Source organism: Scyliorhinus canicula, chromosome 4 (assembly GCF_902713615.1).
Source record: "Scyliorhinus canicula chromosome 4, sScyCan1.1, whole genome shotgun sequence".
NCBI lineage: Eukaryota > Metazoa > Chordata > Chondrichthyes > Carcharhiniformes > Scyliorhinidae > Scyliorhinus > Scyliorhinus canicula.
Window position 1 is genome coordinate 23,471,156 of NC_052149.1, and position 243,793 is coordinate 23,714,948.

The 243,793-nt window shown below is 49.0% G+C and overlaps 3 protein-coding genes across 6 annotated transcripts; 1 reads left to right on the forward strand and 2 right to left on the reverse strand.

The window, feature by feature from the left end:
- Positions 1–3,669: 3,669 nt before the first annotated feature.
- Positions 3,670–39,494, reverse strand: dnttip2 (deoxynucleotidyltransferase, terminal, interacting protein 2). Its single transcript, XM_038793864.1, has 7 exons — positions 39,008–39,494; positions 22,105–23,150; positions 16,683–16,824; positions 11,390–11,485; positions 10,475–10,639; positions 9,533–9,642; positions 3,670–4,148 (listed from the first exon to the last, which is right to left on the reverse strand). The coding sequence occupies exons 1-7, from the start codon at positions 39,152–39,154 to the stop codon at positions 4,055–4,057; spliced, it is 1,800 nt and encodes a 599-aa protein (XP_038649792.1). The 5' UTR covers positions 39,155–39,494; the 3' UTR covers positions 3,670–4,054.
- A 2,369-nt stretch (positions 39,495–41,863) lies between these two features.
- Positions 41,864–73,116, reverse strand: gclm (glutamate-cysteine ligase, modifier subunit). Of its 2 annotated transcripts, none has more exons than XM_038793866.1 (7): positions 72,937–73,116; positions 72,755–72,814; positions 66,879–66,963; positions 63,848–63,904; positions 46,394–46,596; positions 44,766–44,880; positions 41,864–43,955 (listed from the first exon to the last, which is right to left on the reverse strand). In XM_038793866.1, exons 1-7 carry the CDS (start codon positions 73,072–73,074, stop codon positions 43,786–43,788), a joined length of 828 nt encoding a protein of 275 aa, XP_038649794.1. In that variant the 5' UTR covers positions 73,075–73,116; the 3' UTR covers positions 41,864–43,785. The 2 variants fall into 2 exon arrangements, with proteins under 2 accessions (XP_038649794.1, XP_038649793.1); XM_038793865.1 differs by having other exon boundaries at positions 72,755–72,820.
- Positions 73,117–96,917: 23,801 nt separating this feature from the next.
- Positions 96,918–243,346, forward strand: LOC119964420 (very-long-chain enoyl-CoA reductase-like). 3 transcript variants are annotated; one of them, XM_038793869.1, is made up of 13 exons: positions 96,918–97,115; positions 202,108–202,158; positions 202,645–202,696; positions 211,758–211,802; positions 214,565–214,668; positions 219,516–219,631; positions 230,675–230,780; positions 234,117–234,189; positions 234,282–234,325; positions 236,982–237,039; positions 240,436–240,524; positions 242,434–242,479; positions 242,600–243,346. In XM_038793869.1, exons 1-13 carry the CDS (start codon positions 97,092–97,094, stop codon positions 242,725–242,727), a joined length of 936 nt encoding a protein of 311 aa, XP_038649797.1. In that variant the 5' UTR covers positions 96,918–97,091; the 3' UTR covers positions 242,728–243,346. The 3 variants fall into 3 exon arrangements, with proteins under 3 accessions (XP_038649797.1, XP_038649798.1, XP_038649796.1); XM_038793870.1 differs by lacking the exon at positions 96,918–97,115 and adding an exon at positions 158,889–159,028; XM_038793868.1 differs by lacking the exon at positions 96,918–97,115 and having other exon boundaries at positions 201,906–202,158.
- Positions 243,347–243,793: the final 447 nt, after the last annotated feature.

The following is a 243,793-nucleotide window of genomic DNA, read 5'->3' on the forward strand; positions in this document are numbered from 1 at the left end:
CAGCGCCCCCACACTCACATAGTGGCCCACCCCTGTGGAGGACCCCCAACCCCCACCGAGCACAGGGGTGGTAAGCCCAGCGCCCCATGGGCTCTTTGCCTGTCAGCAAAGATGGCTACTCACCTCCTCACAGAAGCTCTTCAGCCAGGTTCATGTTTTTTAAAAGGAATACTAATCGGCGCCAGTGTGACCACTAGCTGGGGAGGCCGATGGACAAGGGATGGCTCTCGTTAACTCGATGAAAATAGAGCTTAAGTGGTGATAATTGGTTTCTCGCCACGCTACGACGAGATACCCATTTCGCCTATGGGAGTGGGCCGGTTGCATCACAGGCTATTTGCCGCCAAGCGCGGTTCGCGTTTTCTGCCTCTCCTGCTATTCACTGGTCGTTTCGCTCGAGCGAGAGGGCAACGAAGCCAGAGAATCGTGTCCTATGATTCATCTGCTGCTCAGACCCTCATTCAGAGCCTTGTTTCCTGTAGGCCTGACACACTCCTGGCTGGTCTCTCATATTCTACCCTCTGTAAACTTCAGGAGTCTAGGCCCTAAACTCTGTAGTTCCTATCCAACACTTTCTGCCTCTCCACATACCTGAGTCCTTTAAGGGCACTAATTAAAACCAAGACCAAGCTTTTGACCATCTGACCTAATATTTCCATAGTCTCTCAACGTCATCCTCCCCGAACAGGCGCCGGAATGTGGCGACTAGGGGCTTTTCACAGTAACTTCATTGAAGTCTACTTGTAACAATAAGTGATTATTATTTATTTCATGAAGGGCATTATATAAATGTAAGTTGTTATTGATGACACTTGGCAGCAGCCACACAGCAGCATCCGTGTTGCTGAACATCCACCTGCGTGCACATTTTACATGGAACATTAGCTACATATTCCTCCAACTTAAAAACATGAGAACATAAGAAATGGGAGTAGACCATTCGGCCCATCAAACCTGTTCTTCCGGTCATAAGATCATGGCTGATTATGGTCTGACCTTAATCCTACTTTTCTTCCTGTCTCCCATAACCCTAGAGTCCCTTGTCAATCAAAAATCTGTCCAACTCAGCCTTGACTTATATTCAATGAAATAACCACCACTTCCCACTGGGGGAGATAATTCTGAACACTAACAATTCTCTCCCTCATCACCATCTTCAATGGGAACACCCCTTATTTTGAAACTATGCCTCCTAGTTCTAGATTCCTCCACAAGCCTCTCAGCATCCGCTCTTGTCAAGCCCCTTCAGTATCTTATACATTTCAATAAGATTACCTCTCCTTCCAATTAACTCTAATTAATATAAGCTCAACCTGCCCTCACCCCAAGAGGCACTATTAGATCTTCCCTGATCTGCCTTCAGTGCTAATACATCCCTCCTTAAATAAGGTGTTATGGACAGAGATGTGAGAAAGCCGAAATAAATGCCATCTCCTTTCCCTTGCTGTCCGCAATCAGCGTATTTCTGAAACAGATGTGAGGTCAATTTAAATAGCTAGCAGCAAGCTTTTGTGAATTTAAATAAAAATGATTATTTATTCACACATTCACCCCAAATGCCAAACACTATGGCACACACTTGGAACTCACACACATTCAAGTAAAAATTCAGTTAAAGAGAATAGTGCACTTTTCAAATCATAAACCAGCAGAGATATCAAGGGGGTAGATGATACAAAGGCTGTGGGGTAACAGACGAGGAAACGCTCTTGCTAGGAGTGTTCAGAATTGAGATGGAGGAAGCGATGAATCGATTGTCAGTTCTTAAAAGTTAACAAGGTACTGGGACAAGATGATGTGCTGCCTAGGGTATAGAATGAAGTGAGAATGAAAAGTGCAGGGCGCTGGCCATAATCTACCAATCTTCGCTAACCCCAAGGTGGTGCCAGAGAATTGAAAATGGTTCGCCCTTGTTCAAAGAGTTTTGTAACGTTAGCGCCCTCAATTACAGACCAATAAGTGGCAGGCAAACTTCTAGAAAACAATTATTCAGCATAGAATTAATCGTCACATGGAAAAATGTGCATTGATTAAGAAATACCAGCATGGATTTCTAAAGGGGAAATAGTGTTTAACTAACTTTCTGGAGTTTTTGTTTGAGGAGGTAACAGAAAGGGCTGATGGGGATAATGCTGTTGATGTGCAGATAGACTTTCCATTTGATACAGTGCCACACAACAGACTTGCCTCATGTTATACTCCATCGGCCAATTTGTGCCCACTCACTTCATCTATAAAGCAGGATAAAATGATCAACTTAAGTCAGTCATTTCTGTATTTTGTGAAGGACCAAATCACAAAACCCCACTTATAGCGAATATCCTGATAACAGCACTTTTTGCTGCTGGTCCCAGGAGGGTTCATGAGATGCAATTATAATTTGAAGTCTTTAATGGACATGTATTTTCTAAAAGACAATAGTCTGTGACAAAAGAACGAATGCACGATTAGGGATTCTTACTAAATTCCTCGATCTCGTACTGTCGAAGCATCTTTTACTGCAGACATCTTTCTCAGCTTGCCTCAAAACTGGCTTTTCATTGCTCGAAAGTGGATAAATCTGTCCAGAGAAAGCTCTCTCCATTTCATAGATATATATCAGGTTTGCAATTTCATATTCATAACAGTTGACAAAATGTCAACACAATCCTTTTTTCTCCATAATCTGTACCAATTTACTCTGGTTGCTTTCAAAGTACTTTTCTCTCAAAAATGTATTTCTTCATCCTAATTTTAATGTTAATAAGTCAACTCAGGAGGTTAATTTTACCAGGTTCGGTTAGACAGCTGGTTTGTGATGCAGAGCAAGGTCAGCAGTGAGGTTTCAATTCCCGTTCTGGCTGAGGTTATTCTTCTCAACCTTGCCCCTCGCCTGAGGTCTGGTGATCCTCAGGTTAAATCACCACCAGTCAGCTCTCTGGGAACTTTGTCATACCTTTTAGACCACGTGATACTTTATTCCTCAAACAGTAGAGACTGCAGCTTGAGAAGTTTGACATTTTTATTTTGATTGTGTAACAACAGCACAAGTACAAGTATGAGAGGAAAAAAAAAAATCTTTAAAAAAATTATTGAGCAGAAAAATTAAGAGCCCACTTGATGAAATCTGCCAGGTACATTTTCTCTTCTTGTAGGCAAGCTATCAATTAGTTAAACTAATAATTCACATGGACAAATTCAAAAGTCTTTTCCATTCTAACCTCAGAAACCATGAGTTCAATCTTTATAAATTTCATAATATAATGAACAATTTCTCATTCAACCTAGGTTTAAAAAAATAATTATTTCTCATCCCAAAAGCTGTAACTGCCTGTCACACAGAAAAAAGTTATCAATACTTCAGTATGCTTCAGTGTTACAAGAACATTATTATTGTAAATCTGGATTCAATACCTATTGGATACAGATGCATAGAGCATAGTCACTTTTACAATCTCATAAATAACTATATGATTCGATTAAAAATAGAATTGTCTAAATAGACTGGTCCATTGAAGATGGAATATCTTCTATGGTACATATCTCAGCACAGCTGAAACAGTACTTTTATCCTCTAAACTGTTCTTAGCCAAGTGAGCTCACTTGCATTTATGAATGGGGGGGGGGGGGGGGGGGGGGGGGGGGGGGGGGGGGGGGGGGGGGGGGGGGGGGGGGGGGGGGGGGGGGGGGAAGAGAGGGAGAGGGGAGAGAGAGGGAGAGAAAGAAGTTGGTAGCACTTTCAGAATTTCTAAACACATCAGTTGTGAAAGATTTGAGGCTTTGGGTAAGAGATAATGTGAAGAAGAACTGCATCACGCCACAAGTGGTAATGACCTGGAACTCGTTGCTGACAAGGGTGGTGGAAGCAGAGGTGAGGAGTGATATCAATGGGACATTAAAAGAGCATTTGAGGGGAACAAATTTGCAGAGTTACAAGGATAGAACAGGGGATTGACTGGATTGCTCCACGGAGAGCAGGCATGGATTTGATGGGCCGAATGGTCTCCTGTGACATGACCACTCTGCAACTTTAAGAGTATCCAGAATGAGGCGCTCAAGGGTTTTTCTGCAGAATTTACTTTGTAAATTTCCTCTTCTTGCGATTCTTTTTGCCGGCAGCAAAAGCTGCCCTTTCTGTCTCGATCTGCTGATACTTTCTCTTGTTATACCTGAATTTAAAAAAAAAACACACTTTGCAATCATCTTTACACACAATACATTAGCTAAATTTATTATATTAGCTATGTGTAAATCAGTCCCCCAGGTTACTTGAAGAGTTATTAAGACATTACTTCCAGGCTCCTCTTTAAAGTGATGCTCAAAACCTGATCAAAGTCAAACTCGCCCCGAATGCAGAATGGTTAGGGCGGGGAAAATACAAAATCACTCCTGCAAACGGGGACACAACTGTGACTCGCTGGAAAAACATCAGCAGAATTTTTACTCTCTAGGAGAATGATCAGTATCGTGTTTTCCTTCAGAAGCTGACACAGCTGAGTAGCTTGCTAATACCCACGGGCCGCAAAATTTTTGTTATATTTTGTTAATGCACCAGAGGGCTGCCTGAAACTGTGTCACACACCACAACCTTTTTTGTTAAATTTTAGAGTGTCCAATTGTTTTTTCCAATTCAGGGGCAATTTAGCATGGCCAATCCACCTAAGCTGCACATCTTTGGGTTGTGGGGGTGAAACCCACGCAGTCACGAGGAGAATGTGCAAACTCCACACGGACAATGACCCAGGGCCGGGATTTGAACCCGGGTCCTCAGCGTCATAAGAACATAAGAACTAGGAGCAGGAGTAGGCCATCTGGCCCCTCGAGCCTGCTCCGCCATTCAATTAGATCATGGCTGATTTTTTGTGGACTCAGCTCCACTTTCCGGCCCGAACACCATAACCCTTAATACCTTTATTCTTCAAAAAACTATCTATCTTTACCTTAAAAACATGTAATGAAGGAGCCTCAACTGCTTCACTGGGCAAGGAATTCCATAGATTCACAACCCTTTGGGTGAAGAAGTTCCTCCTAAACTCAGTTCTAAATCTACTTCCCCTTATTTTGAGGCTATGCCCCCTAGTTCTGCTGTCACCCGCCAGTGGAAACAACCTGCCCGCATCTATCCTATCTATTCCCTTCATAATTTTAAATGTTTCTATAAGATCCCCCCTCATCCTTCTAAATTCCAACGAGTACAGTCCCAGTCTACTCAACCTCTCCTCATAATCCAACCCCTTCAGCTCTGGGATTAACCTAGTGAATCTCCTCTGCACACCCTCCAGCGCCAGTACGTCCTTTCTCAAGTAAGGAGACCAAAACTGAACACAATACTCCAGGTGTGGCCGCACTAACACCTTATACAATTGCAACATAACCTCCCTAGTCTTAAACTCCATCCCTCTAGCAATGAAGGACAAAATTCCATTTGCCTTCTTAATCACCTGTTGCACTTGTAAACCAACCTTCTGTGACTCATGCACTAGCACACCCAAGTCTCTCTGAACAGCGGCATGCTTTAATATTTTATCGTTTAAATAATAATCCCGTTTGCTGTTATTCCTACCAAAATGGATAACCTCACATTTGTCAACATTGTATTCCATCTGCCAGACCCGAGCCCATTCACTTAACCTATCCAAATCCCTCTGCAGACTTCCAGTATCCTCTGCACTTTTCGCTTTACCACTCATCTTAGTGTCATCTGCAAACTTGGACACATTGCCCTTGGTCCCCAACTCCAAATCATCAATGTAAATTGTGAACAATTGTGGGCCCAACACGGATCCCTGAGGGACACCACTAGCTACTGATTGCCAACCAGAGAAACACCCATTTATCCCAACTCTTTGCTTTCTATTCATTAACCAATCCTCTATCCATGCTATTACTTTACCCGAAATGCCATGCATCTTTATCTTATGCAGCAACCTTTTGTGTGGCACCTTGTCAAAGGCTTTCTGGAAATCCAGATATACCACATCCATCGGCTCCCCGTTATCTACTGCACTGGTAATGTCCTCAAAAAATTCCATTAAATTAGTTAGGCATGACCTGCCTTTAACGAACCCATGCTGCGTCTGCCCAATGGGACAATTTCTATCCAGATGCCTCGCAATTTCTTCCTTGATGATAGATTCCAGCATCTTCCCTATTACCGAAGTTAAACTCACTGGCCTATAATTTCCTGCTTTCTGCCTACCTCCTTTTTTAAACAGTGGCGTCACGTTTGCTAATTTCCAATCCACCGGGACCACCCCAGAGTCTAGTGAATTTCGGTAAATTATCACTAGTGCATCTGCAATTTCCCTAGCCATCTCTTTTAGCACTCTGGGATGCATTCCATCAGGGCCAGGAGACTTGTCTACCTTTAGCCCCATTAGCTTGCCCATCACTCCCTCCTTAGTGATAACAATCCTCGCAAGGTCCTCACCTGTCATAGCCTCATTTCTATCAGTCGCTGGCATGTTATTTGTGTCTTCCACTGTGAAGACCGACCCAAAAAACCTGTTCAGTTCCTCAGCCATTTCCTCATTTCCCATTATTAAAACTCCCTTCTCATCCTCTAAAGGACCAATATTTACCTTAGCCACTCTTTTTTGTCTTATATATTTGTAAAAACTTTTACTGTCTGTTTTTATATTCTGAGCAAGTTTACTCTCATACTCTATCTTACTCTTCTTTATAGCTTTTTTAGTAGCTTTCTGTTGCCCCCTAAAGATTTCCCAGTCCTCTAATCTCCCAGCAATCTTTGCCACTTTATATGCTTTTTCCTTCAATTTGATACTCTCCCTTATTTCCTTAGATATCCACGGTCGATTTTCCCTCTTTCTTCCGTCCTTCCTTTTTGTTGGTATAAACCTTTGCTGAGCACTGTGAAAAATCGCTTGGAAGGTTCTCCACTGTTCCTCAACTGTTCCACCATAAAGTCTTAGCTCCCAGTCTACCTTAGCTAGTTCTTCTCTCATCCCCTTGTAATCTCCTTTGTTTAAACACAAAACACTAGTATTTGATTTTACTTTCTCACCCTCCATCTGTATTTTAAATTCCACCATATTGTGATCGCTCCTTCCGAGAGGATCCCTAACTATGAGATCATGAATCAATCCTGTCTCATTACACAGGACAAGATCTAGGACCGCTTGTTCCCTCGTAGGTTCCATTACATACTGTTCTAGGAAACTATCGCGGATACATTCTATAAACTCCTCCTCACGGTTGCCTTGACCGACCTGGTTAAACCAATCGACATGTAGATTAAAATCCCCCATGATAACTGCTGTACCATTTCTACATGCATCAGTTATTTCTTTGTTTATTGCCTGCCCCACCATATCGTTACTATTTGGTGGCCGATAGACTACTCCTATCAGTGACTTTTTCGCCTTACTATTCCTGATTTCCACCCAAATGGATTCAACCTTATCCTCCATAGCACCGATGTCATCCCTTACTATTGCCCGGATGTCATCCTTAAATAACAGAGCAACACCACCTCCCTTACCATCCACTCTGTCCTTCCGAATAGTTTGATACCCTCGGATATTTAACTCCCAGTCGTGACCATCCTTTAACCATGTTTCAGTAATGGCCACTAAATCATAGTCATTTACGATGATTTGTGCCACCAACTCATTTACTTTATTCCAAATACTACGAGCATTCAGGTAAAGTACACTTATGTTGGTTTTTTTACCTCTGTTTTGAATCTTAACATCTCCAGTTTTATTCCTTTTGTTATTACTGGGCCTATTCACTGTGCTCCCCTCAGTCACTGGACCTTGTACTGTCGCCCTGATGGATTTCTGACTATGTCTTCTCTGCCTTGCACTTTTCCCCTTACTTCCTTTTGTTTCTGTCCCTGTTTTACTACCTTCCAACTTCCAGCATTGGTTCCCACCCCCCTGCCATGAGGCAGCAGTGCTAACCACTGCGCCACCGTGCCACCCCACACACCACAATCTTTAGATGTAGAAGAAGCCCGAGGCAGAGTAACGTTAAAAAAAAAAGATAAACTACTGCGTCTGAAAGTGGACGGACATTGGATATTCTTCATTCCTCCTTCCAAAATTATTTTCAAAGGTTGATGATATATCTCGCTAATCCAGTTGGACCTTTTGGATATCATGAACATGCTGAGTAAGACATTGTCTATGGATTTTGCCTATATGAATTTCCAGAAGGCAGTTGATTGGGTTCCATGCCCAAAAGATCCTTAGCAAAAATGACAGCGCACAGAACTTGAATTAACCTTGTGACGTGGGTTTGTACTTAGTTGGGAGGTAGGATACAGTGAGTAAAGGTAATGGAGAGTAAAGCTCTCCGATTGGTGGGTGCAACAAATGTTCCCCCACAGGGATCCGTACGGAGACACCACAACTCACCCTGATATACTAATGATGTGGATGACTGCAGCATTATATATCCAATCTCACTGATGACATTAACTTAGGGCGTACAGGAAATCCATGTGGGTGGGAGCAGGAATTTTCCTAATGGAAGTTTAGGGGCTGTGGAATAGCGGACAGTTAGTGTCCCTGCGCACATATCAACAAAAGACTAGCCCAAACGTACAAAAGAACGTTGGCCTTTATCTCATTTAGGATTGGAATTTGAAAGTGAGTAAAATACTGCATTCTGATGAAAGGTCATCAGACGTTCAGTCTGTTTCTCTCCACAGATGGTTCATGACCCATGAGTATCGCAGCATTTGCTGTTTTTATATCAGATTTCACAGGATACATGGCACAATAACAGGCCATTCAGTCCAATTGGCCATGCCCGTGTTTAAACTCCACTATATACATATAAACATATAATCCATGTAACCACTATAGTGAAGGAGGCCATTCGGCCCATCGAATCTCTACTGACCCTCTGAAAGAGCACCCTAACTAGGCCCACTCCCCTGCCCTATCCCCATAACCCCACCTAACCTGCACATTCCTGGACACTAAGTGGCATTTTTTTTATCATGGCCAATCTACCTAACCTGCACTTTTCTGGACTGTGGGAGGAAACCCACACAGGCACCGGGAGAACGTGCAAACTCCACTTTTCTGGACTGTGGGAGGAAACCCACACAGGCACCGGGAGAACGTGCAAACTCCATACAGACAGCCACCCAAGGCTAGAATTGTACCCGGGTCTCTGGCGGCTCTGAGGCAGCAGTGCTAACCACTGGGCCACCCTCGACTCCTCTCATCTTCCCTCATTTAAATCTATCATTGTAACCCTCTTCCCTTCTTCGTACGCTTGTCTAGTTTCCCTTTAAATGCTATTCGCTTCAACCATAGCCTGTGGTAGGGAGTTCCATATTCTTACCATTCTTTGGGTGAAGAAGTTTCTTCCGATTTCCCTACTGGCTATCTTATATTGATGTTTCCAGTTATACTCTAGTCCGCCAAAGGGAAACATTCGCTCTGTATCCACTCAATAACCTTCCAGAATTTTAAAGAACTCTATTAGGTCACCCCTCAGCCTTATATTTTTTTTTTTAAAAGAGGGGGAAGACCGAATGGCTTCTTCCTCCTCACACATAAACAAAAGGGCATACCGTCGGAAATCAGCATCTGCCAGAAGCTCCTCCACCATTGTCTGCTTTCTTTGTTTCTTAGGAATACGGGAGTGATAGAAGTCTGCTGGATTGTCCAGAACTTTACCAACCTAGAAAGAAAGATGGAAAAGAATAACAACATACTGGGATAACCAGAAAATATACATTTTAAAAGTCTCACTGCTGATACAAATGTCTCCGAATGAATCAACAGCATCTAAGCACATTCGAGGAGCTCTATAATGTCATGTATCAACACACCAGATTTACTTTGTGGTATATATTTCCTAAAATACAATTTCTTTTGATTTACCTAATTTTTATTCTCAGCCACAAAAGCAACGGGTTGAAGGATATGAGTGTTGCTCATATTGATGATTTAATGGAGGATTTTCTGGGTAAAACAGCCTAATTTAGCACACTGACGATCAAAACTAGGATTTGCCTGCTATCTACAGCTCAGCTCCAGTCTGTGGAGGTGCTTTTATCCCACGCCAGCATAAAATACTTTAAAACACTATAATTTTCTACATTGTAGCTAATACTCTAAATAAAGCTTTCATTTCCTGTACAATCACTTGCTTCCGCACTGTAATGCTTATACTGTTTGGGCACTGCCGATATTCTTTGGCTCAATGCCCACCTTGTTCCTCTCTTCATGCTTCCAGGGAGGCTCGGCACGGAATAAGAGATAATTCCTCCAAGAAGACTTGCTTCTCTCCCTCTACTGAGTCCTCTCAAACTGCGGGCATGCGTATCAATCAGTATTTGGTTAAGGGGTTTCCACCATGCCTGCCCAATATTTTATAAATCTGAGCAGTTTGATGTACGTGCAAGACCAACTTTATTTATTGCTGCATATTACAACCTGGCTACACAGGATAAAGCCAAAAGCACCAAATGAATCACATTGCACAGCACAGTTTATCTGCTGATACATACCTGGAAATACTTAGGGAAGCCAACACGGTCATTCTTCTTATAGAAACGCTTGGGATCAATTGCTGCCCTCATTTTCAGAGCCTTCAGATCATTCTTCAACTCATCAGTTAGTTCAGGAGCCTTCATGTCGTACCAACCATCCCCTGAAGTCTTTGCACGTTCCTCCTAAATATGCAACAGTTCAAAATAAAAGCAGGATATTAAAGGCACAAAGATCTACAGAGGTTGTTTTAATTAGAGGTTTATTCCAGTTTGGAAACATAATAATAATAATAATCTTTATTGTCATAAGTAGGCTTACATTAACACTGCAATGAAGTTACTGTGAAAAGCCCCTAGTTATTCCGGCGCCTGTTCGGGTACACTGAGGGAGAATTCAGAATGTCCAAATTACCTAACAGTACATCTTTTGGGAGGAAACCCACGCAGACACTGGGAGAACGTGCAGACTCCGTATAGACAGTGACCCAAGTGGGAATCGAACCTGGGACCCTGGCGCTGTGAAGCAACAGTGCCACCCACTGTGCTATCGTGCTGCCCTAATAGAATAGAATCCCTATAGTGCAGAAGGAGGCTATTCGCCCATCGAGTAGCACCGAACCTCTGAGAGGGCTCCCCACTTAGGCCCACTCCCTTGCAACCCTGTAACCCCACCTAACCGTTGGACACTATGGGGCAATTTAGCATGGCCAAACTACCTAACCTGCACATCTTTGGACTGTGGGAGGAAACCGGAGCACCCGGGGGAAACCCATGCAGACACGGGGAGAAAGTGCAAATTCCACCCGAGGTCAGAATTGAAACTCGGCGCTGTGAGGTAGCAGTGCAAAATAGATTAACAGACTGATACAGAACGCATAAGCTACGGCGAAATGGAAATCACTGTAATGCTATGCTGATGGTCACCATACTTACCCTGCGCTTTTTCTTCAGTTGACGAACAGATTCTTTTAAAGGTGGAGCACTTTCCTGCTTTTCAAATTCTGGTGTCAGGACAGTATTTGCCAACAGCTAAGGAACAGAAACATCAAATTACAAACATGTTCTTCTAGAAACTCCTATTATTTATTACATACCTAACACTAAAGGTATATCCTTACCAGGCGTCTAATTACCGCTCCAACCAATTCCTGTTCGTGATCCCTACCACATATCTTAATGTCCAGTTCAGTCAGGTACAGAGCTCCTCCTATAGGGTACGGAGATTCTTCAGTAATGTCCCACCTTTTCTAGTACTTTATCCAAATGATCATTTATGACCCCAGGTAGAGAGTGTTGGTAAGGGCCCCGAGGCCACAGCCTCATACTGAAGGGACAATCCTTTAAAACTGAGATGAGGAGGAATTTCTTCAGCTAGAGGGTGGTGAATCTGTGGAACTCTTTACCGCAGAAGGCTGTGGAGGCCAAATAATTGAATGTCTTTAAGACAGAGGTAGATTAAAAAGGGAATCAGGGGAGAAGGCAGGAGAATGGGGATGAGAAAATATTAGGCAGGATTGAATAGCGGAGTAGACTCGATGGGCCGTGTGGCCTAATTCTGCTCCTATGTCTCATGGTCTTATTGTGGAGGGGAGTTGAGGGATGCAGTCAGCAAATGGGACTATTCCTGACTGCACCTTTCTAACTGAATGTGCAGATGCAGGTGTTGGACTGGGGTGGGTACAGTATGAAGTCTTACAACACCAGGTTAAGGTCCAACAGGTCTATTTGGAATCTGCAGACATCACATGGTGATCGGGGCAAGTACCCAAGCTGATATATATTAATGATACAAACCAATCTGTTGCAGTCCCAATGTGTCTCCAAGTTCATTTACTGTTAGAATGTCCGCCTTCCCCTCCATTATGTATAAAATGGCTGTGATGCTACTGTGGAAATTAATTCCTTTCATTTAGCTGGTAACAAAACATCAAAGTAGGTCTAATTTTTGTCCTTGCTTCAAATAATGGTTTGGATTGGAAAAAAAAAAATTCTTCTATTAAAAGGGTAAACTTAACTAAAATATACTAAAGGCCCCATTCTACTGTAAAGGTGCCAATCAGGCATCTTTACTGAGCATTTTTTAAAAATCGTTCATGGGACGTGGGCATTGTTGGCAAAGTCGGCATTGTCAGGAAGTTGGAATGAAATGAAAAGTAAAGAGCTGCAAAGATAACCATGTAGCTGCACTGAGGACTTGTGAGATATAGATTAGACGAGTAGCAGGGTGGAACCCATACTTTGTTCAGCAAAGTGGCGTCTAGTGGCCTAGATCATAGGCACGCCCACTGCAAATAAAAAAGATTTCTGAGTGAGTCAAGTTGTTGTACCGAAAGTAGAAGAAGCCGCCTGTATTAGACCCCAGAAATTCTACTCGAAACTAGAAGAAATATTCCCTAAAAGATATCGGCTGGTCCTGTGTGGTACTTAATTGCTGGATTTGGCTCATGGGACGTTGTTTTGGGGACGGTGTAGTCTCAGAGTTTAGGAAAGTAATTCAAGTATACGGTCTATGCAACCATTATTGTAGTTGTCCTTACTGTTGACTTTCTTGTGTGTTTTAAAGTTTAATAAATGTTTTGTTATTTGGATAATTTACAAGACTTCCCAGATTTCATCTCTTTTCTCACACTTTTTGCCAAATCGCAAAAATAAACTGTTTATAACTGACGTTTCAAGTTTGACTTCTGGGATTTGGAATTCCCTCGCATCGAACATATCGGGGTCCATAACAGTACTTATTGCCCATCACTAATTGACCATAGAAGATGGTGGAGAACGGCCTTCCTGACAAGTGAATGGCTTGCTAGGCTATTTCAGAGGGCAGTTATGAGTAAACTACATTGATGTGGGTCTCGTGTTAGATATAGCTTGGGGAGGGGCAGCACGGTGGCCTAGTGGTTAGCACAACCGCCTCACGGCGCTGAGGTCCCAGGTTCGATCCTCTGGGTCACTGTCCGTGTGGAGTTTGCACCTTCTCCCCGTGTCTGCGTGGGTTTCGCCCCCACAACCCAAAAATGTGCAGAGTAGGTGGATTGGCCACGTTAAATTGCCCCTAAAAAAAAAAGATATAGCTTGGGTGAGGAGGGCAGATTTTCTTCCCTAAAGCACACAGAGTCATATTTATGGAACAGGAGTCAGCTACTTTGCTTATCAGGTCCATGCCAGCTGACCATGGAGCAATCCAGTCAGTATCATTTCACCACTCTATCCAGATATATATACAAGTGGCCATCCACTTTCTCTTTGAGATCACTGACCAATTCCGATTCTACCGCCCTCCCTGCAGTGGGTTGCACTTGCTATGTAAAAATAAACTTTTCATATTCCTCCCACATTTCATGCCCAAAACCTTTACTCTGTGTCTCTTACTCTTATACTTCTCCAAACCTGCCATAATATTGCACACCTCATCAAATCTTCTCTCTAACTCATTTGCTTCAAAAACAACCCAGTTTCTCCAATCTAACCTTGTAGCTAAAATCACCCAAACCCTGGAACCATTCTGGTAAATCTCCTCTGCATCCTCTCGAGGGTCCTCACATTCTTCCTGAAGTGTGGTGACCAGAACTGGTTGTAATACTCCAGTTGTGGCCTAACCAGTGTTTTATAAAGATTCAGCGTAACTTCCCTACTTTTTAAAGCAATACGTCTATTTATTAAGCTGAAACTTTCACATGCCACACTCCCACAATATGTTCTGCTCCCTTCAAAAGATCTATACACATGTATAACTAGGTCTCTCTGTTCCTGCACACACTAAGTCTATGTCGCCTCCTTGCTGCCAAAGTATATCACCTTAGCCCATGACATTGGTGAGCCTTTTGGGTTTTCACAGGAATCCAGTAGTTACACAGTAACTATTAGCAATACTAGTTTTTAATTCCAGATTTATTTCATTAACGGAATTTAAATTATCCAGCTGTTAACACTTCTTTTTAGATCATTAGTCCAGTAACATATCCATAATGAACTCAAATCACCCCCGAGCTGTGATCATTGAGCCTTCTTTATAGGAGGCAATTGTCATTAATACCCAAGACTACAACAAGGTCTAGGGGGATTTTCAGGTTTTGGGTAAGTAGTACATGGGCACCTGAGAGAAATAGACTTGCAGGACAGTGGGGAATGCTATAGAGAGAGCTGACATGGACTCGATGGGCCAAATGCCTCTTTCTCTGCTGTTATAACACAGACGTCATACAGCAATAAAAATGGCTGAAGGCAACATTCCCTCAAAGATGCGTGGATGCATGGCTGCGTAACGGTCCAGGGTTTACTGCATCGGGAATAAATAGGTTGCACACAGCAGAGGTCCCTTTAAGGTGTGCTTGTGAGTGGCAATCTTAAAGACACTGCAGCAAACAGGCCACACACACAGTGAAGGAAAATTACAGGCAACACTGGCTTCAATCTTTCATTTCCACTTAAGCACATTGCCAACCTAACCTCGGAGATAGTCTCAGTCAATGTTCCCTACCCACATGAAACCCACCATCCTTAAAATGTCCAACTTTGACTTATTCGATCCCTGTCACTACAGATCTATTCTGCTTCCACTAGGAACCATAATAAGATAGTTATCAATAAACAGACAAGGAAATTCAGGGGAACTGAAAATGGTTAGAATGTGGAACTCTACCACAAGTAGCTCAGACAAGTAGATACCCAAGTCATAATAACAGTATTGAGAATCGTGCTGATGTTAAATGAGAGGGTATCCCAAAGCCCAGAAGGGTAAATTGGAACACCGGATCTTAGTGGTGTATATTTTAAATTTGGTATACTGTGAGAAAAGGTATATAAACCAGTTGATTTGTGATCAATTAATAAAGAATACTTACTAACTTAAAAGAAAACACAGGACAAGAAGGACTATAATACACTATAATATTAACTACACTGATGGCTGTACACACACAGTATCTCATGTGTTACCCATGTTCCCGACTACCTATGTTTCCTGAACTCTGAGATGCCCCTTTTAAACATCCAATATTCTATAACTCTATGAGCTAAATCCAGCAGGTAGTTACCATGCACAAGTTATTTCTTCACATTTGGGAAAACCGTCTTCAGTTTCAGCGAAGAAATAATCTCTGTTTGAGTTTTGGATTTTAAACAATAATCTTTTAGCAATAACTTCAGGAGAGTTTTCTGCAGGTGGGTTTGGCTGAGTTGATAGCGGCTTCTACTGTGTCCCTTTCTCCAGTTATGTTATAGATATATAATTCTTTCCCTTTGATGTTACCCACCGTGTGGACCCGGCTTTTAGCATGTCAGTGCCAATTCCCTTATCTCTCCACTTTGAAGTCACCTTGCAATTGTGGTGCTATGTGTCTCCTACAACATGTGTCGCCAACACCATTGTTTCCCCCCTAGTCACATCGGTAAACACTTATTTTTTCCCCCACTGGTATGCTAATTCGCATATCAAAACACTCCTTCAGACAGCTGCATTTATCAATCTGCTTTTATCCCCTTTCTTTATTTCATTTTTCATCTTAATTTTCCTCAATTCTTAACAAGAGAGGGGCCATTTGGCCCATTGAGTCCATTTCAGCTCTTTGTACAGCAATCTAATCAGTAACATTCCCCCGCGATCCTGCAAGTTTATTGCTCTCAAGCGCCCATGTACCTCTTCCCCGAAACCTGAAAATCCTCTACACCATGCACCATATAGCATTGGCACATTTATGGGGAAGCTATTTAAATGCACAAGGGGGAAATAAATAGATTAAGCTGATACGGTGACATGAAGCAGGGTGTGACGAGACTCGTGTGGTGCATAAACATGGACTAGCTAAGCAAAATGGCCTGTTTCTGTGCTGGACACTTCTCAAGGTTCTAGACGTCTTGTTGCCCCAGACTCTGCACTCACCTTTCCCTGCTTAAGTGCCTTTACCCTGACAGCCATACATGTAAAAAAAAAAAGTATTTCAACTAATACATTTATACCCAACATATAAGCTTCCTGAGCAATAATCTTAAATCATCACTTCAGTAACAGAGCTGTAACCATCAGTACTTCATAATTGTGTCGCACAGCCCAAAATGTTGACTGCAGACACAAACCTGGGTCGGAAAAAGTATCCAAAACTGCGCTGGTCGTTCAGTTTGACACACACAAAAAAACCATATGCCTGGCCTGCTAGTACTGCACAGATAACAATGGGTCGGCAGTAAAGCAAGAATAGGAAACAGGTCAGAATGTACCCAAGAGTCTTACCTCATCGTCATTTTCCTTTTTCTCTTTTAACTTTTTAAAGGCTTTTGAATTGGGACCCTGTTTGTTAGGGTCAAAGCTTATGCACAGCCCACCTAGTTCCTTCAGATTTAGCCCCGAATCAATACTGCTTGACAATTCGATTCTGGAATACAAAAAAAAACAAAATCCATTAATCTGCTAAATTATCCATGATCAATTGAATTGTGATCTTTAAAACAGTGTCAGGTTTCAGACATTAGTGTTATATAGCGTGGGTCAATATTGAAGAATAGACCATGCTTTCAGAATTCTAGTTGCACTTTCCTCTTACACCCAAAAGGTAGTAACAATTATTCTCCTCTCTCCTCAGTAATTTTCTACCTGCTCCGAGTCACCTTTATGATTCTTCCCACTGAGTCAAGCCCACTGCACAGCTCTGAGAAAAGCCAGTGGAGTATGGTGTTTATAGAATCATAGAATTTACAGTGCAGAGGAGGCCATTTGGCCATCGAGTCTGAACCGGCCCTTGGAAAGAGCACCCTACTTAAGCACACACCTCCATCCTGTCCCCATACCCCACATTGTTTGGAGGTGTAGGTGGAGGGAATCACAAGCCAACCTTTATTCTGGCAGCATGGTGACGCAGTAGTTAGCACTGCTGCCTCAGGGCGCCGAGGACCCGGTTCAATCCTGGGCCACCGGTTGTGTGGAGTTTGCACATTCTCCCCGTGTAGGTTTCACCCCCACAACGTGCAGGGTAGGTGAATTGGCCGCAGTAAAATTGCCCCTCAATTGGAAAAAAAATGAATTGGGCACTCTACATTTAGTTTTAAAAAAAACATTATTTTATCCTCAGCCGATGTCCATTCACGTGCTGAGTATGGAAGGGAAGCAGGAACTCATTCTGACTTCTACATACTTCCTGGCTACTTGTAGCAAACTTGCTGCCATTCTGAAAGATGCCAGCTGGATGTCAGGATGCTTTCTTTTAAAAAAAAACAAATTTTGTTTAGTTTCAACAAACCGATCCATTGAGGCCTTTAAGTTCAGGCTTAGGCCATGTTGAACACAAAGGCGACATTAGTGTTTAAATGCAATTTTACATTCAGTACATTTCTCTACACCAAGTAACTTCTAGATTTCTTCCAATGTTATTCTCTCTGGTTGTTTTAAGGTAGATGTAAATGAAACACTTATTACACAACAGTACCATGGAATTAACAGGGAAAAGGGTTATGTAGGCACCATAGCAAGAGGTTGGGCAAGTGGTACAAACCTCTGTGGCATGGAGGGGTGTCACTTGCACACTCACTTTGCCTTTATTCTTTCATCGGATGTGGGCATCTTTGACAAAGCCAGCAATTGTTGCCCATCCCTAATTGCCCTTGAGAAGGTGGCGGTGAGCACCCAGTCCATGTGGTGTGGATACAGCCTTGAGAAGGTGGCGGTGAGCACCCAGTCCATGTGGTGTAGATACAGCCTTGAGAAGGTGGCGGTGAGCACCCAGTCCATGTGGTGTAGATACAGCCTTGAGAAGGTGGCGGTGAGCACCCAGTCCATGTGGTGTAGATACAGCCTTGAGAAGGTGGCGGTGAGCACCCAGTCCATGTGGTGTAGATACAGCCTTGAGAAGGTGGCGGTGAGCACCCAGTCCATGTGGTGTGGATACAGCCTTGAGAAGGTGGCGGTGAGCACCCAGTCCATGTGGTGTGGATACAGCCTTGAGAAGGTGGCGGAGCACCCAGTCCATGTGGTGTGGATACAGCCTTGAGAAGGTGGCGGTGAGCACCCAGTCCATGTGGTGTAGATACAGCCTTGAGAAGGTGGCGGTGAGCACCCAGTCCATGTGGTGTAGATACAGCCTTGAGAAGGTGGCGGTGAGCACCCAGTCCATGTGGTGTAGATACAGCCTTGAGAAGGTGGCGGTGAGCACCCAGTCCATGTGGTGTAGATACAGCCTTGAGAAGGTGGCGGTGAGCACCCAGTCCATGTGGTGTGGATACAGCCTTGAGAAGGTGGCGGTGAGCACCCAGTCCATGTGGTGTAGATACAGCCTTGAGAAGGTGGCGGTGAGCACCCAGTCCATGTGGTGTAGATACAGCCTTGAGAAGGTGGCGGTGAGCACCCAGTCCATGTGGTGTAGATACAGCCTTGAGAAGGTGGCGGTGAGCACCCAGTCCATGTGGTGTAGATACAGCCTTGAGAAGGTGGCGGTGAGCACCCAGTCCATGTGGTGTGGATACAGCCTTGAGAAGGTGGCGGTGAGCATGCAGTCCATGTGGTGTGGATACAGCCTTGAGAAGGTGGCGGTGAGCATGCAGTCCATGTGGTGTGGATACAGCCTTGAGAAGGTGGCGGTGAGCACCCAGTCCATGTGGTGTAGATACAGCCTTGAGAAGGTGGCGGTGAGCATGCAGTCCATGTGGTGTGGATACAGCCTTGAGAAGGTGGCGGTGAGCATGCAGTCCATGTGGTGTGGATACAGCCTTGAGAAGGTGGCGGTGAGCACCCAGTCCATGTGGTGTGGATACAGCCTTGAGAAGGTGGCGGTGAGCACCCAGTCCATGTGGTGTGGATACAGCCTTGAGAAGGTGGCGGTGAGCACCCAGTCCATGTGGTGTGGATACAGCCTTGAGAAGGTGGCGGAGCACCCAGTCCATGTGGTGTGGATACAGCCTTGAGAAGGTGGCGGTGAGCACCCAGTCCATGTGGTGTGGATACAGCCTTGAGAAGGTGGCGGTGAGCACCCAGTCCATGTGGTGTGGATACAGCCTTGAGAAGGTGGCGGTGAGCACCCAGTCCATGTGGTGTAGATACAGCCTTGAGAAGGTGGCGGTGAGCACCCAGTCCATGTGGTGTGGATACAGCCACAGTGCTGTTGGGAAGGGAACAGTAATATAGTTCCAAATTAGGATGGTGTGTGGCTTAGAGGAAACATGCAGGTGTGGGGTTCCCATGTGTCTGCTGCCCTTGTCCTTCTAGGTGGTAGAGGTACCAATCAAACAAGCTGCTTTGTCCTGGATGGTGCCAAGCTTCTTGAGTGTTGTTGGAGCGGCACTCATCCAGGTAAGGGGAGGGTATTCCATTACACTGCTAACTTGTGCCTTGTAGATGGTGGACAAGCTTTGGGGGGGTCAGGAGATGAGTCAGTTGCCTCAGAATCATCAGCTTCTGACCTGCTCCTATAGCCGCAGTCGTCCAGATCAGTTTCTGGCCAATGATGACCCCCACTCTGGATGCTGATGGTGGGGGATTCAGTAATGGTAATGCCATGGGGAGATGAATAGATACTCTGTTGTTGGAGATGGCCATTGCCTGGCACTTGCATGGCTTGAATGTTATCTCTATCAGTCCAAGCCTGAAACGTTGTCCAGGTCTTGCTGTATATAGGCACGGACTGTTTCAGAGTCTGAATGTTTGTTGGTGGCACTGAACATTGGGCAGTCCTTAGTCCCACTTCTAACCTTATGAAGGAAGAAAGGTCACTGATTAAGCAAATGAAGATGGCTGGGCCTAGGACACCATCATGAGCAACTCCTGTAGTGATGTCCTGCGCATTGAGATGATTGACCTCGAACAACCATATTCCTTTGTGTAAGGCAGGATTCCAACAAGCGGAGTGTTTTCCCCTTTTCCCCCACTGACTCCAGTTTTCCTGAGGCCCATAGATGCCAAACTCGATCAAATTCTGCCTACATTTTGAGGGCAGCCACTCTTGCCTCACCTCTGGAGTTCAGCTGTTTTGTTCTTGTTTAGACAAAGTGTGGAGATGTCGGTGTTGGACCGGGGTGAGTACAGTAAGAAATCTTACAACACCAGGTTAAAGTCCAACAGGTTTGTTTGGAATCACTCACTTTCGTGACTTACCTGATGAAGGAGCTGCACTCGGAAAGTGAGTGATTCCAAACAAACCTGTTGGGACTTTAACCTGGTGTTGTAAAATTTCTAACTGTTTAGACAAAGACTGCAGTGAGGTTAGGAGCTGAGTGACCCTACCAGACTCCAAACTGAGCAGTGAGCAGGTTATTTCAGATTAAGTGCCATTTGTTAGCACTGTCGATGACTCCTTCCATCACTTCGCTGATGATCGAGAGTAGGCTGATGTACTGGTTTTGTCCTGTTTCTTGTGTACATGACAAACCTGAGCAGTTTCCCACATTGCGGGTAGATGTCAGTGTTGGAACAACCTGGCTGGAGGAGCAGCTAGTTCTAGAGCACAAGTCTTCAGTACTATTGCTGTAATGCTGTCGGGGCCTCTAGCTTTTTCAGTATCCAGTGCCTTCAACTGTTTATTGATATCACAGGGAGTGAATCAAATCGGTTGAAGATTGGAATCTGTGATGCTGGGGACCTTTGGAGGGGGTTCAAATGCATCATCCACTCAGCACTTCAGGCTGAAGATGGTTGCAAATGCTTTGTCTTTTGCACTGATGAACTGGGCTCCCCCATCATTGAGGTTGGGGATATTTGTGGTGCCTCTTCCTCCTGTTAGTCTGTCACCCTCCTGCATTCCTCATTGAGCCAGAGTTGATCCCTTGGCTTGATGGTAATGGTAAGCTGAAGGATATACTCGGCCATGAGGTTACAGAGTGCGGTTAAATACAATTCAGCTGCTGATGGCCCTCAGCACCTCATAGGTACCCAGTTGTGAGCTGCTGGATCTGTGCGGAGTCAATTCCTTTTCGCATGTTGGCAGTGCCACACATCACTCTGGACTATATGCTCAATGTGAAGATTTTGTTTTCACAAGGACTGTGCGGTGGCCACTCCTCCGCATACTATCCTTTACTCTCAGAGACAGATGCGTCTGCAACTGGTGGATTGGTGAGGACGTGGTCTGGTAGGTGGTGTTTTCTACGAAGTGTGGGGACAAGGACCTTTTTCAGGCACTCCCAAAACTTTATATATAAACACATTTACTACTTCTATCGTTGTCCGAAGTGAGTCAGTAAAATACAAAAGCCAAGAGACTTTCAATCTTTAAAATCTGAAAAAATAAACAGATGTTCTTGGGAAAACCTGAGTCTAATAGTATCGATGAAGCCAGAAACAGAGTAAACGTGTCAGACCAATGACAGTTCGTCAAAATTGAAAAGAGTTAAAAGGCACAATAGGTTTTAAATAAATACAGAGGAGGAAAGGGGAGGCAGGGTGGTAGTGGAAAAGGTCTGTGATAGGGTGGAAGGAAGGAGAGATGAAAAGACTAAGAGGTTGATGGTGTAACATGCAGGCAAAATGAGAGGGTAGTGGGACAAGAAACAAAAATTAGTGGTGATTTTGAGTTTTCCATTTATCCCTCCTCCAGACCTGCTTCTCACAGATCTTTGCTTTCGTTCTTTTCCCCTGTCTCTGTATTTGCTTAAAAACTGCTACATCTATTAGTACTCATCACTTTGAAAAAGACGGTATATACAAATGACAGAAAAAATATTGCTTGACTTACAAACTAGACTTGGTTTTCAAAATATCATCGTCATCGTCTTCATCGATAAAATCATCATCATCTCCCTCTTTATCCGACTCCTCGTCTTGGTCACCAGTTTCTTCTCCACGTTCGCCGTCCTCCTCCTGTTCCTCCCCACTTTCCTCCTTTTCACTCAAGTCTAAGTAATATTTTCTATCGTGATCTACTCCGGGTTGCTTGTCAATCACGAACAGCTCGCTACCCTTTGCTGTGGCAGGAGGAATGGCAGACGGTTCAGGCGAAACACTCGGTCCAGATATAACATCAAAGCTGGATTCTTCCAACAACACCTCACTGTCTTCAGCCCCTACAGCGCCTCTGTCTTCATCACTGCTAAGCTGCAAGGTGATAGTGGTTAGAGTCACACTTTGGGTTTCATGATCTGTGTCGCTCCCTTCGTCTGTTTCAATCAGAATAGTTTCATGAGTTTCTGTTTCGTTTGGCTTTTCCTTTTCTGTATTGCTTTCTGCAATGTTGCTTTCCAAATATTGGTCATTTCTTCTCAACCTATCATTGGGTTCTATTCGCTGTTCTTCGCAGGGCTGTACTTTGGTTTCATGATCCGAATCGCTCCCTTCATCTACTTCAACTATTTCAATCAGATTAGCTTCCTGAGTTTCGGTTTCATTTGGCGTTTCCATTTCTGTTTCTGCATTGCTTTCTACGACTTCACTCTCCGAACGTTGGTCATTTCTTTCTAACCGATCGCTCGGTTCTACTGGCTGTGCAGGACAGGGCTGCGATTCAATTTCAGGAGTTTCTGTTTCGTTTGGCTTTTCCTTTTCAGTTTCTGCATTGCTTTCTACGACGTCGCTCTCCGAACATTGGTCATTTCTTTCTAACCGATCGCTCAGTTCTGTTGCCTGTTTTGGACAGGGCTGCGATTCAGCCAGAATCAACTGTTGCTCTTCAACAATTTGTTGTTCCTCAGGTTGAGATTCAGTAATGCTTTCTGATTGGCTCTCAACTCTGCTGCTCCTAGTCTTTTTTTGACTAACTGGCGTCTGTAACCTGGATTTTGCCCCCTAAATAAAAAAAAAGACAATGTTGTTTTCATTTTTTTTTACAGTGAAGCTGATCAATGATCAGTTACATGCAGGTTTCAGTAATAGTTTTCATTGGTTCTCGTTTTGAAAAGTTTCATCATTACAAACATTTTTGCACCTTGCCAGAAACACCACGCTGACTCACAGAGAATTGTTTGGGTTGAAGGCTGAGAGAATTGCTCCTGAAACTGCAGAAACTGTTTGAGATTGTCAGGGCCAGATTATTTACCTGGAAACTGACAGCTCTACTTATAAGAAGCTGAGGGCAGAAACCAAAGGGTCATTCCTCTCTGAATGAAATGAACAAGGAATAATTTGCAGGACTGATAGAATATCAGGCCGTGCAGATCAGGAATTGATGTCTTCACACATTGAACCAACAGGGGCAGGGCAAACAATAAAAAGGGGAAAACGCAAAAAAATGGGAGGATAATGAAAAGTGTAGACAAAGAGGGAGCTGGGTTAATGTCCACATATCCTCGAATGTCACAGGACAGGTAGACAAGCATAAGCGATACTTGTCTTTATTAGCCAAGGCATGGACAATAAGAGCAGGAAAGGTTATGCTGGAACAGTATGAGACATTAGGTATTACACACAGTTTTAATCAGGAAGGATGGGATTGGACTACAAGATTGTGAGTGGCACGGATAGAGTGGCGCTCTTTCCCAGGGTGGAGGGGTCAGTCTGTGGGGCAACGTTTAGAGGAGATGTGCGAGGCAGGTTTTAAAAAAAATAAACATGTTATTGAGATTTATTTTGGTATTATAACAACACAATAAACAATGTACATGAAACTATAAACATAGTGCAAAAGCCATCTCCCTCCCTTACAGGCCCCACCTTTATTAACCCCCTACTCTAAGCCAAATTACCCCCCCCCCCCCCCGCCCCTGCTGACGATTAATTTTCCGCGAAGAAGTTGATGAACAGTTGCCCTCTCAAGGCAAACTTGATTTTCCCCAAACAGAGAAAGCTAGCCATGTCCGATAGCCAGGCCTCCAACTTCAGGGGCTTTGAGTCCCTCCAAGCTAATAGCATCCGTCTCCGGGCTCCCAGGGAAGCAAAGGCCAGAACGCGTGCCTCTTTCTCTTCCTGGATTCCTGGGTCTTCCGACACCTCTGGACTCAGCGCCACCCTTGTTTTTAACACCGTGGACATAACATCTGCAAACCCCAGACAAAATCCCCTAAGCTTCGGACATGCCCAGATCATGTGGACATGGTTCGCTGGTCCTCCCGCACATTTTCACACCTATCTTCTACCCCAAAGAATCTGCTCATCCGGGCCACTGTCATCTGAGCCCGATCAACGATCTTAAATTGTATATTAAAGGCAGGTTTTTTTTTACATAGAGGGTGGTTAGTGCCTGGAACACACTGCCTGGGGAGGTTGTGGAAGCAGATACATTAACGGCGTTCAAAAGGCATCTTGACAAACACATGGGTAGGATGGGTATGGAGGGATATGGCACAAGGAAGTGCTGAGGGTTTTGGCCAAGGCTTGTATCATGACCGGTACAGGCTGGGAGGGCCGAAGGGCCTGTTTCTGAGCTGTATTGTTCGTTGTTCTGAGCGGGTACTGTGAATTGTGCCTTGGTATAGTGAATAATACAAGGTTAGTGCCCTGAAGATTCTATTTATGAGGAAAAAGATTGGATGGGCTGGGATTGTTTTCTCTGGAATACAGGAGGTTGAGGGGAAATTTAATTGGTGGTCTAGATAGGGTGGATGGGAAGGACCCGTTTACATAGCAGACAGGTCAAGAACCAGAGGACAGATTGGCAGAAGGAAGGATTGATGGGGTAGGGGGTTAATTTTCACTCAGAGGGTGGTGAGAGTCAGGAACACATCACCTCAAAGTGTGGTAGAGGCGGCAACACTCATTGCACTGAAAAATACTTGGATATGCACTTGAAGTGTCATCATGTATAAGATGAGTTGCAATGCGAAATTAGCCTGGATAACTAATGACTAGCGGATATCAAGTGTTTAATGGTCACCTTCTGTGTTGTAAATTTTCTAGGTTTCAAATCAGTAAAGACCAGGTAACTCATTTTTTATGAAAACTCCGAAGGGACAATGGGTCAGTGTCTTCACTCATTAAAGGAGGAAACAATTAATAAAAGTGTAGTTCCTGTTCCAAGTTAGAATATTTGCTCTGTGGAGCAGTTTTGTGTTTGGTGGGATTATTAACCTTGTAATATTTTGCACCTGGGGGATGACAGTTGGATATTCAGATACTGCAACAATTATTGTAGCATTAGGTGCTGAGTGTAACAATTTTTGACCTGCCCAATACCAGGCACCTGGAGTATCAGGGAGGGAAGGATTCTCTACGGCCAGGTCAGTGGGAGGCAGTGAGATAGTGAGGGTTCACAGCAAGCATCTGTTACCTTAACATAGAACATAGAATATAGAACAGTACAGCACAGAACAGGCCCTTCGGCCCTCGATGTTGTGCCGAGCAATGATCACCCTACTCAAACCCAAATATCCGCCCTGTACCCGTAACCCAAACAACCCCCCCCTTAACCTTACTTTTTAGGACACTACGGGCAATTTAGCATGGCCAATCCACCTAACCCGCACATCTTTGGACTGTGGGAGGAAACCGGAGCACCCGGAGGAAACCCACGCACACACGGGGAGGACGTGCAGACTCCGCACAGACAGTGACCCAGCCGGGAATCGAACCTCGGACCCTGGAGCTGTGAAGCATTTATGCTAACCACCATGCTACCGTGCTGCCCCGACAAAAAAAAATGGAGCTAACAAACCCAGAGCTCCCTGAACGTCAAAGGGCTTAATGGGAGGCAGTGCACAGCGGAATTGTCACTGGACTAGTAATCTGGGGACGTGGGTTCAAATTTAAACTCAATTTAAAAAAGCAAGTCCAATGATGACAATGAAAAACCATTAGCAATGTCGTAAAAATAAAAACTTATCTGGTTCACTAACGTCCTTTAGGGATAGAAATCGGCGTTTGTGTGGGGGGCGTTTGGGGGGGAGAGAGAGAGAGATTGTCCCGGCGTTTGGGGGGGGGGGGGGGTTTGGGGGGGAGAGAGAGTGTCCCGGCGTTTTGGGGGGGGGGGGGGGGGGGCGGTTGCGGCGTTGAGGAAGGGGGGGGTTGCGGCGTTGAGAGAGAGGGGGGAGGTACCGGCGTTGAGAGAGAGGGGGGAGGTACCGGCGTTGAGAGAGAGGGGTGGCGGCGTTGGAGGGGGGTATGGGTGGTGGTGAGGGGGGTAGGGGTGGTGGTGGGGGGTAGGGGTGGTGGTGAGGGGGGTAGGGGTGGTGATGAGGGGGGTAGGGGTGGTGGGGAGGGCGGTAGGGGAGGTGGGGAGGGGGTAGGGGTGGTGGGGAGGGGTAGGGGTGGAGGGGTGGGAGGGGGAGGGATAGGGGTGGAGGGGTAGGGATAGGGGTGGGGGGTTCCCTCCCTCTCCTCCCCCCTCCCTCCCTCTCCTCCCCCTCCCCTCTCCCTACCCCCTCCCTCTCCCCCCTCCCTCTCCTCCCCTCCCCTCCCTCCCTCCCCTCCTCCCCCCTCCCTCCCTCCCCTCCTCCCTCTCCTCCTCCTCCCTCTCTTCCCCTCCCTCTCCTCCCCCTCCCTCCCTCCTCCCTCTCCTCCCCCTCCTCCCCCCCTCTCCCCTCTCCTCCCCCCCCTCTCCTCCCCCTCCCTCCCCCTCCTCCCCCCTCTCCTCCCTCCACCCCTCCCTCCCCCCACGCCGGTACCCATCCTCTCTCTCTCAACACGCCACTTCTGCAGCGCATTAAAATGACGCGTATCGCGTCGGTCCTATTATGGCCCCTCCGGGAACGGAGATTAGCGGCCTAAAAGAAGGCCCCGACGCCGGAGTCATCTGCACCACTTTTGCTCGCCGGAAATCGGCGTTACGACGGTCCGCGGAGAATTTCGCCCCAGGTAACTCATTTTTTATGAAAACTCCGAAGGGACAATGGGTCAGTGTCTTCACTCATTAAAGGAGGAAACAATTAATAAAAGTGTAGTTCCTGTTCCAAGTTAGAATATTTGCTCTGTGGAGCAGTTTTGTGTTTGGTGGGATTATTAACCTTGTAATATTTTGCACCTGGGGGTTGACAGTTGGATATTCAGATACTGCAACAATTATTGTAGCATTAGGTGCTGAGTGTAACAATGTTTGACCTGCCCAATACCAGGCACCTGGAGTATCAGAGAGGGAAGGATTCTCTACGGCCAGGTCAGTGGGAGGCAGTGAGATAGTGAGGGTTCACAGCAAGCATCTGTTACCTTAACAAAAAAAATGGAGCTAACAAACCCAGAGCTTCCTGAACGTCAAAGGGCTTAATGGGAGGCAGTGCACAGTGGAATTGTCGCTGGACTAGTAATCTGGAGACGTGGGTTCAAATTTAAACTCAATTTAAAAAAGCAAGTCCAATGATGACAATGAAAAACCATTAGCAATGTCGTAAAAACTTATCTGGTTCACTAACGTCCTTTAGGGAAGGAAATCTGTCACCCTAGCCTGGTCTACATTGGACTCCAGAGCCACAGCAACGTGGTTGATTCTTAAATGCCTTCTGAAACATCATCTCATCTTCTGGTTAGGCACACTACAGCCTTCCGGCCTGAACATCGAATTCAACAACTTCAGATGATCAGCCCCACCTCGACCCATTTGTTTTCATTTCATTTTAATTGTCTTTTACCATTTCTTTCTTTCTTAATATACATTTAATTCCCCCCCCCCCCCCATCCCAATCTTATCCACCTTTCTCCTCTTTGCTTCCTCCTTCCCCTCCCCCCACACCTACAGTTCATCCTCTGATGTAAGTTTCCCTGCTGTTTGACCGTTCACATCTTTTGTCCTCTCTGGGGACTGCCATTAGTACTTTTTCCCCGTTGAATCTGTGGCCATCAGCACCAAGTTTCCCTGGGTTTCTGTGGCTGTGACTCATCTTTCATTCTCACTCCACTGTATAAATATTTCCCACTTTCTCTGTCTGTTAGCTTTGACAAGAGTCATCGGACTCGAAACGTTAGCTCTTTTCTCTCCTTACAGATGCTGCCAGACTTGCTGAGATTTTCCAGCATTTCCCCTTTTGTTTCAGATTCCAACATCCGCAGTAATTTGCTTTTATTCTGAAACGGCCTAGCAAGCCACTCAGTTTTATTCAACCACTATGAAGAAAACACAAAGAAATGAAACCGGATGGACCACCCGACATCGACCTAGGTACTGGAAACGACAATGGCAAACCCAGCCCTGTCGACCCTGCAAGGTCCTCCTTATTAACATCTGGGGAACTGTGCCAGAAGTTGGAAGAACTGTCTCAGACTAGTCAAACAACAGTCATACTCACGGAACCATACATTACAGACAAATGTCCCAGACACCACTATCACCATCCCGGGTACGGCCTGTCTCACCGGCAGGACAGACTCAGCAGAGATGACACCAGTGGTTTACAGTCGGGAAGGTGTTGCCCTGGGAGTCTTCAACATCGACTCCTGACCCCATGAAGTCTCATGGCACCAGGTCAAACAAAGGCAAGGAAGCCACCTGTCGATTACCACCATACTGCCCCCCCCCCCCCCCCCCCCCACAAGCTGATGAGTAGGTACTCTTCCATATTGAACACCACTTGGAGGAAGCACTGAGGGTAGCAAGGGTACAGAATGTACTCTGGCTGTTTTTTAAGGCTACTGAAAACTCAATGTCAATCTCCCAGAGTTGGTTAATGCAGAGAACATGAGTATGGTTCTTAATGCATATTCTGTATGCTTTTTTTCACAAAAGGGATGATACAGATCTTGTAAACCAGCAGAAGGAATGTGAAATATTAGATTAAATGAAGTAATAAGAGGTTTAATATCTTTGAAACTGAACCCCCCCCCCGGGACAAAATGAATCATAGCCTGTTGAGGGAAGCGATAAAAGAAATAGAAGTGGTTCTGACCTTCATGGCTACAGGTGTGGTGCCATCGCGTATTTAAAAAAGGGATAACGGGTAGACCAAATAACCACAGTGGGAAGTTTTGGGAAAAAGTTCTGAGGGACAGGATAAATCTCCATTTGGGACGACACAGATTAATCAATAACAGTGAACATGGATTTCAGGGAAAGTCAAGTCTGGCTAACATGTTTGATTTTTTGAGGGAGTAACAAGCAGGGATGATTCAGGTAGCGCATTTGATTTAGCTCATTGGGCTAAATCGCTGGCTTTTAAAGCAGACCAAGCAGGCCAGCAGCACGGTTCGATTCCGTATCAGCCTCCCCGGACAGGCGACTAGGGGCTTTTCAGTAACTTAATTGAAGCCTACTCGTGACAATAAGCGATTTTCATTTTTTCATTTTCATGTAGTCTATATGGAATTGAGCAAGACTTTTGGTAAGGTTCCACTTGGCAGGCTGGTCGTGAAAGTAAAAGCCCATGGCAAAGTAGCCCAAGTTGGATCCAATGTTAGCACAGAGCTAGGAAGCAACGGGTAACAGTCGATAGGTGTTTTTGTGATTAGAAGGCCATTTCCACTGATGTTCAGTACTAGGTCCCTTGCTTCTTGTGATATATATCAATGATGTGGGATTGAATGTTGGGATATAATGAAGAAGTTCAAAGATTACACAAAAATTACCCCTGTGGTTGAAAGTGAAAATGAAAACTGTAGACAGCAGGACGATATCAAAGGACCATCAGGTGGGCATTACAGTGGAAAATGGAGTATAAACCAGATAGGTGGGCGTCACTGCTGTCTCACAGCTTCAGGGGCTGGGTTCAAATATGGACTTAGGTGATTGTGTGGAGTTTGCACTTTCTCCTGTCTGCGTGGGTTTCCTCCAGGTGCTCCGGTTTCCTCCCACAGCCCAAAGATATACAAGTTAGGTGGATTGGCCATGCTAAATTGTCCTTCAAGTGTCCAAAAGGTTAAGTGGGGTTACTGGGCTAGGGTGGAGACGTGGGCTTAATTAGGGTGCTCTTTTCAAGGGCTGGTGCAGACTCAATGGGCCGAATGGCCACCTTCTGCACTGTAAGGATTCAAAGTATGAGATTGGGGAAGGCGAACAAGACAATGGAATACTCCTTGAATTGTAATTGGCAGCACGATAGCACAGTGGTTCGCAATGTTGCTTCACAGCGCCAGGGTCCCAGGTTCAATTCCCGGTGTGGGTCACTGTCTGTGTGGAGTCTGCATTATCACCCTGTGCCTGCGTGGTTTTCTTCCGGGTGCTCCGGTTTCCTCTCACAAGTCCCGAAAGACGTGCTGTTAGCTACTTTGGACATTCTGAATTCTCCCTCTGTGTACCAGAACAGGCGCCGGAATGTGGAGACTAGGGACTTTTCACAGTATCCATTGTAGTGTTAACGTAAGCCTACTTGTGACAATATAGATTATTATTAATAATAGTTGGATACGGAGAACATAGAACATACAGTGCAGAAGGAGGCCATTTGGCCCATCGAGTCTGTACCGACCCCTTATGCCCTCACTTCCATCCTATCCCCTTAACCCCATCTAACCTTTTAGGACACTAAGGGCAATTTAGCATGGCCAATCCCTAACCTGCACGTCTTTGGGAGGAAACTGGAGGCCCTGGAGGAAACCCACGCAGACACGGGGAGAACGTGCAGACTCCCCGGGGAATCGAACCTGGGAGCCTGGCTGTGAAGCCATAGTGCTAATCATTATACTACCGTGCTGCCCACGGTAGAAGTCTAGAGGAACTGGGAATCTTGCAAGTGCATGTCAACTGGTCCCTGAAAGTGTTTTTACAGATATATAAGTTGGCACGCAGGATATTTGTCTTTGTTAGCCAAGGCAGAGAGTAGGAGAGTTGAGGTAATGCTAGACCATATGAAACACTGGTTCAGCCACAGCTGGAGAAGTGTGTGTGGTTTTGGTCACTGTGGTTGCATTACAGGTATTTCAGAGGAGAATGGTGAGAATGTTGGCTGGACTGGAGAATTTCAAATATGAAGAAAAATTGGATTGGCTAGAGTTGTTTTCTTAGCCACAGAGGAAGCTGAAGGGAAACCTAACTAAAGTGCGTAAAAGTTAGAGGGGTGTAGACAGAGTGGAAAGGATGGTAAAATCCCCCTTGGTTGAGGGGTTATAGATTTAGGGAACGAGACAGGAGGTTTAAGGAATATTCAAGGGGAGCCTATTTTCACCAGAGGGGAGGGGGAATCTGGAACTCACTGTTTGAAAGGGTGGTAGAGGCAGAAACCCTCATAACATTCAGTACCTGAATATGCGCTTGAAATGCGATGGACCAAGAGCTGAAATGTGACTGAATGGCTACCTGCTAGCTGGATGGAGACAATGGGCCAAATGGCCTCCTTCCATGCTGTACATTTCCATGATTCCAGGACTCTTCTAATCTTTCCCGCTCCTACATAAACTGAATTGTCGGTGTCCATTCACGTCTGTATGTTAGCTGTCACTCTGGATCCAGGTCCATTATTTCTATGTTTGTTGTCCCCTCAGAACCTTCTGTCCTGTGTCATTCATTTTAATTCACCCCTCTCCTCCTCCACCAACGTCCATGGGCATTCTGCCTCTACCACCCTTGAATGAGTCCACAGTAGCACTCGTATGGGTTATCTGAAGTGCACACTGAGGAACCCGTGTAGCAGCAGAAAATTCAACCGTTTCACCTGCCTCACTTTCCAGCCAGCGTTCAAGTTGGAGGAAGGGAGCGCCAATCTTTGCAACCCCCTTAACCATCCTTGGATCAACCATTGCACCATTTCCCTCGGAAACGTCCGTTAACTTGCAAACAAGACTATACTTCCACCCATGTCTATACTGTGGACGATTACACCAACACCTTCCTGTCTTAGACTGGAACATGGCTCTGGGGTGTCAACACCGTGGTCTCTATCAAATTCCTCTCGGCTGACTACCACTTGCCCAGCCCAAATTGCTGTGGTCACGGTGCCATGGCTCCCATCACCAGCAGACCATACTGTTTTCCTCTCTTTCTTACACCTCTGGAATTTTCGCCTCTTTGGAGTGCCTCAGCATGGGTCCAGTACTCTCGCCATTCCTTTAGATGGAATATCCTCTACTCTGTTATCGGACCCCAGAATGACCCTCTTCTGGGCTGAATTAATCACTCTTCTCCTATCCAAACCAAATATGATGAGCAGTCTGCGTGCAAGGAGCGGACCAGTGCAATGATGCAGCCTCGTTGGTAAGCCCAGCCTTTTAAACCAAACTTGGGTAATTCATGGCCATAGGCAGCACACAATATGTTGCATCTTCTCGACCGTTGTTAGCACAATACTCTATATTCCTCATCGATGTCTATGTATTTACATTGTTTATCTATCATATTTCCCATGTTTTTTCATGCATGGAACAATCTGCCTGGATTGTACGCAGAACAATACTTTTCACTGTACCTTGGTACACACAATAAATCTAAATTGGCAGGGCACATAGGGCGGCACAGTGGTTAGCACTGCTGCCCAATAGCACCAGGGACCCGGGTTTTATTTTGATCTTGGGTGACTGTCTATGCTGAGTTTGCACTTTCACCCCGAGTCTACATGCGTTTCCTCTGGGTGCTCCGGTTTCCTCTGAAAAGGTGTGGTTAGGTGGATTGGCTGTGCCAAATTGTCCCTTGGTGTCCAACAGTTAGGTAGGGACCGGTTTATTGATGGGAGGTTCGCGAGCCTTGGTGAACTGGAGGAGAAGTTTGAGCTCCCCCGGGTAATATGTTCAGGTACCTTCAGGTCAAGGCGTTTGCTAGGCGACAGGTGGCGGAGTTCCCTTTGCTGCCCCTGCGGGGCAGTAAGGGATAGGGTGCTTTCGGGGGTGTGGGTCGGGGATGGGAAGGTGTCTGACATCTGTCAGGTAATGCAGGAGGGGGGGGGGGGGGAGGCGTCGGTAGAGGAGCTGAAGGCTAAGTGGGAGATGGAGCTGGGGGAGCAGATTGAGGAGGGGACATGGGCGGACGCCCTGGAGAGGGTGAACTCCTCCTCTTCATGAGCGAGGCTTAGTCTCATCCAGTTCAAGGTGCTGCACCGGGCCCACATGTCCGATCTAGGATGAGTAGGTTCTTTGGGGGCGAAGACAGGTGTGTCAGGTGTTCGGGGAGTCCAGCGAACCATGACATATGTTCTGGGCATGCCCGGCACTGGAGGAGTTCTGGAAGGGGGTGGCGGGGACGGTGTCGAGGGTGGTGGGATCCAGGGTCAAGCCAGGTTGGGGACTCGCGATATTTGGGGTTGGGGAGGAGCCGGGAGTGCAGGAGGCGAAAGAGGCCGATGTCTTGGCCTTTGCGTCCCTAGTAGCCCGGCGGAGGATCTTGCTGCAGTGGAAAGATGCGAGACCTCAGAGTGTGGAGACCTGGATTAATGACATGGCAGGATTCATTAAGTTGGAGAGGGTCAAGTTCGCCCTGAGGGGGTCAGTACAAGGGTTCTTTAGGAGGTGGCAGCCTTACCTCGACTTTCAGGCTCAACCATAAGGTACTAGGTCAGCAGCAGCAGCAACCCGGGGGGAAGAGGGGGGTTTAGGGGGATAGTGTTTAAGTTAATTTGCTTATTGTTAATTTATTCTGTTGTATATTGGGGTTGGGGGGGGGGTTGTTATATGCGTTGTTACGGGTGCCGGGGGGTGTTTATTATTATTATTGTCATGTTGATATATATTTTTCAAAAAATTTCAATAAAAATTATTTTAAACAAAAGTTAGGTAGGGTTACAGGGATAATGGACTATGTAGGGTGCTCTTTTGGAGGGTTGGTGATAACTCGATGGGCCGTATGACCTCCTACTGCACTGATTTTATGATTCTTCTCGTAAATGCATGTCTACCCCTCAGCTTCTGTATTGCACAGCGTATCCATGGCAATTTAGAACTGTACCTATACCCACCCCTCAATTCACTGCCTTCCGCATAACCCCATGCTCACAGCTGCCCCCTCCTCTTCCCTTCCAGGCCCCCTTCCCAAGAGCTCCCCCTTTCCTTCCCTCAGAGATTTGGGCCCCTCTCCCCCTTCCCTCAGAGCCTCAAGCCCTTCTCCCCTCCCTCCGAGACCCTTCTCCCCATCCTCCCCGAGAGCCTGGGGCCCTTCCTCCCCGAGAGCCTGGGGCCCATCTCCCCTCCCTCCCAGAGAGCCTGGGGCCCTTCTCCCCTCCCTCCCTAAGAGCCTGGGGCCCTTCTCCCCTCCCTCCCTAAGAGCCTGGGGCCCTTCTTCCCTCCCTCCCAGAGCGCCTGGGGCCCTTCTCGACTCCCTCCCTGAGACCCTTCTCCCCTCCCTCCCTGAGAGCCTGGGGCCTCCATTGCCCCTCCCTCCTTCAGAGCCTGGGGGGGGGGGGCACTCTTCCCCAGAGCCCAGAGGGAGCTCCCCTTCCCCCATAGAGCCTAGAGGGAGCTCCCCTCCCCCATAGAGCCCAGAGGGGGCCCCCTCTCCCCTCCAACATAGAGCCTAGAGGGAGCCCCCTCTCCCCTCCCCCATAGAGCCTAGAGGGAGCCCCCTCTCCCCTCCCCCATAGAGCCTAGAGGGAGCCCCCTCTCCCACAGAGCCTAGAGGGAGCCTCATCTCCCCTCCCCCATAGAGCCTAGCGGGAGCCCCCTCTCCCCTCCTCCATAGAGCAGAGATGGAGCCCCACCCCATAGATCCTAGAGGGAGCCCCCTTCCCCTCCCCCATAGAGCCTAGAGGGAGCCTCCTCCCTCATAGAGCCTAGAGGGAGCCCCCTCTCTCCAGCCCCACAGAGCCTAGAGGGAGCCCCCCTCCCCTCCCCCATAGAGCCTAGAAGGAGCCCCCCTCCCCTCCCCCATAGAGCCTAGAGGGAGCCCCCTCCCCTCCCCCATAGAGCCTAGAGGGAGCCCCCCTCCCCTCCCCCATAGAGCCTAGAGGGAGCCCCCCTCCCCTCCCCATAGAGCCTAGAGGGAGCCCCCCTCCCTTCCGCCATAGAGCCTAGAGGGAGCCCCCCTCCCCTCCCCCATAGAGCCTAGAGGGAGCACCCCTCCCCTCCCCCATAGAGCCTAGAGGGAGCCCCCCTCCCCTCCCCCATAGAGCCTAGAGGGAGCCCCCCTCCCCTCCCCCATAGAGCCTAGAGGGAGCCCCCTCTCCCATAGAGCCTAGAGGGCCCCCTCCCCCTTAGAGCCCAGAGGGAGTCTCCTCTCCCATAGAGCCTAGAGGGAGCCCACTCTCTCCACCCCCAAAGAGCCTAGAAGGAGCCCCCCTCCCCTCCCCCATAGAGCCTAGAGGGAGCCCCCCTCCCCCATAGAGCCTAGAGGGAGCCCCCCTCCCCCATAGAGCCTAGAGGGAGCCCCCCTCCCCTCCCCCATAGAGCCTAGAGGGAGACCCCCTCCCCTCCCCCATAGAGCCTAGAGGGAGACCCCCTCCCCTCCCCCATAGAGCCTAGAGGGAGACCCCCTCCCCTCCCCCATAGAGCCTAGAGGGAGCCCCCCTCCCCTCCCCCATAGAGCCTAGAGGGAGCCCCCCTCCCCTCCCCCATAGAGCCTAGAGGGAGCCCCACTCTTCTCCCCCATAGAGCCTAGTGGGAGCCCCCCTCCCCTCCCCCATAGAGCCTAGAGGGAGCCCCCTCCCCTCCCCCATAGAGCCTAGAGGGAGCCCCCCTCCCCTCCCCCATAGAGCCTAGAGGGAGCCCCCCTCCCCTCCCCCATAGAGCCTAGAGGGAGCCCCCCTCCCCTCCCCCATAGAGCCTAGAGGGAGCCCCCCTCCCCTCCCCCATAGAGCCTAGAGGGAGCCCCCCTCCCCTCCCCCATAGAGCCTAGAGGGAGCCCCCCTCCCCTCCCCCATAGAGCCTAGAGGGAGCCCCCCTCCCCTCCCCCATAGAGCCTAGAGGGAGCCCCCCTCCCCTCCCCCATAGAGCCTAGAGGGAGCCCCCCTCCCCTCCCCCAGAGCCTAGAGGGAGCCCCCCTCCCCCATAGAGCCTAGAGGGAGCCCCCCTCCCCTCCCCCATTGAGCCTAGAGGGAGCCCCCCTCCCCTCCCCCATAGAGCCTAGAGGGAGCCCCCCTCCCCTCCCCCATAGAGCCTAGAGGGAGCCCCCCTCCCCTCCCCCATAGAGCCTAGAGGGAGCCCCCCTCCCCTCCCCCATAGAGCCTAGAGGGAGCCCCCCCTCCCCCATAGAGCCTAGAGGGAGTCCCCCCATAGAGCCTAGAGGGAGTCCCCCATAGAGCCTAGAGGGAGCCCCCCCTCCCCCCCCCCATAGAGCCGAGAGGGAGCCCCCCTCCCCTCCCCCATAGAGCCTAGAGGGAGCCCCCCTCCCCTCCCCCATAGAGCCTAGAGGGAGCCCCCCCCCCCCCCCCCATAGAGCCTAGAGGGAGCCCCCCCTCCCCCATAGAGCCTAGAGGGAGTCCCCCATAGAGCCTAGAGGGAGTCCCCCATAGAGCCTAGAGGGAGCCCCCCCTCCCCTCCCCCATAGAGCCTAGAGGGAGCCCCCCTCCCCTCCCCCATAGAGCCTAGAGGGAGCCCCCCCTCCCCCATAGAGCCTAGAGGGAGTCCCCCATAGAGCCTAGAGGGAGTCCCCCATAGAGCCTAGAGGGAGCCCCCCCTCCCCTCCCCCATAGAGCCGAGAGGGAGCCCCCCTCCCCTCCCCCATAGAGCCTAGAGGGAGCCCCCCTCCCCTCCCCCATAGAGCCTAGAGGGAGCCCCCCTCCCCCCCCCCATAGAGCCTAGAGGGAGCCCCCCCTCCCCCATAGAGCCTAGAGGGAGTCCCCCATAGAGCCTAGAGGGAGTCCCCCATAGAGCCTAGAGGGAGCCCCCCCTCCCCTCCCCCATAGAGCCTAGAGGGAGCTCCCCCATAGAGCCTAGAGGGAGCCCCCCCTCCCCTCCCCCATAGAGCCTAGAGGGAGCCCCCCCTCCCCTCCCCCATAGAGCCTAGAGGGAGCCCCCCCTCCCCTCCCCCATAGAGCCTAGAGGGAGCCCCCCCCTCCCCTCCCCCATAGAGCCTAGAGGGAGCCCCCCTCCCCTCCCCCATAGAGCCTAGAGGGAGCCCCCCTCCCCCATAGAGCCTAGAGGGAGCCCCCCTCCCCTCCCCCATAGAGCCTAGAGGGAGCCCCCCTCCCCTCCCCCATAGAGCCTAGAGGGAGCCCCCCTCCCCTCCCCCATAGAGCCTAGAGGGAGCCCCCCTCCCCTCCCCCATAGAGCCTAGAGGGAGCCCCCCTCCCCTCCCCCATAGAGCCTAGAGGGAGCCCCCCTCCCCTCCCCCATAGAGCCTAGAGGGAGCCCCCCTCCCCTCCCCCATAGAGCCTAGAGGGAGCCCCCCTCCCCCCCCCCATAGAGCCTAGAGGGAGCCCCCCTCCCCTCCCCCATAGAGCCTAGAGGGAGCCCCCCCTCCCCCATAGAGCCTAGAGGGAGTCCCCCATAGAGCCTAGAGGGAGTCCCCCATAGAGCCTAGAGGGAGCCCCCCCTCCCCTCCCCCATAGAGCCTAGAGGGGGCCCCCCCTCCCCTCCCCCATAGAGCCTAGAGGGAGCCCCCCCTCCCCTCCCCCATAGAGCCTAGAGGGAGCCCCCCCTCCCCCTCCCCCATAGAGCCTAGAGGGAGCCCCCCCCTCCCCTCCCCCATAGAGCCTAGAGGGAGCCCCCCTCCCCTCCCCCATAGAGCCTAGAGGGAGCCCCCCCTCCCCTCCCCCATAGAGCCTAGAGGGAGCCCCCCCTCCCCTCCCCCATAGAGCCTAGAGGGAGCCCCCCCCTCCCCTCCCCCATAGAGCCTAGAGGGAGCCCCCCCTCCCCTCCCCCATAGAGCCTAGAGGGAGCCCCCCTCCCCTCCCCCATAGAGCCTAGAGGGAGCCCCCCTCCCCTCCCCCATAGAGCCTAGAGGGAGTCCCCCATAGAGCCTAGAGGGAGTCCCCCATAGAGCCTAGAGGGAGCCCCCCTCCCCTCCCCCATAGAGCCTAGAGGGAGCCCCCCCTCCCCTCCCCCATAGAGCCTAGAGGGAGCCCCCCCTCCCCTCCCCCATAGAGCCTAGAGGGAGCTCCCCCATAGAGCCTAGAGGGAGCCCCCCCTCCCCCCCCCCACAGAGCCTAGAGGGAGCCCCCCCTCCCCTCCCCCATAGAGCCTAGAGGGAGCCCCCCCTCCCCTCCCCCATAGAGCCTAGAGGGAGCCCCCCCTCCCCTCCCCCATAGAGCCTAGAGGGAGCCCCCCCTCCCCTCCCCCATAGAGCCTAGAGGGAGCCCCCCCTCCCCTTCCCCCATAGAGCCTAGAGGGAGCCCCCCCTCCCTTCCCCCATAGAGCCTAGAGGGAGCCCCCCCTCCCTTCCCCCATAGAGCCTAGAGGGAGCCCCCCATAGAGCCTAGAGGGAGCCCCCCCTCCCTTCCCCCATAGAGCCTAGAGGGAGCCCCCCCTCCCTTCCCCCATAGAGCCTAGAGGGAGCCCCCCATAGAGCCTAGAGGGAGCCCCCCATAGAGCCTAGAGGGAGCCCCCCCTCCCCTCCCCTCCCCCATAGAGCCTAGAGGGAGCCCCCCTCCCCTCCCCCATAGAGCCTAGAGGGAGCCCCCCTCCCCTCCCCCATAGAGCCTAGAGGGAGCCCCCCTCCCCCATAGAGCCTCGAGGGAGCCCCTCTCCCCTCGAGCCTCGAGGGAGCCCCTCTCCCCTCGAGCCTCGAGGGAGCCCCTCTCCCCTCGAGCCTCGAGGGAGCCCCTCCCCCCTCGAGGGAGCCCCTCCCCCCTCGAGGGAGCCCCTCCCCCCTCGAGGGAGCCCCTCCCCCCTCGAGGGAGCCCCTCCCCCCTCGAGCCTAGAGGGAGCCCCCTCTCCCCAGGGTCTCAGACCACCCTCCCACCCTGGGTCACGGCCAAGTTCCAAACTCCCAGCCCCCGTATCACCGGCTTCTTGGCCATCACCGCCGGCCGGGAGCACCCTCCCACCCCGGCTTTTACCTTGCGGGCCTGGGTCTGCCGGCCGCTCCGCGTTTGCACCATGTTGCCGGCCCTCAGCGCACCACTTCCGCTCGGTGCCACAGCGAATCCTTCCCCCGGGTACTTCCGCCCGGCGTTGCCTCGAACAGGCCACCAGCGCCTCGGCATCCCGTCCGATTGGTACCGAGCTCAAACAGTCCGCACTGTTCAGCAGCTCAGCCCAGAGAGGACGAGCAGCAGTCAGATATATATAAATAACATATATATTATATAAATGTCGGCCATTCAGTTATGGATCCTCAGCAGCGTTAGGCTATTTCAAACCTTTCTGTTTAATATTGTTTGGCTCTGTGGGGCACACTGTAGCTCCATCCTTCAGTCTGATGACTCTGGAGCCAAAACACTGCCAGGTTCCCCTCTGCCCGAATGCGGATTGGACTGACGCAGTCTCTCTTACGTTTGCAATAATTTGCGTTTTCTTCCTTAATCTTTAATGGTCCAAAACGTGTGCCAGTGCAGTGAGTAACGAGACACATTAGCAATGGAGCCAAGGCTCTGAACAGGGAACTGACTGGAAGGTCAGTCTGGTGTTAAAACCCATCGACTCCAAACATTCAATAGGCGGGGTTAAGATGAATAATTAAGAGACGAACAAAACGCATTTTGACAACTGCAACAGCGCACATTTATTTTGCAGATGCAGGGGAGAACTTTCCAGTCAGCTATGCGAATAGCAGGGTAGATAAGATCACACCACCATCAAAGGGGCAGATTTTGAGGCTGCTTTTAGGTCAAGTGAGAAAAATGAGATTAGATGTTTAGGGATGTCATTTGAAATAAAACTCGAGGAATTCACCAGAAATTGGAGGGTGAAGGGAAGGCAGGATAGACAAAAGGCCAGATTCAGGGATTGATCGAATTCTGAAAGCTGGTATAAGCTGAAGGAGGTTCTGAGACTGAGCCGGTTGACTTCATAAGGGTTTGAAGGTTAATCGTTTAAAATTCAGTGCAACAAAAAAATCAAGACTTTGAAATGGTTGGGTCTCCATTTGCTCAAATGTGGCAAAATAAATGGACATTTGTGCTATAATGAATTAATAAACCAGATTTAGAAGAGATAACGGTGGCAATTTGGGGGCGGCACGGTAGCACAGTAGTTAGCTCAGTTGCTTCACAGCTCCAGGGTGCCAGGTTCGATTCTCGGCTTGGGTCACTGTCTGTGCAGAGTCTGCACGTTCTCCCCGTGTCTGCGTGGGTTTCCTCCAGTTTCCCCCCCACAATCCAAAGATGTGCAGGTTAGGTGGATTGGCCATTCTAAATTGCCCTTAGTATCCAAAAAGGTTAGGCGGGGATAGGGTGGAGGTGTGGGCTTAGTTAGGGTGCTCTTTCCAAGGGTCAGTGCAGACTTGATGGGCCTAATGGTCTCCTTCTGCACTGTAAATTCTATATCTATGTCTGACTTCTAACAAAACGAGCTGGAATGTCAATATAAATGAAAGTGAGACTTGGTTTTTAAAGATATGCTACAGCTTCTAACTGTATTTCCAAATGTCGTCTTGAAAATCAGTTCCTTTATCAATAATGGAAGATAAATACATTAATAAAGTAACGCAATATATAGAGAAGAGCATACATCCAGTATTTGGAGGGCAGGTTTACAGTTACATTCTCTAATTTGCAAAAAAAAATTGAGCTATGTTTGCATTTATATTTCACATCAAAAGTCTCAATTTCAGAAAGTAAGTTTCTTAAATGCAGCTCATGTTCTGTAGGTAAATACAATTGCCAATCTATATTCTGAACTGGGGGTGGGGGGAGCAAGCAGCAGATCATACCCCAACCAGGATTCATAGAATTTACAGTGCAGAAGGAGGCCATTCGGCCCATCGAGTCTGCGGCGGCTCTTGGAAAGAGCACCCTACCCAAGGTCAACACCTCCACCCTATCCTCATAACCCAGTAATCCCACCCAACACTAAGGGCAATTTTGGACACTAAGGACAATTTATCATGGCTGATCCACCTAACCTACACATCTTTGGACTGTGGGAGGAAACCGGAGCACCCGGAGGAAACCCACGCACACACGGGGAGGATGTGCAGACTCCGTACAGACAGTGACCCAAGCCGGAACCGAACCTGGGACCCTGGAGCTGTGAAGCAATTGTGCTATCCACAATGCTACCGTGCTGCCTTCAGGGTAAGAAAATGGAGAAAATGATCAGTAAAAATGAAAAATTACTGATGAGGGAACCCATCTGAGTTCATCAATTTAAAGTAAAAAAAACAACATTCTCCTATTCGCATCTTTGTTGCTTGAATGAGTCAAAGGTTTTGGTCTTACTACCATTTCAAATTTTCATAAATCACTTTTTATGAAGTTCTTCCTGACATCTGCTCTAAACTTCTTTTACAATTTCTAATCTGAGTTCCTTGCCCATACTTTGAAGTTCTGCATTTATTATTTAGTATTTTATATTTTTTCTATAAAGTCATCTAATTGATTCCAATGAGACGAGGTAGGCTTTTGTAATCGCAAAGCCGGAAGCGTGAACCAGTTCTAATACACCTGTATCATGACTGACTGGTATTTTGTCTTTCCATGCTCTCCGGATAACCCTGTGAAGAATGTACAGCTCAGCTGACTCAAGTACAGGTGGTCAAATATTATGTACCTACATTAGAAACCTCCAGATCACACATAACCCCCTACTTGCTGTTAACACTTCCTGTCACACTAAGATAAAACAGCACAACCTTCACCTCAGCACCAGCAAGTGCAGAACAGCAGATAGTCATATAGGTTCCTTTAAAAAATGTCTGCTTCTGAACTTAATGCAGAGTCAAAACACATGGATTAAAAAAGAAAAATCAGATGTTATTTAGATCACATTTTTAATGTGCAAATCACCTCAAATCCATTACATAGCCAAGTAAACAAAATATAACATTTTATCATAGATTCACTATTTCCAGATATGTACCATTTCATTAGAACTACTATACATTCAAGCTTATACAGTACTTCAGCCTAAACATGTTAAGCACAAAGTTGATAGTTAAAAAAAAAGCAATAAGTTATGGCCAAAAGTGGCCCCAAGTTACAATTTCAATCAACTTTTGCTAAGGACAATGCTCCAGAGTGGCATCCCCATGATTTATGGTCAAGACTTTCTTCAAGAACAGCCAGTAGATGAATATGTAGGTTGAATATTACTTTATTTGTGGTTTAATGTTTGAAAGTGGCTTTTTCTTCGAAAGCCCCTGATCTCCAAACCACAGTGGCTCGCATGATGCACTCATGCATACAGAAAGATGGCAGCATGTTAGTGTTATCTACCCCAGCAATTACAAGTGGTCAGCAGCACTGTACTTCACCCAACAGAAAGGGAGTCTGTAGGGAATCTCCACCATTACAGTTCAGCCCCACTCAGTGTAATGTATTGCCTGACGACCAACTTTGCTCTGTCTTCCACGCTGTTTCATAACCAGCACATCAGCCAACCTAGACACCAAACTCACCAATTATCAAATTACTGTGTCACAATACAGTAAGTGAAGTTGCCATAGTCCCAGATGACCATAGATTGCTTTCCCCTTTGAGGCGGTGGTGATTTTACCTGAGGATCACCACACCTCAGGCGTGGGTCAAGGTTGAGAAGGAAGGGCCTTTATGAATAACCTCAGCGGTTCGGGGATTGACCCTGCGCTTTTGGCCTTGTTCTGCATCACAAACTAGCTGCCCAGCCAACCGAGCTAAACCGGCCCCATAGTAATACTATGGTGGCAAGGAATGCAACAATTTTTAGTGATATCATGTTCCCACATAATAAAGCAATATGCTGTCTTAATTTTGTTTATGTTAATCTACAAAAATTAGTAATCCATTTGGCATGAATAAAATATACAAGAGTCAGTGATTTGCTGAAAACCAACCAGACTAGGTGGATGTTATCCTGTGGGCTTGCTTCAGTTAGCAGCAGAGTCCACTTGTCTATCCTTTACATACCATTGGATTGCACACATTCAAACACATGCTTCTCTTAGCTGATCTGAAGACAGTGGAGAATGACGTAGGCAGGTGGGAGGGGGGTGGAAATGTTTCACTCCATCACAAAATATCAGTAACTGTACATCAAGGTTTTCGTGATACACAGCAGCAAATCTTCAAAAAGAGATAAAATGTTATTTTCTAAAACATTACCATAACCCAAAATTTCATAATGTTAGAAGCAGTAGCACGGGTTCAGTACTTGGAAATTTAATGAAAACTACTCAAATAGAAAAAGTTCAGCTGCATAAATAGCAATGACTTAGGCATTTGCTAATAGCACATATAACTCATCAAGGATTCAGCCTGATGCTAGTTCAGGTAAGTTGTGGACCTCAAATCTGTGCCTGTCTGCAGGTTTTGTTATTATTGTTAGTGTCTTCTGAAAAAGTACCCATGTCTTGTTCCCCCCCCAAAAATGAACTACAAAAAGTAAATGCATTCCTCATATATCTTTAAACCAAAAATACTTCAAAGAAAAAAGGAATTTAACAGAACAGCCAGTTAAATCAACAGGTAGAAACAGTATCGAGTATGCAAAACACAATCTGGTTTACAATGCATTCTTTTCAACTCTTGAATTTTTTTTCCTTTTTTAATTTATCTTGGACCCATAATAAATCATCAAAAAGGATCGAAAGGCATTTGGTCAATAGTGCAGCTTCTAAGATTTCTTCCTTTGCGCTTCATGCATAAATTGGTTTATAAAAGTGCTATTCCAATCAGCTGGCTTCTTGTCAAAGATGATTCTAGTAACGAATTCTTTTAGCGTATACAAGGTAGCCCTTTGATTTAATAATTCCTCTGCTTTTAACAATTACTGAATAGCGCAGCACCCATTTCGTTATCCATTCATATGCCAGATTGTCTTGAACGCTGGCAATCACAGCCTCTTGAAAACTTAACATGGGTATCAGTTCTTAAAGAGAAGGAAAGAAATGGAACATTTAGTGCAATCTGCTCGGTGCTTTAGAAAATAAAAAATACTTATTTATACAATGTCTTTTTAAGTCTCTGAAAACAATCCAAACGCTTCACTTGTGAAGAATTTGAAATGTAGCAATTTAATGCGGTGGCTATTGTTTAAAGATAATAAGTCTTTGGATATGGGCATTACTAGCAAGGCCAGTATTTACTGTCCTATCCCAGTTGCCCTAAAGAAGGTGGTGATGGCGAGTCTGCTATTGAGCAGGTAAGATTTCACAGACAGATATATTAATGGTTGGTCCAATATTGGTCGGGACATCAAGATATCTGCACACTTCTTAGTACCGTGGCATCTTGAAATCTACCTGAACCACTAGAACAGTTTAACACCACATTTGGACTGGCACAGCACTTCAATAAGAAATTCTGGAGTATACAGTCAGGGTTCCTGTGATATAAATGCAGATGCCTGCTGAAGAAAAGGTTGAGGGCTCAGCTGTTATGTTCCGGAGAATTAAATGCTACACTGAGACTCTTCCTGGGCTCGTATGTGATTTCTTAGCTAAGCCTAAAGAGGACACTGGCAGAACATACCCCTGCGATATTAGCAACTTCATGACAGAACTAAAGAAATGGTGGTGAAGATAGAAACTGATCCAGCACGACCCCACTAACTCTTCCCCCCCCCCCCCCAACCACGGCAAATCCCCGTCTCTTTCAACAAACATTTTTAATGGTCTTCAAATCAGGTATACCCAGATTCTTACACACAAAGGCAGACAGACACACACAGAGATCTCACCTTTAGGGTCACTGTGGGTCAGTAACTGTATGTCATATTCTTTAGCATAGGCAGTAAGCTCTGGTGGCATCACACAACAGGAAGCTAAATTTACCTGGTTACTGCTAGGTTTCACCTAGACACATGGAAGGAAAAAAGAACTGTTACAGGCAACGCTAGATAAACACAAAGATGCAATTTTTCAACTCCAGTGCACTGAACTATTCTCTGTCAAATTGTACTGGTTGTAGTTTCTCATCAAAAAACAGGATTTAAACATAACAATAAAGAAACAGAAATGGGAATTTAAGTGCAGCATTCACAAATGGAGATAATACCTGAAAATTAAAATATCCACTGGTTCTCCTTTATCTACACCACAGGTTACATCCTCAAAAACACCAACAGGTTCGTCAGACCTATAGATGGAGGATGGATGTTTCCATTCGCTGGCCGTGCTAGAACCACGGGACACTCAGAATAAGGGGGTTGGATATTTAGGATTGAAATGAGGAGCAATAAAATTTCCTCACTCTTGAGGGTGGTGATTCTTTGGAATTCTCTACCTCAGAGGCTGTGGAAGCTCAGCCAAATAGCGATAGATTCAAGACAGATAGATAAATTTTGAAATGTTGGCAGCCTGGTAGTACGGTGGTTAGCACTACTGCTTCAGCGCTAGGGTCCTGATTCAATTTCAACCTCAGGTGACTTGTCGAGTTTACACATTTTCCCCGCGTCTGCATGGGTTTCCTTCGGGTGCTCCGGTTTCCTTCCACAGTCCAAATTAGGTGGATTGGCTATTCTAAATTGTCCCTTAGTGTCCAAGGGTTAGGTGGTGTGACAGAGATTGGGGAATGGGTCATGATAGGGTGCTCTTTCAGAGGGTCTGTGTACACCTAATGGCCTCCATCTGCACTGTAGGGTTTCTATGATTCTATGTTAAAGATTTCAGGGCAATATAGGTGTAGCGTGGGAAAATGTTGTTGAGGTAGAAGATCACCATGATCTATTTGAATGGCAGAGCATGCTTGATAGGCCAAATGGCCTACTCTTCCCACTTTCCTATGTTTTCATCCTATGTGTTCCTATGAACACATCTTCTAGCACAAGGCACTGGATAACTATCAAGAGCAAGAACCGTGGTCACTTTTTCCACCTGCTGTATAGTCACTGGGACACCGAGGTCAATGGCAGCTCAATTAATTGGTATCCCAGTTGAGAGCAATTACTTCTACTCAGATCGAGAATTGAACCAGGAAGAGCTGAGCCAAGTTGATCCTATCATTGCCCTACATTCACATGCACACACAGTGGGAATCACTGGATAGGAATCAGGAATAGAAACTCTGGACAATGTCCCCAACTCAGACCAGTGCATCCACTTAGTACAATTTTAATGCCAGGCGATGAATCTTAAAAACAGGAAAAATATAGCTACTGGGGTATTCTTAATAAACCCAAAAGAATGTTTTTTTTAATAAAAGCAGCAGCAAATCCATCTACCAATACAACCAACATTCAACCTAATTTTTGTTGTTGTTCGTAGCCTGTTTATTGCACTTTGTAGTACATTCCAGGTTGCAGTACAGCTACGCTTAGAGGGAACATTGGACAGAATTTTATCCAAGAATATTTCAACCTGCTATTACCTGAGCCCACTGATAGAGTTGCTCTAAAAGTACTTTATCCAAATCAGATGTACCAATTGCTACAATGCTTTGACTTTGAACAAGAGTTTCCAGTTCTTCCCAATATGGTTGCAGGTGCGAGAGAGAAAGACTGGCTCCATCTTCAAGTGGAGGAGGAGCAATAATCACAGAGTCCAGCTGTGATACTGAAAGTGCTGAACAAGCTGCAGTAAATACAGAATTCGGGTTATTTCCAAGGCAACAACATATTAAAACTTTAATGTTAACGAGTACTTTTTATCTCCTCAAAAACAGATGGCTAGTAAAAACAAAAAATATCATTTGAAAATAACAACATTTGAGAAACATTTTTAGTAGAAATGACCATTTGGTAGTACAGAATGAGTAGTTCTGAAACAAGAAACGTTGAAGCTTTTTTCTTGCACTCACCAGGACACTTGGCAAGAATACCGATATAAAAGAATGCTGATTGGCAAGTGGACTCGGATCAGTAGAGGTATCGCAATGGAGGATGCACCAGTTGATGGGGACTGACAGATAACTGCTAAGCATAGTTTGAAATTTCACTCAGGCAGCTTGACCCTCATTGGTCCAGACATTGCCCTAGAGAATGAATCAGCAAAGGGCTGTCATTTATTTTATTTAGCTGAAACAGAATGTGTGCACATGTTCTTTCGGTACCTAGCTTCCAGCACATGCAAAATGTGCCACACTGCAAGCCAGACTGACAATCTGAAATTGGTTTGAAGCAGAATACTTAACAGTGAGGATTATTTAGTATGGCCTACTCAAGTAGTGAATTTCAATGCCAATGTAGGTCATATGTCTGAAAAACTGGCAGATCGTATCAAACAGCATCTCCCAGCCAACTTCGCAATGAGCACATTAGACTGTACCCGAACCAGCTTGTGCTTGGAAAACTCTAAAGTGACCGTTATAACTTAAAACAAGCACTAATCTGTGTGTGTCGGGGGGGGGGGGGGGGGGGGGGGGGGAGAGGGAGAGAACACACGAGAGAGAGAGAGAGCATGTTGAGAGTTTTTACAATATTGGGAAATAAATTCAAAGGACACTTGCCACTTTTGTTGCACATTTGCTGTTTGACAGAAGATTAATAAGAATGTAGTTAACAGTAGGCACCTTTTAATAGCCGAGTTGTCATTAACAAATGCCACAAATGATTACATTTTAATTCAAACATGTTTATGTAAGATTATGGCATGAAAACTTCACAACATTTTTCAAGAGACTGACGTATTAACCGGCTTTATACAAACATCGTGGCTACTATCTCACTGAAAGCCACATTTTAGGAAAACTAGCTTTTCAAATAAAATATATGGAAATGGAATGGCTGTTTTACTATCAAATATATGTTAACTGAGTGCAAATTCCTGGTTATGCAACACAGTCCACTGCAAGTTCACCTTTTAAGAGAAAAAGGGGAATAAACCACTAGAAACCTACAAATACACAGTCAAGTGGTATCAAGGGGAAATGCTTAGGATATCAGAAGCACAAAGGGAATTGGGAGTCCCTGTTCAAGATTCTCTTAAGGTTAACGTGCAGGTTCAGTCAGCAGTTAGGAAGGCAAATGCAATGTTAGCATTCATGTTGAAAGGGAAAGAATACAAGAGCGGGATGTACTTCTGATGCTGTACAAGTCTCTGGTCAGACTCCATTTGAAGTATTGTGAGCAGTTTTGGGGTCCCGATCTAAGGAAGGATGTGCTGGTCTTGGAAAGGATGCAGGGGAGGTTCACAAGAATCATACCTGAAATGAAGAACTTGTCGTATGAGGAACGGTTGAGGACTCTGGGACTGCACTCGGAGTTTAGAAGGATGAGGGGGGGGGGGGGATCTTATTGAAACTTACAGGATACTGCGAGGCCTGAATAGAGTGGATGTGGAGATGATGTTTCCACTTGTAGGAAAAACTAGAACCAGAGGACACAATGTCAGACTAAAAGGACGATCCTTTAAAACTGAGATGAAGAGGAATTTCTTCAGCCAAAGGGTGCTGAATCTGTGGAACTCTTTGCCGCAGAAGGCTGTGGAGGCCAAGTCACTGAGTGTCTTTAAGACAGCGATAGATAGGTTCTTGATTAATCAGGGATTATGGGGAGGAGGCAGGAGAATGGGTATGAGAAAAATAGCCTAATTCTGCTCTATTTCTTATGGTCTTATCCTCCTTCCCACAAAAGCCCGTTATGACAAGTGAATATCGCAAGAAGCAGAGTACACCAAAGGCAAGAGGCACTGGAGTTCTTGTAATCTGGTAAAATATGATCATTGGGACCAGTAGCAGTCCATGCGGTATTATTACCTGCCAACAGTATCTCTATTCTAAAAAGACACATTAATCATGTCTTTCAATTGGAAGAATGTTTTAAAATACAATTGGACCTGCAAATCAGTCATAAATAGGACAGTGTCTTCAAAAACACATTTCAAGAACAACTTACTTAGAACATACGGTTTTGTTAAATGTTTACAAGGTCTATGTTTTAGAAAAACATATTGCAATAGAATTTTGCTACTAAATCACCTGCAGGGGTCACCACAGTTTTCATAAAATTCAGTGTAGAAGGAAACCATTCGACCCATCAAATCTGCACCGGCCCTTGGAAAGAGCACCCTACTTAAGCCCATGCTTCTGCCCTGTCCCCATAACCCAGCAGCCCCACCTAACCTTTTGGAAACCATGGTAGCATGGTGGTTAGCATAAATGCTTCACAGCTCCAGGGTCCCAGGTTCGGTTCCCGGCTGGGTCACTGTCTGTGTGGAGTCTGCACGTCCTCCCCGTGTGTGCGTGGGTTTCCTCCGGGTGCTCCGGTTTCCTCCCACAGTCCAAAGATGTGCGGGTTAGGTGGCTTAGCCATGCTAAATTGCCCGTAGTGACCTTAAAAGTAAGGTTAAGGGTGTGGGGGGTTGTTGGGTTACGGGTATAGGGTGGATACGTGGGTTTGAGTAGGGTGATCATTGCTCGGCACAACATCGAGGGCCGAAGGGCCTGTTCTGTGCTGTATTGTTCTAAGGTCAATTTAGTACGGCCAATCTACCTAACCTGCACATCTTTGGACTGTGGGTGGAAACCAGAGCACCCGGAGGAAACCCACGCAGACACGGGGAGAAAGTGCAAACTCCACACAGTCACCCGAGGCCGGAATTGAACCCGGGACCAGAGAGCTGTGAGGCAGCAGTGCTAACCACTGTGCCACCCATTTTAGTCCTTCTGCCTGAATATCATTGTGAATCACTGAATATGCCATTCAGCTGGTACATTGCTAAGGGTACCCAAACCGCATAAAGCGATTATCTACTAACTCTACATAGTCATCACAAACATCAGCGTGATTTCAAAGCTGCGGCTAAATTTCAGTTCTCAAACATGAACAACAAACCAAGAGCCAAATGAATTCGGCTGATGGCTTTCTCAGTTTAAAAAAAATGTTATTTGTGGAGTATATTCTCATGGATTATATTAATTTAAAGATTTAAAGGCACACATAATCTGGAATGACTTCAGTTGCAGCACTAATCCATTTGGGATTTGAACACTCCCAAGCGAGGATCAGCGCATTCTCCAAGCACACAGTGTTTTCATTTGCAATAGATAACAGTACTAAGTTAGCAGGGAATAATGTTACAGACAAAATGATAGAGACATAAATATTTAAATACTGCAATCACCTGATCCCTGTATATTAAAAAAAAAGGAACACAGCTCCTGAACACAGAGCAAAATACTGCAGATGCCAGAAAACTGAAATAAAAACAGAACACGCTAGAAATACTCAGCAAGTCTTCCAACATGTCAGTTTTTCCAGTTCTGTTGAAAGGTCATTGATTTGAGGTGTTAACTATTTCTCTCTACATTGCCATTGCACCATCAACCCTTTTCTCATTTCATCTCTTCCGCCTTCCACCCCATTAGGGTTCAAAATACTTGGGAAAATTCGCCCCGGAATAATAATAAAAATCGCATATTGTCACGATGCTTCAATGAAGTTAATGTGAAAAGCCCCTAGTTGCCACACTCTGGCGCCTGTTCAGGGAGGCTGGTACGGGAATTGAACCCGCGCTGCTGGCATTACAAGCCAGCTGGTTAGTCCGCTGTGCTAACTCAGCCCCTGAAAATCACAAACAGCTCATGAAAAATCAAAGATAGGAGTGAAAAATTAAAAATATTGAAAGCCCCCCCCCCCCCCCAATGTATTCTGAATAGAGTAGTAGCAAGCTTGGGAGACAGACAGAATCTGTGAGGAGCTGCTCCTCCCACACTCACTGCTCCAGGTCCTCCAATGACCGATTCCTTCTTCCTTCTCTCATGCTCTTCCGCATCTCCAGACACAGAAACTACGACTGGAGGAACAGCAAGGCTGGAGGGAGAGAACCTGTGAATGGAGGTCAAAGAGCAGGTATTCTGCGTGCTACTGCTGTCACCATGCTGTCATCACCTCTGCAGGTGATTAAGTAGCAAAATGCTATTGCAAAATGTTTTTCTAAAACTTAGACCTTGTAAACATTTAACAAAACCGTATGTTCTAAGTAGGTTGTTCTTGAAATGTGTATTTGGAGAAAATGTCCTATTTATGACTATGATTTAGACAGAGACATAGAACAGTACAGCACAGAACAGGCCCTTCGGCCCTCAATGTTGTGCCGAGCCATGATCACCCTACTCAAACCCACGCATCCACCCTATACCCGTAACCCAACAACCCCCCCCCTTAACCTTACTTTTTTTTAGGACACTACGGGCAATTTAGCATGGCCAATCCACCTAACCCGCACATCTTTGGACTGTGGGAGGAAACCGGAGCACCCGGAGGAAACCCACGCACCCAGGGGGAGGACGTGCAGACTCCACACAGACAGTGACATTTGCAGGTCCAATTGTATTTTGAAACATTCTTCTAATTGAAAGACTTTCAGCTGCGCCAGCACCAATTGCTTCAACCAGCTGCTGGATGATGAGAGGAGAGGTGGTGGCTGGAAACTGTAGCCATCTAAGATGGACACTGGGCTACAAAATGGAGAACTGCTAAGGTTGCAGGGAAAAACAGTCTTAGTGAGGACAAGCAGTTTGCACAAGACTAATTTGCATTCTGCATGTACAGAAACCAGTTTTTGGCCAGGTGCAGAGTTTCAGCCAAAGGTGCAAATGGAAACAGATCTGCATAGTAATGAGGTGATCCAGATCCAGACCCCGCACAATAGAAACATTTAAGTATCAATGGATACTTTTGCGTAGACGCCCAGACAGAATGGCGCCACAGTAACCAACACAAAGAGCCGTAGGGACCGCCCCACCCATCGAGGAACGACCCTCAGATTGGGGGGGGGGGGGGGTTTAGAAGATATCGATTGGGAAAGGCCCAATCGATACCTGGCAGGTAGAAGAACCGCCCCAAGGGGGCACGGACTTCTAGGACCTAGAAGAATAGACCCCGCACATGGTTCGGTCTGTTTTGTTGATCCGGCTCTGCTGTTTTGTTGCTCCGGCTCTGCTTTGCTGCTACATCGCATCCTGACTCCAGTTCCATCACCAGCCGTTGAGCCATCAGCCATCGAACTGTAAGTGCCAATACAACGATCGCTACGTGATCCAGACCTTGCTAGATCTTGACAACCTTACGATTCAGAGAGTTGCAGACCAAGAACGGGACGAAGGCATTGTTCCCTGACCTTGCCTCCTGTCTAGATAAGTATTTAGTTGTTTAGTATTAGAAGTAAGTTAGTCTCTTTAGCGTATGCATGTGTATTTATTATATTTGTTATAATAAACACCAATCGTTTGGACTTACTAATCGGTGTACAGATTTATTACTTTGAACCTGACCTTGATATACTTGTGACGGTGTCTAAATACGGCACCTGGCGACACCGAGCATAATTACATATACAGAGCCATAGCAGTGTTAAGCACACGGCCTTTAAACGGAGGCGTGTTAATCACACTCCAGTAAAATGAGAAACATTTAGTGGCGACTTCCTGACGGGGCGTGGTTACAAGTGGCACCCCCACTCCGTCGAGGACCCAGAAATTTGAATTAGAAATCTGAGTAAAGAAAAAGGAAAAATCACAAGTAATCAAGGTGTTCAAACGAATAAACGTAATTCGGAAGTGTGTTTTGTGCATGCGTACTAACAGGGTTGTAAGGTAAACCTGAGAGCTTTTTGTTGCGACGAACTGTCGGGAGTTTTGTGAGCGGAACATAGCGAAAGCCTTACCCGTCTTGTAAAACATTACCTCAACACCCCCTGTTCCAAATTTAAGAAAGAAAGAGAAAATGGCCATGCAGGCAATGGAACGCCTCATGAACCCAGAACAGTTTGTGGTCGCAGCGACCAGCAGTAGCCGAGTAGGTCAGTGTCCCGTGTGGGAGCTGGAACTCCGCAAGTATCTGCAAGGAAAGGGATGGCCCCTTTGGAAGGAGTTCTGTATGAATGAGGAGACAGGTCCCGGAAGTATAGGACATACTTGGTGGGAGAACCTCTCTCAAATTCATAAGAAAAATCTTAGTAAATCACGCAAGCCGATGGCAATCGTGTCCTGTTTGGCACAGTTGCGAGGCACTGAGGAGGTCGTTCAGACGCTCCGAGCAGAGTTAGAAGAGAGAAATAGGATGAGCAAAGTGGATGTCAGGGACATCGAGAAGGAAAACATGGAACTTAGAGGGAAGCTGGCAGAGAAGGGTAGCGAGGTGGATGATGCCAAGAGGGCACATCAGTCATGTCTAGCCCATCTGAGCAGTTCCCAGACCCAGTATGAAAAGGCCTATTAGGACGTGCAACGTGCCGTCCTGATAAGAGAAGAATCAGAAAAGCAGGTAGAGGCATTGCAGAGGCAATGCTCTGACCTAAAGGCAGCTTTAAGAGCACTCCATGCTGCCACCACAGAACAAAGACAAAGCACAGTGGATCATGCCAAGTGTAGGAAGCAGATTGCGGAGCTGCAATCTCTGCTTTCAGTGCAGAATGGGTTCCAAAGTACTTTTGGAACACAGCTAGATGAGGAGAATGCCCCAGACTGGCAGGAATTAAGTGAGACAGCGCAGCGCTATGTTCAAGGAACATGTGCGCCAGCAGCGCAGCAGAAAAGAAAAGCACCCCAACCCCCCACAGATCAAATAACTACCGCACCTATGAATCCAGTCACCACCCAAAGCAAAGCGACCACAGAAGGCGCACCCGATATCACCTACACCACCCCCTTAACTGTAACCCAACTCAGGGACGCGTGTGAGAGAATCACTCCGTTTCTCCCCACCGCAGACCCCCACCAATTTTTTGCGAAAGTGAAACAACAGGCAACCATGTACGGCCTGGACGAGAGAGAGCAGGTTAAGCTCACAGTTCTGAGCTTAGACTCGTCTGTAGTAGCAGCCCTCCCCGACCCACAGAACGTTGGAGGAGGCACACTAGAGGAAATGCACACCTCCATTTTAGATGCCATAGGGTATAACCGAGGTGACCCAGTTGAAGGACTAAACAAATGCAGACAGAAGAAAACAGAGCATCCCACAGCATTTGCAGGAAGGCTGTGGATCCATTTTAACGCAGTTTTCGGCGATTTAAATAGAGCGCATTTGACCCGTGACAACATGGTCAAATGGACGCGCACCATAATTTCCCATGCCACAGATGCAGGACAGAGTGCTTGCAATAGCTATGACCCCTCAGAAGAGGCCCATAACGAGAAATGGGTTCTGAAAAGATTGTCCCGCGCTTGGGAACAATCGGTTCAGGGCAAAATTAAAATAAAGAGCCCAGATGAAGCTCAAGATGCAGCGGACATTCAAGCAGTGAGAGCACACCAAAGCCCCGCATGGGTAAATGAAGGGAAGAACAGCCCTCCACAGAAGTCGCTTGAATGCTACAACTGTGGCCAATTGGGCTAAGGAATGCAATGGATTGGATTGGATTGGATTTGTTTATTGTCACGTGTACCGAGGTACAGTGAAAAGTATTTTTCTGCAAGCAGCTCAACAGATCATTCAATACATGGGAAGAAATGCACCCCAAAGATCACAGAGAGGCCAGCAGACAGGCACTCTGAATAGAAATAGAGCAAAGCCGATCCATAGTATAGGGATACAGTCAGGACAGACCAATGTGGACTGACGGTGTTCGGGCTCCCCCACTTGGGTCTGTGACACTCTTTGGGATCAATCCGGGAGACCGGTAGTCACAGCTAAGGTTAGAGGGAAGCCCATAGAGTTACTTAGGGACACAGGAGGGTCCCGCACCACAATTAATTCCACCACCACGGCACAGGCAGACACGTGGCCGACCACCTCCACCATCACACTTAGCGGTTTCACAGGTCACGTCACAGACACATTACAGCACCCGTAGCAATCCAGCTAGGGAACATCTCTACCAAACACCCCGTCGTTTTAGTAAATCTTCCCCGTTCAGCAGAACACATATTGGGTATAGACTTTATGAATGCCCATAGCCTGTCGTTCGACCCAGTAAACCAGTGTGTCTGGCGAATGGCGAGGTCAGACAGAGCACCCGCTACTCTCACAGTAGGAGAGGATGCTAATCGGATTAGCGCAGTAGGCGAATATTCTTTCGACCTGACTGCACTAAACACGGACAGACAAGTGAGAGCAGTTTTAAACAAACACAGGACAGCATTTGCCAGTCACCGGCACGACTGCGGCAGAATGACTGGACAAGTTCAAGTTACCGGACCTGACCCCCGACCACAGAAACAGTACAGATTTCCCCTAGAAGCAGAGGGAGAGATTGGGAAAGTAATAGATAGCTTATTGGAGCAAGGTGTACTTAGGACAGTAGCCTCGACCAATAATGCTCCTATTTGGCCAGTGAGAAAGCCCGACGGATCATGGCGTCTGACCATTGATTATCGGGAGCTCAATAAAGTAACCCCAGCAGTAGCCCCCACGGTAGCAACAAGTCCCGAGACCATGCTCAAACAGGGACTCCACTCCAAATATTTCACGGTATTGGACATTAGCAATGGCTTCTGGTCAATCCCATTGGCAAAGGCGTGCCAGTACAAATTTGCCTTCACATTCAAAGCACAGCAGTATACGTGGACATGTCTCCCACAAGGATTCCACAATTCCCCCTCCATTTTCCACCGACAGCTGGCGAATGGTCTAGAAAAATTTTCCCGACCCGAATGTCTGGTACAGTATGTGGACGACCTATTACTGCAGACAGACACAAAGGCAGAGCACATCACGCTTCTGGCCGAGCTCCTGGAAATTTTACACGAGATTGGATGTAAAGTTAACCCCAGAAAGGCCCAGATATTGGAAAATAAAGTGATGTATTTGGGTACAGTCATCACGCACGGCAAACGCGAGATCGAATTCAAAAGGATTGATTCGATTGTCAAATTGCCCCTTCCCCAGAATGTTTCAGCCCTCCGGTCGTTCTTAGGACTGGTTGGGTACTGTCGGAACCATATCGATGGATTCGCGACAAAGGCAGCCCCACTCTCCGACCTCCTTAAGAAAGGAGCCCCATGGGAATGGCTTCCGCAGCATACAGAGGCTGTGGAAGAGTTAAAGAAAGCCCTTAGCGCAGCACCCGCGCTACAAGTCCCAGACCAACTCTCCCCCTATGCAATAGAGGTAGCGAGCACAGATCTGACCCTCTCGGCCGTGTTACTTCAGGAACGGCACGAGCAGCTACGACCAGTGGCTTATGCCTCAAGACTTTTAGACCCAGTAGAACAAGGATTCTCAGCCTGCGAGAGGCACCTACTAGCAGTTTTCTGGGCAGTTCAATACTTTTCCTACATTACCGGACTCAACCCCATCACCATTTTGACCGAGCACACCCCCACACAGTTACTCCTAGACGGTCGACTGAAGGACGGTTCAGTTAGCCAGATTAGGGCAGCTAGGTGGACACTACTTTTACAAGGACGGGACATTACGGTAAAACGGACCCGGACACACACATATTTAGCCGACAACCTCCAATATCCAGGACAGCCCCATGAATGTGAAATTGTAGCACCCCTACACAACACAGGACCCTTCATAGCGAAGACACCCCCCAGGAAGATAGGGAACCCAAGACAAAGCCCCAAACACACAGACACGTGTGACCCACTGAAGATATACGTGGACGGTTCATCCACAGTTTTAGATGGTGAGCGTATCACTGGATGCGGCATCTATGTCGAGGACGCGCAGGGTCGCGCACTCGAAGAAATAGCTTTAAAATTGCCAGGTCACTTAGGCGCGCAGGCAGCAGAGCTCGCGGCCATAGCTTACATAGTGGACCACCCCGATTCTTTCCCCAGCCCGGCAGACATATATTCGGACAGTCTATATGTCTGCAACAGCTTAACGGATTTTCTACCCCTGTGGAGGACACGAGGTTTTGTCTCCGCAGATGGGAAACCCCTTCCATCAGCCCCTTTACTCCGCCACATCCTAGACAAAGCGAAGGATAGGACCTTTGGCATTATCAAAATGAGAAGTCACCATAGGTCATCCCCCCCTGGAAATGTAAAAGCCGACGCACTGGCAAAAGCAGGTTCCAGGCGAGGACACTGTTGGACACCCCCAGCTAGCGCACCAGCTAGCGCCCCTGTGAGTGCAGTTCAAGTCTCACAGACGGACATTAAAGATTTAGCCGAGGCACAGAAGCAGGATGAAGATCTCAGGGAGATTTTTAAAGGGACTTTTGTGCCCCAGTATGATAAGTTCAGACACGCTTTGACCACACATGAGGGTGTGATCATCAAGGACCAGCTTTATGTGGTCCCGCAGCAGGACAGAAATCAAATGATTGCCTTGTTCCATGACGGTCATGGACACCAAGGGATCGACCCGACCACGAGGCACCTCAGGCAACTCTGTTGGTGGCCTAATTTAAGGACCGATGTAACCCACTACATTGAGAATTGCCTTATTTGCGCCCAGAATAACCCGGAGAGGTATTCCAAAAAGGCACAGCTTCGGCATACTCGACCAGTTAATGGCCCCTGGACAAACCTCCAGATCGACTTTATAGGACCATTGCCCCCTTGTAGGAATGGCTATAAATACGTGCTGGTGGTAATTGATACCTTTACCAAATGGGTAGAGGCATTCCCCTCACGAACGAATACAGCTAAGACAGCTTCACGAGATGGGGTTTACCCAGAAGTATAGATTCGGACCAGGGATCTCACTTCACAGGATGTGTCATGAAGAACGTCCTGACCATATTCGGCATTAAACAAAATTTTCACATTGCGTATCACCCACAGTCCAGCGGGATTGTAGAGCGCATGAATCGGACCCTAAAATCGACCCTTAGAAAAATGGTTCAGGAAAACAATTCAACATGGGATTCAGTACTCCCATTTGCACTAATGTTTATCCGCAACACGGTTTCAACATCCACAGGATTCACCCCACACACACTCATGACCGGATGCCCTATGAAAGGTACAGAATTCCTTTTAGGACTGGACATGACTAGCCCCGAAGTGACGGCCCTCACGCATGAGAAAGCTGTTAAAGACCTAGTTGAGACTGTGAGGTCTGCACAGATCGCAGCCACAGTTCAACTAGGAAAACGACGCAAACAAAGCACAGCCTGCTTTAATAAGAACGTACACCCCACAGAATTTCAGGTTGGGCAACAGGTAATGCTATCTGTGTATAACCCCAGCAGTTTTTTGGCACCAAAATTTTCCGGCCTGTATTCCATTTCGGACAAAATTAGCCCCTCAGTTTACAGGATAAAATACCCCAATGGAAAGACTGCGTGGTTTCATATTAACCAATTGAAGGCATATGGAACACAGTCTAACCACGCACACCATGTCTTACTGGACGCAGCAGAACATCTCGCCCCGCCCACTAGAGACACGTTTCCACCATCCCCCTCACAGACCAGTTCATCATCGGACTCGCCCACGACTCCGCCCACTGACTTCAGACCACGCCCCGAAACGCCCACAAGCTGCCACAGCAGAGACAGCGATACTGACACTGACTTTGAGGACAGCCACAGCACTCAACCCTACAGCCCCCACTGTAGCGACTACGACCCCCGACTCCAGTGACCCCATGGAAGTCACCTATATTAAATACCCAGACCCACCACCCGACCCCGACTATGCCCATTCAAGTTTGGACCCCACACTTTGGCACAGGGACAATTCATACAGACTTGTCCGTAACGATGAAAGTGACCCCCGGTCACATAATTCCAAAATTGCATGCCTGATCCACACAAGGGTGTGGGATCCGGGAGAGCAGGACGACACGGTGTCTGACTCCCGATACGCCAACCCCTTTGTGACCCTGTTCACAGAGGCAGAGGAAAAGTGAGGTGTCCAGATGATGTAAAATAGGAACCGCTTGAGGGAAGCGATATCCTTTCTGATGGAACCTGCACGTATGTTTTGTTTGTTAGTTTACGTTTGTTTGCTTGTTGATATATTAAGGGTTTGATTGCAGATCTTTTCAGCTGAAAATATTGTGACCAGCTCACATGATGGCTAAAATGTCTGGAGCACAGCTCAACTTTTCACAAAGAGCATCTTGGCTCCTCCCTTGTTTTTCAGGTGCCCCTCTATTCGGTGAATAGAGGCTGCAATCCCACGGTTAACACATTCTTGCCCGTTCATTCCAGGTTACTCAGGCAGTGGAGAAACGGCATTGAGGACCCGCCCTGTCTGAGAACCCACTTTGGTCAGCCAAGCTCGGGTACGGCACAGCACGCCTTACCCGGGAATTCCATCCAAATCTTACCCGTAGCGGCCCATACGCTACCCATTCGACTTTTCGGTTCAAAATTTGCTTTCATTTTTCGTTAGGTAGCCCTTAGGCCGCCATCCCACATGCTATTTACATCCAGGAACATTAGGATGGTAAATTTGCAAAGCCTGCGAGACGGCTCGCAGGAGGAAAGTTGTTAGGTGTATTTCTGCTCCTAAAATTCGCATTTGAAAAAAAGAGGGGAGTCACACGTGTGACTTGGCCAGTCATTTAAGGGTCAATTGGAATTGGAATGGGGGCCTCACGGTAGCATGGTGGTTAGCATCAATGCTTCACAGCTCCAGGGTCCCAGGTTCGATTCCCGGCTGGGTCACTGTCTGTGTGGAGTCTGCACGTCCTCCCTGTGTGTGCGTGGGTTTCCTCCGGGTGCTCCGGTTTAAACCACAGTCCAAAGATGTGCGGGTTAGGTGGATTGGCCATGCTAAATTGCCCGTAGTGTAAGGTTAATGGGGGGGATTGTTGGGTTACGGGTATACGGGTTACGTGGGTTTAAGTAGGGTGATCATTGCTCGGCACAACATCGAGGGCTGAAGGGCCTGTTCTGTGACGTACTGTTCTAAGTTCTAAGACAGATACACTAACAAGTACGGATATTAAACTGCGTATTGACAGATACTGTGCTTGATCCCATAGCTTTCGAAAGACGAAAGAGGGTTCACGGCAAGGATCGGCCATACAGAAGGAAGAGGACAAAGAGAACGAAGAGAAGACCATGATGGAAGCCTACCTATTAGTTTTAAACGTTGTTGTATTTGTATATGTGGAAGCAAGTCACGTTTCCCCCACAACCCCCGCCGTTAATGTTTCCCTCACACCAACTTCCCCGTGCTCAGCTCTGATCAGCGAAGTTCAGACCTGGTGCACAAAATTCATGACATGGTACTCAATGTCGTACGTGATTGAATCACTGTTGGTGATTGCAATTCTCTGCGTCATTGTACAGACCCTCAGGTTGAGGAAATGGAAAATGAGAGCCTCCCGTTCCTGCCCCTCAACCATTTACGGAGTTCGATCCCCTATTTTTTGGTTTCACCAATCCCCCCAACCCCTTGATGAATAAAGCAATACGTTAATAAAGAAAACACTAATGTATTATATTGTTCTGAACTCGACTGCCGAGTCAGAAAGTGATATGTAATGTGGTGTGAATGGATAAGGTTTTTAGACTGTAATAAAATGTTTAAAATGAGATAAGGATAGTAGTTGTGATAGGTAGAGGTTCCCGGTTATTGGTAATGCATGTCCCCTTTGACATAGCGCCAAGTAGAAATGTGAGATAAAATTTTTCTTGCCATAGTTAAAGACAGAGTAGACGCCCAGGAACTTGCTAAGGTCAGGGAACCCAAAGAGTGCACCCAAAGGCACTCGAAGAAACGTACATAGGTGATCCTTCACAATTTCTTGTGAGGATCACAAGGAGGGAATGTAGCCATCTAAGATGGACGCTGGGCTACAAAATGGAGAACTGCTAAGGCTGCAAGGAAAAACAGTCTTAGTGAGGACAAGCAGTTTGCAGAAGACTAATTTGCATTCTGCACGTACAGAAACCAGTTTTTGGCCAGGTGCAGAGTTTCAGCCAAAGGTGCAAATGGAAACAGATCTGCATAGTAATGAGGTGATCCAGATCCAGACCCCGCACAATAGAAACATTTAAGTATCAATGGATACTTTTGCGTAGACGCCCAGACAGAATGGCGCCACACAAAGAGCCGTAGGGACCCGCCCCACCCATCGAGGAACGACCCTCAGATTGGGGGGGGGGTTTGGAAGATATCGATTGGGAAAGGCCCAATCGATACCTGGCAGGTAAAAGAACCGCCCCAAGGGGGCACGGACTTCTAGGACCTAGAAGAATAGACCCCGCACATGGTTCGGTCTGTTTTGTTACTCCGGCTCTGCTCTGCTTTGCTGCTACATCGCATCCTGACTCCAGTTCCATCACCAGCCGTTGAGCCATCAGCCATCGAACTGTAAGTGCCAATACAACGATCACTACGTGATCCAGACCTTGCTAGATCTTGACAACCTTACGATTCAGAGAGTTGCAGACCAAGAACGGGACGTAGGCATTGTTCCCTGACCTTGCCTGTTCCTGTCTAGATAAGTATTTAGTTGTTTAGTATTAGAAGTTAGTCTCTTTAGCGTATGCATGTGTATTTATTATATTTGTTATAATAAACACCAATCGTTTGGACTTACTAATCGGTGTACAGATTTATTACTTTGAACCTGACCTTGATATACTTGTGACGGTGTCTAAATACGGCACCTGGCGACTCCGAGCATAATTACATATACAGAGCCATAGCAGTGTTAAGCACACGGCCTTTAAACGGAGGCGTGTTAATCACACTCCAGTAAAACGAGCAACAAAACTCAGCAACCAGGCACAAAGAACAGTTCAAAACAAGTTACATTTTGACTGGGTCACATGTCGTTCCATGAATATCTTTTTACTCCTAAACCTACAATGCTTCTATCAACTCCATCTTCTGTGTAAGTTGAATACAAGGTGCCACAAACCTGTTGGGGAATTAGGACTGGCTTCTTCAACCATCAGATTTCACCTCGGGGCAGGGTGTGACGGTTTTATTTGTTGTGTGAACGGTTCAAAGGCAAGATAGTTTGCGGTTACTGTTGTTCCCCATCACGAGCCAAATATCTCCCTTGGCCTTAGATTTCAAAAGTTTCCCTTCTCAGTTTCAAAAGGAGACAGACAGCCGTCACCAGAGCAGGTCGTGCACTTCTGGGATGCTGTGCGGTTGACATGGTACAGGTTATCTGGGATGCCACAACACTGGGATACATTGCCTGGGACTTTGCTTCAATTACTTTGAAAATACGTCTAGTCACAGCATTTTGCCTCTGTCTGGTTGAATAGCCACTTAAAAAAATTCTCAGAATGCTAACACTTTTTGAGACCATGGAACCCCTTAGAATGGACCAAAGATGGAAAAAACTATCCATCAATAAACAAGTTTTAGATAAGTGGACTAGGCGTCACTCTGTACAAAATGAAGATGACTATCCACTGGCACAGTGTGACCTTTCAATTTTGGATACCAGCCAGTCACATGGCCTGTCAGGTTGAGCTTGGCAATCTGGGGCTGTATTTGTAAGGCCCCAAGTCTGGGTTTAAGGCTGTCCAAATGTCATTCAATGCAGTATACTTCAAGCCAACATAGGTAAAAAGAGAGCATTTCTTTCTTAAGCTAGGATTAAACATAGGTCATGGGGTGAAGGGAGGGCGGCATCACCAAGGTCTCCCCCAAATCTGTTCCCCTTCCTCTCCCCACCATCCCACTTGGAAAGCAACAACCCAAAAAGAGAATATCTGGTTGTCAATTTTCCGCTCATGGGAGCTCACTGTGTGCAAACTGGTATCACCTAACAAAGGAAGTAGTGAAAATTAAAGAGCAGCTCCCGAAAATCATAAAGCAGCCCCCAAAAATCAAAGATAGCCCTTGAGAAAATTAAGCCAAGAGTTTTTGTTTTCCTCAAAAAGATTCCTCGCAGAAAAAGATGATTTTGATTCCTGCACCGTATCGTAGGCCTTCCTTTTGGTTTCTTTCCTTTCCCCTTCACTGACTCTGCTGCATCTCAAAATTTTCCATTGAATAGTTATACACCTGAAACTCAAACTGTTTCTCACCACAGATGCTGTCACACCTGCTGAGTATTTACAGCACTTAAAAAATTTACAGACTGAACAGATATAGTTTTTAAACTGATGTGAGATGAAGTGCAGGTATCTTGAGTTCAAAGACTGATTCAAGTTAGAACTTGTTTTTATATTGCACCTTTAATTTCATAATTAATTCACCATGATCAGGGTACATATTGACCAAAGGGTCTATGGAATTTTACTCACTCACGAAAGATCTGCACTGCAAATTCCTTCCATCAAAAGATTTTACACATCATTTGATACCTTTTCGTAGGAGGAATATTTCCTCTTAATATATTAAAAATATTCAATGACCCACTGTGTTTATGCCAACAACTGTAACATGTTAATACTCTTGCCTCTATTTACAAAGGAGGATTTTCAATTGTAACACACAATTGTCTGGGTATTGGCACCACATGGGCCTCCTTGCAACATCGTAATAATAATGCAACTGACAACATTTCTCAAATATTCCTTCTGGTTGGTTTCACGAGTCACTTAAATGCGGCAGAAAAAAGACAAGCGGAATATTCCATTTGTATGTTGGCTGATTTAACTTCAAATCTGGGAAGCATAGGACCATCAGAACAGATGGTACACCAACTAATATTTATGTGTTGTACATTTCAGAGGTTATACGATCGTTATTTGAAAATATCCTCCTTTACAGTAATGAATCTTTACATAAACATACTTGATAAATTGTGCAATTAATTGTTTGCATTGGTTGTGTTATAATTGCCAACTTCTAGAGATTGGCAGCAGAGCAGCGAATGCCCACATGGCCAGCAGCAGTTGCATCTACAGCTAAAGAATCCACAACTATTGTCTAAAAACATAACCAATAGCATCCAGCGCGGATTCCCTACATCACTGTACTCACCATTACTAAAGTGATAAGATAATTTGAATGAATGCCCACTGACTATTACTGTCGCTGGTTAGATTACTTCTAAACATAAATATAAACACACGGAAGAGCAAACATACTCTCAATTTTGGCACTCACCTTTTTTCACAGCATCCTTGATGCCCGAGGAGTCAGGGTCACTGAGAAAAAGCTTTGCTGCATGCAAAAATAAAAGACATCCGATTTTACTAATGCAACAGATAAGATTCCTGATAATTTTTTTTCTGTTTGCAAAAGATTGCAGACAGCAAATGAAAGTACTAAAAGCACACAGAATGAACACACCGACAAATACAGAGACAACAAAAACAGTACAGAACCTCAAAATACTTTAACTACAAAAACATTCACACAAAATAGAAGGGGCACCTGCAGGTCACAGTTCAACCAGGCACCCATTAACATTTAATTCCTAGTTTAATGTTGTATCTTTGTCATAGGCAAAGTTGCATTTGTTTGTTTCCAATTAACAGATTAACAGAAGCACAGGAAATCAGAATCTTTTATTAACTGCAATTTGGAACATATACCCTTTCAGGGAAATGCAGCTTAACAGTGGTAAATTTTAGGAAAAAGAACAAATAATGCAAAGGTGCCCTAGATAGTGAAAGTCTCAATGAAATACAGACAGGACCCTAGGGTGAAGACACATATTGAAAGCTGAAAAGACACAGAAAGGAGAAAGGTATTTGATTGCACAGGAACATTGAATATAAAAGCAATGAAGCGACGATGAATCTGCACAGAACATTAATTAGGCCATCACTGTTAATCGGAGTATGGAAGCAGATTCAATAGACTAGTGCCAAAATAAAACTTATAATGATATTTGAAAAACTCAATCTGCATAATTTGGATAGGGGAGACTAAGAGGAGATTTAATTCCAGTGTTAAATATTAATTAAGAGAGATGGGGGAACTTCTTCTCTCAAAGAATAGTGAATCTGTGGTATTCTTTAGTAGAGAGCTGTCGAGGCTGGGCCGTTGAGTATGTTCAAGGCTGATTTAGGTAGATGTTTAATCAGTCAGGGAATCGAGGGTTATGGGGATAAGGTGGGAAAATGGAGTTGAGGATTATCACATCAGACCAGCCATGATCTGATGGAATGGCGGAGCAGACACGATGGGCTGAATGGCCTGCTTCTGCTCCTACATCTTTTGGTCTGATTATGATAAGTGAGAGGTTGCCACCAGTTGATGAATTAGTGATGCTGAACATAGGTTTGCGATTAGTCCTATAAAGGTATCGGAGTGGTACAGTTAATGGTGGTCACGCCTCTAAGCCAGAAAGTCCTGAGTTCAAGTCCCACTCCAGGACTTGTTGGCGACAGAAGAACCCAGCTACTGGGGCAGACAAGCCATTGTGTATCATTACTAGTCCCCAGCCCAGTTAAATGCAGAGGGTTAGCACCAGGAAAGACTTCAGGCTGTAAAAACACCTGTCAAATCCAAAACAAAATGATGGTTGATCTAAAAGATGATCAACCAGCATTGAGGTGACCCCATGCAACATGGGAAGCCAAAAGAGGAAGCTGGCATTGGACGGTAATGAAAGAGCTTTCATGTATTTTTCACAAAACTTACAGATCGTGTAGTTTTATTAAGCAGGTCAATGCTGCTTATGTTCCACATGAGCTTCTTACCACCTCACCTGTCAAGTGTATCCTTAAGTTTCTTTCTCCCTTATGTTTATCCAGCTTCTCGTAAATGCTCAGCAGTTATTAGAACATGGATACACGGAGTAAATGAAGATTGACCTGGGTAATTCTTTCCCCATGACTGCTGGAGTTGGCAATATCAACAAAGTTGGCAGGCTCGAACATGTTGCTCTTTTCCAGAGGATGGAACAAACCAGTGAAAGGGACAAAGAATTGAGGGAGGGGGAGAGAAAAAAAAGTTGCCATCTCCAAAACACATTGAGAGAATTATAAGCTCCCCTCATACTCGATGGACAAGACATGGTTAAGGATGGAACGTGGTGGAATAAAGCGATAGAAATGTGAGGCACAACTCCAACTCATGAAAAGATGTCATATTGAACTCAAAATGTCAGATGTATCTCTCTCCACAGATGCTGCCAGACCTGCATTTTCTGTTTTTATTCATGGTTGTTCTTGCTTCTGTTTAACAGTAACGGCGTTGGGGCCGGAAAGGCGGGGTGATTTCAAAATGCAGACATGGCTGCAATCCTTAGATTTGGCAGCCATTTCAATTTAACAACTGCGAGTCAAATTTCCGGGGGCTCAGAAAACCTAAAGAAAGGAGGGAGCTGTCAGATCTAGTGGGTATAGGCTTTTCCAGCATTGCTCACAATCAGGAGAAGTGCTCACTCTCCAGACCCCACAAATCTTACCCCATTTCCCACCCCACCACAATTTTTCCTTCAGTCCAAATGTTTTCCTCTGATTCCCACCCTTCGATTGCCACAGACGACCCACAGCAGTTAGAACATAGAAAAAAAAATACAGCAGAGAACAGGCCCTTCGGCCCACGATGTGCTGAACATTTGTCCTAGATTAATCATAGAATTTACAATGAAGGAGGCCATTCGGCCCATCGTGTCTGCACCGGCTCTTGGAAAGAGCACCCTACCCACGGTCAACACCTCCACCCTATCCCCATAACCCAGTAACCCCACCCAACACTAAGGGCAGTTGCCCTGCACCACAGGCTCACTCCTGTGGCATCCTCTTAATCTGGATGGACAGGAAGCAGAATTTAAAAAAATTCTATTGAATCTCTTGCCATTGAATTGTATCAAGCAGGACATCTGCATTCCAAGCCTCTGACATGTGGCACGATGGTTAGTACTGCTGCCTCACAGCAGCAAGGACCCGGGTTCAATTCCAGCCTTGGGTGACTGTCTGTGTGGAGTTTGCTTGTTCTCCCCGTATCTGCATGGTTTCCGCCGGGTGCTCTGGTTTCCATCCACAGTCCAAAGATGTGCAGGTTAGGTGGATTGGCCATGATCAAAGCATGGGGTTATGGTGGGGGAACGGGCCTAGGTAGAGTGCTCTTTCAGAGGGTCGGTGCAAACCTGATGGGTTGAATGGCCTCCTTCTGCATTGTAGGGGTTCTATGCGTCCTCACAATCTCCATAAATAACAGAACCTGTAGCTTTCTTCATTACCTGACACTTTTAATTCCTCTCTCTCCTCAGGGCTTATTGAGTCTACGTCCTGAGTTATGGTACATTCCAGTGTAGCAGGTGGTTCCTGCAACAAATCAAAAAGGGGAAATACTGACATTTGGAGATTAGACACACCCAGGAAACAACTTTGCCACTGATAATGCTTTCTGCCACTACGGCTAGCTGTAAAAATGTATAGATTAAAGCTGATAAACTGATCAAAGCCCGCATGATCACTTCTTCTTGGAAGGAGTGAAGGACACATATTACAGCTCCTTACACAACACCCTAGTTAGCTTCATAAATATGCATCTTTTCTTTTGAAAGTTAACAATGTCTTTCCCACAATGCAATTAGTAAATATACACAATGCAAAAGAGCGCCACACAGTGCCAGGCAATTAAGTAATCAGCCATAGTCCACAAAGGACCGAGTGCATATCTCTCTCCAGTAGAGAAAGACAATTATAGTTAGCAGAGCACCACTCTGCATCAAGAGTGGAAAATGAAGGGAGCAGACCTCCATGAACTGCCACAGTTTAGTGCTTGCATCCTTTGGTTTTTCTAATAACTGTGTTGTGCACTGTTTTAATAATCAGAGTATCCTACAACCCCCCCCCCCCCCAAACCATAGGTTGGTACTGAGGGGAGGGTACCCTGTTTCTCCAACGCAAAATAGTGTTTGTATTGTTTGGCCTTGTATATATTTTTTTACTGTTTTAATAAAAAAGATATGGGACGGAATTCTCCGATCCTCCGCAGGGTCGGGGAATCGCCCAGGGCCGGCGTAAATTCCGCCCCCGCCGTGGCCAGAATTCTGCACCACCCGAGAATCGGCGGGAGCAGGATTCACGCCCCACCGAACGGCATGCCCCCCGGGGCGATTCTCCGGCCCGCGATGGGCCGAAGTCCCGCCGCTGACAGGCCAGTCCCGCCGACGTGGTTTAAACCACCTCTGGTGCCGGCAGGATTGGCGCACAAGCGGGCCCCCGGGGGGGTGCGCGTGGCGATCGGACCCCAGGGGGTGCCCCCACGGTGGCCTGCGATCGGGGCCCACCGACCGGCGGGCGGGCCAGTGCCGCGGGGGCACTCTTTTTCTTCCGCCACTGCCACGGCCTCCACCATGGCGGAGGCTAAGAGAGCCCCCCTACCGTGCATGCGCCGGTGGTGACGTCAGTAGCCGCTGACACACCGGGGCATGCGCGGGACCGGCGAAGGCCTTTCAGCCAGCCCCGATGTCGGGCGGCGTAGCGCCAAAGGCCGTTGGCGCCGGTTTTGGCGCCATCAGCGGAGCGGAAATCACTCCGGCGCAGGCTTAGCCTCTAAAGGTGCGGAGAATTCCGCACCTTGCTCCGCACCTTTGGGGAGGCCCGACGCCAGAGTGGTTGGCGCCACTCCGGGACCCCCCGCCCCCCCGGGTAGGGGAGAATCCCGGCCATGGTGTGGATATGGGGATTGACATTGTGCTGCTGACATCATTCTGCTCCACACTCTAGCCATCCAGCCCAACTGAATTAACCAACAGGTCCACATTTCAACCTTAGGTCAAAGAGAGATTCCAGTTATTCAAAAAAGCTGGCAATGTTAAGTTCCCGCAGCATCATGAATGAACATTAAACTTTTCGCATTCTCACGTCAACAAGTCATATGCAGCTTGAATCTAGCATTAGATTTTACTTAAACTATTTTTAAAAAAAAAACAAAAATGAGGAGCATTTGATCCCATTACATTTTGTACAAACAAAATGAAAGCAATGTTGCAGGAGGTTGGAAAGCTGCAGCATTTTGTATGTACAGAAGTACATATTCAATCTCAACCCACTCCTGAATCATTTTTCTTATGTAACCGGAGCAGTCGTTTGGGCGCATATATACTGGAGTTTCCCTATTGATGCTTTCCCAGGTTGAATGACAATCACTCCCATAAATGTCTGAGTAATTTAGTTTTGTGGAATTTGAGTCATTACCCAACATCTGATACTATGAAAGCACAACTCGGGGGGGAAACAAAGGTAACAGTCTTGTCAGCTGGACCAGATTTGTGCACCTGTACCCGAGTTTTCCAAGAGCTACCACAGAACCAACAAGAGTTAAGGATTGACACAAAACCTGCTTCACAGTGGATGAACAACAGTTATTCACTTAGATCAGAACAACACATGTTCGTATAATACAATAAGGGTAAAGTTACCATAGCCCCAGATGAACATTGGCAGCCTTCCCCTTTGACGGGATGAGCTGACTGGTGGTAATTTAACCAGAGGATCACCACGCCTCGGGTGAGGGCAAAGTTGAGAATAACCTGAGCCGGTACAGGAAGTGAACTCGCGCGCGCTGTTGGCCTCACTCTGCACCATGAACCAGTTGTCCAGCCAACTGAGCCAAACGTACAATAATAATATTCAACACATTTTGGCACTGCGCCCATCACCAATGTTTTAAAATATATATTTCATGGAATTTGAGCATCACTGGCAAGGTCATCACGCATTTATTGCCCATCCCTTACTGTGCTTGAACCGAGTGGGTAGCTGAATCCTACATCAGAATCCCACATCTACTTCGACTTATCACCTTCTAACTTGACAAAAATGTAACTTTGATGGCAATGTTGGTTTAATCATGCCTGCCAAGGTTCATGTCAGGATCTCAGGCAGTTTGGATACTGCTGCTCTGGCTTACCTAGAACTGCCAACACGCAGAGAGAGAATATAGAGGGATATGGCACTCTATGTATGTTCTCTCATTTCATCAACCAACTTTGTCATAGGTGACCACGGTTAGGGTTAACCAGGAGGGTCAATATCCATGCATCTACAATACTGTCATCTATTGACAGAGACAGGAGAGAAAGAAACCAGCACCATTCATATAACATATCACATCTCAGGACTTGCCAAAGAACTTAGCATCAAATGAATTGCAGGAAGCAAGGTCACACAAACAGCTAATACAATGAACGCCCAGCCAAATCTAAGAGAATGCCCCAATTAAATTTAAATAGTGCCATGGAATGTGTGATGCCTCCCTGACCTGCTGGAACAGGTAGACAGCATCGCTAACAATATAGCATTCTTTCAGTACTGCACTAAAGTCAGCCTAGATTACAAACTCAAGTTAAGTAAAGCTTGCACCAACAACCTTCTGACTCGGTAGCAGCATCAGAAGCTAAACATCTGCTACAAAAGTGAAGAAAGCAAAATTCACAATCTATCAAATTACAACAAACCACCAACACGTACAGTTGATAGATGAGCAGGGTTCCATAAACTACCTCAGCCGTTTATATAACATAAGCAGGATTGGGATATTACATGGGTTAACCCTGAAAACAGCACCTTTCGCAATCCCAGGACATACCAAAACCTTGTAGGACAAATGAAACGTAATCAGACAAAGCAGCTAGTGGATAGAAAACTGGTTGGCAGAGAGGAAACAAAGAGTAGGGATTAATGTGTCCTTTTCAAATTGGCAGGCAGTAACTAGTCGGGTGCCACAGGGATCGGTGCTGGGACCCCAGCTATTCACAATATATATTAATGATTTGGATGAGGGAACAAAATGTAACATCTCAAAGTTTGCAGATGATACCAAGTTAGGTGGGAGGGCGAATTGTGACGAAGATGCAGGGATCCTACAGCAAGATCTGGACAGGTTGGACGAGTGGGCAAATCCATGGCAGATGCAGTATAATTTGGATAAGTGTGAGGTTATTCACTTTGGAATCAAAAACAGGAAGGCAGATTACTACCTGAATAGTTGTAAATTGGGAGAGGGGAGTGTGCAGCGGGACCTGGGTGTCCTTGTGAACCATTCATTGAAGGTAAGCGTGCAGGTGCAGCAGGCGGTAAAGAAAGCTAATGGTATGTTGGCCTTCATTGCGAGAGGTTTTGAGTATAGAAGCAGGGATGTGTTGCTGCAACTGTACAGGGCCTAGGTGAGGCCACACCTGGAGTATTGTGTGCAGTTTTGGTCTCCTTCTCTGAGGAAGGATGTTCTTGCTCTCGAGGGAGTGCAGCGAAGGTTTACCAGACTGATTCCAGGGATGGCGGGAGTGTCATATGAGGAGAGATTGACTAGGTTGGGATTGTTCTCGCTGGAGTTCAGAAGAATGAGGGGGGAATCTCATAGAGACGTATAAAATTCTAACAGGACTAGACAGGATAGATGCAGGGAAGACGTTACCAATGATGGGTGTGTCCAGAACCAGGGGTCACAGTCTGAGGATTCAGGGTAAACCATTTCAGACAGAGATAAGGAGACATTTCTTCACACAAAGAGTGGTGAGCCTGCGGAATTCATTACCACAGGAAGCAGTTGATGCTAAAACTTTGAATATATTCCAAGAGGCGGATGGATGTAGCATTTGGGGAGAATGGGATCAAAGGCTATGGGGAGAAAGCAGGATTAGGCTATTGAGTTGGATGATCAGCCATGATCATGATGAATGGCGGAGCAGACTCGGAGGGCCAAAAGGCCTCCTCTTGCTCCTATCTTCTAAGTATATATATAGGGCAGCAGGGTAGCATGGTGGTTAGCATAAATGCTTCACAGCTCCAGGGTCCCAGGTTCGATTCCCGGCTGGGTCACTGTCTGTGTGGAGTCTGCACGTCCTCCCCCTGTGTGCGTGGGTTTCCTCCGGGTGCTCCGGTTTCCTCCCATAGTCCAAAGATGTGCGGGTTAGGTGGATTGGCCATGCTAAATTGCCCGTAGTGTCCTAATAAAAGTAAGGTTAAGGGGGGGGTTGTTGGGTTACGGGTATAGGGTGGATACGTGGGTTTGAGTAGGGTGATCATGGCTCGGCACAACATTGAGGGCCGAAGGGCCTGTTCTGTGCTGTACTGTTCTATGTTCTATCTCCAAAAGAAACAAAGAAACCAACAGTAAGACAAAGTATTTTCCGTTAACGAGACTCTCCTACCTAATTGGCCAGAGATGGGCAACAAATGCTTCACTCCCACTCTACGAAATATTTTTTTTTCAAAATTTGTTTTTATGAAGAAATGAAAACTAAAAAAAAAAAGAAATTTGTGGCAGGAAGTAGAAACCTACAAGTACATTTGGAGATTCACAGATTACTCCCCGTATCAGATTGCGGCTGGAAGCAGCTCATGTGAGAAATATAAAATTACAAAGTAGAGGAAAAACTATCAAGTGGTACTGACTTTGAAACACAACATTAAGAACAATAGTACTCATACATTAATAGAAGACATACTCTTATTTACAATAGCACCTTTCCCAATCACAGGACATTCCAAAATCTTGGACAAATGAAATGTAATCAGACAAAGCAGCCAATTTACACACCACAACTTCCTACAGACAGCAATGTAATAATGACCAGATAATTCTGCTCTTCTGGTTTTCTAGGTATTCACTAGGACAACTGGAAAAATTCCCTGGCTCTTCCTTGAAATACTGCCACAGGATTGTTTTATGTCCATCTGCAGGGGAAATCTCACCCAAAGGTTGATGTGTGTAAGAGTGCAGCAGTCCCTCAGTACTGCACAAGTGTCAGTTTTGATTTCTCCGCCAAGTACTGCAATAGGACTTCTGACAACCTACATAACTTTTTAAAATGGTGAGTGCTACGACTTACACCTCAATAAATAACTGGTCTGCCACTAGCCTAGGGGCTGGTTTAGCACAGGGCTTGAAAGCAGACCAAGGCAGGCCAGCAGCACGGTTCAATTCCCGTACCAGTCTCCCCGAACAGGCGCCGGAATGTGGCGACTAGGGGCTTTTCACAGTAACTTCATTTGAAGCCTGCTTGTGACAATAAGCGATTTTCAGTTCATTTCAGTTAACTAGTCTGTGGCAGTAACTATACCCAGATGGGCTAAATGCCCACAAGGGCAGACACAACTCACTCACCTTCAGCAGCTCGGGGCTGACCTGAGAACACCACTTCTCCAGAGTCTCCCGAATACAGTCCTGTAACTGGAAGAGAGACAGTCAGTCAGTGTGTGAGGGGTGAGGCCGGGGCCCCGACGCCGGGCCTGCCCCGAGCGCCCTTCAGCAGGAACCTCCTCCCTCCGCGGCCTGGGCCCGCTCACCTCCTCGCTGGGCGAGGTCGGGCATTTCTTCTTGAGGCGGCTCCAGTTGACGATGTTGCCGGTGTGGATTGAGACGGCGGAGGCCTGAGCGAATAGCTGCTTACCGCCCTCCATCTGCATCATCTCGCAACCCGACATGGCCGAACCCGCCTTCCCCGCAGGAACCGGCCCTCCGCCCCTCCGCCCCTCCCCCAATAGCGTCACCGCCCTCCCCCAATAGCGTCACCGCCCTCCCGCCCCGTCCTGCGAGCGTCACCGACCTCCCACCCCGCCCCCAATAGCGTCACCGCCCTCCCGCCCCGCCCCCAACAGCGTCACCGCCCTCCCGCCCCGTCCCAATAGCGTCACCGCCCTTCCGCCCCGTCCTGCGAGCGTCACCGCCCTCCCGCCCCGCCCCCAACAGCGTCACCGCCCTCCCGCCCCGCCCCGAACAGCGTCACCGCCTTCCCCCAACAGCGTCACCGCCCTCTCGCCCCGCCCCCAATAGCGTCACCGCACTCCCGCCCCGCCCCCAGTACCGTCACCGCCCTCCCGGCCATCGCCCAACACCGTCGCCGCCCCTCCCCAAACACAGTCACCGCCGCTCCCTAACACCGTCACCGCCCACTCGCCCCGCCCCCAACAACGTTCCGCCCACTGCCAACACCGTCACCGCCCTCCCGCCCCCAACACCGTCACCACCATCCCATCCCGCCCCCAGCACCGTCACCACCCTCCCGCCCCCAACACCGCCCTCCCGCCCCCAACACCGCCCTCCCGCCCCCAACACCGTCACCACCCTCCCGCCCCCAACACCGTCACCACCCTCCCGCCCCCAACACCGTCACCACCCTCCCGCCCCCAACACCGTCACCACCCTCCCGCCCCCAACACCGTCACCACCCTCCCGTCCCGCCCCCAGCACCCAAGCCGCCCACTCTCCCGGCTCCCAACGTCACCGCCCTCCCGCCCATCAACCAACACGGCCCTCCAACTCCGCCCACCCACCCCGAGTACCGTCATTGCCCCCAAATCGTCACCGCTCTCCCGCCCCCAAAAGCATCACCGCGTTCCTGCTCCGCCCCAACAGTCAACGTGTTTCCGCCCCCAACAACATCACAGCCCCGCCCCCAACACCGCCATACGCCCCGCCCACAAACTCACCGCCCTGCCGATCCGCCCTTACACCGTCATCTCGCCCCGCCCCCAGCACCACCCTCCCTCCAGCCAGTTCCAACACCGCCGTCACCTGCCCAGCCCAATGTACGTCACTGTTCTTACCTGCTCCGCCTCAAAGCGCCAGTACCGCCGACAGTCACTCGGCCCGCTCACAGCAGCCTGTTTAGCCTCTGCGTCAATAGTCCCGCCCACAGTTGCCATTTGGTACCGCCCCTGGGTCTCTAGCCCCGCCCCTCCGCTGCGAGGCTCGCCCCTGACGCTTGCCCCGCCCCCTCGATCTCCAGGTGTTTTCATAGAACCCAGGCCTCTGTTCACCCCGTCCCAATACCCAGAAACTCTCCCAGTATCTGCTCCCATTCCCCAGAAACTCTCCCAGTATCTGCTCCCAATCCCCAGAAACTCTCCCAGTATCTGCTCCCAATCCCCAGAAACTCTCCCAGTATCTGCTCCCAATCGCCAGAAACTCTCCCAGTATCTGCTCCCTGCTCCCAGAAACTCCCAGTATCTGCTCCCAATCCCCAGAAACTCTCCCAGTATCTGCTCCCAATCCCCAGAAACTCTCCCAGTATCTGCTCCCAATCCCCAGAAACTCTCCCAGTATCTGCTCCCAATCCCCAGAAACTCTCCCAGTATCTGCTCCCAATCCCCAGAAACTCTCCCAGTATCTGCTCCCAATCCCCAGAATGATTCCCAGTATCTGCTCCCAATCCCCAGAAACTCTCCCAGTATCTGCTCCATTGCCAGAAACTCCCAGTATCTGCTCCCAGAAACACTCCCAGTATCTTCCCCCAAACCCCAGAAACTCCCAGTATCTGCTCCCTGTCCCAGAAACACCGTCAGCATCTGCTCCCAGAAACACTCCCAGTATCTGCTCCCAGAAACTCTCCCAGTACCTGCTCCCTGGTCCCAGAAACTCTCCCAGTATCTGCTCACAATCCCCAGAAACCCTCCCAGTATCTGCTCCCTGCGCCCAGAAACTCTCACAGTATCTGCTCCCTGGTCCCAGAAACACTCCCAGTATCTGCTCCCAATCCCCAGAAACTCCCAGTATCTGCTCCCTGCTCCCAGAAACTCTCCTGGTATCTGCTCCCAGAAACTCTCCCAGTATCTGCTCCCTGCTCCCAGACACTCACCCTGCTCCCAGAAATACTCCCAGTATCTGCCCCCAATGCCCAGAAACTCTCCCAGTATCTGCTCCCAATCCCCATAAACATCCCAGTATTTGCTCTCTGCTCCCAGAAACTCTCCCAGTATCTGCTCCCTACTCCCAGTATCTGCCCCCAATCTCCAGAAACTCCCCCAGTATCAGCTCCCTGCTCCCAGAAACTCTCCCAGTACCTGTTCCCAGAAACTCTCCCAGTATCTGCTCCCTGCTCCCAGAAACACCCCCAGCATCTTCTCCCAGAAACACTCCTAGTATCTGCTCCCAGAAACTCTCCCAGTATCTGCTCCCTGCTCCCAGAAACTCCCAGTATCTGCTCCCTGCTCCCAGAAACTCTCCAGGTATCTGCCTCCAATCCCCAGAAATTCTCCCAGTATCTGCCCCCAATCCCCATAAACTCCCCCCGTATCTGCTCCCAGAAACTCTCCCAGTATCTGCTCCATTCCCAGAAACACCCCAGTATCTGCTCCCAGCTCCCAGAAACTCTCCCAGTATCTGCTCCCAATCCCCAGAAACTCCCCCAGTATCTGCCCCCAATCCCCAGAAACTCTCCCAGTATCTGCCCCCAATCCCCAGAAACTCTCCCATTATCTGCTCCCTGCTCCCAGAATCTCTCCCAGTATCTGTTCCCAGAAACTCTCCCAGTATCTGCTCCCTGCTCCCAGAAACACCCCCAGCATCTGCTCTCAGAAACACTCCCAGTATCTGCTCCCAGAAACTCTCTCATTATCTGCTCCCTGAAACTCACCCAGTATCTGCTCCCAATAACCAGAAACCCTCCCAGTATCTGCTCCCTGCTCCCAGAAACTCCCAGTATCTGCTCCCTGCTCCCAGAAACTCCCAGTATCTGCTCCCTGCTCCCAGAAACTCTCCCAGTATCTGCCCCCAATCCCCAGAAACTCCCTAGTATCTGCTCCCTGCTCCCAAAAACTCTCCCAGTATCTGTTCGCAGAAACACTCCCGGTATCTGCTCCCTGCTCCCAGAAACTCTCCCAGTATCTGCTCCCAGAAACACCCCAGCATCTGCTCCCAGCAATACTCCCAGTATCTGCTCCCAGAAACTCTCCCAGTATCGGCTCCCTGTCCCAGAAACACCCCCAGAATCTGCTCCCAGAAACACTCCCAGTATCTGCTCCCAGAAACTCTCCCAGTATCTTCTCCCAGAAACACTCCCAGTATCTGTTCCCAGAAACTCTCCCAGTATCTGCTCCCTGGTCCAGAAACTCTCCCAGTATCTGCTCCCTGCTCCCAGAAACACTCCCAGTACCTGCTCCCAGAAACTCTCCCAGTATCTGCTCCCTGCTCCCAGAAATCGTTCTGTACCCGTAAGGGACAGGCTAAGGGACCAATAGCTATATTCATTCTGGACAAAGGTGTTTGTATGTGTGGGGATTAGTTTCAATTCCATTTGAGATTATATTGTACTTAGAGAGGGCTACGGTATGAAGAATATATAGAAGTAAGGTGTGGTAGGCTACTTTCCAGAACAAAGGGATTTCCTTTGTTCTTAGTTTTTTTTAACTGAAAGTCACAACAGTTAGGGCCAGATCACTGAGGAGTGAACAGACCTTACCTCTGTCAAGAGAAGCTGGACAGAACAAGGGGAATTGCAATGTTGCACGTTTCCTAAGAAACGAATTACAGCCCAGATAACCAAGGAATTGTGACAGAAAGAGTTTCATATGAAGTCTGCAGTTAAACAGAACAGAGGAAACTAGGAACAAGACAGATCACTCTTTAGTAAAGTCACAGACAGTTGAATAAGCATTGGATCACGAGAGGGGAGCAAGATCTCTACGGTGGTGTTAAGGCTTTTGAGACATTACTACAGTTTGTGAGACATTATTTTAAAAAATAATCTTTATTCGTGTCATAAGTAGGCTTACATTAACACTGCAATGAAGTTACTGTGAAAATACCCTAGTCGCCACACTGCACTGCCTGTTTGTGTTCACTGAGGGAGAATTCAGAATATCCAATTCACCTAACAAACATGTCTTTCAGGACTTTGTGGGAGGAAACCGGAGCACCGGGAACAAACCCACGCAGACATGGTGAGAACGTGCAGACTATGCACAGACAGTGACCCAACCAGAAATTGAACCTGGGTCCCTGATGCTGTGAAGCAACAGTGCTAACCACTGTGGCACCATTTTGAAAAAATCAAGTAAATCAATGGCTGGATCTCAGAGTTTGTGCAGAAGCCTTTAAGGCCAAGAAATCTTGAAAGGGTTGGTGCAAAATCCTGGCCTTTATTCACTGGTAAAAATGGACTGGAAGCTCTGTTTGCAAGCGTCTTTTGGAAAAACGTGGACTGGATTTCAGAATGTAAACAACTGATGGAAAGCGTGATCATGGGAGAAGATTTTAAAGCATGTTTTGGGAAGTAGAGCTTGGAAACTCTTACGTGACAATCATCTGGGGAGATCCTGAGGAGGCATCCACAGACCTTCATTTGGGTTTCAGAAAGGAGTGTGCATTTGATCATATTGTATGCATTAAAGAGACTCTGTGAGTTAATGAGATCATTATAGCTAAAGGGGTACTTTGTAATTCATGTTAATCTTAATACCTGCATGTAAGTGTTAAGCTAAGGGAGAAGTAAAGGAGTATTGTATTATAATCCAAAGTTTCCATGTTTAATAAATGTTTTTCTTGTTGTTAAAATTAATGAAATGTCCTGTGACTGTGTTCCTCCATATTTGATAAAAGATAAATAAAGGTTATGGTATTTTAAGCCGGCATTCCATTATGCGATCTTCCCGTCAAGTTGTAACATCAAAGTGGATTGTAAAAACTAGTCATATGAATACTATAGCTACCAGATCAGATCAAAGGCTAGGAATCCTGTGGTGATTAACTAATTTTCTAATAAGACCATAAGACCATAAGACATAGGAGTGGAAGTAAAGCCATTCGGCCCATCGAGTCCACTCCGCCATTCAATCATGGCTGATGGGCATTTCAACTCCACCTACCAGCATTCTCCCCGTAGCCCTTAATTCCTCGCGACATCAAGAATTTAATCTCGCAAAGCCTATCCACTATCTATAACGCACAATGTAGGAGTGCAATGGAATACTCCCCACTGACCTGGATGAGTGCAGCTCCAACAACACTTAAGAAGCTCGACACCATCCAGGACAAAGCAACCCGCTTGATTGCTATCCTTGCCACAAATATTCGATCGCTCCCCCACTGACGCACAGGAGCAGCTGTGTGTACCATCTACAAGATGCACTGTAGGAACTCACCAAGGTTCCTTAGGCAGCACCTTCCAAACCCACAGTCACTACCATCTAGAAGGACAACAGCAATATGGTAGTCATCACTGATATATTATAATGTATATATATGGGATTTATGGTAAGGCCCCTGTACTACAGGTACGGGGGTGGATACCTGCCTGCTGACTCCGCCCAGTAGGTGGAGTATAAGTATGTGTGCTCCCCATACAGCAGCCATTTCGTCAGCTGCTGTAGGAGGCCACACATCTCTGTGTAATAAAGCCTCGATTACATTCTACTCTCATCTCATCGTAATCGATAGTGCATCAAGCAACAGATACCTGGCAACCCCACCACAAGGAGATACCTTTCCAAGTCACTCGCTATCCTGACTTGGAAATATATTGCCTTTTGTTCATTGTAGCTCGGTCAAAATCCTGGAATACCCTCACTAACAGCACTGTGGGTATACCTACACCTCAGCAGTTCAAGAACGAAGCTCACCTCCACCTTCTGTGGGGCAACTAGGGATGGGCACTAAATGCTGGCCAAGCCTGCGATGCCCACATCCTGTCAATGATTTTTTTTAAAATTCCAAGTCAGGATGCCTTAGAGGAGAATTTGCAGGAGGTGGTGTTCATCTACTGCTCTTGTTCTTCTAGGTGGTAGAGGTTGGGGGTTGGAAGGTACTGTTGAAGAAGCCTCTGTGATTTACTGTCGTGTGTCTTATAGATGGAACACACTGATACCTCTGTGCACTGGTGATGAAGGGAGGGAATGTTTACAATGATGGCTGGATGCCAAGCATGCTGTGGGGGGTGTCAGCAGTTATAAATATTCAGTAATCTACATCACATTGCATACATCATATTCTCTGCAGTAAAATACATCCTCATCTACATAGATGAGGGTGGGTAGCACTGTTGCTTCACAGCGCCAGGGTCCCAGGTTCAATTCCCGGCCTGGGTAACTCTGTGCAGAGGCTGCACGTTCTCTCTGTGTTTGCGTGGGTTTCCTCCGGGTGCTCCAGTTTCCTCCCACAAGTCCCGAAAGACGAGCTGTTCGGTGAATTGGATATTCTGAATTCTCCCTCTGTGTACCCGAACAGGCACCAGAATGTGGCGACTCGGGGCTTTTCACAGTAACTTCATTGCAGTGTTAATGTAAGCCTATTTGTGACAATAAAGATTATTAATTATAAATTAGATATATAAGTACATATATATTAGGAGCAGAAGTAGGCAATCCAGCCCTTCGAGCCTTTCCCGCCATTCAGATCATGGCTGGTCTCCTCCTGGTCTCAATTCCACCTCCCTGCCTATTCCCCATATCCCTTCAACCTGATTTTTTAAAATCAGAAAAACATCGATCTCCTTCTTGAACCCATTTAATGGCTCCGATTCCACCGCACTATGGGCCTGTGAGCTCCACTAATTCTCCACCCTCTGCGAGCAATTCCTCCTCATCTCAGTTTTAAATCAACCACCTCTCAACCATATCTGTGACACATCAAAAAAGCAATAAATTGTGGCGCTGGTAATCTGACATATAAACAGAAAATGCTGGAGATAATCAACCGGTCATGCACCATCTGTGGAGAGAATGATAGAGAGAGAGAGAAAGAAGATATCGTACTTTTCACAACTACCAGACATCGCAAAGCACTTCACAGCCAATGAAGTATTTTGGAAGTGTAGTCACTGTTGAAATGTAGGAAATACGCAGTCAATATTGTGCACAGCAAGCTCCCACAATCAGTAATGTGAAAACAAGCAGATAATCTGTTTTTGTGATGCTGATTGATAAATTCTGGCCAGACCATTGGGATAATTCTCCTGCTCTTCTTCAAAATACACCACAGTTCCCTTTACATCCTTCCAAGCAGGCAGATGGGACCTTGGTCGTAGCCAAACGGTGGCCCCTCCAACAATGCAGTACACCCTCGGTATTGCACTGGACTGTTAACTTTGAACGTTTTACACAAGTGTTCAAGTGAAAAATGAGAGTGGTCATTTCAGATTGGTGACACTTCAGAAGTGGGAAAAGTTAGAAATGTAGTACGTTTTAAACAAGTGAAAGGGTGGAAAAAGAATGGATGGAAAGGCCTGTGATAGGGTGGGTAACTGGAGAGATAAAATGGCAAAGGAGTTGGTGGTGCAGGGCCACCTCTTGTTTTTGCTTTTGGTTGACATCTATTCATCATATTGCTATTCAAACCTTCTTCAGACCACTGTTGTCCAATGCGCTCGCCACTCGTTCCCTTGTGAATTTGCCACAAACATTTGATCATAGAATCCCTACAGTGCAGAAGGAGGCCATTTGGCCCATCGAGTCTGCACCAACGATTCAAAAGAGCACGCTACCCATGTCCATTCGCCCGTCCAATCCCTGTTATCCCATAACCTAATCTGCATATCCCTGGACACTAAGGGGCAATTTATCATGGCCAATCCACCTAACCCACACATCTTTGGACTGTGGAAGGAAACCGGAGCACCCAGAGGAAACCCAGGCAGACACGGGGAGAATTTGCAAACTCCACACAAAAAAAACATATAGTAAAAGTTTCTACAAATATATAAAACAAAAAAGAGTGGCTAAGGTAAATATTGGTCCTTTAGAGGATGAGAAGGGAGATTTAATAATAGGAGATGAGGAAATGGCTGAAGAACTGGACGGGTTTTTTGGGTCGGTCTTCACAGTGGAAGACACAAATAACATATCAGTGACTGATAGAAATGAGACTATGACAGGTGAGGACCTTGAGATGATTGTTATCACTAAAGAGGTAGTGATGGGCAAGCTAATGGGGCTAAAGGTAGACAAGCCTCCTGGTCCTGATGGAATGCATCCCAGAGTGCTAAAAGAGATGGCTAGGGAAATTGCAAATGCACTAGTGATAATTTACCAAAATTCACTAGACTCTGGGGTGGTTCCAGCGGATTGGAAATTAGCAAACGTGACACCACTGTTTAAAAAAGGAGGTAGGCAGAAAGTGGGTAATTATTGGCCAGTGAGCTTAACTTTGGTAGTAGGGAAGATGCTGGAATCTATCATCAAGGAAGAAATAGCGAGGCATCTGGATGGAAATTGTCCTATTGGGCAGACGCTGCATGGGTTCATAAAGGGCAGGTCGGGGCTAACTAACTTAGTGGAAATTTTTGAGGACATTACCAGTGCGGTAGATAATGGGGAGCCAATGGATGTGGTATATCTGGATTTCCAGAAAGCCGTTGAGAAGGTGCCACACAAAAGGTTGCTGCATAAGATAAAGATGCATGGCATTAAGGGTAAAGTAGTAGCATGGATAGAGGATTGGTTAATTAATAGAAAGCAAAGAGTGGGGATTAATGGGTGTTTCTCTGGTTGTGAATCAGTAGCCTTCTGACATTCTGACTTCCACTGAAATATCCTGTGCTTTTTCACAGGGTCAATCGGTGGAGCAACCACATTGCTAATATTTGGTACAAAATTCCAGTAGAAACCATTCCTGCCCAGAAATCGCAGAATTTCTCTCTTTGTGATGATATTAGAAACTCCTCAATAGCTTTAATTTTCAGATTCCATGGGGCCATCTGACCATGTCCAATTGTATGGCCTAAGAATGTGACTTAAGGTTTTGCAAATTCACGTTTAGTCAAGTTTACCATTAATCCAGCCTCCTGTAGTCAATCGAATGATTCCTTTAAATGTTCCAAATGCTCCTTCCCCATTTGACTGAACACCATCAACTTGTCAATGTACACTGCACAATTGTTTAGTCCAGAAGTGACCTTGTTGGTTAATCTATGGAGTATTTCTGGCACATTCTTCATTCCAAATGGCTTAACTTTAAACTGACACAGACCATTTGGTATTGCAAAAGCCAAAACTTCCTATGCCCTGTCTGGTTAAGGTATCCTTTAAATAAGTCAGGTTTGGTAATAACATTTTCGTGTCCCACCTTTTCAACACAATCTTTCAAACGAGGAATAGGATACGAATCTGACTTTGTAACTGCGTTGCCTTTTCTATAGTACACATAATTATTGTGTTCCATCCAGTTTTGGTACCATCACAATAGGTGAGCTCCAATTGCTGCAACTCACTTTGATAATATCATTCTTCAGCATGTTTTCAATCTCCTGTACCTGTGCTAACTTTAGTGGATTGAGCCTGTATGGCTGCTGCTTAATTGGAGTAGCATTTCCTACATCTACATCATGTAAAATTATTTTTGATCTTACTAATTTATTCCCACATACAGCTCTATGTCACTGTAATAACTATTTTAGGTCACTTTGATTTTCCTCCATAAGGTCACTCAATAATTTATCCCAACTTCTTTTCACTTCCTCATTGTTTATTTAATTTGAGGAATGTCAAATTCACGTTAATCCGGATTCACCTCTTCTGCCTGAGTTACAATGACTAACACCTCCTCCATGGCACACACCTTCTTCCTTCTATCTGGCATTCATATCAAATAATTCACCTCACTCAATTTCCTTTCAATTTGATATGGCCCACTAAATCTTGCTGTTAATGGTTTGCCTGCCATTGGTAACAATATTAATACTTTTGCTCCACTAAAAAAATTCATATCTGCCTCTTTTTTCATCACATGCTGTGACAATTTTAAATACTTTCTAGCCAACTCACCAGCCCTCGTTAATCTCTCCCTAAAGCATGGCAATAGTCCAACTACTCTTTGATCAATTTAAGTGGCCCTCTTACTTCATGACCAAGAATCATTTTGAATGGACTGAATTTAGTTGATTCATTAGGTGCATTCCTAATTGCAAATAGTACAAATGGAATTCCTTTATCTCAATCCTCTAGATAATTCTGACTATGGGCCCTCAACATGGTCTTTAAAGTTCTGGCTCCACCTCTGGCTCCCAAAGCCTTTCAAACCAGGACTCTTTAAAAACAGTGCTACAGCAGTCATACACACACTAACCCCAGCTTTCAACCCGTAACACACCAAATACATATAATACAATATATCTGATAATCTTACATTCATCGAAGCCCGAATTTTGCCTTATGTGACTTGTAACTTCATTACAATCTTAATGTAAGCGTACTTGTGACATTAATAAAGATTACTATTATTATTGATGTGGAATTTTGGTGTGCGGGCGCCACGCAGTCGCCCAGGGCCATAATTGAACCTGGCGCTGTGGGGCAGCGGTGCTAACCACTGTGCAGAAATATCAGGGGACACCTTGGGCCTTGACATTCAGGTGGAAGGATGTCCTTCATGGGTATGCCTGACTGACTGGGCCTGTGCCTTTACAGAAAAATCAATAAGTGATAACACTGATAACACTGCTACAGCTTTAATTAAATAATTCCTTGTCCCTTCTCCCACCCACCAATCGAATCTCTCCGGGAGCCTCCCAAACTAAATGTTTAATGAGTGATCTTTCTTTCGCCTGTGTAATTTTAATAGTTCACACCCCTTTTCCCTCCCACATTCTCGTTATTGCCAAGGCTGATCAATTAATGGCCGTCTCTGCGGCAGAGTCTAGCCAGTGTGAGTTTGTGTTTCCCAAGATGTCCTATTTTTGTAAACAAAATATAAAAGATAGATTTTCCAAATGGATATCTTTCTGCATTGCAGCTTGCTTTATTTATGTATTCCTCTTAAGTTTATATTTCTGCTATAGAACTGTACAAAATATATTTTTAAACTGTTCTACATTTAAAGGAGTGTGTGCTCTAACCTTCAGTAACTGGTGCTGTGGACACAAAGGATCTGTTATCTGCAAGGACAGGCCTCTGTATAACTTTATATACTGTTAAACAACAATAATTATCACAGAGATACAGCCAATTCTTCTGGCAGGTTAGCTTTTTTTGACCTTGCGCCTGTTCTAACGGAAGGTATTTTACCTCCTCCTCTTTCTCGCCTACACGGTCACCACCGCTACCCACGTTCCCCTATTACTTGAGACACTTTCCCATCTGGGAAAATAGGAACATTGCATGTTTCAGGGAATTGGTGCTTTCAGGGGAGAAGGGGGGGGGTAAAAGCTTTACAGATACCCTTTTGAAGTGGCTCATTGCATCATTCATGAGAACTAAACCAATCCTGTGAATGTGTAGGACCACATTGATTGGGGGGAGGGGGGAGAATATTAGTACAGTGCATCTTCCTGATTGCAATAGCATTTCATGTTCTTTATGCTGCTACCTGCATCCTGAGAAAGACATTGAGGGCGATTTTGACCAACACGCTGGGTGGGATGTCCATTGGATCCCTGTTTTACACCCCACTGATTGCAGGAAGTTTATCCCACCCCATCAGACAGGGAACTGAAGGCTCTGGGTGCAGTGTTGGTCGTGCATAACACCTACCCAAGTTTAGTCTCTATTTGAAGTAATATTGGGTGTAAAATTAAGGTTTCTGTCTGATCCCATGGATTTTCCACCTGGCAGATGGATTAAAATTCCCCCTTTTGTGTTGCTGTATAAATACCCCATTTATTATGTAAGGGTATTCAATTCTGCGGCAGTTAATTAAATTGACGGTAATTTGCATTGTTGTTTTAGTGGGCCCTCACACACCATCCAACACAGTATCTGGTACTACACTAGCTGAAGTTTTGTAAATATAGCTTTTTTGGTATTTCTGTATATTGACGATAAACACAAAGGGTTCTTGCTGATAACAATGGCTTCCCCCAAAATTGAAACCGGGAATAAAGTGACCAGAGACAAACAGATGATTTCCGTAACAATAGAGTAAAATAAACCTCAGAATATCCAGGTGGTGGGAATACATAGCCATAGTAGCTTAAAAGTATCATCATTTATTCATTTCCCCTATCAGGTATTTACTTAAATAACAATTGTACAGTTTGAAAAGGGGTTAAACATGGTTTGGAAATATTAAACTCCAGGTGGAATTGACTTTCTAAATAAGTAGACTGGGGAAAGGATTTGACTGTGTGTGTGTGTGTGTGTTGAATGGGGACTGTCTTATTAAAAGCAAAACCAAATATGTAACCACTTTTTTTTGTACATTGTGGCATTTGAAATATGCATTAGCATTATTGTGTAAAACTGCATTGTAAACTTTCCTGTAAACATGGCTGTTTGTGTTTTTTTTTATGGTTTTCTTTGCACTTAGCTGCTCCTTTTGTGTTGTGATGTGTTAATGCTTTTTGACAGGTTGTATAAAAGCAGAATTTCTTTTTGTGTACACTGGATGTTTCTTTGCGCAGGAGAAGTGTAAATAAAGGCTGCAGGATTCTGACTTTAAAAAAAAAATTGATGTGGAATTTTGTTCGATAATGCTCCTGTGAAGAGTTTTGAGATGTATTATTATGTTAAAGGTGTGATATAAATTGTTGGTGTTGTTACTATTTATAAAATGAAATGAAAATCGCTTATTGTCACAAGTAGGCTTCAAATGAAGTTACTGTGAAAAGCCCCTAGTCGCCACATTCTGGTGCCTGTTCGGGGAGGCTGGTACGGGAATTGAACCGTGCTGCTGGCCTGCCTTGGTCTGCTTTCAAAGCTAGCAATTTAGCCCACTGTGCTAAACCAGCCCCTTTTGAGTACCCAATTTAAGTCCCAAACATTATGGTCGGATGTTTAGTTTGAATATTATATAAGTTCGAACTTGACAAGTAGATCACCTGGCAAGGATGCTGTTGCATTAATACAAGCTAATCTTTTCTTGTTCACATGAAATCAAAGAACTTTCTGCAAATCATCATTTGTATAGACCCTTAGAAGATGGGTTTTTAGGTAGTCTCGTGTTGCAAACATTCGAAATCCACTTAATGTATCACTAATAATAAAGGGGGGTCTTGTGGTGTGCTGGGTAGTGTTCCTTCCTTGGAGACAGAAGCTCTGGGTTCAAGTCCCACCCCAGGGCTTGATGGTAAAGGAAGCTGCGTTCAGAATATGGCCAAATAGGATGATAGTATCTACAAATCCTTCCAATGCAGGCCAATCGCAGGAGACAAGAGGGGAGATTCCTGGTCAGCTATGTGATGTGATATGAAATGAAAAATGAAAATCGCGTATTGTCACGAATAGGCTTCAATTAAGTTACTGTAAAAGCCCCTAGTCGCCACATTCCGGTGCCTGTCCGGGGAGACTGGTACGGGAATTGAACCATGCTGCTGGCGTGCTTGGTCTGCTTTAAAAGCCAGCGATTTAGCCCAGTGAGCTGAACCAGCCCCTGGATAGAAAGAAAGCGGGAGCCTCTGCCATCACAATCCATAGCTCCAGATGGCAAAATGCATATTGCCACAGCAACTCAGACTCCCACGGTGATTTGTAACATAGTTTTAAAATATTATGGTGCAATTTTATTATTCTTTGATAAAGATAAATCAGTTTGCTTTATTTGATTGACAAATACTCGATTGAAATGATGCAAAATAACATACTGTAATTGAAACATAGAAACATAAAGAATAGGAGCAAGAGGAAGCCATTTTGCCCTTCGTGCCTGCTCCGCCATTCATGGCTGATCATCCAACTTAATAACCTGTTCCCGCTTTACTCCTGATGCACGATCAATTGCACAAAGACTAAGGTTGGGTACAACTGTGGCTTTATTGCAGTCAGATGTGTGGCCTCCTGCTGCAGCTGGTGAAATGGCAGATCAATGGAGGACACGCATATTTATACTCCTCCTACTGGGCGGAGCCAGCCGGCAGGGGCCACCGGCGAACCTGTAATACAGGTCCTACCTTACATCCCCTAATACAGGTGTACAGTGGTTCACCACAACCCCCTATCCTTTGATCCCTTTAGCCCCAAGAGTTATATCTAACGCCTTCTTGAAAACAATGTTTTGGCCTCAACTGCTTTCTGTGGTAGAACCCCTGGTTCTGGACTCCTCCACCTTCTTGAACTGTTGCATCCCATGTGGGATAGCCCACAGTGCTGTTCAGAAGAGAGTGCAGGGTTTCACCTAGTCGCGGTGAAGCGATGAAGGAAATGCCAGGCAATGACCAACTCCAACAAGCAAGGAACTAACCATTGCCCCATGATGTTCAATGGCATTACCATCACTGAATCTCCCACTATCAACATCCTGGGGTGTTACCATTGACCAGAAATTGAACTGGACTGGTGTTAGGAAAACAAAGACAGTTTTAAAGGATTTATATTTGTATGGGTAAACATTAGAAATAAGGTATAGCTTTAGGTGGGTATAATTTAATCTTTCTGTACCCGTAAGGGACCAATAGCTATATTCATGCTGGACAAAGGTGTTTGTATGTGTGGAGATTAGTTTCAATTCCATTTGAGATTATATTGTACTTAGAGAGGGCTACGGTATGAAGAATATATAGAAGTAAGGTGTGGGAGGCTACTTTCCAGAACAAAGGGATTTCCTTTGTTCTTAGTTTTTTTTAACTGAAAGTCACAACAGTTAAGGCCAGATCACTGAGGAGTGAACAGACCTTACCTCTGTCAAGAGAAGCTGGACAGAACAAGGGGAATTGCAATGTTGCAAGTTTCCTAAGAAACTAATTACAGCCCAGATAACCAAGGAATTGTGACAGAAAGAGTTTCATATGAAGTCTGCAGTTAAACAGAACAGAGGAAACTAGGAACAAGACAGATCACTCTTTAGTAAAGTCACAGACAGTTGAATAAGCATTGGACCACGAGAGGGGAGCAAGATCTCTACGGTGGTGTTAAGGCTTTTGAGACATTACTACAGTTTGTGAGACATTATTTTAAAAAAGAATCTTTATTCGTGTCATAAGTAGGCTTACATTAACACTGCAATGAAGTTACTGTGAAAATACCCTAGTCGCCACACTGCACTGCCTGTTTGGGTTCACTGAGGGAGAATTCAGAATATCCAATTCACCTAACAAACATGTCTTTCGGGACTTTGTGGGAGGAAACCGGAGCACCGGGAACAAACCCACGCAGACATGGTGAGAACGTGCAGACTATGCACAGACAGTGACCCAACCAGAAATTGAACCTGGGTCCCTGATGCTGTGAAGCAACAGTGCTAACCACTGTGGCACCATTTTGAAAAAATCAAGTAAATCAATGGCTGGATCTCAGAGTTTGTGCAGAAGCCTTTAAGGCCAAGAAATCTTGAAAGGGTTGGTGCAAAATCCTGGCCTTTATTCACTGGTAAAAATGGACTGGAAGCTCTGTTTGCAAGCGTCTTTTGGAAAAACGTGGACTGGATTTCAGAATGTAAACAACTGATGGAAAGCGTGATCATGGGAGATGATTTTAAAGCGTGTTTTGGGAAGTAGAGCTTGGAAACTCTTACGTGACAATCATCTGGGGAGATCCTGAGGAGGCATCCACAGACTTTCATTTGGGTTTCAGAAAGGAGTGTGCATTTGATCATATTGTATGCATTAAAGGGACTCTGTGAGTTAATGAGATCATTATAGCTAAAGGGGTACTTTGTAATTCATGTTAATCTTAATACCTGCATGTAAGTGTTAAGCTAAGGGGGAAGTAAACGAGTATTGTATTATAATCCAAAGTTTCCATGTTTAATAAATGTTTTTCTTGTTAAAATTAATGAAATGTCCTGTGACTGTGTTCCTCCATATTTGATAAAAGATAAATAAAGGTTATGGTATTTTAAGCCGGCATTCCATTCTGCGATCTTCCCGTCAAGTTGTAACATCAAAGTGGATTGTAAAAACTAGTCATATGAATACTATGGCTACCAGATCAGATCAAAGGCTAGGAATCCTGTGGTGATTAACTAATTTACTAATCTCGCAAAGCCTATCCACTATCTACAACGCACAATGTAGGAGTGCAATGGAATACTCCCCACTGACCTGGATGAGTGCAGCTCCAACAACACTTAAGAAGCTCGACACCATCCAGGACAAAGCAACCCGCTTGATTGCTATCCTTGCCACAAATATTCAATCGCTCCCCCACTGACGCACAGGAGCAGCTGTGTGTACCATCTACAAGATGCACTGTAGGAACACACCAAGGTTCCTTAGGCAGCACCTTCCAAACCCACAGTCACTACCATCTAGAAGGACAACAGCAATATGGTAGTCACCACTGATGTATTATAATGTATATATATGGGATTTATGGTAAGGCCCCTGTACTACAGGTACGGGGGTAGATCACTGCCTGCTGACTCCGCCCAGTAGGTGGAGTATAAGTATGTGTGCCCCCCATACAGCAGCCATTTCGTCAGCTGTTGTAGGAGGTCACACATCTCTGTGTAATAAAGCCTCGATTACATTCTACTCTCATCTCATCGTAATTGATAGTGCATCAAGCAACAGATACCTGGCAACCCCACCACAAGGAGATACCTTTCCAAGTCACTCGCTATCCTGACTTGGAAATATATTGCCTTTTGTTCATTGTAGCTTGGTCAAAATCCTGGAATACCCTCACTGACAGCACTCTGTGTATGCCTACACCTCAGCAGTTCAAGAAGGAAGCTCACCACCACCTTCTGTGGGGCAACTAGGGATGGGCACTAAATGCTGGCCGAGCCTGCGATGCCCACATCCTGTCAATTATTTTTTTTAAAAATTCCAAGTCAGGATGCCTTAGAGGAGAATTTGCAGGAGGTGGTGTTCATCTACTGCTCTTGCTCTTCAAGGTGGTAGAGGTCGGGGGTTGGAAGGTACTGTTGAAGAAGCCTCGGTGAGTTACTGTCGTGTGTCTTATAGATGGAACACACTGATATCACTGTACACTGGTGATGACGGGAGGGAATGTTTACAATGATGGCTGGATGCCAAGCATGCTGTGGGGGGTGTCAGCAGTTATAAATATTCAGTAATCTACATCACATTGCATACATCATATTCTCTGCTGTAGAATATATCCTCATCTACATAGATGAGGGTGGGTAGCACTGTTGCTTCACAGCGCCAGGGTCCCAGGTTCAATTCCCGGCTAGGGTAACTCTGTGCAGAGGCTGCACGTTCTCTCTGTGTCTGCGTGGGTTTCCTCCGGGTGCTCCGGTTTCCTCCCACAAGTCCCGAAAGACGTGCTGTTCGGTGAATTGGATATTCTGAATTCTCCCTCTGTGTACCCGAACAGGCACCAGAATGTGACGACTCAGGGCTTTTCACAGTAACTTCATTGCAGTGTTAATGTAAGCCTATTTGTGACAATAAAGATTATTAATTATAAATTAGATATATAAGTACATATATATAAGGAGCAGAAGTAGGCAATCCAGCCCTTCGAGCCTTTCCCGCCATTCAGATCATGGCTGGTCTCCTCCTGGTCTCAATTCCACCTCCCTGCCTATTCCCCATATCCCTTCAACCTGATTTTTTAAAATCAGAAAAACATCTATCTCCTTCTTGAACCCATTTAATGGCTCCGATTCCACCGCACTATGGGCCTGTGAGCTCCACTAATTCTCCACCCTCTGCGAGCAATTCCTCCTCATCTCAGTTTTAAATCAACCACCTCTCAACCATATCTGTGACACATCAAAAAAGCAATAAATTCTGGCGCTGGTAATCTGACATTTAAACAGAAAATGCTGGAGATAATCAACCGGTCATGCACCATCTGTGGAGAGAATGATAGAGAGAGAGAGAAAGAAGATATCGTACTTTTCACAACTACCAGACATCGCAAAGCACTTCACAGCCAATGAAGTATTTTGGAAGTGTAGTCACTGTTGAAATGTAGGAAATACGCAATCAATATTGTGCACAGCAAGCTCCCACAATCAGTAATGTGAAAACAAGCAGATAATCTGTTTTTGTGATGTTGATTGATAAATTCTGGCCAGACCATTGGGATAATTCTCCTGCTCTTCTTCAAAATACACCACAGTTCCCTTTACATCCTTCCAAGCAGGCAGATGGGGCCTTGGTCATAGTCAAACGGTGGCCCCTCCAACAATGCAGTACACCCTCGGTACTGCACTGGACTGTTAATTTGAACATTTTACACAAGTGTTCAAGTGAAAAATGAGAGTGGTCATTTCAGATTGGTGACACTTCAGAAGTGGGAAAAGTTAGAAATGTAGTACGTTTTAAACAAGTGAAAGGGTGGAAAAAGAATGGATGGAAAGGCCTGTGATAGGGTGGGTAACTGGAGAGATAAAATGGCAAAGGAGTTGGTGGTGCAGGGCCACCTCTTGTTTTTGCTTTTGGTTGACATCTATTCATCATATTGCTATTCAAACCTTCTTCAGACCACTGTTGTCCAATGCGCTCGCCACTCGTTCCCTTGTGAATTTGCCACAAACATTTGATCATAGAATCCCTACAGTGCAGAAGGAGGCCATTTGGCCCATCGAGTCTGCACCAACGATTCAAAAGAGCACGCTACCCATGTCCATTCGCCCGTCCAATCCCTGTTATCCCATAACCTAATTTGCATATCTCTGGACATTAAGGGGCAATTTATCATGGCCAATCCACCTAACCCACACATCTTTGCACTGTGGCAGGAAACCGGAGCACCCAGAGGAATCCCAGACAGACACGGGGAGAATGTGCAAACTCCACACAAAAAAAACATATAGTAAAAGTTTCTACAAATATATAAAACAAAAAAGAGTGGCTAAGGTAAATATTGGTCCTTTAGAGGATGAGAAGGGAGATTTAATAATAGGAGATGAGGAAATGGCTGAAGAACTGGACGGGTTTTTTGGGTCGGTCTTCACAGTGGTAGACACAAATAACATATCAGTGACTGATAGAAATGAGGCTATGACAGGTGAGGACCTTGAGATGATTGTTATCACTAAGGAGGTAGTGATGGGCAAGCTAATGGGGCTAAAGGTAGACAAGTCTCCTGGTCCTGATGGAATGCATCCCAGAGTGCTAAAAGAGATGGCTAGGGAAATTGCAATTATGCACTAGTGATAATTTACCAAAATTCACTAGACTCTGGGGTGGTCCCAGCGGATTGGAAATTAGCAAACGTGACACCACTGTTTAAAAAAGGAGGTAGGCAGAAAGCGGGTAATTATAGGCCAGTGAGCTTAACTTCGGTAGTAGGGAAGATGCTGGAATCTATCATCAAGGAAGAAATAGCGAGATATCTGGATGGAAATTGTCCTATTGGGCAGACGCAGCATGGATTCATAAAGGGCAGGTCGTGCCTAACTAATTTAGTGGATTTTTTTGAGGACATTACCAGTGCGGTAGATAACGGGGAGCCAATGGATGTGGTATATCTGGATTTCCAGAAAGACTTTGACAAGGTGCCACACAAAAGGTTGCTGCATAAGATAAAGATGCATGGCATTAAGGGTAAAGTAGTTGCATGGCTAGAGGATTGGTTAATTAATAGAAAGCAAAGAGTGGGGATTAATGGGTGTTTCTCTGGTTTGTAATCAGTAGCTAGTGGTGTCCCTCAGGGATCGGTGTTGGGCCACAATTGTTCACAATTTACATAGATGATTTGGAGTTGGGGACCAAGTGCAATGTGTCCAAGTTTGCAGACGACACTAAAATGAGTGGTAAAGCAAAAAGTGCAGAGGATACTGGAAGTCTACAGAGGGATTTGGATAGGTTAAGTGAATGGGCTAGGGTCTGGCAGATGGAATACAATGTTGACAAATGTGAGGTTATCCATTTTGGTAGGAATAACAGCAAAAGGAATTATTATTTAAATGACAAAATATTAAAACATGCTGCTGTGCAGAGAGACCTGGGTGTGCTAGTGCATGAGTCGCAAAAAGTTTGTTTACAGGTGCAACAGGTGATTAAGAAGGCGAATAGAATTTTGTCCTTTATTGCTAGAGGGAGGTTGTGCTGCAATTGTATAAGGTGTTAGTGAGGCCACACCTGGAGTATTGTGTTCAGCTTTGGTCTCCTTACCTGAGGGTGTGCAGAGGAGATTCACGAGGTTAATCCCAGACCCGAAGGGGTTGGATTACGAGGAGAGGTTGAGTAGACTGGGACTGTACTCATTGGAATTTAGAAGGATGAGGGGGGATCCTATAGAAACATATAGAAACATATAAAATTATGAAGTGAATAGATAGGATAGATGCGATAGGATATTTAAACGATAAAATATTAAAGCATGCCGCTGTTCAGAGAGACTTGAGTGTGCTAGTGCATGAGTCACAGAAGGTTGGTTTACAAGTGCAACAGGTGATTAAGAAGGCAAATGGAATTTTGTCCTTCATTGCTAGAGGGATGGAGTTTAAGACTAGGGAGGTTATGTTGTAATTGTATAAGGTGTTAGTGCGGCCACACCTGGAGTATTGTGTTCAGTTTTGGTCTCCTTACTTGAGAAAGGACGTACTGGCGCTGGAGGGTGTGCAGAGGAGATTCACTAGGTTAATCCCAGAGCTGAAGGGGTTGGATTATGAGGAGAGGTTGAGTAGACTGGGACTGTACTCGTTGGAATTTAGAAGGATGAGGGGGGATCTTATAGAAACATTTAAAATTATGAAGGGAATAGATAGGATAGATGCGGGCAGGTTGTTTCCACTGGCGGGTGACAGCAGAACTAGGGGGCATAGCCTCAAAATAAGGGGAAGTAGATTTAGGACTGAGTTTAGGAGGAACTTCTTCACCCAAAGGGTTGTGAATCTATGGAATTCCTTGCCCAGTGAAGCAGTTGAGGCTCCTTCATTACATGTTTTTAAGGTAAAGATAGATAGTTTTTTGAAGAATAAAGGGATTAAGGGTTATGGTGTTCGGGCCGGAAAGTGGAGCTGAGTCCACAAAAGATCAGCCATGATCTAATTGAATGGCGGAGCAGGCTCGAGGGGCCAGATGGCCTACTCCTGCTCCTAGTTCTTATGTTCTTATGTTCTTATGTTCTTATGCGGGCAGGTTGTTTCCACTGGTGGGTGAAAGCAGAACTAGGGGGCATAGCCTCAAAATAAGGGGAAGTAGATTTAGGACTGTGTTTAGGAGGAACTTCTTCACCCAAAGGGTTGTGAATCTATGGAATTCCTTGCCCAGTGAAGCAGTTGAGGCTCCTTCATTAAATGTTTTTAAGGTAAAGGTGGATAGTTTTTTGAAGAATAAAGGGATTAAGGGTTATGGTGTTTGGGCTGGAACATGGAGCTGAGTCTGCAAAAGATCAGTCATGATCTCATTGAATGGCGGAGCAGGCTCGAGGGGCCAGGTGGCCTACTCCTGCTCCTAGTTCGTATGTTCTTATGTTCTGGTGCTGTGACGCAGCAGTGCTAATCACTGTGCCATTGTGCCACCCTGATGAATTGATGCTGTACACTTTTAGAGCCACACAATAGTGAAATTGCATTAAAATTACAGTGGCGGTTCTGAGTATGGGTATCATTCATAGACCGCTATTTGTCATTCATTACTAAGTGAGCAAGGGAGAATCAACCATGTCACTGTGAGACAGGAGTCCCATATCAATCAAACCGTGACTATGTTTATCAGAATATAATCCAGTTCTCAGGTTTCTAGTGACCTGGAAGCTGAAGGTCCACTTGCTCAATGCAACAGGACGAAACAGTCCGCTGTTTTTTACCTTCTCTGTTCCTGTTCTCTCTGGATGCCTCTAAATATTGATGCATTTAGATCTGTGGCGATACATTGTGAGGCACTATAAAAGCAGAGCTGGCTGTTGGAAGGACAGTGTTCCAATCGCTGGCAAAGTTTTCTTGAGGAACCTCACCATGCAGGGGGGTGTTAACTAAATAACTTGGCTTTGTTTAGCTGGTAGTTGGTGGTTTTTGCAAAACATGTGTGGTCTGGGGTGACAGACATCGCTGTGTGGCTGCCAGTGTGCAATTCTGGCAAACAGCAACATCCAAATGTATTCGGCCTTCATCTTAATGCTGCAGATCTATTGAAATGAGTGGTTGTAAGGAATGGTTAAATGGTTGGGGCGGCACGTGGCGCAGTTAGCACTGGGACTGCGGCGCTGAGGACCCGGGTTCGAATCCCGGCCCTGCACCACTGTCCGTGTGGAGTTTGCACATTCTCCCCGTGTCTGCGTGGGTTTCACCCCCACAACCCAAAGATGAAATGAAAATGAAAATCGCTTATTGTCACAAGTAGGCTTCAATGAAGATACTGTGAAAAGCCCCTAGTCGCCACATTCCGGCGCCTGTTCGGGGAGGCTGGTACAGGAATTGAACCGTGCTGCTGGCCTGCCTTGGTCTGCTTTAAAAGCCAGCGATTTAGCCCAGTGTGCTAAACCAGCTAATGAACACGTTAGTTAACAGATTGTCACCACCCTTTGAGAATGTCTCCAGCACATTGGGCTCGCAGAACAGTTGGATTTCAAAACTCTTTTCAACTTGTTCTCCTGGTTCTGGCAGTGCATCAGTCTTGATTGTTGATGGTTTAAAACGTCAAAATTAATTTCAAAAGAGTGCCCATTTGCGATATTAATGTTGCATATATTTTATATTTTGTGTCATGATCGGCAGAACATTGAAGAGCATCAAAATCTTATTGGACGACAGCAACTCTCGAGACACAACTTTATTTTTCTACTTGTCTTATTACCATTTCCATTCGAAGTCCGTCACCAACCCTTTTGACATTTAATCTCTCCTATCTTCCACTCAATCGAGGAGCTTCCCTTTTACACTTTTTCCAATCCCTACCACCATCCATTTTCACTTGCATAAAACTAGTGCAGCTCTAATTTTCTTTAAAAAAAATTTAGAGTATCCAATTCATTTTTTTCAATTAAGGGGAAATTTAACAGGGCCAATCCAACTACTCTGCACATCTTTGGGTTGTGGGGGCAAAACCCACGCAAACACGGGGAGAATGTGCAAACTCCACACGGGCAGTGACCCAGAGTCGGGATTGAACCTGGGACCTCGGCGCCGTGAGGCAGCAGGGCTAACCCACTGCGCCATCTTGCTGCCCGTACCGTTCTAATTTGAAAGGTCATCAACATGAAAGCTTACCCTGGTCTCTCTTCACAGATGCTGCCTGACCTGTTGAGTATTCCCAGCATTTCCTGCTTTGTGCATTTACAGAACGCTTTATCGATAGAATCCATACAGGCCATTCAGCCCATCAAGTCTGCACGGACCCTCTGATAGAGCACTCTACCTTGGCCCACTCTCTCCCCATCCCCGCCCCATCCCCTTAACCCCACCCAACCTGCACATCATTGGACATTAAGGACCAATTTCTTTAGCATGGTCAGTCCATGCTAGACTTGTTTGGGAAATGAAGGCTCCAGTGGTGGGACTGGGGCTGACTTTATCTTTCAACTTGTATTTCCATTTTAAACCCATCGATCAACACGGACCGAACACAATTGGCCGGCAGATCCCAGTGTGTTGTGAGGGAGCAGGGCAATCGCCACTGAGAGGAGAGGGAAGAGGTTAACATGGGGACGAAATTGAGCTCTCGGAGCAGGCTGTGTGCTCTAAGGAACCAGTGAAAACTCCCCCTCCTCCCCCCACCCCTGCGGTGGGAGTCATGGCAATGGAAGACTGCGCCAAATTCCCGTGGGGTCAGTGAGACTTGGACGTGGGAGATGCCCCCATTCTTGGCCACAAGTCACATTTCGTTCTTAGCTCCACCCTGGATAGAGTTTCCCCAGAGCCCAAGGCAGGGAGATGGTCGCAGGGTCCTCCCGCTCGCAGCCTCCTGCCTCTGCCCAGTGTCTGAGTTGTGAGCGAGCTGACAGCACAGGAGCTGCCCAGGGACAGCAATACCGCACGCTCTCTAACTCCTGCAGCCATGAGCCGGGTCACCTTCTTCGAGGTAAGAAACGGGAGGGGGGGGGGGGGGGGGTGCTGGGGTAACGGGGCAAAATGCCACACTTTCTTTCCCTGCGAGATAATATTGAAAGAGATCTGTGCAAGAGAATGCAGGGACACTATATCCATGTAAGCGTTTATTGCTGATGTTGCGGCTGCTATCTATGGTATAGATTTCTATATGGTGTTCTAAGTACTGCCACACTCAAATTGGACATGGGAACTGCACAGCAGATGGGTGCTAAAACTAACCCATGTGAGTGAGCCCCAGCACTTTATTCCCAAGTGCTGCTGTCACTGTCCCTTGTGTTCATTCGATTAACTACTCGCCTTGTTGAAGGACATTGGTGTCAGCACTGGTGTAACCTCGTCCAGTGCAAAATGCCACTCCTGGATAAACCAATTTAAAATCCGCATCTCCGACAGTTGCAATAAAAGGACAGCACAGTAGCACAGTGGTTAGCACGGCTGCTTCACAGCTCCTGGGTCCCAAGTTTGATTCCTGGCTTGGGTCACTGTCTGTGCGGAGTCTGCACGTTCTCCCTGTGTGTGTGTGGGTTTCCTCCCACAGTCCAAAGATGTGCAGGTTAGGTGGATTGGCCATGCTAAAATTGCGCTCAGTGTCCAAAAATGTTAGGTTGGGTTATGGGGATAAAGGGGATAGGGTGGAGGAGTGCAGCTTAAGTAGGGTGCTCTTTCCAAGGGCCGGTGCAGACCCGAAGGGCTGAATGGCCTCCTTCTGCACTGTAAATTCTATGAAATCCTGTATTATGCAGGAGGGTTAAACTGGGTGGGGATGGGTTTTGGAAGATGTTACACTCACCAGCAATGTATTCATGGTAAAATACAGATATTCACTAACATGGAAGGAGCGGCCAGGTTCGTCATTCAGGCACACGATTCCAACAATATTTGAAGTGGGCAGAGTGAGTGAAGCAGTTTTGGAGTAGAAGGGATAGGGGCAGGGGTAGGCCATGGACCCTCTGGCCTGATCTTGGCCTCAAACTCCATTTTCCTCCATTCCCCATAACTCTTGGACTCGCTGAGAGTTTAAAAATCTGCTTATCTCAGCCTTGAATATATGCAATGGCACCGCTCCTTGAGGTAAAGAATTCCAAAGATTCCGGATACTCTGAGGGAGGTTCCTCCTCATCTCTCTTTCAGATGGCGACCCCTTCTCCTTGAAGCAATGCCCTCCCCCCCGAGTTCTACTCTTCCATGAGGGGAAACATCCTATTAGTCTCCATCCTGACAGTATCCATCCTGTCAGTATCCATCCTGCCAGTATCCATCCTGTTAGTATCCATCCTGCCAGTATCCGTCCTGCCAGTATCCATCCTGCCAGTATCTATCCTGCCAGTATCCAGCCTGTAAGTATCCATCCTGCCAGTCTCCATCCTGTTAGTATCCATCCTGCCAGTATCCATCCTGCCAGTATCCATCCTGCCAGTATCCATCCTGCCAGTATCCATCCTGCCAGTATCCGTCCTGCCAGTATCCATCCTGCCAGTATCTATCCTGCCAGTATCCATCCTGCCAGTATCTATCCTGCCAGTATCCAGCCTGTAAGTATCCATCCTGCCAGTCTCCATCCTGTCAGTATCCACCCTGCCAGTATCCATCCTGTTAGTATCCATCCTGCCAGTATCCATCCTGCCAGTATCCATCTGCCAGTATCCATTCTGTTAATATCCATCCTGCCAGTATCCATCCTGTCAGTATCCATCCTGCCAGTATCCATCCTGTCAGTATCCATCCTGCCAGTATCCATCCTGTAAGTATCCATCCTGCCAGTATCCATCCTGTCAGCATCCATCCTGCCAGTATCCATCCTGCCAGTATCCATCCTGTCAGTCCCCGTCCTGTCAGTATCCATCCTGCCAGTATCCATCCTGTCAGTATCCATCCTGCCAGTATCCATCCTGTAAGTATCCATCCTGCCAGTATCCATCCTGTCAGTATCCATCCTGTCAGTATCCATTCTGTCAGTCCCCGTCCTGTCAGTATCCATCCTGTCAGTATCCATCCTGTCAGTATCCATTCTGTCAGTAACCATCCTGCCAGTATCCATCCTGTCAGTATCCATCCTGCCAGTATCCATCCTGTAAGTATCCATCCTGCCAGTATCTATCCTGTCAGTATCCATCCTGTCAGTATCAATCCTGTCAGTATCCATCCTGTCAGTATCCATCCTGCCAGTATCCATCCTGCCTGTATCCATCCTGCCAGTATCCATCCCATGTGTATCCATCCCATGTGTATCCATCCTGTCAGTATCCATCCTGTCAGTATCCATCCAGTAAGTATCCATCCTGTTAGTATCCATCCTGTCATTATCCATCCTGTCAGTATCCATCCTGTCATTATCCATCCTGTTAGTATCCATCCTGTTAGTATCCATCCAGTAAGTATCCATCCTGTTAGTATCCATCCTGTCAGTATCCATCCAGTAAGTATCCATCCTGTTAGTATCCATCCTGTTAGTATCCATCCTGTCAGTATCCATCCTGTCATTATCCATCCTGCAAGTATCCATCCTGTCAGTATCCATCCAGTAAGTATCCATCCTGCAAGTATCCATCCTGTTAGTATCCATCCTGTAAGTATCCATCCTGTCAGTATCCATCCTGTCAGTATCCATCCAGTAAGTATCCATCCTGCAAGTATCCATCCTGTTAGTATCCATCCAGTAAGTATCCATCCTGTCATTATCCATCCTGTCAGTATCCATCCAGTAAGTATCCATCCTGTCATTATCCATCCTGCAAGTATCCATCCTGTTTGTATCCATCCTGTAAGTATCCATCCTGTCAGTATCCATCCTGTCAGTATCCATCCTGTCAGTATCCATCCTGTCAGTATCCATCCTGTCAGTATCCATCCTGTAAGTATCCATCCTGTTTGTATCCATCCTGTAAGTATCCATCCTGTCAGTATCCATCCTGTCAGTATCCATCCTGTCAGTATCCATCCTGTAAGTATCCATCCTGTCAGTATCCATCCTGTAAGTATCCATCCTGTCAGTATCCATCCTGTCAGTATCCATCCTGTCAGTATCCATCCTGTTAGTGTCCATCCTGTCAGTATCCATCCTGTTAGTATCCATCCTGTCAGTATCCATCCTGCCAGTATCCATCCTGTCAGTATCCATCCTGTCAGTATCCATCCTGTCAGTATCCCTCCTGTCAGTATCCCTCCTGTCAGTATCCATCCAGTTAGTATCCATCCGGCCAGTATCCGTCCTGTTAGTATCCATCCTGTCAGTAATCATCCTGTCATTATCCATCCTGTTGGTATCCATCCTGCCAGTATCCATCCTAATAGAACAGTACAGCACAGAACAGGCCCTTCGGCCCTCGATGTTGTGCCGAGCAACGATCACCCTACTCAAACCCACGTATCCACCCCATACCCGTAATCCAACAACTCCACCCCCTGTTAGTGTCCATCCTGTTAGTATCCATCCTGTCAGTATCCATCCTGTTAGTATCCATCCTGTTAGTATCCATCCTGTCAGTATCCATCCTGTTAGTATCCTTCCTGTTAGTATCCATCCTGCCGGTATCCATCCTGTCAGTATCCATCCTGTTAGTATCCATCCTGTCAGTATCCATCCTGTTAGTGGCCATCCTGCCAGTATCCATCCTGTTAGTATCCATCCTGTTAGTGTCCATCCTGTTAGTATCCATCCTGTTAGTATCCATCCTGTTAGTATCCATCCTGTCAGTATCCATCCTGTTAGTATCCATCCTGTTAGTGTCCATCCTGTTAGTATCCATCCTGTTAGTATCCATCCTGTCAGTATCCATCCTGTTAGTATCCATCCTGTTAGTGTCCATCCTGTTAGTATCCATCCTGCCAGTATCCATCCTGTCAGTAACCATCCTGTTAGTATCCATCCAGTTTGTATCCATCCTGCCAGTATCCATCCTGTTAGTGTTCATCCTGTCAGTATCCATCCTGTTAGTGTCCATCCTGTCAGTATCCATCCTGTTAGTATCCATCCTGCCAGTATCCATCCTGTCAGTATCCATCCTGTCAGTATCCATCCTGTCAGTATCCATCCTGTCAGTATCCATCCTGTAAGTATCCATCCTGTTTGTATCCATCCTGTAAGTATCCATCCTGTCAGTATCCATCCTGTCAGTATCCATCCTGTCAGTATCCATCCTGTAAGTATCCATCCTGTCAGTATCCATCCTGTAAGTATCCATCCTGTCAGTATCCATCCTGTCAGTATCCATCCTGTCAGTATCCATCCTGTTAGTGTCCATCCTGTCAGTATCCATCCTGTTAGTATCCATCCTGTCAGTATCCATCCTGCCAGTATCCATCCTGTCAGTATCCATCCTGTCAGTATCCATCCTGTCAGTATCCCTCCTGTCAGTATCCCTCCTGTCAGTATCCATCCAGTTAGTATCCATCCGGCCAGTATCCGTCCTGTTAGTATCCATCCTGTCAGTAATCATCCTGTCATTATCCATCCTGTTGGTATCCATCCTGCCAGTATCCATCCTAATAGAACAGTACAGCACAGAACAGGCCCTTCGGCCCTCGATGTTGTGCCGAGCAACGATCACCCTACTCAAACCCACGTATCCACCCCATACCCGTAATCCAACAACTCCACCCCCTGTTAGTGTCCATCCTGTTAGTATCCATCCTGTCAGTATCCATCCTGTTAGTATCCATCCTGTTAGTATCCATCCTGTCAGTATCCATCCTGTTAGTATCCTTCCTGTTAGTATCCATCCTGCCGGTATCCATCCTGTCAGTATCCATCCTGTCAGTATCCATCCTGTTAGTGGCCATCCTGCCAGTATCCATCCTGTTAGTATCCATCCTGTTAGTGTCCATCCTGTTAGTATCCATCCTGTTAGTATCCATCCTGTTAGTATCCATCCTGTCAGTATCCATCCTGTTAGTATCCATCCTGTTAGTGTCCATCCTGTTAGTATCCATCCTGTTAGTATCCATCCTGTCAGTATCCATCCTGTTAGTATCCATCCTGTTAGTGTCCATCCTGTTAGTATCCATCCTGTTAGTATCCATCCTGCCAGTATCCATCCTGTCAGTAACCATCCTGTTAGTATCCATCCAGTTTGTATCCATCCTGCCAGTATCCATCCTGTTAGTGTTCATCCTGTCAGTATCCATCCTGTTAGTGTCCATCCTGTCAGTATCCATCCTGTTAGTATCCATCCTGCCAGTATCCATCCTGTTAGTGTCCATCCTGTTAGTGTCCATCCTGTTAGTGTCCATCCTGCCAGTATCCATCCTGTTAGTATCCATCCTGTTAGTGTCCATCCTGTCAGCATCCATCCTGTTAGTATCCATCCTGTTAGTATCCATCGTGTCAGTATCCATCCTGCCAGTATCCATCCTGCCAGTATCCATCCTGTCAGTCCCCGTCCTGTCAGTATCCATCCTGTCAGTATCCATCCTGTCAGTATCCATCCTGCCAGTATCCATCCTGTCAGTAACCATCCTGCCAGTATCCATCCTGTAAGTATCCATCCTGCCAGTATCCATCCTGTCAGTATCCATCCTGTCAGTATCCATCCTGTCAGTATCCATCCTGTCAGTATCCATTCTGTGAGTCCCCGTCCTGTCAGTATCCATCCTGTCAGTATCCATCCTGCCTGTATCCATCCTGCCAGTATCCATCCCATGTGTATCCATCCCATGTGTATCCATCCTGTCAGTATCCATCCTGTCAGTATCCATCCTGTAAGTATCCATCCTGTCAGTATCCATCCTGTCAGTATCCATCCTGTCAGTATCCATCCTGTAAGAATCCATCCTGTCAGTATCCATCCTGTCAGTATCCATCCTGTCAGTATCCATCCTGTCAGTATCCATCCTGTCAGTATCCATCCTGTCAGTATCCATTCTGTGAGTCCCCGTCCTGTCAGTATCCATCCTGTCAGTATCCATCCTGCCTGTATGCATCCTGCCAGTATCCATCCCATGTGTATCCATCCCATGTGTATCCATCCTGTCAGTATCCATCCTGTCAGTATCCATCCTGTCAGTATCCATCCTGTCAGTATCCATTCTGTGAGTCCCCGTCCTGTCAGTATCCATCCTGTCAGTATCCATCCTGCCTGTATCCATCCTGCCAGTATCCATCCCATGTGTATCCATCCCATGTGTATCCATCCTGTCAGTATCCATCCTGCCAGTATCCATCCTGTTAGTATCCATCCTGTTAGTATCCATCCTGTCAGTATCCATCCTGTCAGTATCCATCCTGTCAGTATCCATCCTGCCAGTATCCATCCTGTTAGTATCCATCCTGTTAGTATCCATCCTGTCAGTATCCATCCTGCCAGTATCCATCCTGTAAGTATCCATCCTGCCAGTATCTATCCTGTCAGTATCCATCCTGTTAGTATCCATCCTGTCAGTATCCATCCAGTAAGTATCCATCCTGTTAGTATCCATCCTGTCAGTATCCATCCTGTCAGTATCCATCCTGCCAGTATCCATCCTGTAAGTATCCATCCTGCCAGTATCTATCCTGTCAGTATCCATCCTGTCAATATCAATCCTGTCAGTATCCATCCTGTCAGTATCCATCCTGCAAGTATCCATCCTGCCAGTATCCATCCTGTCAGTCCCCGTCCTGTCAGTATCCATCCTGCCAGTATCCATCCTGTCAGTATCCATCCTGTCAGTCCCCGTCCTGTCAGTATCCATCCTGCCAGTATCCATCCTGTCAGTATCCATCCTGTAAGTATCCATCCTGTTTGTATCCATCCTGTAAGTATCCATCCTGTCAGTATCCATCCTGTCAGTATCCATCCTGCCAGTATCCATCCTGTCAGTATCCATCCTGTCAGTATCCATCCTGCCAGTATCCATCCTGTCAGTATCCATCCTGCCAGTATCCATCCTGTCAGTATCCATCCTGCCAGTATCCATCCTGCCAGTATCCATCCTGTCAGTATCCATCCTGCCAGTATCCATCCTGTCAGTATCCCTCCTGTCAGTATCCCTCCTGTCAGTATCCATCCTGTTAGTATCCATCCGGCCAGTATCCGTCCTGTTAGTATCCATCCTGTCAGTAATCATCCTGTCATTATCCATCCTGTTGGAGTCTGCACGTTCTCCCTGTGTGTGTGTGGGTTTCCTCCCACAGTCCAAAGATGTGCAGGTTAGGTGGATTGGCCATGCTAAAATTGCGCTCAGTGTCCAAAAATGTTAGGTTGGGTTATGGGGATAAAGGGGATAGGGTGGAGGAGTGCAGCTTAAGTAGGGTGCTCTTTCCAAGGGCCGGTGCAGACCCGAAGGGCTGAATGGCCTCCTTCTGCACTGTAAATTCTATGAAATCCTGTATTATGCAGGAGGGTTAAACTGGGTGGGGATGGGTTTTGGAAGATGTTACACTCACCAGCAATGTATTCATGGTAAAATACAGATATTCACTAACATGGAAGGAGCGGCCAGGTTCGTCATTCAGGCACACGATTCCAACAATATTTGAAGTGGGCAGAGTGAGTGAAGCAGTTTTGGAGTAGAAGGGATAGGGGCAGGGGTAGGCCATGGACCCTCTGGCCTGATCTTGGCCTCAAACTCCATTTTCCTCCATTCCCCATAACTCTTGGACTCGCTGAGAGTTTAAAAATCTGCTTATCTCAGCCTTGAATATATGCAATGGCACCGCTCCTTGAGGTAAAGAATTCCAAAGATTCCGGATACTCTGAGGGAGGTTCCTCCTCATCTCTCTTTCAGATGGCGACCCCTTCTCCTTGAAGCAATGCCCTCCCCCCCGAGTTCTACTCTTCCATGAGGGGAAACATCCTATTAGTCTCCATCCTGACAGTATCCATCCTGTCAGTATCCATCCTGCCAGTATCCATCCTGTTAGTATCCATCCTGCCAGTATCCGTCCTGCCAGTATCCATCCTGCCAGTATCTATCCTGCCAGTATCCAGCCTGTAAGTATCCATCCTGCCAGTCTCCATCCTGTCAGTATCCACCCTGCCAGTATCCATCCTGTTAGTATCCATCCTGCCAGTATCCATCCTGCCAGTATCCATCCTGCCAGTATCCATCCTGCCAGTATCCATCCTGCCAGTATCCATTCTGTTAATATCCATCCTGCCAGTATCCATCCTGTCAGTATCCATCCTGCCAGTATCCATCCTGTCAGTATCCATCCTGCCAGTATCCATCCTGTAAGTATCCATCCTGCCAGTATCCATCCTGTCAGCATCCATCCTGCCAGTATCCATCCTGCCAGTATCCATCCTGTCAGTCCCCGTCCTGTCAGTATCCATCCTGCCAGTATCCATCCTGTCAGTATCCATCCTGCCAGTATCCATCCTGTAAGTATCCATCCTGCCAGTATCCATCCTGTCAGTATCCATCCTGTCAGTATCCATTCTGTCAGTATCCATCCTGTCAGTATCCATTCTGTCAGTAACCATCCTGCCAGTATCCATCCTGTCAGTATCCATCCTGCCAGTATCCATCCTGTAAGTATCCATCCTGCCAGTATCTATCCTGTCAGTATCCATCCTGTCAGTATCAATCCTGTCAGTATCCATCCTGTCAGTATCCATTCTGTGAGTCCCCGTCCTGTCAGTATCCATCCTGTCAGTATCCATCCTGCCTGTATCCATCCTGCCAGTATCCATCCCATGTGTATCCATCCCATGTGTATCCATCCTGTCAGTATCCATCCTGTCAGTATCCATCCAGTAAGTATCCATCCTGTTAGTATCCATCCTGTCATTATCCATCCTGTCAGTATCCATCCTGTCATTATCCATCCTGCAAGTATCCATCCTGTTAGTATCCATCCTGTAAGTATCCATCCTGTCAGTATCCATCCAGTAAGTATCCATCCTGTTAGTATCCATCCTGTCAGTATCCATCCTGTTAGTGTCCATCCTGTCAGTATCCATCCAGTAAGTATCCATCCTGTTAGTATCCATCCTGCCAGTATCCATCCTGTCAGTATCCATCCTGTCAGTATCCATCCTGTTAGTGTCCATCCTGTTAGTATCCATCCTGTTAGTGTCCATCCTGTTAGTGTCCATCCTGTTAGTGTCCATCCTGTCAGCATCCATCCTGTTAGTATCCATCCTGTTAGTATCCATCGTGTCAGTATCCATCCTGCCAGTATCCATCCTGTCAGTCCCCGTCCTGTCAGTATCCATCCTGTCAGTATCCATCCTGTCAGTATCCATCCTGCCAGTATCCATCCTGTCAGTAACCATCCTGCCAGTATCCATCCTGTAAGTATCCATCCTGCCAGTATCCATCCTGTCAGTATCCATCCTGTCAGTATCCATCCTGTCAGTATCCATCCTGTCAGTATCCATTCTGTGAGTCCCCGTCCTGTCAGTATCCATCCTGTCAGTATCCATCCTGCCTGTATCCATCCTGCCAGTATCCATCCCATGTGTATCCATCCCATGTGTATCCATCCTGTCAGTATCCATCCTGTCAGTATCCATCCTGTAAGTATCCATCCTGTCAGTATCCATCCTGTCAGTATCCATCCTGTCAGTATCCATCCTGTAAGAATCCATCCTGTCAGTATCCATCCTGTCAGTATCCATCCTGTCAGTATCCATTCTGTGAGTCCCCGTCCTGTCAGTATCCATCCTGTCAGTATCCATCCTGCCTGTATCCATCCTGCCAGTATCCATCCCATGTGTATCCATCCCATGTGTATCCATCCTGTCAGTATCCATCCTGTCAGTATCCATCCTGTCAGTATCCATCCAGTAAGTATCCATCCTGTTAGTATCCATCCTGTCAGTATCCATCCTGTCAGTATCCATCCTGCCAGTATCCATCCTGTAAGTATCCATCCTGCCAGTATCTATCCTGTCAGTATCCATCCTGTTAGTATCCATCCTGTAAGTATCCATCCTGTTAGTATCCATCCTGCCAGTATCCATCCTGTTAGTATCCATCCTGCCAGTATCCATCCTGTTAGTATCCATCCTGTCAGTATCCATCCTGTCAGTATCCATCCTGCCAGTATCCATCCTGTAAGTATCCATCCTGCCAGTATCTATCCTGTCAGTATCCATCCTGTTAGTATCCATCCTGTAAGTATCCATCCTGTTAGTATCCATCCTGCCAGTATCCATCCTGTTAGTATCCATCCTGTCAGTATCCATCCTGTCAGTATCCATCCTGTCAGTATCCATCCTGCCAGTATCCATCCTGTAAGTATCCATCCTGCCAGTATCTATCCTGTCAGTATCCATCCTGTCAATATCAATCCTGTCAGTATCCATCCTGTCAGTATCCATCCTGCAAGTATCCATCCTGCCAGTATCCATCCTGTCAGTCCCCGTCCTGTCAGTATCCATCCTGCCAGTATCCATCCTGTCAGTATCCATCCTGTCAGTCCCCGTCCTGTCAGTATCCATCCTGTCAGTATCCATCCTGTAAGTATCCATCCTGTTTGTATCCATCCTGTAAGTATCCATCCTGTCAGTATCCATCCTGTCAGTATCCATCCTGCCAGTATCCATCCTGTCAGTATCCATCCTGTCAGTATCCATCCTGCCAGTATCCATCCTGTCAGTATCCATCCTGCCAGTATCCATCCTGTCAGTATCCATCCTGCCAGTATCCATCCTGCCAGTATCCATCCTGTCAGTATCCATCCTGCCAGTATCCATCCTGTCAGTATCCCTCCTGTCAGTATCCCTCCTGTCAGTATCCATCCTGTTAGTATCCATCCTGCCAGTATCCATCCTGTCAGTATCCATCCTGTCAGTATCCCTCCTGTCAGTATCCATCCTGTTAGTATCCATCCTGCCAGTATCCATCCTGTCAGTATCCATCCTGCCAGTATCCATCCTGTCAGTATCCCTCCTGTCAGTATCCATCCTGTCAGTATCCGTCCTGTTAGTATCCATCCTGTCAGTAATCATCCTGTCATTATCCATCCTGTTGGTATCCATCCTGCCAGTATCCATCCTAATAGAACAGTACAGCACAGAACAGGCCCTTCGGCCCTCGATGTTGTGCCGAGCAACGATCACCCTACTCAAACCCACGTATCCACCCCATACCCGTAACCCAACAACTCCACCCCCTGTTAGTATCCATCCTGTTAGTATCCATCCTGTTAGTGTCCATCCTGTTAGTATCCATCCTGTTAGTATCCATCCTGTTAGTGTCCATCCTGTTAGTATCCATCCTGTTAGTATCCATCCTGTTAGTATCCATCCTGTTAGTATCCATCCTGTTAGTATCCATCCTGTCAGTATCCATCCTGCCAGTATCCATCCTGCCAGTATCCATCCTGTTAGTATCCATCCTGTCAGTATCCATCCTGCCAGTATCCATCCTGCCAGTATCCATCCTGTTAGTATCCATCCTGTTAGTATCCATCCTGTTAGTATCCATCCTGTCAGTATCCATCCTGTTAGTATCCATCCTGCCAGTATCCATCCTGTTAGTATCCATCCTGTTAGTATCCATCCTGTTAGTATCCATCCTGTTACTATCCATCCTGTCAGTAACCATCCTGCCAGTATCCATCCTGTCAGTCTCCATCCTGTTTGTGTCCATCCTGTCAGTATCCATCCTGTAAGTATCCGTCCTGCTCGTGTCCATCCTGTCAGTAACCATCCTGCCAGTATCCATCCTGCCAGTATCCATCCTGTCAGTATCCATCCTGTCAGTATCCATCCTGTTAGTATCCATCCTGCCAGTATCCACCCTGTCAGTATCCTTCCTGTTAGTATCCATCCTGTTAGTATCCATCCTGCCAGTATCCATCCTGCCAGTATCCATCCTGTCAGTATCCATCCTGTCAGTATCCATCCTGTTAGTATCCATCCTGCCAGTATCCATCCTGTCAGTATCCATCCAGTTTGTATCCATCCTGTCAGTATCCATCCGGTCAGTATCCATCCTGTCAGTAACCATCCTGTCATTATCCATCGTGCCAGTATGCATCCTGCAAGTATCCATCCTGTTTGTATCCATCCTGTAAGTATCCATCCTGCCAGTATCCATCCTGTCAGTATCTATCCTGTCAGTATCCATTCTGCCAGTACCCATCCTGTCAGTATCCATCCTGTAAGTATCCATCCTGTCAGTATCTATCCTGTCAGTATCCATTCTGCCAGTATCCATCCTGTTAGTATCTATCCTGTCAGTATACATCCTGTCAGTATCCATCCTGTCAGTAACCATCCTGTCAGTATCCATCCTGCCAGTATCCATCCTGTCAGTAACCATCCTGTCAGTATCCATCCTGTCAGTATCCATCCTGCCAGTATCCATCCTGTCAGTATCCATCCTGTCAGTATCCATCCTGTCAGTATCCATCCTGTCAGTATACATCCTGTCAGTATCCATCCTGTCAGTAACCATCCTGTCAGTATCCATCCTGCCAGTATCCATCCTGTCAGTAACCATCCTGTCAGTATCCATCCTGTCAGTATCCATCCTGCCAGTATCCATCCTGTCAGTATCCATCCTGTCAGTATCCATCCTGTCAGTATCCATCCTGTCAGTATCCATCCTGTCAGTATCCATCCTGTCAGTATCCATCCTGTCAGTATCCATCCTGTCAGTATCCATCCTGTCAGTATCCATCCTGTCAGTAACCATCCTGTCAGTATCCATCCTGTTAGTATCCATCCTGTCAGTATCCATCCTGTTAGTATCCATCCTGTTAGTATCCATCCTGTCAGTATCCATCCTGTTAGTATCCATCCAGTTTGTATCCATCCTGTTAGTATCCATCCTGTCAGTATCTATCCTGTCAGTATCCATTCTGCCAGTACCCATCCTGTCAGTATCCATCCTGTAAGTATCCATCCTGTCAGTATCTATCCTGTCAGTATCCATTCTGCCAGTATCCATCCTGTTAGTATCTATCCTGTCAGTATACATCCTGTCAATATCCATCCTGTCAGTATCCATTCTGCCAGTATCCATCCTGTCAGTATCCATCCTGTCAGTATCCATCCTGTCAGTATCCATCCTGTCAGTATCCATCCAGTTTGTATCCATCCTGTCAGTATCCATCCTGTCAGTATCCATCCTGTCAGTATCCATCCTGTCAGTATCCATCCTGTCAGTATCCATCCTGTCAGTATCTATCCTGTCAGTATACATCCTGTCAGTATCCATCCTGTCAGTATCTATCCTGTCAGTATACATCCTGTCAGTATCCATCCTGTCAGTATCCATCCTGTCAGTATCCATCCTGTTAGTATCTATCCTGTCAGTATACATCCTGTCAGTATCCATCCTGTCAGTATCTATCCTGCCAGTATCCATCCTGTCAGTATCCATCCTGTCAGTAACCATCCTGTTAGTATCCATCCTGTCAGTATCCATCCTGTTAGTATCCATCCTGTTAGTATCCATCCTGTCAGTATCCATCCTGTTAGTATCCATCCTGTCAGTATCCATCCTGTTAGTATCCATCCTGTCAGTATCCATCCTGTCAGTATCCATCCTGTTAGTATCCATCCTGTTAGTATCCATCCTGTCAGTATCCATCCTGTTAGTATCCATCCTGTCAGTATCCATCCTGTTAGTATCCATCCTGTCAGTATCCATCCTGTCAGTATCCATCCTGTCAGTATCCATCCTGTCAGTATCCATCCTGTCAGTATCCATCCTGTTAGTATCCATCCTGTCAGTATCCATCCTGTCAGTATCCATCCTGTTAGTATCCATCCTGTTAGTATCCATCCTGTCAGTATCCATCCTGTTAGTATCCATCCTGTCAGTATCCATCCTGTCAGTATCCATCTTGTTATTATCCATCCTGTCAGTATCCATCCTGTTAGTATCCATCTTGTTATTATCCATCCTGTCAGTATCCATCCTGTCAGTATCCATCCTGTTAGTATCCATCTTGTTATTATCCATCCTGTCAGTATCCATCCTGTCAGTATCCATCCTGTTAGTATCCATCCTGTCAGTATCCATCCTGTTAGTATCCATCCTGTCAGTATCCATCCTGTCAGTATCCATCCTGTCAGTATCCATCTTGTTATTATCCATCCTGTCAGTATCCATCCTGTCAGTATCCATCCTGTCAGTATCCATCCTGTCAGCATCCATCCTGTCAGTATCCATCTTGTTATTATCCATCCTGTCAGTATCCATCTTGTTATTATCCATCCTGTTAGTATCCATCCTGTCAGTATCCATCCTGTCAGTATCCATCCTGTCAGTATCCATCTTGTTATTATCCATCCTGTCAGTATCCATCCTGTCAGTATCCATCTTGTTATTATCCATCCTGTCAGTATCCATCCTGTCAGTATCCATCCTGTCAGTATCCATCCTGTCAGTATCCATCCTGTCAGTATCCATCTTGTTATTATCCATCCTGTCAGTATCCATCCTGTCAGTATCCATCCTGTCAGTATCCATCTTGTTATTATCCATCCTGTTAGTATCCATCCTGTCAGTATCCATCCTGTCAGTATCCATCCTGTCAGTATCCATCCTGTCAGTATCCATCTTGTTATTATCCATCCTGTTAGTATCCATCCTGTCAGTATCCATCCTGTCAGTATCCATCCTGTCAGTATCCATCTTGTTATTATCCATCCTGTCAGTATCCATCCTGTCAGTATCCATCCTGTCAGTATCCATCTTGTTATTATCCATCCTGTCAGTATCCATCCTGTCAGTATCCATCTTGTTATTATCCATCCTGTCAGTATCCATCCTGTCAGTATCCATCCTGTCAGTATCCATCCTGTCAGTATCCATCCTGTCAGTATCCATCTTGTTATTATCCATCCTGTCAGTATCCATCCTGTTATTATCCATCCTGTCAGTATCCATCCTGTTATTATCCATCCTGTCAGTATCCATCCTGTCAGTATCCATCCTGTCAGTATCCATCCTGTCAGTATCCATCCTGTTATTATCCATCCTGTCAGTATCCATCCTGTCAGTATCCATCCTGTCAGTATCCATCTTGTTATTATCCATCCTGTCAGTATCCATCCTGTTATTATCCATCCTGTCAGTATCCATCCTGTTATTATCCATCCTGTTAGTATCCATCTTGTTATTATCCATCCTGTCAGTATCCATCCTGTTAGTATCCATCCTGTCAGTATCCATCCTGTCAGTATTCATCCTGTCAGTATCCATCCTGTCAGTATCCATCCTGTCAGTATCCATCCTGTTAGTATCCATCCTGTTAGTATCCATCCTGCCAGTATCCATCCTGTTAGTATCCATCCTGTTAGTATCCATCCTGCCAGTATCCATCCTGCCAGTATCCATCCTGTCAGTATCCATCCTGTTAGTAACCATCCTGTCAGTATCCATCCTGTTAGTATCCATCCAGTTTGTATCCATCCTGTCAGTATCCATCCTGCCAGTATCCATCCTGTCAGTATCCATCCTGTCAGTATCCATCCAGTTTGTATCCATCCTGTCAGTATCCATCCTGCCAGTATCCATCCTGTCAGTATCCATCCTGTCAGTATCCATCCAGTTTGTATCCATCCTGTCAGTATCCATCCTGCCAGTATCCATCCTGCCAGTATCCGTCCTGTTAGTATCCATCCTGTCAGTATCCATCCTGCCAGTATCCGTCCTGTTAGTATCCATCCTGTCAGTATCCATCCTGCCAGTCTCCGTCCTGTTAGTATCCATCCTGTCAGTATCCATCCTGTCAGTAACCATCCTGTTAGTATCCATCCTGCCAGTATCCATCCTGTCAGTAACCATCCTGTCAGTATCCATCCTGTCAGTAACCATCCTGTCAGTATCCATCCTGTCAGTATCCATCCTGCCAGTATCCATCCTGTCAGTAACCATCCTGTCAGTATCCATCCTGTCAGTAACCATCCTGTCAATATCCTTCCTGTTAGTATCCATCCTGTCAGTAACCATCCTGTCAATATCCTTCCTGTTAGTATCCATCCTGTCAGTATCCATCCTGTCAGTATCCATCCTGCCAGTATCCATCCTGTTAGTATCCATCCTGCCAGTATCCATCCTGTCAGTATCCATCCTGTTAGTATCCATCCTGTCAGTATCCATCCTGTTAGTATCCATCCTGTCAGTATCCATCTTGTTATTATCCATCCTGTCAGTATCCATCCTGTCAGTATCCATCCTGTTAGTATCCATCCTGTCAGTATCCATCCTGTTAGTATCCATCTTGTTATTATCCATCCTGTCAGTATCCATCCTGTTAGTATCCATCCTGTTAGTATCCATCCTGTTAGTGGCCATCCTGCCAGTATCCATCCTGTTATTATCCATCCTGTCAGTATCCATCCTGTTAGTATCCATCCTGTTATTATCCATCCTGTCAGTATCCATCCTGTTATTATCCATCCTGTTATTATCCATCCTGTCATTATCCATCCTGTTTGTATCCATCCTGTCAGTATCCATCCTGTCAGTATCCATCCTGTCAGTATCCATCCTGTTATTATCCATCCTGTCAGTATCCATCCTGTTATTATCCATCCTGTCAGTATCCATCCTGTTAGTATCCATCCTGTCAGTATCCATCCTGTTAGTATCCATCCTGTTAGTATCCATCCTGTCAGTATCCATCCTGTCAGTATCCATCCTGTTAGTATCCATCCTGTTAGTATCCATCCTGTCAGTATCCATCCTGTCAGTATCCATCCTGTCAGTATCCATCCTGTTACTGTCCATCCTGTCAGTATCCATCCTGTCAGTATCCATCCTGTTAGTAACCATCCTGTCAGTATCCATCCTGTTAGTATCCATCCAGTTTGTATCCATCCTGTCAGTATCCATCCTGCCAGTATCCATCCTGTCAGTATCCATCCTGTCAGTATCCATCCAGTTTGTATCCATCCTGTCAGTATCCATCCTGCCAGTATCCATCCTGTCAGTATCCATCCTGTCAGTATCCATCCAGTTTGTATCCATCCTGTCAGTATCCATCCTGCCAGTATCCATCCTGCCAGTATCCGTCCTGTTAGTATCCATCCTGTCAGTATCCATCCTGCCAGTATCCGTCCTGTTAGTATCCATCCTGTCAGTATCCATCCTGTCAGTAACCATCCTGCCAGTATCCATCCTGTCAGTATCCATCCTGTCAGTATCCATCCTGCCAGTATCCATCCTGCCAGTATCCGTCCTGTTAGTATCCATCCTGCCAGTATCCGTCCTGTTAGTATCCATCTTGTTAGTATCCGTCCTGTTAGTATCCATCCTGTCAGTATCCGTCCTGTTAGTATCCATCCTGTCAGTAACCATCCTGTCAGTATCCATCCTGCCAGTATCCGTCCTGTTAGTGTCCATCATGTCAATATCCTTCCTGTTAGTATCCATGCTGTCAGTATCCATCCTTCCAGTATCCATCCCATGTGTATCCATCCTGTCAGTCTCCATCCAGTTAGTGTCCATCTTGTCATTATCCATCCTGTCAGTATTCATCCTGACAGTATCCATCCTGCCAGTATCCATCTTGATAGTATCCTTCCTGTTAGTATCCATCCTGTCATTATCGATCCTGTCAGTATCCAACCTGTCAGTATCCATCCTGTCAGTATCCATCTTGATAGTATCCTTCCTGTTAGTATCCATCCTGTCATTATCCATCCTGTCAGTATCCAACCTGTCATTATCCATCCTGTCAGTATCCAACCTGTCAGTATCCATCCTGTCAGTATCCATCCCATGTGTATCCATCCCATGTGTATCCATCCTGTCAGTATCCATCCTGTCAGTATCCATCCTGTCAGTATCCATCCAGTAAGTATCCATCCTGTTAGTATCCATCCTGTCAGTATCCATCCAGTAAGTATCCATCCTGTTAGTATCCATCCTGTCAGTATCCATCCTGCAAGTATCCATCCTGCAAGTATCCATCCTGTTAGTATCCATCCTGTCATTATCCATCCTGCCAGTATGCATCCTGCAAGTATCCATCCTGCAAGTATCCATCCTGTTTGTATCCATTCTGTAAGTATCCATCCTGTAAGTATCCATCCTGTCAGTATCCATCCTGTCAGTATCCATCCTGTCAGTATCCATCCTGTCAGTATCCATCCTGTAAGTATCCATCCTGTCAGTATCCATCCTGTCAGTATCCATCCTGTCAGTATCCATCCTGTCAGTATCCATCCTGTTAGTATCCATCCTGTCAGTATCCATCCTGTTAGTATCCATCCTGTCAGTATCCATCCTGTTAGTATCCATCCTGTTAGTATCCATCCTGTCAGTATCCATCCTGCCAGTATCCATCCTGTCAGTATCCATCCTGTCAGTATCCATCCTGTCAGTATCCATCCTGTAAGTATCCATCCTGTCAGTATCCATCCTGTTCGTGTCCATCCTGTCAGTATCCATCCTGTCAGTATCCATCCTGTCAGTATCCATCCTGCCAGTATCCATCCTGTCAGTATCCCTCCTGTCAGTATCCATCCTGCCAGTATCCATCCTGTCAGTATCCCTCCTGTCAGTATCCATCCTGTTAGTATCCATCCTGTCAGTATCCCTCCTGTCAGTATCCATCCTGCCAGTATCCCTCCTGTCAGTATCCCTCCTGTCAGTATCCATCCTGTTAGTATCCATCCTGTCAGTATCCCTCCTGTCAGTATCCATCCTGTTAGTATCCATCCGGCCAGTATCCGTCCTGTTAGTATCCATCATGTCAGGAATCATCCTGTCATTATCCATCCTGTTGGTATCCATCCTGCCAGTATCCATCCTAATAGAACAGTACAGCACAGAACAGGCCCTTCGGCCCTCGATGTTGTGCCGAGCAACGATCACCCTACTCAAACCCACGTATCCACCCCATACCCGTAACCCAACAACTCCACCCCCTGTTAGTATCCATCCTGTTAGTATCCATCCTGTTAGTATCCATCCTGTCAGTATCCATCCTGTCAGTATCCATCCTGTCAGTATCCATCCTGTCAGTATCCATCCTGTCAGTATCCATCCTGTTAGTGTCCATCCTGCCAGTATCCATCCTGTTAGTATCCATCCTGTCAGTATCCACCCTGTCAGTATCCTTCCTGTTAGTATCCATCCTGTCAGTAACCATCCTGTTAGTATCCATCCTGTCAGTAACCATCCTGTCAGTATCCATCCTGTCAGTATCCATCCTGTCAGTCTCCATCCTGTTCGTGTCCATCCTGTCAGTAACCATCCTGTCAGTAACCATCCTGTCAGTATCCATCCTGTCAGTATCCATCCTGTCAGTAACCATCCTGTCAGTAACCATCCTGTCAGTATCCATCCTGTCAGTATCCTTCCTGTTAGTATCCATCCTGTTAGTATCCATCCTGTCAGTATCCTTCCTGTCAGTATCCTTCCTGTTAGTATCCATCCTGTCAGTATCCTTCCTGTTAGTATCCATCCTGTTAGTATCCATCCTGTTAGTATCCATCCTGTCAGTATCCATCCTGTCAGTATCCATCCTGTTAGTATCCATCCTGTCAGTATCCATCCTGTCAGTATCCTTCCTGTTAGTATCCATCCTGCCAGTATCCATCCTGTTAGTATCCATCCTGCCAGTATCCATCCTGTTAGTATCCATCCTGTTAGTATCCATCCTGTCAGTAACCATCCTGTAAGTATCCATCCTGTTAGTATCCATCCTGTCAGTATCCATCCTGTCAGTATCCATCCTGTCAGTAACCATCCTGTCAGTATCCATCCTGTCAGTATCCATCCTGTCAGTAACCATCCTGTCAGTCTCCATCCTGTTCGTGTCCATCCTGTCAGTAACCATCCTGTTAGTATCCATCCTGTCAGTATCCATCCTGTCAGTATCCATCCTGTTAGTATCCATCCTGTCAGTATCCATCTTGTTAGTATCCATCCTGTTAGTATCCATCCTGTCAGTATCCATCTTGTTAGTATCCATCCTGTCAGTATCCATCCTATCAGTAACCATCCTGTCAGTATCCATCCTGTCAGTATCCATCTTGTTAGTATCCATCCTGTCAGTATCCATCCTGTCAGTAACCATCCTGCCAGTATCCATCCTGTCAGTATCCATCCTGTCAGTATCCATCCTGTCAGTATCCATCCTGTCAATATCCTTCCTGTTAGTATCCATGCTGTCAGTATCCATCCTTCCAGTATCCATCCTGCCAGTATCCATCCTGCCAGTATCCGTCCTGCCAGTATCCGTCCTGTTAGTATCCATCCTTCCAGTATCCATCCTGTCAGTATCCATCCTGTCAGTATCCATCCTGCCAGTATCCATCCTGCCAGTATCCGTCCTGTTAGTATCCATCCTTCCAGTATCCATCCTGTCAGTATCCATCCTGTCAGTATCCATCCTGTCAGTATCCATCCTGCCAGTATCCATCCTGCCAGTATCCGTCCTGTTAGTATCCATCCTTCCAGTATCCGTCCTGTTAGTATCCATCCTGCCAGTATCCATCCTGACAGTATCCGTCCTGTTAGTATCCATCCTGTTAGTATCCATCCCATGTGTATCCATCTTGTCATTATCCATCCTGTTAGTATCCATCCTGTCATTATCCATCCTGTCAGTATCCAACCTGTCAGTATCCATCCTGCCTGTATCCATCCTGCCAGTATCCATCCCATGTGTATCCATCCCATGTGTATCCATCCTGTCAGTATCCATCCTGTCAGTATCCATCCTGTAAGTGTCCATCCTGTCAGTATCCATCCTGTCAGTATCCATCCTGCCAGTATCCATCCTGTTAGTGTCCATCCTGTCAGTATCCATCCTGTCAGTATCCATCCTGTAAGTATCCATCCTGTCAGTATCCATCCTGTCATTATCCATCCTGCCAGTATCCATCCTGTCATTATCCATCCTGCCAGTATCCATCCTGCCAGTATCCATCCTGCCTGTATCCATCCTGCCAGTATCCATCCTGTCAGTATCCATCCTGTAAGTATCCATCCTGTTAGTGTCCATCCTGTCAGTATCCATCCTGTCAGTATCCATCCTGTCATTATCCATCCTGCCAGTATCCATCCTGCCAGTATCCATCCTGCCAGTATCCATCCTGCCAGTATGCATCCTGCAAGTATCCATCCTGTTTGTATCCATCCTGTCAGTATCCATCCAGTAAGTATCCATCCTGTTAGTGTCCATCCTGTCAGTATCCATCCTGTCATTATCCATCCTGCAAGTATCCATCCTGTAAGTATCCATCCTGTAAGTATCCATCCTGTCAGTATCCATCCTGTCAGTATCCATCCTGTAAGTATCCATCCTGTCAGTATCCATCCTGTCAGTATCCATCCTGTTAGTATCCATCCTGTCAGTATCCATCCTGTCAGTATCCATCCTGTTTGTATCCATCCTGTTAGTATCCATCCTGTCATTATCCATCCTGCAAGTATCCATCCTGTAAGTATCCATCCTGTAAGTATCCATCCTGTCAGTATCCATCCTGTCAGTATCCATCCTGTAAGTATCCATCCTGTCAGTATCCATCCTGTCAGTATCCATCCTGTCAGTATCCATCCTGTTTGTATCCATCCTGTCAGTATCCATCCTGTCAGTATCCATCCTGTCATTATCCATCCTGCAAGTATCCATCCTGTAAGTATCCATCCTGTAAGTATCCATCCTGTAAGTATCCATCCTGTAAGTATCCATCCTGTCAGTATCCCTCCTGTCAGTATCCATCCTGTCAGTATCCATCCTGTTAGTATCCATCCGGCCAGTATCCGTCCTGTTAGTATCCATCCTGTCAGTAATCATCCTGTCATTATCCATCCTGTTGGTATCCATCCTGCCAGTATCCATCCTAATAGAACAGTACAGCACAGAACAGGCCCTTCGGCCCTCGATGTTGTGCCGAGCAACGATCACCCTACTCAAACCCACGTATCCACCCCATACCCGTAACCCAACAACTCCACCCCCTGTTAGTATCCATCCTGTCAGTATCCATCCTGTCAGTATCCATCCTGTTAGTATCCATCCTGTCAGTATCCATCCTGTCAGTATCCATCCTGTTAGTATCCATCCTGTCAGTATCCATCCTGTTAGTATCCATCCTGTTAGTATCCATCCTGTTAGTATCCATCCTGTTAGTATCCATGCTGTCAGTGTACATCCTGCCAGTATCCATCCTTTTAGTGTCCACCCTGTCAGTAACCATCCAGTCAGTCACCATCCTGTTGGTGTCCATCCTGTCAGTATCCATCTTGTCAGTATGCATCCTGCCAGTATCCATCCTATGTGTATCCATACCATATGTATCCATCCTGCCAGTATCCATTCCATGTGTATCCATCCTGTCAGTATCCAGCCTGCCAGTATCCATCCTGCCAGTATCCATCCTATGTGTATCCATACCATATGTATCCATCCTGCCAGTATCCATTCCATGTGTATCCATCCTGTCAGTATCCAGCCTGTCAGTATCCATCCTGCCAGTATCCATCCCGTGTGTATCCATCCTGTCAGTATCCATCCTGTCAGTATCCATCCTGTCAGTATCCATCCTCAGAATGTTGCATTTTTAAAATGTATTCGTTGACAAGATGTGGGTGTCACCGGCTACGCCAGCCCAAATTGCCCTTGTTAAGCTGGTGGCAAACTGCACCCACTGTGCTGTTAGGGAGGGAGTTCCAGGATTTGAACCAGTGACACGGAAGGAACGGCCATAGATTTCTAAGCCAGGATGGTGTGTGTCTTGGAGGGGAACCTCCGGATGTTGCCATGTACATGTTCCAATTAGACTGAATGACGGAATGACAATCCACCTCGTGCACTCCCCTGTAGACCTGCACATTTAACAAATGTTTCAGATCATTATTACATTTCCTTCTGAAGGCCTCGAGTAAATCTGCCTCCACCAGACTCCCAGGCGGTGCAGTTCCTTAGCTAACCATCCACCGCCTAAAAGGTTTTCCCTCCTGTTGCCATTGCTTCTTTCGCCAATCACCTTAAATCGGTGTCCTCTAGCGCTTGAGCATTCTGCCAATGAGAACAATTTCTCCCCGCACACTCTGTCCACAATCCTCGTGAATTTGAATGCCATTGTGAAATCCTCTCCTGGTAATTTCGCTTCTCCAAGGAGAACAGCCCAGCTTCTCCAATCTTTCTTCATAACTGAAGTTCTGCATCCCTGGAACCATTCCCATGAATCTTTTCTGCACTCTGTAATGTCTTCACATCTTCCTATAGTGCGGTGTCTAGAAGTGGTTGGCACGGTAGCACAGTGGGCGGTACGGAAGCACAGTGGGGGGGCATGGTAGCACAGTGGGCAGCACAGTAGCACAGTGGGCAGCACAGTAGTATAGTGGGCAGCACAGTAGCACAGTGGGCGGCACCGTAGCACAGTTGTTAGCACTGTCGCTTCACAGTGCCAGGGTCCCAGGTTCGATTCCCGGCTTGGGTCACTGTCTGTGCGGAGTCTGCACGTTCTTCCCGTGTCTGTGTAGGTTTCCTCCGGGTGCTCCGGGTTCCTCCCACAAGTCCCGAAAGACGTGCTGTTAGGTAATTTGGACATTCTGAATTCTCCCTTGATGTACCCGAACAGGTGCCGGAATGTGGCGACTAGGGGCTTTTCACAGTAACTTCATTGCAGTGTTAATGTAAGCCTACTTGTGACAATAATTATTATTATTATAAGAACCAGTGATGGTTGACTTGCTTTTTGACTTTCTTCCCCTATTTATAAAGTCCAGGATCCTCTAAATTTTATTAATCACCTTTTCGACCTGTCCTGCCACCTTCAATGATTTTTGCACACATACAAAGAACAAGAACAAAGAACAAACAACAATACAGCACAGGAACAGGCCCTTCGGCCCTCCAAGCCTGTACCGGTCATGATACCACCCTTGGCCAAAACCCTCAGCACTTCCTGGTGCCGTTTCCCTCTATACACATCCTACCCGTGTATTTGTCGAGATGCCTTTCGAACGCCGTTAATGTACCAAGATGTCTTTTGACCGCTGTTAATATACCTCAAAGGCCCTCTGTCCCTGCACCTTCTAATTATACCCTTTATTTTATATTGCCTCTTTTCCTTCTTCCTACCTGAATGACTCCACACTTCACCTCTCATTCTTCTAAGTTACAATGTGTACAGGGCCAACCTGCTCAACCTTTCCTCTTAAACAAACCCTTCTTCCCATGAATCAACCTAGTGAACCTTCTTTGAACCACCGCCAATGCGTATATATCCCTGCTGAAATAAGGACAGAATTGCATCCAGGAATGGTTTTTAACTGTCAGCAAAACCCTTTAAGATTGAATTACAGTCTTTAACTCTCGTTCCAGAGTCTCAGACTTTCGACAATAAAGATAATTAATTCCACCCATTAACTTTGTCAGCTGTCTGAGTACTTTATACCTTATAGCATTATAGATCCATGTAGGGCTGACAGAGGCCATTTGGCCCATCATGGAAGAGCTATCCAATTAGTCCCAGAGCCTTGCCTTCAACTCCTAGCCTTGGCATTTTATCTCCTTTAACTTTTTATCCAACTCCCTTTTGAAAGTTACAGTTGAGTCTCTTTCTGCCACTCGCTCAGACAGCGCATTCTCGATTTTAATTACGAATTGGTTAAAAACAATTTTCCTCACCTCACCTCTAACCTTTTTGCAGAGTATTTTTAATCTGTGCTCTCTAGTTACTAACCCTTTTACCAGTGGAAACAGATCAATATTATTTAATTTCAGTCGTTAACTCTTTGCAGTCCCGGTCTATATGGCGGTAGCACAGTGGTTAGCACTGTTACTTCACAGCGCCAAGGACCCAGATTCGATTCCCGGCTTGGGTCACTATCTGTGTGGAGTCTGTACGTTCGCCCGTGTCTGTGTGGGTTTCGTCCAGGTGCTCCGGTTTCCTCCCACAAGTCCCGAAAGATGTGCTGTTAGGTGAATTGGACATTCTGAATTTGCCCTCTGTGTATCCGAACAGGCGTTGGAGTGTGGCGACTGGGGGTTTTGACAGTAACTTCATTACAGTGTTAATGTAAGCCTACTTGTGACACTAATAAAGATTATTATTATTATTCAATGTCTGGTGAATTACATGATGGAGGTGAAAACTACATTTTTCTAATGAACTAAATAAGAGTGAAGGTGTTTGAAGGTTTTCATGGTGAGATCAGTCACATTGAGTAATTCAATTTTACGATTGCACAATGAAACATTTTCTCTGCAAAGAACAGATTGTTACCTCAAAAGAGTTCCTTAGATGAACATGGTAAGCCTTGAGATTTTGGGCTGCAGTGGGAAGAGTATAAAGGTAAAGGTGCCATAGTCCCAGATGACCATAGGCTGCTTTCTTCTTTGAGGAGGAGAGCTGACTGGTGGTGATCTAACCTGAGGTTCACCACACCTCACATGTGATGAATAACCTCAGCCGGTTTGGGAATTGAACCCAAGCTGCTGGCCTTGCTCTGCATCATGAACCAGCTGTCCAGCCCAGTCAGCTATGGGAAGAACATACACGCAACAGAATGGAAGCATTTAATACCTCATGAATATTGGGAAGTTAGGGGCTTTGACATTGGTCTCTTCAGTGCCCAGAGCACCATTTAGATATCAAATGGTGCCCACGCTGTGCTAACATGCCTTGCATCAAGCAATACTTTGATGAGGGTGTTACGATGGGCACTGGGAGCAATGTTTCCTCTAAGCTGCATGGCCATGTGAACCTATTGGTCCCCACGTAGGTGAGGCACAAGCTGGCTCCTTTATATTACCACATCTGTGCAGTTGCAGAAAAATACCCGAAAGGGGCCGTACGCTTTAAAGAAATCACTCATGCACTCCAAAAAATATTTGTCAGTTTTTATAGAATAACAACTTAACTCCTTAACTCACAGTGCACCTGGTATTTATATGTAGTTCCGTCTGCCCTCCTCACTCCCCTGCCACCCCCCATTGAGCGTCCTACCCCCTCCCCTCATCCTTTCCCCTCCCTTGTCGCTGTTGGCTTTGGACAGGTTTGGAACAGGCTGATGAATTGTCCTGATTTTTGTGGAAGCTATCGTCTGACGCTCGGATGGTGTACTTGATCTTCTCCAGGGGGAGAAATTCTGCCAGGTCTGCCAGCCAATTGGCAGGTATGGGTGGTGCTGCTGATTGGCAGCTGAGCAGGATTCTCCGGCGTGCCAATAGGGAAGCTAAAGCCAGGGCGCGGCCCTCTTCCCCATGTGTAGTTCTGACTGGTCCGATACCCTGAAGACTGCCACTCTCGGGCACAGCTCCACCCTCACCCCCAGAACCTTAGACATTGCCTCGAAGGAGGCTGTCCAGAACCCGACAAGTGTGGGGCAGGCCCAGAACATGTAGACGTGGTTGGCCGGGCCTCCCTGGCACCGTTCACATTTATTCTCCACCTCCGGGAAGAACCTGTTCATTCGGGTTCTGGTTAGGGGAGCTCTGTGCACCACTTTAAACTGCATGAGCTCAGCCTAGCGCAGGAGGAGGTGGAGTTGGCCCGACTAAGTGATCGCTCCAGAGTCCCCAACCCAATTCTGTCCCGAGTACGTTCTCCCATTTTCGCCTGGCTCTGTCCAGTTGTGTCCTTGCCCTTTCCAGAAACCATCCATAGATGTCCTCACAGTTCTCCTCTCTCTATTGTCCGTGTTTATTAGTTCTTCCAGTAATGTGTCTTTTTGGGCCCTAGTGCACCTTGCCATCTCCTTGCGGAGAAAGTTTTTAATTTGAAGATACCAGAGTTCCTGTCCTATCGGTAGCTCCAGATCTTCTGTCAGTTCGCCTAAGATCATGAGTCTGCCCCCTATGTAAAAGTCCTTGACTGCTAGCCCCCTGTCCTGTCTCCATTTTCTAAAGGTGGTGTCTGTCATAATATCCACTCATGTATATAATGAGATGCAGACAGGCAGTGATTGACAAACAGGATAACCAATGAACACACACGACACAGAACAACCAATCACCAGACAGGACACTACCACTATAAAACACACGAGGCATTAAGACTCTGCCTCTTCTCACTGGATACAGCTACAGAGATAGTTAGAGTGAACAAGGCCATGAGCACCTTCTCCATGTGATAGAGAGCTAGTCTGGTTAAGCCAGTCTGAGGTTATCAGTTTAGATTAATAGAAGGGCAGCACGGTGGCCTAGTGGTTAGCACAACCGCCTCACGGCGCTGAGGTCCCAGGTTCGATCCCGGCTCTGGGTCACTGTCCGTGTGGAGTTTGCACATTCTCCCCGTGTCTGCGTGGGTTTCGCCCCCACAACCCAAAAATGTGCAGAGTAGGTGGATTGGCCACGCTAAATTGCCCCTTAATAATTGGGTAATCTAAATTAAAAAAAAAAAAAGTTTAGATTAATAGAGTATCAATCCACAGCAGATTATGTACAGCAACAAGCAAGTTCAATAAAACAGTGTTGGACCATCTCCTGTGTCGGAAGCCTGATTCGAGTCTTACTGCATCCAGTTGCAGTCAATGTTAAACCAACTCAGATAACACATCATGGTACCACAGAACTATTAACTCGAATGAACCTACCTCGAGTGAATCTGCAACGACCAGCAAGCAACCATCTAGCGGCATAGAAAAGATCCAGCCCCCTCCGCAACTCCGGATCTCCTGCAAACTTGGCGCCAACTGGAAGGTCTTCAAACAGAAGTTCCTCCTGTATATCAAGGCCTCCAACCTCGAGGCAGCATTGGATGCCAGGAATATTGCGCTGTTCCTGTCGACTGCAGGGGATCACGCCATCCACATCTTTAACTCACTCATGTTGGCCGATGGCGAAGACAAGACGAAGTTCAAGACAGTTCTGCTGAAATTCTACAGCCACTGCGAAGTCGAGGTGAATGAGAGCTTTGAACGGTACATCTTCCAACAGAGGCTTCAGGGTAAGGATGAACCTTTTCAGTCCTCCTTGACCCATTTCCGCATCCTAGTGCACTCATGTAATTATGACTCAACGGCTGATTCCATTATCTGGGATCAGATAGTTTTCGGGGTCCAGTCCGACTCCCTGCGGGAGCAGCTCCTCAAAATCAAACAGTTAACCCTCTCCGTCGCCATCGAAACGTGTGTTTTCCATGAGCATGCCAGAAATGGTTACTGCCGTTAAAGGGCGGCAGAAACTGCAAAACTGGCCTCCCACGAGGCAAAAAGGGTGCAGGTAATCACAAAAATGCAAGGTCTGAGCATCAAGGAGAGTGGCCGTTTTGCACGCTATTCCCAGTCCCTGCGCATGCGCGCCACGACCAGGAGGACGATGAGGCCGAAGACCCTACTGCGCATGTGCGAACGTCGGCCGACCGCACTGCGCATGCGCGATGGCGCACAGAACGCACTGACGTCAGCGTCATGACGTGTCCAAATTGTGGCTCCGCTCATTTAAAGCGGACTGTCCAGCCAAAGGAAGGCGATGTCTACAGTGTGGGCATTACACGGCTTGATGCAGGTCCGCTCCACTTACCAACAGCCAGCGATCCCAGCTGCAATGCAGACATGTCCGCTGCATACAACAAGGCATGCAGGATTCTGATCCCAAAAGCCCCACGGACCCCGATGCTGACTGCCTCGAGTCTCCATATCGGGTGGGCATCATCACCACACGCGAGCTGGTCTCCGCCGTGCCTGCAAACTGCCTATCAACCCTGAGTGTGGATCCTGACGACGAGTGGTGTGCTGTCATCACGGTCAACCAGTGTCGCATCCGATTCAAATTGGACACTGGCGCGTCTGCGAATCTCATATCCCAGTCAGACCTCGACAGCATCCGAAACCAACCTAGCATTCTTCCACCAGCCTGCCAGCTCCTTGACTACAATGGCAATGCCATAGCTGCCAGTGGATCATGCCACCTTGTTGTATCCCACAAGGCAATCAAGGCGACATTAAGATTCAAGATCGTCCAGCCTGACAAGTCATCCCTGCTCGGTGCTCGCGCATGCAAACTCCTGAATCTGGTCCAGCGAGTCGATGCCATGTCCTCTACACCTGTGACTGCCTTGCCCAATGCGAACCTACAGGCTGAGATAGATGACATTCGCACGCAATACCACAATGTGTTTGATGGGATGGGCACGCTCCCATATCGCTACAAGATACTACTCAAGCCGAATGACACCCCAGTCATCCATGCACCACGCCGGGTGCCGGCCCCTCTCAAGGATCGTCTGAAAACGGAGCTACGAGAACTCCAAGATGGGGGCATCATTTCAAAGGTCACGGGACCAACAGACTAGGTCAGCTCCATGGTCTGCGTCAAGAAACCCTCTGGTGAACTCCGCATTTGCATCGATCCCAAAGACCTGAATTGCAACATCATGCGCGAGCACTACCCAATCCCGAAGCAAGAAGAATTAACCTGTGAGATGGTTCATGCCAAATTCTTCACCAAGCTGGACGCCTCACGGAGTTCCTGGCAGATACAGCTGGATGAGTCCAGTAGGAAGCTGTGCACGTTTAACACTCCGTTCGGCATGTATTGCTGCAACCTCATGCCTTTCGGTATCATTTCAGCTTCCAAAGTCTTTCATCGAATAATGGAGCAAATGATGGAGGGGATCGAGGGGGTGCGAGTCTATGTGGACGACGTGATCATCTGGTCCACGACGCCTGAGGATCACATCGCTCGCCTCAGACAGGTTTTCCAGAGGATCCACAAAAATGGCCTCCAGCCCAACAGGGCCAAATGCTTATTTGGTCGGTTCGCTATCAAGTTTTTGGGTGACCACATTTCACAGCAGGGTGTGCAACCTGATGCTGACAAGGTACTGGCAATCAATGCCATGAAGACCCCAGAGGACAAAAAGACGGTGATGTGTTAGGTAAGCTGGGTCTGCAAGGACTGCGTTTACTGCAGTAGTGAGAGAGACAGGCTACCAACACTTGAAGAAATGCAACTCTATTTATTGAACTCTTAACTATTAAACATACTTTAACTGTGGGTTGACACTATGCTGAGTTGACTGGAGACTTGAGGCTAACCTGACCAGACTATCTTACTACCACATGGTGGATGTTCTAGTTGTTGCTCATGGGCTCTGACTGTCTCAGAGGCTTCATCCCAAGAGAGCGGGAAAACCAGTGCCCTCTGGCTTTATAGTGGCCGTGTCCTTTCTGGTGATTGGCTGCTGTGTTCTGTGTGTTCATTGGTTACCCTGTGTGTCAATCACTACCTGTTTGCACACCATCATATCCCTGTGTGTATATTATGACAGACGGTCCTACGTTTTCTTGGGGTGGTAAATTTTCTCGGAAAATTCATTCCTAACATGGCATCCCACACCGCAGCCCTCCGGCATCTCGTAAAAAAGTCCACAGTGTTCCAGTGGCTTCCCGCACATCAAGCGGAGTGGCTTGAGCTGAAGGCGAAGCTCACCACAGCCCCAGTACTGGCGTTCTTTGACCCAACCAAGGATACCAAGATATTCACAGACGCAAGCCAGGACGGCATTGGGGCGGAGCTCCTCCAGAGAGACGACTCCTCGTCCTGGGCCCCAGTGGCATACGCCTCCAGGGCCATGACTCCGACCGAACAACGGTATGCCCAGATCGAAAAAGAATGCTTGGGTCTCCTGACTGGAATAGTCAAGTTTCAGGACTATGTACACGGTCTGCCAAAGTTCACGGTGGAAACAGACCATCGGCCTTTAGTCCACATAATACAGAAGGATTTAAATGACATGACACCTTGGCTGCAGTGAATTCTTCTTCGTCTCCGCCGATATGACTTCAAACTCGTCTACACACCGGGTAAGGAGCTGATCATCGCGGATGCCCTATCCCGATCCATCGCCACGCCGTGTGAACAGGGCAACTTCATTCACCACATTGAGACACAAGTACAGTTGTGTGCCAGCAACCTCCCAGCCACTGATGAACGAGTTATCCAAATACGCAAAGAAACTGCCAAAGATCCTCTACTGCAGCGTGTGATTCAACACCTCACCCATGGCTGGCAAAAGGGGTAGTGCCCCCAGTCCTTCAACGTTAAGGACGAGTTAACAGTTGTTGAGGGGATCCTTCTTAAACTGGACAGAATCATCATTCCCCAAAGCATGCAAACCATGATGCTCAGACAGATCCATGACGGTCACCTTGAGGTTGCGAAATGTCGACGCAGAGCTCGGCAGGCAGTTTACTGGCCTGGCATCAGCCAGGACATTGCCAACACAGTCCTCAACTGCACAACATGCCAGAAATTCCAACCATCCCAGCCCAAGGAAACACCGCAACAGCACGTGATCGTGACCGCTCCGTGGTCCAAGGTGGGGATAGACCTTTTTCACGCAAATGGGCGTGATTATGTGCTTTTAATCGACTACTTCTCCAGCTACCCGGAAGTGGTGAAACTGTCGGACCTCACGTCCAAGTCCGTCAATGAAGCCTGCAAAGAGACGTTTGCCAGGCACAGGATACCACTCACAGTAATGAGTGACAACGGTCCATGTTTCTACAATCAAGAGTGGTCCAACTTTGCACGATCCTACCACTTTAGGCACATCACATCCAGTCCCCATTACCCGCAATCAAATGGGAAGGCCGAGAAGGGGGTCCATATTGTCAGGCGGCTGCTTTGCAAGGCTGCAGACTCAGCCTCTGATTTTAACCTGGCGCTGTTGGCATACAGGGCAACCCCTCTGTCGACTCATTTGTCTCCGGCGCAGCTGCTCATGAACCCCAATCTGCAGACGACTGTTCCAGCCATCCATGTTTCAGACCTTGATCACCTCACGGTGCTGCAGAAAGTGCAGCGATCCAGGGACCAGCAGAATATCACGTTTGTTGCTCATGCCACGGATCTGCCTGCGCTGGCTCCAGATCGTGTTCGCGTCCAGTTGCCTGAGGGAGGCTGATCAGCCCCAGCTGTTGTCGTCAGACAGGCTGTCCCCAGGTCTTTCGTTGTTTAAGTGGCTGATGGCTCCATTCTATGGTGCAACAGGAGGGGCGCTGCGCAAAGTTGCCTGCCCACCACCTGACCACACCTTTCCGCATGTCATCATGCCTCCTCCGGACATCTCGCACCACGAGGCCACCGATCTGGCAGCCATCCCGCCTGCCCACGTGGCCACCAATCCGGCAGCCATCCCGCCTGTCCAGGTGGCCACCGATCTGGCAGCCATCCCGCCTGTCCAGGTGGCCACCGATCTGGCAGCCATCCCGCCTGTCCAGGTGGCCACCGAACTGGCAGCCATCCCGCCTGTCCAGGTGGCCACCGATCCGGCAGCAATCCCACCTTTCCAGGTGGCCACCGATCCGGCAGTCATCCCGCCTGTCCAGATGGCCACCGATCTGGCAGCCATCCCGCCTGTCCAGGTGGCCACCGATCTGGCAGCCATCCCGCCTGTCCAGGTGGCCACCGATCTGGCAGCCATCCCCCCTGTCCAGGTGGCCACCTATCTGGCAGCCATCCCGCCTGTCCAGGTGGCCACCGATCTGGCAGCCATCCCGCCTGTCCAGGTGGCACCGATCCGGCAGCAATCCCGCCTTTCCAGGTGGCCACCTATCTGGCAGCCATCCCGCCTGTCCAGGTGGCCACCGATCTGGCAGCCATCCCGCCTGTCCACGTGGCCACCGATCCGGCAGCCATCCCGCCTGTCCAGGTGGCACCGATCCGGCAGCAATCCCGCCTTTCCAGGTGGCCACCGATCTGGCAGCCATCCCGCCTGTCCAGGTGGCCACCGATCTGGCAGCCACCCCGCCTGCCTAGGTGGCCACTGATCCGGCAGCCATCCCGCCTGTCCAGGTGGCCACCGATCTGGCAGCCATCCCGCCTGTCCAGGTGGCCACCGATCCGGCAGTCATCCCGCCTGTCCAGATGGCCACCGATCTGGCAGCCATCCCGCCTGTCCAGGTGGCACCGATCCGGCAGCAATCCCGCCTGTCCAGGTGGCCACCGATCTGGCAGCCATCCCGCCTGTCCAGGTGGCCACCGATCTGGCAGCCATCCCCCCTGTCCAGGTGGCCACCGATCTGGCAGCCATCCCGCCTGTCCAGGTGGCCACCGATCTGGCAGCCATCCCGCCTGTCCAGGTGGCCACCGATCTGGCAGCAATCCCGCCTTTCCAGGTGGCACCGATCCGGCAGCAATCCCGCCTGTCCAGGTGGCCACCGATCTGGCAGCCACCCCGCCTGTCCAGGTGGCCACCGATCTGGCAGCCACCCCGCCTGTCCAGGTGGCCACCGATCTGGCAGCCATCCCGCCTGTCCAGGTGGCCACCGATCTGGCAGCCATCCCGCCTGTCCAGGTGGCCACCGATCTGGCAGCCATCCCGCCTGCCTAGGTGGCCACTGATCCGGCAGCCATCCCGCCTGTCCAGGTGGCCACTGATCCGGCAGCCATCCCGCCTGTCCAGGTGGCCACCGATCTGGCAGCCATCCCGCCTGTCCAGGTGGCCACCGAACTGGCAGCCATCCCGCCTGTCCAGGTGGCCACCGATCCGTCAGCAATCCCGCCTGCCTAGGTGGCCACTGATCCGGCAGCCATCCCGTCTGTCCAGGTGGCCACCGATCTGGCAGCCATCCCGCCTGTCCAGGTGGCCACCGATCTGGCAGTCATCCCGCCTGCCTAGGTGGCCACTGATCCGGCAGCCATCCCGCCTGTCCAGGTAGCCACCGATCTGGCAGCCATCCCGCCTGCCTAGGTGGCCACCGATCTGGCAGCCATCCCGCCTGTCCAGGTGGCCACCGATCTGGCAGCCATCCCGCCTGTCCAGGTGGCCACCGATCTGGCAGCAATCCCGCCTTTCCGGGTGGCCACCGATCTGGCAGCCATCCCGCCTGTCCAGGAGGCCACCGATCTGGCAGCCATCCCGCCTGTCCAGGTGGCCACCGATCTGGCAGCCATCCCGCCTGTCCAGGTTGCCACCGATCTGGCAGCCATCCCGCCTGTCCAGGTGGCCACCGATCTGGCAGCCATCCCGCCTGTCCAGGTGGCCACCGATCTGGCAGCCATCCCGCCTTTCCACGTGGCCACCGATCCGGCAGCAATCCCACCTGTCCAGGTGCCGGCTTCCCCCCTCCACCTCTGAGGCGATCGACAAGAATTCGTTGCCCACCACAAAGACTGAATCTATAGACTTGAATCCTGTAAATTTTGTTCAGTTTGCTCTGTATCTGCACGATAGACACCTTCCCATGTAAATATGTTCCTTCACTCACCACTTGTACATAGACACACGTATATACAGCCACATTCCAAAATTTATTTCAAAAAGGGGAGATGTCATAATATCCACTCATGTATATAATGAGATGCAGACAGGCAGTGATTGACACACAGGATAACCAATGAACACACACGACACAGAACAACCAATCACCAGACAGGACACTACCACTATAAAACACACGAGGCATTAAGACTCTGCCTCGTCTCACTGGATACAGCTACAGAGATAGTTAGAGTGCACAAGGCCATGAGCACCTTCTCCACGTGATAGAGAGCTAGTCTGGTTAAGCCAGTCTGAGGTTATCAGTTTAGATTAATAGAGTGTCAACCCACAGCAGATTATGTACAGCAACAAGCAAGTTCAATAAAACAGTGTTGGACCATCTCCTGTGTCGGAAGCCTGATTCGAGTCTCACTGCATCCAGTTGCAGTCAATGTTAAACCAACTCAGATAACACATCAGTGTCGAACATGGCTGGCGGGTATTTGTGGTTGCCGCAGATGGGGGCCATGGAGGACATGTCGCTTAAACTGAAATGGTGCCTCATTTGGCTCCATGTCCTTAGTGTGGTTACCACCACTGGGCAGGACGTGTATTTTGCCATGGGGGGGGGGGATGGGAGCACTGCTGTGTCGAGGGCCTGGCGGGTCGTTCCCTTGGAGGAGGATTCCTCCAGCCTCACCCATTCTGTATTGGGTTCTTGTATCCATTCCCTCACTCTCTCGGCTGTGGCTTCCTAGTGGTAGTATTGAAGGTTCGTTAGGGCCAGACCACATATATGTTTCCTCCTTTGCAGTGTCGACTTTGGGATCTTTGGGTTCTTACACTCCATACAAACGCCACGATCATTTTGTCTATCCTTTGGAAAAAGACCTTGGGGATGAAGAAACTGAAATATTGAAAATCGGTATGGATCTAAACAGGAAGAGGAACCCTTGGCAGCATGTTCATCTTGATCGTCTGCACCCTCCCCACCAGGGAAAGTGGGAGTGCATCCCCTCTCTGTAGGTCCTTTTTAACTTCCTCCACCCAACTGGTCAGGTTCCACTTGTGGATCCGTGTCCAGTCATGGGCTATCTGGATGGCCAGATAGTGGAATTTGCTTTGGGCTGTTCGAATGGTAGACCTCCCAGCTCTGTCCCTCCCCCGTTCGGATTCACCGGGAAAGCCTCACTCTTGCCCAGGATGAATTTGTAGTCTGAGAAGGCCCCAAGCTCTTCCAGGATCTTCATGGTTACTTTCAGACCCTCCTGTGGGTCCGAGATGTAGAGGAGCAGGTCATCCACATAGAGTGAAACTCTGTGCTCTCTGCCTCCTCTTTAGATGCCCTTCCAGCCTTTCGCGTCTCGAAAAGTGATCACCAGGGGTTCAATTGCCAGGGCGAACAGGAGCGGGGACAGCAGCATCCCTGCCATGTGCCTCTGTGCAACTGGAAGTATTCAGAGCTGGTGGTGTTGGTCCAAACACTCACCTCGGGGGCACAAACAGCTGAATATGTATTCAATGGCAGGAAGGGACCACCAGCAGCCCTCTTTAAAGGGATGGGCGGAAATTTGCAGATTAGTTGCTGATTACTTTCCACTGACTTTATTTTGAGTTTAGAGAAGTATTTGCGACTTTGCAAAGTTGAATCGTATCGGTAGGATCGACAGGGCTGCATATGGAGAAGGCCTTGGTTTAGACTGCAAAGGTTTTGGGCAGACACGTTGCTTCCAGTCAGAACGATTTGGAAATCATATCCCTGGTCCTGTGGAATGAGAAGGAGATGGAGCACAGGCAGTTAGAAGGAGGTAAGCTCCTCACAGATGGAGGAGGACAGAGAGGTGAAGGGCTCGCAGCAGGAGGTTTAATCCACCTAGGCTCTTCCAGGAGCATTTCTATTACTCAACCTATGCCAGGAACAGTGTGTTGTGAAGGAGATGCTCGCAGTGACCTTCTACCACTTTCAACCAGACCACCAGCCTGAGAGCAGAGCAAGGACTCATGATTTCGATGCACGCGCCAACCCACATGTGGCCAGCATGTGTACAGTGAGATTTATGCTGCCATAGAATCATAGAATTTACAGTGCAGAAGGAGGCCATTTGGCCCATTGAGTCTGCACCGGCCCTTAGAAAGAGCACCCTACTTAAACCCAAACCTCCACCCTATCCCTGTAACCCAGTAACCCCACCTTACCTAAGGGCAATTTATCATGGCCAATCCACCTACCCTGCACATAGAACATAGAACATAGAACATAGAACAGTACAGCACAGAACAGGCCCTTCGGCCCTCAATGTTGTGCCGAGCCATGATCACCCTACTCAAACCCACGTATCCACCCTGTACCCGTAACCCAACAACCCCCCCCCCCTTAACCTTACTTTTTTTTTTTTATTAGGACACTACGGGCAATTTAGCATGGCCAATCCACCTAACCCGCACATCTTTGGACTGTGGGAGGAAACCGGAGCACCCGGAGGAAACCCACGCACACAGGGGGAGGACGTGCAGACTCCACACAGACAGTGACCCAGCCGGGAATCGAACCTGGGACCCTGGAACTGTGAAGCATTTATGCTAACCACCATGCTACCCTGCTGCCCCTATTGGATCTTTGGATTGTGGGAGGAAACCGCAAGAAACCCACGCAGACGTAGGGGAACATGCAGACTCCACACAGACAGTGACCAGAAACGGCCCTAGGGTTGCTGGCGCCCCGGGCAAGCTGAACTTCGGCGCCCTTCAGGGGGGGGGGGCTCCGTTCACTGGGGGGGGGGCTCCGTTCACTGGGGGGTGGGGCTCCGTTCACCAGGGGGAGGCTCCGTTCACCGGGGGGGGGGGGGGGGGGGGGGGGGGGGGGGGGGGGGGGGGGGGGGGGGGGGGGGGGGGGGCGGAGTGACCTGGTACATGATCGGGACCCACCGATCGGCGGGCCGGTCTCTCTGTCGGCAGGCCTCCTTTCTTCCACCGGTGAGCCTGGATCCATCCGCCATGTTTGTGCGGGGCGTCCACCGCGCATGCGCCGGGTCTCTGACGCCAGTCACGCACTCCTTGATGGCGCCCTCAGCACATGGCGCCCCGGGCGACTGCCCGAGTTGCCGGTACCTTGAGCCGGCCCTGACAGTGACCCAAGCTGGGAATAAAATCTGGGACTCTAGAACTATGCAGCAACTGTGCTAACCACTGTGCCACCGTGCTGCCCCTTTGACGCCGCTGTCGAGGTACAGGAAACATTATATAGGGCCAATTGGTCAATGAAACAATGGTTCTTCTACCTCGTTTGTTCTGCAGGGATTCTCCAGCACTCTTCGGAGACTGTGTCCTGATTTGTGGTGGCCTGCAGTATCCTCCACAACTGGGCAACATGAGGGCACAGACTTTGCCACTAGGCGTACAGAGAGCAACTCAGGAGCTGGAGGAGGAAGGCAACAGGGTAGATGAACAGGAGGCAGCTTAACAATAGGAAGATGAGGAGGAGGAGGATTATAGAGAGAAATCAACACCCCCCCGCCCCCCTTGCAGCCGAACACTCCGTGATCACCTCATTCAACTACAGTTTGGATGCAAAGTAGGGTGTTGATTGTCTCCAATCTCCCTCCTCCTCATTTTGCACAGTCCAATAGTCACCTTCCTCCCCATCCCTCTGTTACAGGCCAATATAGCGCCCACTTGCCATAAAGCTGAAATAAAAACCACCACAAAAAAACCAATTTATCCAACATATCTTCCAATATTCCATAGAAAAGCCAACTAATTGCTCTTGTGTATTCCCGTAATTCCTACTTTGTGACTGCTTTTGCCTGTCCTCATGCTCCTGCACAGTACTAGCACAGTGGCTGGGGCAGAGTGGTGGAAGGCTGCTGAATTTCAGTGCAGGAGACTGGAGGTGGCCCTGCAATACGCCCTTGAACAGCTTTTGCTCCTGAAGGCCTGCCTTTGAACGTAGAACATTACAACATGAAATTAAATGAAAATCGTTTATTGCCACAAGTAGGCTTCAAATGAAGTTACTGTGAAAAGCCCCCAGTCGCCACATTCCGGCGCCTGTTCGGGGAGGCTGGTACGGGAATTGAACCGTGCTGCTGGCCTGCCTTGGTCTGCTTTAAAAGCCAGCTCTTTAGCCCTGTACTAAACCAGAACATACAGTGCAGAAGGAGGCCATTTGGCCCATCGAGTCTGCACCGACCCACTTAAGCCCTCACTTCCACCCTATCCCCGTAACCCAACAACCCCTCCTAACGTTTTGGATACTAAGGGCAATATGGGATGGCCAATCCACCTAACCTGCACATCTTTGGATTGTGGGAGGAAACCAGAGCATGCGGAGAACGTGCAGACTCCGCACAGACAATGACCCAGCGGGGAATCGAACCTGGGACCCTGGCGTTGTGAAGCCACAGTGCTATCCACTTGTTCTACCGTGCTTTCCCGTGCTTTGGACTGCAATTGGCTACAGTAGTCTGGGCTGTAAACCTTCCCCAAGGTCCCGGTAGAGGCCGTACTCATGTGTGCAGAACTTGGCTACAAGTTTCTGTTCGGTGATTCTGCGTTGTCGTGCGTCCTGAAGGCCGCCTTGCAGAACGCTTAACCTGGTCACAATTTATAGTTGTCAGCCATTGGTGAATCAATAATTAAACATTTCAATACAACAGAATGTTTACACTTTGCTTCTGGATTAAAAATCTCCCATTTCATGTTGTCATTAATGTGTCTATCAATGTGCTGCACACAACCACATTAATCTATTACTTGGGGGGCAGCACAGTGGCGCAGTGGGTTAGCACTGCAGCCTCACGGCGGCGAGGTCCCAGGTTCGATCCTGGCTCTGGGTCACTGTCCGTGTGGAGTTTGCACATTCTCCCCGTGTCTGCGTGGGTTTCGCCCCCACAACCCAAAGATGTGCAGGGTAGGTGGATTGGCCACACTAAATTGCCCATTAATTGGAAAAAATGAATTGGGTACTCTAAATTTATTTATTTTTTAAAAATCTATTACTTGGGTCAGTGTTGCACTTCTCTCTCGCAGCCTATTCCCCATTCTCCTCTTGGCAATGATTTTTATCCCTTCCTCCTGTTCTGAAAGGATTGGCAGAAAAATTGGGCTCTGTAGGGCCGCTGGCTTTGGTCCTCTGGGAGACCAAGAGGCTAAAAATGGCCGTGGACTTGCTTTCAGCTCCTTCTGGCATGATCCGTGTGGATTGCCATTTGTGGAGGCATGATGGCCCGCTTGTGCCATGTGTATGTTGGAAGTACACAGAGTGGGTAGATGGTGAGGTCACTCAAGATACAATGTTAATTTGGGACCCAACGTGCCATTTTGGACCTGCAGGCCATACTAATGTCCCCTGTTAAACATTTTTCAGCTTTTTGAGGGACATTCCCATATGGGCTATTTAAAGGCACTAACGTGGTCATCTTCAGACAAGGTGCTTTTGACTTTCTTTTGTTGTTATTATGGAGTTAGTGGAAGTATTGTGATTGTGTTGTTGGAGGAGCTCACACATGGTGTGAGGAGGAAGTGGTGGTGCTGAACTTTTGTAAGGAGTTGAGTGAAGTTTGAAGACCCCTGAGCAGGACGCTTTCTCACCCGCAAGAGGGGTATAGTTGCAAACCCTCTTCAGATAGAGCACAATAGGGAGATAGAGCACTGGACGCAAAGATGGGGAGCTGTTTACAGAGGGAAGGGGAGGAATGTTCTCAATGGGCCCTAGCCACCTAGGGCATTCACAGGCTACGTCTCCCACCTCCACCCAGTCAGAAGCAGTGTCTGAAGTGGCTACAATTCAGAGGAACATAGAACAAAGGTGCAGGAGTAGGCCATTTGGTCCTTTGGGTCTGCTCCATCATTCGATAAGATCATGGCTGACCTGGTTGTGGTCTCAGCTCCACTTTACTGTTGGATCCCCATAACCCTTGACTCCCTTGTCTGTCGAAAATCTATGTAACTCAGCCTTGAATAAATTCAATGATCCAGCCGCCAGTGGGAATAGAACTCCGCAGACTAATGACCCTCTGAGCCAATTTTAATGGTCACAGAGGAATCCGGTTCATGAACATAAAGAAAAACTATTTATTGTTTCAAGCCCCCCGTAGGTCTCATGGGGGTTATAACAATGATCAAATTTAAGGATCTAGCAGGGGACAGAAATTATAAAAAGTATGGGAAAAAAGAGGATATATGTGCACAATAAGGAGTTCACTCGGGCATCTTCCTTTCTAAAGGTTGAGAGAGCAATTTCTTTCGGAAGAAAGTATTTTAACCTAGATATACTGCAGCAGAAATAACAAAACAAATATAATGAAGCACAGAAATCTGATGAGCTCAGGAATCCTCTTTTATCCCATCTCGAGTCTCGGGAGGTTGTGGAAACCATTCAAAAAGCAGTCGCATTCTCCAAACTGTTTGTAACAGAAACTGGACATGCTGAAAGAATCTATTGACACAGCTTTCATTGCGCTGTGCAGCAGTTTATAAATCAATAACCAGATTTAGAACTATAATGAGCAGAGGTACTTTCAAATTCAGCAGTAAGTTCTTTTCCAAACACTCTGTTATCTCCGATCTTCTCCGCTAAGATCATCAAATTGCGTTTTGCGCCCTCACAAAAGGCTCTGCTAGGTAGGAGTCTTGGAGACAAGTCACTTCTGATTCATGCCAAATTTTTAATGATTAAAACCATAATGCTTTAATGATCAGTTGAAGGCGTTGACCTCTCTCTGAGATCACTCCACCTCCTGCACCTTGCAAGGATTTGAGTATATCCTACAGTCAATCGGCATAGAATATACATGACTGTTATTTCAGTACCTTCCTCTAGTAAGGACTATTGAAAAATAAAATGAAAATCGCTTATTGTCACGAGTAGGCTTCATATTAAGTTACTGTGAAAAGCCCCTAGTCGCCACATTCCGGCGCCTGTTCGGGGAGGCCGGTACGGGAATTGAACCGTGCTGCTCGCCTGCTTGGTCTGCTTTCAAAGACAGCGATTTAGCCCTGTGCTAAACAGTCCCTATTGGGGATGGGAGTAGGACATTTGTTTCCTTGAGCCTGTGTTCCTCCATTCAATTAGATCATGGCTGATTTATTTTTCAAATAATTTAAATGCCCTTGAGAAGGTGACGGTCAGCTGCTTTCTTGAACTGCTGCAGCCCATGTGTTGTGTATAACATCCACAATGCCGTTGGGAAGGGAGTTCCAGGATTTTGACTCAATCACAGTGAAGCGACGGCGATATAGTTTGTAGTCAGGATGTGTGGCTTGGAGGGGAACCTGAAGGTGTTGGTTTCCTCAAGCATCTGCTGCCTTTGCCATTCTAGGTGAGTTTGGAAGGTTCTGTCGAAGGAGCCTTTGTGTGTTATGCAGTGCATCATGCCGATGGTACACACTGCTGCTACTACACACTGGCGGTGGAGAGAGTGAATGTTGAAGGTGGTAGATGTGATGCCAATCAATTGGGCTGCATTGTTCTGGATGGTGCTGAGCTTCTTGAGTGTTGTTGGAGTTGAACCTATCCAGGCAAATGGAGAGTACTCCAACACACTCCTGACTTGATTCTTGTAGATGGTGGGCAGGCTTTAAGGAGCCAGGAGGCGTGCTACTTTGAATTCCCAGCCTCTGATTGGTTCTTGTAACCAGTTTATTTATATGGCTGGCCCTGTTCACTTTCTGGTCAATGGCAATCCCCAGGATGTTGATAGTGGGGGATTCGGTGATGGTAGCATCATTGAATGTTAAGGGGTGACGGTTAAATTCTCTCTTGATGGAGATGGTCATTGCCTGGAACTTGTGTGGCATGAATGTTATCTAATTTGCCCAAGCTTGAATCTTGTCCAGGTCTTGCTGCATAGGGACATGGACTGATTCAGTATCTGGGGAGTTGTGAATGATGCTGAACATTGTGCCGTCATCAATGAACATCCCCATTTCTGACCTTATGATGAAAGGAAGGTCATTGAAGAAGCAGCTGAAGATGGTTGGGCCTAAGACACTACCCTGAAGAACTCCTGCAGTGATGTTCTGGAACTGAGATAATTTACTCCAACAACCACAACCATCTTCCTTTATGCCAGGTCTGACTCCATTCAGCGGAGCGGTACCCACTGGTTCCCATTGACTCCAGTTGTGCTCAGGCTCCTTGATGCCACACTTGGTCAAATGCGGCCATGTTGTCAAGGGCAGTCGCTCTCACCTCACCTTGTGAGTTCAGCTCTTTTGCCCACGTTTGAGCCAAGGCTGTAATGGAGTCAGGAGCTGAGTTCTCTGATCTGCAACTTTATACACCTGCCTTTCTGACATGTCCAAAAATCATTTAACATGCTCATGAAATGTTGGCCTTTCCATCAAGAGGACTGGAGTACAAAGTGGTATAGAGGTCTACTGAGACCCCATCTGGAGTTCATTGAGCTCTGTACGCCACACCACAGGAAGAGTGGGTATGGTGCAGGATCACAAGAACTATCCCGGTGCTCAAAAGATTATTTGCATACAGTCCTATGAATATGACAGATTAAAGGATGATTAATTGAGGTGGTTAAAATGATTACTAGATTTAAAGGGTAGATTTAAAAAAACTATTTCCTTTGGTATAAGAATCAAGATTAAGGAGGAATAATCTTCAGATTAGAGCTGGGTGGTGAGAGATGGGGTCAGGAGGCAGTGCTTCACACATAGATTAGTGAATAACTGGTACTCTGCCTCAAAATCCTGATGCATCGGGGATCAATTGAAAATGTCAAAACTGAGTGATAGATATTTTGTAGGCAGGGTATTAAGGTTATATAGTCAAAGTGGATAGTTGGAGTTAAGTTACAGATCATCCATAACCTAATTAAATAGGAGCCATGATGTGGAAATGCGGCTGTTGGACTGGGGTGAGCACAGTAAGAAGTCGTACAACACCAGGATAAAGTCCAACAGGTTTGTTTAAATCACTAGCTTTCGGAGCACTGCTCCTTCCTCAGGTGAATGAAGAGGTAGTTTCCAGAAACATATATATAGACAAAGTCAAAGATGTAAGACATATTTGAATGTGAGCATTTGCAGGTAATGAAATCTTTACAGATCCAGAGAGAGGGGTAATCCCAGGTTAAAGAGGTAGAACATAGAACATAGAACACTACAGCGCAGTACGGGCCCTTCGGCCCTCGATGTTGCGCCGACCTGTGAAACCATCTGAAGCCCATCTGACCTACACTATTCCATTTTCATCCATATGCCTATCCAGTGACCACTTAAATGCCCTTAAAGTTGGCGAGTCTACTACTGTTGCAGGCAGGGCGTTCCACACCCCTACTACTCTCTGAGTAAAGAAACTGCCTCTGACATCTGTCCTATATCTATCACCCCTCAATTTAAAGCTATGTCCCCTCGTGTTGGTCATCACCATCCGAGGAATTCTGTTTCCAGATAGCCAAATTTCCCTGTATCCCATGCCCCCTAACTTTCTGAATGAGCCTACCATGGGGAACCTTATCAAATGCCTTACTGAAATCCATATACAGCATATCCACTGCCCGACCTTCATCAATGTGTCTCGTCACATCCTCAAAAAATTCAATGAGGCTTGTGAGGCATTACCTGTCCTGACAAAGCCATGCTGACTATCTTTAATCAAACTATGTTTTTCTAAATAATCATAAATCCTGGGCGCGATTCTCCGCCCCCCACGCCGGGTGGGAGAATAACGGGAGGGCCTCCCGACATTTTTCACGCCCTCCCGCTATTCTCCCCCCCCCACGCCCGACCCACGCCACGAATCGCAATTATAAAAAACGGCGAGCGGCGATTCTCCGAGGCCGATGGGCCGAGCGGCCGGGCCTTCACGCCCGTTTCACCACGGCAGCAAACACACCTGCTCGCTGCCATCGTGAAATGGGCACCAGATGCCCGTTTGGGGCATCTAAAAGCCCGATTGGCATGGGAGCACCACAACTGTGCTCGGGAGGAGACAGGCCCGCGATCGGTGCCCACCGATCGCCGGGCCAGCGTCCAAAACGGACGCACTCTTTCCCCTCCACCACCCGGCAAGATCAAGCCGCCACGTCTTGCCGGGCGGCTGAGGAGAAAGACGCCAACTGCGCATGCGTGGGTTGGCGTTGTCCAACCTGCGCATGCGCGGCTGACGTCATCGGCCGCGTCAGCCGCCGTGACGCTTGACGTGCGGCCTCGACGACCGTCGTCAAGGCCGCGCCGCCGTGACGCACAGGGCCGCACTCCTAGCCCCACCCGGAGGGAGAATCGGGCCCGGAAGTGGCCGTGAAGGCTGCCGTGGGTCACGGCCTGTCCCACGGCAGCCTTTACGATTCTCCGCATTTGCGGAGAATCTCGCCCCCTATCTCTCAGAATCCTTTCCAATATTTTTCTCACCACAGACGTAAGACTGATGGGTCTGTAATTCCCAGGGATTTCCCTATTCCCTTTCTTGAACAGGGGAACAACGTTCACCTCCCTCCAATCATCCGGTACTACTCCAGTGGAGAGTGAGGACGCAAAGATCATCGCCAATGGTGCAGCAATCTCCTCCCTCGCTTCCCGTAGTAACCTTGGGTATATCCCATCTGGCCCAGGGGACTTATCTATCCTGATGCTTTTCAAAATTTCCAGCACATCCTCCTTCTTAATATCAACCTGTTTGTGTCTATTAACCTGGTTCACACTGTTCTCATGGGCAACAAGGTCCCTCTCTCTAGTGAATACTGAAGCAAAGTATTCGTTTAGGGCCTCCCCCATCTCTTCAGACTCTAGGCACAAGTTCCCTCCACTAACCCTGATCGGCCCTACTCTCAGTCTGATCATCCTCTTATTTCTCACATAAGTGTAGAATGCTTTAGGGTTTTCCCTAATCCTTCCCGCCAGGGATTTTTCATGCCCTCGTCTAGCCCTCCTCAGTCCATTTTTGAGTTCCTTCCTGGCTACCTTGTAACCCTCGAGAGCCGAGTCAGATCCTTGCTTCCTCAACCTTATGTACGCTTCCTTCTTCCTCTTGAGAAATGTTTCAAGCAGGAATGAGATTCAGTAGGCAACGCTTATTTTCTAGCGAGGCTTGTGCGGGGTGCCTGGTGGTATATGTCCCGGATGTTTTCTTTTCCCTTGCTTTGTTTTCGCTTGCATTTTTACTTTACACATTTCTAATATTTTGCCCGGCTGTTGAAATCCTGGCCATTGTTGCATCTCTACCACCTTCCGCAGAGGCCTGACCACCTAGCTCCCATTGATCTGACCCATCAGTAACGGCACAGGATTTGAATGAGTTGAATTAGAAAGCACCATACTATCCAACTTGAATGTGTCTTAAGTGAAACAAATAATCACGCAAAATATAAAGTGCTGCATGACGTTGAGGAAAATGCTATTGAGCAAATGTAATCATTAAGGATGCAATCTAATGGAAATGAAACAGAGTCCCGTGTCGAGCGCGTTTAGCCGGGTGTTTCCCGGCGCTCACAGCACCAAGAAGGATCCCGTTATCCAACGGGACTCTGTTTTCTTTTGGGGCCTCAATGGGGGACACCCCACTGACGCCGCACTTAGTCTCATTTCAGACACAATGTGGAATGGCGCCTTCCAACATTATCGTTTAACTCAACCACACAAATTCTTAGTTTGTTCCTCCATACCCTGTCCTATTTCTGGTTTCTATTCACTTCCCTATCCTCAAATGAACCTTTGTAACTTTCACTGTCTCCATGTCCCTCTCTTAATCCTGTCTGCAGGCTTTTCTTTTCTAAACCCCTCCTGATTCTATCAATCGAGCTCTTGTTTTGCTTATTTTAATCTCTCCACCGTTGGTGGCTGTGCCTTCATCCGACGATAGGCCCAAAGCTTTGGAACTCCCTCCCCTATACCTCGCCACTTTGTGTTCCTCCTTTAACACGCTCCTTCAAACTGACTTCTTTGACCAAGCTTTTGGTCACCTCACCTGACATCTCCAATGTAGGTCTGAGTCACATTCTGTGTGATGTCACTCCTGTGAAGCAGTTGGGATATTTTACTATGGCAATGCAAATTTAAAAAAATTCATTGATCAGATGCGGGCATTACTGTCCAGCATTTGTTACCCATCCCTAATTACCCTGGTGAAGGTGGTGGTGAACTGAACTGCTCAACCCCTACAGTCCATGTGGTGTAGGTGCACCGATAGTGCTGTTAGGAAGAGAGTTCCAAGATTTTGACCCAGCGACATTGAAGGAATAGCAACAAATTCCCAAATCAGGATGGTGAGTGGCTTGGAGGGAATATTCCAGGTCGTGCTTTTCCCATGCGTCTGCTGTTCTTGTCCTTCTAGATGGTAATGGGCGGGATTGGGTGCTGTCAAATATGCCTTGATGAGTTCCTACAGTGTAACAGGGAGCTGGTACACATTATTGCCACTGCATCGGTGGTAGAGGGATTGAATGGTTGTGGAAGGGATGTCAATCCAATGGACTACGTTGTTCTGGATTGAGTCAAGTTCTTGAGCGTTGTTGGAGCTCCAAGTATCCAGGTAAGTGAAGAGTATTCCATCACACTCCTGACTTGTGCCTTGTAGGTGATGGACAGACTTTGGAGAGTTAGGAGGGGAGTTGGTCGCTGCAGGATTCTTAACCTTTGACTTGCTCTTGTTGCCACAGTATTTATATGGCTGGTCCAGTTCAGTTTCTCGTCAATGGTAACTCCCAGGATGGTAACTTTGGTTCTACTTCTGCCCCTCTGTTGAGGCCTGTGCTATTGGTTCACACCTGCCAAATGCCTGCTTTCACTGATAGTCTCTCAAACAAAATTTTGTCTCTTAACTGACTCCCATTCCATAAAGTTTTTATACTTGCATCTTTTGCTCATGTGTGGACAAATTATGAACTAATTGGAGCCAGAAACAAAGGCCTCAGTTTTCAATCCCTCTACAATGTTGGAGGCACTGGATTTCAGATGGGATATGTTGGTGAATGTAAGAAATTGTCATGTTTTATTTTGTTTGCAGTAATGTTATTAAAACCTGGGTTGAGATGCATACAAACAGTATGACTATCGAGCTGTGAGTAAGGTGTTGTAAAAGCGAGGAAATCATTGATTTAGAGATGAAGTGATCTGCTAATAGATCTTGAGAACCATTTACTTGTTTACAGATGGCTAGCTAATGGAATATTTTTTACATTTGAAGAACCCTTGGGGTGTAGATCATTTATGAGGGGTATTATATTTTGTCCTAGCTAAACAAGTCAAGGACCACCTTGTAATAAGAGACAAAAGAATGTCTTATGCTTTGGGTACAGATGTTGTAGTTAATGGGAGGAGCCAGGTCTGCCTGAAAAGTTAGTTGGTCCTGGAACTCTCATTTGAACAGAAATGTTTCAGCTTGGTCCTGAAAGGTTCTCTCTCCAAAGGCTTTGCAGAGAAAAGCAAGTAGAAACCTGGTTGTTAACTTTAATCATGAGGGTATTGAAATATATTGGTGTGCTTAATTAGAATATAGTGGCAGGTTTAGGAAGTAAGTTAAGGTTTTCTCTGTTACTTTAGTACTCTCATAACTGTTAACTGTACAGCTATTTCTTTGTTATTAATGTGGTTAATTCTGTGTTTAAATTAAAGTTTGTTTTAACATTAAAGATACCCATTGGTCAGCATTATCATTCCTGTGGCGCAGTGATATTTCTTCACAGGTTTACAAATTGCAAATAGTTGGGTTCTCGACTAGAATCTTGATGAAATTAAACAGAAATTAAATATCCACTCTCAGCTGGATATAAAAGATCATATGACACTATTCGAAGAAGGGTAAGGCAGTCCCCCTCAGAGCCCTGGCCAATATTTATATCCCAAGCAACATCAGATTATCTAGTCATAAAAGCAAAATACTCACCTGTGCAATACATCTGCTGACTCAGGCACAGGAAGCAGCACCTGTCAATTCCTGGAAAGGGAAAACCAGTCAGCTGGATTTAACCCCCTCAGATCTTTGATCTACAAGTCTTTAATTCAATTCTCTGTGAAATTGCTTCACTAGGCTGTGATTGACAGCTTCCCAGCACACACCTAACTGTCTACATTGTTTCATTCATCTCCCTTCACTTTTGAGTGACTTTGAAGTACCCAGCTGTGAAACTAACCACAATGTTTATAAACATCTAGCTTTGATTGACAGCTCCTGGACAACATCAAAGACAGTTAAGTGCTTTCCATTGGTTTCCGCTCTCTGAGCCAGCAGGTGTATTGCACAAAGAATCCTTCCCTACATTTCAAAAAGTCCTTCAGTGGCTATGAAGTACTTTAGGACTTTTTGAAGTTGAGAAAAGTGCTGTTAGTTCAAGTTTTTTTCTTTCTTCGTCATTCTTCTGTACACGTGGTCTTCTCCAGGGTGACCTGTCTCATTGTGACGAAGGGTGAGATTATTGTGCCTTTTATTCATAGACAGTGGTTGATGTCTGCATTTGCATCAGCTTTTGTTCTTATTTCATGGGACAGCAACTTGACATTGTGGCGGCCAGGCTTTTGGCACTATGGGTGCCATCTTGTGTTCAAAATGATGTCCGCACCGAGTGCGCACAATTCTGGTGCTTTTTTTGGTAAACATTCTGCCCCTGTCAGAAACCGGTATTGGGCGATAACATATATGCTAATAAAGGACCTAATATCTGCTTTGTCGCCATCTTTGTCCTGTATCAGTGCTGATTGCCCCTGAAAAAAACAGCACTGAGCAGCTTGGAGTGATGAGCATTTATTTACCACCACTCCTGATCTCGGAGATCTCCTCTGAGCAGTCACCCTCTGGCCCGAAGGTCTCATAGGCCTGGCCTTGACCTTCCAGCTATCCCTGGTCACATAGTGAGAACCCCCCCCCAACAATTCTGCACACTCCTGTGATGTTCTCTACTGATCTCCTTGCTACAACCCACCACCCACCTCCGATCACACTCCAGACCCCTGGGAGTTTACCCAATCATGGATCTGAAAATTGCGCTTTGGTGGGGTGGCGGTAGGACTGTCCTATTGCTGCCCCTTCCACAATATACTGAGGTCCGAGGCCTAAATCTCGTGCTCCTTGGATCTCCTCATCTGAGTATGTATGGGCTGATAGCCCTCTGTGGGTGAGATGTCTGATTTTTAGCTCGCTATATGCCGAATTCATGGTTCAATTTTTTTTAATGCAGAAAATATATCAATTTGTCATGAATTTTACTTTGCATTTCATATACAAATGCAAACAAACGCACATATATCGCCGGGTTTCCTAATTATAGCATAATGAACACTGTAACCTTGCCCATATAAACATGTTCATGGTGTTTCTACCGTGAGCACACCAAGGGAAACTTACCCCTTGTCACTGTAACACTCAGCTCAGTATAGGCATAGCTGGCCAAGGAAAGAAGCTGTAGTTTGAAAATGTTACAAGGCTTCAACATGATCAAAGCATCAGAAGATTACATAAACCGAAGAGGCAAGCTTGCACTTAATGAAAATCATTTGAACCCAGAGATTGCATTACAGTGTGTAGCTCACTCCAACTCAGCTGTTACTTGATACCATAATCAATGGTTAGGTTATTTCTGTGCATATAAATGATTGCTCTGCCTGATGTCTGCGTTGGCTACGGAGCTTGTTATTAATTGCAACAAGTTATGATCACGTTGTTCTGAAGGCTTTGAGATAGGAGGGATCAGAACTATTGATGAAAGCTAAGATACTGGGCCTCTGCACTCTTACTTTGCAGTAAAAAGCCTATTGACCATCACAAAGCATTTTTGCCTGAGATTTAGCTTTGCACTGTCTTATTTAAGTGCCCTGTCCTTAAGGGCTTTAAAAACCAGTTTCACACACAGAAGAATTCTCCACGTAATTCCTTTGCATAATTAACTGTTTTCCCCCCCAAAAACTGCAAGCGTTCTGAGGCGGGCAGGCAAAACACTCAGTTATAGAATCCCTACTGTACAGAAGGAGGCCATTCGGCCCATTGAGTCTTCCCTGACTTCCAATGAGCACTTTACCCATGTCTACCCTACCCTATCACCGCAACCCCATAACCTAACCTGCACATCCCTGGACACTAAGAGCCAAGTTATCATGGCCAATCCACCTAACCTGCATGTCTTTGGTCTGTGGGAGGAAACTGTTGCTCGTTCTGGGTGAGTGTGCTTAACACTCACTTTGGCTCTGTTTCTCGTTCTAAGCTCTGGAGTCGCCAGGTGCCGTTAAGACACCGCCACAAGCTTCAAGGTGAAGTTCAAAGCAATAAAACCGTACACCAATTAGTAAGTCCAAACAACTAGAGTTTATTATAATACAATTATAATAACTACCCATGCACACGCTAAAGGATTAAACTTACTCATACCGCTAAACAACTAATACTTATCTCGAAGGAACTGCCAGGTCAGGGAACAAGGCCTCTTGCTCTGCTCTGGTCTGCAGACTTCAGATTGTTATCAATTGCCAAGGGTGTCAGGAGTGCCTATTTCTGGTAGCGGACGTCGTTAGGCACTTACTTGTTGGTGGCTGCTGCTCGACGGCTGGAGTAGAAGACAGGAGCCCGGAGAAGGAGACTGAACCATGTGTGGGACCTTTCTTTTATAGGTCCCAGGGGGTCCGCGCCCCTTTGGGCGGACTCCCTTACCTGCTTGGAATCAATTGGGTTTCTTCCCAATCAATTTGTTTGAACCCCCCAATCATAAGGCAGTTCCTTGGTTGCTGGGGCGGTTCTTGGGACCTATTGTTTTGGGCTTCTCTGGCGCCACTGGGTCTGGCCTTCCATAGAATGTATCGATTTGTGCTTAACTTGTGTCCATTGTATCTGGGACTCGCCCAGTATTGCCTCATTAGTATGTTAACGGGTTTTCTTTCACAGTGCTGTCTGGTCTCTGCAGCAGTCAAAACCGGTTTCTGCAGTCGTCCCAATACACAATCGCCTTGCAAGCTGCTTGCTTTCCAACATGTCCATTTTCCCTGTATTCCTTGCAATCTTCCAGTTTGTGTGGGGCAGTGGCCACCCCAGGTGGCTACAAAACCCACACAGACATGGGGAGAACGTGCAAACTCCACGCAGACAGTCGTCCAAGGCCGGAATTGAACCCAGATCCGTGGCCTTGTGAGGCAGCAATGCGAACTACTTTGCCACTGTGATGCCCTTCATTTGCAACCACACAGTGTGATTTCTCCAGGTTTTTAGTTGATTAGCAGCTCCCTTTGAATTGAACAGACAGACAGACGTTTAAAACCCATTTGGTATTATTTAATAGCCCTACCGTTTTTATCTACGAGTTTATTTTTCAGTGGAGCCTTTAAAAAGAATTGGAATCTGTCAGAAAGCTCCACAGAAGAGAATTAATTGAGGCAGGTAGCTTCCCTAGTTGGTGAGTAAAGAAGAAAGAAGGAGTCACTGGGAATGAAAATGAATGTCAGTGTAATAACACAAGCTGAAAATTACTTGTTGTTTCCATTGCAATTAGGAGCTAGTTAAACCTCTGTAAATATGCACATTGGATTCCTACTCCTGTTTCCTTGTTCGATTATAGAACATAGAACAGTACAGCACAGAACAGACCCTTCGGCCCTCGATGTTGTGCCAAGCAATGATCACCCTACTCAAACCCACGTATCCACCCTATACCCGTAACCCAACAACCCCCCCAACCTACCTTACTTTTTTAGGACACTACGGGCAATTTAGCATGGCCAATCCACCTAACCCGCACATCTTTGGACTGTGGGAGGAAACCGGAGCACCTGGAGGAAACCCACGCACACACGGGGAGGACGTGCAGACTCCACACAGACAGTGACCCAGCCGGGAATCGAACCTGGGACCCTGGAGCTGTGAAGCATTTATGCTAACCACCATGCTACCGTGGTAGCAAATTTATGTTTAGCAAATTTGTTTGTCTCTGCTGTTGTGTATTTGGAATTACATGGAAAATTCTTCTGTGAGTGAAACTGGTTTTTAAAGCGCGTACTCACTTCACAATTAAATAAGACAATAAGACCAGGCAAAGCTAAATCTCAGACAAAACATGCTTCCTTGTGACGTATCTGCTTTTTAAAAAAAAAATGTTTTTATTGGGTTTTTGAACAAGGTATAATTACCGTTATGTACACAGAATAAGAAACATATATATATATACACATATTTAGAGGAGAAGGGTACACCCCAACATAAAAAAAAATAAAATAGTGGGCAAAATTCTCCGACCCCACGCAGGATCGGAGAATCGCCTGGGGCCGCCGAAAATCCCACCCCCGCCGTGTCAGAAATTCTGACGTCATCACTGGCGCATGTGCGAACCAGCGAAGGCCTTTCGGCCAGCCCCGGCGCCGGGCGGCGGGCGTCAAAGGCCGTTGGTGCCGGTTTTGGCGGCAGTCGGCGTGGTGCCAACCGCTCCGGCGCGGGCTTAGCCCCCAAAGGTGCGGAGAATTCCGGGGAGGCCCGACACCGGAGTGGTTGGCGCCACTCAGCTACGCCGGGAACCCCCGCCCCGCCGGGTAGGGGAGAATCCCGCCCATGAAATAGAATAACTGGTGGGGTATTGTGCACCAGCTCGACAGCGGCAGCTCTGTACATCTGGCAAAATTACCCACACCACGTAAGTAGGCGATGGCCTGCGGAGGGGTGGGGGGAGGGGGCGGGGGTGGTGGGGACTGGGGGGGCACACACACATTTGGGTGCCGTGGAGAAAATCACAGTGTGCGATATTTGGCTGTGCTGTGTGTTGTTGTCGCCCACCCCTCCTGGACGGGTCTCGTGCCGCCCCACGCTCGCACCCGCTTCTGCTGCTCCTCCCGTCCTCCATCTCCCTTTTCCTCGTTCCCCGCTCCTGGAGGTGTCATGTACGTTTTGGCATCCCGTGCCCTCCCTCCGGCTCCTGCTTCCCTGCCCCAGCCCCACCCCACCTGCCCTCCTCTCCCCCGCCCCCCCCCCCCTCCACGGTTTGCCTCCCTCTCCCCAGGTTTAGCTGTCTTCCCCCCTCCCCCCCCGGTGGTTCGCCCCTCCCTCCTCAGATTTAGCTGTTCCCCCCCCCCCCCCCCCCCCCCCCCTCCCACCCCCCCTCCAGGTCCATCTCTCCCCTCCATGCCCCGGCTACCTTCCCCCGATTCCCATCCATTTTCCCCTGATTCTTGGCCACCCGGCTATTCTTCCTCTTGTTCGTTGGCCACAAACAGGTCCCGGAACAATTGCATGAATGGCTCCCACGTTCTGTGGAAGCCGTCGTCCGACCCTCGGATGGCGAATTTGATTTTCTCCATTTGGAGAGATTCCGAGAGGTCGGACAGCCAGTCTGCAGCTCTGGGTGGTGCTGCTGACCGCCAGCCAAACAGGATTCTACAGCGGGCGATCAGGGAGGCAAAGACAAGGGCATCCGCCCTCCTCCCCAGGAATAGATCTGGCTGGTCTGAAACCCCGAAGACCGCCACTATCGGGCATGGCTCCACCCTCACCCCCACCACTTTGGACATGGGCTCGAAGAATGCTGTCCAGTACTCCACGAGTCTGGGGCAAGACCAGAACATGTGGGCGTGGTTGGCCGGGCCTCTTTGGCACCGTTCACATCTGTCCTCCACCTCCGGGAAGAACCTACTCATATGGGTTCTTGTTAAGTGGGCTCTATGTACCACTTTTAGTTGCGTCAGGCTGAGCCTTGCGCACGTGGCGGTGGAGTTGACCCTATGCAGTGCCTCGCTCCAGAGTCCCCATCCTATCTCAATCCCCAGGTCCTCCTCCCACTTCTTTCTTGTTGCGTCCAGTACGGTGTCAGCCCTTTCTACCAGTCGGTCATACATGTCACTACAGTTCCCTTTATCTAGGATACTTGCGTCCAGTAGGTCTTCCAGTAGTGTCTGTCGTGGCAGTTGTGGGTACGTCCTTGTCTCCTTTCGTCAGAAGTTTTTGAGCTGCAGATACCGTAGTTCGTTCCCCCGGCTAGCCGAAATTTCTCTGTCAGTTCGTCCAGTGTTGCGATCCTGCCGTCCGTGTATAGGTCCCTGACTGTCAGTGTCCCTCCGTCCTGCCTCCACCTTTTGAAGGTGGCGTCAGTCAGTGCTGGTGTGAACGTATGGTTGTTGCAGATGGGAGCCTTGTCCGACATTTTGGTCAGGCCAAATTGCTGCCGCAGTTGGTTCCAGGATTGGAGGGTGGCTGTCACCAGCGGGCTGCTGGAGTGTTTTTTGGGTGGGGATGGGAGTGCTGCCGTGGCGAGGGCCCGGAGGGAGGTTCCCATGCAGGAGGCTTCCTCCGCACGCACCCACTCGGCCTCTGGCTCCTGGATCCATCCCCTTACTCGCTCGGCTGTCGCCGCTCAGTGGTAGAATTGTAGGTTTGGGAGGGCTAGCCCCCCCCTGGATTTTGTTTTTTGCAGGACCTTCTTTGGGATCCTAGCATTTTTACCCCCCTCCCCCGCCCCCATACGAACGCCATGATTAGTTTGTCCAGCGCTTTGAAAAAGGGCTTGGGGGTGTAGATCGGGATGAATCTAAACAGGAAGAGGAACCTGGGCAGTACGTTCATTTTGATCGTCTGGACTCTCCCCGCGAGGGAGAGTGGGAGTGTGTTCCATGAATGTGCTTTTTACTGCTAAGTAATAATGGCGTGTCCCGATACCTTAGCTTTCATCAAGAGTACTGTCCATCCTGTCTCAAAGCAATTTCCAGCGTGAAGTCTTCCTGCTGTTTTCCAAAGACAAAACCCATTCTTGGTTTCAGTGGATAGAGGCAGTAGCTGGGATAAACCTTTCTCAGGGCTGACAGCATAAACACTGACTGATATCTGACACTCCCCAGGGTGGGTCATCTGAAACCAAATTGAGTAAGTAAAGGGGAAAGAAATCCAAATATATAACAGCTTAGACTTAATTTTCAATTAAGCCTTTTACCCTTTCAGTTTGCATTCTGCCAGGGTCATTCAGTTCCTGACTTCATTACAGCCTTGGTTCACACATGGACAAAAGGGCTGATCTCCAGAGGTGAGGTGAGACTGACTGCCTTTGACATCAGGGCAGCATTTGACAGAGTGTGGCATCAAGGAGCCCTAGCTAAACTGGAGTCAATGGGAATCAGGAGGGAAACTCTCCGCTGGTTGGAATCATACCCAGTGCTAAGGAACATGAGAGGTCAATCATCTCAGTTCCAGGACATCATCAAAGGAGTTCCTCAGGGTTATGTCCGAGGCCCAACCATCTTCCATCCATCATAAGATCAGAAGTGGGGAGGTTGGGTGTCACGGTGGTGCAGTGGTTAGCACTGCTGTCTCACGGCACCGAGGACTGGGTTCAATCCCAGCCCCGGATCACTGTCCATGTGCAGTTTGCAAATTCTCTCCGTGTCTGCGTGGGTCTCACCCCCACAGCCCAAAAGGATGTGTAGGGTAGGTGGATTGGCCACGCTAAATTGCCCCTTAATTGGAAAAAAAAGTGCCGATGTTTGCTGATGACTGCACAATTTTCAGCACCATTCGCGAATCCAGCAGCCCATGTCCAAATGCACCAAGGCCTGGACAATATCAAAGCTTGGGCTGACAAGTGGGTGGCATGGTAGCACAGTGGTTAGCACTGTTGCTTCACAGCGCTAGGGTCCCAGGTTTGATTCCGGCTTGGGTCACTGTCTGTGCAGAGTCTGCACGTTCTCCCCGTGTCTGCGTGGGTTTCCTGCGGGTGCTCCGGTTTCCTCCCACAAGTCCCGAAAGACGTGCTTGTTAGGTGAATTGGACATTCTGAATTCTCCCTCAGTGTACCCGAACAGGCGCTGGAATGTGGTGACTAGGGGATTTTCACAGTAACGTCAGTGCAGTGTTAGCGTAAGCCTACATGTGACAATAATAAAGATTATTATTATTACATGTGCCAGGCAATGACCATCTGCAACAGGAGAGATTCTAACCATCACCCCTTGACATTCAATGGGATTACCATCACTGAATGCCCCACTATCAACATCCTGGGGATTACCATTGACTAGAAAGTGACCTGGACTAGCCACAGAAACACTGTGGCTACATTTTCAGGTGTAGAAAAGCAGGTATGAACATATCGTCAGAGAAATCAAAATAAATACAAATTTTGAAGTTGAAAAAAAAATTATTGGACTCGGATATATTGAGCAAAGAGGGCAAAATATTCTATTTATGCTTTTATTTTCTGCTTAAAATGTTTTAAGTTCTTTTCTGTAAAATACATACAATGGAAAAGAAGGGCTTTCATTTATATAGCGCTTTTCACAGCATTCCAAAGCACATTGTAGTCACTGAATTACTTTTGAAATGTTGTCACGGCTGCAATGCAGGAAATGTGGCTGCTCATTTGCACAGCAAGATCCCAGCAATGTGATATTGAACAAGTAGCCTAGTTAATAGTGACACGGAAGATGCTGGCCAGAAAGCATCTAAGATGGAGAAGATAAGTTAATGACCTTTCACCTGTCTTCGAGAGATATCTCGAGGCCAAGCCACGGCCATCTTCCCTTCTCTTTGAAATTGTACTCCACTGAACTGCCGACCTGAGTTATATGTTCAAAACTCAGGTGTGGCACCAACCCACTCGGTGGGATTCTCCTTTCCTGAGACGAAGTGTTGACAGTGGGGCAGGATTCGTGGACTTCTATGACAGCAAAACTGGCGCCGCACCTGGACTGATTCAGTGACCATTGAGGGGCTAGCACTGGCGCAATGTGGAACACGATCGAATGCAATGATAAACGGTGTCAGATTGACACTTGAGAGGCTGACAAGCTGCAGCCACTTATTAGCACTCCCCTCCCTACACACACTCATCCAAGCCAACAAGATGGCACTGGTTGCACTGGAGCAGCGGGCGCAGCTGCATGGCTGCCTTGCAGGCTGCAGTAATGGGGCGAGCTTCTCCATTTCACAATGCCTATTTCGTAATTGGGCGGGGAATCCCATTTTCCGTTGGAATCGGGGGTGGCGCCTGTTTTACACAGGTTTCGCATGCTCCGCCCCCTCTGAAACAACGTCATCGTGTAGCGCACCGCACTCCATTGGGTCGGCCTCAGGACATCACCGGAAGGCCCTCCCCCGATGCTCCGCCCCCGATGGGCCGAATTCACGACGCGCGGAGGACATGTGATCCCAGGCGTGCAGGAACCCGGCATGGCGGCTGCGGACCGTGTCCAGAGCCGGTGGCTGCGGACCGTGTCCAGAGCCGGCGGCTGCGGACCGTGTCCAGAGCCGGCGGCTGCGGACCGTGTCCAGAGCCGGCGGCTGCGGACCGTGTCCAGTGCCGGCGGCTGCGGACCGTGTCCAGTGCCGGCGGCTGCGGACCGTGTCCAGAGCCGGCGGCTGCGGACAGTGTCCAGAGCCGGCGGCTGCGGACCGTGTCCAGAGCCGGTGGCTGCGGACCGTGTCCAGAGCCGGTGGCTGCGGACCGTGTCCAGAGCCGGTGGCTGCGGACCGTGTCCAGAGCCGGTGGCTGCGGACCGTGTCCAGTGCCGGCGGCTGCGGACCGTGTCCAGAGCCGGTGGCTGCGGACCGTGTCCAGAGCCGGTGGCTGCGGACCGTGTCCAGAGCCGGTGGCTGCGGACCGTGTCCAGAGCCGGTGGCTGCGGACCGTGTCCAGAGCCGGTGGCTGCGGACCGTGTCCAGTGCCGGCGGCTGCGGACCGTGTCCAGTGCCGGCGGCTGCGGACCGTGTCCAGTGCCGGCGGCTGCGGACCGTGTCCAGAGCCGGTGGCTGCGGACCGTGTCCAGAGCCGGCGGCTGCGGACCATGTCCAGAGCCGGCGGCTGCGGACCGTGTCCAGAGCCGGCGGCTGCGGACCGTGTCCAGTGCCGGCGGCTGCGGACCGTGTCCAGTGCCGGCGGCTGCGGACCGTGTCCAGAGCCGGCGGCTGCGGACCGTGTCCAGAGCCGGCGGCTGCGGACCGTGTCCAGAGCCGGTGGCTGCGGACCGTGTCCAGAGCCGGTGGCTGCGGACCGTGTCCAGAGCCGGTGGCTGCGGACCGTGTCCAGAGCCGGTGGCTGCGGACCGTGTCCAGTGCCGGCGGCTGCGGACCGTGTCCAGAGCCGGTGGCTGCGGACCGTGTCCAGAGCCGGTGGCTGCGGACCGTGTCCAGAGCCGGTGGCTGCGGACCGTGTCCAGAGCCGGTGGCTGCGGACCGTGTCCAGAGCCGGTGGCTGCGGACCGTGTCCAGTGCCGGCGGCTGCGGACCGTGTCCAGTGCCGGCGGCTGCGGACCGTGTCCAGAGCCGGTGGCTGCGGACCGTGTCCAGAGCCGGCGGCTGCGGACCGTGTCCAGAGCGGGTGGCTGCGGACCGTGTCCAGAGCCGGGGGCTGCGGACCGTGTCCAGAGCCGGCGGCTGCGGACCGTGTCCAGAGCCGGCGGCTGCGGACCGTGTCCAGAGCCGGCGGCTGCGGACCGTGTCCAGAGCCGGCGGCTGCGAACCGTGTCCAGAGCCGGCGGCTGCGGACCGTGTCCAGTGCCGGCGGCTGCGGACCGTGTCCAGTGCCGGCGGCTGCGGACCGTGTCCAGAGCCGGCGGCTGCGGACCGTGTCCAGAGCCGGCGGCTGCGGACCGTGTCCAGAGCCGGCGGCTGCGGACCGTGTCCAGAGCCGGTGGCTGCGGACCGTGTCCAGAGCCGCCACGGTCGGGCATGAGCCGTGCTGCTGGACGGGGTGGCGGCTTCGACGAGGGCTGGGGGGACTGGTGCGGGGTGGGCGGGGGGGGGGACTATCTGGCAGGTGGGGTCCGCTCACGGCTGGTGCCATGTTGTACAACCGTTGCAGGTCACGGGCCCAGCAATTGTCCGGCCGTTTATTTTGTGGAGGCCGGGCGTTTTACGTGGCGTGGCTGCTGGCCCGTCACCGGTCACAGCATCGGTGAGGGGACGCCGCCGATTTTGAAATGCCACGGATCCTCCGCACCTAGCTTCAGAATTGGAGAATGTGGCCCTTGGCGAGTCATGTCTGTCCACCCCGATCCCACAGCCCCCCTGCTGGCCCACCCCCCCCCCCCCCCCCCGCTACTCCCCCCGGCCCTGACAGAACCCTTCCAGCCAGCAGCACAGCTGTCAGCAAACTACGGCGATGTTGGACACTTTCCGTACCCCCTCTCTCTCCCTCAGCAGCTACGGCACCTGTGAATCTCACCGCCAGGAATTCACTCCAGTGGAGACAGAGAATCGCGGAGATCCCAGAGAGATCGCGGTCAGGCCTCCGAATAATATGCCAACTGTACGTACAGAGCAGAACGCATTGACGCTGCTGTCGAGACAACAGAGAATTGCAATTTGGTGGGAAACCAGCCGCCGCCACGATTTCGGCATCAAAACCGATTCTCCGCCCGTTCGTGTTTCAGGATTTTGGCGTCAGCCGACGGAGAATTCCGCCCACCAGCTTTACACTCAGAAGTAATAGTATTAGCACTGAGCCACATAGCACAGAAAGAAAAGCATTGAATAGTGGGGAGAACAGATGTGAAATAATTCCATTTCTATTTTTTGATTCTTTGTTTTTTAGTTTTATGATTAACCATCATTGCTGTTTCCGAGCTGAAATCAAAATCGATCGACCTGGGAGAAATCTTCCAGTCGACAGTCAAAGAGTTAATGAACCTGTGGAAATGGAGCGTAACCATATGAGGAAGATTAGAATATATCTGTACGATACATAAACAACACGAGCAGCTGGTGTGGGGGAGGGGGGAGGCGCACAAAATACCACTGCAGTTGTTTTAAAAGGTCATCGGTAATGATTCTGAGGGCCACCTCGTTTGCTGGCTCTTAATGCAGCTCCAGTGCTTGTGTGTGTGTGTGTGTGAGCGTGTGTGTGTGTGTGTCTGAGAGTGTGTGAGAGTGTGTGTGTGAGTGAGCGTGTGTGTGTGTGTGTCTGAGAGTCTGTGAGAGTGTGTGTGAGTGAGTGTATGTGAGTGTGTGTGAATGTGTGTGTCTGAGAGTGTGTGAGTGTGTGTGAGTGAGTGTACGTGAGTGTGTGTGAGTGTGTGTGAGTCTCTCAGTGTGTCTGAGAGTGTATGTGTGTAAGTGTGTGTGAGTCTGTGTGTGAGTGAGTGTGAGTTTGTGTGTGTGTCTTGTGTGTGTTGCGTGTGTGTGTTGCGTGTGTGTGTGAGTGTGTTTGTGAGAGTGTGTGTGTGAGTATGTTTGTGAGTGTGTTTGTGAGAGTGTGTGTGTGAGTGTATGTGTGAGTGTGCATGTGTGTGTGTGCGTGAGTATGTATGTGAGTCAGTGTATGTGTGAGTGTGTGTATGTGCGTGTGTGTATGTGCGAGAGTACGTGTGTGTGTGGGTGTGTGGTGAGTGTGTGAGTGCGTGCATGTGAGTGTGTGTGAGTGTGTGTGAGTGAGTGTGTATGTGTAATGTGCGTGTGTGTGTGTAATGTGCGTGTGTGTATGTGCGAGAGTACGTGTGTGTGTGGGTGTGTGGTGAGTGTGTGAGTGCGTGCATGTGAGTGTGTGTGAGTGTGTGTGAGTGAGTGTGTGTGTAATGTGCGTGTGTGTGTGTAATGTGTGTGTGTGTCATGTGTGAGTGTTGCGTGTGTGTGTGTTGTGTGTGCGTGTGAGTGTGTGTAGTGTGTGTGAGTGTGTTGCATGTGAGTGTGTGTGTGTGTAGTGTGAGTGTGTGTGCGTGGTGCGTGTGGATGTGTGTGTTTGTGAGTGTGTGTGTGTGTCTGTGTGATATGAGTGTGTGAGTGTGTGTTGGGTGTGTGAGTGTGTGTGGGTGTGGTTTGGGTGTGTGTGTGTGGGTGAGTGTGTGTGTGTCTGTGTGATGTGAGTGTGTGTGGGTGAGTGTGTTTGTGAGAGTGTGTGTGTGAGTGTATGTGTGAGTGTGCATGTGTGTGTGTGCGTGAGTATGTATGTGAGTCAGTGTATGTGTGAGTGTGTGTATGTGCGTGTGTGTATGTGCGAGAGTACGTGTGTGAGTGCGTGTATGTGAGTGTGTGTGAGTGTGTGTGAGTGAGTGTGTGTGTGTGTAATGTGCGTGTGTGTGTGTAATGTGTGTGTGTGTCATGTGTGAGTGTTGCGTGTGTGTGTGTGTGTTGTGTGTGTGAGTGTGTGTAGTGTGTGTGAGTGTGTGTTGCATGTGAGTGTGTGTGTGTAGTGTGAGTGTGTGTGTGGTGTGTGTGTCTGTGTGATATGAGTGTGTGAGTGTGTGTTGGGTGTGTGAGTGTGTGTGGGTGTGGTTTGGGTGTGTGTGTGGGTGAGTGTGTGTGTGTCTGTGTGATGTGAGTGTGTGTGGGTGAGTGTGTGTGCGTGTATGTGTTGGGTGTGTGTGTGTGGGTGTGTGTGTGGGTGAGTGTGTGTGTGTCTGTGTGATGTGAGTGTGTGTTGGGTGTGAATGTGAGTGTGTGTGTGTGACTGTGAGAGTGTGTGTTGAGTGTGAGTGTGTGTGGTGTGCGTGTGTGGGTGTGTGTGTCTGTGTGGGTGAATGTGTGTGACTGTGTGTGTGTGGGTGAGTGTGTGAGTGTGTGTGTTGGGTGTGTGTGTGTGTGTGGGTGTGTGTGTTTGGTGTGTGTGTGTGGGTGTGTGTGTGTGGGTGAGTGTGGGTGTGTCTGTGTGATGTGAGTGTGTGTTGGGTGTGTGTATGGGTGAGTGTGTCTGTTGTGTGTGTGTGGGTGTGTGTGTGGGTGAGTGTGGGTGTGTCTGTGTGATGTGAGTGTGTGGGTGAGTGTGTGAGTGTGTGTGTTGGGTGTGTGTGTGTGTGGGTGTGTGTGTGGGTGAGTGTGGGTGTGTCTGTGTGATGTGAGTGTGTGGGTGAGTGTGTGAGTGTGTGTGTTGGGTGTGTGTGTGTGTGGGTGTGTGTGTGGGTGAGTGTGGGTGTGTCTGTGTGATGTGAATGTGTGCTGGGTGTGAGTGTGTGTGTGAGTGTGTGTGGGTGAGTGTGTGCGGTTGGCTCCATAGGTCTGTATTGGATTTGTTCAACATGAACCCATGGGCTCTTGTGTCACATTTAGCAGGTGTGCTGGTCTCTCTCTGATCAATGTGCTGGTCTCTCTCTGATCAATGTGCTGGTCTCTCTCTGATCAATGTGCTGGTCTCTCTCTGATCAATGTGCTGGTCTCTCTCTGATCAATGTGCTGATCAATGTGCTGGTCTCTCTCTGATCAATGTGCTGATCAATGTGCTGGTCTCTCTCTGATCAATGTGCTGGTCAATGTGCTGGTCTCTCTCTGATCAATGTGCTGGTCTCTCTCTGATCAATGTGCTGGTCTCTCTCTGATCAATGTGCTGGTCTCTCTCTGATCAACGTGCTGGTCAATGTGCTGGTCTCTCTCTGATCAATGTGCTGGTCTCTCTCTGATCAATGTGCTGGTCTCTCTCTGATCAATGTGCTGGTCAATGTGCTGGTCTCTCTCTGATCAATGTGCTGGTCTCTCTCTGATCAATGTGCTGGTCAATGTGCTGGTCTCTCTCTGATCAATGTGCTGGTCAATGTGCTGGTCTCTCTCTGATCAATGTGCTGGTCTCTCTCTGATCAATGTGCTGGTCTCTCTCTGATCAATGTGCTGGTCTCTCTCTGATCAATGTGCTGGTCTCTCTCTGATCAATGTGCTGGTCAATGTGCTGGTCTCTCTCTGATCAATGTGCTGGTCAATGTGCTGATCAATGTGCTGGTCTCTCTCTGATCAATGTGCTGGTCTCTCTCTGATCAATGTGCTGGTCAATGTGCTGGTCTCTCTCTGATCAATGTGCTGGTCAATGTGCTGATCAATGTGCTGGTCTCTCTCTGATCAATGTGCTGGTCTCTCTCTGATCAATGTGCTGGTCAATGTGCTGGTCTCTCTCTGATCAATGTGCTGGTCTCTCTCTGATCAATGTGCTGGTCTCTCTCTGATCAATGTGCTGGTCTCTCTCTGATCAATGTGCTGGTCTCTCTCTGATCAATGTGCTGGTCTCTCTCTGATCAATGTGCTGATCAATGTGCTGGTCTCTCTCTGATCAATGTGCTGGTCAATGTGCTGGTCTCTCTCTGATCAATGTGCTGGTCTCTCTCTGATCAATGTGCTGGTCTCTCTCTGATCAATGTGCTGGTCTCTCTCTGATCAATGTGCTGATCAATGTGCTGGTCTCTCTCTGATCAATGTGCTGGTCAATGTGCTGGTCTCTCTCTGATCAATGTGCTGGTCTCTCTCTGATCAATGTGCTGGTCTCTCTCTGATCAATGTGCTGGTCTCTTTCTGATCAATGTGCTGATCAATGTGCTGGTCTCTCTCTGATCAATGTGCTGGTCTCTCTCTGATCAATGTGCTGGTCTCTCTCTGATCAATGTGCTGGTCTCTTTCTGATCAATGTGCTGATCAATGTGCTGGTCTCTCTCTGATCAATGTGCTGGTCTCTCTCTGATCAATGTGCTGGTCTCTCTCTGATCAATGTGCTGGTCTCTCTCTGATCAATGTGCTGATCAATATGATGGTCTCTCTCTGATCAATGTGCTGGTCTCTCTCTGATCAATGTGCTGGTCTCTCTCTGATCAATGTGCTGATCAATATGATGGTCTCTCTCTGATCAATGTGCTGGTCTCTCTCTGATCAATGTGCTGGTCTCTCTCTGATCAATGTGCTGGTCTCTCTCTGATCAATGTGCTGGTCTCTCTCTGATCAATGTGCTGATCAATGTGCTGGTCTCTCTCTGATCAATGTGCTGGTCTCCCTCTGATCAAAGTGCTGGTCTCTCTCTGATCAATGTGCTGGTCTCTCTCTGATCAATATGCTGGTCTCTCTCTGATCAATGTGCTGGTCAATGTGCTGGTCTCTCTCTGATCAATGTGCTGGTCTCTCTCTGATCAATGTGCTGGTCAATGTGCTGGTCTCTCTCTGATCAATGTGCTGGTCTCTCTCTGATCAATGTGCTGATCAATGTGCTGGTCTCTCTCTGATCAATGTGCTGGTCTCTCTCTGATCAATGTGCTGATCAATGTGCTGGTCTCTCTCTGATCAATGTGCTGGTCTCTCTCTGATCAATGTGCTGGTCTCTCTCTGATCAATGTGCTGGTCTCTCTCTGATCAATGTGCTGATCAATATGATGGTCTCTCTCTGATCAATGTGCTGGTCTCTCTCTGATCAATGTGCTGGTCTCTCTCTGATCAATGTGCTGATCAATATGATGGTCTCTCTCTGATCAATGTGCTGGTCTCTCTCTGATCAATGTGCTGGTCTCTCTCTGATCAATGTGCTGGTCTCTCTCTGATCAATGTGCTGGTCTCTCTCTGATCAATGTGCTGGTCTCTCTCTGATCAATGTGCTGATCAATGTGCTGGTCTCTCTCTGATCAATGTGCTGGTCTCCCTCTGATCAAAGTGCTGGTCTCTCTCTGATCAATGTGCTGGTCTCTCTCTGATCAATGTGCTGGTCTCTCTCTGATCAATGTGCTGGTCTCTCTCTGATCAATGTGCTGGTCTCTCTCTGATCAATGTGCTGATCAATGTGCTGGTCTCTCTCTGATCAATGTGCTGGTCTCTCTCTGATCAATGTGCTGGTCTCTCTCTGATCAATGTGCTGATCAATGTGCTGGTCTCTCTCTGATCAATGTGCTGATCAATGTGCTGGTCTCTCTCTGATCAATGTGCTGGTCAATGTGCTGGTCTCTCTCTGATCAATGTGCTGGTCTCTCTCTGATCAATGTGCTGGTCTCTCTCTGGTCAATGTGCTGGTCTCTCTCTGATCAATGTGCTGGTCTCTCTCTGATCAATGTGCTGGTCTCTCTCTGATCAATGTGCTGGTCTCTCTCTGATCAATGTGCTGGTCAATGTGCTGGTCTCTCTCTGATCAATGTGCTGGTCTCTCTCTGATCAATGTGCTGGTCTCTCTCTGATCAATGTGCTGATCAATGTGCTGGTCTCTCTCTGATCAATGTGCTGGTCTCTCTCTGATCAATGTGCTGGTCTCTCTCTGATCAATGTGCTGGTCTCTTTCTGATCAATGTGCTGGTCAATGTGCTGGTCTCTCTCTGATCAATGTGCTGGTCTCTCTCTGATCAATGTGCTGGTCTCTCTCTGATCAATGTGCTGGTCTCTTTCTGATCAATGTGCTGGTCTCTCTCTGATCAATGTGCTGGTCTCTCTCTGATCAATGTGCTGGTCTCTCTCTGATCAATGTGCTGGTCTCTCTCTGATCAATGTGCTGGTCTCTTTCTGATCAATGTGCTGGTCTCTCTCTGATCAATATGCTTGTCTCTCTCTGATCAATGTGCTGATCAATGTGCTGGTCTCTCTCTGATCAATGTGCTGGTCTCTCTCTGATCAATGTGCTGGTCTCTCTCTGATCAATGTGCTGGTCTCTCTCTGATCAATGTGCTGGTCAATGTGCTGGTCTCTCTCTGATCAATGTGCTGATCAATGTGCTGGTCTCTCTCTGATCAATGTGCTGGTCTCTCTCTGATCAATGTGCTGGTCTCTCTCTGATCAATGTGCTGGTCTCTCTCTGATCAATGTGCTGATCAATGTGCTGGTCTCTCTCTGATCAATGTGCTGGTTGTGATGATATGATCTGCATACTCGTCTGCCATTGGGCCAGAACATCGGCTTACCATTGGCCCTGGTCGGTCATGTGCCTCTCGACCGATTGGCCGAGAGGCTGAGTTAACCACGCCTCTATCAACGAGGTATAAATGCTCAGAAGCCTGACGATTGTCCCTTTCCACTGTAGACGATCGCCAGGCTGTGTTCTAGTTAATTAAAGCGTGACATTGGTAAATCACTCGCCTCGCGTGCAATCGATGGTGCATCAATTTAATTAACTACAACTTTGAAGATGGAGTTCCGCATCAAGCCCGAATGCCTCCGCATCAGCCCGCAAACTCCGAACTCTACAGAACTTTTCAAACTCTGGCTGACTTGCCTCGAAGGGTTCCTGGCATCTACAACCACCCCCCCCCCACCGGGGCACAGAAGCTGCACGTCCTCCACTCCAGCGTGGGTATTGCCGCTTACTCAATAATCGAAGACGAAACAGATTATGATGACGCTATACGGAAGCTAAAAGGACAATTCCTCAAACCGATCAACAGGGTATTCGCTCGACATCTGCTGGCCACCAGAAAGCAGGTCCCCGGTGAGTCTCTAGACCAATACGCCCGGGCCCTCTGTGCCCTGGGGAGAGGTTGCGCCTGTGAAGCGGTGTCCGCTACAGAGCACATGGAGCTACTCGTCAGAGACGCTTACGTGGCTGGGATGCTGTCTCCCGTGATCCGCCAGCGGATGCTGGAAAGAGGCGAACTCAGTTTAACGGAGACACTGACTCTCTCCGCCTCCCTGGAGGTCGCAGATCTAAGCGCTCGCACCTATGACCCTGGCCAGGCCGCCTCCTGGCACGCTTCCCACCAGCTACCCACCGCTCCCGGCCTCCCTCAGGCTTGTGCCGCGGGGCGCCCCGATAAATCCGCGGGGCCCCGCTGCTACTTTTGTGGGTACGCTAAGCACCCTCGCTCGCGCTGCCCAGCCCGCTCCGCCCTCTGTAAGAGCTGCGGGAAGAAGGGCCACTACTCCACGGTCTGCCAGGCCAAATCGCTGGCTGCAGCGTTTCTGGAAGCTGCACAGCACTCTCCCCCCCTCCCCCAGGCCTCTGCGAACGGCCTGTGTGCCTCTCTCTCTCCCCCAGGGCCCCTCCAGCCGCTCCCGACTCGCGCCCCGCCGGCCGACATGCGCACCTCCCCGGCCCCTCCAGGCCTCTGCCTGCCCGCCGCGCACGTTTCTCCCCCCCGCCCCCGGGCCCCGGCGCCCGACCGGCTCGCCTCTCCGGGCCTCCCTGGTCCCTGCCTGCCCGCAGCGGCCCTGCTTCCCCCGCTCCCGGACCCCAGCTCCCCCCACCCCCGGGCCCCGGCGCCCGACCGGCTCGCCTCTCCGGGCCCCCCCGGTCCCTGCCTGCCCGCAACACGACTCGGCTCCCCCCCGCCCCCGGCCCCCCGCACCCGGCCCGCGCGCCTTACCTCCGCCCACAGCTGATGCACCTAGCCGGCGTCCTGGAGCCGGCTTCCGCATCCCCACAGCTGATGCACCTAGCCGGCGTCCTGGAGCCGGCTTGTGCATCCCCGCAGCTGATGCTTGTTACTCACCTCTTGGAGCCGGCCTGCGCGCCTCTCCGCTCACAGCGCCGGCAACGCTAGCTCCGCCTCCAGCGGCCACGAGGGCTTCTTGGGCGCCGCCATCTTGGGGTGCTGACCCCACGTGCGGGTCCTGGGCGCCGCCATCATGGGGCCCCGACCCCACGTGCGGGTCCTGGGCGCCGCCATCTTGGGGAACAGACCTCACCTGGCCACCGGCTTCCACATCTGCCACGCAAGGTCCCTCCAGCATGGAATCGGACAGCGACGACGGATTTTCTCCACGGCTCGCGGCCGTTCACCCCACATATGGATCCTGGCCACCGACTTCCACATCTGCCACGCAAGGTCCCTCCAGCATGGAATCGGACAGCGACGACAGATTTTCTCCACGGCTCGCGGCCGTTCAACTCGACCAGTCTCATCCACGCACGCTCGCCAAAACGACTACGCTGATCCACCTCAACGGCCACAAGACGGACTGCCTGCTGGACTCCGGGAGCACGGAAAGCTTCGTTCACCCTGACACGGTAAGACGCTGCGCGCTCCCTGTCCATCCCGTAACACGCAAAATCGGTTTAGCCTCAGGTTCGCACTCCGTCCACATCACCGGGTGCTGCATCGCGGACCTCACGGTCCAAGGGAAGGTTTTTAAAAATTATAAATTCCTTGTCCTCCCTGACCTTTGCGCACCGGCACTCCTAGGACTGGACTTCCAGTGCAACCTGCAGAGCTTGACTTTTCAATTCAGCGGCCCTATACCCCCCCTCACTGTCTGCAGCCTCACGTCCCTCAAAGTAGACCCTCCCTCCCTGTTTGCTAACCTCACCCCCGATTGCAAACCCGTCGCCACACGGAGCAGACGGTACAGCGCCCAGGACCGATCCTTCATCAGGTCCGAGGTCCAGAGGTTGCTGACGGAAGGGGTCATCGAGGCCAGCAACAGTCCCTGGCGAGCCCAAGTGCTGGTGGTCCGGACGGGGGAGAAAAACCGGATGGTCATCGATTATAGCCAAACCATCAATCGGTTTACGCAACTGGACGCGTATCCTCTCCCCCGTATCTCTACCATGGTAAACGAGATCGCGAGATACAAGGTCTTCTCAACTGTGGACCTTAAGTCCGCTTACCACCAGCTCCCCATCCGCGCGAGTGACCGACTGTACACCGCGTTCGAGGCTGACGGGCGCCTCTACCACTTCCTTAGGGTTCCGTTTGGTGTCACGAATGGGGTCTCGGTCTTCCAAAGGGAGATGGACCGAATGGTCGACAAGTACGGATTACAGGCTACCTTCCCGTACCTTGATAATGTCACCATCTGCGGCCACGACCAGCAGGACCATGACGCCAACCTCCAGAAATTCCTCCAAACCGCAAAACTCCTTAACCTCACGTACAATAAGGATAAATGCGTGTTTAGCACCGACCGCCTAGCCATCCTCGGCTACGTAGTGCGTAACGGAGTGATAGGCCCCGATCCCGAACGCATGCGCCCCCTGATGGAACTCCCTCTCCCCAATACCCCCAAATCTCTCAAACGCTGCCTGGGGTTTTTCGCATACTACGCCCAATGGGTTCCCAACTACGCGGACAAGGCCCGTCCCCTCATGCAAACCACGACCTTCCCACCGTCGACGGAGGCCTGTCAGGCCTTTAGCCGCATCAAAGCGGACATCGCAAAGGCCACGATGCGCGCCATCGACGAGGCCCTCCCCTTCCAGGTCGAGAGCGACGCATCTGAAGTAGCTCTGGCGGCCACCCTGAACCAAGCGGGCAGACCCGTGGCCTTCTTCTCCAGAACCCTCCAGGCTTCCGAACTCCGCCACCCCGCTGTGGAAAAGGAAGCCCAGGCCATAGTCGAAGCCGTGCGACATTGGAGGCACTATTTGGCCGGCAGGAGGTTTACCCTCCTCACAGACCAACGGTCAGTAGCCTTCATGTTTGATAATGCACAAAGGGGCAAGATCAAAAATGACAAGATTTTACGGTGGCGGATCGAGTTGTCCACGTACAACTATGATATCTTGTATCGTCCTGGGAAGCTCAATGAGCCTCCTGATGCCCTGTCCCGCGGTACCTGCGCCAGCGCGCAGATAGACCGCCTCCGCTCCCTCCACGCAGACCTCTGCCATCCAGGGGTGACCCGCCTACACCACTTCATTAAGGCCCGCAACCTGCCCTACTCTATCGAGGAAGTCAGGTCAGTAACCCGTGACTGCCACATCTGCGCCGAGTGCAAACCGCACCTCTACCGCCCCGAGCGCGCACACCTGATCAAAGCATCCCGCCCCTTTGAACGTCTCAGCATTGACTTCAAGGGGCCCCTTCCCTCTAACAACCGCAACATTTACTTCCTGGCGGTTGTCGACGAACACTCCCACTTCCCCTTTGCCATTCCCTGTCCCGACATGACCACATCAACCGTCATTAAGGCCCTCCTCTCCATCTTCTCGCTGTTTGGCTACCCCGAGTACATTCACAGCGACCGGGGGTCCTCATTTATGAGCGACGAGCTGCGTCAATTCCTGCTCGACAGGGGCATCGCCTCTAGCAGGACGACCAGCTATAACCCTCGGGGTAACGGACAGGTCGAGCGGGAGAATGGTACCATCTGGAAGACCATACTACTGGCCCTCCGGTCTAGAAATCTCCCTATTTCCCGATGGCAAGAGGTGCTCCCCGATGCGCTGCACTCTATCCGCTCACTGCTCTGTACTGCTACTAATCAGACACCTCATGAACGTCTTCTTGTTTTCCCCAGGAAGTTGTCCTCCGGATCCCCTCTCCCGACGTGGCTGGTCACCCCCGGACCCATCTTGCTCCGGAAGCATGTGCGGGTGCACAAGTCCGATCCGTTGGTGGAGCATGTCCAGTTACTCCACGCTAACCCGCAGTACGCGTATGTGGAGCACCCCGACGGTCGGCAGGACACGGTCTCCCTCCGGGACCTGGCACCCGCCGGCGTGCAGCCCCCCCCCACCACAGACCCCCCCTCCCCTTTTTCACCCCAGCACCCCACTCAGCTTCCCCATCCCTCATCCATGGCGTCTCCGCGGCCAGCTCAGGTGACGGAGACTACTCGAGGTCTATCACTCCCGGACTCCAGGACATCAGCAGGACCATCAGCCGATCCGACGACACCTCCTCCACTACGGCGCTCGGCCAGGACGTCAAGGACCACCAAACGACTGATCGAATCCTTCTAGAGTTCTACGGTCCCATGGACTTCCTTTTCTAAATATTGTTATGTCTGGGCCAGTGGCAAGCCTCCAAATTCGACAAGGGTACGGAGAGAAAATTATTCTCCCGACGGCTACTCATATCATCAGTTCTTCCCCCCCCCCCCCCCCACCCCGGGTCTCGTTCACCCCCCCCCGCCTTCCTTCTCCGTAAGGGGTGAATGTGATGATATGATCTGCATACTCGTCTGCCATTGGGCCAGAACGTCGGCTTACCATTGGCCCTGGTCAGTCATGTGCCTCTCGACCAATTGGCCGAGAGGCTGAGTTAACCACGCCTCTATCAACAAGGTATAAATGCTCAAAAGCCTGACGATCGTCCCTTTCCACTGTAGACGATCGCCAGGCTGTGTTCTAGTTAATTAAAGCCTGACATTGGTAAATCACTCGCCTCGCGTGCAATCGATGGTGCATCACTGGTCTCTCTCTGATCAATGTGCTGGTCTCTCTCTGATCAATGTGCTGATCAATGTGCTAGTCTCTCTCTGATCAATGTGCTGGTCTCTCTCTGATCAATGTGCTGGTCTCTCTCTGATCAATGTGCTGGTCTCTCTCTGATCAATGTGCTGATCAATATGCTGGTCTCTCTCTGATCAATGTGCTGATCAATGTGCTGGTCTCTCTCTGATCAATGTGCTGGTCTCTTTCTGATCAATGTGCTGGTCTCTCTCTGATCAATGTGCTGGTCTCTCTCTGATCAATGTGCTGGTCTCTCTCTGATCAATGTGCTGGTCTCTCTCTGATCAATGTACTGATCAATGTGCTGGTCTCTCTCTGATCAATGTGCTGGTCTCTCTCTGATCAATGTGCTGGTCTCTCTCTGATCAATGTGCTGGTCTCTCTCTGATCAATGTGCTGGTCTCTCTCTGATCAATGTGCTGGTCTCCCTCTGATCAATGTGCTGGTCTCTCTCTGATCAATATGCTGGTCTCTCTCTGATCAATGTGCTGATCAATGTGCTGGTCTCTCTCTGATCAATGTGCTGGTCTCTCTCTGATCAATGTGCTGGTCAATGTGCTGGTCTCTCTCTGATCAATGTGCTGATCAATGTGCTGGTCTCTCTCTGATCAATGTGCTGGTCTCTCTCTGATCAATGTGCTGATCAATATGCTGGTCTCTCTCTGATCAATGTGCTGGTCTCTCTCTGATCAATGTACTGATCAATGTGCTGGTCTCTCTCTGATCAATGTGCTGATCAATGTGCTGGTCTCTCTCTGATCAATGTGCTGGTCTCTCTCTGATCAATGTGCTGGTCTCTCTCTGATCAATGTGCTGGTCAATGTGCTGGTCTCTCTCTGATCAATGTGCTGGTCTCTCTCTGATCAATGTGCTGATCAATGTGCTGGTCTCTCTCTGATCAATGTGCTGGTCTCTCTCTGATCAATGTGCTGGTCTCTCTCTGATCAATGTGCTGGTCTCTCTCTGATCAATGTGCTGGTCTCTCTCTGATCAATGTGCTGGTCTCTCTCTGATCAATGTGCTGGTCTCTCTCTGATCAATGTGCTGGTCAATGTGCTGGTCTCTCTCTGATCAATGTGCTGGTCTCTCTCTGATCAATGTGCTGATCAATGTGCTGATCAATGTGCTGGTCTCTCTCTGATCAATGTGCTGATCAATATGCTGGTCTCTCTCTGATCAATGTGCTGATCAATGTGCTGGTCTCTCTCTGATCAATGTGCTGATCAATGTGCTGGTCTCTCTCTGATCAATGTGCTGGTCTCTCTCTGATCAATGTGCTGATCAATGTGCTGGTCTCTCTCTGATCAATGTGCTGGTCTCTCTCTGATCAATGTGCTGGTCAATGTGCTGGTCTCTCTCTGATCAATGTGCTGGTCTCTCTCTGATCAATGTGCTGATCAATGTGCTGATCAATGTGCTGGTCTCTCTCTGATCAATGTGCTGATCAATATGCTGGTCTCTCTCTGATCAATGTGCTGATCAATGTGCTGGTCTCTCTCTGATCAATGTGCTGATCAATGTGCTGGTCTCTCTCTGATCAATGTGCTGGTCTCTCTCTGATCAATGTGCTGATCAATGTGCTGGTCTCTCTCTGATCAATGTGCTGGTCTCTCTCTGATCAATGTGCTGGTCTCTCTCTGATCAATGTGCTGGTCTCTCTCTGATCAATGTGCTGGTCTCTCTCTGGTCAATGTGCTGGTCTCTCTCTGATCAATGTGCTGGTCTCTCTCTGATCAATGTGCTGGTCTCTCTCTGGTCAATGTGCTGGTCTCTCTCTGATCAATGTGCTGGTCTCTCTCTGATCAATGTGCTGATCAATGTGCTGGTCTCTCTCTGATCAATGTGCTGGTCTCTCTCTGATCAATGTGCTGATCAATGTGCTGGTCTCTCTCTGATCAATGTGCTGGTCTCTCTCTGGTCAATGTGCTGGTCTCTCTCTGATCAATGTGCTGGTCTCTCTCTGATCAATGTGCTGATCAATGTGCTGGTCTCTCTCTGATCAATGTGCTGGTCTCTCTCTGATCAATGTGCTGATCAATGTGCTGGTCTCTCTCTGATCAATGTGCTGGTCTCTCTCTGATCAATGTGCTGGTCTCTCTCTGATCAATGTGCTGGTCTCTCTCTGATCAATGTGCTGATCAATGTGCTGGTCTCTCTCTGATCAATGTGCTGGTCTCTCTCTGATCAATGTGCTGGTCTCTCTCTGGTCAATGTGCTGATCAATGTGCTGGTCTCTCTCTGATCAATGTGCTGGTCTCTCTCTGATCAATGTGCTGGTCTCTCTCTGATCAATGTGCTGGTCTCTCTCTGATCAATGTGCTGATCAATGTGCTGGTCTCTCTCTGATCAATGTGCTGATCAATGTGCTGGTCTCTCTCTGATCAATGTGCTGGTCAATGTGCTGGTCTCCCTCTGATCAATGTGCTGGTCTCTCTCTGATCAATGTGCTGGTCTCTCTCTGATCAATGTGCTGGTCTCTCTCTGATCAATGTGCTGATCAATGTGCTGATCAATGTGCTGGTCTCTCTCTGATCAATGTGCTGGTCTCTCTCTGATCAATGTGCTGATCAATGTGCTGATCAATGTGCTGGTCTCTCTCTGATCAATGTGCTGGTCAATGTGCTGGTCTCCCTCTGATCAATGTGCTGGTCTCTCTCTGATCAATGTGCTGGTCTCTCTCTGGTCAATGTGCTGGTCTCTCTCTGATCAATGTGCTGGTCTCTCTCTGATCAATGTGCTGGTCAATGTGCTGGTCTCCCTCTGATCAATGTGCTGGTCTCTCTCTGATCAATGTGCTGGTCTCTCTCTGGTCAATGTGCTGGTCTCTCTCTGATCAATGTGCTGGTCTCTCTCTGATCAATGTGCTGATCAATGTGCTGGTCTCTCTCTGATCAATGTGCTGGTCTCTCTCTGATCAATGTGCTGGTCTCTCTCTGATCAATGTGCTGATCAATGTGCTGGTCTCTCTCTGATCAATGTGCTGATCAATGTGCTGGTCTCTCTCTGATCAATGTGCTGGTCTCTCTCTGATCAATGTGCTGGTCTCTCTCTGATCAATGTGCTGGTCTCTCTCTGATCAATGTGCTGATCAATGTGCTGGTCTCTCTCTGATCAATGTGCTGATCAATGTGCTGGTCTCTCTCTGGTCAATGTGCTGGTCAATGTGCTGGTCTCTCTCTGATCAATATGCTGGTCTCTCTCTGATCAATGTGCTGGTCTCTCTCTGATCAATGTGCTGGTCTCTCTCTGATCAATGTGCTGGTCTCTCTCTGATCAATGTGCTGATCAATGTGCTGATCAATGTGCTGGTCTCTCTCTGATCAATGTGCTGGTCTCTCTCTGATCAATGTGCTGGTCTCTCTCTGATCAATGTGCTGGTCTCTCTCTGATCAATGTGCTGATCAATGTGCTGGTCTCTCTCTGATCAATGTGCTGGTCTCTCTCTGATCAATGTGCTGATCAATGTGCTGGTCTCTCTCTGATCAATGTGCTGATCAATGTGCTGGTCTCTCTCTGATCAACGTGCTGGTCTCCCTCTGATCAATGTGCTGGTCTCTCTCTGATCAATGTGCTGGTCTCTCTCTGATCAATGTGCTGATCAATGTGCTGGTCTCTCTCTGATCAATGTGCTGGTCTCTCTCTGATCAATGTGCTGATCAATATGCTGATCTCTCTCTGATCAATGTGCTGGTCTCTCTCTGATCAATGTGCTGGTCTCTCTCTGATCAATGTGCTGGTCAATGTGCTGGCCTCTCTCTGATCAATGTGCTGATCAAAATGCTGATCTCTCTCTGATCAATATGCTGGTCTCTCTCTGATCAATGTGCTGGTCTCTCTCTGATCAATGTGCTGGTCTCTCTCTGATCAATGTGCTGATCAATGTGCTGGTCTCTCTCTGATCAATGTGCTGGTCTCTCTCTGATCAATGTGCTGGTCTCTCTCTGATCAATGTGCTGATCAATGTGCTGGTCTCTCTCTGATCAATGTGCTGATCAATATGCTGGTCTCTCTCTGATCAATGTGCTGATCAATGTGCTGGTCTCTCTCTGATCAATGTGCTGGTCTCTCTCTGATCAATGTGCTGGTCTCTCTCTGATCAATGTGCTGGTCTCTCTCTGATCAATGTGCTGATCAATGTGCTGGTCTCTCTCTGATCAATGTGCTGATCAATGTGCTGGTCTCTCTCTGATCAATGTGCTGGTCTCTCTCTGATCAATGTGCTGGTCTCTCTGATCAATGTGCTGGTCTCTCTCTGATCAATGTGCTGGTCTCTCTCTGATCAATGTGCTGATCAATATGCTGGTCTCTCTCTGATCAATGTGCTGGTCTCTCTCTGATCAATGTGCTGGTCTCTCTCTGATCAATGTGCTGATCAATGTGCTGGTCTCTCTCTGATCAATGTGCTGGTCTCTCTCTGATCAATGTGCTGGTCTCTCTCTGATCAATGTGCTGGTCTCTCTCTGATCAATGTGCTGGTCTCTCTCTGATCAATGTGCTGGTCTCTCTCTGATCAATGTGCTGATCAATGTGCTGGTCTCTCTCTGATCAATGTGCTGGTCAATGTGCTGGTCTCTCTCTGATCAATGTGCTGATCAATATGCTGGTCTCTCTCTGATCAATGTGCTGGTCTCTCTCTGATCAAAGTGCTGGTCTCTCTCTGATCAATGGAGCTGCATTCTTCCGCACGTTTCAGTGGCCATTGCAGCCTTTCGGCAAGCCGCAGCAATGTTCGGCTCCGGTCTGCCGATGGTATCAACATGACTGGAATCTGAGCAAACTTAAAGAATAGCCGGATTCGTCGACTGCTGATGTGACCCCTTCCGATCACCATATTCTGAAAAGCGACAGAGCAAGCATTGCGTGCGAGTGCTGGAGATCAGTGGGTGACACGGTAGCACAGTGGGTAGCACTGTTGCTTCACAGCACCAGGGTCCCAGGTTCGATTCCCGGCTTGGGTCACTGTCTGTGTGGAGTCTGTACGTTCTCCCCGTGTCTGCGTGGGTTTCCTCCGGGTGCTCCAGTTTCCTCCCACAAGTCCCGAAAGACGTGCTGTTAGGTGAATTGGATATTCTGAATTCTCCCTCAGTGTACCCGAACAGGCGCCGGAATGTGGCGACTAGGGGCTTTTCACTGTAACTTCATTGCAGAGTTAATGTAAGCCTACTTGTGACACTAATAAAGATTATTATTATTACAGAGTGAGCAGGTTGTGATGGCAATCAGCGTCTTTGCTGATCTGGCCAACCAAGCTGCCGTTTGTGGACAGTTAGCCGTTGCTTTAAATGAATACTTTTTGTCAGTATTCACTCAGGAAAAAGATAATATTGTGGAGGAGAATGCTGAGACCCAGGCTATTAGAATAGATGGCATTGAGGTGAGTAGGGAAGAAGTGTTGGCAATTCTGGACAAGGTGAAAATAGATAAGTCCCCGGGGCCTGATGGGATTTATCCTAGGATTCTCTGGGAAGCCAGGGAAGAGATTGCTGAGCCTTTGGCTTTGATTTTTAGGTCATCATTGGCTACAGGAATAGTGCCAGAGGACTGGAGGACAGCAAATGTGGTCCCTTTGTTCAAGAAGGGGAGTAGAGATAACCCCGGTAACTATAGGCTGGTGAGCCTAACATCTGTGGTGGGTAAAGTCTTGGAGAGGATTATAAAAGATACGATTTATAATCATCTAGATAGGAATAATATGATTAGGGATAGTCAGCATGGTTTTGTGAAGGGTAGGTCATGCCTCACAAACCTTATCGAGTTCTTTGAGAAGGTGACTGAACAGGTGGACGAGGGTAGAGCAGTTGATGTGGTGTATATGGATTTCAGTAAAGCGTTTGATAAGGTTCCCCACGGTCGGCTATTGCAGAAAATACGGAGGCTGGGGATTGAGGGTGATTTAGAGATGTGGATCAGAAATTGGCTAGTTGAAAGAAAACAGAGAGTGGTAGTTGATGGGAAATGTTCAGAATGGAGTTCAGTTACGAGTGGCGTACCACAAGGATCTGTTCTGGGGCCGTTGCTGTTTGTCATTTTTATAAATGACCTAGAGGAGGGAGCAGAAGGATGGGTAAGTAAATTTGCAGACGACACTAAAGTCGGTGGAGTTGTAGACAGTGCGGAAGGATGTTGCAGGTTACAGAGGGACATAGATAAGCTGCAGAGCTGGGCTGAGAGGTGGCAAATGGAGTTTAATGTGGAGAAGTGTGAGGTGATTCACTTTGGAAAGAATAACAGGAATGCGGAATATTTGGCTAATGGTAAAATTCTTGGTAGTGTGGATGAGCAGAGGGATCTCGGTGTCCATGTACATAGATCCCTGAAAGTTGCCACCCAGGTTGATAGGGTTGTGAAGAAGGCCTATGGTGTGATGGCCTTTATTGGTAGAGGGATTGAGTTCCGGAGCCATGAGGTCATGTTGCAGTTGTACAAAACTCTAGTACGGCCGCATTTGGAGTATTGCGTACAGTTCTGGTCGCCTCATTATAGGAAGGACGTGGAAGCTTTGGAACGGGTGCAGAGGAGATTTACCAGGATGTTGCCTGGTATGGAGGGAAAATCTTATGAGGAAAGGCTGATGGACTTGAGGTTGTTTTCGTTAGAGAGAAGAAGGTTAAGAGGTGACCTAATAGAGGCATACAAAATGATCAGAGGGTTAGATAGGGTGGACAGCGAGAGCCTTCTCCCGCGGATGGAGGTGGCTATCACGAGGGGACATAGCCTTAAATTGAGGGGTAATAAATATAGGACAGAGGTCAGAGGTGGGTTTTTTACGCAAAGTGTGGTGAGGCCGTGGAATGCCCTACCTGCAACAGTAGTGAACTCGCCAACATTGAGGGCATTTAAAAGTTTATTGGATAAGCATATGGATGATAAGGGCATAGTGTAGGTTAGATGGCCTTTAGTTTTTTTCCATGTCGGTGCAACATTGAGGGCCGAAGTGCCTGTACTGCGCTGTATCGTTCTATGTTCTATGTTCTTTAACAGATTTTTAGCAGCACCAACGCCCTTCACCCGTGAAAACTACAGGCATCGTCAGCTAACCTCCTGGGGCAGAGTTAGGGGAAGAAGTGTTGATTTTGGAGGAGCTGAGGGAAGGTGAGTCAGAAGAGAGTGGGGTTGGACATTTGGAAGGTGTAATCTGCTTCTGAAAGGCCTCTGGAAACTACGCCTGCTCTCAGTGCCAGGGTCAGGAAAGCCTGTGGAGAGCTGACATCTCTCTTTTGGACCTCCTGTGCTTGTTCTGTGATGGCCCTCCTTGGGCTGCAGTATTGCTGGGAGATGGAGCAAAGATAGCAGAGAAGACACACTGCTTGCAGAGAGAGGAGGAGGCGGGGGAGAATGTTTCTGAGCAGCAGATCCACCTGGTGTCTTTGTGGAGCACCTCTCCTAACTCCATCCTTTTAGGCAGCATGATCAGGTTCAGCATCTCTGCTTTACCATGGAAGTGGGCACAGAACTGTACTTTGAGGGCAGCACGGTAGCATATTGGTTAGCACTGGGGCTTCACAGCGCCAGGGTGCCAGGTTCGATTCCCTGCTGGGTCACTGTCTGTGCGGAGTCTGCATGTTCTCCCCGTGTCTGCGTGGGTTTCCTCCGGGTGCTCCGGTTTCCTCTCACAGTCCAAAGACTTGCAGGTTAGGTGGATTGGCCATGATAAATTGCTCCTGATGTCCAAAAAGGTTAGGAGGGTTACGGGGATAGGGTGGAAGTGAGGGCTTAAGTGGGTCGGTGCAGACTCGATGGGCCAAATGGCCTCCTTCTGAACTGTATGTTCTGTGGTCAATGTACTGCCTCTTGGAACCACAACAGCAGCCAAAGGGCAGGGCGAGAATGGCACTGCCAGTGACCATAAAGGGGGCCTTGGCCTCTAATTTGTTTGTCAGCTAGAACGGGCGACATTGCCAATGTATTGAAGCTCACTGTCCACCTCTGGGTTTAGGAGGTTACAGAGTTCCGATATCCCAGTTGCAGGTGCTTCATTATCTTCTCTCTCAACAGAGAGAAGCTGGAAGAGCCGGCATTTGACTTTGCTGATATACTGTACCAGGCTTCCTCGTGATGCACCAAATACACACATGTGACTGTGGTGCCAGATCCCAATCTGGAGATATACTGGAAGCACAAGGGGTGAAATTCACCCAACTTACAATTGGTGTGTGACCACACCCAAAACATCATGTTGGTTAATGCCTTCATCCTGTGCAAGTCAGTCAGCCCTGCCACCTTGATGGCAAGGTTACCCACTTTACACCTGGCCAGTGACGTCCCTCTGGAACCACACCACCCTTGGCCAGTGGTGTGACCATCAATTCACTCGAGACACGATAGGAAGTAAACTGTGGCTTTAATAGACTTACAACTGAGCCTGCCTGCGACCAGAAGAACTGAGGGCAGACTCACAAGGCTGCAGCACTTTATACTTCCGGTAGTGGGAGGGGCCATGGGCGGAGCCATGGGCGGAGCCAAGGGTGGAGCCCTGTACAAGCTCCTCATCTCCCCCTGTGGGCAGAGCCGCGCAACGGCTCACAGACAGAGCCCACAAGGACACAATACAATACAGTGTGAATTACATGATGTACATTCACCACAGCCAGCACTCGTACAATGACAGTCAGGCTGCAGTCAGAAACATTGGTGAGTGGACCACGGGCATTCTGAAGCAACCATTTTGCTTCCTGCACTACTAAGGGGTAAGTGCTTTGTTGCTGCCCTCTGCTGGCATCAACTGACAACACAGACAAATATTGACACTCACTGCAACTTTGATTTATACAGCTTCTATTATTTAACTCGGACTTCAGCTATATGCTGATGTAAACAGTTACATAAGTTTCAAGACTTACAACTTGAACAAATTACTACCCACGAGAGAGAACTTGGCCAGGTTCACTCTGGAGGTTGTATTCTGTGAGCTTTCAAACTCAGGTCCTGTCTTGCAAACGTTGATCTCGGGGTTATCGTCGTTGAAATCTTTAAGTTAAACAATCCTGTATATTGGCATCGTTCGACCATGAGAGAGTCTTGTTCTCGATGTTCCAAAACAAAGTGGTTAGCATGGTGGTTAGCATCAATGCTTCACAGCTCCAGGGTCCCAGGTTCGATTCCCGGCTGGGTCACTGTCTGTGTGGAGTCTGCACGTCCTCCCCGTGTGTGCGTGGGTTTCCTCCGGGTGCTCCGGTTTCCTCCCACAGTCCAAAGATGTGTGGGTTAGGTGGATTGGCCATGCTAAATTGCCCATAGTGTAAGGTTAATGGGGGGATTGTTGGGTTACGGGTATACGGGTTACGTGGGTTTAAGTGGGGTGATCATTGCTCGGCACAACATCGAGGGCCGAAGGGCCTGTTCTGTGCTGTACTGTTCTATGTTCTATGTTCTAAAGTGTTATCAATGAAATGCCGAGTTGGAAGATGTTATCCTCCAGTTTCCACGAAAGCCATTCTGCTTAAGCTGCAGTTTCCACACACACACAATTCTGTTGGCCTCTTTTACCATCATGCCTCACGGCACAATGTTGGCCACCTTTCCCATCAACTTCCTGGAGTGTGTGTCCAGATTCACGGTGATTATTTTCCACAGCCTGACCACTAGGGGGCACAGTGTGAGACACCAGGGTTTCAGCTACCGCCCTGGGAGGAGGAGCAGGAGGCAGCCGACACATCCACCACGTGAAAGAGCTGTTCCGTGAGCGTCTCGTCCGACTCCGGTGCCCTGAATGAATCCCCAGATCCCATTGGGCCATACTTCCCCACCTTACCATCGCTTTGTTACGGACCATCACTGTGACCTCTTGAAAGGCCCAAAATAAAGGTTGGCACAAAGCAACAGTTCCGAACCAACTTTATCCAGAACGCGGTCAATAAAACATACAAAACCCAACAAATCACCCTTGTGTATTCCCTTAATGCCTTTTCCTGATCGTGTGTTCCTCGGCATTGTTATCCCAGTGACTCTAGTTTGGCTGGTGGAAGGCTGCAGGTGGCCTTGGAAGATGAAGCAGCTCTTGGTCCTGAGGGCCAAATTTTGGACTGCACCAGTTTGTTTGGCTTTTGGGAAGGGGGTTGTTGCAGGGTTGGGGGGGGGGGGGGCGGGGGGAGTTGGTGGTGACACCAGCTGCTGTTTATATATCATACCACATTGTGGGATGAAAGTGAAGTGGGATATGACATGATGCACAGGGCAGGAACAAACCGACATCCTGGAGGCTTCAGCAATGTTTTTTGGCATTGCTCCAATTCTGGGATCCAGCATCGTTTCCTGCCTGGGGGTCAGCACGTGCAACCATGTTCGTCTCCTGTCATTTTACTGTGGCTACCACCGGTTATGACCCACCTTGCTTTGCAGTAGAGTGGGAAGTCTGTCAGTGAATTGCAATGTGCTTCTGCGCTGTCTCAGTTAGAGTTAAATAGTTCAGTAGTTGGAAGCTGTGAGATATGTGTGTGAGGCCTACAGCAGTTGCCAGGTGGACCGTATGAATGTCGGGCATGAGTCGGACACCTAATCCGGGTCCTCCGGCCCACGTCCCTGCCATTGATCACTGCGGTTGCCCCCGTTCTGCCTGCTTCGCTGTGTCTGTCAGGAAAGCCTCCTGTGGAGAGCTGACATCTCTCTTTTGGACCTCCTGTGCTTGTTCTGAGATGGCCCTCCTTATCTGTGGACTGTATAGGCGCGGTTACTCGGCAGACTGCAGTTATAATCTGGCACTTGCTTAACACTTTTTTATTAATACTACATCTAAACAGGTTACAGAGTAAACATGTTGCTCCTGAGAATGGTGTTCCAACCTCTCTCTTGAGAATGAGCCTAACGTATTATTGACTGATGCCAGTGATACTTCATCATCTGCGTCATATATTAGCATATTGATGTGACCATCAATTCACTAGAGACACGATTGGAAGTAAACTGTGGTTTTAATAGTCTTACAACTGAGCCAGCCTGCGACCAGAGGAACTGAGAGCAGGGCTTACGGCTGCAGCACTTTATACTTCCGGTAGTGGGAGGGGCCATGGGTGGAGCCATGGGCGGAGCCAAGGGTGGAGCCCTGTACAAGCTCCTCATCTCCCCCTATGGGCAGAGCCGCGCAACGGCTCACATACAGAGCCCACAAGGACATAATACAATGCAGTGCAATACAGTGTGAATTACAATACAGTATAATTCACCACACATATCACATCTGTTAACCCTTTATACAACAGCTCTGAGACCTCCGATGCTGCACCTGAGAACCTAAGAGTTCTCTCTCTGCCCTGATGCACCATCAGGGTTATTCCTGTGTTTCTAGTCTGTTGAATGAACAGCGGCAGCTAGCACTTCCTCTTTAAGAGGTGAAGGCTGGTTTTGAGAAGTATAGGTAAATTTTAATTGATGCTAACTTTGCATGATCCTGGGACCCCTGCTGTGCACCCAGCCAGTCAGCAGCACATTTAGCATTGGGCTCCCCGCCGATGTCCCTTGAATGAACAGGCAGCAGGACGTTTGTGCGCCGCCTGCGTTTGTTTCAACGGGCACAGGTTAGCAACTCCTCATCTGTTCTGGGCCTTCTTGGCTTCAATAGAGAGGGAGGAATGGATTCTGCATGAGTAGGAGCTGTCACCACGCAGGGAGAACTAGAAGAAGCAATAAAACTTGTACAGGCACCGTTAAGATCTGCCAAAGTGCAGCAGTAAACCTTCAGTAAGCTTTCAGCTCTGCAGGAAGGGAGGGAGGCCATTTCTCCCAGGTCAGAGTGTAAATTCAGCACCGCGCTCCAGCCAAACTGTCCAATAATGCCCTGCTGATTATTTCAATACTCTGAGAAAGGTGAGGCCATCACACAAATGTTCATGCGCTCATCTCAAATTCCTCTTTCTATTTCAACTGAGCAGTCTAGCCTTAAACCGTTTACCCCTTCCATCGCATAGCAGAGCGAAGTTGACATCAGGCTGTTAAAGAGTTTGCACATTAAAACCAGCGAAAACGGTTTCTGCTTTTTGTATCTCTACACAACCTGTGCACAATAAAAGATGAAGCCACCTCGTTTGTTCAGATATATTCAGACGGACATGTGGTGAATGTATTGCAGTAACAATTCACCATGTGTATAACTGTATTACGCTGTTGCCCATGAGGGCTCCACCTATGGACCATTGTGAGGTATTACCTGTAATGTATCATGTTGGTGCCTGTGTGGGCTCCGCCCCTGGCTCCTCCCCTTGAGGGGAGGTATAAAGAGCAGTAGCCCTGTAGGCGGCTCTCACTAGCAGATCAGTCGCAGGCAGGCACTGTTCTAGTTGATTAAAGCCACAGTTTACTTCTACTCGTGGCTTCATGTGAATTGATGGTCGCATCAATTTAATCAACTACAACGCCACTATGGAATCGGCCCTCAAACCTGACCAACTGGAACTCGACCCGCAGGCCGCGGAGGCGAAAGGGATTTTTTTGCACTGGCTCCGCTGTTTCAAAACCTACCTCGCTGCCTCCTCCTCACCTTCCATCTCCGACGATCAGAAGCTGAGCCTCCTCCACACCCAGGTGATCCATCGGATCTCTGTGCAACTCGAAGAAGCCTCCACTTACGCCGACGCCCTCGCGATGCTAGAGCGCCTATATGTAAGGCCCATGAACGAGATATACGCGTGGCATCTCCTCACTACTCGCCGCCAACGCCGCCAACCTACACGACCTCAAAGTCCTTGCGTCCTACCAGGCCATTACGGCCACTCAACATATGGACCTCGCCGTCCAGGACAACTACATGGCTGGAGTCAGGTCCAACTACGTGAGACAGCACCTGCTTGAGAAAGGTGCCCTAGACCTGGAAGAGACAGTAAAGCTAGCCTCCTCCCTGGAAGTAGCATTCCAAAGCCTCAACGCGTTCCCGTCTGATCACGCGACCCCCTCGTGGACCCCCCCTACCAAAGAGTACCCCAGGCCTGTGCCGCACGACTGCCCGCCCACCATGGGGGGACTACCCTGCTATTTCTGCGGCTGGCATCTGCACCCCAGGCAGCGCTGCCCGGCCCGGAACACGAACTGCAGCGACTGCGGAAGAAAAGGACATTTTGTCAAAGTTTGCCTGGCCAGGGCTAAAACCTCAAAATCGCAGGCCCGACCCTCAGACTCACAGGGCCGCAGATCCCGCAGTGTGGCAATGGGACTGCCGGCTTCGCCCCCCCCCCCCCCACCCCCCCGGACGTGTAATCGGTCTCGTGTTGTCCGTGGGGGCAGCCATCTTCCAGCCCGCACAACGTGGGCGACTCACGGGGGTCGCAATCTTGGTCATCCTCACCCTCGCGGTCCGCCACATGCGATTCATGGGGGCCGCCATCTTCCTCACTGCCCGCCACGTGCGGCCGACGGGAGCAGCCGTCTTGGGACCACCCCAACATCCCCGACCACGCTGGCTACCCGCAACTCAGCGCGGTCACCCTGGAGCAGTCGCGACCCAAACACCTCCGGAGCTCTATAATGACCGTCCGGGTAAATGGACACGAAACGCCTTGCCTGTTCGACTCCGGGAGCACAGAGAGCTTCATTCATCCAGACATGGTAAGACGCTGCTCGTTCCCAATCTTCCCGGCGCACCAAACCATCTCCCTCGCCTCCGGGTCGCACTCGGTGCAGATCCGAGGGTGCACTACCGCAACCCTATCAATACAGGGCGCTGAGTGCGCCGATTTTAAGTTATATGTACTCCCCGACCTCTGCGCTCCTCTCCTGTTGGGACTGGATTTCCAGTGTAACCTCAGGAGCCTGACTCTGAAGTTCGGCGGGCCCCTACCCCCACTCACCGTATGTAGCCTCGTGACCCTAAAGGTCGACCCTCCCCCGCTCTTCGCAAATCTCACCGCCGACTGCAAACCAGTCGCCACCAGAAACAGGCGGTCATGAGGGGTCTCGTTTGTGGCCGTGCAAAGGAGGGATCTAATAGAGTGGAGTGCGTCGGGGAGGACCTCCTGCCAGTGGGAGACTGGGAGATTCCTAGACCGTAGGGCCAGGAGGACGGTCTTCCAGACCGTCGCGTTCTCCCTCTCCACCTGTCCGTTACGCAGCGGGGCAAGATCAAGAATGATAAGATCTTGAGGTGGAGGATCGAACTCTCCACCTATAATTATGATATAGTATATTGTCCTGGGAAGCTCAACGAGCCCCCAGATGCCCTGTCCCGCGGCACATGCTCCAGTGCGCAAGGTGACCGACTATGGGCTATCCCATAGTCACCAGACTCCTAAGTGACCCTCTTATTGACTGACCTCATTAACACTACACCCTGTATGCTTCATCCAATGCCAATGCTTATGTAGTTACATTGTATATCTTGTGTTGCCCTATTATGTATTCTCATGTATTTTCTTGTGTTTTCTTGAATTTTGTTTAATTCCCTTTTCTTCCATGTACTGAATGATCTGTTGAGCTGCTTGCAGAAAAATACTTTTCACTGTACCTCGGTACACGTGACAATAAACAAATCCAATCCAATCCAATCCAATCCAAGATGACCTCTGCCACCCGGGGTTACCCGGCTTCTCCACTACATCAAGGCCCTCAACCTGCCCTACTCCACCGAGGAGGTCAAAGCCATGACCAGGGACTGCCAAATCTGCGCGGAGTGTAAGCCGCACTTCTATTGACCAGATAAGGCCCACCTGGTAAAGGCATCCCGGCCCTTTGAGCGCCTCAGTATCGATTTCAAAGGGCCCCTCCCCTCCACCAACTGCAGCAGATATTTTCTCAACATCATAGACGAGTTCTCCCGCTTCCCCTTTGCAATCCCCTGCCTCGACATGACCGTGGCCACTGTCATTAAAGCCCTACCTAGTGTCTTCACCCTGTTTGGTCTCCCCACGTACGTTCACAGTGACCGGGGCTCGTCGTTCATGAACGATGAACTGCGTCAGTACCTGCTCAGTAAGGGCATCGCCTCGAGCAGGACTACCAGTTATCACCCTCGGGGAAACGGGCAGGTGGAGAGGGAGAACGCGACAGTCTGGAAGGCCGTCCTTCTGGCCCTACGGTCTAGGAATCTCCCAGTTTCCCACTGGCGGGAAGTCCTCCCCGACACACTCCACTCTATCAGGTCCCTCCTTTGCACGGCCACAAACGAGACCCCTCATGACCGCCTGTTTGTTTTCCCCTGGAAAACCATCTCCGGCGCCTCGCTTCCATCCTGGCTGAAGACACCGGGGCCCGTCCTGCTCTGAAAACACGTCAGGAGCCATAAGTCCGACCCCCTGGTCGAGTGGGTCCAGCTCCTACACACCAACCCCCAGTACGCATACATAGAACACCCGACGGCCGACAGGATACGGTCTCCCTCCGGGACCTGGCACCCGCAGATCCCACTACCACCACCACCCCAACTTACCCCGCCCAACCTATGCTGACCAGCGCCCCCGCCCCTACATGGCACCCGCACCCCCTCCTACTCTCCATTCCCCCTTCACCGACCCACAGGAATGAAGCTCCAGAAGACACGCTCCCGGAGTCCGCGTCTGTGACCGCATCGGCAACTTCACTACCCATGCCCGCACGGATGAGTTCGACACCTGGGCCAGCTGCGATACTAGAGCTTCAATGATCACAGCGCACAATCCGTGCACCGGACAGGCTGAACTTATGAACCTTTCACCCCCGCCGGACTTCATTTTTTAACAGGGGGTGAATGTGGTGAATGTATTGCAGTAACAATTCACCATGTGTATAACTGTATCACGCTGTTGCCCATGTGGGCTCCACCTACAGACCATTGTGAGGTATTACCTGTAATGTATCATATTGGTGCCTGTATGGGCTCCGGCTCTGGCTCCATCCGTTGAAGGGAGGTATAAATAGCAGTAGCCCTGTAGGCGGCTCCCACTAACAGACCAGTCGCAGGCAAGCACTGTTCTAGTCCCCATGCCAGCGAATGTGGTTATGTCCTCACGCCAGCGAATGTGGCTATGTCCCCACGCCAGCGAATGTGGCTATGTCCTCACGCCAGCGAATGGGGCTATGTCCCCACGCCAGCGAATGGGGCTATGTCCTCACGCCAGCGAATGGGGCTATGTCCCCACGCCAGCGAATGGGGCTATGTCCTCACGCCAGCGAATGGGGCTATGTCCCCACGCCAGCGAATGTGGCTATGTCCCCACGCCAGCGAATGGGGCTATGTCCTCACGCCAGCGAATGGGGCTATGTCCCAACGCCAGCGAGACTATGTCCCCACGCCAGCGAATGTGGCTATGTCCCCACGCCAGCGAATGGGGCTATGTCCTCACGCCACCGAATGTGGCTATGTCCCCACGCCAGCGAATGTGGCTATGTCCCCACGCCAGCGAATGGGGCTATGTCCCCACGCCAGCGAATGGGGCTATGTCCTCACGCCAGCGAATGGGGCTATGTCCCCACGCCAGCGAATGGGGCTATGTCCCCACGCCAGCGAATGGGGCTATGTCCTCACGCCAGCGAATGGGGCTATGTCCTCACGCCAGCGAATGGGGCTATGTCCCCACACCAGCGAATGTGGCTATGTCCCCACGCCAGCGAATGGGGCTATGTCCCCACGCCAGCGAATGGGGCTATGTCCCCACGCCAGCGAATGGGGCTATGTCCTCACGCCAGCGAATGGGGCTATGTCCTCACGCCAGCGAATGTGGGTATGTCCCCACGCCAGCGAATGGGGCTATGTCCTCACGCCAGCGAATGGGGCTATGCCCCCACGCCAGCGAATGGGGCTATGTCCTCACGCCAGCGAATGGGGCTATGTCCCCACGCCAGCGAATGGGGCTATGTCCTCACGCCAGCGAATGGGGCTATGTCCTCACGCCAGCGAATGGGGCTATGTCCCCCACGCCAGCGAATGGGGCTATGTCCTCACGCCAGCGAATGGGGCTATGTCCCCACGCCAGCGAATGGGGCTATGTCCTCACGCCAGCGAATGGGGCTATGTCCCCACGCCAGCGAATGGGGCTATGTCCCAATGCCAGCGAATGGGGCTATGTCCCCACGCCAGCGAATGGGGCTATGTCCTCACGCCAGCGAATGGGGCTATGTCCCCACGCCAGCGAATGGGGCTATGTCCCCACGCCAGCGAATGGGGCTATGTCCTCACGCCAGCGAATGGGGCTATGTCCTCACGCCAGCGAATGGGGCTATGTCCCCACGCCAGCGAGACTATGTCCCCACGCCAGCGAATGGGGCTATGTCCCCACGCCAGCGAATGGGGCTATGTACCCACGCCAGCGAATGTGGGTATGTCCCCACGCCAGCGAATGTGGGTATGTCCCCACGCCAGCGAATGGGGCTATGTCCTCACGCCAGCGAATGGGGCTATGTCCCCACGCCAGCGAATGGGGCTATGTCCTCACGCCAGCGAATGGGGCTATGTCCCCACGCCAGCGAGACTATGTCCCCACGCCAGCGAATGGGGCTATGTCCCCACGCCAGCGAATGGGGCTATGTACCCACGCCAGCGAATGTGGGTATGTCCCCACGCCAGCGAATGTGGGTATGTCCCCACGCCAGCGAATGGGGCTATGTCCTCACGCCAGCGAATGGGGCTATGTCCCCACGCCAGCGAATGGGGCTATGTCCTCACGCCAGCGAATGGGGCTATGTCCCCACGCCAGCGAGACTATGTCCCCACGCCAGCGAATGGGGCTATGTCCCCACGCCAGCGAATGGGGCTATGTACCCACGCCAGCGAATGTGGGTATGTCCCCACGCCAGCGAATGTGGGTATGTCCCCACGCCAGCGAATGGGGCTATGTCCTCACGCCAGCGAATGGGGCTATGTCCCCACGCCAGCGAATGGGGCTATGTCCCCACGCCAGCGAATGGGGCTATGTCCCCACGCCAGCGAATGGGGCTATGTCCTCACGCCAGCGAATGGGGCTATGTCCCCACGCCAGTGAATGGGACTATGTCCCCACGCCAGCGAATGGGGCTATGTCCCCACGCCAGCGAATGGGGCTATGTCCTCACGCCAGCGAATGGGGCTATGTCCTCAAGCCCGCGAGAATCCGGGCCCGAATCTGGAGAAAGTGCAGAGTGATTCTCCGTTTTGTAGGGGGCTAGCAGGACCCCGGAGTAGTCCTCGCAGCTCCGGCTGCTGATACGGGGCTCTGCCCCTCCGGCAGCGGCTCGGAAAATCCCGGCCAATGTCTTCCATAATGTCAGTAAGAGCCACAGGAAATGGAGCAGAAACAGCATGAAGGGGTTTACTCTTTTGCCCTTTCGCTGCCAATGTCACGATAGATGCGTGGAGCTGGGTAGTGGGGATGGGGTAATAGTGGCCCCGGGGGGGTTGGAGAGGACCTGTCGTCGCTAAGGAACATTTTGTAAAGCCAACCCATGGTTTATCAGGGTTACTAAGTCTTCTGTTGGACTTTCAGCTCCCCCAATCAACTCCATGATTCTGCTGTAGGTTAGAATGAATGGGGTGTTAAGTGGGTGGGGGTATCAGTTGTTGTGGGTAGGCTGATGCAGCACGCAACAGAATGTTTTCACGATCTGGAACCATATAGCTGAAGGAGTGGTGAAAGCAGAACTTTCAATAGACAACTGGACATGTACTTGCAGAGCACTCATTGACAGCGAGACAGCTTGGGAGGGGGCGAGAACTCCCCAGCTCTGCAATAGGATTACCATTGTTTATGTCTGCCTGAGAGGGTAAACACAGGATCCGTTTAATATCACCTTCACTGAGAAGCATCTCGAAGAGTTCAGAATACCCTCAGTACTGCCCTGAACCCCAACCTAGACTTCACACTCAAGACTCCAGAGTGGGCTTTGAACCCACAGCCTTCTGACTCAAAGGTGAAAGAATATGGGTGACATGGTAGCACAGTGGTTAGCACTGTTGCTTCACAGCTCCAGGGTCCTGTAGTGATCTCTGTATGTAGTAATGCATGATCAAGTAATGTTAAGCAAGTACAGGCAAATGATCACTAGATGGTCACACTGCCAAGACCGATAAAAAGGTTCCCCCACTCTTTCCTCAAGGACAGGGTGTTTGGAGTGTGGAGAGCACAGAAGGGAAACAGCTACAGAGAAGAAGTTAATAGATCTTAGTAAATAGCATAATCTTATTTAATAGTTTAATCTACAGTTATTTGTTTGTTTACTAGTTCAGTACTGAAGAAAAAAGAACTCACAAGTTTATTTCATATTACTCACTGAATTATTTTGTCATCACTGGACGACAACGTCTATATTTCAACAACTTGGCTAGACAAAAAGAATAATATATATATTACAAAACCGTAAGGTCCCAGGTTTGATTCCCGGCTTGGGTCACTGTCTGTGTGGAGTCTGCACGTTCTCCCTGTGTCTGCGTGGGTTTCCTCCGGGTGCTCCGGTTTCCTCCCACAAACCCCCAAAGACGTGCTGTTAGGTGAATTTGGACATTCGGAATTCTCCCTCCGTGTACCCTAACAGACGCCGGAGTGTGGTGACTAGGGGCTTTTCACAGTAACTTCATTGCAGTGTTAATGGAAGCCTACTTGTGACACTAATAAAGATTATTATTATTATTATTATTGAGAGCGGGACAGGATAGACAGCTGAATAATCCAGGATATAGGGCGTGATTAACCGAAAAAATGTCTAAATTTATTTGTGGCGGGTTTTCCAGGGAGTTTACTGCCGGCTGTGCGGATGAGGCCCCACCGCTATTCAATAACACGGCGAATCCTCCACCGACGGGATCCTCCGCTTCACCGGCAGCGCACTCAATGCCTCCGGATTCCGTGACGGCTTGTTGGCTGACTGTGGGGATGGAGGATCCTGTTGCCAGCTGGGACGCACCACACAGAAAACCGGTGCGACGGGATGCAGAATCCCACCCTTAGCCATTTTCTTGGGCCCTGGCGGGTGTTTCTCACTAGTTTAGCCCACACTTAGGTTGCGATCTTTCCAAAAGGGAACAAAGTCCCCTAACGGGCTTGTTTATCCGCGTGTTTCCCAGCATTCACAGTGCCGAGAAACACATGGCTATTGTTGAATAAGGGGCCTGCACGGGGAACGCATGGCCAAGGCCACACATAGCCTCGTTTTTACAATGGGGAGCTCTGCTCGCCGCAACTCCCTGAACTGAACTCCACCCCAGCCGGACACAATCTGGGAGTCTCCCGCAACACCCACATCAAGCACCCGGCCTGATCATGCACGGACCAAAAATGCCAGCTTGGCGGTGCCACATGGGCACCTTGACAATGCCAGGCTGGCACCCAGGTGGGGACCAGTACCAAACCACTCTCGCCTGAGGTCCCCGAGGAGTAGGGATTGAATCCCAAAGTCTCAGGTAGTTCGGGAAACATCACATTAGAGTAAGGCTGACTGCCTGGCTCTAATATGCAGATTTGCCAAAACGTGATCGCGCCCACCGTGGGCAGGATTCACTTCGCGAGGCGTTGTGAGCCGGGTAGATCCTGCGAGCGGGGTCTACCTGCTGCCAATGGCAGTGCTGCACCGCCATTAGCCGCTTTACCGGTGCAGCGTGGCCAGAGGATCGCGCCCTTTGAGTTCTTTTGGCACTGGGAAGCTGAACTCAAAGATCGCTCACCATTCTGAAGGGGTGCTCCGATCTCTAAGTGAGTTTGTGGGTCCTCCACCCACCCCCCATGGACAATGAGTCACCCCTCACACACATGGACGTTGCTCTTGTTCATCTATTTGCTTTGTTTGGGCCCTTGTTCCGCACTGTAACCAATCACTGTTTGTCGATGTACCATTTGTCAATGTTCTCTGTTGTTTATTCTTTTTGGCTACTATGTACGTACTGTGTACGTTCACTCGGCCGCAGAAAAATACTTTTCACTGTACTTCGGTGCATGTGACAATAAATCAAATCAAATGGTACCACATTGGCGATCCTCCAGTTCTCCGGCACCTCGCCTGCGGCCAGAGAGGAATTGAAAATGATTACCAGCGCGGCTGCTATTTCCTCCCTTGTCTCACTCAACAGCCTGGGATACATTTCAACCAACCCTAGAGATTTGAAGCCTGCCAGACCACTCAGCACCTCCTCTCCGTCTATGTTAATCTCTTTAATTTCATCACAGTCCTTCTCCCTAATTTCTATACACAAACTGTCCCTCTCACTAGTGAACACTGACAAATTACTCTGGCTCCACACATGAGCAAGGGTAGTGTACTAGGGGCTGGTTTAGCACAGGGCTAAATCGCTGGCTTTTAAAGCAGACCAAGGCAGGCCAGCAGCACGGTTCAATTCCCATTCCAGCCTCCCTGAACAGGCACCGGAATGTGGCGACTAGGGGCTTTTCACAGTAACTTCATTTGAAGCCTACTTGTGACAATAAGCGTAATGTGTTGGGCTGGCTGGGTCGATGTGGACTCACAGTGTAGCGAGAGACAGACTTCCAACATTTGATGAGATGCAACATGATTTTATTTAACATCTAAACTATTATACATGTTCAAGTGTGGGTTGACACTATGCTGACTTGAATGGAGACCTGACACTAGCCTGACCAGACTAACTGACTACCACATGGTGTTTGCACTGGCTAGCTCACGAACTCTGACTGTCTCAGAGGCTGGGTCCCGAGAGAGCGGGAAAACTGGTGCCCTCTGGCTTTATAGTGGTAGTGTCCTGTCTAGTGATTGGCTGCTCTGTTCTGTGTGCTTACTGGTCATCCTATGTGTCAATCGCTGCCTGTCTGCACTCCATTATATACATAGATGTATATTATGACAAAGCGATTTTCATTTCATTTCATTTCATAGGGTGTCGTGAATAGTGTCTTATAGGGAACAGATCAGTCTGTGGGGGAGTCGTTGAGGAGTCTTGTAGCTGTGGGGAAGAAGCTGTTCCTATGTCTGGCTGTACGAATCTTCAGACTTCTGTACCTTTTGCCTGATGGAGGGGTCTGGAAGAAGACAATGCCTGGGTGGGAGGGGTTTCTGATAATTCTGCCTGCTTTCCTGAGGCAGCGGGAGGTGTAGACAGAATCAATGTGGGGGTGGCAAGTTTGTGTGATGCGTTGGGCTGAGTTCACCACACTCTGAAGTTTCTTGCGGTCTTGGACTGTGCAGTTGCCATACCAGGCTGTGATGTAGCCGGGTAGGATGCTCTCTATCGCACATCAGTAGACGTTTGTGAGAGTCGATGCAGACATGCCAAATTTCTTTAGCTTCCGTAGGAAGTAGAGACGTTGTTGGGCTTTCTTGACTGTTGCATCAACGTGAGTGGACCAGGACAGACTGTTGGTGATGGTGAAAATGCTGAGACAAGCAAATCGGCTAGATTATAACTGTTAACCTCGAGCAGTCGTGAGGCAGTTTCTTTGGGTCATTGACTCTGATGAATCAACAGCTTTGTGATTGCTCGCTAGGTTTAATTACATTTTATTGATCTTTTTCTCTGACCTGTAGTGTGTCTGTCTAAGGGGCCTCACCAATTTGCGACTGAGGGGAGGGGCTCAAAGGCAAGTGAATCATCTCACAATGTGGTATTGGACTGAAAGCATCCATCTTACTGCTCAGCAGGCCCCACACCACAGCCATAGGGTTGCCCACTCTTCAGGAATTGAACATCAATTTTCAGGACAGTGCTGTGGCTCAGCCCTGGATAAAAATCATTGGGATATTAAGATAGTTTTTTTTGTCATTTTCATTGAACATTTCTCTTTACTAGATATAAAAATCTATTGAAAATGTTGGGTGGGAGTGGGGGGTGGGGTGGGGTGGGGGGGATAGGAGCCTTTATGACCGACGGCAAAGCATCATCCAAAAAAAGTAATGAGTCTTTTACCTTTCCAATGGCCGTCGGAAGGCCGTGCGTCACAAGGTTGGTGTGTTGGCCGACTAATGGCTGGAGGGTGGGGACAAGACACACTGCGAAACCGCCAGCAATACATTTAATCACAGTTGGAAACTACAACCGAGCAGCTGTCTCCAGCAACATTATGTCCCAGAGGTGATCGAGAAAGTTAAATAAAGAAAACAAATTGAATTTCGACTGATGGCGGGGAACAGGGGATTAACAGAAAACAAGCAAGGCGGAGACTCGGAACTATTGAAACAAGGAGGCTGAGAATGATGCCCGCTCCCCATCTTTGCCAATTAAAAAGAAAGCTGAATCACTGTGCGGAGTCTGCACATCCTCCCCGTGTGTACGTGGGTTTCCTCCGGGTGCTCCGGTTTCCTCCCACAGTCCAAAAGATGTGCGGGTTAGGTGGATTGGCCATGATAAATTGCCCGTAGTGTCCTAAAAAGTAAGGTTAAGTGGGGGGGGGGGTTGTTGGGTTACGGGTAGAGGGTGGATACGTGGGTTTGAGTAGGGTGATCATTGCTTGGCACAACATCGAGGGCCGGAGGGCCTGTTCTGTGCTGTACTGTTCTATGTTCTATCTCAAAGAACTTCACGGCCACGCAAGTACGTTTGAAGCGTTTAAGGAAATATGGCGGCCAATTTTCACCCAGCAAACTCCCCAAAAACAGCAGTGTGATAATGGCCAGATAATCTTATTTTTGTGATGTTGATTGAGGGATAAATATTGACCAGAATAACTCCCCTGTTCATCTCCGAAATAGTGCCGTGGGATCTTTTACATCCACCGAAGCAGGCAGATTGGTTTGATGTCTCATCCAAAAGATTTACTGACCATGAAAGGCAGATTGCCGTCGTCAATCTTAGTCCAGTAAGAAAATAGTCCAATAAAGAACAATGGGATTAAAGTTCTTGGCATTCTCGTATAGACGGAAATTCAATAACGGATGAATGGCTCATTATAAATATTCTTCAGCATTAACCATGCACTCAGGGAAAGGCAGTCGCAATGCGGCACATCTTGAGTTCACTTGAGCCCTCTCACTGTGCCGTGGTCTGATTTCAAGGTTGTTTTATTAATAACTGACATGGGAATCCCCTGTTAGTGCAGCCAGTCCATTAATACTTAGTACAGAGATAAACAGGGGCACCTTGTGGCCAATGATAATTGATCCCATTCTTTGAATTGCTAAGCTTGAAGGGGAACCCTTTGATTGACATGACTCTGGCTTACCCACTCTGAAATGGTAATAAGCTCAGCCACGCAGACAAACCCTGTGGAAGAAAATCACTGAATATCATTGAGAGAGACCCAAGGAACGATATAGCTGCACGTTCCCCATGGTGAGGCTGTATATCGCACGCACATGTACAAAATAGTTATCATTCATTATCCTCATTAATGCCCAGAGGACAAGCAAGGAGCTCCAAGGCCTGGAATTTTAGGATGGTTGGCTTTTTCACTGATGCTGCCTGCCCCTCAGCAATTTTATGCTCCGACGAGCGTTAACTGGCTGCAGGTGGGAGTTCCGCCCCTCATTGACGAGGAAATCCTGCCTTGGAGAGCTGCAGGACCACCTGATTGCAGCGCCAGAAAATGTAGTGGTCAGGACTGGAACTGCGTGCACTCACCGGAGCCTGAGTTCCCGGATTCCATGACGAAGTACATTTTGGGTGTCGCAGGGTGGGATGAGGTAGTGGGAGCATGTGGGGTTGGCAGTGGGGGATTGGGTTGTCAGGGGAGGAAGGTGCTGTGGTTACCTGACAGGGAGGCACTGGAAGGTAAAAAGGTGCTTCTGATGGAAGTGAACCCGTCAATTCCTACCCAAGGCCTGGACCTGATTCTTTTTGGGCTTTGGTCATACCTAGGAAATCCTCATTCCAGCCTACAAATTGTGGCTAGGCAGGAAGCAGCCCTTAAGTTGTCAATAGTTGGCCACTAAGAGCCTCAGTTGGTGCAGGGCAGGTGTCTCTCAGAGGCCTCACCTACCCCTGCAGAAATTGAGAGAGGTCAGGGTGGATGTTGTCATAATATGCACCCATGTTCATAATGAGATACCGACAGGCAGTGATGGACACACAGGAACCAATCACCAAGGACCCGGGTTCGATCCCGGCCCCGGGTCACTGCCTGTGTGGAGTTTACACATTCTCCCCATGTCTGTGTGGATCTCCCCCCACAACCCAAAGGAGTGCCACGCTAAATTGCCCCTTAATTGGAAAAAATGAATTTGGTATTATAAATTTATTTTAAAAAACAATGATTTCCAACAAAGGCAGTTTGTTCATGATCTCAACAGCTATGTACAACACTTGTGTTCTGAACGTCCTCGTGGGCAGAACACCCACACTCCAGCCAATGAGAACCTTTGCAACCGCGTGGTCACGTTTCATCGAGTTGCTTCATAGAGAAATACAGCACAGAACAGGCCCTTCGGCCCACGATGTTGTGCCGAACTTTTGTCCTCGGTTAATAAACGTTCTCATGTGATCACTTGGTAAACATATTCCCCGTTTAGTTGGGACAACCAGTGGTATGAGATGTAATAGTGTGTGCAGTCGGAAACTATATGCAGATCATTGTGTGACATACAATTAACAAACTGACATATATATATATATATACATATATATAGAGGCACGTATTAGGCTGCAGCAACTAGTACATAGCCCATCGTGTCTCCTCATCTCCCCTTTTCTGTTGGAAGAGAAAATACTGAAATTTGAAAGTCAGTTCTAAGCTATGCAGTACAGTGGTTAGCACTGTTGCTTCACAGCGCCAGGGTCCCAGGTACGATTCCCATCTTGGGTCACTGTCTGCGCGGAGTCTGCACGTTCTCCCCGTGTCTGTGTGGGTTTCCTCCGGGTGCTCCGGTTTCCTCCCACAAGTCCCGAAAGAGGTGCTTGTTAGGTGAATTGGACATTCTGAATTCTCCCTCTGTGTACCCGAACAGGCGCCGGAGTGTGGCGACTAGGCCAAGGTCAAACCTGTGGGCATGGGAGCAGGGTCTTGTGTTAAAATGGCAAGCAACGGGAAGGTCAGGGTCCTGGATGCGCACAGACCGAAGATGCTCAGCAAAACGATCACCCAGCCAGCGCTTGGTCTCTCCGATATAGAGGAGACCACACTGGGAGCAGCGAATGCAGTAGACCAAATTGCAAGTGAAACGCTGCTTAACCTGGAATGAATGTTTTGGGCCTGGGATGTTAAGCATGGAAGAGGCAAAGGGGCAGGTGTTACACCTTCTGCGATTGCATGGGAAGGTGCCATGGGTGATGGGAGAGGTACTGGGTATGGTAGAGGAGTGGACTAGATTGTCTCGGAGGGAACGGTCTCTGCGGAATGCTGACAGAGGGAGTGAAGGGAAGATGCCTTTGGTGGTGGCATCACGCTGGAGTTGGCAAAAATGGCGGAGGATTATGCTTCGCATAAGGAGGCTGCTTGGGTGAAATGTTGAATGAGGGGGGACACTGTCCTTGTTCTAGGAGGGAGGGGAAGGGATGAGGTTAGTGGCGCGGGAGATGGACCACACACTGTTCAGGGCCCTGTCAACAACTGTAGATGGAAAATCATGGTTGATGAAGAAGGAACACATTTTCAAAGCACCATTTTGGAAAGTGGCATCATCGGAACAAATGCGACGGAGGCGAAGGAGCTGAGGGAAAGGGATGGAGTCCTTACAGGGTGTAGGGTGTGAAGAGCTGTAGTCCAGATAGCTGTGGGAGTCAGTGGGCTTGTAGTGGATATTAGTGGATAGTCTATTGCCGGAAATGGAGACACAAAGGTCAAGGAAAGGAAGGGAAGTGTCTGAGATGGACCGGTGAAAGTGATAGAGGGGTGGAAACTGGAAGCCAAGTTGATGAATTTTTCCAGGTCTGGATGAGAGCATGAAGCAGCACCAAAATAATCATTGATGTACCAGTAAAGGAGTTGTGGGAGGGGACCCGGGTAGGCCTCGAACATACCCCACATACCCCATAGAAAGGCAAGCATAGCTAGGACCCATGCGGTACCCATTGCTACACCTTTGAGGATGAATCAGAGAGTCTTCAGACCATGGTGAGGAGTGAAGACGTAGGGAGATTGTGGATCTGTAGTGAAAAGAGGAAGCTAGAGCAGGAGACGTTTAAATGGTTAAATGGTAAAAGCAAAAGGCTTGGAGGGAAATTTGTAGTGATGGTGTTCCCATGTGTCTGGTGCTCTTGGGCTTCTAGATGGTAGAGGTCATGGGCTTGGAAGATGCTGTTGAAGGAGCCTTGATAAGTTCCTGCAGAGCATCGTGTAGATGGCACACACTGCTGCTACTGTGCATCGATGGTAGAGGGAGTGAATATTGATGGAAGGGGTGCCAATCAAGCGGGCTGTTTCATCCTGGAGGGTGTCGAGCTTCAAGAGTGTTGTTGGAGCTGCACCTATCCAGGCAAGTGGAGAGTGTTCCATCACACTCCTGACTTGTGCATTGTAGATGGTGGACAGGCCTGTGACTGAACACCTTAACATATTTCAGCTGATGAGAGAGGGCCTTTTGTCTGGGCAGCACGGTAGCACATTGGTTAGCACTGTTGCTTCACAGCACCAGGGTCCCAAGTTGGAATCCCACTTGGGTCACTGTCTGTGTGGAGTCTGCATGTTCTCCCCATGGGTTTCCTCCGGGTGCTCTGGTTTCCTCCACAAGTCCCGAAAGACTTAGGTGAATTGGACATTTTGAATTCTCCCTCCGTGTACCCAAAGAGGCACCGGAATGTGGCGACGAGGGGATTTTCACAGTGACTTCATTGCAGTGTTAATGTCAGCCTACTTGTGACAATAGTAAAGATTATTATTATTAATGGGCAGGCAGTCTAATTAACAGGATGTGACTAGTGATCTGCCGCAAGAATCTATGTTGGAGCCTCAACTATTCACGGTATTTATTAATAACTTCGATAATGGGATAGAAAGTCATTTGTCAAAGTTGACAACACAAAGATAGGTGATATTATAAACAGGGCAGCTGGAAGCATAAAATAAAACTCAAGCAAATAAATGTCACTGCAGGAAAACTAACGTTTGGATGTAAGACCAACACAACCTGGTGCTATTTATCTCTCTAGTTGGCGAAAAATTTAAATTTGTGGGGAAAAGAGACACGAGCTACATGGATCATTAAAATGTCATGGGCAGGTACAGAAAATAATCAAAAAGATTAATGGATTGCTGACCATTTCTCCAGAGGGAAGTCAAGGTCAGACTTCAATCATACGAAGCCTTGGTTAAACCATGCCGGTAGTTGCATTCTAGACAACAACACACTTACATAAAACATAGAACAGTACAGCACAGAACAGGCCCTTCGGCCCTCAATGTTGTGCCGAGCCATGATCACCCTACTCAAACCCACGTATCCACCCTATACCAGTAACCCAACAACCCCCCCCTTAACCTTACTTTTATTAGGACACTACGGGCAATTTAGCATGGCCAATCCACCTAACCCGCACATCTTTGGACTGTGGGAGGAAACTGGAGCACCCGGAGGAAACCCACGCACACAGTGGGAGGACATGCAGACTCCACACAGACAGTGACCCAGCCGGGAATCGAACCTGGGACCCTGGAGCTGTGAAGCATTTATGCTAACCACCATGCTACCCCGCTGCAGGGATTAATCGAAATCCAAATAGAAGAAGCTGAAAAAAACTCAGCAGGTCTGGCAGCATCCGTGAAGAGAGAAAGAAAGGTTAATGGGGGGGGGGGAGAGATCCTGCGGCTGTTCACACTGGCGGGATCTTCCGGACCTGCCGACGCTGCACCCCCCCCCGCTGTAGGATTCCCGCCGGCATGGGGTGGATTCAATGGGAAATCCCATTGACAGTAGCGGGACCAGAAGATTCCGCCGCTGAAAAAGACACCGCAGGAAGGGTCAGAGAATCTTGCCACAGGTTCGAGCCCAACATGACTTCTCCAGAATTGGGTTTAGTGACCTTGGAGTGTAGATTTACCAGAATGATATCTGGATGCCAGGAGTAGTCCAAGGAGAGGTTACTCAAGCAGACGTTCTATTGCCTGGAATTTAAAACATCAACGTTTTCAGTATGTTAGATCAAGGAAGAATATTTTTTGGTTGGAAAGCCGAGGACTGGGAAATAGTCGAAGAATTAGAGTCAGATTTTTCAGTAGTGCAATTACAAAACAATTCTACACAAAACTCTCTTCCACAAATGAAAATTGATGCTAGATCAACTGTTATTTTGAAACAGAGTGATAGATTTTTGTTAACCAAATGAATAAGGAGCTAAGGTGAGAGCATGGTGTTAGGTTGTAGATCAACAATGATCTTACTGAATGGTGGAACACAATTCAGTAGTTTTTTCCAAATTCATTTACGGGATGTGGGCCTCGCTGGTGAGGCCAGCATTTATTGCCCATCCCTAGTTGCCCTTCAGAAGGTGGTGGTGAGTTGCCTTCTAGAACCGCTGCAGTCCTTGAGGTGTAGGTACACCCACTGTGCTGTTAGGAGGGAGTTCCAGGATTTTGACCCAGTGACAGTGAAGGAATGGAGATATAGTTCCAAGTCAGGAAAGTGAGTGTCTTGGAGGGGAACCTCCAGGTGGTGGGTTTCCCAGGTATCTGTTGCTCTTGTCGTTCTGGATGGTAATATTTGTGGGTTTGGAAGGTGCTGCCTAAGGAACCTTGGCGAGTTACTGCAGTGGACCTTGTAGATGGTGCACACAGTTCGTCAGTAATGGAGGGATTGAATGTTTGTGGAAGGGGGAGCCATCAAGTAGGCTGCTTGGTCCTAGATGGTGTTGAGCTTCTTCAGTGTTGGAGCTGCACTGTCCAGGAAAGTGGACAGTTTTCTGCAGAATTCCGGTTTCTGTATCTCAAATGTAATGGTTAACTGAGGGTTGTTGTTTCAGGTACCAACCCTCTGCTCCCCACAAAGCAAATTCAGTTCAAACCCCGTCCTTTGTTAATGATTCTTGGATCAGTCAGTTTGCCTCTACTGTGTTGCAATTGAATGTGTGGACTACTGACTTTGTTGCTGTGTGTTAAATTAGATGCTGTTATATTTTTAGTTGCCTCGAGCTGCAATACTCTCATATTTGTTGCTCTGTACTTACTAGATCCACCTGCCTAGAACTGCATTACTACTGTATCATATTTGTGACTGTTTAGTGTTGTGATGCTAATATGTTTATGGCAATGTGTTACTGACTTGTTTGTGACAATGTAATGCTATTGCATTAATGCTGCAACAAGAATTGTATGGACAGTTGTGTAGGAATGTTGTTGTGGGCAGCCTGTTTTCATGGTGTGATTCCGTTACATTTTCCAGACACACATTTAGTATGGAGTGAAACCTGTGCAGTACATTCCAGGATATTGCACAGCTGCAGGCAGGCACATCTTGTTGGAAACTTCTCTGCTGAATGATGCACCGTCAATTACCACGAGACGAGAATGGTGAAACAATCGAGGCTTTATTGCACAAGATGTTGTGCCTCCTGCAGCTGGAACCAGAATGGGAGCAGCACAGGAGAGCACACACTTTTATACACCGCCTGCTGGGAGGAGCCAGCAGGCTGGGATTTACTGTGGTACCTGTAATATAATGGCAGTACCGTATGCAATGTGTTACTCGTGGTGTTTACCACACTGAATTATAATACTATCACTCCCAGTTATGTAGTATAGTCAGGCTATATTTGTGGACACGGGGAGAATGAGCAAACTCCACACGGGCAGTGACCCGGGGCCTTGAGGCAGCAGTGCCAACCTCTGCATCACCGCCCCAACCTTTCTTTCAAATATAATGCTCCCATTTCATTTTACCAGATGCAAACTCATCCTGAATCCCAAACTCTGGATTTTGACAACATTGAAATGAAATGAAAATGAAAATCGCTTTATTGTCACGAGTAGGCTTCAATGAAGTTACTGTGCAAAGCCCCTAGTCGCCACATTCCAGCGCCTGTCTGGGGAGGCTGGTACGGGAATCGAACCGTGCTACTGGCCTGCTTGGTCTGCTTTAAAAGCCAGCGATTTAGCCCAGTGTGCTAAACCAGCCCCTGGTGTGTGTGTGGGAGAATCTTTGCCTTTTGGATTTTTGTCTGGTTTGGGGAGTGACCTTTAGTTAACCAGAGGTTCTAACATTTAAGACACAGGATGTACCCAACTTAGATCCATTGGACCTTCCCTAAGGACAGAGTCAGAGCCCAGGTGGGGAATAGTAACAAAGGACAAAGAACAGGAACAGGCCCTTCGGCCCTTCCCATGCCTGCGCCTGCCATGCTACCCGGTTGTGGTAGTATGACTACAGGTACTACGGTACCTGGGAGTGTGAGCTGCTATTGGTAGAGAAGGCTCGCTGCTCATTAGCCCAAGTGTTGCTTTCTCATTGGTCAAGATGAAGGTAGCTCCGCCCAGTGAGGCGGGGTATAAGAACCCGTGTTTCCCAGCAGCCATCGTTCTTTCTGTACTCAAGCTGCTGGGGAAACATCTTGCAGATGAAAGCCTTCAATTCGGACTACTCCTTCGTTTCTGTGGTTATTGATCGTGCAACACCGGTCTAACCTAAAGCCTTCTACACTTCTGGGGTCCATATTCCTCTATTCCCATCCTATTCAGTTTTTGTCAAGATGCCCCTTAAACGTCATTATCGTGCTTGCTTCCACCACCTCCTCCAGCAGCGGGCTCCAGGCACCCTCTGTGTAAACAGGTCACACAGATGGGTTCAAGGGGGAGGGGGTGAAGTGAACAGCAATCTCCGGGGAGCATTTGGGGTTGAGGGTTATCTCCACACAGTTGAAGTGCTGCCGTTAGCTCTGTGCTGCTGAGGGAACGGGGGCTCAGAGAGACCCAAATGGCGGGGTGGGGGGGGGGGGGGGGGGGGGGGAGCTGGGGTGGAGGTTGGATGGTGCTGGGGCAGTAGTAGCTCCATGCAGCTGCCAATTGGGGTAAGGAAAAGGCCGTGAGCTTGTGGAGATCTGCTGAGAGTAGATAGAGAGGCAGACTGGCGCTGGTAACTGGATGCTGGGCTGCAGCCTTATGAATCCAGTGGCTGCAGTTTTTAGAGAAGAGATTGAGCAACTGGGAAGTGAGCTTTCATTGGGGCAGACTGAGTTTGGAGCTGGCTTTGAGGGAAATCAGAGATTCTCAGAAACGAGGAGCTGAAATCACTTGTGAGTTATTGTGGGCACTTGTGGGCAGCACGGTAGCATGGTGGTTAGCATAAATGCTTCACAGCTCCAGGGTCCCAGGTTCGGTTCCCGGCTGGGTCACTGTCTGTGTGGAGTCTGCACGTCCTCCCCGTGTGTGCGTGGGTTTCCTCCGGGTGCTCCGGTTTCCTCCCACAGTCCAAAGATGTGCGGGTTAGGTGGATTGGCCATGCTAAATTGCCCGTAGTGTCCTAAAAAAGTAAGGTTAGGAGGGGGGTTGTTGGGTTACGGGTATAGGGTGGATACGTGGGTTTGAGTAGGGTGATCATTGCTCGGCACAACATCGAGGGCTGAAGGGCCTGTTCTGTGCTGTACTGTTCTATGTTCTAGGTGAGGGCAGCACGGTAGCACAGTAGTTAGCACTGATGCTTCACAGAGCCAGGATCCCAGGTTCGATTCCCGGCTTGGGTCACTGTCTGTGCGGAGTCTGCACGTTCTCCCCGTGTCTGCGTGGGTTTCCTCCGGGTGCTCCAGTTTCCTCCCACAAGTCTTGAAATACATGGGGCTGGATTCTCCGTTTGTGAGACTAAGTTCCCACGCCGGCGTGAAAACGGTGGTGTTTTACGCCAGGAAAACTGGCGCAAAACGACCACCAATTCTCTGCTCCGGGGAGGGGGGTGGCCAGGGGGGTGGGGGGCTGCTAGCAGGAAGGCAGCATGGAGCTCCAGCCTGCAACGGCCCCTCCGTGCTCTATGGCGGATGCAGTGCACGGACCCGGACCGCAAAAATAGTACCCCGCTTCGGCCGCTCGCGCGCCCCGGACCCCCCCCCCGCAGTGCCCCTTGCCCCGATTGAAGCCCCCTCTGCCCGTGGATCGGCCCTCCCCCGACTGTGGCGGCACTGGACTGAGTCCGCAGCTGCCACGCCCAGTTTCTGACGAGTGAGACCACACGTGTCCCACGCCGTCGGGAAGTCGGCCGGTCGGGGACGGAGAATCGCGGGACGGGATAAGGCGTGCGGTGTACTCCTAGAGTACGCCACTTTTCAGGGGGTTGAGCATCGCAAAAGCGGTGCCGGCCCCGATTTGGGCATCATCAGGGATTCTCCGCCTCATCGCCAAACGCGATTTCGGCATCGGGAATCGGAGAGTCCAGCCCATGCTGTTAGGCAATTTGGACATTCGGAATCTTCCCTCAGTGTACCGGAACAAGCTCCGGAGTGTGACACCTAGGGACTTTTCACAGTAACTACTTTGCAGTGTTAATGTAAGCCTACTTGTGACAATAAAGATTATTATTATAAGACAGGCTTTGAAGAAGTTTTAAGGCTCATTAACGTCCTGGTGGGTTGCTGAGGAATTCCATCTTGTTTGCGTCTGCCATTTAATGTGCAGTTTGCCGTGCGTCCGACCCCAGTTTATCTGTTAATTCATGTTCGCCGCGTGTTACTTCTGGATGAGATCGGTCGTGTTGATTGTTTGCTTTGCTGACTCCATACAGTCAAATTTCTTCTTTTCGTTTAGAACCATGGATTCTCATAGCTTTATTCTTTTATTGAGTTACCGGGATTTTAAATGTTGTCCACTTTGACAAACAAAAAGATTACTGATCCCTAACCGGATTGTAATGAAATTTGGGATTCTCGTCCAGGATTGTACCGAAATTTGGGCGTCTGGTCCGGGGTCGTGACACTGGTTAATGGGCATCCTGGGAAGGGTACAGTTGACAGATCATGTATGAAGCGTCGGTTTGTTTATATAATGCACAGAAAAATGTGTTGATATGTATGTACGATACTCATCCAGACGCACTCACCCGCCATGTGAGATATTTTGAAATGAGTGGAATGCTGGTCCAGTTACACTGCTTTGCTCTCTCTTTATGGTGCTCCTGACTGAAGGTTTCAGGCTGAGTGTTTGTCACGATTCCTCGGGGATCTGGTTATCTCTGACTGTTACAAGCCATTAGTTTGAAGGATGAGTTTGCAGGCAGTGAAACAGCTGGATTAAGATACGGGGGGGGGGGGGGTTGCTCAATTCTAACCGAGTGTGATAGTGTATTCTTTCTGGGGTATTGGGTTACAAGGCCATACCCATCAGTTGGGTTGTTTTATCATGCTCCTGTCACAATGCCCCTTTACACTGTCTGTCTGTAAAAGTCAGGGCACCCGTGCTTACCACCTCCTTCACAGTTGTGCTGCCAGGCGCCTGCTGAATGCTTTGTGCAACCTTTAGGTCTTACCCCTGGTGCCCACCGAAACGCAATGGCACCAATGCAGACGATAGACCTAACCACTGTGTTTACTGCCAATAGCTTAAAGAAGAAAGTGGTCACTGCTGCTATCACGCAGCAAGCAAGAGAGTCCTCAGCCACAACTAAAAAAGCTAAATCGTTTGTTTTCTTTGAGGTGGAAGTCCTTGATGCCAAGACCAAGGAACAGCTCTGCTTCCTCGACAAGGTGAGATTCAAAACATTACTTTAAAAGTGAAATCCCGCATGTGCAGTTGTGACTGGTGCACGATTGATTTTGCGAGACATAAATATTTTGTGCGGCTTTGCGTTTGACCCACTTGTTCTTTAATAGATGGAAGCACTCACTGAGTACAAGGGCACCCGAACCGTCCGTCTATTTTTACTCAATATAAAGCGATAAATTGATTTGAAGGACACGTTTGAAGTGACTTAGTTGACGCGCATCAAACTCTGTCACAAAGAATGAAGTCAGGATTAGGTGCTATTGGCTTTGTTGCAGCGGAATTTATTTCAGCTGCTTTTATGCCCCTGAACATCTGAATTTCGCACTAATGTGTGATTATGTCCTTAGGGCAGCGCATCCTGAGGTCCTTCCTCCTGAAATCTGCATTGCCATCGGCCAAATCTCTTTCTGCTTCCAAGTTTCCAGCACGTAGAGCTACTGACTGCATTTTGTTTGCATCCTATTTAGGTGGAGCCAAATGCCACAGTGGGTGAAATTAAATCCATGTTCCATAAGTCATGTAAGTAGAAGCACAGTGGAAGCCTTTTGAGAAATCCCAACCCTTGTCATATTTGAATCCATTTACCTAGTTTTGTCTTTACATTATCCATTGTTCATCTCGGTTCCTCCTGTTAAAACTCTGTTTAGTTTAATGCCGCATAGTTATTTTTAGCCCAGATATTTCTTTCCCTCACTGCCTGGAATTGAGGTAATTTGTGAAGCAAAAGGCCCTGGGAGGTTATAAATCATTACAGGCAAATCCTTTTGGGCGGACGACAATTCCTGGATCTGGTCTATTTATTCCTCCCTCCAGCAGCTGTCCTCGGGATAAATTTAACAATGGTTATCAGGAGGATGTGTTCAGTGAAGTCTGATAGCTGGAAAGCGGGAGGAGCAACTAGAAGTGAAGCTGTAAACGAGCAATGGCTGAGCTTCAAATCGGGGGTAGACTGGGTGCAGAGTTGGCACCATTATGCGAGGGAGAACTCCCGTCATGACCAAAGATATAGGGCAGGATTTTCCCAGCCCATTGGCGGCGAGTTGGTAGTCAGGGGGAGTGGAAACAAGGTGGCAAAAGGCATGAGGGGAGCCCGATATATTCCTGCCACTATGGCATATTGTCGACGGTGGGAATCCTTGGCCCCGTGGCCCGTCCACGGAAACCCCTTAAGTGGCCAATTGAGGGTCGCTTCCCACTCTTGAGGGAAACCTACAAAATCCTGAAGGGGCTTGATTGGGGTGGACACTTGAGAGATTGTTGGTCGGGAAATCTAAAACACAAGGGGCACAGTCTCAGGATAAGGGGGTCGATCATTTAGGACCGAGATGAGGAGGACTTACTTCACCCAGAGGGCTGTGAATCTTTGAAATTCTCCACCCTGCGGGATTTTGTGGGTGCCCCATAATTGAATACATTGAAGAGTGGGTTGGACAGATTTTTAGTCTCCCAGAGGGATTATGGGAACTGGGGAGCAGGCAGGGAAGTGGAGTTGGAGATTGTATTGAATGGTGGAGCAGGCTATTCCTGCTCCTAATCCTTAAGCACTTATAGAAACAGAAAATAGGAGCAGGGGTTGACCATTCGGCCCTTCGAGCCTGCTCCGCTATTCATTACGGTCATGACTGCTCATCCAACTCAATAACCTGATCCACCTTCCCCCCCAAATCCTTTGATCCCCTTTGCCACAAGAGCTATGTCTAACTCCTTCTTGAAAACATAAATATTTTGACCTCCACTACTTTTTGTGGTAGCAAATTCCACAGACTCACCACTCTCTGGCTGAAGAAATTTCTCCTCATCTCAGTCCTAAATGATCTACCCCGCAGCCTCAGCCTGTGACCCCCTGGTTCTGGGTTCCCCCGCCACCAGGAACATCGTTATGCAGGACAGTACAGACTGTCAGAGATTGGCTGGTGATATGGTACATGAAACATGGCAAATGTTTAATGCAGAGAAGTGTGAAGTGCCTGTACACAGATCTTTGAGGGCAGTAGGGCAAGTTGAGATGGCTGTTTTTAAAAAAACATAAAGTACCCTCAGCTTTATAAACAGAAGCACAGAATATGAAAGCCAGGGAATTTAGCTAATCTCATTGGTTTGGTCTCAATTGGAGTGTGGCGGACCATTTAGAGAAACACTCCTTGGGAAGAATGTCAAAGGATTGGAGAAGGTGAGGAGGAAATTTACTAGAATGAGACCAGGGATGAGAGAATAAACTGCGTGGAATGAATGGTGAAGCGAGCATTGTACTCTTTTGAGCAAATTGGTCAAGGGGAGATTTAGTAGAAGAATTGAAAAGTGCAAGAAGTTTTCATAGACTACACGGAGCGAACATTTTTCCATTCGAGGGAGGGCCAGTAACCACCAGAAGAGACAGATTTAAGATCATTGTCGTAATCAAAAAAAGGGAAATTAGGAGAATTGTTTTTACAATGAGTTGTTATAATCCCGATTATCCTGTCTGAAAGCAGGGTCAATAGCAGCTTCCGAAATGGAATTAAATAAAAGCTATTTAAAATGGGTATGGGCATGGTATAAAACGGGCAAGGGAGTGGTATAAAATGGGTAAGGGAGTGGTATAAAACGGTCAAGGGAGCGGTATAGAATGGGCAAGGGAGTGGTATAAAATGGTCAAGGGAGCGGTATAGAATGGGCAAGGGAGTGGTATAAAATGGTCAAGGGAGTGGTATAAAATAGGCAAGGGAGTGGTATAAAATGGGCAAGGGAGTGGTATAAAATGGGCAAGGGAGTGGTATAATACAGACAAGGGAGTGGTATAAAATGGGTAAGGGAGTGGTTTAAAATGAGCAAGGGAGTGATATAATACAGACAAGGGAGTGGTATAAAATGGGCAAGGGAATGGTATAATACAGACAAGGGAGTGGTTTAAAATGGGCAAGGGAGTGGTATAAAATGGGTAAGGGAGTGGTTTAAAATGGGCAAGGGAGTGGTATAAAATGGGCAAGGGAGCGGTATAAAATGGGCAAGGGAGTGGTATAATACAGACACAGGAGTGGTATAAAATGGTTACGGGAGTGGTTTAAAATGGGTAACGGAGTGATATAGAATGGGTAAGGGAGTGGTATAGAATGGGTAACGGAGTGGTATAGAATGGGTAGGGGAATGGTATAGAATGGGTAAGGGAATGGTATAAAATGCGCAAGGGAGTGGTATAGAATGGGTCGGGGAGTGGTATAGAATGGGTAAGGGAGTGGTATAAAATGCGCAAGGGAGTGGTATAAAATGGGTCGGGGAGTGGTATAGAATGGGTAAGGGAGTAGTATAAAATGGGTAGGGAATGGTATAGAATGGGTAAGGGAATGGTATAAAACCAGTAAGGGAGTGGTATAGAATGGGTAAGGGAGTGGTATAGAATGGGTAAGGGAGTGGTATAAAATAGGTAAGGGAGTGGTATAGAATGGGTAAGGGAATGGTATAAAACCAGTAAGGGAGTGGTATAGAATGGGTAAGGGAGTGGTATAGAATGGGTAAGGGAGTGGCATAGAATGGGTAAGGGAGTGGTATAGAATGGGTAAGGGAATGGTATAAATGGGTAAGGGAGTTGTCTAAAATGGGCAAGGGAGTGGTATAGAATTGGCAAGGGAGTGGTATAAAATTGGTAAGGGGGTGGTATAAAATGGGTAAGGAGTGGTATAGAATGGGTAAGGGAATGGTATAGAATGGGTAAGGGAATGGTATAAAATGGGTAAGGGAGTTGTCTAAAATGGGCAAGGGAGTGGTATAGAATTGGCAAGGGAGTGGTATAAAATTGGTAAGGGGGTGGTATAAAATGGGTAAGGAGTGGTATAAAATGTGTAGGGGAGTGGTATAAATGGGCAAGGGAGTGGCAGAGAACTGGCAAGGGAGCGGTGTAAAATGGGTAGGGGAGTGGTATAAAATGGGCAAGGGAGTGGCATAGAACTGGCAAGGGAGTGGTATAAAATGGGTAGGGAAGTGGTATAGAATGGGTAAGGGAGTGGTATATAATTGGTAAGGGAATGCACAGTAAGAAGTCTTACAACACCAGGTTAAAGTCCAACATGTTTGTTTCAAACACTAGCTTTTGGAGCACTGCTCCTTCCTCAGGTGAATGAGGAAGGAGCTGCGCTCCAAAAGCTAGTGTTTGAAACAAACCTGTTGGACTTTAACCTGGTGTCGTAAGACTTCTTACTGCGCTCACCCCAGTCCAATGCCGGCATCTCCACATCATGGTAAGGAAATGGTAGAGAATAGTAGGGGAGTGGTATCAAATGGGTAAGGGAGTGGTATAGAATGGGTAGGGGAGTGCTATAAATGGGTAAGGGAGTGGTATAGAATGTGTTAGGGAGTGGTATAGAATGTGTTAGGGAGTGGTATAGAATGTGTTAGGGAGTGGTATAGAATGTGTTAGGGAGTGGTATAGAATGGGTAGGGGAGTGGTATAGAATGTGTTAGGGAGTGGTATAGAATGTGTTAGGGAGTGGTATAGAATGTGTTAGGGTGTGGTATAGAATGGGTAGGGGAGTGGTATAGAATGTGTTAGGGAGTGGTATAGAATGTGTTAGGGAGTGGTATAGAATGTGTTAGGGAGTGGTATAGAATGTGTTAGGGAGTGGTATAGAATGTGTTAGGGAGTGGTATAGAATGGGTAGGGGAGTGGTATAGAATGTGTTAGGGAGTGGTATAGAATGTGTTAGGGAGTGGTATAGAATGTGTTAGGGAGTGGTATAGAATGGGTAGGGGAATGGTATAGAATGTGTTAGGGAGTGGTATAGAATGTGTTAGGGAGTGGTATAGAATGTGTTAGGGAGTGGTATAGAATGGGTAGAGGAGTGGTATAAATGGGGTTCGAAATTCCTTGGGCGGGTTTCTCCGGTAACCGATATCGAAATTGCGTTCGGCCGGAGAAACAAAATCGGGGGCGGTGCCATTTTCGCGATGCTCCCCCCTCTGAGGCAGTGTACTTTAGGCCCCCCCTCTGAGGCAGTGTACTTTAGGCCCCGCCCTCTGAAGCAGTGTACTTTAGGCCCCGCCCTCTGAAGCAGCGTACTTTAGGCCCCCCCTCTGAGGCAGTGTACTTTAGGCCCCCCCTCTGAAGCAGCGTACTTTAGGACCCCCTCTGAAGCAGTGTACTTTAGGCCCCCCCCTCTGAAGCAGCGTACTTTAGGCCCCCCCCCCTCTGAAGCAGCGTACTTTAGGCCCCCCTCTGAAGCAGTGTACTTTAGGCCCCCCCCCCTCTGAAGCAGCGTACTTTAGGCCCCCCCCTCTGAAGCAGTGTACTTTAGGCCCCCCCCCCTCTGAAGCAGTGTACTTTAGGCCCCCCCTCTGAAGGAGCGTACTTTAGGCCCCCCCTCTGAGGCAGTGTACTTTAGCCCCCCCCCTCTGAAGCAGCGTACTTTAGGCCCCCCCTCTGAAGCAGCGTACTTTAGGCCCCCCTCTGAAGCAGCGTACTTTAGGCCCCCCCCCCCTCTGAGGCAGTGTACTTTAGGCCCCCCCCTCTGAAGCAGCGTACTTTAGGCCCCCCCTCTGAAGCAGTGTACTTTAGCCCCCCCCCCTCTGAAGCAGCGTACTTTAGGCCCCCCCCCCTCTGAAGCAGCGTACTTTAGCCCCCCCCCCTCTGAAGCAGCGTACTTTAGGCCCCCCCCTCTGAAGCAGTGTACTTTAGGCCCCCCCCCCTCTGAGGCAGTGTACTTTAGGCCCCTCCCCCTCTGAAGCAGCGTACTTTAGGCCCCCCCCCCCCTGAAGCAGCGTACTTTAGGCCCCCCCCCTCTGAAGCAGTGTACTTTAGGCCCCCCCCTCTGAAGCAGCGTACTTTAGGCGCCCCCCCCTCTGAAGCAGTGTACTTTAGGCCCCCCCTCTGAAGCAGTGTACTTTAGGCCCCCCTCTGAGGCAGCGTACTTTAGGCCCCCCCTCTGAAGCAGTGTACTTTAGCCCACCCCCCCTCTGAAGCAGTGTACTTTAGGCCCCCCCTCTGAAGCAGTGTACTTTAGGCCCCCCTCTGAGGCAGCGTACTTTAGGCCCCCCCCTCTGAAGCAGCGTACTTTATGCCCCCCCTCTGAAGCAGTGTACTTTAGGCCCCCCCCCTCTGAGGCAGTGTACTTTAAGCCCCCCCCTCTGAAGCAGCGTACTTTAGGCCCCCCTCTGAAGCAGCGTACTTTAGGCCCCCCTCTGAAGCAGCGTACTTTAGGCCCCCCTCTGAAGCAGTGTACTTTAGCCCCCCCCCTCTGAAGCAGCGTACTTTAGGCCCCCCCCTCTGAAGCAGCGTACTTTAGGCCCCCCCCTCTGAAGCAGCGTACTTAAGGCCCCCCTCTGAAGCAGTGTACTTTAGGCCCCCCCCTCTGAGGCAGCGTACTTTAGCCCCCCCCCTCTGAAGCAGCGTACTTTAGCCCCACCCCCCTCTGAAGCAGTGTACTTTAGGCCCCCCCCTCTGAGGCAGTGTACTTTAGGCCCCCCCCTCTGAAGCAGCATACTTTAGGCCCCCCCCTCTGAAGCAGCGTACTTTAGGCCCCACCCCTCTGAAGCAGTGTACTTTAGGCCCCCCCCTCTGAAGCAGCATACTTTAGGCCCCCCCCTCTGAGGCAGTGTACTTTAGGCCCCCCCCTCTGAAGCAGTGTACTTTAGGCCCCCCCTCTGAAGCAGTGTACTTTAGGCCCCCCCTCTGAAGCAGTGTACTTTAGCCCACCCCCCCTCTGAAGCAGTGTACTTTAGGCCCCGCCCTCTGAAGCAGTGTACTTTAGGCCCCCCCCCTCTGAAGCAGTGTACTTTAGGCCCCGCCCTCTGAAGCAGCGTACTTTTGGCCCCCCCCCCTCTGAGGCAGTGTACTTTAGGCCCCCCCCTCTGAAGCAGCGTACTTTAGGCCCCCCCCCTCTGAAGCAGTGTACTTTTGCCCCCCCCCTCTGAAGCAGTGTACTTTAGGCCCCCCCCTCTGAAGCAGTGTACTTTAGGCCCCCCCTCTGAAGCAGCGTACTTTAGGCCCCCCCCTCTGAAGCAGTGTACTTTAGGCCCCCCCCTCTGAGGCAGTGTACTTTAGGCCTCCCCCTCTGAAGCAGCATACTTTAGGCCCCCCCCTCTGAAGCAGCGTACTTTAGGCCCCCCTCTGAAGCAGTGTACTTTAGGCCCCCCCTCTGAAGCAGTGTACTTTAGGCCCCCCCCCCTCTGAAGCAGTGTACTTTAGGCCCACCCCCCTCTGAAGCAGCGTACTTTAGGCCCCCCCTCTGAAGCAGTGTACTTTAGCCCCCCCCCCCCCCCTCTGAAGCAGTGTACTTTAGGCCCCCCCTCTGAAGCAGTGTACTTTAGGCCCCCCCCTCTGAAGCAGTGTACTTTAGGCCCCGCCCTCTGAAGCAGCGTACTTTAGGCCCCCCCCCCCTCTGAGGCAGTGTACTTTAGGCCCCCCCCTCTGAAGCAGCGTACTTTAGGCCCCCCCCCCTCTGAAGCAGTGTACTTTAGGCCCCCCCCTCTGAAGCAGTGTACTTTAGGCCCCCCCTCTGAGGCAGTGTACTTTAGGCCCCCCCCCCTCTGAAGCAGCGTACTTTAGGCCCCCCCTCAGAAGCAGCGTACTTTAGGCCCCCCCCTCTGAAGCAGCGTACTTTAGCCCCCCCCCCCTCTGAAGCAGTGTACTTTAGGCCCCCCTCTGAGGTAGCGTACTTTAGGCCCCCCTCTCTGAAGCAGCGTACTTTAGGCCCCCCCCCCTCTGAAGCAGCGTACTTTAGGCCCTCCCTCTGAAGCAGCGTACTTTAGGCCCTCCCTCTGAAGCAGCGTACTTTAGGCCCCCCCCCTCTGAAGCAGCGTACTTTAGGCCCTCCCTCTGAAGCAGCGTACTTTAGGAGTATGCCACGCACCATATCGACGGCCTCAGGATGTTGCTTGAGGCCCACCCCCCGATGCTCCGCCCCCGATGCTCCGCCCCCGACCGGCCGAGTTACCGACGGCGTGGGTCTCTCATTGTCTTACCCGTCGGGAACTCGGCATGCTGGCTGCAGACTCAGTCCAACGACACCACAGTCGGGGAAGGGCCGATCCGTGGGTAGGGGCGACTTTGGCAGGGGCTGGAGACACAGTTGGGGAGTGGTCCAGGGCCACGAGCCAGCCAAAGGGGGGACACTATTTTGCTGGCCGGGTCCGGGCATGACCGGCGCCATGTTGCATGGTGCAGTTGCTGCAGGCCGTCGCCATGGTGCAGTTGCTGCAGGCCGTCGCCATGGTGCAGTTACTGCAGGCCGTCGCCATGGTGCAGTTGCTGCAGGCCGTCGCCATGTGCATGGTGAAGTTGCTGCAGGCTGTCGCCATGTTGCATGGTGCAGTTGCTGCAGGCCGTCGCCATGTGCATGGTGCAGTTGCTGCAGGCCGTCGCCATGGTGCAGTTGCTGCAGGCCGTCGCCATGGTGCAGTTGCTGCAGGCCGTCGCCATGTGCATGGTGCAGTTGCTGCAGGCCGTCGCCATGGTGCAGTTGCTGCAGGGTGTTGCCATGTGCATGGTGCAGTTGCTGCAGGCTGTCGCCATGTTGCATGGTGCAGTTGCTGCAGACCGTCGCCATGGTGTCGTTGCTGCAGGCTGTCGCCATGTTGCATGGTGCAGTTGCTGCAGGCCGTCGCCATGTTGCATGGTGCAGTTGCTGCAGGCCGTCGCCATGGTGCAGTTGCTGCAGGCCGTCGCCATGTGCATGGTGCAGTTGCTGCAGGCCATCACCATGTTGCATGGTGCAGTTGCTGCAGGCCATCGCCATGTGCATGATGCAGTTGCTGCAGGCCGTCGCCATGTTGCATGGTGCAGTTGCTGCAGGCCGTCGCCATGGTGCAGTTGCTGCAGGCCGTCGCCATTTGCATGGTGCAGTTGCTGCAGGCCGTCACCATGTTGCATGGTGCAGTTGCTGCAGACCATCGCCATGTGCATGGTGCAGTTGCTGCAGGCCGTCACCATGTTGCATGGTGCAGTTGCTGCAGGCTGTCGCCATGTGCATGGTGCAGTTGCTGCAGGCCGTCGCCATGTTGCATGGTGCAGTTGCTGCAGGCCGTCGCCATGTTGCATGGTGCAGTTGCTGCAGGCCATCGCCATGTGCATGATGCAGTTGCTGCAGGCCGTCGCCATGTTGCATGGTGCAGTTGCTGCAGGGTGTTGCCATGTGCATGCACAGCCAAGAACCCGCCAAATCTCCGGGCTGTATCAGCAGCTAGAGCCGGGTGCTCTACGCTGTCTTGCTGCCAGCCCCCAGCCAAACAAAGGATTGGTGGCCGTTTTACGCCGAATGTTCGGTCATAAAAGCCAACCGTTCCCACGTCGGCATCAGGACATAGCCTGAGAATCGGAGAATCCAACCCCTTGTTTCTTGTTTCTTGAATCGACCAACAGCAGCTTCTTTCAATGTTTAACCTGAATATGCAAATATTGCTGACCCTGGAAAACATGACAAATTGGTATAATTTGGACGGACGGACGGACAGTTATCTGGAGTTTGGACGGACAGTTATCTGATTGCACCACCGTTCTGATATGAATCATGTCCCAATGGGAAATCGGGGTTCCGTGATCTAGAATCAATCCATTCCCAAACTCACCACATCTTCACAATAACAGATAAATCCTATTTTTGCATTTCTTTTTCAGACCCTCAGTGGTATCCAGCAAGGCAATCCATCAGATTAGATCCCAGTAAGTACTTTCTTTGCTATGTACAAGCTTAAATTACATTTATGTTAGGTTAGATATGGTTACCTAACTTATTAGGAACAAAGTCTGATGAGGAATTGCAAGTCTTCACTCTTCCCTTTCCAAGATCGAGCCTTGGAATTCTCTCCAAATGTTGTCCTGGACTGCTTCAATGCCCACTGATGTGGTAGGGTTTCAATCTCGTCTCCCAACACTCTGTCCTCCTGGATTCCCAAGTCTGCACTCCAGCACAACTTCAGCTCTTCATCCACCCTGAGCCGAACACCAATTCTCCGGGAAGCTTGGTGGCACAGTGGTTAGCACTTCTGCCTCACAGCGCCGATGACCTTGGCTCAATCCTGGCTCCGGATCACTGTCCATGTGGAGTTTGCACATTCTCCCTGTGCCTACGGGCTCTCAGCTCTTTCAAAGAGCTGCGACACGCACGATGGGCCGAATGGCCCCTTTCTGTGCTGCATGGTTCTATATATGTCATCTTTCGTGATTGGAGGAGATGTTGGCATCTGCTACATCCCTAATGGGGTTAGTCACCATTGTTTACATAGGAACTTAAGAAATGGGAGCAGGAGTAGGTAATTCGGCCCGTCAAGCCCTTCTATCATCACGCAAGATTAAGGCTGATCTGATGGTGGCCTTAACTCCATTTTCCTGCCTCTCCCGTGGCCCAAAAGCCATGACTCTCTTGTCGATCAAGAACCTAACTCCCTCTTCCTTGAATATATTCAATGACCGAGCCTCCACTGCTCCCTGGGGTAGAGGATTTCAAGGGGACAGAGTCTCGGGAGATGAGATTGAAACCCTACGAGGTCAGTGGTCATTGAAGCAGTCCGGGACAACATTTGGAGAGAATTTCAAGGCCCTCTGGGAGAAGAAATGCCTGCACATTTGAGTTAGTGCCTTCACTTGGGCCCAAGCCATTTCATTCAGCTGCATCCACAATTCGGTTCTCGTTTGGAAAATTTGCAGGGGATGAAGGGATTGAGCAATGGTGCCTCACTGATTCGCAACTGACTCAAATACCAGGCACTGTTTATCTACCTTAATAGTCCTGGAATTTCAGAAATGCTTCCAGCTGAAAGAATTTGCTTGCGAGGGCGTGTATGGCGTCTCGTGGATGTGACATTGAAGTTCTGGTCACTGGGCTGAAACTAATATGGATTGAGTTGCACTCCAGCCGGCCACCCACCTTGGCCAGACTGTGTATGGCTGGGTGAAACATTAACCCGCAGACTGGCTGGGGACATGCAGATTTTTGGGGCTCACACATCCTCTCCTGGAGGGGTTGGGGGCCACTCACCAATACCACTTTTAAATGTCAACCATTCATGTGCAAGGCTAAACAGGGAGAAGCAGCAGCTTATTTGACTGGGGAAGCATCACAATTGTCCTCCACATGCACATGTAAATATAATAATTGTGGTAGTATGACTAGAGGTACTACGGTACCTGGGGATGTGAGCTACCATTGGTGGAGAAGGCTCGCTGCTCATTGGCCCAAGTGTTACCTTTTCATTGGTCAAGATGTAAGGTAGCTCCGCCCAATGAGGCAGGGTATAAGAACCCGTGTTTCCCAGCAGCCATCATTCTTTCGGTACTCGAGTTGCTGGGGAAACATCTTGTAGATTAAAGCCTTCAATAGGACTTGTTACCTATTGAGCGTTTTTCACATTGTCTGAAAGTGCCTTACAGCCAGTGAAGTGCATTTGAAGCGTAGTCGCTGTTGTAATGTCGGACACGCGGCAGCTAATTTGCACAAACCACGATATTAACCGGATCATCTTTTCTTGTGATGTTGAGCGAGGGATAAATTTGAATATTTGAAGATATCAATGAGGTATCCTTGATTTATATTCAAATATTCAATCAAATTAAGCAGGACTAGTGAGGTGAAACTGGCCACCTGTCCTTCTCAGGGATCTGGGTTCAGGTCCAGCCAGGCTGTTGCAATTTAACATTCTGAATTTCAGCTTGATTCCCATTCTGAGTGTGAGGGCGTTTCCATATTGCCTCAACACCTCTGTCTGATGTTGACCTTTGCCGCAGAAGGCTGTGGAGGCCAAACCTTTAAGATTTTAAGACAGAGATAGATAGGTTCTTGGTTAATAAGGGTGATGCGACCATCAATTCACTCGGAGACTCGAGTCAAAGTAAACAGTGGTTTTAATCAGCTTACAACTTTGCCTGCCTGTGACCGGTACATTACTGAAGGCGGTCCCGCAGGTCTGCTGCTCTTACACTTCCTATAAGGGGCTGAGCCATGGGCGGAGCCCGTACATGCTCCACATCTCCCCCTGTGGGTGAAGCTACACAGTGGCCCATAGATGGAGCCCACAGGGTTAATGGCATGGCATAATGCAACACAATATACTGGTGAATTACTAGTGCTTCTACATTCACCACAAAGGGGATCAGGGGTTATGGGGAGAAGGCAGGAGAATGGGGATGAGAAACATATCAGCCATGATTGAATGGCGGAGCAGACTCGATGGGCTGAGCGGCCTAATTCTGCTCCTTTGTCTCATGGTCTTATGGTTCATTCCACAGAGGTTCATTCCAAGGGGCTGGTTTAGCTCACTGGGCCAAATCGCTGGCTTTTAAAGCAGACCTAGCAGGCCAGCAGCAATGTTCAATTCCTGTACCAACCTCCCCGGACAGGCGCCGGAATGTGGCGACTAGGGGCTTTTCACAGTAACTTAATTGAAGCCTACTTGTGACAATAAGCGATTTTCATTTTTCATTTTCAGAGGGAAAGTGTGTACGCGATGAAGAAATTCTGCAGACCCTCCCAGTCGGCACGACTGCGACCTTCTACTTCAAAGATTTGGGTCCACAAGTAGGCTGGACCACGGTGAGTATTCCTCTGATTGAGCTAACAAATACAGAGAAATGTACCCCACATTCTTCTCCCTCTCTATCACCCCCCTCGCCGCACCCTCTCAACCTTCCGCCGCTCCTGCTCGTCGCTTCCTTCGCCCTCTATCACACCACTACCTCCCGTGTGCCATTTCATTCACCATTCCCTCCTGCTTCCTGGGAAGTGGGGGGAGTGGGGGGGAGGGGGACATCGAAGGGAGGGATGAGCAGGAGGGAATGCGAAGACGGAGGGAATGCAAGGGCAGGAGGGAACGCAGGGGTTGGAGGGAGCAGGGAGTGTGGGTAGCCGCAGCGGGAAGGAATGGAGAGCAGGAGGGAAAATGGTGGGAAGTGGGAAAACAAGGGACACACTACAATGACATTAGAGACAGGAGAAGCCGTGTGCCAACCAATGGACATTTTGGCTGCTGGGTCTTCGTTCCTGCTCAACGGCAGGAATTTGAGTGGTTCCTTTATCGAGCCGGGCCATTGATGTGTTCCATGTTCAGGAACTCCTGTCCCTGCTGGCAAGAAATGAGAATTCAGGCAGAATGCCAGCAAAATAAAAATCCCTGGCTGGAGATCTGGACTTGTGACGGTGGCGGAAGCTGATCCCATGAATAATGTGGGAGAAAGGGGATATGGACAGGCATTTGAGAACAACTTGCAAGGTTCTGGACAAAACAGAGGACAGGAAGAGGGGAGCAGAAAGAAAGAACAAAAAAGACAGCAATGCTGAAGTAACCGGGAGTGAAAGTGAAGGGGCAAGGGTGAGAGGGAGGGGAGACGGGGAAGGGGGGAAGAAGACGATGCAAGTGGGGAGAGATGAGGGGATGAAAAGATAAAAGAATGGAGGGGTGGATTGTGGATGGGGATGGAGAACGGAGAGGAGGAAAGTGGAGCTTACGTGCAGTACCATGTTGAGGGTGACAGGAGTATTTATTTTGTGATAATTCTTGTTATTGAGCAGATATTTTGAGCCTGAGTGTGAGGTGGTTCTGCGGAGGGAATTGGCACTACAAGTATTTATGGCTGGGGTTAAAGGCAGTGGGTACCAATCCTCAGTGAACTAAAACAAATATTTACCTATATTTAAAACTAATGTTCCACCATTTGTTAAATAACTAGAGGAACCATCTTGAATGGACGTGTTCCAAGGGAGGGACCCGGATAATCTCCGGAATGAGGAGGCCTAAGAGGCGGCTGGAAAGAAATGCTGGGGACAAACCTCAGCTGGCGGGAGGTGGAGGTGGTGACAGTAGCTAATTCCATTTACATACTAAAGTGTAAGCATTAATCAATAAAATAATATAACAGAAGGAATCGAATATGGCAGAGCGGGAGCCAAGAAGATCAATATTGCGGTCCAGAGAGCCACCCAGTGGCCAGACCCTGCAATGACGAGCAAACGCCGCATATTCTGATGCACAGCAGACCGTCACACCAGACCACACCGACTAATAATAATCGCTTATTGTCACACGTAGGCTTCAATGAAGTTACTGTGAAAAGCCCCTAGTCGCCACATTCCGGCACCTGTTCGGGGAGGCTGATATGGGAATTGAACCCGCGTTGCTGGTGTTGTTCTGCATGAAGAACGTGCTTGAGGCAGCACGGTAACATAGTGGTTAGCACAACTGCTTCACAGCTCCAGGGTCCCAGGTTCGATTCCGGCTTGGGTCACTGTCTATGCGGAGTCTGCACATCCTCCCCGTGTGTGCGTGGGTTTCCTCCGGGTGTTCCGGTTTCCTCCCACAGTCCAAAGATGTGCAGGTTAGGTGGATTGGCCATGATAAATTGCCCTTAGTGTCCAAAATTGCCCTTCGTGGTGGGTGGGGTTACTGGGTTATGGGGATGGGGTGGAGGTGTTGACCTTGGGTAGGGTGCTCTTTCCAAGAGCCGGTGCAGACTCGATGGGCCGAATGGCCTCCTTCTACACTGTAAATTCTATGACATGAACAAGCCAGCTATTTAGCCCACTGTGCTAAACCAACCCCAGGAGCACTGTGTTCAGTTGTGGGTACCAAACCAGATGAAAGACATGTTGGCCCTGGAGGGAGAGCAAGGCAGATTTACTAGAAAGATACCTGGACTCCAAGGGTTAGATTCTGATGGGAGATGACACAAATAAGGGTATATTGGAAGAATTTTCTTATGAGGAGAAGTTGAGTAGGTTGGGCCTGTACTCATTGGTGTTTAGACGAATGAGAGGCGACCTTATTGAGACATATAGGATTCTCAGGGGCTTCACAGGTTAGATGCTGAGAGGTTGTTCCCTCTTGTGGGAGAGTCTAGGACCAGAGGGCATAATCTCAGAGTAAGGGGTCGCCCATTGTAGTCGTGATCTCATTGACTGGGGAGCAGACTTGATGGGCCGAATGGTCTATTTATTCACCTTATGGTGTTATAGTATTCCCTGGAGTCGGGAAGATTAAAGGATAATTTGTTGCAATTTGAAAATATTAAGAGAAATTTATATGATAGAGGCAAACATTTCTTGCTGGTTTGGGGGTCTCGGTCTCGAGGGTAGAGTGTAAAGGTTATACAGTAGACAGACCTTTCAAGAGTGAAATTGAGAAACACTTCTGCACACAGATGTTGGTAAAAGCTTGAAACGCTTCTGCTGGTTGATATTGTGTCGACTGACTGTCATTTTAAGTCTAAGATTGCTAGATCTTTGTTAACCAAAGATATTGAGGGATTATGGGGCAATGGAATATGTACATTACATGTAAGTTACCCATAAGCCATGACAGGCTCGAGGGCTGAATGGCCTCCTGTTGTTCCTCTCAATGAGACCGGGTAGCCTGAAAGCTGGAGAAGAGCAGAGAAGGGTTGTAGATAAATTGAGGAAGTGGGAGGGGCTGAGTGATGATGGATGGGGGTGGGGGCGGGGAGTCAGAGAGGGATGTGTGGGGGGTGGGGTGGTTGTTGTGGGTTCAGTGTCCATCCAGATCCCAGCTCCTTGCTCAATGCAATGGGGAGGTCTTCAGTGTTGGAGCAGAATCCTTGTAAATGGAGAATTCTGACTTGATCCTGTTGTGTTTTTGTAATGATATGAATGCGCCACTCGCTCATAAGGGATTGGGTGAACAGGTTCTGGGTTCATTTATTAAGATTTAGCACATGAGAACATTTATACAAAGAGGAAAGGCTGAAGATGCCAGCCGGTCCCTTAAAGTAGCAGAGCAGGTGGATACAGTGGTTAAGAAGACATGGGGGGCTGGATTCTCCAATTTCCAGGCTATGTCCTAACGTCGGCGTGGCAACGGTGGCGTTTTCCCACCGACAATTCGGCGCAAAATGGCCACTGATCCTCCGTTTGGTGGGGGGCCACCAGGTGGCAGCGTGGAGCACCCAGTGCCAGCTGCCGATACGGCCGGAGAATTGCCGGGTCCGTGGCCGCGCATGCGGCCTGCAGCAGTCACGCCGTGCCACATGGCGCCAGCTGTGCGTGGACCCGGCCTGCCAAATAATGCCACTGTTGGCTGGCTCGTGGCCTCGGACCACCCCCACATCAGTGCCCCCCAGCCCCTGCCATAGACCCCCCTGCCCGCGGATCGGCTCTCCCCCAATTGTGGCGGCGCTGGACTGAGACCGCAGCTGCCACACCGAGTTCCCGACAAATAATAGCATCAGAGACCCAGGCCGCCGGGAACTCGGCCGGTTGGGTTGCTGCATCGGGGTGAGGGCCTCAGGCAGCGGAGCATCGCGAAAGCGCCGCCGCCCCCGATTTTGGCACAAACGCTGATTCTCCGGCCGATCGCCGATGGCGATTTTGGCATTGGCGACCAGAGAATCCCGCCCAGGGTATGCTTGCCTTTATTAACTGAGGAACAGAGTTTAAGAGCAGGAAGGTTACGCTGGAACTGTACAACATGTTGGTTGGGCGTTGTGTCGCGTTCTGGAATTCACATTATAGGAGGGATGTGATCCCACTGGAAAGGGTGCGGGGGAGTTTTACCGGGATGTTGTCTGGGCTGGAGATTGTTAGTTGTGAAGAGAGATTGGATAGACTGGGATTGTTCTCCTTGGAGCAGAGGAGACTGAGGAGGGAACATGATTGAGATGTAAAAAATTATGTGATAGACAGGAAGAAACTTTTCCCCTTGGTGGTGGGATCAATGACTGGGGGGCAGAGATTTAAGGATAAGAGGCGGGAGGTTTAGAGGGGATGTGAGGAAGAATCGTTTTACCCAGAGGGTGGTGGGAGTCTGGAACTCGCTGCCTGAAAAGGTGATGGAGGCAGAGACCCTCATAACATTGAAGAAGTATTTAGACGTGCACTTTCGATGCCAAGGCAGACAGGGCTCTGGGGCAAGTGCTAGGAAATGGGATTAGAATATTTAGGTGGTTATTTTTGACTGGTGCACACTCAATGGGCCGATGGGCCATTTCTGTGCTGTATGACTCCATGACTCCATGAGTAATGGATCATTGACCTCGGTGCCATCTGATTAAATAAAGGGATAATTTTTGAACCAGTGGGTAATATCAGTGTGCAGATTACAGGAGTGGATAGAATTGGATGCACCTTTAAAGCTGCTTTGCCAACAGGCCAGATAAAACTCACAGTCTGGGTTCTCATAGAAATAATGTCACACGGCAGCTACTGAAGGAAAAGCAATGTTTAGCGTAGGAATTTAGGACCTTGGAGCAGAAGTAGGCCATTCAGCCCCTCGAGAAGATCACTGCTGATCTGATTGCGGTCTCATCTCCACTCACCTGTCTGCATCCCCCATTAACCTTTCACTCCTTTGTCTTGTGTCTACCTTGTATTTTATCCAATCATCACGTTAAGCTGCCATTTGTATGTACCTGTGTGTCGTCCTGTGACTGTAGGTGTTCCTGACTGAGTACGCAGGCCCACTCTTTATCTACCTGCTCTTCTATTGTCGCCTGCCGTTTATCTATGAGGAAGAGGACGAATTTACCAGCAGCCCTCACACTGTGGTGCAGTAAGTAAACTGGTTTAGGATGCACGCCATTAGTTTAGCCCACAACAAGCTCCAGCACGGTGCAATCCCACCATCATCTGAGTTTGGCTGCGGATTTAAAGCTCAATTACTTTCGTTAAGTTCCTTCGCCCCGCTGTTGGAGGCCGTGCCTTCAACCATTGGGTTTGAGCCTCAGTTGAGTGGCATGGTGGCACAGTGGTTAGCACTGCTGCCTCACAGCACCAGGGACCCGGGTTCAATTCTGGCCTCGGGTGACTGTGTGGAGTTTGCACTTTCTCCCAGTGTCTGCGTGGGTTTCCTCCGGGTGCTCCGGTTTCCTCCCACAGCCCAAAGAGGTGCAGCTGAGGTGGATTGGTCGGGATAAATTGCCCCTCAGTGTCCAAAGATGTGCAGGTTAGGTGGGGTTAGGGGGATAGGGCAGAGAGTGGCCCTCAGGAGGGTGTTCTTTCAGAGGATCGATGCAGATTTCGATGGGCCAAATGGCCTCCTTCTGCACTGTCGGGATTCTATGGATTCACAATCTAAACTGGCATTCCAGTCCAGTACTGAGTGAGTGCCACATTGTCAGGGGTGTTATTCTTCAGATGGAATGTTAAACTGTGTCCCTTTCCATCTTGTTCTGGGAGTTCGGGAATAGTGCGGTGCCCCGATGTCCTGGCCGACACTATCGCCTCCAACTAACACCACAAGAACTGTCCATTCCTTGCATTGTGACTTCTGACCTTTAACTGTGTGTGAAAGCTTTCTGGGGTCCAAGATCCTGCTTTTGGAGATTGAGGCTGCAGGAAGTGTAGCTGTATCATGGATTGACCTCACAGCCTCTGATGCATGTTGTGTTGGAGGAAGTTGCGATCCGGGGACCGGGCAGTCGGAGGGCGGCTGGATCCCAGGACTCAGCTGTTCCCCAGCCAGGTGCTGTGCCTCTGGACATGTTTGTCCCTCAGTTGCTGGAGATGCAACAGCAGGACCGGGAATACCAGGAGGATCTGCCAATGGCACCCCTACGACTACAAGGCTGAATGGAGGAGTCCCAAATCTTTCAGTCGCAGGAGTTGTTGCCGGCGATGGGTGGTACCAGGGCCAACACAGCAAGGGCAGCGTCCGCAGTAGAAAGCCTGGTGTAAGAGGTCAGATCGATGACAGGAGATGTCTGAAGCATGACTCAGTCCCGGAGGACCTTGGCTGAGGGCTTCAACAGCATGTTTCAGTCAATAGTGGACCTCTTGGACTGGCAGTGGTAGATGACGTTGAGGCTTTTGGAGTTCACTCCAGCTGCCCCTTCGTCCCATGTAGTGATGCAGGGGCCCACGAGCACCTGGAGGGTGGAGGATCCACTGGAGCACATCCCGGGGCCTGGGAGTGACCAGCCAATCTGAATCTTCCCTTCCTGAGACTATCGGTATTCACAAAGCAGAGGGACAAGACGGATGATGAGGCTAGGGATGGATGTTTAAATACTCTAGGTCAAGTTGTCATACAGAAGGGGGAAGTTTTGGGTATTCTAAAAGACACTAAGGTGGACAGGTCCCCAGGACCGGATGGGATCTATCCCAGGTTGCTGAGGGAAGCGAGGGTCGAAATAGCTGGGGCCTTAACAGACATCTTTGCAGCATTCTTGAGCACGGGTGAGGTCCCGGAGGACTGGAGAATTGCTAATGTTGTCCCTTTGTTTAAGAAGGGTAGAGGGATAATCCAGGGAATTATAGACCTGTGAGCTTGACGTCAGTGGTAGGCAAACTGTTGGAGAAGATACTGAGGGATAGGATCTATTCACATCTGGAAAAAAATAGACTTATCAGTGATAGGCAGCATGGTTTTGTGCAGGGAAGGTCATGTCTTACAAACCTAATACTGTAGAATTCTTTGAGGAAGTGACAAAGTTAATTGATGAGGGAAGGGTTGTAGATGTCATATACATGGACTTTAGTAAGGCGTTTGATAAGGTTTCCCATGGCAGGTTGATGGAAAAAGTGAAGTCGTATGGGGTTCAGGGTGTACTAGCTAGATGGATAAAGAACTGGCTGGGCAACAGGAGACAGAGAATAGTGGTGGAAGGGAGTGCCTCAAAATGGAGAAGGGTGACTAGTGGTGTTCCACAGGGATCCGTGCTCGGACCACTGCTGTTTGTGATCTACATAAATGACCTGGAGGAAGGTATAGGTGGTCTGATTAGCAAGTTTGCAGATGATACTAAGATTGGTGGAGTTGCAGATAGCGAGGAGGACTGTCAGAGAATACAACAAAATATAGATAGATTGGAGAGTTGGGCAGAGAAATGGCAGATGGAGTTCAATCCAGGCAAATGCGAGGTGATGCATTTTGGAAGATCAAATTCAAGAGCGGACTATATGGCCAATGGAAGGGTCTTGGGGAAAATTGATGTACAGAGAGATCTGGGAGTTCAGGTCCATTGTACCCTGAAGGTGGCAACGCAGGTTGATAGAGTGGTCAAGAAGGCATACAGCATGCTTGCCTTCATCGGACGGGGTATTGAGTACAAGATTTGGCAGGTCATGTTACAGTTGTATAGGACTTTGGTTCGGCCACATTTGGAATACTGCATGCAGTTCTGGTCGCCACATTACCAGAAGGATGTGGATGCTTTGGAGAGGGTGCAGAGGAGGTTCACCAGGATGTTGCCTGGTATGGAGGGTGCTAGCTATGAAGAAAGGTTGAGTAGATTAGGATTGTTTTCGTTGGAAAGACGGAGGTTGAGGGGGGACCTGATTGAGGTCTACAAAATTATGAGAGGTATGGACAGGGTGGATAGCAACAAGCTTTTCCCAAGAGTGGGGGGTGTCAGTTACAAGGGGTCACGATTTCAAGGTGAGAGGGGGCAAGTTTAAGGGAGATGTGCGTGGGAATTTTTTAACGCAGAGGGTGGTGGGTGCCTGGAACGCTTTACCAGCGGAGGTGGTAGAGGCGGGCACGATAGCATCATTTAAGAGGCATCTAGACAGGTATATGAACGGGCGGGAACAGAGGGAAGTAGACCTTGGAAAATAGGAGACAGGTTTAGATAAAGGATCTGGATCGGCGCAGGCTGGGAGGGCCGAAGGGCCTGTTCCTGTGCTGTAATTTTCTTTGTTCTTTGTTCTTTGTTCTTTATTGCAACTCAGGTGCAGTGGGCAGAACAGGCCAATGTGGCAAAACCAGTTCCACCCAAAAGTAGGCCAGGGCCTTCCAGAGGTCACCCGCCAAGGGAATCTCAGGCAAAAGGGTGTGGAAGACAGCAGGTTACCTCCACCTTGAATGTCTATCCTGGAAACGCACCCAGACATAATGGGAGGGTTTGCAAGTGTACGGAATTATAGGGGCACAGTGTGGGCAGTGGTGAAGTTAGGCACAGGTGGTTGGGGATCATCATCACTTGTAACATTTGCACATGTAATTGAATTAAATATAATTGTTCTTCACCACCTTAATGCCTCACGTTCTTTAACCCCCCTCCCAGTGGCATAGTGGTTCTCCCCATCTGGACGCAGTTTTTTTCACTGACCCTCAATGTCAGCTGGATGGTTAGACCCACTCGTTGTGAATGTTTTATTCGGAGTGATAGGACTCGGGCATCAATCCGTGAACCCGAGATCAGTGCTTCCAACCTTCTCTCTGCCATGGTTCACCCCTATACGGTAAAAACATTTAGAGGCACACCTCCTATTTCTCTGTCCTTCCCTTACTGGGAACTTTATTAACTTCTCCCTGCCCTCTCTCCTGTTTGTTTTATACCTCTCCCTGCCCTCTCTCCTGTTTGTTTTATACCTCTCCCTGCTCTCTCTCCTGTTTGTTTTATACCTCTCCCTGCCCTCTCTCCTGTTTGTTTTATACCTCTCCCTGTCTCTCTCTCCTGTTTGTTTTATACCTCTCCCTGCCCTCTCTCCTGTTTGTTTTATACCTCTCCCTGTCTCTCTCTCCTGTTTGTTTTATACCTCTCCCTGCCTCTCTCCTGTTTGTTTTATACCTCTCCCTGCCCTCTCTCCTGTTTGTTTTATACCTCTCCCTGTCTCTCTCGCTTCTCCCAGGGTTTTCGACCTCTTTTTCAGTTTCTGATTAAGGTGCATTGAAACCTTTGTTTTTAGCTTCAAGTCCCATTGGTCAGGCGCACGGCCAACATAAAACAATCTAACCCAACCGTGTGCGGCTCTTTCCCAGCCGGTGCACACGTGGGAGGCCCAAGATTCGTTGGGTCTTGGAGATGCCAACTACACAGCTGAAGGTGAATGTTAGTTTTAGTTTAACTACATGAATTTTGAATCATTTCTAATTTTTTTTGCGGCACACTTGGGACGGTCTTCACAGCTCACGTTGGGAATTACTGCCCGAGATCCCGCCCCTAATCCCCCTCTGGAGCTAAGGGGCAAAGGAATGTAGGACTGAATCACTCACTGAGATAAGAGCCGGAGAGTTAGCTGGCAGCAGACAGACAGGAGTCAGACATTAGCAATAGCTGAGGAGCGTCACAGACTATTCCTCGCTGCGAGGTGTCATCACCCTCCTGCGTTGAATGGTCAGCCAGAACTCTCTCCACCCCTCAGAATCCTAATGAGTTAGATATCTGCAACCTTAAACCACCGGTTGCGAGGGATTGGAGGGGAGGTATTGTGCAGTTGGACAACGTGCTGGTCCTACTTCATGAAGCGGGCGACGATGAGGGCATCTCTGGCCCACCTACCCATGTGTACCCTCATCTCCGCTTGGCCTCCATTCTCCGTATCCTCAGCAGCCGCTTCCTCAACACTCTCCTGAGTCCCCTCCTCATCCCAGGGCACAAACCGCTCCCCCACGTCTTCCTCATGAAGGTTGTCGCCCCGTTGCAGAGTCAGGTTATGTCGGACACAGCTGACCACCAGGATGTGGAAGATCCTCTGGGGGCTGCAGTGAGGGGCCCCACCGGGACCTGTTGAGGCAGTGGACATGTAGGAGGCCGATGTACCGCTATCACAGACCGGGTGCCACTGTGAGCTTTGTACCGGGGCTCTGCTGTGGCCTCTGGCTTCCGCACTGGCATCATCAGCCGAGACCTCGTGGGACACCCTGGCCGGGATTCTCCGGTGGGGGGGGGGGGGCGTACCGGCGCTGAGGGTGTCCCACGAGGGCTTGGCTGATGATGCCAGTGTGGAATCGGGGGCTAGGCCGGCGGGGTTGGCGCCGCGCCATCCGGCGCTGAAGGGCCTGTGCTGGCCGGCGCATGCGCGGGAGCGCCAGCGTGTTGTGGCGCATGCCGCTGCCGTGATCCCAGTGCATGCACAGGGGGTTTCTTCTCCGTGCCGGCCATGGCGGGGCTTTACAGCGGCCGGCGCGGAGGGAAAGAGTTCCCCCACGGCACAGACCCGCCCGCAGATTGGTGGGCCCCAGATCCCCCCGCGCCCCCTGAGGCCACCCGCAAAGCCAGGTCCCGAAAACGGGCGGCCAACTCGGCCCATCGCGGAGCGGCGTGATTCCCGCCCCGCCAAAAAAATGGCGCCGGAGAATTCGGCAGCCGGCGTCGGGGCGGCGGGTCGGGATTCACACCGACCCCCCCTGCGATTCCCCGGCCCGGTGGGGGGGCGGCGGGTCGGGATTCACACCGACCCCCCCCTGCGATTCCCCGGCCCGGCGTCGGGGCGGCGGGTCGGGATTCACACCGACCCCCCTGCGATTCCCCGGCCCGGCGTCGGGGCGGCGGGTCGGGATTCACACCGACCCCCCCCTGCGATTCTCCGGCCCGGTGGGGGGGCGGCGGGTCGGGATTCACACCGACCCCCCCCCCTGCGATTCCCCGGCCCGGTGGGGGGGCGGCGGGTCGGGATTCACACCGACCCCCCCCTGCGATTCCCCGGCCCGGTGGGGGGGCGGCGGGTCGGGATTCGCACCGACCCCCCCCTGCGATTCCCCGGCCCGGTGGGGGGGCGGCGGGTCGGGATTCGCACCGACCCCCCCTGCGATTCTCCGGCCCGGTGGGGGGGCGGCGGGTCGGGATTCACACCGACCCCCCCCCTGCGATTCTCCGGCCCGGTGGGGGGGCGGCGGGTCGGGATTCACACCGACCCCCCCCTGCGATTCTCCGGCCCGGCGTCGGGGCGGCGGGTCGGGATTCACACCGACCCCCCCCTGCGATTCCCCGGCCCGGTGGGGGGGCGGCGGGTCGGGATTCACACCGACCCCCCCCCTGCGATTCCCCGGCCCGGCGTCGGGGCGGCGGGTCGGGATTCACACCGACCCCCCCCTGCGATTCCCCGGCCTGGTGGGGGGGCGGCGGGTCGGGATTCACACCGACCCCCCCCCTGCGATTCCCCGGCCTGGTGGGGGGGCGGCGGGTCGGGATTCACACCGACCCCCCTGCGATTCCCCGGCCCGGTGGGGGGGGCGGCGGGTCGGGATTCACACTGACCCCCCCCCGCGATTCCCCGGCCCGGTGGGGGGGCGGCGGGTCGGGATTCACACCGACCCCCCCCTGCGATTCCCCGGCCTGGTGGGGGGGCGGCGGGTCGGGATTCACACCGACCCCCCCCCTGCGATTCCCCGGCCCGGTGGGGGGGCGGCGGGTCGGGATTCGCACCGACCCCCCCCTGCGATTCTCCGGCCCGGTGGGGGGGCGGCGGGTCGGGATTCACACCGACCCCCCCCCTGCGATTCCCCGGCCCGGTGGGGGGGCGGCGGGTCGGGATTCACACCGACCCCCCCCTGCGATTCCCCGGCCCGGTGTCGGGGCGGCGGGTCGGGATTCACACCGACCCCGCTGCGATTCCCCGGCCCGGTGGGGGGGCGGCGGGTCGGGATTCACACCGACCCCCCCCCCTGCGATTCCCCGGCCCGGCGTCGGGGCGGCGGGTCGGGATTCACACCGACCCCCCCCCTGCGATTCCCCGGCCTGGTGGGGGGGCGGCGGGTCGGGATTCACACCGACTCCCCCCCTGCGATTCCCCGGCCTGGTGGGGGGGCGGCGGGTCGGGATTCACACCGACCCCCCTGCGATTCCCCGGCCCGGTGGGGGGGCGGCGGGTCGGGATTCACACTGACCCCCCCCCCGCGATTCCCCGGCCCGGTGGGGGGGCGGCGGGTCGGGATTCACACCGACCCCCCCCTGCGATTCCCCGGCCCGGTGGGGGGGCGGCGGGTCGGGATTCACACCGACCCCCCGCGATTCTCCGGCCCGGTGGGGGGGCGGCGGGTCGGGATTCACACCGACCCCCCTGCGATTCCCCGGCCCGGTGGGGGGGCGGCGGGTCGGGATTCACACCGACCCCCCTGCGATTCTCCGGCCCGGTGGGGGGGCGGCGGGTCGGGATTCACACCGACCCCCCTGCGATTCCCCGGCCCGGTGGGGGGGGCGGCGGGTCGGGATTCACACTGACCCCCCCCCGCGATTCCCCGGCCCGGTGGGGGGATCTGCTATTGCCCGAGGATGTAACTGTCATGCTCGCTCCTTTGCATGAATCGCATCTGATAGTCACACACCAGCTGCCCATTGAGGGAGTGAAATTGTGTCCTTGTTACGAAGGGGAATTCCTGATGCCACGGGTACAGAGAGTGACATGGATGAAGTCGGTTACCCTCTGCACCTGTGGCAGACCAGCTATGGTGCTGAATCCCATAACCCTCTCATGTTTCTGGGCCTGGTTCAGTGGAAATGAATGAAGTCCAAAGCCCTTGCGTAGAGTGCATCTGTGAGGACCTCATGGATACATTGATGGGTGGATACCTGCGAGATGCCACACAGGTCACCCGTGGAACCCTGGAACAACCCCGCTGTGTAAAGGTTGAGGACTGCCATGACCTTCATGGCCACAGGGAGTGAGTATCTTCTTCTGCCAAGTGGCAGCAAGTCAGCAAGGATGTGGCACAGTCTCCCGGGTGGGGTGAAGTCTCCTATGGCACATGTTGTCCAACAGCTCCATGAAGAACACTTGGGTCCTGCACACTCCTGGTCTCTTCCTGCCCCACCATGCCCCCTGTATGGTTGGTGCGGCCTCTAGCCCCTGAACCTGCCCTCCGGCCCCCTGGTCTCCTGCTGTTGGGTCTTCCCTGGGTGCCTCTGTTAGTTGCTGCTGGAATCAGTGCTCCTCCAGAGCTGTGATGAGAAGAATAGCAGCTCCACTGGCTCCACACCGATATCACTCAGTTAGCTGCGAGGGAGAGAGACAGTCAGGCCGGATAACATCACTACCTCCCCTGACTCATTGGCCTCCAGGACCTGGAAGCCAGCAGTGCCACACCTTATCCGGTCGGTGGTTCCCACTCACTCACAGCTCAGGGAACCTCCCATGCCCATTTCATACTGGCCTCTGCCAACGCCCTCACACAGTCAGAGCCGCCTTTGGCCTCCCATCTGTTTCTCCCCTCCCTTATTCTCTATATCTCTGGGGGTTCTGACAGGAGGGATAGATGTTTGCACATCCCTAATGGGCAGGGTCAACAGAATAGTGAGGTCCACGTTGGGAGTGAATGGATCCTGACTGTCAGGCACTGGCACACAAGCAAACCCAGTGCCTCTCGATCCCCGTGTACCCAGGCAATTAGCCTTGAACCCAAGAGTTTTCAGCCCATTCCTTGACTTTGAGACTGTGGGCAGCTGACATTGTTTAGGGTTAACTCTTGATGGCTGATGTGACCATCAATTCACTAGAGACACGATTGGAAGTAAACTGTGGTTTTAATAGTCTTACAACTGAGCCAGCCTGCGACCAGAGGAACTGAGAGCAGGGCTTACGTCTGCAGTACTTTATACTTCCGGTAGTGGGAGGGGCCATGGGCGGAGCCATGGGCGGGGCCAAGGGTGGAGCCCTGTACAAGCTCCTCATCTCCCCCTATGGGCAGAGCCGCGCAACGGCTCACAGACGGAGCCCACAGGGACATAATACAATGCAGTGCAATACAGTGTGAATTACAATACAGTATAATTCACCTCAATAGCCAATTAGCTTGATGAGAATGAGCCTCAGGAATGTCAGAGGGCATAAATGCTTTCTACTTCAGGAATAGGCAAAGCAAATAGTCACCCTTCTTACTCAGGCTGCATTATTCCGAGATCTCATTGCTGTCGTGCCTCTACACTAAGACTCCTGGACAGCCACTCCAGAGTTTTTTTGCCAACCCCACCCCTCCCCAGGCTGGGCACCGTGTCGCCTTCTCTTTCGGGGTCTCATTCACCCAGTCCATTAGGTCTGCCTCCTTGACTCTTATCGCACCCCACCCCATGTGGCCCGCAGCCACCCCATACCCCCATGTCGCAGACATCAGACTAACACAGCCCTCTTCAGAACTTTCAAACAACGTAGGCAGCAGACTTCAGGGCCGCCCACACCAGCCACGACCCCCATCCCGGAAAACCCCCACAACACCTTCCGGACACCCCATAATTCACGACAGTGCGACGTCACGCATGGTGAATGGGAAGATTCAATGAGGGCCCCTGTTTCTGGCCTCTCACGAGAGTTAACTAACGCGTGGCTAAATCCTGCCCCTATTCTGTGGAGTGGGACTTAAACCCACAACCTTGCGACTCAGAGGCAAAAACACTGGCATCTGAGCGGCTGAATTGATCAGGCAGGTGTGCCATGGGACTGTCTCGAACTGGTGTGAAAATGACCAGGGCTGACATGGGAACACACAGCTAAAGTGGATCAGGACCGATAATGGTAATCTAATCAGAAGGTTCTATAGTCAGCAGACTAACACAGAAGCTTTCTGAACTCTCAGACTCAGCAACTCACCATCTTGCTCTTGGGTGAAATCAATGATGCCGCATTTTACACATCCTTACATTTAAGTTCAGGTCAGTAGTATCGGCACTTGCGTATGAAATCTTCCGACAGGATTTTTATTGGACTGTAATTAGACTACTGTTGATATTTCCCACTCAGAAAAGGAAATCCGAAATGAAAGCAAAAAGTAAATGCTGGAAATAATCAAGGCAATGTGGATGGAAGAAGAGTTAATGGCCCAGTTCTCAGATCTGAGAGTGTTAGATCTGAGAGTGGAGGGAACAGGAGGTTATACCAGCGTCAGCTCAGCCTGGGTTAAGTTTAAAACGGTATTTCACTTTTCTTTGATTAGACCATGGGACCAGGGTGTTGCCGGAATGTCAGCATTTATGGCCCGGCCATAATTACCCTTGAGAAGGCCTGCAGCCTCATTATAATATTTAAATGACCGACCTGCCTCCTGGGTGTGGGGTGTTTCCCACTCCCTGTTCTGGAATTGGGCAGGTTCGAGGTGGATTGGGTTCCATAGATTCGCTACAGTGCAGAAGGAGGCCATTCAGCCCATCAAGTCTGCACCAATCCTCTGAAAGAGCATCTGGCCAAGGCCCACTGACCCTCCCTTTCCCCGTAACCCCGCCCAACCTGCACATCTTTTGGACATTAAGGAGCAATTTAGCATGGCCAATCCACCTGTGCTGCACATCTTTGGACTGTGGGAGGCAACCGGAGCACCCGGAGGAAACCCACGCACACACGGGGAGAACATGTAAATTCCACAAAGTCAGGTCAATGACCCAAGGCCGGAATTGAACCCGGGTCCCTGGTGCTGTGAGGCAGCAGTGCTAACCACTGTGCTGCCCAATGGGTTGAAGATGTTTTTTAAAAAAAAATTACATCCACCTGAACCTAACCCCACCCTGTTTTTGTGGGAATTAAAATTCCCCCCCAAAATTTTTGATCATTGACCTTTTGGTAGAATTAGTAAAAGTCAGACCTTTTTAAAATAAATTTAGTGTACCCAATTATTTTTTTCCAATTAAGGGGCAATTTAGCGTGGCCAATCCATCTGACCTGCATATCTTTGGGTTGTGGGGGTGAGACCCACGCAAACACAGGGAGAATGTGCAAACTCCACACGGACAGTGACCCGGGGGTGGGATCGAACCTGGGACCTCCGCGCCGTGAGGCAGACAGTGCTAACCACTGCGCCACCGTGCTGCCCAGTAAAAGTCAGACCTGCCATAGGCTGGCAAGGGAGTTCCTCATGCCTTTGGAGGAGGCAATAGCAGGAGGTGCTACCTGTCATTCTTGAGATTTTGCTTCCTGTTGACGTTTAGCTTTGACCCCTTGTCTTTTTCAGCTTGGCAGGTTTTTGCCACTCTTTCCATTATGTCAAAAGGCTGATTGAAACTCTCTTTGTGCATCGCTTTTCTCACGGTACAATGCCTCTACGCAACACTGTTAAGGTAAGCCCTTCCAAGCTGTTGGCCTGCGTTGACCTCTTATGACAACATAGGTTCAAAACTTTTCATCATGAATATGTCCATTTCGAAATATACTGGACTGTAAATGTGGAAGAGATACTTCCAAAATATGAACATAGGAATTAGGAGCAGAAATAACTTTCTGCTAAATAACTAAGATAACTTTCTAAAATGAAAGAGTATTGTGCATAATTATATTTGTTTTATTGCACCTAAAGGTGTGGTGATCCGCCTGTCAGCAATATCATAGATGGTTGGTTGTGTGACCTCCAATCAGCAGGTGGCGGTACAGGCACACCATGCGGTTCTCGACAGTGGTCATGTGACAAGGCACTCATATAAACGGGGGCACAACCAGTCATCGCAAGATCGTTATAAGACTTACAAGTGGACAGTCGTGCCTAGGGTATTTCCAGAGGAGTACAAAGAAACTCCATGATAACTTGTCCTGTAATAGATTGTTATCTCACCACGTGTAATTCAATAAGGATCCTGGTTTGGACAAGTCAAATCGTTGGTAGATTCCTTGCTAGACATCGAACACCAAATGCGTGAGGCTTAGTTTGATTCAATAGGGTGCACATGACTGGGACCAGGCTGAGCCGGTTCTTTGGGGGAGAGGACAGGTGTGTCAGGTGTTCGGGGAGCCCGGCAAACCACACCCACATGTTTTGGGCGTGCCCTGCGCTGGAAGGCTTTTGGAGGGGCGTCGCGGAGACGCTGTCAAGGGTGGTCGGCTCCAGGGTTGAGCCGGGCTGGGCGCTCGCAATTTTTGGGGTGGCAGCGTAGCCGGGAGTGCAGGAGGCGAAAGAGGCCGGTGTTCTGGCCTTTGCATCCCTGGTAGCCTGGCGCAGGATTCTTTTGCAGTGGAAGGATGTGAGGCCCCCGAGCGTGGAAACCTGGATCAACGATATGGCTGGTTTTATCAAACTGGAGAGGATCAAGTTTGCCCTGAGGAGGTCGGTGCAAGGGTTCTTCCGGCGGTGGCAGCCTTTTCTAGACTTCCTGGCGGAGTGTTAGGGGGCGGTCAACTTCAGCAGCAACCCGGGGAGTGGGGGGGGGGGGGGGGGGGGGGGGGGGGGGGGGGGGGGGGGGGGGGGGGGGGGGGGGGTTCTTTACTGGGTATGTGTATTTGTTTCCATGTTATTTAATTATTATTTTTGTTAATTTATTGCTTCTGTATTTGGGGGGGTTACTATTTTTTCTCTTTTTTTCCGTGTTGTTGGTTAAAATTTGTTGAAAATTTGAATAAAAATTATTTTTTAAAAAAAATGTTGAGAACAACAAGGGTCACAAACGAGATTGAGAACCAGATTAGCTCCATATTCTACCCTCTCGTCGGGAGGTGTTCCAGAATCTGGAAAGGAGACACTGTTCCTGGAATCACTGATAAAACAATGACTCGGATTTATATAGTACTTCTTCACAATCATTGTGCATCTCAAAAGGATTTCATAGAATTTACAGTGCAGAAGGAGACTATTCAGCCCATCGAGTCTGCACCGGGTCTTGGAAAGAGCACCCTACCCAAGGTCAACACCACCACCCTATCCCCATAACCCAGTAACCCCACCCAAAGTGTTGATAATTGCTAAGGGCAATTTATCATGGCCAATCCACCTAACCTGTACATCTTTGGACTGTGGGACGAAACCGGAGCACCCGAAGGAAACCCACGCACACACGGGGAGGATGTGCAGACTCTGCACAGACAGTGACCCAAGCTGGAATCGAAGTGGGACCCTGGAGCTGTGAAGCAATTGTGCTATCCACAATGCTACCGTGCTGCCCATAACAGATCGTAGTAATTCTTCAAATCATAATACACAGGATAAAATAGCTAAGTTATTTAAACAAAAGAAAGATGGTCATTAGCAAAGGCAAGCAGCAAAGGAAATAAGTTTTTGAAATATAGATTGGGTGACCCTGGGATGAGTTTTTCCATCCCAGTAAGTGATTCTTAAGGAGATTATTATCTTAAGGTCTAGCCTTCTTTTTACTTCTGATTGGCTTTAACTAATTTATAATTTACTCAATTCGACCAAAATGTCTGTCCATCAATTTAAGAGATATATGTATTTAAATGTATTGGTGCAAATTTCCCATTCCATCGCTTGCCAATTTTTCAAATTATCCATACCTGCATCTAATATTAATTGGACAAAAACACAGTTCTTGTTAAGACCTTATCACCGTAGACTGGCTGTTACCATAGAATGGGGACTACCCGTACTGGGACGGCAGCACCAGATCTTACAATACAATGGGGCCTTTTAGCTAGTTGACGTCACTGACCTTGCAGCCTCAAGCAACTTGCAGATGTGAAACCTAAGTTAAAGTGGATGATCTGGATTAATCCTTAGTGGATTCCCAGCTATTGTTGCACTCAAGTAATGCTTAACATGATTATAGTTCATTATTTTTTTTAATTTAAAAAAAAATTTAGAGTTTCCAATTCATTTTTTCCAATTAAGGGGCAATTTAATGTGGCCAATCCACCTGTCCATCTTTGGGTTGTGGGGGCGAAACCCACGCAAACACGGGAAGAATGGGCAAACTCCACACAGACAGTGACCCAGAGCCAGGATTCGAACCTGGGACCTCGGCGCTGTGAGGCAACAGGGCTAACCCACTGTGCCACCGTGCTGCCCCTAGTTCATTATTTTTAATGAGTTCTCATTTAACCCTTTTACCTCTATCATCTTCCCTGACTCTCATGGTTATAGCTGACTAGAAAAGTCAATTTCTATCAGTTACCTTTGATTCAGTTTGGTTCAGAGTAAAACTGGTGCAATCGTCAGTCAGTCTTCTTCGGCGACCGCTCGCTAACGAGTAGGATTGTCCAGCTCAGAAACTCTGTGTGACTGCTCATGGCTTCTGTGGGTCCTTGCTTGGCCGATGCGCCCGAACCTAAAGCCGGACCTTTGACCGCACACTTGGCAGCTGTTTCTGGGAAGTGGGACTGGCCCTTGGACTCTGGATCACTGGTATTCCTTTCTCAGGCTCGCGTGTCCTCGAAGAATTGTGTTCCTTCAATCAGGAGGTTCCTCCAGCTTTGACAAAGGGTCATCCAGAATCGAAACGTTAGCTCCCTTCTCTCTCCACGGGTGTTGTCAGACCTGCTGAGGCTGACCAGTAGTTTCTGTTTTTGTTTCAGATTCCATCATCCCCAGTAGGTCTCTTCTGAGCAAGTTCTCCCACACATTGACCTTACTAACCCTCAGTAACTACGGCCTGAGTAACACTGCGAAAAGGCTGACCGTACGCCATTAGAATGGTGCTATCCACTTGTCTGAATGTTTACTTTTGCCTTTGCAGAACTGTTTCTATTACTGGGGTTTCACTGCTTGGCTGGCCTATTTCATCAACCATCCGCTCTACACACCTCCCTGTAAGTAGTGGGACGGCTGCATCGCACAAGCTGACAACAATCCATTTTTAATCCTGATGTTTTATCCTGATGTGGTTTTCTGGCTTTTACAGTGTACGGGGACCAACAAGTCCATCTGGCTCTCTATACTTTCCTGGTAGGTCACGGTAACCTCTATCACAAACTGTTTATCCTACCTGCAGTCCCAAATGTTTCAAATCAGACATTAGCCGTGAAAGTAAACAATGTGTAAAGTAATGAGGTAATGAGGAATGATAGAATTTACAGTGCAGAAGGAGGCCATTCAGCCCATCAAGTCTGCACCGGCCCTTGGAAAGAGCACCCTACTTAAGCCCACGCTTTTTGGACACTAAGAGCAATTTATCATGGCCAAACCACCTAACCTGTACATCTTTGGACTGTGGGAGGAAACCGGAGCACCCGGATAAACCCACGCAGACACAGGGAGAACGTGCAGACTCCAAACAGATAGTGACCCAAGCTGGGAATCGAACAGGCAGCCATGTACCAGGCCCACCTGGACATTGCAGCAGTACTCAGAGCGTGTTCCAGTAACAGCGGGCCATGGCTGAGGGCATTTGCGACACTGCCTGGGCACTGGCCGACGTGGCCCAGACCCAGAGGGAAGTGGCGCAGTCACTGTCTGATGTGGCATAGAGCCAGAAGGTAGTGGCACAGTCACAGCGTGATGTGTCGCAGTCCCAGAGGGATGTGGTCCGCTCCATGGCCGTGAGCATCGGGAATGTGGGCTTCCACAACTTGGACATTGTGACCCATGGCCGAAACCTTTGCCCCAAAGATCTGCACTGTGGATGCCACCCTTGCGGTGTTGGCCTGGATGGCACACACGGTCGACACCACATCCTGGTCCTGCATGGAGTTCTACTCCGCCAACTGCATCTGCAGGCGCTGAATGATTGCCGACACCCTTTCATGTAGTCCCTGGCTCTGTGACTGCATCTCCGTTATCGATGGAACCGCCCTTTGCAGAAGCCTGAAACCCATCCAGATGGCAGCTATTCCCTGGGGTTGGCCTTCCCTCCGACCGTCCGCCCCCTCAGGGGTTCCCACGTCCACCTGCTGTACCGCACCATGTCAGTAGTGCGGACCAGAGCAACGGCCCAAGGAGCCGTTTCACTAAATTGCCCAATCGAGGTGAGTGTCTCTGGGATGGTGGAGAGTGTTGCAGACAGCTGTGACGGGCAGTTAGTGTCGTCCCCGGACAGCTGCTCCGGGGTGTCTCGGGCTGTGGGTCGAAGACTCCTCTCCTTGTCCTCCTCCTCTTCGCTGCTCTCCTCCTTGGGTTGGGGTTGTGGTTAGGGTTGGGGGGGGAGGGGCACCAGAAAGGCCCACCTCATCGCCAGGTGATCCTGCATGACACAAGGCAAGATGCATTATTGGACCGCAGGTTGGGGTGGCTGGAGGAGGTGGAGGTGGGGGGTCAGTATGTGTGTTGGTGGTGTGGTGGTGGTGGGGCAGTGTATGTGTGTGGGGGAGGGGGGGGAAGTGTGGGGGTGGTTGTGGTGACACTCACACCATAGGGAACCACTACTCAGTGAGGTCTCACTTGCTCGCCAGATGCTGACCTCTGCCCGGATGACCGCCCCCTCCCCCGGTCCAGCAATCAGGCCCCGTGTCTGCTGCTCAGCTGTGGGGAGGGGCTGCAGGTACAGCGTCCCCCTTCGTCCCCTCTCATGGCTGTTGGGCGCCCGCTTTTCCTGGAGGAAGGGGAACAGGAAACACACTGATAGACAGTCAGATGCATGCAGCACAAAGGGTGGTTGGCTGATGGCCTTCGTGGCCAGGGCATCCGGCCATGGCGGCCAGTATAGGTGCTGGCAGGTGGTGCAGGATTGGGGCTCCGGTTGCCCCCCAGGTGGGGGGGGAGGAGCAGTGGGGGTTACGGGTGTGTGGGGGGGGGGGGGCGAGTGCCAGGGGCACAGTGTTGCCTACTCACCCTGGATGCCCCGAGGAGGTTGTGCAGTTTTTTACGGTACTGCCGGCCGGTTTTGGCGGTGTTGCCCACGGCGTTCACGACCTCTCCCACCTGCGCCCAGGCCCGGTGCAGGGCGGTGGGTGGCAACCGTCTCCCCACCCTGGGATACAAGGTGATCTGCCTCTTCTCCACTATGTCAAATAGGGTCTCCAGCTCAGTGTCCATGAAACAGGGTGGCACTGTCCTTGGTGCCATCTTGTTGTCTGGGATGAGTGTGTGTGGGGAGCGAAGCTTATATCTGGCTGCCGCTTGTCAGCCCCTTGAGTATCAATCCCACCTCCAGCGAATCAGACACCATTTTTCTTTGGAATTAGTCGTCTTCCATCTTGGTCGAGTGCGGGCCCATGAACAGTCAGTGGATTGGTCTGGGAATGGTGTCAATTTTGGCGTCGCAGAACATCATTGATTCAGTCCCGGAGTCAACACTTAGTTTCTGGCACGGAGAAAAGTTTGCCGACAATCTAAAGAAAGTTCTTAAACCACTATAGACTGATTCAACACCCTTGTTTCCAATTATTTGTGTTCTCAGTATTTTTCAGTGATTTTATGCTTCTGTGTAATTAATTTACTTGTAAGAAATTGGACCACTGGTTTTAGCCTGAATGCAATGACTTGGCGGTATTTATCACCTTTAGAAACAGACAGCCCTTGGAAATGAGAAATAAATGTACAGTTCAGACTGGACAATGAAGCTGTCACCCTATGTACAGCTCACTCATTGCTGTAACAACCTAAAGTGTTTTGTAGTCTATGAACAGACAGTAAATATATCACTGTGTTTTATGCATCATTGTAGGTATGTGAAGTTGGAAATTTCTCGATCCACATAGCCCTGAGGAACCTGCGTTCAGAGGGTAAGCACCTCTCTAACCTCCTGTGGCTTTTCTGTTGGTGGCCTACTCCCCAAGGATGTGGTTCTGTCATGAGGTTAAGTTAGAAAACTTCACTTTTTGAAGTTGTCTTAAATCCACTCCACCTCACCCTGCATGTAACCTCTCCGCATAATACCTCTGTTCTACCACAGGAAGAAGTCTTACAACACCAGGTTAAAGTCCAACAGGTTTGTTTCGAATCACTAGCTTTCGGAGCGCAGCTCCTTCCTCAGGTGATGCAGAGGTGGGTTCCAGAAACATATATATAGACAAAGTCAAAGATGCATGACGATACTTTGAATGCGAGCATTTGCAGGTAATGAAGTCTTTACCTGCAAATGCTCACATTCAAAGTATCGTCATGCATCTTTAATTTTGTCTGGAACATATCTCTTCATTCACCTGAGGAAGGAGTAGTCCTCCGAAAGCTAGTGATTTGAAACAAACAAGTTGGACTTTAACCTGGTGTTGTAAGACTTCTTACTGTGCTCACCCCAGTCCAACGCTGGCATCTCCACATTTGCATGTTCAGCGAATGGGAACAGAACAAATAAGATGAAATAATTTTGATGTACAATGTGTCTTTCAAATCCTCAGAATCTCCCAATGCACTTACCAGCTAATCAATTACTGGTGTTGATGCCAACAATGTGACAATATTCATACAGCAAAGCCACGCAAACAATACAGATTGAGCAGTTTTGGCCTATACTCACTGGAGTTTAGAGGAATGAGAGGAGATTATTTAAGGTATACAAGATGCTAAAGGGGATGTTTCCCTTGGACATTTTAGAACAAGAGGCCATTGTTTTAGGCTAAGAGGTGGCAGATTTAAAACAGAAATAGGGAGGAATTGCATCACTCAATGGGTCGTGAATCTGTGGAATTCTCGACCCCAGAGTGCAGGTGACACCGGAACACTAAACACATTTAAAGAGGAGATGGATAGGTTTTGAATTAGTAGCGGGATGAGGGCTATGGGGAGTGGCCAGGAAGGTGGTGATGTGGCTAAGATGAGGTCAGCCATGATCGTATTGAATGGTGGAACAGACTCGAGGAGCTGAATTGCCTACCCCTGCTCCTAGTTCTTATGTTTTTGTGTTATGGGATCATAGAATCACTACAGTGCAGAAGGAGGCCATTCGGCCCATCGGGTCTGCACCATCCCTCTGAAATGGCACCCTACCGAGGTTGACTCCCTCAAGGTGGAGGACTGGTTTTCCCTTTTGAGGACAGGAAGCACAAGAGGTTGGAGGGGGGGGGGGGGGGCGGGGGGAGCCGTCACTCATTGGGACTTTCACTGGGGCACCCCCTTAAATGGCATGAAGCCAATTAAAGACGGTGGGTGGTCTCTTGAAGCTGAAGGGCCAATCAGGGGCTTCAGAAGAGCAGCAGACTTTAATGGATGGCAATGTAACTGAGAAAGTACTTCAAGGTGGGAGGCATCCTCTCTCTGACTTTTTAAAAGACTTACTTTTAAAAATTGGTTCTTGCAGCAAGACCACCACTGTGGAGGGGAGGGGGAAGGTGAGGCGGGGGGGGGGGGGGGCTTGTGGGGGAGGGGAACAGCGAGAAATCCCTCCACAGGCATCCTGTGGCTGGTCTCACAGTCAGGCAGGGGAGGGAAGGCCTCTGGGCCTCGTCCATTGGTCCTCAGGCCTGCTGCCGGGGCCCATCAACAAGCACCTAAATTAATCCCCACCAGTGTGGGAAACCGGAGGGAGATGGTAAAATTCCAGTTGTGCTCCTTCAGTGAGGCTTGCTTAGATTCTTGACAAGTCTAATCAATGATCGCAGCTGGCCCCAATCCCACCTTCCAAAGAGAAAATGGCCTGGAAGCAGGTGGAGCTGGGAAAGTGGTACCCCAATCGGTGGGCCTCTGCCGAAAATCCAGCCAGGACATAAACCAGTCAGAGGTGAGAGCGTCACCACTGAAACAGGGCTGGACGTTTGGATTGGACTACAGAAGGCTGGACGTTTAGTCCTAGCCAGGGGCAGGAACTGAAGTGGGAGGCACAGAATGTCAGGCCACTTTCCAGAGCGGACAGAGTTCCAGGGAGACTTACCGACCTTCTTCACCCCCAACCACTGTCCCCACCTCCACCCCCACTCCACCTTACGCAGACTATCTGGGTGCAGCAGCCACAGGTCGCCCTGTGTGGAGGTGTTTGGCTGTAAATGCCACTTTAAATTTAAGTGTAAGTTATGTTCAACGTAAAATAGTTGGAGAGATGCCTCCATTTTGAAGTGCCTTCTCCCTCACCTACCTGCCTCTATGTCCTGCTCCTTGCTCAAGCTGAGATGCTTCTGATTAGCCCCAGTGATTTGAGAGCCCACCCACCATCTTTGTTTGAACATTGAGTGACTGGTTCCCACGCATTTTGACACCCATTTGAACAGAACAGCTGGGTTCAGAAACCCGGAAGAAAACTAAGTTGATTTTGGTCCTGTATTTCCCCATGTACTTCAAACATGCACCTTACAGTATAAATAACACAGGCACTGTATGACCAATCCCCATAATCCACTCTGATCAGAATGGTCATCAATAAGTATCATACCTGGCGGCACGATGGCGCAGCGGCTAGCACTGCTGCCTATCGGTGCCAAGGACCCGGGTTCAATCCTGGTCCCGGGTCACTGTCCGTGTGGAGTTTGTACATTCTCCCCATGTCCGAGTGGGTCTCACCCCACAACCCAAAGATGTGCAGGGCAGGTGGATTTCCCATGCCTCTTAATTGGAAACATTTAAAAAAAAAAGTATCATACCTTTCACAGAATGTTTCAAAAGAAAGCCTAACCTACGGAAATTGATCTTAATTTGGTTAGCACTGCTGCCTCACAGCGCCAGGGACCCGGGTCCCATTCCGGCCTGGGTAACTGTCTATGTGGAGTTTGCACGTTCTCCCCGTGTCTGTGAGTTTCCTCTCACAGTCCAAAGCTGTGCAGGTTGGTTGGATTGGCCGTGCTAAAATTGCCCCTTGGTGATGAGGTGGGGTTACAAGGATAGGGCAGGGGATTGGGCCTAGGTAGGGTGCTCTTTCTGAATGGTGGGTGCAGAACCGATGGGCCGAATGGCCTCCTTCTGCACTGTCGGATTTGTTTTGTTGCATTCTCTTTCTGGGCCTGCCAGCTCCTCACTGCCTGCTGTGGTTGAGTGTTAGATTTTGGTACTCACTGCCTCTGTCGGCAGCTGCAATTCACGTTGCAGAGATTTAAGAAGATTGTTACCTGAGCCAGCTTATCAAGATCTTAGGCTGATGTGAGGGTGAAGCGTACGTCACTCAGGAAGCCAGTTTAAGGTCTCAGGGAGCGATGACAACCTTTGTGTTTGGATGTTATCCCTATTTATGATGAGCATTTGTCTATTTTTCCCAGGATCCAAGATGCGCAGGATTCCTTACCCGACAAAGAACCCTTTCACTTGGCTCTTTTTCTTTGTGTCGTGTCCCAATTACACCTATGAGGTACGTTCACCATCGGGAGCACTCACTCGCCCATTTATAACCTTCACAGATGCTGCACAAATCTAACCGCGCACCTCTCGAACAACGTTTGTTGAATGTAACTTCCTGCATTAGACTGCAATGCCGCAGGTTTGGCAGAATTAATGTTACCCTTAAAACCCCTTTGTGGTGATATAACCGCTGTAGATATGCATACTTGCAGTAGGGGGATGTATGGCTGTACCTGTAATACAGGTTCCTCCGGTAAGCCCCTGCCGGCTAGCTCCGCCCACAGGGAGCTTGTGTATAAATATGCGTGTGAGTCACTGAGATCCTATTCTACAGCTGCAGCCGGAGGAATAGCATCCCACAGCAATAAAGCCTCGATTGTACATGTCTCAAGTCTTTGTGTGCAATTGTTAGCGCCACACCCTTATCAACTAACGTGCTGGGTGTCGGATTTACCATCCCTGATGGATTATAGAATTTGCCTGCTGTCAGAGCTGGCCTCTGTAACACGGCAGCAATGATTTCAGAAACTGTGGGTTTCTGGTGACACGGCACTTTTCAGCTTCTCTTCAGAAAGTCGGCAAGAGTTTGGGCGGGATTCTCCGCTCCGCCAGCCGCGTTTTTCTCAACCGCGTGCTGCTCGCTGACGGGCGGGACTCTATCTTCCCGCCGACTGTCAGTGGGATTTCCCACTGTAATCGCCCTACACCTCCAGGAAACCCACTGAAGGCTGCCGGCGAGTAAAATAGAATCGCAAAAACGACCAGAGTATTCCGGCCTTTATCTCCGATTCCTGCTCAACAGGCTGGCCTTTGGTACGCCCCTGCCTAGACTGGCAGGGAGGATCTGTCATTCTCCCTGGGGCGCTGGTATCCTGGCCTCCCACTGGGGGCCACCCTCCCCTCCAGGGTAACCCCATTGTCGCATCAGGAAACTGAAATATTCCATTCAGCCTCCGTAAACCTCAGTTGGCCAAGCTCTTAACAAACCCAGTTGTTGGCTGTTGACCTGCCCTCCCACAGTGTCAGGAAACTGGTATTTTCAGACAGTGGCCGTCTCGGTATCTGATCTTGGCGTGGCTTCCAAACCCCTGTCCTCATGCTTGCTGCTTCTCTGATATCCATGTATCTGACTGGGGTTGGTAGCCCATTGAGTTGGACAGGAGTCCAGCTGGAAATATTTGACTGCATTTTGAAGTGTAGTGAAGGGAAGAAAATGTTCCTTGAAGAATTTTTTTGTTCTGTCAACGCCTGAATCCCAAGATCCGATTACTAATAATTTGCTTTAACCATGGAAGCAGTATTTAAAGCAAACTAAAACCCCGAGAAACAGATTATTAATTTAAGAAGGAGGCCATTCAGCCCATCCAGTCTGCACCGACTCTCTGAAAGACCACCTCCACCCAGGCCCACCTCCCCACCCTATCCCCGTAATCCCACCTAACCTGCACATCTTTGGACTGTGGGAGGAAATCGGAACTCCCGGAAGAAACCCACATAGACATGGTGAGAATGTGCAAACTCCCCACAGACAGTCCCCCGAGGCCGGAATTGAACCCGCGTCCCTGGCGCTGTGAGGCAGCAGTGCTAACCACTGTCCCACCGTGCCGCCCGTTTTTTCTTCTGGGCCTCGGTCATGAACGCCCGGCCAAGGCCACCCTTCAGCTTGTTTCCTCCACTAACAAGCTCAGCGCGTCAAAGCAGGAAGTGGCTGACGTCCCAATGTCTGAACTTCCCCCCTCACCCCCTTCTCTGGCCCCCCCCAAGCCCCAATTTACCAAAAAGGGGGTCCTCGAGCTATATTCTGTGCCGAGAAAGAACATACCAACTACATTTCTGACAATGCTACCTGCTATATTGCAGTGAAAAGCAATAATCAGGCGTCAAATTGTGATCATTGTTATTTGCTTGTTGATCTACAGGTGGGATCCTGGATTGGTTTTACTATAATGACACAGTGTCTTCCAGGTAGGACAATATATGGCAGCGATTTAAATTTTCTTACAAAATGATTCAACACAGGTGCAGAATGAGGGTTTCTAAAGACATGTCTGAAATTGTCATTTTAACCTTTTCCTTGTCTTCCAGTTGGTCTCTTCACTCTGATCGGTTTCTTCCAAATGACCGTCTGGGCGAAAGGCAAACACCACATGTACCTGAAGGAGTTTAAGGATTACCCCACCTTCCGCATGCCAATTATTCCATTTTTGCTGTAATGTAACACAGTGTGAAACCACGGAGCAGCAAACGGAACAAAGACTTCTTGCCAAGAGCTTTCAACCTTATCAACGTTCTTTATCAGGGCCTTCAGTGCATGTCATTCTTCAGCAGGGACTGCCAATTTAAACTGCTCGCCTCGTGGCCGTGTTATTGACTCAGGTCTCCGCTCGGAACACACTCCCCCCTCCCCCCCAACCCCCTCCCACCCCTTCAAGACTAGTGTTAGTTGATTATCTTATTATTCTTCATTGTTGCATTGTAAACCAGAAAGATCCAAGACTAGAACCGCCCTCGTTGTTTCACACTAACTTTGCCTTACTGCGATCCTCGAATGTTTAATCGCTCCTCATGTTGCACAATGATGGGCTTTGATATTTCACAGTCCGATGAGCATGTTTACTGTTACCTAAGTGTAGGCCAGAGAATTCCACCATCGGGTTATATATTCGGATGCTGGCAATACACACGGATGCGAACAATAGGTTCAGGGCAGCCTATGTGTGTTATTTTTTAGACTCCTTTCATTTAATACTTGTCTTTGAATAAGAAGTTCAGCTGAAATGTTTTCTTCTCTTTACAAATCCATAGGTGCGCAATAAAGGAAGAAATGTGAGAGGTTCTGGTGCTGTCTTCTTTTAAATTATTTTTGTGGGATGTGGGCTCTCATTTTTCCTGCCCATGGCTAATTGCCCCTTGAGAATATGGTGGTGAGCTGCTTCCTTGAGCCGCTGCAGTCCGTGTGGTGTAGCTCCGGGGAGGCGGTGGTGTAGTGGTATTGTCACTGGACTAGTAATCCAGAGACCCAACGTAACGCTTTGGGGACCCGAGTTCGAATCCCGCCGTGGCAGATGACGAAATCTGAATTCAATGAAAATCTGGAGTAAAAACTCGAACAAAGAACAATACAGCACAGGAACAGGCCCTTCAGCCCTCCAAGCCTGCGCCGACCACATGTCCTATCCAGACCAACCGCCTGTATCCTTCTATACCCCGTCTGTTCATGTACCTATCCAGATAAGTCACTAACGTATCTGCCTCAACCACCTCACTTGGCAGCGCATT

Bases quoted from the DNA above. Each gene is read 5' to 3' on its own strand.
- dnttip2 (XM_038793864.1), bottom strand. From the start codon at position 39,154: ATGCCGAGGCGCTGGTGGCCTGTTCGAGGCAACGCCGGGCGGAAGTAC. The intron at 11,486-16,682 runs GTAAGACTCTTG...TCTGTTCCTTAG, and splicing joins AAAAGGAAAATGACGATGAG to CTGTTGGCAAATACTGTCCT. The intron at 10,640-11,389 runs GTAAGTATGGTG...TTGCATATTTAG, and splicing joins AACTGAAGAAAAAGCGCAGG to GAGGAACGTGCAAAGACTTC.
- gclm (XM_038793865.1), bottom strand. From the start codon at position 73,074: ATGTCGGGTTGCGAGATGATGCAGATGGAGGGCGGTAAGCAGCTATTC. The intron at 63,905-66,878 runs GTAATGAAGAAA...TTTTGCATGCAG, and splicing joins AGAGGAATTAAAAGTGTCAG to CAAAGCTTTTTCTCAGTGAC. The intron at 43,956-44,765 runs GTGAGATCTCTG...CTTCTCTTTAAG, and splicing joins GACCCACAGTGACCCTAAAG to AACTGATACCCATGTTAAGT.
- LOC119964420 (XM_038793868.1), top strand. From the start codon at position 201,964: ATGGCACCAATGCAGACGATAGACCTAACCACTGTGTTTACTGCCAAT. The intron at 202,159-202,644 runs GTGAGATTCAAA...CATCCTATTTAG, and splicing joins AGCTCTGCTTCCTCGACAAG to GTGGAGCCAAATGCCACAGT. The intron at 219,632-230,674 runs GTAAGTAAACTG...TGTCTTTTTCAG, and splicing joins AGCCCTCACACTGTGGTGCA to CTTGGCAGGTTTTTGCCACT.